The sequence below is a fragment of the Peromyscus maniculatus genome, chromosome 8 (genome assembly GCF_049852395.1).
Source record: "Peromyscus maniculatus bairdii isolate BWxNUB_F1_BW_parent chromosome 8, HU_Pman_BW_mat_3.1, whole genome shotgun sequence".
NCBI classification, from domain to species: Eukaryota; Metazoa; Chordata; class Mammalia; order Rodentia; family Cricetidae; genus Peromyscus; species Peromyscus maniculatus.
The window spans coordinates 63,947,214-64,223,129 of record NC_134859.1 but is presented as its reverse complement, the minus strand read 5'-3'; the positions used below and the strand labels follow the sequence as shown (position 1 = coordinate 64,223,129).

Sequence of the window (275,916 nt, the reverse complement as noted above, 5' to 3'; positions counted from 1 at the left end):
AGAAGCAGATATTCACAGCTTTAGGCAGACACCACAGCCCAGGCGTCCAGACTGTACAGGACAATGGGTCAGGGAGGGCAGACACATGACCAGGTGGGACATGGAGGACCTGTGAGCTCAGAGCAGATCAGACTACTTCTCACATGAGTGAGTTAAGACACGTGGTATCAACTCATATTCAACCAATGTTTATTAACAGCCTAATATATTTTTAAAGAGCCCGATATACAGAACACTTTTACACACTTATCACACTTAATCCAACCCCCTTCTGAGAGTGACGTCATCAGTGCTTTCCAGATGAAAACCTGAGGCTCAGAGAGAAGAGCAGCTTATCTGAAGCTCTCCAGTCCGTAAGTGCAGCAGGGGTCTGACTCAGGCCTGTTGGATTCCAAGTCAGAAACGTTTCCTCCTGTACCACACTGCCTCTCTGGAAGGGCAGAGGGGAACCTAAGCCACCAGGCAGAAACAGGTCCTAAGCGGCTGCCTCCTAGACCAGGCTAGGCTGTACCCAATGGGTGACACCAGTCAGGAAGGAGAGGAAGGAGGGAGAAGATCTTAGAAGTGGAGAGGAGGGGGCTATAATTCAACCCAAGGATTTCCCCTCAATCCACCTCTCAGTACAGAAGTATGCTGTGCTGACAGGCTGGGAGAACAAGGTACCCCTGCCCAGGAGTAGACAGGCAAAGGCCTTTAAGTTCAAGCCAGATGAGGAGATCCAGAAAATGTGTCCTCCTAGGCTGCTAGGTGTGGTGGAGGACCATATTAGTGGGATGGGAAGGGAAAGGAAGGTGAGCCCACCGTGGAGTGGCATCCTCTGGATGGTAGAGAGCCAACAAAGAATGAAGACAAACCACAGGACCTCGCTCGCTTTGGCCTCTCAGCCCAACACCCCGGCTTGGCCAGACAGGAAGGCTTCCTCTGACATGCCACCCGGCTCAGTCTATCTTCTCAGGCTTTTTCCAGGACTTGTGAGTTTCCAGAAAGATCTTGACCAGAGACAGGAGGATGGGCACAGCCATAGGCAGGAAAAGTGGGATATAGATAGCAAACTTCTGGTCATCGGGGAAATACAAGAGGTGGAGGAGCGAGGGATCAAAAAAGGCACGCTCCGAAGATGTCACGGCTTCCTGGCTGGCCGCGAAGGCGGCTGACAGGTGGCCAAGGGCTAGCTCCTCCGCTGCCTTCTGGACCGCAGCCACAGCCCTATATACCTAGGAAGGTGAAGGGATGGCAGTCACCAGTATGTCCTAGGCACGGGGCAGGGGAAGAGTGCTGGCCTTTCAGCACCCTCTGTCTCCCAGGGGAAGTTTCCTGGAGTCCACCCAAGCTATGTGGAAGTTAGTCAAAACGGGCTGTTGTTTATTTCCTGAGGGTCAGCTTGACACTTCCAATTGTTCCCACCTAGACTCCAACTGGGGAGCTGGCATGGCTTCCAGAGGAAGCTTGAGGTATTTATTTATGGATGGCATGCTCACAGGCACCCTGGCCCATCCCTTCCTGGCCCATTTACCTCGGATGCCACATCATCCTTGATGACAATGTTGCTGATCTTGCCCAGAAGCTGAGCCAGGGAGGTGAGGGTGGTGGTGGCTGTGGCCAGGTTCTCCACCGACCGAGCCCAGAGCAATCGGTCCAGCTCCCAGGTCATGAGCCCTTCACTCTTTGGTCCTGAAAGCAGGCATTTTGGAGGCACCTGGGGCTGAGCGATCCCAAAGAGAAGCCTGTGGAAATGGTACCGGGAGACCAGAGTTGCTGTGCACAGGGGTGGCCGATGCTAAAATTCCCATCGTCTCTGTCCTAGCCAGGCACCGGTTTTACGGAGGACCACAGAGGTGGAGGAATGAGAAGCGGCAGCAGACAACCCAGATTTCCAAACCCCGCCTCAACCAAGTATCTCCATTTCCACACTGAAGTTCCAAGATCTTGTCTGGAAACTGTGTTATGGTTTAAACGATTCTTTAGCCCCAGCTTAGTTTGGTTCCCTCTCTGTACCCTTTCTCTGAGCAAATGGACTCCGTGGGACAGGGATGGCAGGCCCACCTTTGACAAGATGTGTGTGCCTTGAGGTGCTGCTAATTACCAGAATACAGTCCTAATTACCCAGAAGCCACTTCAGCATTTTCAATGTAGAGCGTCGGATGACTGCCCTCAATTCATGGGTTAGCAAAACATAAGTAGCTATTTTCTTAAAAAAAAAAAAAAAAAGAAAGAAAGAAAGAAAGAAAGAAAAACAAAACATGGGGCTGGAGAGATGGCTCAGTGGTTAAGAGCACTGGCTGCTCTTCCAGAGGAGCAGCTGGGTTTGATTTCCAGTACCACCTGATGGCTTACAACCATTTGTAAGTCCAGTTCCAGGAGATCCAGTGCCCTCTTCTGGCCTCTGTGGGCATGAGGCATACATGCAGGCAAAACATCCATACACATAAAGTAAAAATTAAATAAAAAATTTAAAGATTATGAGACCTTGTCTCAAAAGAAAACAAAAACAAAACACTTACTTTGTACTTTCTTTTTTTCCCCTCGAGACAGGATTTCTCTGTGTAACAGTCCTGGCTGTCCTGGAACTCAGTCTGTAGACCAGGCTGGCCTCGAACTCACAGAGATCCGCCTGCCTCTGCCTCCCGGGTGCTGGGATTAAAGGCGTGCACCACCACCATGCCCCAGCAACAGTTGCTTTCTTACGCACCCCTAATCACAGCTGGAAAGCTGGCTTCTATTTTTCTGAGGGCAAGGTTTGCCAGCTGCTTGTCCTCCTTAGGAGAAGGACCATCTGGAAACTTTCCCTGGTCTCGCTGGGGCTCTAGGCACAGCCACAGCCCTCCACAGCCCTCCACCAGGTGAGAGCGCATTCTGCTCTGCCACCCGCCTATATCCACAGGGTCGGTGGGCACAGCCCTGAAGGGATCACGCAGGGCGGGCCTCACCTCAGCTGAGCCAGGAACACCTGCATCACCTGCACCATGTCCACCTCAACTCTCACTGGCAGATCGGAGGCATTATAGATTTGGGGATCGACGTTGTATATCTGAAAATGGGGGATGAAATTACCTTAATACCACACAGGACCGTGCACATTTCTGCTTAGTAGTCAGAGGCCATTAAAAGAAAAGGAAGATATGGCTTCTGGTATCCACAGGCTATACCTCTCAGGGGCACAGCAACCCTCTCCCCTACTTTAAAAAAACAAAAAATTGAGTATCCATGTACTTAAGTACTAAAGAAGCGTCAAGTACATTATTCTAATCGACCCCTCAAAGGTCCTGTGAGATTCAAAACAGTTATCTTGGACCAGAGGACAGAGGAGAGGAGGGTCTCACCACTGCAAGACTCCCCACGGAAGCCAAGAGCTAAGATGGACACAGACTAGCCTCCAGCGCAAACCGGTGAGTACAAAAAGCACTGACCAAAGAAACAGCCGGGCTGGCAGAGGAGGGGCTCAGGCACGGCCCTGTCACCTCGCTGGCACACCTCGCTGGCACACGCTCCTCCCCCCAGGGGCCCACCCACTGCCCCAGAGACAGGCTGATGGGAGTTCTCTGGAAAGAAAATGTGGACTCTGGGGTCTGAACAGGGTGATTCTTACCATAATGCCACCCCAGCGGGGACTGTGGAAGGCATTGGTGGCCACCGGAGCCCCGTCCTTGTCCTGAATGTACAGAGGGGAGTGGGCGAGCTCAGGCACGTAGAGTAGGAAGTTGAGCACAGGGTACAGGGAGGCAGCGCTGGATCCTGGGGTACAGACAGAGGCGTTAGGACACCCAGACGCGTGACTCCTGGATCGGAGTCCCAGGGTCCGCCTCTCCCTGCCTGGTAGGACTAGGTTCCCCCAAATGACACTCACTAGGGCACTCTCGACTCCTCCCAACTCTTCTACCTGTACCACGTGGATGGGACAGAGTCCTTGACCCCCAAATGTCCCTGGTTTTCTGCCCTCTGAGAGCCCACCCTCCACTGTCTACGATAGCTCACTTGGACTCTGCAAAGAAGAACCTCAACCCTACCTGGTTCTAGGCTGGTCTCCTGGCAGCTCTCTGCTGTCCCTCAAAGACCTTCACAGCAGGCTAAAGCTCAGATTCCTCAGCACAGTCTTAATGGTCGGGCGCCAGCCTTCCCGGCCTCATCTGTGGTCTCCACTTCCATTTCAGCTTCCTAAACTACCCCAAGCTCCCTTAGTCTCTCTGCTCTTACTTCCCTTTGTTCCCTCTGCCCTAACAGCCTTTCTGCCTCCGTCTTCACACTGCCACAGAGCGTCCTTTGCTAATGTTGTAGAATGCACGAAGTAACGAAGGAAAGAGGAATTTGCAGAGGACACGTGCCAGCCCTCTTGAAATCCTTGTCCATACTTAACAATGCACTTAACTCTGGTCTGCCTGTATTAGTTCTCACCGCACTCCCTAGGGCTCCTTCCCTCCAGACAAAGGATTACAATCCTAGCTTCAAGGTTCCCCTAATTCAACGAACACAACTGTGCATTCAAATTCTGCTTTGGGCTGGTGAGATGGCCCGGTGGGTAAAGGTGCTTGCCACCATATCTGGTGACCTGAATCTAATCCCCGGGACCTACATAATGGAAAGAAGATGAGCTCTCACAAGCGTACTCTGACCTCCACATGCATATCACAACAGACCCCTCAACAGCCACAAAATACAGAAAGAAATGTTACAAGAAAAATCAAGGCACTGGAGAGGTGTCTCAGTGGTTAAGAGTACTGGCTGTTCTTCCAGAGGACCTGATTTAGTTCCCAGCACCCACCTGGCAGCTCACAACTGTCCGTAACACCAGTTCCAAGGGGTCTGACACCCTCATACAGACATGCATGCAGGCAAAACACCAATGCACATGAAATAAAAATAAATAAATCATTTTAAAAAAAGAAAAGAAACCCCAAATTCTGCTTTCAAAGGCTGGAGATGCAGCTCAATTGTAGAGCACGTGCCTGGTAAACACAAGACCCCTGAGTTCAATCCCCAGAACTGAGAGAAGAAAAATTAGTATTGTTCTTTTTAAAAGCTGGGTATGGTGGCACATGCCTATAATCTCAGCACTTGGGGAGGTGGAAGCAGGAGGGTTAGGAGTTCACGGCTCTCTTGGCTACACAGTGAGCATGAAGCCAGCCTAGGATAAGACCCTGTCTCAACAAAACAAAACCAAGACTTCTACCTTTCTGAGGTACATGAACTCTGCCTCAAACAATGAAAGGGAAAGATGAGAGGATGTGAGAGAGAGACAGAGACAGAGACAGAGACAGACAAAGACACAGAGAGAGACAGACAGAGAGACTGAGACAGACAGACAGTTAGACAGAGACTAAATCTTCCCAATCCAAAAAAGACCAATTCGACCCAGAAGCCATCCAAACACACAGCCCACCTCCAACCCCAGGCCATGCCTACAGTGTTCTCCGTGGCCTGGCAGAAAGCCAGGCAACTCACCCAGCCGGGACTCCACCGGGTTGATGACGTGGGGGAGGCTGTGCATGGCTAAGTAGTAGCTAGATGAGGCTGGGTCAAAGCGGGGGTTCACTCCCAGCATGGCATAATAAAGGATCTGTGGTGAAAAGACAGAACAGGCCATTTCTCTTCTCTGTTCATGAATGTAGAGTCTACTTTCTCTAAGAAAAGGGTTGAAGTAACTTGTAAAAATACATTCAGGACAAGGCAGAATACACAAGACCAAGTCAGGGCTCAGAGAAAATAGGTGTATGGAAGAAAATAACAAAACCAAGATAAAGTGAACATACTAAACACATACTTAGAAAACCACATATTTTACTAGGTTTCCAAACAGCCAAAAAGGAAAATGAAGAAAAAGCATTAAAAAAAAAAAAAAGAAAGAAAGAAAAAAGAAAAAGCATTGGTTCACAAGACCAATCAAGCATGCTATTCCGAGATAACCACTCCTACTAGCAGGACTTGATAAACAGTCCCCCTACATTTCCCCTACAAGGACAGGATGTGATACAGAAAGCAGGCAGCATTCTTTATGGCTTTATTGTTACAGTGTGCACATATTTCAGAAAGCTTTTTTAAATAAATTCCTGAAGAGCGGCTGACGGCTTTCCTATCTGGGTGCAACTGCTGAAGAAGTTCCAGAGTCCTAAGGAAGCTGCTTTGTTAAGCCGCTCTGACAGGACTGCTTGAACCAGACACCAAGGAAGAAAGGACACCCGCACCTGCCCTCAAGGGATCAATGGGCCGATGGAGATCAAACAGGCGCGCGCGCACACACACACACACACACACACACACACACACACACACACACACACAGTGATGCCCACAAGCTACACACCTGCACCTGCTCACATGACACTGCCCTGCACATAGCAAACCAGCATGCCATAAGAGATGGAAGAGCAGATGCCCATGTAAACACTAAATGTACACAGACTTTGAAAGAAATTCCTGAACTCACTCCGGGTCTTACCTGAGAGTCCACAGAGAAATTGCCAGCAGCGCGGAGGGCACTCAGGAAAGGCTGCACATAGCGCTGGACAGCCCCCTCGATGTCCCAGTGGACATCATGGGACTTGGGGTCTGGGTTGAGTAAGCTGAAAGTGATCTCGTAGCCTACAGAAAGAGGAGTCGTGGAATTCAGAGGACACCAAGGAAAAGGAGGCAGCCTCTAGCCCACCTCATCTGGATGGGAAAGGGTGCCAGGAAGAACCAGAGAGGACAGAGGTGAGGTAAGGAACACTACCGAGTGCTTTAAGGAAAAAAATGGGCTGGGTAGTAGTAGCGCACACCTTTAGTCCCAGCATTCGAGAGGCAGAGACAGGAGGATCTCTGTGAGTTCAAAGCCAGCCTGGTCTACAGAGAGTTTCAAGACAGCCAGGACTACACAGAGAGACCCTGTCTCGGAAGAAGAAAAAAAAAAAGAAAAAAAGAAATGGAGAAGCCAAACATGGTGGCTCCTGCCTTTAATCACAGCACTACAAAGGAAGAAGCAGAGGCAGGAGGATTTCCCTAAGTGTGAGGACAGCCTGGTCTACAGAGTGAGTTCCAGGACAGCTAGAGCTGTTTCCAAAAAAAAAAGAAAGAAAAAGAAAAAGGGGCTGGAGAGATGGCTCAGAGGTTAAGAGCACTGGCTGCTCTTCCAGAGGTCCTGAGTTCAATTCCCAGCAACCACATAGCAGCTGATACCCATCTGTAATGAGATCTGATGCCCTCTTCTGGCCTGCAGGCATACATGCAGACAGAAACACTGTATACACAATAAATAAATAAATCTTAAGAAAGAAAAGAAAAAACTGGAGCAAGGGCTCAGAGCTTTAAAGTACCATTGCTCTTGCAGAGGACCCAGGTTCAATTCCTAGCACCCACAGGGTGGCTCACAACCATCTTACCTCCAGTTCCAGAGGATCTGACACCCTCTCTGACCTCCAAGCGTCCACACCATAACATATATACATGCAGACAAAACACTCATTGACATAAAATAAATAAATCTAAAAAATCTTTTTGAAAATGGGGCCCAGAAAAGACAGACATAAGCAGCTTGCACAGGTTTCCCGCTGTTCCATCCACCTGACTGTTTCTTCTCCCTGTCTGTAACGAAGCCCAGAGCCCTACCCAAGCTGGACTTGAGAGGCCTCCTCTTATCAGAGCTCCACTTGTCCTCGGGGAGGTGGTCGGCCAGAGCAGCGGCGAGCACATCCTCTGTCAAAGACATGGCCTGGGCGACTTGGATTATGCGGCGGCCAATGATGTTGAAGGCTTCCCGGTGCATTATCCCCCGTACAACCGCTGTCCTCTCGGGTCCAATGTAGCTCATCATGTCCTGTGCAGGGTACAGAGGGATGGAAGACCACGGCCCAGTGAGGAGAAAGCAGAAAGGCACTTCCTCCTGCCACACAACCCCCGCCCCCTTTGTGAGTAAGTCAGCTTGGTCCACAGAATGAGTTCCAGGATAGCCTGGGCTACATCACAGAGACTCTGTTTCCAAAAAAGAAAGAAATTTGAACTGGAGGTATCAGGAAGCCCTGGGTTCAAGCCTTGGGACTCTACACTCTACAGTGGTGCATGCCTATAATTAATTCTAGCACTTGGGAAGTAGGTAGAGGACAGGAAATTCAAGGCCATCCTTGGCTACAAACTGAGGTCAGCCCTCCGGCCCTGCTACATGAGATTTTATCAATAAAAAAAAAAAAAAAAAAAAAAAAAAAAAAAATTAATCACTAGCACTTTAACCACACACCAGTCTCGGGCTTAAAAAGACCCAAACTGATATAAGTGAATATATCGCACTAGCATGTTTATTGTAAACTGTGGAACTTCCTACAGCATGTGAGAGTTACAGGCAGCAGCAGCCCTACAAGAAGGTGGCCTGGGAGAGGATGAGCGACAGAAAAGGCCGGTCTTCAGCAGCTCTTCTCAGCCTACCTGGGGAAGAAGGGAGGAGTGTTCGGAGATGATGTACACAGTCAGGGAGCCCTCTGCTTGCTTCTCCGGCTCAGCTAACATGGCTTCTGCCTCTGGGGATAACAGTCGTGACCCGTCAGAGGTGACATTATTACAGCTTCCCCTGGACCCCAGGGTGTTTGAGCCACCCAGTCCAGCTTTCAGCCCACAGAGGGACCGGGCTGAACCCCAAAGGCATCTCATTCCCAGCTTTCTCAGAGAAGCCTGGGAAGTGAAGACACAGCATGGACATCACACTTAGATGTCCTAGTCAGGGTCACTACTGCTGTGATGGAACTCCATGACCAAAGCAACCGGAGGAGGAGAGGGTTTGGTTCAGCTTATTCTTCCAGGGCAGGAACCTGGAGACAGGAGCCGATGCAGAGGCCTTGGAGGAGGGCTGCTTACTGGCTTGCTCATCACGGCTGGCTCAGCCTGCTTTCTTATAGACCCAGGATCACTGGCCCAGGGCTAGCACCACCCACAATGGGCTGGGCCCTCCCCATCAATCACTAAGTAAGAAAGTGCCCTACAGCTGGATTTTATGGAGGCGTTTTCTCAACTGAGATTCCCTACTTTAAGGTAACTCTATCTTGTGTCGTGTTGACATAAGGCTAGGCAGCGCAGGAGAGCAGAAGGAAAAAGAGAACAACTCATCAAAGCTGTCATACCATACACACTGCCCAGCGACAGTGCCTCCTCCTCGTGGTCCAGAGCTCTCCGGTAGGCCTTCTGGAATCGGCACTTGATTTTCATTTTGTCTGGAATGAAGAACACGTGAAGGACATTAGACCTCAGCTACCTGCCCAGCTGGGCACCTCCAGCATTAACGACATCAGGATGGCTCTTCAGAGAAAGAAAATGTACATGTACCAAGCAGCGACAATCACTCCAATCATTTCTGCAAAGATGACAGCAGACACATGACGTTCACGTCACCCTTTTGCCCCAGCTCTTGCCTCTGACTGTGAGCTCACTGGTCCTCTTGCCAGAAATCTCCACACTGGGGGAGTTGATTCAATGTACATTGTATTGATTGGAGAGAGGAGAGAAACCATACGGTAACCAGTCGATAAGCCTGATGAAAACCAAAGCCCTGGTACAACGCAGGAAGTTAGTGCTAAAGCAAGGAGGCCTGCCGTCTCCTCCGTCGCTCAGGGCTACTCCTCAGCACTGTCCTTTGTGACGGTCCTGACCAGTGTAATAAGAAAGGAAAATGAATCCTAAAAAATTCAGAAGAGGACTGCAGAGATGATTCAGTGGATAAAGAGTGTGCTGCACAAGCATAGAGAATGTGCTGTACAAGCCGGGCGGTGGTGGCGCACACCTTTAATCCCAGCATTCGGGAGGCAGAGGCAGGCGGATCTCTGCGAGTTCCAGGCCAGCCTGGTCCACACAGAGAGTTCCAATACAGCCAGGGGTACAAACACAGTGAAACCTTGTCTTCAAACAAACAAAAAGATTGTGTTGCACAAGCATAAGTGTGTTGCACAAGCATAAGAGTGTGTTACACAAGCATGAAGAGTATGCTGCACAAGCAAAAGAAGAGTGTGCTGCACAAGCATAAGAAGTGTGTTGCACAAGCATAAGAGTGTGATGCACAAGCATGAGATCTGAGCTCACACCCCCAGTTTCTACATAAAAGCCGGGTGTGGAGCACATGCCTGCAACTTTAGTACTGGTGAGCGGGGACGGGCAGGTCCTGGGGACTCCTGGCCAGCCAACCAGGCTGAAATGGGGCTGCACAGAGAGATACTATCTCAAGAAACACAAAAACAAAGTCAACTAGAAGACAGAAGTAAAATGATAAAGGACCTTGGTAAAAGCATCTGGTCTGGCAATGTGGAGAGGTCTGCTGAGCAACGCTTGGAGATTTAGGGATTCTAAGATAACTCAAGGTTCAGTGAGTAATGCTTCTTCAAAAAACGAAGGTGGGAAACAACAGAGGAAGACACCGGACACTGGCCTTAGGTTTCCCTGTATGTATGTACATCCATGCTCACATGCTCACATACACACAAGCATGCACATGCCAAACACACACGCACGCACGCACGCACGCACGCACGCACGCACATACGTACGTACACACACATTAAAAGAAACAAAATAGCTATTTTTGAAGTGCTATAATTATTTTTCACACACACAAAAATGGCCAGTGGCTAGAGAGATGGCTCAGCTTCTAGAGAACCAGGGTTCAGCTGTCAGCACCCACACTGTGTGTACTCCAGTTGCAGGGAACGATTCCCTCTTCTGTTCTCTGAATACACATGGTACACAGACTACTGTCAGGTAAATACTCATACATACAAATAAAATAAAAATAAGTAAAATCTAAAAAATGTTTAAGTTTTTTTTTTTGGTTTTTTTATTTGTGTGTGTGTGTGTGTGTGTGTGTGTTTAGAGAACCATCTGAAAGCCACTAGAGCTAGGAACAGCTCAGCAGAATGACCACACACAAAATGATCCACGAACCAGCAGCTGTACAAGTAATGGCATCTGAGTTACTCAATATGACAGAGGAACTAAAGCCACCAACAGCAGACATATTTGTAATCCCTGAATTCAAGAGGCTGAGGCTGGAGAATGGCCACAAGTCTGAGGCCAGCTAGAGATAGACAAGGACACCCTGTCTCAATAAACAGGAATGAACTAGAAGGAAAAAAATAAAATTATAAATAACTTTTGTAAAGGCATTAAATATAGGACAATGGATAGGACTATGTGAGTGAAGCATGGAGATTTAATGAACACTAAGGTAATTTAGATGTCTTTAATGTCTCATTTCATTTCATTTTATGTTGAGACAAGGTTTCACTATGAGCCCTGGCCTAGCCTGAAACTTGCAATGTAGACCAGGTTGGCCTGGAACTCAGAGATCCACCTAGCTCTGCCTCCAGAGATCTGGCATGCACCTGTAATCTCAGTATTTGGGAGGGTCAGGAGTTCAAGGCCAGCCTGTCTTTGGGGAAGATGTCTCTGCAGGTAGAAGCACCTATTGCAGGGACTGACAATCCCAGTTCAAGCCCAGAGTCCCACTCGGTGACAGAAGAGAACTGATAACAGCAGGCTGTCTTCTGACCTCCACCATGTGGATTCAGGGTATCAAACTCACATCACCAGACTTGGTGACCAGTGCCTTTTCCCACTGAGCCATCTTGTCAGCTCCTGTAAAGACTTCTGCCTAACAGACTGAACCTGCAGCCGCGTGTGGTGGTGCATGCCTCTCAGTACTTCAAGGTCTCTGTTCAGCCTGTATCTCCAGCCATGCCTGATATTTTACTTGGAATTTCAGCAAGGCAAAACTGTTCAGATTACTCAACTCAGTCATTCATACCTCCATGAGAAAGACAGGAAGAGTGTCACTAACCATCAGACCTGGATTTAATCCCAGTTCACGTTTACTAGCTGTGTGATTTGGAGCAAGACAAATCCTATAAATCCTGGTTTCTTCATTTATAAAATGAGAATCATTCTGCTGGGATTAAATGAGGCAAATTGTGCAGCTGCCTGGCTTCTGGCAGACAGCGTGACTGATACCAGTTATCTTCCTATCCCTTCACAGTATTCCTTCTGTCTGGAAGGCTCTCCACTCTGCCCATTTAATCTGACCCCTATATGTCCAGTTCCTAAAAATCTAACTTCAAGCCAGGCAGTGGTGGCGCACGCCTTTGATCCCAGCACTCGGGAGGCAGAGGCAGGCGATCTCTGTGAGTTCGAGGCCAGCCTGGTCTACTGGGTGAGTTCTAGAACAGCCAGTGCTGCACAGAGAAACCTGTCTCTCAAGGAAAAAAAAAAAAAAAGGCTATCCATCAAAGCCCTCTCCACCTTTCCTTCCTCTCCGGCAGGTTAGGAGAGAATCCAGGGTAAGGAGGGAATCCAGGGTAAGGAGGGAATCCAGGGTAAGGAGGGAATCCAGGCTCTCCTGTGCCCCTACCACTAATCCAAACCTCCAGCCTTGGAGCATTTTGCCTGTTTCTTTCTCCCTGGTGTGACGATACACGTCTTGAAAACATTACCAATTTATTATTCATCCTCAAGTTCTTGGTACCTAACAAAGTGCCTAACAACAAAATGCATGAGGTTAGAATGACACGGGTCTGGATAGGAGCCGGTGTAACCAGACTCAGGGTTCTTCCAGGTACATCCTGCTTTCTCTATACACTGACGGGTATCAACTGCTACTGATACGGTAGCAGAACTTACCTTATGAATTAAATTACCATGACGACACTGAACTTAAGGCTATCTCTCCCTTCCTAAATAAACACACTGTTGTTCATTCCAAAAAAGACCTTTTAGGGGGCCGAAGGCAGGGAGATGGCTCAGTGAGTAAAGGTATTTGCTGCCAAGCCTGATGACCTGAATTAGATTCCCCAGGACCCATGAGGTAGAAGGAGAAATGACTTCCACATATTGTCCTCTGACCTACACACACACACACACACACACACACACACACACACACTGCAATAAAACATTCTAAAGTAAGTTATAACACGCCCACGCTCCTCCTATGGAATCCAGCTCTGAGATTTGGGTCTGGCTCAGCCCTGACACCCTCTCTCAAGGGAACTCACATTTCAGAGGGATCTCTCTCTCATGCACAACGGTGAAGGGTAGCTTCTCCTGGTCGTCCAGGGGCACAGAGTCCCGAGTAAACACAACTGTGACTGGCACCATGAGCCGGAGCTGCGCGGAGGAGGGCATTGGGGGGCCTTGAGCGACGTCTGCACCTTGCGGTGGGCGGCCCCCCACCACCCTCGTCTTCCTCACTCAAGTCTCACCTGCAGGGCATTCAGCCCACTGATCTCGGAGTAAGGCAACGGGGCTCGGTAGGTCTCCGTGGTCTTCCACCAGAGCGGCAGTCCCAGCAGGATGGCCACCGCGGCGAAGAACAGCGCGGAGCGCTTGCCCCGGACCACCTCTGAGGGCACAAGGGGCGGACTGAGGCTCGGGAACCAGGGTGCGTGCCCGCCACACGGCGATCGCAGACAAGTGCGAGCTGCCGGGACTCTCCGTGCGAGCCGCTCCCGCGTGGCGTGCCCCCGAACCCAGCCTGGAGGGACCTGTCTGGCTTCTCGCGCCCCACCCAGACATTCCGCCCGCGAGACCTCCCCGCCGCGCCCTCCACCCGAAACCCACCGCACCTAGGTCCGTAGCCGCGGCCCCCGCGGCCGCCATACTCGCTTCCGGCTGCCCAGGTCGCCGAGGGGCGGGGCCTCGTGAGTTTCCTCCAATAGGAAACCTCAGCATGAAGGGGCGGGACCACGGTGCCCGACCGCTGCCAATTGCGAGCGACACTGCAGACGCACACGAGTGCGCAGGCAGAGCCCGTGAGCGGGTATCCGCCGGGCAGGACGCTTGATCTGAACCTCGCTTTCCCGGGAACGCGCCCGGCACTGCGTAGCTCCACAGCGCCAGCTCAGAGAGAAGGCAAGACTTGCTCGCTAAGTAGCCCAGGCTGGCCCTCCGACTCTGGGCAAGCCCCCTGCCTCAGCCTCTCCAGTGCAGGGGATTACGAGCATGCACCGCACCCCCGCACCACCACCCCCCCCCCCCAGCGGAAGGAGAATATTTATTTCAGTGAAGCCAAGCTTATCAAGAGCTTGACTCCCGAAAAGCTTTCTAATGTCATCCCTAGCATAGGGCCTCTCTTCAGGACACCAGCTCTTCAAAGCTTAAAGACGGAACTGACAAAACCGTAACTTTTTAGCATGATTGGCTACTCTGGGATTAATTTTAACTGATTTAGTTAGTTTTGAGACAGATTTCCCTACATGACCCAAAAGGACAAAGTGATCCTGTCCCCAGTGTCTCAGCATCCCAAGTAGCTGAGACTATAGGCACAGGTCACCACATCCAGCTTCTAGAATTTAAAAATCGGTTCCAATTTGGAAAAGTCAGGATGCTTCATTGAAATGTCTTTAACGTAGATTCTATATTCTAATGACTCCAGTTCACATCCTGGCTTCATTTATTACCTGAACAGCAGCTCTCTGAGCCGGCTTCTGCCTATGAGAAAGACTATTCACTGCTTTACAGAGCTGTCTTAATACAGATCATAGCGGTAGAGGAACATCGCCTGGCAGAATCACAGAAACTGCCGAGTTAGCTGTTCTTTTGTTATAAGGTCAGGCCACACAGAGCAGAGCAGCAATGATTTCTCCAGTTCACAGGACACAGCCAGTCTAGTGTCACCCTACCTCACACTCTAGCCCAGAGATCAGCATTCAGCACAAAGCCCTACCAGTTCCAACGTTGCCCAGATTCTCAAATGAATCCCTTCTCTACATGGAAGTGGGCGATCACCCTTGGCAAGCTCTGGCAGCCCAGGGTCTTGGAAGGTTTTCTTATTGGAAAGCGCCCAAGTGCACATTTCTCCCTAAATGTGTCGGGCCCCAGCAGGAATCAGCAATGCTGAAATGAGAGAGAACTGGCCCACTCTCATCCCTGCTCATCTGGCTGACTCCCTGCTTTGAGTCCTGCCCAAAATCTGTTTCAGGGGGTATCTGCTTCTGTTGCTCGTCGTGCTGGAACTGCAGTCCGGTGCCTTTGATGTGGCAGTCCCTGGAAGACTTGTCGCCCCCATTACACCCTCTTACAGCTCCACTCCAGCTTTAGAGATCAGCAGGTAGGAGCCTGAACCGGGGATGGTGAACCACGTGAGCCGAGTAAAACTCAGATCTCACCGCTCCACCACCATAGTCAGAGGGCACTGAGATAGGATTGGCCGATCACACACAGGGAGACAGGACTTCGATGTGTGCAACAGACAGAGAGGTGTGTTTTGCTCCCATTTATTTGCTGTGTACTCGGGGTATGAGTCAGGGCTGGTGCACTTCCCCCTGATCCCAAGAGAGAGCCTAAGGGCAAGCTACACCATCATGGGAAAACTGTAAGGACTGAGGGAGCCAGGGGAAAGACCCACACGTTCTGTTCTGACTTCTAGAAAAGTCCCCCTGCCCCCAGACTTGGGGGGCCTCCCTGCCCTCCCATTCCATGGTTTCGGGTGCATCAATGCGAGACAGAAAGAGAGGAGAGGAAAAGATGAGTTGGTGCTGGATGAAGACTTCTCTGCTCTGCGTGGCTGTTGGGCCCTGGCTGTGACTACAGGGTGCGCGTGACTAGGCCAAGGGCTGTGGGCTGGGCAGGCGCGCCTCAGTAGGCGTGGTTGGCGACGTAGAGGGACTGGGCTGCCGCTCCACCATCTCCACTGCCTTCGTATCTGCCCTGGGCCGCCAGCCCGTTCATCTGCAAAAGAGAACGGGGGACAGGTGAGCAGGCTGAGCCAGACCACAGGTGTGGAACCCTGCCCAGTTTGGGACCTCCGGGTGCTACACTGCTCCCCAGTCGTCACCTCTAGCTCCCTACCTCTGCCCGTTTGATAAACTCCTCAGTAGCAGCCCCCGCATTGTCCCTTTGTCCTCTCCAGGCATTGAGTGCCGATGCCTGCAGGGCACGTCCATAGGAGAAGGTGAGGGCCCAGGGCCGGGGAAGCGGGCAGCGATTGATGGCATTGAGGTTGAGGGACGCCTCCTCTTCGCTCTGACCCCCGGACAGGAAAGTCACTCCTGTAGAGGGAGAAGACACACTGACTGATCATCCTACACTTTTTCCAGGGTAAAGGATCCCTGTGCCACAGAAAAACCTGAAGTCGGACCTGGAGTAATAGCAATTCTGTACCTGGGACAGCTGGGGGCACAGTCCGACGCAGGGCAGTGACGGTAGCCATGGCGATCTCTTCTGGGCTATACTTGATGGGACAGGCATGGCCAGGGGTCACCATGTTGGGCTTGAGCAGAGTCCCTTCCAGGTATACATGATGATCACTGAGGGCCTTGTACACAGCAGCCAGGACCTGGGAATCAGAGGAGGTTTATGTAGGGCTGGGACCACTGTTCAGTCTGCTATGCTCTCCCCATCCAGGGGTGGGTGGTTACAGCATGTACAGGCTCATTCTCTGAAGCCTGTTTTGGAGTCAGCAAAGAGCCCTAAGTGAGAGTGTGCCTGGATCTAAGATGCAGGAACGGGGTCCAGGCACCCCTGATGGCTGTCCCTGACATGTCTGAGCTCAGCTGAGCATTACCTTCTCTGTAACATACTGGCAACGTTTGAGGTCATGGTCTCCGTCAGGCAGGATCTCAGGCTCCACAATAGGCACGATGCCATTCTGCAAGCAAGAGCAGGGTTAGTTGGGAGAAGCAGAAGATGGGACGGGAGAAAGCCATGAAAGCATACCTCCGCCAGGCATGGGGCATTCGTCCACCCACCCAAACCCCAGCCCACACCTGCTGGCAGATGCTGGCATAGCGGGCCAGCACGTTGGCATTCTCCAGAATGGCCAGTGCTGAGGGTGTGCGATCACTGATCTTCAGGACACAGCGCCATTTGGCAAAATCGGCACCATCCTTCTTATACTGAGCACAGCGTTCCAAGAGTCCATCCAGCCCTGGAAGCACAGTGCCAGCTTCATCACCCTGCCCCCATCTTGCCAGTGTCAACCATGTCAAACCTCTGTGGACTTCACACCTGCCCACCACATACCTTGAGTAGTGGTTTCCCCATCGGTCCCAGCTAGAGGCACTACACCCTTGTCAACCTGCAAAGAAAACGGAAGTCGAGGGCTGGCCTTGCCACCCCTCCTACATACACCAGTTCCCAGGCAGGGCCAGGGGCTATATACCTTGATGCCTACAAGAATGCCCTTATCCTGGATGGTCCGGACAAAGGGGACCCCATTATCATCTTTCTGATAGAGTGTCTCATGGAAGAAGATGACGCCGCCGATACACTTTTTCACACGGTCATCAGCGCTGAATAGGACCTGGCGGTACAGCCGGCGATTCTCCTCAGTATTCTCTACCCCAATTTGGCTCAGCCTTTTGGCCATGCTGCCTAGAAGCAAGCAAAGGGAAGACAGCCTTGTTCTTTGGCTGGCAACCTTTCCTCAACCCTGCCCACAGGCTCTCACTTACCTACGGACTCATCTGCAGCCAGAATGCCTTTGCCCGGGGCCACGATCCGGAGGGCAATATCAGACAGCTCCTTCTTCTGCTCAGCAGAAAGAGCTGGGTATGAGTGGGGCATGGCGACAGCTGTCTGGAATGGAGACGAGAGAGAAACGCTAGACTCCAACGACTAACTCCTCGGCTTCCTCTCCTGACCAAACAGACTAAGTGCCCTTCCCAGCACAGGGCTGGAAGCTGAACAGCAGTCCCTTGGCCTGAGTCCTGGGCATCAGAGTGGCACCAATCTCTTTGACAGCTAACAGGGTTAGAGCCCTAGTTCCCACATCTCCTTTTGTCCCTGATGGGCACCCTTCCCAGCTCCAGGAGAGATGCAGGATGGGGGACGGGGAGGTGGTAGCCCTGAAGCTATAGGTCTTCCTGGAAACCACTGCCCGGTTGAGAATGCCAACTCTTCCTTCACTGACTCTGGCCCTTGAGGGAGACAAAAGACCTGCCTTTTTCTGCTTCCCTTTCCTTTTCTTCAAAAGGGCCCCCCCTGGGGGGACGACCACTTTTCTCCAAGATTTGTGACTGAGACATTTAATCCACATCATCCTTCCCCACATCTAGAGGAAGGCAGGGGACAGGTCATGGAGTCGCAGCGGTACAGATAACAGCCCCAGTCTTCCATTACCTCTTCTCTTCCATACTGAAAACCTGACTGCCTATGCCTGTGTTGGAGACTGGCCCCAGAGGGCCGCAAGTATGGGAGGAACGAGGGCCAACAGGCTAACTAGGTTTACATGAGAGGACAGGAAAGGGACACCAGCAGGTCATCTCCAGTACCCAGAAGCATTCCCCAGTGTGCCAGGAGGCACGGGAAATAGGGAGGCTTGATTCCCCACAACTCAAACTCCTAGTGGGGGATCCAGAGGCAAAGAATTAAGGTTGAGTGAGTGGAGTGTGGAAAAGAGGAAGAGAGGCAAGAGAAGCAGGAAGGAGCCCTGGAAGGTGGGACCCGTGATGGTGATGCTGGCTAACCAGTCCTGATGCTCTTCCTGGGCCTGTAGCCTAGACCTGGGGACCACCTAGAAGGAGCAGAAATGAACTGAGATTAAAATGCCCTGGGTGGGAGAGGCTAGCCCAGTGAAAAAGTCCTGGAGGCTGAGTAAGACTTGGAACTCGAAAAGCTGAGTTGCTAGGAGGAAGCGGGGAAGCAAGGTTTTCCTGAGCCATGGGGGTTTCAAGCACACAGAAAGCAGAGGATGCGAGGCTAGGGTTGAAAAGGTACACCAGGGACCCAGGGAGCAGAGCAAGGACAGCAGGGGAAGAGCCAAGGAACGGAAACAGGGATGCTGAGCATCTCCGCTTTGCCTGGTGCCCTTACCTGGACCAGTCAGCAGCAAGAGCCACAGGTACAGACAGCTCACTTCGGGTCTGGTTAGCAACAGACAGGAGGAGCTCAGGCCAAGCTGGAGTAAATAAGGCGGCGGATGCCGCAGAGCTACGTGACTCCCTGGGGGCGGGGCAGACACCTCCCCGTGCTAGTCCCGCCCTCTCCCCAGGACTGGTCTGGGGTAAGGCCACGCCCTCAGAGGCGGAGCAGTGAGGTGGAGTGACTCCTCGCCAGGGTCCCCAAGGTTGTAAAGACCATGCTCCTCCCACATCATGGAGCCTGCCACCAGAACCCTAGAGAAAGGAGATGGCCTGTGTTTGTCTCTGCCACGGATCCATCTTTTGCTGTGAAAGGCATTATGCTGAATGTTGGGGATTAATCCCGGTATAGAGAAGAGACATCTAAACAATCCGCAGGTGGGAGGTGGGACAGAGGCCCACCTAACGGGGTGCCCCAGTTCAAGGCCTGGACTAATGAAATTGAGTTCCTGTTCTCTGCCCCACATTTACCAGTGCCTACCCCCTGGGGATTGGAGAAAGTAAATGAATGGAGTCTTTTCTGTTCCCCCCAGGCAGTGATCCAGGGAACAGGCAGTCCACTGCCATTATTTGTGGAAGCAAGAGAATCAAGCAAAGAAAAACAGACAGCCCTGGCTCTGGCTGCAACGGGAGGTGGTGTGGGGTGTGAAGGTGCCCAGGCTGGAGGGCCGAGCTGACTGACTGCATCTCTCCATCCCTACCCCAAACATAAGATCCAGTGGACTCGAGGACTACATTAAATATGCTTTATTTAAATACCATAAAACACAGTTGTTTCTATGCCAATTGGTTCTAGTACCAGGGTAAGGGACCCTGCAGGAGAAAGGAATGAAGCAGAATCCAGCTTTCAGTTTCTTTGCCGTATTGCCCACACTGGTCTCAAACTCCTGGGAGTGAGCGATCTTCCTGCCTCGGCCTCGGGAGCAGCTGGAACTACAGGTGCACAGCACTAGGCCACCATCTTCCTTCTGTTAGCTCAGAAACTCCAGCAATCCTTGTAGCTCCTTGCAATTCTTCACTACCTCTGGGACAGACAGCAGAGTCTGGGGACAGGCAGAGGAAGCAGCTCTGAATCACAAGACTGAAGCCAAAGCTCCTGGCCCGGGAGGCTGGAGCGGAGAAAGCCACTGGAAGGAGTCAGGCCTAGCTCCCAGCCAGGCTGAGAACCAGAGCTGTGCTCCTCAGGACTCCTGCAGCCAGGTCCTGGGACCTCCCTCACTGTACCTCGTAGATCTGCTGAATGGTGTCATCGAGCTTCTTTAGCTCCGTGTCAGAGCGCCGAAGGTTCTCCTCGAGAATGTTCCTCTAAAATGCAAACAGGCTTCATAAACCCTACTTAAAGACCACAGCTAGAGAGGGCACAGGCAGTCCAGCAGGGCGCTTGCTGGCGATGGGAGAAAACGGTTCCTTACATGGCTCTGGTACTTGACCACCAGTTTCGCTTTCTCATTTTTCAACTCCAGGCACATGACCCTCAGCTTGTCCACCTAGAAATATGTCCACATTAATAGGGGCACAGCCTGGGGTCCCCATTGGGTGCCCAGATCCTTTAACTCTGAGTCACCTCCTGTGAGAGAGACACTTTTTCCTGGATCCACTCAGTAGCCATCAGCTGACAGCTGGGATCTAGCTGGCCTTCCAGGGCTTCCTGGAGCACTTTGGTCTCTGTCTCCGCATGCCGCAGTAAACGTGTGAGCTGGGTCACCTCCTCCCTGAGACTCTGGGAACAAGAGCAGAGGTAATCCAACAGCACTCTGGGGTCCTTCCTTCCCCTACCCCATCAGGTGGGAGAAGCAGAGGCCCCAGCACAACATCACGAGGACCAAACATACTATGAGTTCGCCATTCCTGTCTATCTGCCCGAGAAGCTTCTCATTCTGCTTCTGTATCACTTCCTGGAGCTCCTTTTCGTTCTGTGAAGAAAAAACAGGAGAGAAAACACTGAGGAAAGCTAACTTATTTTTCGGCTCTTTCCAGAAGGCAGGACAGAATGAGCTGTGCTCAGCCCTGGGGACTAGCTCGTATCAGTCCACTTCTTCTTCAGGGCCAAGTCAAGCATGGCACATCTTGGTCTCAGAGCTCTGCTTCAGTTAGAGGCTTCTCTCCTGGGTCTGCTTGAACGTGACAGGTCAGCCCAGAGCTAAGTCTCAGATATCAAATGTCTGACCCCAAAAGGGCAGAACTAGGGCAGCAGTTGGAAACCCCCCACTACCTAGATTCCTAGAGAGTGGCTCCCAGGGGGCCGGTGGAGCCGCCCCAGTTCCTCGTCGCCCCACTTTCAGGTCCCTCCTTCACCTTGTAGCACAAGCACAGGGCCTGGTTCAGCTTCTCCACGTCTGCTTCCTTTGCCTTCTGGGCTTCCTGGTGCTCTTCTTCTTGGTCCTGTAGTCTAGTCTGCAGGTCACAGCTGTGGGAGGGAAGAAGTCGGCATCTTTCCTGTCCTCTGCCCGTGGCCTGAGGGGCTGTCTCATCACCCCGATCATTAACACCACTCACATTTGCCTCTGCAGGGCCTCAACGGCTTCTTCTTTAGACTCCTGGAGCAGAGAACACAGCCTCTGAAGCTCCAGCAGCACGGTACTCACTTCTGCCCGGCTCTTCTCCAGGTCCGGGGTCTCTGAAAGAGAAAGTCCTAGATAGAGGTACAGCCCTTCTGCCTAGGACGGGGTATACAAGCACTGTCTCCACAACTTTATGCTCCCCACCCACAAGGGTTCACTATCCAGAACATTAGAGATCCCAAAAGGCAGAAATAAAACAAGCCCGAGCAGAATTGAGGTTTTTAGAGCAAAGCACTTCTCTCGGCTTTGTCTTTGCTCATCACCACCAGATCCTCGAGAGATAAGGCATGGTCCCTGGAGCCCGTCCTAACCTGCAGGCCGAAGGGAAGTGGTTGATGCTACTCGGGTGAAAGCACTCTCGCCACTTCCAAGCAACGGTATGGGAACCGGTTCTGGTTCTAAAACAAAAATAAACCAGGTACGTTCAGGTACCTAGAAATTCAAGGCCATCCTGAGCTACATGAGACTGTCTCTAAAAACAACAACATAAAAAACCCAAGCATAGAGAGGGTCTCTCTGGTGACCCACCCGGGGGACTGCTGCAGGGGAAGCAGGTAAGACAGACATGTCCAGTGGTGTGCACCAGTGCCAGGTGACATGAGGAGCGGTCACATTCCCCTCCCTTAAATCCCAGGGCCTTTAACCTTCATCTGCCACCACTGTCAGGGTGTTTTCCGACACGGTGCTATCAGCGGGCAGAGGGTGTTCCTGGGCTGGAGCGCAGCCTGTGCTGGGCAGAACGATCTCTGGTTCAGCCTAAGGACAAAGGAGAGAAAACACATCCGTCAGCTGTCCGGCTGTACTCAGAGCGATTCCTGAGCTCCGAGATGCTCCTACCCTTCCAGAATGAGCTTCCACTCTACCTTCCGGTCCCACCTCCAGCTTCCCACTAATGCCTTTCCCCGAACACGCTCACGTGCTTAAGTTTCTCCCACTAAAACCACAGTCATTTAAAATGAAAAACAAAACCTTAAGTCTTTTAGCTACTACTGTCTTCTCTCTTAAATTTAATGGGGGGAAGGGGGAGAAGGAAGGCCTGCCTATAATTCTTACCTGAGATTCTCACTGCCGGTGACTCAGCAGTCAAAATTCTTTTTTTTTTTTTTTTTTAATTATTTTTGTTATTATTTATTTAGGTATATGTGTATCTGTCTGCATGAGTGAGGACAGAGGGGTACTTGGAATTGAACTCAGGTCCTCTGCAAGAACAATATGTGTTCTTTACCATCTCTCCAGCCTGACATCCTTTACTTTCAAAAACAGGTACTTCCCAGCTCTTACTTACTGGGCCTGTTTGATAATGATGATCAGGCACTTTGGAAACTTTTTCTTCTGGATCATGACCTTGGATTATGACCTTCCTTCATGGACAGGCTTTAGAGATGCTTCTTTTCTCAACTCACAGGTCTTTCCTTAACTCTTGGACTTCACAAGCCTGCCTGCCTGGGGTTCAGTCCCTTTTGACTCTATTCCAGCCCGAGTGCTTGGCTTCAAGAACTCTACAAACACTTGCACTCCACCATCATTTCCACATGAATGACTCTTCAATCCCTTTCACTCAACTGGACTTTTTCCCAGTCTCCAGGCCCAAAGAAAACCACTTATGAACCTCCCAGAATGTTCTACATTAAAAACTAGTGTGTATAAAGCTTAAGTTCACCATTTTCTCTGTTTCACTCTCAAAAATCTGTGCCTAGTTCAGTATTTGCTGTTCTAGCTCCTAACAGGCAGCAGACTGTAGCTTGCCAACCAGTCTTGCAATGTTTCAGGACACAGGCCACATGCACTCCCTTCAGTTCTGTCAGTGGCTACTCTTGAGCGGCAAGGTGAAGCCAGATGGTCCACAGAGCTGAAACACTTGTGACTGGTCCCCACATGAGAAAAGTATGCCGGCCCAGTCCTAGACAGTGTCACTTTCTAGTCATTTTATCATCATCAGTCACTCTTCTGCTTCTACGTCAGTCACCAAGTTCAGTTACTTATTCTAAATCCTGTAGTTTTCTTCTTCCTTCTTTTGATGTGTGCATGTGCGGTGTGCATACATGTGTATATGAATGTCTGTCTCTTCACATGTGTGTGTGCGCACACCTAAAGTTGATGTCAGGAATCTTTTTGTTTTGGGTTTTGTTTGTTTTTCTTTATATAATATATATAATTATATATATATATATATATATATATATAATTATATATATATATATATATAATTATATATATATAAATACTGTTTTATTTTTTTCAAGACAGGGTTTCTCTGTGTAATAGCTCTGGCTGTCCTGGAACTCTTTCTAGACCAGGCTTGAACTCACAGAGATCCGCCTGCCTCTGACTCCTGAGTGCTGAGATTAAAGGCATGTGCCAGCACTGCCCAGCTCATCAATTGATTTTTATGTATGTATTTACTTATTTGTTGTGTTTTTGAGGCAGGGTCTCTCCATGTAGCCCTGGATTAAAGGCATGTGCCACTACCACCTGGCTGTGTATAACTTTCTATATATAATTTTCATGTTTCCTCTGGCTGGTGGGCTTTCTTGAATGCCTACCCTTCCCTATAAACTTCTAAACATGGACTGCCAAGGTCAGATACTTGCTTTGAGAAGGTATCCTAAACTCTCAAAAGATAAAATGACCCTCCTTTCAAGTTTCCACAATAGCGCACACAGATCCTAGTCATAAGTCACAATGACAACCTTATATCCATCTTCCCTGAAGTTCACTACAGAACTTTTAGCATTTTATGTGTTCAGCTCCTACCCAGTTGGAGAAGAGGATCTTGGTTGTATCTCTAACTGTTGAATAAACTAATTAATTCTAAATACTGAATAATATCAACCACTTATTGTTTCGCACATACAGTGGAGAAGCCAAAAAGGCAAGGCTAAAAAACTCACTCTCTCTCTCTCTCTCTCTCTCTGTTTTTTCAAGACAGGATTTCTCTGTATAGTACTAGCTGTCCTGGAACTCACTCTGTAGACCAGGCTTGCCTTGAACTCAGAGATTCACCTGCCTCTGCCTCCCAGAGAACTGGGATTAAAGGCATGCACTACCACTGCCCGGCTAAATTTCTTTAATAACCAAAGAAAATTAATACAAGTGCCTAAGGAGAGCAAGTATGTCAGAAACACAGGAAGAAACCACAGAGGATTTTCACAGAAAAAAGAAAGGATTTCCTGCCGGGCGTTGGTGGCGCACGCCTTTAATCCCAGCACTCGGGAGGCAGAGCCAGGCGGATCTCTGTGAGTTCGAGGCCAGCCTGGGCTACCAAGTGAGCTCCAGGAAAGGCGCAAAGCTACACAGAGAAACCCTGTCTCGGAAAAAAAAAAAAAGAAAGAAAGGATTTCCAATGGAAAACAGAAGAGAATGGATATGGATATGGAACCGTCTGGAGGCAAGATGTGAATGGAAATGAGATGTGTGTGCTGTACAAGCAGCCTAACTGGAGTGAGAGACTTCTAACTGGAAGGCAGAAGAAGGTATGCGTGACAGGCTAAAGAGGTCCTGAAGGTAACTTAAAACCACTGATGGTCACAGAATGATGAAAGAGTGGGGTTTTGAAGAAGTCTGATAGCCAGGCAGTGGTGGCACTTTTAATCCCAGCACTTGGGAGGCAGAGGCAGATGGATCTCTGTGAGCTCAAAGCCAACCTGGTCCACAGAGTGAGTTTCTGGACAGTCAGGGCTGCACAGAGAAACCCTGTCTCTAAAAAAACTAACAAACAAAATGAACGCTTTCTGTTCCCCTAGAGGACCCTAGTTCAGTTCCCAGCACCCACACGGGCATTTCACAATAGCCGGTAACTCCAGTTCCAGGGGATCCAACGCCCTCTTCTGGCCTCCACAGGCACCTGCACACATGTAGCACACACTCACCTAGACACACACACACATAATCATAAATAAAATATAACAATCTTTTTTTAAAAAGCCTATTCTATATAAGAAAGATGCAACTGGTGAACTGGAGAATAGGAATAAGGCTCAGTGGTAGAGAGCTGTCCTGATATGTGTGAGGCCCCAAGTTCAATACTGAGAACGGAAAATGACAAAGAACAGAGCCAAAGATACAATGGGATGGGAAGGAAACCCCCGTCCTACCCTGTTCTCCTTCAGTTTTGCCTGTAAGAAGAGGGCGAGGCTCTGCAGCTGCTCCGTCAGCAGCCTCAGCTCTTGAGAATGCTGGTATGTCTTCTCCAGGCTCTCTTTCTCATGCTTTGCTACAGTGCTGGCCAGCTCCGCCCTGAAATTCAGAACCCCAAAGGTTAGCAAAGACCAGACACTGACTCTGCACACTTCTCCCAGATCCCCTTTTTCTAGGAGAGAGAGAAACTCAACACCCCCATGGTTCTCTTAGGGAGACCTCAGCTTCTGGAAGGGTTGCTGGGGAAAGGCGGCACTGTAGGAACACAAAGGGCAGCAGGTTCTTACTTGAGGTTCTCCACGGTGTCCTTTTGGTTCTCGCACTGAAGGCTGCGCTCCCGCAGCACTTCCAGGGTGGCTTTCAGCTGGCACTCGATCTGGCCCAGCTCCAGGTGAGCAACCTGACTCTCTTGGTCTGCAAACTGGAAAGGTGGGAGAAGGAGGGAAGGAGAGGGAGGGATGGAAGGAAGGAGGGAGAGGGAGGGTTGGAAGGGAGGGAGGAAGGAAGGAAGGAAGGAAGGAAGGAAGGAAGGAAGGAAGAAAGGAAGGAAGAAAGGAAGGAAGGAGAGGGAGGGATGGAAAGAAGAAGGGAGAGGAAGTGACTTTAGAGCTTGGGACAGAGGCTTTCTCCAGTCCAGCCTCCAACTCCCCTCAAGCCTAGCAAGCGAGAGTCGCAGTCCAGAGGTTTCCCCACCCCTTGCTCCCAGCTGAACTGCTCACCTCCAGGGTCTCCTCCCCTCCAGGGTCTCCTCACCTCCAGGGTCTCCTTCAGATCCTGGACCTCCTTGGCCAGCACAGCCTTCTGACGCTGCAGCTCTGCTTGCGTGTGCCTCAGCTCCGCCTCTTCCCTCTGCCATCTGCAACAGACCACCTCTGAGAGCCCATTCGTGCTGGGTCCCTTGCCCTAATAACCTTCCAGAACTCACTGAGCAGCCTGCTCCCGGTTGCTCTGGGTAAGTTGACACAGCAGCTCATCCTTCGTGGCCAGGTCCTGGACACAATGGGCGTGCTGACTCTGCAGCTCTTTTAGCTGTCTGTCTGTGCTGGTCAGAATCTGCAGCTTAGCCTCGAGCTCTAGAACAAAAGTACCCTAATGACACCATGGTAGTCCTAAGTCAGGGCCCTACCACCACCGCCACCACACACACACACACACACACACACACACACACAGTTCTGTCCCTAATCAAGTGCTCCAGAACACCTCCTTACTCTTCTGCCACATGACAAGCAGGTCAACTGTTTATGCACCTGCACACATGCGCGTGTTCACACTCGCACACGCACCTGTGGTAAGGTGACTGTTTTCCAGCTCCAATTGTTCTATCCGGCCTTTACAGTCCTCTAAATGGGCAGAGACTTGTTCAAGTTTCTTTGAAACCTAGAAAAGACAGTTTCCTTCCACCAGTTCCTCCTGAGTCAAGAACTCCAGGACTCACTGCAGCTTTTCCTTACGGATAAGAGTGCAAACTTCCAGAACAGCAACGCTGCAAAAATGAAGCTGATCCCCAGGAACAAGCAGAGACAAGACAAATGACTGAAGTGGACGTGCTGGGCTCAAAGGGGACACCTCAGAGCCAAGCAGTGACAGCAGGCCTAAGCAGCCCCCACTCCAGGTTACCTGCTTCTTTTCCTTGACCGCAGCATCGCGTTCCTGAAGGGCCTGGCGGCTCTTGGTTGTGAGTTTCTCTGTGAGTTCTCGAGACCGACTCAGCAAAGCTGCCCATGTCCCATACTACAAAATAACGGGATCAGTGGCGCACACTCAAGGACAGGAAACTGCCTCCAAGGGAGTGGCTGTGATGGCCCCACATACTCACATCCAGTTGGATTGCTGTCCAGTCCTGCTGCAAGGCAGACGTCAGACTCACTGTCTGCTGAGCCAGCGCCTCTTGCTCTGTGTGAAGTTCTATCTGGAAGGGAATCATCACGGGGGCAGCTAAGTGGGAGTATGAGACCATCTTGTCAGTGTCGGGAGCCCCAAGAACAAAAATGCCCTTAGATTACCAGTTGAGTCAGGAGTGGTGGCACATACCTTAAATCCCAGTGCTCAGGAGGCAGAGATAGGCAGACCTCTGTGAGTTCAATGCCAGCCTGGGCTACATAACAAAGTATCTCAACTATACAGTGAGAGCCTGTCTCAAAAAAGGAAAAGACAATTACCAGTTGGGTCTGGGCCTTCTGCAGAAGGCCTCTGAACTCCTGCATAGATGTCAACTCCTGTTCCAGTTGGCTGATGCGCTGGCTGGCATGTGCTCGGAAAGCCTCCAGCACTGCCTCTGCCTGTGTAGGGAAAAGGTTGCAAGGACTTGGTGTGTAAAAAGAAAACAGCACAGAAGGCCAGAACCAGAGAGACCTCAGTAGCTCTTATTTTTATTTTTACTTGTTTGGTTTTTCGAGACAGGGTTGCTCTGTAGACCAGGCTGTCCTCGAACTCACAGAGATGCCCCTGTCTCTGCCTCCCAAGTGCTGGGATTAAAGATGTGCGCCACCACTGCCCACCCCCCCAGTAGCTCTTAATTCCCCAGGCCAGGCAGTTCTACGATTCCAGTCATTGCTACAGAACCTTGGAGTGGAGTCCTGCATCCAGGAACACCTTACCGCAGCTTTGCCTTTAAGGGCCATTTCCTCTTTGTGCCTTGCCTCCTCCCTTTCTGTTTGGAGGCTCTGGAGCTTTGCCCTCAGTTTCTTCAGCACACGAGAACAGGAGGAAACCACGGTTTCTGCATGCTGAGACTACAAAAGAAGAATGAGATGCTATGTCTTGGGCCTTCTTCCGGGCTTACGGTCACCTTGGCGATGCTCACCTCCTGACTCACTGTCATTCTGTCTTCGTCCATGTGTGCCAGGGACAGGTGGAGCAGGGAGATCAGCTCTCTAGAGACCAGCACCCATGACTGCTGTAGAAGACAAGACGGCAAGGCTAGACCAAATGCAGTCATTAAGCAAGATGAAGGGACACTGCTGGGAAAAGCCAGGCCCCCACACCCCAATTCAAAGATCTGGACAAAGGTTTGGGATGGCCCTTCACTGCTACGGCTATGTGTCGCCATCTACTAACCACCCAGGACCCTCCATTTTTATCCTGACAAGGCCCCCAGTGGTATCGGCTCACCCGACGCTCACCGACACTCACCATGACATGCCTGGCTTGCAGCAGAGCCTGTCTGCTCTCTTTGCTGTCCTGAAGATGCTTAGGTGTCTTAGTGACCTAGCCAAAGAAAGAATTGCTCTTTTTAGATGGATAACATACACCAGCAGCCTCTAATGCTCCCTCGTGCCAGTGACTTTCATATAAGATGCAAAAATGAGGCTCACAATCAGATGAAGCCAAGTGAGAAAGAAAAACCTCGAGGGGGCTGGAGATAACGGTAACGTGCTTGCCTTGCACACACAGGGGCCTGAGTCGGACTACTTGGAGCCCAGGTAAAAAGCCGGGTGTGGGGCAAGAGAGATGGCTCAGTGTTGAGAGCACTTGTTGCTCTTCCAGAAGACACGGGTTCAGTCCCTAGGATCTGGTGTAGCACCCAGCACTGAAATCAGGTGGCTCACAACTGCCTGTAACTCTCGATCCAGATGATCAGGTGCTCTCTGGTCTCTGCAGACACTTGTAGACACATGGCGTACTGTACATACACTCAAGCACCCACACACACACATAAAGGACAAATCAATCTTTTTTTTTTTTAAAGCCAGATGCAAGCCAGGCAGTGGCATGCATGCCTTTAGTCCCAGCACTCGGGAGGCAGAGCCAGGTGGATCTCTGTGAGTTCAGGGCCAGCCTGTTCTACAAAGTGAGTTCCAGGACATTCAGGCCTACATAGAGAAACCCTGTCTCAAAAAACAAACAAACAAACAAATCCATAATGAAACCAGTGTATATTAGCTAAAATATAAAATAAAGCAGAAGACAGAAAGATGGCTGCAATTAAGAAGACAGGTTTAGTTTCTAACACCCACTTAGCATCTTATAGCCATCCCTCACTCCAGTTCCAGGGCATCTGGCATCCTCTTCTGGCCCCCATGGGTACCAGATGCACATGTTGGCACATATACATACATGCAGGCAAAACATTCACACAAAATAAAGATTTCTTTTCTTTAATTAAAAATAGCAGCCAGAGGAATGCCTCAGCAGTTACGAGTCCTGGCTGCTCTTCTAGAGGATCCAAGTTTCATTTCCAGCACCTACATTGCAACTCATAACTGTCTGTAAGTGCAGTTCTAGAGGATCTGAGGCCCTCTTCTGGCCTCCTCACGCACCAGGCACACAAGTGGTACACACATTTATATACAAAGGCAAGACCCACACATTAAAAAAAAAAATCATTACACCATTATAAGCTCATGCACGCCACCATGCCAGCTTTTTAACCTGTCTTCTAGGGATCGAACTCAGGTCTTCAAGCATGCTCACCATGCACTTATCAACCGATCTCTAACTTCTTCTACCACCCCAAACTGCCCTTCCTCCCTGCAGTGCTAGAAAATGAACCTGGGGCCTCATCCATGCTAGGCAAGTGCTCTATGGCAGAGCGATATCCCAGTCCTATCTAAATTATTTCTGTTTTCTTAATTGTTATTTACATGTATATGTGTGTGCCTGTGTGTACACTTAAGTGCAGGTACCCACAGAGGCCAGAGACATCAGATTTCCCTGGAGCTAGAATTACAGGTGGCTGTGAGCCTGATGTGAATGCTGGGAACAGAACTCCGTCCACTCCTCTGGAAGAGCAGTAAATGCCCTCAACCACCGAGCCATCTCCACCCCGTTTCCTTACTTCAGTTGTCTACTTTCTTACGGCAGATAAAAATCTTAGCAAGAAGCTAGACCTGGTAGCAAACAGACTGTAATCCTACCCTAGGGAGGCTGAGGGATGGCCCTGAGTTCGCCGCCACTTGGGTTACAAAGCAATACTGTGCTCAGTGGGCGTCTTCATTAGCACCCAAAGGGAGACAGTAAAGGGCCCTGCAGAAGCAGCAGTGCTGAGTCCCCTAGCACTGGCATCTGGCTCTCAGCAGGCTGTCACGTCACCCTCAGGTCTCTTGGAGTTTACAGCCCCCTTCCCCAGCAAAGCAATCTATCTATGGTACTGTGCAGAAAGGCAGAGAGGAACGCCCACATCCTGGCCAGGGCCACACACACTGCTCAGAGCTGGGCAGTCAGGCAGGTGATGCGATTAAAGCGAAGAGGCAGCCAAGCAGCAAGAACATGCGTGGGGACGGCAAGTGGCTGAGGGGATGTCACTTCCTTTCTCTGCTTCTGCTTCAGTGGCCTCCCAAAGGCCCTGGCAGCTTCACAGGAAAAGGAGAGAAGGCAGATCTGGGGACGTGAAATGAGGCCAAGGACAAGAAAAAAGATACAAAAAATTTCAAGAAAGCAATTGGCCAGCTAGAGAAACAAGGAGCCCATGGTTTCCAGATGTAGGGGGAAAGGTCAAGTTGCTTTGACAGTACTTGCAATTGAAGAGAAGGTTTGGGGACACCATCTCTTCCAAACATCTATCACTATAGCTACTGCAGCCACATACTGGGACTTTCCATTCTTTTCCCATCACTATTCTCTTTCTTCCTAAGTCTGTGATGTCACAGCTAGAGTCCTCTAGAACAGTGCTCTTTATCGCTATTTTACAGCAACAACAAAAACCAAAATAAAACAGAAGATAGGGTCTCACATAGCTCAGACTGGCCCTTAGCTCACAGGTAGCTGAGGCAGACCTTGAACTCCTGATCCTCCCAATCTTCCCCAGTGCTGGGGTTACAGGTGCACTCAATCAGGTCCTGCCAGAACAGAGGTCTTTAAAAAATTACTTTCCTCAGATGACAGCAACCACCTGTAACCCCTGTTCCAGGGGATCTGACACCTCTAGCCTCCGAGGGCACCTGCACGTGAAAAATAAGCCTTAAGGGGAAGCAAAGCACATCTCAAGTCATTTCCTCTCACACCTCCTATGTAGGTTTTGTTGTTGTTTCTCAATCCCTTTATTTATGTGTGTGAGTGACCGCACACATGCAGGTCAGGGACAACCCATGCAGTAGTCGGTTCTGTCTACCACGTGGGTCCTGGGGATCAAACTCAGGGCATCAGGCTTTGTTGTAAAGCACCTTTACCCACCGAGCCATCTCAACAGCCCTTTTCTGGCTTTTTTTTTTTTTTTAAGATTTATTTTTATTATTTTTAATTATGTGTACATGTGTGGGTAGGTGCCTCAAGAGGCCAGGGCTATTGGATCTCCCTGGAAGCAGGCTGACAGGCAGTTGTGAAGCACCCAGTGTGAGTGCGGGGAGCTGAACTGAGGTCTTTTGCAAGAGCAGTATTTAATCTTAACCTCTAAGACATCTCTCCAGACCCCTTCTCTCAACCTTTTTCGGTGTGTGTCTGTGTTTTCAAGACTCAGTTTCTCTGTGTAACAGCCTTAACTGTCCTGAACTCTCTCTGTAGACCAGGCTGGCCTCGAACTCGGAAATCTGCTTGTCTCTGCCTCCTGAGTGCTGGGATTAACGGTGTGTGCCACCATGCCCAGCCATCTCTCAGTTTTTGAGTGTTTCACCCTGAAGTCAGCCTGGCCTGGAATTCATTAAACAGATCAGGCTGATCTCAAAGTTGTGTCAAACCTGGCTCTACCTACTGAGTGCTTGGACTGGTCATGACCATGGCAGGCTAATATTACAGCTGTCTTTTAAATTTTCTTTTCTTTTCTTTTTTTATGAGACAGGCTCTCTGTGTAGTCCTACATATTCTCATACCCTCACTATGTAGACAGGTTGGCCTCAAACTCACAGAAATCCACCTGCCTTTGCCTCCCAAGTGCTATGATTAAAGGTGTGTGCCACCATGCCTGGCTTTTTATTTATTTATTTTTAAATGAGTGTCCAAAGCAATGGGTTTCATTATGGCATTTAAAAAAAACAAAAAAAAACTTTTTCCCCTGAGAGTTATTTTATGTGTACGAGCATTTTGTCTGCATGTATGAATGTGACAAGCATGCCTGGTGCCCCCAGAGGCTAGAAAAGGGAACTGGAGTTGAGGACAGTTTGAGCCACCATGTGGGTGCTGGAATCCAAACAAAGGTCCTCTGCCAGCTAGTAAGTGCGGTCAGACGCTGAGCCACCTCTGCAGCCCAGCGATGTCTGGCACACTCTCTTCTCTCCAATTGTCCTCTTCCCTCCATCCCCTGCCTCCCCTCCCCGAAATGTCCCCTCCTTTCATGTCACATGTAAACCATTACATTAGGTTTTTTTCTCTCCTCTTTTTCCTTTTCCCTTTTCATGGTCCCCTCTCTAGTTTTATCTCTCTCTCTCTCTCTCTCTCTCTCTCTCTCTCTCTCTCTCTCTCTCTCACACACACACACACACACACACACACACACACACACAGATTAAAATCTAGGGTCTGCACAGGAGAGAAAACATGCATTATTTGTCTGTCTGATCTGGATTAGCTCCCTTGAGATAATCATCCCCAGTCTCATGCATTCTCTTGCAACAGTATTCTGATTTTGAATAAAACCCTAAACACAACCGGGAAAAATTTATCGGGAGTCTCCTATAAACCAACAGATGAAGCTTCTCTCCTGTATGAGATTACTGTGATTCCCACAACACAACATGACTCAGCGAGATTCATGACTTTTTCCCATTCTAACAACACTAGAATCCTTCTGCTAAATAATGGGAATAACTAGGGCAGGTCACCCAAGACTAAGAACTCCTTCGGGGACATATTCCAAAAATCTTGGTGAACTTTCATCAGAAATTTTAATAAGGGGCTGGCAAGTTGACCACGAAACCCTGTCAACTTGATTCCTATCCCCAGAACACAAACAAATAATGAATGAAAAGAACAAACTCTTTCCAAAACATGGCCTCTGGATCTGGCCTCCAAGTACTGTGTCCTGTCTCCTCTTCCTCTTCCTCTCTTCTTCTCTTTCTCTCTCTCTCTCTCTCTCTCTCTCTCTCTCTCTCTCTCTCTCTCTCTCTCTCACACACACACACACACACACACACACACACACACACACACACACACACAAGCTTAATTAGCTGGCCATGATGACATAAGCTTGACCATATCCCATCATCTAGGAGACTGGACACCATGAGTTCGAGGCCAGTCTGGGTTACAGTTTGACCTTGCCTCAAAAACACCGAAAGAAAAATGTTGGGCTTGGTGGTACATGCTTTTAATCCCAGTATTCAGGAAGCAGAGGAAGGCAGATCTCTGTGAGTTCTAGGCCAGCCAGGGTTACATGGTAGATTCTGTCTAAAAAACCATATCTAAAAGAAAAAAAGACAAAGTTTATTGATCCAGCTGGGCACAGTGGTTCATACCTATAATCCTAATTAGTACTCTGAGAAGCTGAGGCTGGAGGATAGAGGATCACTAAAAATTCAAAGCTGGCCTGGATTACAAAGTGAGTTCCGTCTAACTTGGGCTAAGAGTGACCTGTCTGAAAAGAAAAAAAAAAGTTTCATGACCCACTGATATGACACATTCTTTAATCACTGCAGTCATTTGCTTTCACGGTACACAGGCAAAGATTTTCTTTGCCCTTGACTAGCTTGTAAAAATTGGAACGGGAAGTATAAGTATGTTCTTCCTTAGTTGAGAGGGTAAGGGAACTGATAATGGAGAAATAGGAAAGAAAACAATTAGTAAATAATATATCTGGAAGATAATGACTTAGAAAATGATTCTTGGGCTAAAGATGCTGCTCTGGACTTGCCCAGGACACAGAGGCCCTGGGTTCAATTCTGAGCACAACAGAAATAAGTGACTGCTTACTTGTCCCGCCTTGGTAAGTCTGGACGTACCCCAGTACAGTCAGAACCCAACGCTTTAAGGTAGGACCAGATCTTTTTTTTTTTCTCAAGACAGGATTTCTCTATGTAGCCCTAGCTGACCTGGAACTCGCTCTGTGGAGCATGCTGGCCTCAAATTTGGAGATCCAACCAGTGTTGGAATTAAAGGCATATGCCACCACCATCTGACAATCTTCAGGTTTTTTTTTTTTTTTTAAGATTTATTTATTTATTATGTATACAGTATTCTGCCTGCATGTCAGACGAGGGCACTAGATCTCATTACAGATGGTTGTGAGCCACTACATGGTTGCTGGGAATTGAATTCAGGACCTCTCGAAGAATAGTCACTGCTCTTAAACTCTGAGCCATCTCTCCAGCCCCATTTTTTTTTTTTTTTTTAAGTTTTTTTCAAGACAGGTTTTCTCTGTGTAGCCTTGACTGTCCTAGAACTCTGTAAACCAGGCTGGCCTCAAACTCACAGAGATCCACCTGCCTCTGCCTCCCAAATGCTGGGATTAAAGACGTGCGCCACTACCCCCAGCCTTCAGCTTTAAAAAAAAAAAAAGAAAAAGAAAAAGACAGGCTAGCCCCAAACTCTATAACTCTATAGCTCAGGCTGGCCTTGAATTTTCGATCATTTTGCCTCAGCCCTCCAAGACCTGATATTACATGCACATAGCACTACACCTGGCTTAAGTTCTCAGTGTTTACACCTATTCTAAGACTGAGCCTGCGGTTAAGGCTTCCTCTTTTCCCTCTGGCAGCTTCTTTCTCAGCTTGATTCTAAGACAGAGAGAGGGTCACTGGGATCCTCCGAGCTCTGTGAAGATGCTTCTTACCCCACAAGCGGAGCAGTCAGTCTGGGTGCTACGGTCTTGAGATTCCCGGGGCGGGACAGAGAGCTGCCTCTTCCAGGCTTGTAGCTGGTGGGAAAGAGCTTCCAGCACAACGAGAGAGTTCAACAGGTTCTCTTCCAAGTCGTGTCGGGACAAGGCAGTCAGATCCAGGGGCCCGCAGCTACCACAGGAAAGAAGAAAAGACGACAGGAAGAGAGAGATGCCAGTGGCAGGCTAGAGTATTGGAGCTCCAGAGGCACAAGCTTGGAAGGGACACTTACCCCAAGGGGAGGCGCTCTGTCTCTGAAGTACTGTGCTTGGTACCTACTTCTGGTGGCACTGGAGGAGTAAAAGAAGTTCCCACAGAACAAGTGGAGAGGGGTGTGTTGCCAACGGCAGCATCCTGAAGCACAGAAGGGAAGGACAACCTCTGGCGGAGATTCTGGAGCATGACTGACGTAGTCACACCTTTTTCTAGCCAGGCCAATGGGGACATCCAAGCCTCTGATTCCAAGCCAGGAATCCTTCTGGCATCTTCTACAGCTGAGTCTGGAGCCTCCTGGGGTCCCAGTTCTACTGGACTTGATGTCAGACATACGGATGGGACGTCTTCTGCATTTGCAGCAAGTGCTTGATGTCCCAATTCCACCCCCTCGGGGGAGGTGGGAAAGCTCTTTTCCTTTTCCTGTATAACTCTGCACTCTACAGTTTCCTCCCCTGCATCCACATGATCGACAGGGAAATCGTCGGTCAAGGCAGCTGAAGGAGAAAGCCAGGCCACAGAGAAATTCAAGGCATTTCCAGAAGGTACGAAGTCCTCAGGTGCAGCTTCAGTGTTAATGCCTCTTAGGTTTTCTTCAGAGCAGTGGAACTGTTCAGGACAGGGTTTGGGTGGGTCTTCTAAGCCATGAGATGGAGGGTCCTGAAATGTAGGTTGCTCAGGCCTCACTGCAACAACTTCTGAAAAGCTGTCTTCCAAGCCATGAGATGGAGGGTCCTGAAATGCAGGTTGCTCAGGCCTCACTGCAACAACTTCTGAAAAGCTGTCTTCCAAGCCATGAGATGGAGGGTCCTGAAATGCAGGTTGCTCAGGCCTCACTGCAACAACTTCTGAAAAGCTGTCTTCCAAGCCATGAGATGGAGGGTCCTGGAATGTAGGTTGCTCCGGCCTCACAGCAACAACTTCTGAAAAGCTGCCTTCCACACAAGGTGCCACCTCCTTTGCCACCAGATCTTCCAGCCCCAAAGACTCAGTTAGAGAACTGCTGTTTTTCTCTGCTATGGGCTCTAAGGGAGCCTCAGGCATCAGGTCTTGCTGCTGCCCTGGCGGAAAGGGTAAAAGAACCATGGTTTTAAGCATACTTTCATCCGTTGGCTCTACCACAACGTCATCCGGTGTTGCTGCTGCTTTCTCAGATGCACTGAGAGGAGAGTAGCCTTCAGGAGCTAGATCAGATTCATACTGACAAGCTTCCATGTACTCTGAAGGGTGGCTGAACTGTTCTGAAAGGAAGTTGTTCTCAGTCTTGATAAAATCCACAGGAGATGAGTTCTCAGTATTGAAAAAGTCCACCGGAGATGAGTTGTTGCTCCTTTCCTGCCAAAAGAAACAAAAATAATAGACCAAGGCAGTCAGTTCAGTCCTCGACGTGTAACTGTGGGTACACCATAATATCCAAACTCAGAAAAAGCAAAGAGGGAGCTGGAGAGATGGCTCGGAGGTTAAGAGCGCTGGCTGCCCTTCCAGAGGTCCTGAGTTCAATTCCCAACAACCACATGGTGGCTCACAATCATCTGTAATGAGAACTGGTGCCCTCTTCTGGCCTGCAGGGATACATGCAGGCAGAATACTATATATAATAAACAAAACCAAAAAAAAAAAAGAAAAAGAAAAAGCAAAGAGTCCTCACTATCTCTTCTGAGGCAAGAAGCTAGCCAATCCTGGCTGGTTACTACACAGACCCACCAGCAGGGAAAGAAAACTAGGAAGCCACTTTGGACCCTAATGCATCCCACACGAAAATGGGGATCCAGCCATTGTTCCTGTCAATGGGAGACTTTAGCTCAACTACGACCTTTCCATGTCTTTTTCTAATTCTAAGCTACATCTAAATAAAAGCTACGGCAGGAGGGACTGCATAGGGGATCTGTTCCAGCGCTGTCAGAGTCTAGAGTCACTACAGACAGAAGAGAGAAAGCTAATGACAGAGGGTTGGAGGTATTTACTTCAGCAGCAGAGTGTTTGCTTAGCAAGCACAAGGACATAGGTTCAATACCAAATACCACGAAATCAAAGAACAAAATCATGATCCAAAGGGGGGTAAAAAAAAAAAAAGGGCAAACTTCCATATTTCAAAAGAATGGTAAGCTTGCTTCATCGTTCTCATTAACAGCAAGACAAAAGGATAGCAATTCTTCAGGACAATTTCTCCAGGCAAGTAAGTTCTCCAAAATGTCTTTAAAGAACCCTAGGGGGCTGGGCGGTGGTGATACACGCCTTTAATCCCAGCACTTGGGAGGCAGAGGCAGGTGGATCTCAGGAAGTTCGAGGCTAGCCTGGTCTATGAAGTGAGTTCCAGGACAGCCAGGACTATAACATATAGAAACTGTCTCAGAAAATCAAAATAAGTAAATAAATAAGAATAAGAATAATAGAAAAGGCTTTTGGCTAAAGTACATCTCGGTAAAGGCAATTCTGCAAGGTAATACTTTCAAGTATTGGATCCAGGAAAATTCTGACTGATTCTCACTCATATCAAACAGACCTCTCCATAAATGAGCCAGTGTAACTGGCTATTTATTATAATAGTAACTGTAACTATTTCTCGGGAATCTGGTAAAGGTCAAACGGGAAAAGAGGTAATAAAAACAGCTAAATAGAGGTGCAGGTTCTCGGTGGATTCGTTTTAACCACCCCGGGGCACCTCTCTGTTGGCCTGAATAGCTGTAAATGGATGTCAAGGAAGTAGAAGGTTTCATTATCGTTATTAATTACGTTCCAGCCCTGGCCCTCTGTTCCTCTGAGCACCCGGCCTGGGCAAACAGCCCAGTTGAGAAGCTGCCTAGGCGAATCTCACCTTCAGCTCCAGCTTGCGCAGGTATGGGGTCAACGTGGAGAACATGGGCGGCCCTTTCCCCGAATCCGTGAGGGCCCCGGGCTGCAGTCTAAGCTCTCGGAGAGGAGTTCTCATAGCTGTTTTTTCCTGAGAGAGAAAGCGAGAGTTGAGGAAACCCGGCTCAGCCAAGCGCGCCCCTTCTCCCTCCGGGAAGTGTCTTCCCGCAACCGCCAGGCCGCGGAGCCAACAAAAGCCTCCCGCTGCCCTGCTGGGACCCGGACTTCACCGGCCTCGGCACCGCCGACGCCTCGCCCTGGCAGTGCCCTGTCCGCGGGAGTTCTCTCCTCTCCGGTTGGGGCGACGGCGACAAGCCGAGATTCAGTGTTTTAACCCTCCACATCCTCAGTTTGGTCACTTTTCTGATCAAGTCCACTTGGCCACATTCACCCGCCGACTCTATTTGAACCCGATACGCGCTTTCGGATTGGCTGCGGGGCCGCAGTACGTCTGGTGGGCGGGACCTGCGTTCGCCACGCCCCCACTGGCCTCTGCGCGCTCCGCCCAACGCCTCTACTTGGGCTCCAGGCAGCGCGGGTGTGCATCCTCCGCATCCTCGGGTCAGGGACACGGTGGGCAGGTGGGAAGTCAAGGAACCCTGTTTCAGTGGCTCCTTTCCCTCAGTTACCGAGTGAGCCGCACTTGACTCGGGGTTGGGCTGTCGTGGTGTAGGTGCCAGATTCTTAACGGCCTGAGAGAATCCCTAAGTGCCTTCAGGTAAATGCCTCTTAAGAATTTGTGGGCCTTTCTTGTGTCTTAACCTTAGAGCCTGCAACAAGACTACTAGAATAACAGCTGACATGTACTGTACTGTACGTTTATGATGACCCTGGCACTGTTTCAAGTGCTTGCTGTATTATTAACTCACTCATTTTATACATAAGGAATTGAATCGAAGAGAATATAATCTGCACAGTATCCCATGAAGACAGGCTTCTGTCAACTGAATTTCTTCTATAGGGGAAATCTATCCACTGTGTGTGTATGTGTGTCTGTCCTTAAAACAGGGTGCAGCCTTGACTGGTGAGGAGCTCATTTTGTAGATCAGGTTGGCCTTGAACACAGAGATGTGCCTGCCTCTGCTTCCTGAGTGCTGGGATTAAAAGTAGGTGCCATCACATGCGACCGAATTTTTTTTCTTTCTTTCTCTTTCTTTCTCTCTCTTTCTTTCTCCCCCTCTCCCTCTCTCCCTCCCTCCCTCTTCCTTCCTTCCTTCCTTCCTTCCTTCCTCCCTCCCTCCCTTCTCTCTCTCTCTCTCTCTCTCTCTTTCTTTCATTACCAGCTGAAGGTTTTGGTTATTTGAGACAGGGCCTCAATACATAGCGTAAACTGGCCTCAAAGGGGTGATCCTCCTGCTTCTGCCTCCAAAGCAAATTTTTTGTTTCTCTTGTGTCAGGGTCTTGTATGTGCTTAGGCTGACCCTGAACTCCCCGTCATCCTGTCTCAACCTTCCAATTGGTGGAGCCACAAAGCCTGGAAGGTGAGTATTCAGGTTAATCATTGATGGTGCCATGTTGAAGCGGTTTTGCCAGCCTCCTATCTAGTCCCCAGTCCGCTCTCAGCCTCTTGAGTGCTGAGATTCCAGGCAAGTCTGGAAGTCTTATTAATGAACGGAGAGAAGGAAACAAACCAAAGAGGAGCTTTTGGTTTGGTTTGGTTTTGGTTTGGTTTCTCTGTGTAACAGCCTTGGCTGTCCTGAAACCAGACTGGCCTTGAACTCACAGAGATCCACCTGCCTCTGCCTCCTAAGTGCTAGGACCAAAGGCATGCGCCACCACTGCCCAGCTCCAAAGAGGAGCTGTAATGTTAGAAACTGCAGATGTCTCAGGAAATACTCTCCATAGGAACTGTATTTCTCAGTACATTCCTACTGGCTACATGCTTTGAATTCTTCACATGGGAATGTGATACAGGTGTAAAATGCACACAACATATCAGACCTCACATGGGAAAAAATAATATTAATTACACATTGAAATAGTTTTAAGATATTCTAAATTAAATAAAATATATTAAAATTTCATGTTTTAAAGCCTTTTGAACAGGGTGACAATTTTAAAATTATTTAAGTAGAATGTAGTTGCAAGGTTTCTCCGGTCCCGCCCGGCCCACAGCTGCTCAGACTGAAGTAAATACACAGAGGTTTATATTATTTACAAACTGTATGGCCTATGGGTCAGGCTTCTTGCTAGCTAGCTCTTATAACTTAACCCATTTCTATTCATCTATAAGTTGCCACGTGGCTGTGGCTTACTGATACTTTCACATCTTGCTTCTCCTGAAGTGGTGCTGGTGTCTCCCTGTCCTCTCCTTTCTTCTCTCCATATATCTGCTTAGATTTCCCGTCTGCCTCTCAGCTGCCTTGCCGTGGGCCAATGCAGCTTAATTTATCAACCAATCAGAGCAACACATATTCACAGCCTGCAGAGAGACGTCCCACAGCAAGAGAAGAATGGAGAGATGACTCAGTCAGTAAAGAGCTTGTCGTGAAAGCAGGAGGACCCGAGTTTGGATCTCCAGAACGCACGCCTTTAATCCCAGCACTCGGGAGGCAGAGGCAGGTGGATCTCTGTGAGTTCGAGGCCAGCCTGGGCTACCAAGTGAGTTCCAGGACATCCAAGGCTACACAGAGAAACCCTGTCTCAAAAAAAACACAAAAAAACAGAAACAGCAGTTTATGTCTGTAATCCTGACGTGAGGGTTGGGGCAGAGGAGGACTCCCTGGAGTTTCCTGGCCAACCAGTCTAACCGATCAGTGAGTTCTGGGTTTGGTGACAGAAAATGTCTCCAAAAATAAGGTAGAGAGTACCTGGAGGAAATACCTGATGTTGACCTCTGGCTCCACACGCCTGCACATATGTGAACAAGTGTTTAGGCACACAGACAAACATGTCCGTAGGTACAAATTATTTAAGTAATTTGTATTGTATTTCTTTTATTTTTTTTTTTTTTTTGAGACAGAGTCTCTCTGTGCTTGGGGCTTTCTTGGAACTCAATATGCAGATCAGACTGGACCCAAACTCTGCCTCCTGAGTATTGGGATTAAAGGCATACGTGTCACCAAGCATAGCCTTCTTTTTGTTGTTTTAAGCTAAGGCTCTGGTGATGTAAATTGGATTCTTCTTCCACTCTTCTCCTGCCCCTTAGTCAGTGCATTATACTCCTATTGAAGTCTGTGACTCTAGAAACAGAACAGTACCAGTCTGAAGGCATTAAAATAACTGAATAAAAATAGGGGGGGGGGGTGGAAATATAGGTGGGTGGTGCTGAGTATGGAGCTCAGTGCCTAGAACATGCTGTCTTACTCAGGGTTTCTATTGTGTGAAGGGACACCATGACCATGGCAACTCTTATAAAGGAAAACATTTGACTGGGGCTGGCTTACAGCTCAGAGATTTAGTCCATCGTTGTCATGGTGGGAAGCATGGTGGCACACAGGCAGACATGGTGCTGGAGAGGCAGCTGAGAATTCTACATCTGGATCAGCAGGCAGCAAGAAGAGAAAGAGACACTGGGCCTGGCTTGAGCATCTGAAACCTCCAAGCCCACCCCTAGTGACACACTTCCTCCAACAAGGCCACACCCCCTAATAGTATCACTCTCTCTGAGCCTACAGGGGCCATTTTCATTCAGACCATAACACAAGCTATGTTTGTGCTCTACCAAGGATCTGCTCTTCCATTCTCAATAGAATGATTTCCCTGCTTTTGAAGCAGGATCTTTCTTTAACCTAGGCTGGCCTCACTTTTTCAGCAATCCTTCTGCGTCAGACTCTGGAGTCCTGAGAATGCTCTTGAGCCTGGAATTGACCAAGGTACAGCAAAGGGTCTTTCTCGCTCTCTCTTTCTCTTAACAGGGTGTTTCTGTGTAGCCCTGGCTGTCCTGGAACTTGCTTTGTAGATCAAGCTGTCCCTGAACTCAGAGCTCCACCTGCCTCTGGCCCAGCACTCCCACTCCAAATGTCTTTGTCCCAACTACATGCCTGGTTTCCCTGGAGGTTAGAAGAGGGTGCTGGAGCTGGAGTTAGAAGAGGTTGTCAGCTGCCTGATGTGGGTGCTGGGAACCAAACTCACATCCTTTGGAAGAGTAGCAAGCACTGAGCCATAGAGATACATTTTTTATTTAGTCAAGATTATTTTCTCTTATACCATTTGGATTCCCATATTTTTTTAGTTTGAGACAGGCCCTTATGTAAACAAATTGGCCTTAAACTCACTATGAGCCCAGGCTGGCCTTGACCTCCCACCCCTGAATGCTGGAATTACAGGTATGTGCCACAACACCTGGCCTTTTTAGGTTTCTCCTCCTCTTCCTCTTTCTTTTCTTTTGGTTTTGAAAGTGGGTCTCTATTATTCTGGCTGTCCTGGATCTCACTCTGTAGACCAGGCTGGCCTCCTACTCACAGAGATGCACCTGCTTCTGTCCCCTGAGCACTGTGATTAAAGGCGTGCGCCACCATGCCATACTTGAGAGTTTTGTACTGGAATGCACTAGGCAGCATAGAATGGCCTCATCATCCCCAGTTATCCTTCTGCCTTTATTTCCCAAGTGCTGGAATCACATATGTGAGACATCACACCTAGTTCTCATTGTCTAAGAGATAATTCAGACAATACATGTTTATCTCTAAGCTATCTAATATGGCTTACAAAAGGGACCCAGTGACATGTTCACCATTTCCTCAGGACTAATCCATTATGCTACTGTGACCAGATGAATTGAGAGTAACACTGTGCTAGGTACACAATATCATGTAATCTACTACCCTTGTCCTTATTTTGTTTTTACATTTTGTGTGTGTGGTAGGGTTTCACAGTCAGTTCAAGTTGAAGCTGATCTCAAACTATGTAGCCAAGGATGACCTTGAATTTCAGACACCCCCCACCACTACCTCCACCTCCCAAATGTTGGGATTACAGGATTTTTACAGCACACTTGGATCAAACCCAGGGTTTCATAAATGCTAGACAAGGACTTTATCAACTGAACTATATACCCAGGCACCTGTATATGTATAGATATTATATATATATATATATATATATATATATATATATATATATATCACTAATAATTTATTTTTCATTTATTGTGTGTGTGTGTATGTGTCACTAATAACTTATTTTTAATTTAGTGTGTGTGTGTGTGTGTGTGTGTGTGTGTGTGTGTGTGTATACATGTACATACATGCATGTGTGGAAGTAAGAGGACAACGTGCAGGGCCTGATTCTCTCCTTCACCATGTGTCAGGTTCAAAGGAAACTCCACTCCCCCAAATTCTGGCAGTTAGACAAAAGCCAGCATTCCTCAGGAACCTGTGAAGCCAGTTCCCCTCTACCGAAAGGAGCCTTTTTCCTTATCTCTGGTAGAAGGGACAAATGGTATCTGATGCCTTATTAGCATACCGAGCACATGCTGGCCTCCAGGCGCCCTCAGTGTCACATATTTCAGAGTCTCTGCTGGCATCCTGACCCTTCTCAGCTTGTATCACCTCCACCCTGAACTTTTCCAGTTCATGGACTTCCAGCTACTCATTTGCTTTATAACCTGCTATTTCAGCTATGCTCACTCTTTATTCTCTCTCTCTCTCTCTCTCTCTCTCTCTCTCTCTCTCTCTCTCTCTCTCTCTCTCTCTCTCTCTCTCGTCTTCCTCCATCCTCCCTCCCTCCCTCTCTGCTTCTCTCCTGGCCAGGTCCAGTCTGCTGGCCATATTCATTTCTACTACTTTCTTTTTCTGCTCTGGACTCTTCCAGATGCCTCTGGTGTATCTCTCATATCTGCAATAAAAAAATCTTCCCTTTTTTCCGGGCGGTGGTGGTGCACACCTTGAATCCCAGTGCTCAGGAGGCAGAGGCAGGTGGACCTTTGAGTTTGAGGCCAGCCTGGTCTACAAAGCAAGTTCCAGGGCAGCCAGAGCTACACAGAGAAGCCCAGACAAAACAAAACCTTCCTTGGAGTGGTCCTGTCACCAGTTTATACAGGTTCCAGGGACCAAACTCAGATCATCAGGTGGGGCCACCAAGAGCCTTTACTTATGCTAATTTAGTCTGTCTGGCCTTTGTTGAGTTTTTCTGAAACAGCCTTGCCCACCGTAGCTCAGGCTAGCCTTAAACCATGATCCTTCTGCCTGCTGCCCTGCCTGGGTGCCAGGATTCAGGTGTGAATCATCATGCCCAGTGAGTTTGTTTGTTTGATTTTTCAAGACAGAGTTCCTCTGTGTAGCTCTGGCTGTCCTGGTACTCACTATGTGTACCAGGCTGGTGTCAAACTCAGAGATCCACCCACTTCTGTCTCCTAAATGCTGGGATTAAAGGTATTAAGGGTGTGCACCACCACCTCCTGGCTTCATTACGCCCAGTTTACCTCTGCCTTTGGAAAAAAAAACAAAACAAAACATCACAAAGGGCGGAGGATGTTACTCAGTTGGTAGAATGTTTGCCTAGCATGCATGAAGCCCTGGGTTTTATCAGCATCAAATAAACTGGGCTTAGCCTGGCGGTGGTGGTATTTTTTAATAATTTTTTTATTTTTATTTTATGTGCATTAGTGTTTTGCCTGTATGTGTGACTGTGTGAGGGTGTCAGATCTTGGAGTTGCAGACAGTTGTGAGCTGCCATGTGGGTGCTGGGAACTGAACCCCAGTCCTCTGGAAGAGTAGCCAGTATCTTTAACCTCTGAGCTATCTCTTCAGCCCCCACAAATAAATACTTTTTTTTTTTTTTTTGGTTTTTCGAAACAGGGTTTCTCTGTGTAGCTTTGCGCCTTTCCTGGAACTCACTTGGTAGCCCAGGCTGGCCTCACCGAGATCTGCCTGGCTCTGCCTCCCGAGTGCTGGGATTAAAGGCGTGCGCCACCACCGCCAGCCAATTTACATGTCTTACTGAAGGAGAGCATCACATGCCTCAGTGGCTCCAGTCTTCTTATGCATCCTGTGCAATACACAAGAGCCCCAGGTGTCTTGTGACCAAAGTCACGGACTGGCTGCAAATCCTCTTCAGCAAAACAATTCTACAGACCATGGGAAACAATCACTGTTTTCCACAAGGAGTCTTCAAGGTCAAAGTACTTCTGAAAAACAGTTGTTCATTCTAATATCTACCCCAGACACAGTGATTCTGCTAAATTCCTATAACACCCCAGTAACACCCTTAGCACTTTATTTATTTATTTTATATGTATGAGTGTCTTATCTGAATATGTGGATGTGCATTTGTGTGTCTGGTGCCAACAGAGGTCAGAAGAAAGCATCAGATCCCCTGGAACTGGAGTTATGTATGGTTGTGAACCACCATATGAGTGCTGGGACCAAACCCAGGTCCTCTGCGAGAGCAAGTGCTCCTAACCACTGAGCCATCTTTCCAGCCCCATAGCATACAATCAGAGCACCAATCAAATACATAGAGATTCAGATGGATTGCCAAAGCACAAACCAGAAAAAAAAAAAATTCTACCGAGGCAAATAAAATAGAAATCCTGGCCTAATCCAGAGAGAATACTAAGAGTATATATGATACTCTTCAGATTTTTTTTGGCCTGAAGAGAGATCAGACAAATCAGACAAACTGAAAAATAATAGTCTAGATTAAAGCACATTTTTACCTAAACATAATAACACAGGGGCTGGAAAGTACACATACATACATGCAGGAAAATACTCATACACATAAAAATCTAAAGCCTAAATTTAAAAAATCAGAACAAGCCAGGCAGTGGTGGCACATACCTTTAATCCCAGTACTCAGGAGGCCAAGGCAGGTGGATCTCTGAGAGTTTGAGGCCAGCCTGGTCTACAGAGTGATTTCCAGGACAGCCAAGGCTACAAAGAGAAACCTTGTCTCCAAAAAAAAAAAAAAAAAAAACCACAAACAAACAAAAAAACAGAACAAAAATGGAACTTTATAAGTTGAAGAAAATGAAGTCAAAGGCCAGAAATGTTCATAAAAGGTTTAGATGATTTTCCTTATAACAGGAAAATGTTCTTGAGATACATATGTAACTTTAAATCCTAAAATTAATGCCGTAGCTCTCAATGCTTTCATTTGTTCATCAAAACCCAATCTTAGCATAGGTCTAGTAGTGCAGGTCTATAATCTCAGCCATTTGGAAGATTAGGGCAGGAAGATCACAAGTTCAAGGCGCTAGTTTTGGCAACTTGAAGAGACCTTGTCTAGGAGAGGAGGAAACCTGAATGAATGAACACTGGGGATGTAACTTCATAGATACTCGCCTAGCATACATAAATCCCTAGGTTTGATCCCTAGGACCACAAAACAGCAACAAATCCCCGAATCTTAAAACTAAAAGTGTTGGGAGCCAAGCCGACCCAAGGCTTCCTTGAGGCCTGATGTGTGGAAGAGGGACGTAGTTCAAAACCAGGAAAATGCGCCGGGCGGTGGTGGCGCACGCCTTTAATCCCAGCACTCGGGAGGCAGAGGCAGGCGGATCTCTGTGAGTTCGAGGCCAGCCTGGTCTCCAAAGCGAGTTCCAGGAAAGGCGCAAAGCTACACAGAGAAACCCTGTCTCGAAAAACCAAAAAAAAAAAAAAAAAAAAAAAAAAAAAAAAAAAAAAAAAAAAAAAAAAAAAACCAGGAAAATGCTTAGCAGAGGCAATAGTGGGGTCAGGGCCTCGGAGGAGCTGTTGCTTTGTGTCCTGAGAGTCAACTCTTCCCCCTAAACGGCTACTGTTATCAGTCCCACGGCTGCTGCGATGCACTGGTGTTCCCTTTGTGCAACATTGCCTGATTAGCTTCCTGCTGACTTGGTTTTACTGTGAGATCCTTTTCTGCTGACTCTGTCCGTATATAAGATGCTGTCCTTAATAAGTGTGGCTTAAGACACAGATTGTGTAAGACCTGATCCCAAACTTTGCTTCTTTATTTTCTGAATCCCTGGTCCTCTGCTGGTCCAGGTCAAAAGTGGGGGGAAAAAACAACTCTGAATCTTAGGCTGTCTGATCAGTTTAATAATCCTTGTGTCTTTTTAGGAGGCTCTCATGTTATTCTAGAGAAGACAGAATCCATCCATAGTGAAATCTTTTTTCTTCCTCACATTCAGCAATTATTAGATTCACTTTCTCATTTTTAAAAATCATATTTATTGCCAGGCAGTGGTGGCGCACCCCTTTAATCCTAGAATTTGGGAGGCAGAGAGAGGCAGGTGGATCTTTTTTTTTTTTTTCTTTGGTGTTTCAAGACAGGGTTTCTCTGTGTAGGTTTGGAGCCTGTCCTGGAACTTGCTCTGTAGACCAGACTGACCTCGAACTCACAGAGATGCAGGCAGATCTCTTTAAGTTTGAGGCCAACCTGGTCTACAGAGTGAGTTCCAGGACAGCCAGGGCAGTTACATGGAGAAAACCTGTCTTGAAAAACCAATTAAAATAAATAAACAATATTTATTGAAGAATAGCTTCAAGATTCTAGATTACATTTTCTTAATTACATTTATTTAGTTAGTTGTTTGGGGGGGGTGGCATACATGTTGTGGGAGTCAGTCTCTCCTTCTCCTGTGTGAGTCTTGGGGATCAAACTCATATCCTCAGGCTTCAGGGCAGGCCCCTTACCGGCTGGGCCATTTTGCATTTGTTTTTTATTTGAGACAGGGTTTCAGTATGTAGCCCTGGCTGTCCCGGAACTCACTATGTAGACCAGGCAAAAGTCACAGTGATCCACCTGACTTGCTGGAATTAATGGCATGTGCTATCATGCCTGGCATTTATAAAATTATTTTAAATTATTTGCATGTGTCTGTGTGGGTATGCATGTGTATGTGGGTATTCACATCTGAGGAAGCCAGAAGTGTGGGATCCCCTGGAGCTGGATTTATAGGCACTTGTGAGGGGTTAAAAACAACTGAGTCCTCTGCAAGAGCAATGAGCCTTCTCTCCAACTCCTAGGGGCGGGGGGGCGGGGGGGGGCTGTTTTTTGAGACAGAGTTTCTCTGTGTAACTGCCCTGGCTGTCCTGGAACTCACTCTGTAGACTAGGATAACCTCAAACTCAGAAGTCCACTTGCCTCTGCCTTCCAAGTGCTCGGATTAAAGGCGCAGGGCCACTACCACCTGGCAGGTCATATTTTTTAACTGCTTATTTATTCAGGTGTTGAAATACCAGCTTTTGCAATCTTTAAAAAACATTCCTATTGCTCTGACTAGCTTGTTAAACATATAAATAGCACTTCGGGATCCCACAAAGTGTCATTATCGCCCAAGACAGGAAGTATGGTAGAAAACATGGATAAGATAAAGTTTTAAGAAGCCTTTGTTTGGCAGCTTAGGTGAAAAGTACTGCAGAAATGAAATAAAGGTCACCGCCTTGGCCTGCAAGGGAGGGGTGGGTCGTGTGACGGGAAAGCATCAGGGGCAGTTTTGGCCATCAGTTCCAGAATGTCAACCATTTAAACTCTGGTCCAATACCTACACCCGGATAGTAAGGACGACGAAGAAAAAGCTGGATCATCACGGTGGTCATGCTGAGCTGGCAGTAGAAATCCTCAGGTTTCCAGCTGGGCCCCCATCTGCAGTAGAGAATCAGCAGAGACGGAGTGGGCCAAGGACTCCAGATCACAGTCAAAGTCCTCGAAGGGCATGGACTCCAGCGGACTGCTGCTATCTCGTGTCTCCACGACAAGGCTCACTGGCTGCTTCCTTAGGAGCTCAGGGTCAAAGGCCACACCCCGAAAGAAAGGGTGGACCTGGAAGTGATGCAGATGACGGAGACGGTGCAGAGGGCTCTGGCACAGGAGCTGAAGGAAAACAGAATGAGACTGGGATAAGACAGAGGCTAACCAGAGGACGGAAGGCAGTAAACAGTTGGTGCAGCTGTGGAAGGCAGGAGAATCCTAAAGCACAGAAGGTTTGTGAAAGAAGAACATGGTGATTAGCGAGAGTGGGAGGACTGGTGAGGATAAAGGAGGGGGACCTGGATTTGCAGGTGATAAGGTAGCCCTGGCCCAGGCTCTTCAAAAGGACCCGTCTATTCTGGGGGACGAAAAGATTTAGGGTGGCAGGAATCCACCTGTGTGAGTGAGATCTGCAGTACCAGTTACAGGGGAAATGGGTAGTTGGAGCATCTCCATCCTCATCAGACCGCATCAGAGAGGGGAAGGGGAGAGGGGGAGGGGGAGAAGGGGGGCAGAGAGAGAGAGAAGGGAGGGAGGGAGGGAGGTGAACTGCTGGGAAATACCACTTGGATGAAAATGGTGACTAGCTTGGGAGTCAAAAAGGAAAGCAGTAGTCCCCTTACCTCATGGAGCAGGAGTGCGAGCTCCTGAGTCATAGAGGCTGGCATCTCAGATTCACAGTGGGTCACACTTGCCAACATGCTCACATGATCTCTTTCTGCAGCCACTGGGAACTGAGTTAAAGAGGTAGGGGTGGGGAGGAGGCTGTCTAAGGTCTTCCCCCACAAAGCAAAGCTCTCTTCCCTGCTCAGCAGTGCCAATACCATTCTCTCACCTTACCAGTTGCCAGAGAGAAAAGCAACACTCCCAGGGACCACCAGTCAGCAGTGTGGTTGTAAGGCCCCCCACGCAGGACCTCTGGGGCTGTGGTAAGAAAGGCACTCGTCCGTCACCACTTCTCTGCGTCACCCTCCCCACCGGCTCCCGCCTCTCCCTCACCCATGTATTGAAGAGTGCCACAGATAGTGTAGGCTCGAGATCCCGGGGACAGACGGCGAGACAGACCGAAGTCCGTCAGTCTCAGGTGGCCTGTGGGATAAGGAGACAGTGTTTCCACCTGTGTCTTTTTCTGCAGAGGCACCACTCATCCTGAGGCTGGAAAAGAAGACATACCTCGCTCATCCAGAAGGATGTTCTCCATCTGAAATCATGGGCGAGAGGACATTATCTTACTATTTCCATTGACTCTGATTTGGTTTTTCCATCGTTTTTTATTTGCTTTTTTTTTTTTTTAATGTGCATTGGTGTTTTTCATGTATGTCTGTGTGAGGGTGCCAGATCCTCTAGAATTGGGAGTTACAGACAGCTATGAGCTGCCATGTGGGTGCAGGGAATTGAAACCGGATCCTCTGGAAGAGCAGCCAGTGCTCTTGACCGCTGAGCCATCTCCCTAGCCCCACCTCCATTGTTATTTTTTTGACACAGGGTCTCATTATGTAGCCTGGGCTAGCTGGGAATTTGGTGTATATATACCAGGCTAGCCTCCCTCAACACTTGTAGCACTCCTGCCGCCCTCCCCCCCCCCAGTAGTGCTGGAGTATATAATAGGCAGGAATGACCACCCCTGGCTCTCTCTCATGTAAAGCTGTTAGCTGGAGAAGGCAGTCTGTCTACTCAGCATTCCAGCCTCTACTTGGAGGACCCATACCTAAACCCTTCGCATCCATAGGAACCCAGATAAACTGTCTCTGCTTCTCACTGCCTTCTCAGACCTGTTGGAACTTCTTATTGAGGTTCTTCCTCAGACTAAGAAAAAAGACAACTCTACCTTTACATCTCGATGGATGATACCCATGTCATGGAGATAGCCTGTGGAGAACAGTGAGCATGGGTGTGTGTAAGGTCTCTTGTCTATTCCAGTTTCTGTAGCTTCTACCCCATCTCTACCCGACTTTCAGAATGCAGGATCAATTCTATTTTCTCTTCCCCACCAACTTAGTTCTCCCCTTCCCGTTTCCTCTACCGCTCTTTCACTTACACAGCACAAGGACCAGTTCAGCTGCAAAGAGACGGATAGAAGTCTCTGGAAAACCTCCAACAGCAGACCACAGGGAGTAGAGATCCATGCTGCAGTAGCTGCACACTGCAAAGCACCAGAAGTCTAGGCAGTATCTGTGGCCTATAAGGCCTGCGCTCTCTATAGACCTCCTGCCCAAACTAACCCCCCAGCCTTTCCCCTCGACTTTTGGGATACAGAAATGCTGTGAGGAGTGGAACCAAGCCAAGGCAGAATAGCACCAGGTTGGGAGAATGGTCTGGGGGCCTTTGTGGATGGGGACAAAGCCCAGTCCACTCACTAATGAAGAGGTGTCGCCTCCCCTGCCAGCTGTCTCCCAGGCTGTGTACAAAAGGATGGTTGATCTGTCGCTAGAGACAAAGACAAGAGCAAGTTAGTAAAGAACAGGCTTATTGGTGATAAAGACAGCCAAGGAATCAGGTGCTGCCTTGTGTAGAAATCAACTGTTGCCTCCCCTGACTCAGAGCTCATTTGGGACCACCTCCCTGGGAACCCTGGAGCCAGCACACTGCCATGGCACGTGCCAAGGTATGTTGGAGAGTTCCCTGGCAGGACCTGGACTGTGTCTACAGCTAATAATACTTTCCTCAGGATTTCTTCTGGGGCTACATTGCACCACGGTGGAAACATATGGGGAAGGTAGAGCCAAGCAAAGCAGGTAGGTTGGACAAAGGGAGGGGCTTTCTCCACCAGCAATTTCACTCTTCCAGCCATGCTTTCAGAATTGTGCGCACCTGGATGCTGACCTCCTCTTTGCACTGCCTCAGGGTATCCCGCTGTAGGACTTTGACTTTGGGTACCACCTACAAACGGAGAGGCAGAACTCATGGAAAACAATGCTGCTCCTGACCTCTGAAATGAAGGTTGTAAACAGTAACTACTGCAAGAGTGGAATACCTAGACTCCTACCTTCACTGCAAATACAGCTTTTTGGGCACAATCTAGCACTTTCAGGACGGTTCCAAAAGAGCCTTTAGCCACAAGGCCTAAAATCTAAAATGGAAGAGGGTACCTGAGACTGGTTGTTTCTAGATTCCTCCCAAAGACTTCCCAGGGACTCCAATGACCTACCTTTAGCTCCTGCTGCCCCCTAACAGGCCTCATGGGAAACTCTGGTAGAAAGAGGTTGATGAACTGAGGCACTGGCCACTCAGACAACGGCTTCTCTACCAGCACTGGGGCTGGCTGGAGGGGCTCCTGGTGCAGGCACTGATGCCTCTGTAGCTCCCATAGTTCTTCCAGACCTGACCTGATGGTCCCCATACCACACCAGAGGCTCTTCCAGCCTCGGGCCCAAGGACCCTGGATGTTGCCACCCTGCTGAGAAGGGAGCGTTCTAAGCCTGCTCACAAGGCACTGCAGGTTCTACCCATTTTACCAGGTACTCCTTCCCCTCAAGTCTTAACCTCTAAAGCAGTGGTTCTCATCCTAATGCTGCAACCCTTTATTCCAGTTCCTCATGTTGTGGTGACCCCCCAACCATAAAATTATCTTTTGTTGCTATATAATACCTGTACTTTTGCTACTGTTGTAGATTGTAATGTAAATATCTGATGTGACCCCAGTGAAAGGGCCAGTCCACCCCAGAGGGGTCATGGACCCACAAGTTGAAAACCACTGCTCTAGAAGGAAGGAAAATTCCTAGGCCTTGTGATGTGACCTAGATTTCCTCAATATAACTCAAAATATAGATGACAGTAACATGTATGTTCTCTCCATGACAAACCAGGAATACAACCTGTGCCTGAGTGGGGCTGCCCACAGTATAGCCTCTATGCCCACACCCCATTGGCTGTCACTGACAGGCTCCTAACTAGGCACTCTCTGGCTTCAGGCCCTTACCTCCATCACTTCCCATGCCCAGGCAGCCAGAGCCCCGTCCCGTACCTTTTGAGGAGCAGACCCCCGGGTGTGTTGCCCCTGCCGACAGCTGACTGCTCCCATCCCCAGCCTCTGCCTGCTCTCCTCCCAGTCAATCTGCTGTCCCGGTTACATAAGCAATTCCTATCTCTGTGCTGCGTTACCCAGGAGCCCCGCCTCTCCCAGTGTACACAGACCCATCAGCTTCAGGTCAGCATCACACCCGGGCTGGGAAGGAGCTACCATGACTCCAGGGGAGGAGAAAGGCCAGTCATTACCGTGGCAGTCGAGGGATGGGTGGGTTAGTGAGGAGGGAAGGACACAGACAACTTGAACATTTTTACTCAATACAAGTGAAAAAAAGAATAAAAGCCAGCATCAAATTTAAAATATTTTTTCTTTAAATCATCTTGTTTTTTCCTCCATTCTCCAGGGCACACCCGAGGGGGAAAGGAAAGGAAGGTACCCATGGCCAGCCCTGGCTCCTAATGCCATCCTCCCAAGTGAGCACACAGATTGGGAAGCTGGGCCACCCCCCAACACTAACACCTTTCATACATCAAGGCAGTGGAGTGAGGCACAGAGGATCAGACCCCTCCCCTCAGCTTACTGGCACAAAGGGAGAGCAATTACACTTAGAAATATATATATATATGTATTATATATATATGTCTATTTATAAAAATTTATCATACTTGATCAAAACTATCCCCACCCTTTCTGTTGCCCCCAAGAGCAGGACACTAGGCTTGGACACACTCCACAGGCCTTCTGGTTCTCTGGCCTTTCTGGCCCTGGGCCCAGTAAGCATGAGGGAATTTAGCACTTTTGTCCACCATGCCCTGCAGGGACAGGCCAGCTGCGGAACAGTGTCTTCGTTCCCTATAAGCCCCAAAGCCCACAAATCCTGTGGGATGAAGGGAAGCTCTGCCCGCCCTCAAGTCCCTGGATCATGATTCGGAGTCAGATTCTACACTGCAGTTCCTTGGCTCTCCAGGTCACTTGCGCCTGCCGAAGATGGACTTCTTGCCAGGGTTCTTGTCACCCATACTTAAACCGATAAGGAGCCGCGCTTTCTCCTCTTCCTGCTGTTGCATGTTCAAGTCCGACTTTGTTTCTAGCTTCCCCCGGACCTCAGACCCTGTTGCAGGTTTCAACCTTAGCTTTTCTTTGATTACCTGGCAAGTGGAGAGGAGTAAAGGAAAGGCAAAAAGATTAGTGGAGCGGGCCGAACAATTCAAACTGAACCAGTTCAACAATTTATTAAACTTACATGCAAAGCACAATGGGGCAGGTCAAAGTATGTAAATAATAAAGCGTATAAATAATGGTCTCTGCTTTCAGAAGCTTACAATCTAATCAGAATCCATCATAAACCTGAGGTTGTAGCAGCCCCTAGTTCCCTCAAATTAATGATTGTTAACATGAAATAAAAGTTATTTGATCATACTGTTGCAACGTCAAGGACCAAACAAGGACAAAACCAGTCATTTTATTATCTGCCTCTTCGTGGCTATCTTTTAATGTAGTGTAGAACAAAAAGCTCCCATCTGCTTCCAGTCCCTGCTAGCGAAACAGCCACAAGCCCTGGCGAGATACCTGGGCAACCAAAGCTTTCCGGCTGTCCCTTTTGACAGCCATGGCAAAGTCCAGCCATGTCCACGTGTTGTTGTGGTACTCCAGACAGGGTAGCACCAAGTTAAGGTCACCCCAGTCCACACTGTTCTTCTCGCCCTGCAAGAGGAAGAGGAGGAGGGAAAAATTACATCAGCTGCCATTTTGAATCTAAGCCAGTACTCGGAGTATAATTCCTATGCTAGCAACCTACAGATACAGACTGGATTTCCCGCCCTCATTCTGGTAGTGGTGCTGACCCCTGCAGGAAGCAGAAGGAACAGCAGGTTTGTCACCCACAACCCATTCTCACAGGAAGCCTGGCTGTCACCCTCTATAATCTTGGTTCCCTTCTGTCTACTGTCCTAGAAACTGCTGGGATGGGACACACCTTGTAACTGACACACAGTGGAACTTGTGGGATTTTTATGTATATGAAGGAGTTGTTCATGGCAGCTCGCTCTTTCATCTTGTCAATGTCATCAACTGGGTGCTAGGAAAGACAAGAAAGGAATATAAGCCTCTAAAACCAGAAGAAACCAAATATCCTAACTATTACTCCATCCTCTCAATCCTGGAATGGACTCAAAGAAAAGCGGTTTCTACACCTGGCCATGTCCAACAGAAATGATTAATAACAGTTCTGGCTGCCCCAGAACTCGCTCTGTAGACCAAGCTGGCCTCGAACTCACAGAGACCCACCTGCCTCTGCCTCCTGAGTGCTGGGATTAAAGGTGTGTGCCACCACTGCCTGGCTAAAAAAAACTTTTATACATACTAAAATGTTTTTATTTTAGTTTTTGAGGGTTTCTTTTGCTTTTTTTTGAGGCGGGATCTCATTAGGTCCAGGCTGCCCTTGAACTCATGATCTTCCAACTCCTGTCCCCAATTGTTAAGATTACAGAGTGTACTACTGTAACATTCATTTTCTCTGATTTTTCAATCTTTAGGGACTTGTGCCATACCTCAGGTAATTTGCGAAATGATCTTCTGACCCCAGAACTCCGGGTCAAACCCTGTGCTACACCCTTCCCAGGGCCTAGTGGAACCGAGTCATCTGTTGCTATCAGCTGCCGAGGCTTCACTACTGGTATTCCTAAGAAAAAGCAAACATCAACAGTCATCCTTTTCCTCGAGTGGCTTTGGGCTGCTACTCTATTCTGGCATTCCAGAATAACAATTCTTACCAGTTGTCACCAGTTTGGACTTATCCTCTTCATCACCCACTTCATCATCTTCCACATTTCGACCCGGAAAGAAAAAGCCCATCATTCTATGGAAGAACTGGTGGGAGAGCTGGATGGTGAGAGGCACCACATTCACCTGCAGGGAAAGAGGGGAAGAAGCAGTTAGGCTCAGGTACTATCCTTGTCTTTTATTACTAACAGTTTTTAGTTTTAAACTGCCCTTTGGCCCTTGGTTCCCAAAGTACTGTTTGTTTACAAACCTCAAAGTGTTCCTTAACAGAGATACCCCCAACAGGCGGCCGGACTTTGCTAAAAAGGCGGAGGGCCAGCTGTCTCCCCGATTGGCAGGAACTCTGGGGCCGCAGAACCACCTACAGCACAGAGTGAACAACTCCATTAAATGTCCTCTCCAAAAGTCAACTTAAAAATCAATCCACAAACCTTCTACAGAAGGACTGAAGCCAATGATCTTGCTAAGTGGGCAAGCTATACCATTTCAGATCACATTGTTTCCTATGAGTTGATATGAAAAGACCATCACAAATGCCCTTTGCTCTAAAGCATATATAAATGGGCTAGGAATGGCAAAATAAGACTATAAGACTTGCCATGTAGATGTGGGGATGTCGATTAATAGAGTTCTTGACTAGAATGAACAAGGCCCTGCCTAAATCCCATCACCATAAAAAAAAAAAAAAAAGGGTAAGACTTGCCTTATAGATAGCATTGGGGAGAAGGTTGTTCATAGTGAACCAGCCCAACTCCAGGAGATGTTCTGCAGTGTCATCAGACTTATTCACCTGTAAGACAGATTTTGTCCTGTTCATTTTAAGCCTTCCTTAGGAACTTGGTAGAGAATTACTATATATGCTAATCTAACCCTCTGATTTCATTTTTCTCTTTCTTCTTTAAGTCAGGATCTCATAAAGCCCAGGATAGCCTCAAATTGTACCTGTGGCTGGCTTTGAGCTCCTAAGCCTCATTACCTACACATCTAGACTGATGTGATTATATGTGTGGTGATATACTGTGTACCCTAACAAACTTGCCTGACTGAGGATCAGAGAACAGAGCCAGCCACTAGATTAGACATACAGGTCAGGCAGTGGTGGCACACACCTTTAATCCCAGCACACGAGATGTCATGCCTTTGCTTGGGAAGCACACATGCTTTTAGTCCCAGGAAGTAATATGTCAGGGCAGAGAAAGGTATATAAGGAGTGAGGAGCCAGGCAATGGTGGCGCACGCCTTTAATCCCAGCACTCGGGAGGCAGAGGCAGGCAGATCTCTGTGAGTTCAAGGCCAGCCTGGTCTACAGAGTGAATTCCAGGAAAGGCACAAAGCTACACAGGGAAACCCTGTCTCGAAAAACCAAAAAAATTGGGGTTGGGGATTTAGCTCAGTGGTAGAGTGCTTGGTCCTCAGCTCTGGGGGAAAAAAAAAAAGGAGGAAAGAGGAACTCACTCTCTTTAGGCTAAGGATTTCACAGAGGTAAGAACTAGTGGCTGGCTGCTCTGAAACTCTGATCTTTCAGCTTTCACCCTGATATCTGGGTGAAAATCCAGAGCCAGATAAGATCTGTAAGATTTGAACAACATGTATGTATGCACCATCACACCCTATCAATTTCTTTCAATCTCATATACAATCTACAAACCCTCTAATCTAGTGTTTGTCATGAGTAATACTAGCTAAACCACTAAATGTTAATACTTCCTAGTTATTGTAACAATTAAATTTCTCATTTATTTTCAAATGTCCCTTGTAATATTTTTTTTTCCTTGTAGGGTAGTTGCAGAAATGCTAACTGTCAGTATTAGAATGTTACTATTACAACTTGACTTGGAAAATTACTTTACTCTGGGCCTTAAAATAGGAATAATTATCTTTCCTTTCTTTTTTTTATTTGGGTTTTTTCAGACAGGTTTCTCTGTGTAGCTTTGGCTGTCCTGGAACTTGATCTGTAGACCAGGCTGGCCAGGAGATCCGCCTGTCTCTGCCTTATGAGTGCTGGGATTAAAGGTGTGTACCACCACCACCTGGGCTGATTAGCTATATACCTATATTATTTACTATAGGCCAATGTATCTCTAATTATGACCATCATTAATAATCATACAATTAGCCCTTTTTTCTCTCCATAAATTGAATTCCTGGGATAGGTTAAGGCCTCGAACTGGGCTGATGCTGTATGTGCACCCCAATACCTTGCTGTAGAGGAACCTCTGTAGCTCCAGCTCAGCGATTCCCAGCTGTCCGTCTTCCTCCGTCAGGCGCCAACGTGCCTGAGCAAAATAAAACTCAGTGCGACGGACCACACTCACATCTTCCTGTTGCTTTCGTAGCTCCATTTTGTTGGCCCGCTGCAGTTGGAAATCCTTAAAACATCTATGCATGAACAGGCAAGGCAAGCGAGTAAGGGAAAGACCACAGGCAGGAGTGCCCCGTAATGCTGCAGGCTCGAAGCCCAGAGACCAACCTCGGGATTAGCTAATGCCTCATTTTTTTCCCCATTGTTCTTTTTTGTTGTTGTTTTGAGACAAGGTTTCTCTGCCTAGCCCTGGCTGTCCTGGAACTTGTTCCGTAGACCAGGCTGGCCTTGAACTCAGAGCTCTGCCTGCCTCTGCCTCAAAAGTGATGGAAGTATAGGTGTGCGCTACCACTGCCTAGCTTTCAATTTTGTTCTTTATTAATCAGTTTTACTGTATTTTCAGTTCAGATACACATTGCTAAGGCCACAAAAGTGGTATTTCTCAACTACCTAATTTTGCAGCAGGGCGGTTCCCAGGAAGCACTCCAGTGAGAACCCAAAGGAGAGGCTTTCCTGTTTGCACTCACCTCTCTGGCCAACCTCAGCAAGGCTTATAGGAAGATGTGCCTATATCTACTGCTATAACAGTCTTTGAGAATGCACACTAAACTTAAAGACTGTCATAACATGGGCAAGAAAGACAGCCCATCTCTCGACTGAGTGGAGAAGACCGCCGGGTACCTGATGAGGATGTTGAGCTCTTCACTTTCCAGCTGAAGGTTGGCCTTTTCCTGGTTCAGCTGTAACTGAAGTTTTTGGTTCAGGTCAAGCAAGTTCTCATTCTTGCTGTCATCCTGTAAAGACTAGGGAACCAGGAGAGAGGAAATTGAGATCCTCCCTGGCTACCCCAGGTGGTCTCTGTCCTCAGACTACCTGGGGTGAATACCTTCATGATAGAATACATCTGTTTCTCTAAGTGCCGGATCTGGGCCACATGCTGCCGCACAGCCTCCTGCAGATGCAATATGCTACTGCGCTGCTCCTCAGGGTTGCTAGAGATCTCCAGCTGGAACCTGACACGCTGCTTCTTTTCACTATGCTCCTAAAAGAAAGGAAAAGGGAAAGGTGAACTTCTATGCTTTGTGTGGCGCTATGAATAAACCCACAGCTTCACACGTGCTTTACTATCGGTACCTCCTAGCCTCAGGAATTAACCTTTGTTAAATGGGTTAAGTCTTATAGGAAAGTGAATGGGGATCTCTTCTGGAAAGCTGACCTTTACCGGTCATGCTCAGTAGCAAGAGTAAGGGGTGGGTCAATACAAAAGAACTGCAATGTGGAGTTGCAGATGGAGGCAAAAGTGTAGAGATGTCTGGTTGACCGAGAACTGGCTAGAACAAGCGCTACAGTCTTAGAGACACTTAAACTATGATTTCTTTCTTTCTTCTTCTTTTTCTTCTTCTTCTTTTTTTAAAGACATGGTTTCTCTGTGTAGCTCTGGCTATCTTGGAACTCATTCTCCAGACCAGGCTGGTCTCAAACTTGCAGAGATCCGCCTGCCTCTGCCTGCCTGAGTGCTGGGATAAAAAGCATGTGCCACCACTGCCCAGTCTAATTATATGATTTCTAATAGCTATGCCTGATTAAGAGGATGTACCAATCAGACTAATAAGAGGCATTAGTTTCTTCCTTATCCACTGAGCCATCTCACCAGCCCAGCATTACTTTACTTACTGTGACCCAAGTAAAGGGCAAGGTCAAAGTTCAGGTGAGGCTAACCTGAATTCTGGTAGAGTTAATGCTTACCTTACGCTTGGGTTCTACATGGAGCAGCAGGTTGTTGACGATGTCCAGAATCATAGCATACTGAGCTGGGTTGGTAGAAATTTCCAATTCGTGGTGGATGAGAGTGAAAGTATCCACAGCCCCTAGGTAATTGTCAGCAGTTAAATAGGAGGTTCAAGTTTCTCCCTCAATACTCACTCTTCTAACCCATATTTTTTGTTTTGGTTTTTGAGACAGAGTTTCACTATGTAGCCCTGGCTGGCCTGGAACTCGTGGAAATCCAACTGCCTCTTCCTCCTAGATGCCGAGAGTAAAGTGGGCACCATCACCCCCCAGCCTAGCAAACACTGGAACCGCTTCTGTTAGTTAGCTCAACAGAAAGGGAGTAAGAAGTACTCAGGAATAGGAATATGCTTATTTCAGAATTGTAAGTAATAGCCACTGTCTCAGTTTCCTCTAAGAGTACAGGCTGTTCTCATGACTGAACTTACAAAATGCAGAGCCAAGTGAAATCTTAATAGCAACAGTGCACAGGAATCCCTTTAATAATTCTACTGTCTTAAAACCACTAAGGAAATAACTACTTTCACAAGTCCCCAGTCCTCTCTGAAAGTCTTTAAAGCCTAGATACCTTCCTGCTTCTTTAAGAGATCCTCCTTTTCCTGGTTCTCATGAACCTCAGGTGGCTTAATTTGAGTTGCTAGCTCAGGGTCGATGTCATGACTGTAACTAATATAGTACATTCGGCAATTACAGCGTGAAATGATCCGCTGGACCTGCTGGGCTTGCTGAGCTTCAGCTGGCTGGTTCCAATCTGGGAAGAAGTGAAAAAGAGATTCTCTATGAAAGGTATGGTGAGAGCTTCCCATCTGTATGATTCGAAGGAATTCTAGAAATGTTGCTTTCAGTCTAGAATAGCAAAAAAATACTACTACTTCAACATACACTGATGTTAAAAATAGATAAATTGGAGCTAGAGAGGTGGCTCAAAGGTTGGGAGCACTGGCTGGCTGCTCTTCCAGAGGACCAGCATTTAATTCTCAGCACACACACACGTGGCAGCTCACAACTGTCTGTAACTCTAGTTTTAAGAGATCAGACACCCTTACTCAGATATATATGCAAACAAAACACCAATGCACATAAAATAAAAACAAGTTATTAAAAAAATAAAAAAAAAAACAAACACCATAAATTGGGGCCAGGCATGGTAGCACACACCTTTAATCCCAACACTTGGGAGGCAGAGGCAGGAACTCTGAGTTCCAAGCCAGCTTAGTTTACACAGTAAGTTCCAGGACAGCCAGGACCACACAATGAGACCCTGTTTCAGACAGACAGAGATGGATGGATGGATGGATGAATGGATGAATGGATGGATGGATGGATGGATGGATGATAGATAGGGCTGGGTGTGCAACTCTAAGGTACAGCAAATGCCTGGCATGTAAGAGACCTTGAGTTTGATCCCCAGTATTACCAAAAATTAAATAAAAACAGTATGGTGGCTCATGCCTATAATCCTGAAAACAGCATTCAGCAGCCTAAGGCCAGGAGTTTGAGGGCAGCCTGGCCTATACAAACTGAAACACTGCTTCAAAAACTGAAAGGAAAAAAATAGACTGTAGGTTAGATAAGTAAATGAGGCCCCTTTGGGAATGCACATTTACTCCAAATCACAGCCTGAGAGAGGGAGAGAGCTGACCTGTGGTGGTGGTAACCATGCCTCCCACTGCCTGCCCACTTTCCATCAGCTCCTGAACAGAGTCCAGACTACGTTCCCGGTGCTCCTCAATATTCTTCACCTGAAAACAGATTGAGGGACCTTTAGCTTCTGGGAAAAAGGTGGCTTGTTTCAAGTAGAGTCATATGCTGCAAAAGATTGCTTCAGTCAATGACAGATTGCATGCCCAATGGTAGTCCCATACCTATAATTTCAGTAAGAGGCTGTGAGGCAGGAGTGAGTGCCACCAGATTTGAGGCCAGCCTGGACTACAAAGTGAGTTCCATAACAGCCTAGTATACAGTTACAAAAGTAAGACAAAAGGTTGTTGTGGAATATTACCTTAACTTTGTAAAGATATGTTAGTTACATTTGTTTATGATGCTGAATATTATTATTATTATTATTATTATTTTTTTTTTTTTGGTTTTTCCATGTAGCTTTGCACCTTTCCTGGAACTCACTTGGTAGCCCAGGCTGGCTTCGAACTCACAGAGATCCACCTGGCTCTGCCTCCCGAGTACTAGGATTAAAGGAGTGCGCCGCCACCACCCGGCGCAGAATATTACTTTAACTATGAAAAGGTATGTTCCATTTATGTTGCATTTGTTTAACTAGGTAAAGATGTGTTACATTTGTTTATGCTGCATTTCATTATTTAGGTAAAGATGTGTTACCATTTCACCTTGTCTACCTAAGGTACCTGACTGGTCTAATAAAAAGCTGAACAGCCAATAGGTAGGCAGTAGAGGGATAGGTGAGGCTGGTGGGCAGAGAGAATAAGTAGGAGGAGAGGAGAGAAGAGAGAGAATGAGAGAGAGGGAGACACCTGGGGCCAGCTAGGCAGCTGCCAGGCAAGCAGCCAGCCAGATACTGAGTAGGACATACATAATGAAAGGTAAAAGGCCCTGAGGCCATCGAGATGGTAAAATGCTTGCTGCTGACAAGCTGAGTTCTATCCCTGGAACTCACAGAGAAGGCGAAAAAGGAAGAGATGGCCCAGCAGTTAAGAGCATTTATTGTTCTGCCAGAAGAGCAGGGTTTGATTTCCAGCACCAACACCAGGTGACTCAAACTACCTGTAATTCCAGTTCTAGGGGATCTGACACCTTCTTCCACTGTCTGAAGGCATGTATGTGGTATATACACAGACATTTAGGCATTCATATACACATAAAAAAATGGGAGAACTGATTCCCCAAAATTATCTTCTGACCTCTACACGCACGCACGCACGCACGCACGCACGCACGCACGCACGCACGCACGCACGCACGCACGCCCCTCTCACACATACCGTAAGTTCAAGTTCCCAGCACCCGTGTAAAAAGCTGAGGATGGCCATTATACATGCCTGTAATCCCAGTTCTATGGAGGCTGGAGACAGGAAGATTGCCAAGGCTTGCAGGTTCCCAGCCTAGCTCCAGGTTCAATGAAAGACCCCGTCTCAAGGGAATGAGACACAGCATGATAGAGCAAAACCCCTGATGCCCTCTGGTCTCTGCACACACATAGGCACACATCCTTGTACACACATACATCACATGCTCACTCATACATACACCTATTTAAAAAAAAATTCATTGTGACACTGTTGCCGTGGAGGTCAAGGCAAATAACAGTATAAGTGGCATAAAAGATCAAAGCAGAAAGATTTTCAGGACTGGAGAGATGGCTCAGTGGTTAGGAGCACTCATTGGCTGCTCTTCCAGAAGATGAAGGTTCCATTCCCAGCATCAACAGGGCAGCTAACAACTGTAACACCAGTCCCAGGAGATCCAACACCTTCTTCTGGCTTCTATAGGCACCAAGCACACAACTAATACACAGACATACATGCAAGCAAAACACCCACACACATTAAAAAAAAATTACTGCTTCAAGGGCTAGAGATGGTCAGCAGTTAGGAGCATTTGCTCCCACAGAGGACCCAGGTTCAATCCCCAGCACCCACACGGCAGCCCACAATCACCTGTAATTCTAGCTCCAGACCTGAAACCCTCCCTCTTCTGGTCTTTACAGGCCCCCATACATATGCTGCAGACCCACAAACACATAAATAAAAAAGAAAATCTTTGCCGGGCGGTGGTGGCGCACGCCTTTAATCCCAGCACTCGGGAGGCAGAGCCAGGCGGATCTCTGTGAGTTCAAGGCCAGCCTGGGCTACCAAGTGAGTCCCAGGAAAGGCGCAAAGCTACACAGAGAAACCCTGTCTCAAAAAAAACCAAAAAAAAAAAAAAGAAAAAGAAAAAAAAAAAAAAAAGAAAATCTTTAAAATATATAGAGACCCAGGCTTCAGAAGGCAGATCTACTGAATCACAAAGTCACAGAGAAAAGACATATTCTAACTCCAAGGATCTCTAATGCTAATGCAACTTGGGGGAGAAAAAAAGCCTTCAGTTCTAAAAGTGGTAGGTCCAGAAAATTCTGCTCACCTTTACATGGATAATTACCACTCCCACATCCTTATTTCTTTTGGTGGTTGTGGGACTCAAACCCAGGGCCTTGTGCATGTTAGCCAAGTGTTCTACCTCTGAGCTAGAACTCCAGCTAACGTACCTTCTGTGACCACTGCAAGATTACTGGTAACAGTTTGCTAACCTCTCATGTTACCAACACCTGGCCTTACTTACTTAGCTTGACATCTGATCTAAATGTTCATTTATGGCTTGACTGAACCAGAAGGTCCTTTGTAGAAGTACTGGCCAGGGACAAGAAGGATCAGCAAATGGATCTTTTTATTATCAACATTCTTGTTTTCACTTTGGTTCTTATCAGATATAGCTGAATCCTAAAACTCAGTGTGAAGTACAGTGTAGACACTTACTGCCTGTCAAATATGTTAATGATAATGTACAATACTGGCCAGATTTACCTCATGACCACTAACCCTACAATAAGTCTGAAGGCATATCCTAGAAATTATAATTTAAATTCTCTAACTTAGCTGGGCGGTGGTGGCGCACGCCTTTAATCCCAGCACTCTGGAGGCAGAGGCAGGTGGATCTCCTGGTTCAAGGCTAGCCTGGTCTACATAGTGATTTCCAGGATAGCCAGGGCTATGCAGGGCTGTCTCAAAAAAAAATCTCTATCTTGCAGTGCTCCTTCCCCAGCCTTAGCCAAGTGCTCAGTCTTACCAGCTAACAAAAACAGTGTCTTGTCAATGCACTGACTTAAAGAAACAAAAAAGAAAAAGATTATTTGCCATCTGAACACATCCAATGTTTTCAAAGCACCTTCTCATTTGACTCAACAGAGTGCTCAGACTGCTACAGTGGTAAACTGTCATCAGAAGTCAAACATTCAACCCCACTGCTTTGCTGCAATAGCCAATCATCTTTATGAGAGGCCATAACAAGGCGTGGCCAGCCAAGCTCCTGCACTACAGAAGTGAAGTCAAAGGGGTCTCCAGTTCTAAGCCGTCTGGGCTACACATAGCTTGAGACCATCAGGACTACACAGCAAGACTTGTCTCAAAGAAACAAAACAAAGCCCTCAAGCTCACTGTCTTGGCTGCCTGCTCGTGTGACATTTATTAAGAGAGACTAACAACTTAGAAGCCCCCACAGCTAAACACTAGGCAGAGCCAGGGGGCACAAGGACACAGCCCAGAGTCACCTGAGCAGGGCTCACAGAGACCGAAGTGACAAACACAGACTCTGTAGGGTCCGAGCCGGGTCCTCTGCATACATGCTATGGTTGTGTAGCCTGGTGTTCTTGTGGGACTCCTAACAGCGGGAATGGGGCTGTCTCTGACTGTTTTGCGTAATGGGTCCTACTAGGTTACCTCATCCAGCTGTGACATGAGGGTTTTGTGTCCAATCTTATCGTATTAGGCCATGTGCTGTGGACAAACTTTGTACACTGTAAATATGTATTACTCTCACTGGTTAATAAAAAAGCTGACTGGCCAATAGCTGGACAGGTAGAGAAGTTAGGCAGCAGAGTCAAACTGAGGACAATGGGAGGAAGAAGGGTGGAGTCTCAGGAGTCTCAAGAGCTGCATAAAGAAGCAAGATGAATGTGCCATGCTGAAAGAAGGAATACAGGTTAATTTAAATATAAAAGTTAGCTGGTAAGAAGCCTGAGCTATTGGACAAGCATTTATAATTAAATTAGTAAGTCTCTGTGTTTACTGGGGAGCCAGTGGTCCCTGACAAAAACTTCACCTACAGACATGTTAGGTGGAGATCCCTGGGAGGCCTGTCTTTCTCCCCTCCCGCAAGGGAATTGATCTGGGGGAGAGGGGAGGTGGGGACAGGGATTGGGAGGAGAGTAAAGAAGGGAAACTGTAGTTGGAATGTAATGCGACGTATGAGAGAAGAATAAAAGTTAAAAAAAGAAAGAATAAAAGAAGTTTCTGTCCATTTACTCTGGTGCTGGTAAATATGACAGTACTGTAGGAGAGAAAAGCACTACGTTCCCACAGCGCCAGCAGCTTCCTTTTCTCTACTACTGTGAAGAGTCTTCAGTGGTTCTAGCAAAAGGGGCTTATCTAGAGAACTAGAGATACGATGGGCCTTCCCACCCATCTGACTCACCTCTAGCCAGAGCTGCCGGCCATCCTGTTCAGTAGGGCTGCTTTCAGTGGTGGCAAAATACTGCATGCCATCTAAAAGGCAAGTCCAGGAAGTCTTTTGTTTCAGTGTGTCACCATACCAAGCTGGGTGGTGTTGGCACTGCAGCAGCTGGGCTTTGGCAGCAGACACAATGACACAGCCTTCTGTCTCTGCTCCACGAAGAACCATCTGTCAAGGAAAAGCAGCTTCAGACAGGAAGGGAGATCTCTGGCTCAGAGCGAAGGTCACTGGGAATACTTGGAAGTGATTACTTAGGATACCTAAGAAAGGGACAAATCTGGTGGTGTGCCTTCAATCCCAACACGGGAGGCAAAGCCAGGCAGATCTCTGTGAGTTCAAGGCCACCCTGGTCTACACAGTGAGTTCTGGGACAGCCAGAGCTGTTATACAGAGAATCCCTGTCTCAAAAAACAAAAACAAGCCGGGCAACGGTGGCGCACGCCTTCAATCCAACACTCGGGAGGCAGAGCCAGGCAGATCTCCGTGAGTTCAAGGCCAGCCTGGTCTACAAAGCGAGATCCAGGACAGGCACCAAAACTACACAGAGAAACCCTGTCTCAAAAAACCAAAACAAAAGGGTCAAATCTGAGCTCTATTCCCCCGTTCTTCAGTTCAGATGCAGAGAAGCACTGAGTTCGTGATAAATGCTCATAACCGCAGCACTCAAGAAACCAAAGCAAGACGGCCAAGTTTGAGGCCAGCCTGAGCTACACCGTGGGACTCTATTTTGTTTTATTTATTTATTTACTTGTTTGTTTGTTTGTGTGCTTGCTTACTTACTTATTTTGAGACAGGGTCTCATTATATAGTCCTCAAATTCAGAGTTCCACCTGGCTCTGCCTCCCAAGTGCTGGAATTAAAGGTGTGCGATACCACATCCAGCCCTTAGAACTCTATCTTTTAAAAAAATGTGAAAACTGAAGGAAAGTAAACAATGTGACTGGGATCGAGCCTGATCTTGGTGTCCTATAAGCAAAAGTACCTGGCAGTTAACCAGCTCAATAAGGCAGTTTCGGTTGTATATGTCATCCGTCTGACAGGCAGCGATGCCACACAATTGGTCACTCATACCGGACTCCTCCTCTGTGAATACTACAAACCTATCTGTCTCTTCAATCAGCTTCTGCAACATGTAAGCACCTGGCAAAGAAATAAAAGTGAGGAAAGGTCACCATCTCAAAGGGAAAGAGAACAGGGCCACATCAGTCTTTCATTAATTCCTATCTAGGTAAGGGCTGTGGTACATCTTCAACCTGGAACACCGGTCCAGTTCACTTTACCTCACACCCATGTTTCTTAGTTCCCCATCAATGTTAATAAAAGTAAAAGATTTCCAACAGAAATAGAAACACCAGTTTAAATGGCACTATTTTTTCTTCTCAGTCCCCGACCATGACAGTGGTAGAACCCAGGTCCTCTGTAAAAACATCACGTGCTCTAACCTGCTGAGCCTCTCTCCAGCCCCCCTTTTCTCCTTTTCACACACTTGTCTGTGAGTGTTCCTCCCCACTCCCTCGTCAGCAGCGGGGCTCCACATTCTAGCTTTGCTTCCTCTCTCCTGAGACCATGGCACACCCCTCCTTTCTCTTAGTACGTTTGTCTAACAGAGTAGTATGGTTAGGAGCGGTCAGTATTAGACTAGTCGGCCTGTGCTCAAGATCCTACCTCTCTAGCAACTATTCAACTGTAACTTTGGGCAGCTTGCTTTATACTCTGTGACTCAGTTTCCTTATCTGTAAAATAACAGCAACTATCTCATAAGCTCTTGTGACAACTTAATGAAATACATAAAAAATGTTTTTGCAGAGTGTCTACCACACAATAAGCAACTACTATCACCTCTTTGGCATTAAGTTTTAGTGGCATTTAGAAATGTCCAAAACTCTTATCTCTAGCTTAAGCCTTACATTCATTTCCAGATGTTGTCAGACTTACCTAGATACCCTACCACTGCCACAGGTTCAGCATGTCCAGATCTCTTCAGTCTATGGCTCCTCTACTTCTGATACTACTGCTACCAATGTGCCAACAGATCAACAGACACAAAACTTTAGGCATCACTACCCCCCTCACTTACATTCTCCGCCCCCCCCCCCCCTTTAGTTTTTCGAGACAGGGTTTCTCTGTGTACCAGTTCAAGCTGGCCTGCAACTCTCTCTGTAGACCAGGCTGCCCTGGAATTCACACAGATCTGCCTGCTTCTGCCTTCCAGGTGCTGGAATTAAAGGCGTGCACCACCACCTCCCGGCTACACCACCTGCCCTTTAAAAAAACGAAATCTGTAAGCCTGTGCATCAGATATATATGCAGTACCCAAAGAAGCCAGAAGAAGGTATTAGATTCCTGGAACTGGAGCTGCAGACTGTTATGAGCCACCATGTGGGTGCTGGGAATCGAACTTGAATCCTCTAAAAGAGCAGCCAGTGCTCTTCATCGCTAAGCTATTTCTTTAGCCCCTACTTGTTTTTTTGTTTGTTTGTTTGAGTTTCCCTATTATGAGGCCCTGGCTGTCCTGGAATATATGTAGACTATACATTGCTATGTAGATCAGGATGGCCCTCAAACTGAGACTGTCTGTCTCTGCCTCTACAGTGCTGTCCATCAGGCTTATTTTTTCCTCATTTTAACTTCTTCCAGCAGCCACGTCTCCTGTGTGCACAGTAGCATTCTGTCTATCTCACCCATTCCAGCTGTTCCACCTCCTTCCAGTCCTTGCTTCCTGTTGATATATTGTGATAGTTTCTCATCTGCCTGTCCACACACAGTCCTCCTACACACCACGGCTAGAGTTACCTTCTAACCGTCAAAATCTAATCATCACAGTCTGCTTCACCAACCCTAATGGAGAAGGACCTGTGTGGAAGGGCCAGAAGGTCACAATGATTTGTTTTCTTTCTAACCCATTTTCTCATTCCTTCCCTTTTGTTTCTGTGTCATAAAAACTGTTCTCTCCTCGGAACACAGCACCCTTTCCCAATACCCTTCCTATTCAGGTTATTCCCTTCGCACTGACTACCCCCTTACCCCATTTCCACACCTTCCAATCATGCCATACCCTAAGTCAGCTCCAACGGCACTTCCTCAATGAATCCTTTTCTGATTACAGGCTTTCACTTTGACTTCCCTATTCTTTGAATTCTTCTCGTGGCATTTCCTGCTTTTCACCTTGTTCTCACACTCACCATAAGTTTGTATTCCCTTGCACTTATCATTCCCTAAAATGCCCACCTGTTTCTTGCCTAAGTATTATCTTTTAGGATTTTCTCCAGGTGCTAGAAAGATGGCTCAGCAGATCAAAGAACCTGGCAGTGCTTCAGTTTTATGCCTACTATGTACGTAAATCTTTGTTGCCTGAACAAAGTAATTTATCAAAAATGATACAAGGCTGTGGATATGGTGTTAGTATTTGCCGAGAACGCACAAGGACTTGAATTCAATGTCCCAACACTAAATACTAGAAAAATAGCCAGGAGGTGGAGGCTCACACCTTTAATCCTAGCACTCAGAGGCTGAGGCAGGTGGTTCCCTGTGAATTTGAGACCAGCCTGGTCTAAAAAGTCAGTTCCAGGACAGACAGAGCTCTTAGAGACAACCTTGTCTCAAAAAATAAATGAATAAATAAAAAATAAAATAAATAGAGAAAGAAAGAAAGAAAGAAAGAAAGAAAGAAAGAAAGAAAGAAAGAAAGAAAGAAAGAAAGAAAGGAAACTCTGTGTTGTTTTGTGTAGAAAAGGTCTTACTGTGTAGCCTCGGCTGGCCTGGAACTTGCTATGTAGACCAGGCTGGCCTCTGCCGTGAGTGCTGAGATTAAAGGTATGCACAACCAAACCACGCCAGCAAGAAACAATTCTTGAATCTTTGGCCTCTTTCCCTGACTAATTCTCTTTTGACCCCAGTACTTGCTGATCTCCTGGCCACAGGATCAGAATCTTGAAGCTTCCTCATTATTAGCGATATAAACCTAAGATGAGTAAACTAAACCCAGAGTCTCATCGGCCCCAGCCTACCTCCTGAGGACCCCTTCTCAGGCCGTCCACCGAAGCTAGGAGTGCTGACATGAGGTGGCACTGGGGCGTTAGGTGGGATGCCACGCTTTGGCTTTTTGGCTGACATCTGGGGATCAATCTTCAAACCTTTCAGGGCCTCCGTAGAGAGATTGCGTTTGAGGACAGCTGCCTTTTTGTAACCATCGTATAAGCCAAAGGCAATGTCCCTGTTGGTGGTTGTCCAGGAGATCCGTAAATCTACCAAGTACAGCTGATGTGTATGAAAGGCAGGGTCACCATCTCGAGTAGAGAGCTCCTTAGAAACAGGAAAAGGATACAGAATCACACAGGCATCACCACAGACATCCCACCACTACTTCTGAACAAAAAATGCAGACAAACGTGTTAAACAAGGAAGTGGCTCTGGAGGAGAGGTGTGAAGACCCTGGAGAAAGAACTAGTAAGTGGTCTTAGTTTGTACATCACTTTACATCCTAACTGTGCCGAGTGCGTTTTTAATGAATCTGGTCATTTCAAAAGCCGTCCATACATAACTGGGAGATGGAGAAAGGCGGCACTGAATGAAGTGTTAAAAAGTTTTACTTTATTTCCTGAAGACCAAGAGACTTGTTACAAAAGAAAAGGGGTCTTCCTTTTTATTTCCTGAAGACCAAGAAACTTGTTGGACAAGAAAAGGAATCTTCCTCTTGGGGGAGTGGCGGCGCTGGGGTTTGAACTCAGGGCTTTGCACACACTAATCTATACTCGACACTGAGCTGCATACCCAGCTGAGGAGTTTTCAAGAGGGATTTCTACCTGTGGCAGCACCACCTGCAACCCCAGCACTTAAGTGGGAAAAGGACAGAATATTCGAGTCAAGCCTGGGCTACAGAGCAAGACTATCTCTCCCCCGCAAAAAAAAAGCCACAGGAGCAAAGGGCCAGTGGTATGGCTCAGCATTTAAAGGCTTTTGCTGCCAAGCTTGAAGACCTAAGTCTGATCCCTGTGTACACACAATAAATGTAATAAAAATTTTCAAAAGAAGCTGGTGAGGGTCGGGCAGTGGTGGCACAGGCCTTTAATCCCAGCACTCGGGAGACAGAGACAGGAGGCCTCTGTTCGAGGCCAGCCTGGTCTGTGGAGTGAGATCCAGGACAGCCAAGGCTACATAGAGAAGAAACCCTGTCTTGAAAAACCAAACAAAAGAAAACAAGCTGGTGATATGACTCGGTGGATGAAGGTGCTGGCCATCAAGCCTAATGACTTGAGTTGGATCTTCTGGACCAATATGGTGGAAAGAGAGAACGGACTCGAACTAGCTTTCCTCTGACCTGTATGCACATACACCCACCCACCCACCCACCCAAGAAATGAAATTTTAAAAAAGAGACACTGATACAACTACACCAAGTGAATATACTATAAAGGAATGACACACATGCTATGAATACCTTACCAGAACCTTACCAGAAATTAACTCTCACCCCTCATGTGACAGGACCTGGAGTCAGGAGATAATTAGGTGTGGATGAGGACATGAGGGTAGGGCTCACATGACAGCAAGACCCAGGACTGGCACTCTATTACTGGACTTCTCAAGTCTCCAAAACTACTAGAAATTTCTGTCATTTAAGCCACCAGCAGTCTGTTTGGCCCATTTGACCTGAGACACCTACTAACGTAACTGACGTAAAAGAGACTGTCAACAGTACCTCTTCAGTGGTGCGGTTGCTGTGCCGCTGGTAAGTGAGGGAAGACAGGCTCAACAGGTGGGTCTTTGTTATCATGGGGTCAAGGCAGTGGTCAGCATTCTCTTCAGTAGGTGAAGCCATCAGGTGGACAGTCACCTGACTTAAGTCACTCACCATCTGGGTCACACTCCACTCAGAAATAAGGCGCCGCATCACTGTGCCAGCTGCGAAAAGAAACACAGTCCATGCAGAATGGTATGAAAGGATTTGAGTCACTAGGGAAGAGGAGAATGGAACTAAGAAAACACACACACACACACACACACACACACACACACACACACACTCACACACACACACACACACACACACACACACACACACACACACACACACACACTCACACTCACACACGGAACAGACTAGGAGGACTGGAAACTTTGGCCTGACCTTGAGGTATAAGCCGCTGAGTTCCCCGAGTGAAGACATGGCCCTGACTGCACTCAATCTGGATGCCTCGCTGCTGGGCAAACGAGGCCCAGTAATGGACCTGGTAACAAGAACACAACACTGAAGGACGGATACCACAGAGATGAGTGAGAGATTCAATGTGTTAGAAAATAAGGGAACCGAGAAAGGGGCACACAGTTCAATGTTGGGTGCCAGAGTCTAACCTGCAGCCAGGGAAAGAGCGCCGTATAGGAAAGCTGTTTGTAGTGCTGGCCAAGTTTCTTCTTGCTGGGCTTCAAGTTATTAAAGAGCTTTCCTCTACAGATAGGCCTTGTGACGCTAGTCCACGTTGCCCAGAAATTCTGCATCCAGCGCAGGGTACTACTGTACAGCAGAATCCGGGGCTGGGCTATTGCTGCAAAGGAAGGCGCAGGCATATCCAAGCTGTGGCTGAAACCGAGGCGAGGAAAGGGCTTTCCTAGCTTCAGTCTTAGAGATTAAAAAGTACAAACAGCTCCTCATAGTCAGCACCCCAGCACCTCTTCTTTCAAGGATCTAAGCCCTCCGCTTTCACCTACTGCTATGGTCTAATGTTTGTGTCCACTCCCTTCCCCTGACTCCACCAGCCAGATTTTTAGGTTAAAATTCTAAACACCAAGGTGATGGAATTGATGTGGGAAGATGATTGATATCAAGGACACAGACCTCGTGAATGACATTGATGACAAAAGGTAGTCTGGGTCAGCTGCCAGCTGGGTCAAGAGACCCCAAGGAGTTTATTGGCTCTTTCTACCACTTGAGGACATAGCAAGAAGGCGGCCCTGCCACGTGAGGAATGGACCTTCACCACACTGAACCTGACAGCACTTCCATCTTTAGCTTCCTAGACGATACAACTCTGAGATTATTCATTACTCTTGAGCAATGTAATTATGGTACTATTGTTATTAGCAATTCAAAAAGACATAATCCTCCTACAAAGGTCCTAAACTAAATTCTGCTCTGTCCTTCTATCCTATCCTTCTTTCAATCTAAAGCAGTCAGTATCCCAAGCCCATCCTCCCATTGTCCCAGGCCCAAGTCTCACTCCCACTATGGCGAGTCAAATCCATCTTGATGGAGAGATTGAGGTTCTCGGAGTGGAAGGCCCGGTAGGAGTCATGGAGCTGGCCCAAGGGTACCTCAGGCAGGAACTCTGGGGCCCTCAGAGTGACACTGTGATGATCATGAGGGTTCCCATGGCACAGCCACTGCAGGTCCAGTGTCATGCAGAGGTCAGGCAGGTGAAGGAAGCAGCAGTCGTCATACCTGCCTCACAACGGAGCCCCAGCCCTCAGTCACTGGGCTCTTCCCTTGGCTCTTCCCCTCTCCCTCCGCCCTGACTCCCCCATCTAGTTAAGGCCCCACCCTTCACTCCACTCACTTAGAGGCTGTTCTTACGTTGACATCCAGGTCCCCTTTGAACACAAACTGACCAGGTTTCCAATGGAAAGAAAGATGGCTCCATTCCCAGTGCATGTTTTCAGTTGTATTATACGGGTCCTACAATGACACGCCCCATCCCCAAGAACAAGGTGAGCTATGGCTAAGAGAACAGCCCCCCAAACCAGTACTTTTCTCTCTGTGCCCCACATGCTCTACAGGCCCCAACTATACTATCCCAGTAAGGAAATGACTCCACGGAGCCCCTCACCTCAGTGGCCAGCTGATGCAGGTTTGCTTGTTCAATATCCATATGCCAGTCCCCATGGAACAGAAGACGGCTCTTATCCCACCAGGGCAAAGGCGGACTGGGGTCAGCTGAGGGCTTAGTCAAGAGGTCCACACATTGACCAATCAGCGTCCAGGCTGGATCCCAGCATGGGCCCCACACCACTGTGTACTGGAAGATTTCCGCTAGGGTAGAGGGGGATGCAGGCTTCAGCTTACTAGAAAATACCTCTGTTCCTCCTTTGCTCCAAAAGGGCCTCAGCTCATCTTCCATCCAAGGCCCCACAAATACCCCTCAGCCAAACCACCTGCCTCCTTTACTCACAGTGGAAGTCATGGTAGAACTTGAGTGGGGGCATGTTCCTCTCTACTGCCACGTTACCCCAGGGAAGCCCCAGATGCAGGATCTGACGTCGACGGGAGCAAGGCTGGCCACTCTGCTCGGTGCCCGCAAGCCGACCCATCAGCCGCCAGTCACGGATCTCAAACAGGTACCGTGGATAGTCTCGGATCCGAACTGTTATTCGACAGTAGAGACACACTGGTTGTTCACGTTCACGCATGTTTTTTTCTCCCTTGTTGTTCTTTTTACCCATCTATAATCAACTGAGGGAACAAGGGCTGGCACCTAAGTAGCAAAGCTAAGACAGGTCGTACAGACCATGAAGCAGAGGCAAGAGGCAGAAGAGCATGAAATTCAAGAGCCACAATAACCTTAGCAACAGCAGTGCTCATGGCCCTAGTGTGTCAGCTGAGCAGACTTAGGGTGAAAATCAGGATCAAAGAGAGGAAAGCAGAGTCCAGCCACCCCAAACCAACTAGTTTCCAATACAACCCAGCTCCTCTGTAACCACTCAGCGGGCTCCCTGGCACTCACAGGACAGACACCAGGCTCCACAAACAGGAGATGCACTTACCCAGGAAAGTTTTGACACTGCACTTGAGCATACGACACCAATGAATGACAAGATCCATTCCTTCAGCAGGAAAAGGGCTGCCAGGGTCAAGCTCTCGAACCTGTTCTATCACATGTTCAGGCCCATGGAAGGATGCATCTGCCAGAGCCACCAGCTCTAGCCCTGCCAGGCTCCAAGTGAGCAGAGCACGGCGCATGGGTGTGTTGCCATAGAGACGACGAGAGCGCTGGATGTAGATTTCAATGTTTTTGCGTTCCAAAGAGGCATAGAGCTCCTCAATTTTTCGAGCTGGCAATAACTCCCCATGCTGCTTCCGCAGGGCGGCCACTTTGGCGTCCAGCAACTGCAGTCTTTTGGCACTCTCCTTACTTTCATCCTTCATCAGTTCGTAGTTATCGTGAAGTTTCACTTCAAACACATCATCCAGGAAAACCCAAGAAAAGTGCTGAACCTTTAAGAGCAGGTCAGGCGGGAGTGGGGCGGGGCCTGGAGAGGCCCAAGCCTGAGTCCCTCGATGCAGCCCCTTCAGCCATTTCTGAACTCCCACAGCCTCATCCAAAGTCCGAGAGAAGTCATAGTGGTAAGGGAACTCCACTGAGACTGATCCAAGAGAAAGGAGCCACACCCGATTCCGGAGGGTCTGCAGTACAGGGAAGGGGTTCCTGTGGAGAATCATCTCCTCTAGCTCAGGTAGGAGCTGCACCTCCACCTCTTTGAAGTTGAAGATGCTATTGCCATCAAAGCCAGCAGCCAACTCCGGGCAGTAAGCCTGCAGTGACCCTCCATGCCGGTTCAGCGACACACTCTCGGCAACCAGGGTAATAAACTTGTCCTCAGCCACAAAAGCCGTCAGTTTGGCTGTGCTCACCTCCAGTGTCAGGGTTAGCAGCCGCCTAGGTGGGGATGGCTCAGGGAGCTGGTCTTCTGGCTCACAAGTGGACTGTGGGGTCTCTAGTTCACGGGATTGAACAATCTCAGGAAACATAGTAGCTCGTAACAAGTCTCGGCATTGCAGAGTGGCCAAGACATGCTGGTACAGGTACATATGATCTGGGGGGCTCCAGAGTAAAGTCAGCCCCGCACCACACTGAACCTTTAGGGTATAAGAAAACAATCTGTCAATCACTATGGCAATCACCTCAGAACAAGAGGTAACAGGGATTATTACACATGCCTACCTGGTTCAAGAATTATGTCCACCCACAAGTCTTTCCCAAGAAATCACATTAATTACTGCCATGCTTGGTTCCCGGTAGTACTAAGATGCTGTTAATCGTCATTTATCTCACACATGTACATTTTTGAGTTTTCCTCTACTAGATTCTAAAATGTTTTGGAAGTAGGGGGTCACGTGTTTTCTTTGGTTACTTATCATACATACTACATCTAATATACACAGAAGGTACTCAATGATCACTTGGCTTTATGTTTCCATTCATATATTACCATTCAATCAGCACTGTACAGAAATAAGCACAACTTGAAATGTTTCGACTAAATGACTTGATTCCTAAAACACAGTGTAAAAGTACTGGCCACACAGTTTAACACAGCAACTGACTTATTATGAATATAAGTCCTTGTCATCCTGAAAGACAAGGTCAGTTCTGATAGCTCAAGGGATGGAGAAACTGAAATAACCAAGACACAGTTTCCAAAGGAAAGTGAGCTCAATGCCTCCCTCCTCCCAGGAAGACCCCACGCCCACCTGATGCTCTACAGAGAAAGCACTGGAAAGCCTCCATCTTCAGACCCCTTCTAGCCTGCCTTCTAAGGAGCCCAGTGTTCCCATAAAGTGTGTTTTGTGTGTGTGTGTGTTAGCACACATCTGGATATTAAAGGGTAACTTTCAGGAGTTGGTCCTCTCCTCTCACTCTACAGGTCCTGGGGATCGTCAGGCCTGACAGCAAACGTGCTTACCCAAGGAGCCACCTCCCAAGCCCTTATCTTTTCTTTTCTTCAGATTTATGTTTATGAATGCTTTGCCTGCATGTGTGTATGCACATCACATGCCTGCTGAAGTGAGAAGAGAGCATCAGATGCTCAGGACCGGAGCTACTGGTAATCAGGAACCACTATGTGGGTGCTGGGAACTGGACCTACAAGCCCTCTGTAAGAAGAGTAAGTGCTCTTAATCACAGAGCCATCTCTCCAGCCCCACTCATTTTTTGTGACAAGGTCTCTCACTGAACCTGAAACTGGCTGTTCAGGTCAAACGTGTTGTACTGTGTGGCTGGTACTTTTACACATGAGGACTGTGAGCTTTCATGATCTACCTATCTCCATCCTTCAATGCTAGAACTACAGGCCTGGCTTTTATATGGGTACTAAGAATTTGAATTCAGGGTCTCTAGCATGCACAGCAAGCACTCTTATCTGCTGAACCAATTCCTGATTTTTCAAAAGCCCACTATTTATATATATATATATGTATGTATGTATGTATATATATGTGTGTGTGTGTGTGTGTGTGTGTGTGTGTATCTTAAAATAATTATAATTAAAATGATATTTCTGGTATCTCCTTTAAAATGACCCTAGAGCTTGGGGTAGGGGAGTCTAAAATGGGTACGGCTGCAACAAGATAGTCACAAATGGGTAATTACCGAAGCTGGAAATATTAAAGTTCAAATATTCTCTCTATATTTTGCATGTATTTTTAGTAACATAGTAAAACATTAAAAATGTAAAAAGAAAGGAAGATGGACACCAGCTGTCACTTTTTTCCAAGGTTCACAACATTAGTCGAAAAGACCAAAAGGCTTGAAGTGGTAGGGAAATCGAGTCTGGCCCCACAGCCGCAAAGCTTTACCTCTAGAGAGCGGATGCTGCTGTGGTAGGTGAGGGAGAGCATGGAGAGGCCAAGCACTGGCGTGGGGATGTCAGGTGCCTTGCAACAGGGCTGCATCTTCTCTGTGACTGATTTTACTAGTGCAAGCACAAGCCCCTGAATCCCCACAGTGGAGGTCTCAGCACTGCCCAAGACAGTCAGTGTGTCCAGTCGTACCTCCGAAGCACCTGATACGGAGAAACCAAAACAACCTGCATTCCAGGTTCGGAAATGACAGCCTGTCCATTCCCCTTCCTCCCCTCTTTACTGTCTTCAGTCGTCCCCCCCCCCCCCCCCAAACGACTCCTAGTATTTTAGGGAAACTATATATCTGGCAAAGTCAGAGAAGTTTCCCAGTGTCTATCACCCACTCCTCAGAACTGCACACAAGAAAATAAAAGCTTGTGTAGGAGCCAGATACACCTGTAACACCGGCTTTTGTTAGGTTGAACTGGAGGATTCTAGGCTGGAGGACACCCTGGACTACTTAATAAGATCATGTCTCAAGAAAAAAACAAACAAACAAACCAATCAATCCCACACCGGTCTCATTCTCTTGAGCACATCAAAGTGACATTTTCCCCTGTGTCTTTTTCAATGCCCGCTTCAATGACTAAGCTGCAGCCCGGAGCCCATTAGTCAAGCCTTTCTAAGTCTCCTGCTCTAACATGGAAACTTTCCAGATGCACAGCTTCCTTAAACGAGAAGCAGCTGACTAAACCAGCGTAATCTGCTGAGTTTACACACTACCCACCTCAGCAGGCTTCCTGGTCCACTTACCAACCAGTGCAGAGAGAGTGAACAGGTTCATGTCCTCCACCTTCAAGTCCACCTTCCACAGTAAGGTCACAGACTCCCCAAGTGAAGGTTTCCTAGAGACAGCTGACTTTTCAGATGGTGGAGTCACTAAGGAGAGGATTCGAGACAGACACTGGGCACAGATGTCTGATATTTCTACCTGAAGTCCTCGAATGGTACAGTCAAGAAAAAGAGTGTTGGACTGGGTGCTGGACAAGCCCAGGGGCTGGTTATAGCTACCCTGGAAAAGAAAGGAAACCTACTGAAACCATGTAGACGCAGTGTTAATACCTTGGCACATCACCCACACCAAGAGCACGCCAGAGATAGGGAGCTCCGTGGGCCCCCACTCAGCACACAGCACCCACATACCTGGAGTGTGAAGGAGTCCAGGACAAGTGCTTCACCCCAAACATGCATGTTAGGTGGATGTGGTGCCCGCTGGATGTGGGACTCACTGCCCACTCGCCAGCAGAGGTGATCCACAGTCAGGACAGCCCGCTGATGGATACTTTGTGGTCGAAGGTGCTGGTAATCTAAGACAGGAGGTAAAAAGCTCATCTACGGAGCCACCATGGCCATGAAACAGGCACAGCTGTAACCAAAGAGCAAATCCTTGTCCCCATCCCTGAACCTTACCCAGGCAGATGGAATTGAACCCCAAAGCAAAAGGTGGTGTGTCTCCAAGCTGAATGGAAACGCTGACATTGGAGATGGAGGTGCTGAAGATAATGGGAGCCAGGATCTGAGGGAAGGTTCTACACAGGGGTAAGAATTGACATCACTGTAATGGCAGCTTCTGATCAAGGAACAATTCAAAGTTTTGTTGTGAATCTTAGGACTGGCAACAACTAGAGAGTAAAAGGCTAATTTTGTCAGACGGCTGCTCCTCCCAGCAGTCATCTGAAGGAACCCCAGAAAAATATGAAGTTAAACAAGATGGAATTTCCACATTCGTAGCCTAATACAGGCAGTGTCAGCAATATCACGTGATTCACCCTAATAACAAGAAGATCACTTACAAATCACTTTCTGTGCAGAACCAGCAAACACTACACAAACAAAAATGGTTCTGTGTATCTGACACCACACCTTTTAACCCAAGGCAGATGAGACATGTTTACCACCCCAGTCAACTTCAAGAAATGTTGGTCTTCTATAAATAAGGCATCGTGCTGGGCACTCGGAATGAAAACATGAAAATGACATCCTCTTACCAACAAAGGGTATAATCCAACAGGGAAATATATATATATATAAAACAGGTTTGCTTCTGAAACTAAGATTTAGGGAACTCAGACATCAAATATCTATTTAATACAAGATATGACACTTTGGATAAAAAGAATCCACCTGATAAGAAGGTGACTTAAAACTCAACTTTTTTGCCAGGCAATGGTGGCGCACACCTTTAATCCCAGCATGAGGGAGGCAGAGGCAGCTGGATCTCTGTTGAATAAGGCCAGCCTGGTCTACAGAGTGAGTTCCAGGACAACCAGAGCTACACAGTGAAGTCCTGTCTTGAAAGCACTCCCTCCCCCAAGCACCTCACCTTCTTTTCCTTTGTTTAAGATCAGGTGAACTAGCTCCTTGGGTCTCCAATGCTAGCATGAGCAGCCAGTGAGAGAATTCCTGGTGTCGGTAATGAATGATACAAGTGTTCAAAACGAGAGAAGCTGAGAGATCAATGGTGGTTACCTGGAAATGAGAAGACCCCAAGGTTTTACTACCATAAACTCATAATGCAACAATGTGGAGAGAGCAGAGAAAAATTCTTGGTAGTATGGGCAGCACACCTGGACATTAGCCTTGAGGGAGTTGAGGCAGACAATCCGTTGGCGACTCTGGGAGAGCAACAGCCCATCTGCAAGAAGCCAGAGAAGCGATGAAGGGAAGACAAAGGGAAGACACAAGACATAACTAGGAGATGGGCAGGTACAAGCAAGAAGATGAGTAAATCGTCATCAACTGCTGTGAGTTAGGGGTTATTGTCTCTCATTAAGGTCCCTCCTTCCCTACCCGCTACAATGATATTAAATTAGGGAACCATGTAGGGTATTAACACAGAACGCTGGTCCTCCCTTAGTAACAGTAACCCCTTCCACGAACCTTCTAGTAGGAGTTCAGTGCTCATCTGGGCCATATCATAGTTGGCTGTGAAGCTTCGAAGGGGCAGCTGATCCTCATCACGGTGGTATAGGAAATGCAGCAGCTTCAGTGTCCAAGTCAGGTGCCTGGACCAGAGACAGAATCTACATCAGAGAGACCTGGAATGCCATTCCCCCTTCCTCTCCACAGATGAGCTCAGCGAGGAGGCCTAGCGGACAAGGCACATTATCGCTCCCCCCCAGTCCCAGGTGAGACCTCACCTCTTTTGACTGTTCATAGACAACACCACACTTGTGTTCTCCATCTTCACTTTGACTTGGTCTGGCAGCTGCTGGAGGAGGTATAGGCCAGGCAGAGTTGGTTCAGCAGAGTTCTCTGTCAAATCTGGAAATAGGAATGAATAATATACATGAGAACCATCAGTCCTTCTTACATTCTCAAATCCTCCCAGCCCTGCCCTCTTTGGTCAAATTCTCACACATAAAGGAAGACAAAAAGATAGGCTAAGCAAATGCCCAAGAGGACACATGGCCAGTAACATTGCAGATCTGGGTACCTGGTGTACTTCCTTCCCCAACAGTATGATGAATAGTTAGGTGTGATGAAAACATATGGACTTGACTGTCAAATAATGTGCATCCATTTTCACTAACTATAAAATGTCAGCCAAGTTATTTAGCAAACTGTTCTAGGGTTGTTTCTTTATTTGTAAAATACAGAAAATGTAGTGAAAACGTACATAAAACACAAAATATAGGTCTAACTCATGGTAAATAACCACTGAATGTTAATTTTTTTACTCAGAACAAGGAAATGCCCATTTCCTCTAATTACCTAGGAGTCAAAGGTTACAGTGTCTAACTGTAACTCAAATGGTGAAAACACTGGTTTTTCTACTTCCAAAATAACCTGAGAATAAGGCAGACAGGAAGCCCAAAGACTAAACTTTACCTGAACAAGAAACAGACTTGGAGAGACGGCCTGGGGCCTGACACAGTAGTTGACTATGGAAGAGACCTTCGTGGAGCTCAGCATGGAGTGTCCACACATCTACAGTGATAGCCCTCAGATGCCAACTGCTGATGCCCACCTGTAGACACAGGTCCAGGGCCAGTGAGAGCTCTACAAGGCATGTATCCTCCTGTGTAGGGAATTGTGAAGTTTTAGGTCAAATTGTAATGGTCTGAAGCCAGTGTGGTGATACATACCTACAACCCTAGTACTCAAAGAGTAAGAGGCCCACCATGAGTTCAGAGCCAGCCTGGGCTACATACCAGGCCAGCCATGGCTATACATGACAAAACAGTCTCCCCCAAAACAAAGAGAGCTACAATGGTTAGGGACTCTAGAACACAAGAACCCTAACTCCTTCCCATCTTATGCTTAGGAAGAAATGGCGTATCGGAAGAACCATGACACTCACCAGCTGACCACTCTTCAAGATTTTGCTATTGATCTTTGATAGGTTCACCTGACAGATTAGACTGGGAAGGAAAAAAGATTAAAAGCATTTAGTCCGGGGGTGGTGGCACACCTCTTTCATCCCAGCACTCAGGAAGGAAAGGCAGGGAGCTTTCTGTAAGTTCAAGGACAGCCTAGTCTACATACAGAGTTCTAAGACACCCAGGGCTGTATAGTGAGACTGTCTCAAAACAAAAATAAAAAACTTTTGATCCCTTTCCCCACAAGAGATTAATTATCTCTCATTTATCTGTTCTCTAGAAAGGACAAGGCAAGCAGAAATATCCAATCTTGGCCTCTCAAGACTACCCAGAACAAGAACCTGCCACCTAGGTAAGGAGGCTCTGACATTTCCCTAAAGCAGCTCCAGACAAGGACACTACCAGACCCTCTCCCACCAACCACTTACCTTTTCCCATCACTGTCCAGAAGGAATCTGCTTCTGCTGACCTGGATGTGCCACAAGGACTCGGAGGTAGCCACCTTGAGGACCATGATGTTTATGGCCTCTACATGAATGGAGAACAGCTGGGGGGAGGAATAAGGTCAGGCAACAATTACTGGAAAGGCATCACTCTTCCTTTCCAGTCGAGAAAGGAAGGAAGTACTTAGCATTTTATTCCCCCCAAATAGTTTACAAAAAAAAAAAAAAAAAAAAAGCCACCCCCAGCTCAAAGGCAGCCAGCCATCCCTGGACCACAGCTGAGAACGACAGAAGGGGCCCGAGAGATGGCTCATCAAGTACTGGCTTCGTTCCTGAGAACTCGGGTTCAATTCCCACACCCCAAAGCTCACAACTGCCTGTAACGCCACCTGCACAAGATTCAATGCTCTGCCAGCCTCTTCGGTCACTCTGACACACGCATGAGCACACACACACAAATAGAAGTATTTAATTTCTAAAAAGAATCTCAGAAGGAGGTCTCACTTGGCAGAAGATCTTCAACAAGGACGGGCTAAGGGACAGCTCCTTCTGCTCCACCTCTGTGTTCTGAGAGAATGGGGCAGACAGGCTAGAAACCTTCTGTAGGTCCGTTCTGATGCGTACTTCTCCAAAGCACAAGGCCACATAGTGTCTGCCAGGAAGAGAAGCCTCATTACATCGGGTCCATCCCCTTCAGCGCCGGCTCCTTTCCTCCCGCACAGCACTCTCCAGGCTCTTTATAGCTCAAATAACAGAGGAGACCTCCGCTGTTCTCAGCAGATCTCACCAAGCTGCACTTGGACTGATGGGAGACTGCGGCAAGAACTCCCCTCCCACCTTGACTGAAACATCTCAGCAGAATAATTTCATTGTTAAAGCTCAACCTCACAACGTTCCCCAAGGGCAGAAGCAAGGACATCCAATACTCACGGCAGATCATAGCTAAGGAGTTTGCTGGAAATCCACAAGTTGTCAATTTCCTAAAACAATATGCAAGAAAGCTGTGTACACTGGCTGCTGGGAAGGCAGCTTTATAAACCTGAAAAGGTCCTGAGTCACAGGAGGAGGAAGTTCTACCAGGCCTCCCACTAAATTGACCCAGCTCTTTCACTGGTTTCTCTGACCAGCACTGGGTATCTTGCTCCTCATGATGTTAGTCAAATTTGCTTAGTAGCTCTCTTTTATGGATATGTTGCCACCCTATTTCCTCTCTTAAATTAGAACAGTAAGTCTGCTGTTTCCTGTTATCTTTCGCCTGTTTCTTGTATCCTTTTTTTTTGATTTTTCGAGACAGGGTTTCTCTATGTAACAACCCTAGCTGTTCTAGAACTCTCTCTGTAGACCAGGCTGGCCTTGAAAGCACAGAGATCCGCCTGCCCCTGCCTCTGCCTCCTGAGTACAGGGATTAAGGGGGTGCACCACCCCTGCTTGGCCTTATATCTTTCTTCCATACCCTGAATACTCTGTGCCTTTTTATTGTGCTTGGTGCTAGATACTAAACAAGACCCAGAATATGCCAGGCTCTATCCCTGAACCACACCACTCCAACTCCTTTAGTTTTGAGACAAGCCTTCGCTAAGTTTCCCAGACAGGCCTTGAACTTATAATCCTCTTGCCTCAGCCCCTTCAGTAGCAAGAATTGCAGGTATATCCCACCAGGTCTAGCCCTATAAACACTTTAAACAACTTGCATCCATTCTCCAAGTGGCTCCTAAGATCCTCTTGACAATGGTGGAGTTAACTAGGAAAACTACCCATGAAGAAAACTAAAGCTTGAAATTTAACTAGATCAGCCACTTATTTTGTTGCCCCCCCAACAAAACACACACAGACACACAGACACACACACACAGACACACACACAGACACACACACACACACACACACACACACACACACACACACTGATTCCCGGAACTCACCACCGTCTGCTGGTGCTGCTGAAACTTAAGACTGACATTTTGGATCCAAAAGAATCGGAAGGATCCAATCTTGAGCTCTGCCTGCAACTTCCGCTGACACCACCTGGTGGCCAATCGGACCACAAGCCACCTGCATAAAAATCAAGTTTAATTTTGAGACCCCCTCCCCTGTTTGGTTCTGGAAAGGCCTTGCAATGGGTGGTAACCTGAAGTCGGGTATTTCTTGGGAACTTTCCGATTTTCCTAAAGCATTTTTCTGTCACATACTTGTAGCCACAATAATTAGGACTACGGGTCCCTAAATTCAAACGAAACCAGACAAACTAAACTCACCAATTAAGACAGGACTTAAAAAAAAAAAAAAGAAAAGAAAAAGAAAAAAGAAAGCAATCCTCAAATCTTTAGAAACCCAAAGTAAAAAGAGGTCCTCAAAAGCAGTCCAAGTGAAGGCAGCCGCGTTAAATACGTCATCACACACTCCCTAGAGGGTCGCGGTCCGCGTCCCCACCCTGCAGACGTCTGCAAAAAGGCAGAGGTCGGTCACACTTGGGACAACTCAAATACCGCTCTTCCCCAGACAGACAGTCCTCCTGACCTCTCTCCAGGGCGGGGCTGCAGGTGCCCTTCGCAATCTGGGGAGAGGACATTCGGGGCGAACGGAGGAGAGGAGACCACCGAGGGGGACCCCTTCCTCACACACACCTACTCGGTTCCTGGCCTCTGCACTGCTCCGGGCCCCGCCCGAGGCCTCGGCGCCCCCCACCCCGCCCCCACCCCGCCGTCCCTCACCCCAGGCCCGGCTGAGCGCCCCCTCCCGTTCCCACCCCCCTCCCCCTGCTGCACCCGATCAGCCCGCGCCTCCTCCAAACCCTCTTCCTCGTCGTCCCGTTCCCCCCCCCGCCCCCCGCGCCGTCGTGGCTGGAAGCCCCTCACCGGCCTAGGAAGAGTGCGCTAAGCGCAACCAGCAGCAAGACCAACAGCGCGGAGAGAAATAGAGGCATTTAGGTCCGGGTCCGGCCCGGCCTGGCCCCGACCCCCGCCATGCCGGGCCCCGACGCCGGAACCGCACAGCGCCGCGGCGGGCCTCGGCCGCGCACGCACACGCAGGCCGCGGGAGCGTTGCTGCGCGCGCGCACCCCCACCCCGGCGGATCGCCGACCATCCGGATGGCTCCCTCCGCGCCCCGCCTCCCCTGCACGCAAGCGCGGAGGGGGCCGACCCGCGGCTTCCGCGGAGTGGGGGCGTGGCCCGAGACGGTGGGCGGGGCGGACCGCGAACGCGCCGGCTTGAGCGCGCCGCGCCCAGGGCGCAGCCTCCCAGGCCCCACCGAGCAGCTCCAGGCTGGCGCAGGGGGCAGAGGTCGGTGTCTGGTACCTGGCTCTGGGAGGTGGCTCATTTCCGCCTCGTGGAGTTCCGCTTCCAAAACACATTCCCTAAGGCAGTGAAGAGCCCGCCTGGCTTCTTAGAGTCGGTCAGGGAAGCTGGCTAAAAGTTACACGTTCCTAGGTCAGATCTGATCCTGTTTGCAAAAAGATTGAAGAGAAAACCCAAGAGGTAATTGAAAGACCTCAGACATCACCTCATCCCACAGGGAAAACAATGGAGTCTATGTCGTTCACTGTCTGAATACTGTTCTGGCCACTTAGTATCTTTTAACACGCGGCGCGCAAAGAGCCATTCTGCACAATTTAGTTTTAGGTTTGTGCGAGGTATAGCATCACCAAGAGCTGGACCTGGGCCAGGGTGGAATATAGCAGAAGTAGTGAATATTGTTCTGTGCTTCACAAATTATCTGAGAAGCAATTTTAATTACATGAAATAGAGAATTCAAGGTCAAATCCGGTCAGAGTGGATTTTGCTTTCTTCGTTGTAAAACTCAGGAAGTGGATAAGGCCTGCTAAGATTATTCTCATGAGTCAGTGTCTGAATAATGGCTTACTAATACAGTACAAGATAAAGACATCCTGGTGGTTCCAAGGTATTATGGAGTATTTGTGTTCTTGGCTCTCAGGTCCTAATCTCCATACGATTCTTCCAGATTTTACTTGGAATTTCTCTTTTGGTACCTTCAGATAATGACTTCAGGACCTGTGAGACAGCTCAACTTGCTGGCAGGCCTGAGGACTTACTTGAGTTCCATCCTCAAAACCCACATGATGGAAAGAAGGCACTAACTCCCACAAGATGTCTTCTGACCTTGCATTCAAGTGTGGTCTCTCTTGCTCAGGGATGGTCCAAGAACTCCACCTAGGTCACTGAGAGGTGCATCACAACACATCTCCCTACTCAAATTCATCTTTTGGGGGTCTCTACCAACACCAGGGCCAACAGAGTAACAATCCAAATGAGGCAAGAAGCAAGCCTGGTTCAACGAGACTCAGTAGCTGGTATTGGTACACACTTCTAGAATCGGGAGTCTGACGCTGGGCAGAATATTTTAGGCATATTTCAGCACAGCATAATTTTGAAAAACAGCTTTCTGTGATAATTAACTCAATCCCATGTGTGCAATAAAACTTAAGACATGTTCACATTGACACTCTTTACAAAGTAATACCTTTTCCAAAAAGATGTGTTCTATTGGCTGAAAACAATGTTCAATGTAAGGGGGTAAGAAGAATGATGGATTAACATAGAAGTCTGTGGGAGTCAGGAGTGGCCTGGCCCTACAGACAGCACAGAGGTCACCTAGGCTGTTGTCAAGTACATGTGACATCTTCCATAAGGATGGGTTCTATTGACTGAGAATACTCAAGATAAAGGTCTAGGGAGGAAGAGTCTGGGATAAACACAATAGTCTGGGGGATTCAGGAATGTCCAGGATCTACAGAGAGCATAGATCGCCAGGCTATTAACTATATCCATTCCCAGATTTCTGAGAGGAAAACAGGTGTATGTCTCCTCTCTTAAGGAAACAACTCTGGGTGGTTTGTTTGTTTGTTTGTTTGTTCTGGTTTGGTTTTTTTGAGACAGGGTTTCTCTGTGTAGTTTTGGTGCCTGTCCTGGATCTCACTCTGTAGACCAGGCTGGCCTTGAACTCACAGAGATCTTCCTGGCTCTGCCTCCCAAGTGCTGGGATTAAAGACATATGCCACCATCACCCGGCAACTCTGGGTGTTTAAACATTCCTGTTTCCCTAGTGCTTATTTGTGAATACAAGGACCTTGTGCCCTCTATACCTCTTATTCAGTCTGTTCACTCCGCTAAAGTAGCTATCGATTCCTTTCTTCCCCCACAAGTCTCTACTCCTAGCCAACTTGCAGCTTGAAATGTTGTCATGTTGTCTTTTTTTTTTTTTTTAAGCTTTTTGAGATAAGGTCTCAATATGTAGCCCTGGTTGGCCAAGAACTTGATATGTAAACCAGGCTGACTTCAAACTTGTAGTGATCCTCCTACCACTGCCTCCTGAGTGCTGGGATTACAAGCATGTACCACTATGACCCCTTCATTTTGAGACAAGGTCTCCCAGTGCAGCTCAAACTGGCCTGGAACTCATAATCCTCCAGTCTCAGCCACCTAAGTACTACTAGGGTTACCTTTGAAATAGCTGATTAATTTCTCCTAGCAAAAAGTCATTCCAAGCATTTAAGAGATTAATAAAAGAAACCCTCTCTAATAATAGTTGGAAGCCGGGCGGTGGTGGCGCACGCCTTTAATCCCAGCACTCGGGAGGCAGAGCCAGGAGGATCTCTGTGAGTTCGAGGCCAGCCTGGGCTACCAAGTGAGTCCCAGGAAAGGCGCAAAGCTACACAGAGAAACCCTGTCTCGAAAAACCAAAAAAAAAAAAAAAAAAAAAAAAAATAGTTGGAGCACCAGCCTTGAACAAGGATTCTTTACAGCATGTATGGGTTTGAGCTATAACATTGCATTTTTACATATGCTTTCATCTGCAAATCTCTTTTAGTTCCCAGACACTTTGAGCAATTAAACATGTTTTACAGAGACAGAAATTGCAGAGTTTGGTTGTTTTGGACAAATGGTGAGATTTACAATTTAAAGATACTGTTACAGTTATCTCCAGACAGACAGACAGCTTTTGTCCTGGCAGACTTATGCCCTTCCTGAGACGAGGCACAGGGATTAATAAGCGACTGTCAGCCAGGGTCATCTTTTCTGAACTGCCTAGCAGAGGCAAGCTCTTGTTGATAATGGCCATGAAGCCCGACTGGGCAGCTGCAAGGAGCTGGAGTTGTTTCCTTTCACCTGCCCAGCAAAGCAGTGCCTCTTCCGCTGAATTTTATTTCTGTGTAACTAATATGTTTCTAAGCAAACTAATTGGCAAACCCTTAATAACATTCATCTTTTTTTTTCTTTTGTTCTAGTTTTGCTTCTTTTGAGACAGGGTTTTTCTGTGTAACAGCCTTGGCTGCCCTGGAACTCACTCTGTAGGCCAGGCTGGCCTCAAACTCAGAGACCCGCCTGCCTCTGCCTCCCAAGTGCTGGATTAAAGGCGCACACCCAGCAAATTCAACATTTTTATTTTCTCCTTCACTACCACACTCTATCACTTTATTAGTTCTCTCTTTTTTTTTCTGAAGAGCTACAAGGAATCAGCGCAACAAAAGTAGAACTGAGCCAGAGAGGGCAGCACAGAGACCTCATCTTAATTCTTGGCTTTAATTTACTAAGAACACAAGATTTTGTAAAAGGATTGAAGTTTCTTATTCTTAACGTCATGGCCCATGCCTAACATAGGACTGATTATCTGCAAATATTCCACATTAACAATGTAAGGCAAATAGGAAACAATAAGTTTCTAAAGCAAAAAAAAGTTTGTATTAAGTTGCACAAAGTGGCATGAGCCTTTAATTCCAGCACTCAGGAGGCAGAAATGGGTGGATTTCTGTGGTTTTGAGGATAGCATGGTCTACATAGGAGTTCCAGGTCAGTCATAGTGAGCAGCATAGTGAGACCCTGTCTGCTGCCCCCCCAAAAAAGCAGGAGTAGAGAAATGGCTCAGCAATTAAGAGCACTGGTCAATCTTCCAGAAGATCGAGTTTAATTTCCAGCATCCAGCTCCCAACCATCTGTAACTGCAGTCCTGGAGGATCTGATGCCTTCTTTGGGCATGTGGTATAGACATGTACTCTTATACATAAAATCTTAAAAAAAAAAAAAAAAAAAGAAGAAGAGAAAAAGAAAGAAAGGAAGGAAGAAAGGAAGAAAGGAAGGAAGGAAGGAAGGAAGGAAGGAAAGAAGGAAGAAAGAAAGAAAAAGAGAAGAAAGAAATCCCACCAGCTGGCAGTTACTTCTGTTTACCACTGACAAGTTAATATAAGAGCATGCTGTATGGTCATGGTGCACACCTTTGATCCCAGCACTCTGGAGGCAGGTGAATCTCTGTGAGTTTGAGGCCAGCCTGGTCTACAAAGCCACTTCTAGAACATCCAGGACTATTACACAGAGAAGCCCTATCTTGAAAACAAAAAACAAAAACAAAAACCATCCAAACAAAAAACCTTTAAAAAAAAAAAAAAAAAGATTCCTGTTTGAGGACAGAAATAAAAAAAAAAAACTGGCTTCAAAGAGGTAACACAACTGTAGAGTAGCAAAAAAGATCAAGGCAGACACAGTTCCTATCACAAAATTACTTACTACTTTTAAGAATGCAGGCAGTTACTCAATTTTTCTGTTCTACATTGTTAAAAGTTTATCTATCCTGATATAAGTCTGTGGAGATGAAATGAAGGGCTTTTACATGGTGGCGAGTATTATAAACACACAGAGACTCATTCTTAACTCACAAATGCACAACCTTAGCTTGGCTTATTTCTAGCCAGCTTTTCTAACTTAAACTATCCTGTTTTTCCTTCACTGTGTTTTGCCCCTGAGCTTTTTACCTTTCTTTATTCTACATCTTTCTTTCCTTCATACTCCATGGCTGGCTGTGTGGCTGTGTGGCCAGGTGGCTGGCCTCTGGTGTCCTCTTCTTATCACTCCTTACTCTTCTCTCTTCTCTCTTGGAGCCTAGATTCCTATTATTCTTTGCCTGGCAGCCCCGCCTATCCCTCTCCTGCCTAGCTATTGGCCAGTCAGCTCTTTACTAGACCAATCAGGTGTTTTAGACAGGCACAGTAACACGGCTTTCCAGAATCAAACAAATGCAACATAAAAGAATGCAATACATCTTTAAGGCATCATTAAACAAATATTTCACAGCATAAATGAATGTAACACATCTTAAACTAATATTCCACAATACATAACAGATCCAGAGGAAAATGTCATTAACTATATACTATGCTGAACTCTTAAGGTCTTAATAAAGATGTGCTGGGGAAGAAGTGAAGGTACAGAGAGAAAGACTTACATGCAAATAAACCTTGTAAAATGGTCCACAGTGAAGATTCCCAGCATACTGAAAATCTTAGGATATAGCCATAAGTTTCTCCAGTCCTGCCTGGTCCTGTAGTCAGGATGAATCTCTCCCACCTGCCTGCCCTGCAGTCAGGACGAATCTCTCCCACCGGAGTCTTACAACTGCTTGGTCCCAAGTAAACACACAGAGGCTTCTATTACTTACAAACTGTATGGCCTATGGGTCAGGCTTCTTGTTAGCTACCTCTTATAACTTAACTCAACTAATTTCTATTAATCTATGTTGTTACATAGCCGTGGCATTACTGGTCTGCTGGCATCTTGTTGCTCCTTGGGTGGCAGGCCGGCATCTCCTTGACTCTACCCTTCTTCCTCGAGTCTTCAATTTCAATGTACTGCCTAACCTTATCCTGCCTTGCCATAGGCCAATGCAACTTTATTTATCAAACAATCACAGCAACACATATTCACAGCATACAGAAAGACATCCCACAGCATCAGGACCTGAGGATTTAGCAGGCAGATCCTGAAATAGCCCCCCTAATAAATGACCAAACAAAAATTCCCTTTATTTTTTTATTTATCATTTTGGAAAAAAAAAATAGGGGAAAATCAGACAAGTTAATAATCCACGATGCCTAAGGAGTAAAATTTCCCAGCTAAGAGGGAAGTTCCTCAGCTTTCTCTTAACAGTACGAATGCAAAGTATCACAAACAAGTCCTCTCTTAAGAACTGACCAAATCTGGGAGAGCGACCAGTTCAAGTGTGAAGGGCTGTGGGTCCCAATGCAGCCACTGCTTCCCACTGTGCCTCTGCATCCCAGTGGGGGCCTAGCCACTGCTCAGAGGCCCTGGACCAGGGAACCCAGGGTAAAGCAGCAACAGATGTCTACAAACACTGTGTGGTGACAGTGGCCAGAAGACTGAGTCACAGTTCTGCATGATGAACTTCTGCCTTCAACAACTCACTGGGCTTCATGAAGATGCCTTCCATGGCCTTCCAGTAGTTGTTCTGACTTGGCTGGGCCATACCATGTACCTCTTTTTGTCCACTTATAGGTCGACCATACTGTTCTCCTGTGACAGACAGGAGAACTTCGGTGGAAGAATGTTTGAATCTCACTTCACCATCCCTCACCCAGTAAGGTCCATTACAGAGCACTGTCCAGTCATCCAGATAGTCACCTTCACCTTCCTCGCCAAAGGCACTCACTTCCTGAAAGACAGAAAGTGGCAACATTAACAACCTGACAGGTCTGAAGAGTGGAGAAATGGGGCTCGGAATGGTAGAGCACACCCTGAGCCTACCATTCAGGAAGTGGAGAGAGAAGGACCAGGGGTTCAAGATCATCCAGCTACAGAGGCAGTTTGAGGCTGGCCAAGGTTACAATGGACCCTGTCTCCAAATAAATTACATAAAGAGTCAACAAGAAGGAAAATAAAATTATCCAAAAGAAACAAACTGGAACTTTCTGTTGTTGTTGAACAAATTTGGGGTTTTATTTATTTATTTGTTTGTTTTGTTTTTCAAGACAGGGTTTCTCTGTGTAACAGTCCTAAGTGTCCTGGAACTCACTCTGTAGACCAGGCTGGCTTCAAACTCAAGATCCACCTGCCTCTGCCTCCCAAGTGCTGGGATTAAAGGCGTGCACCACCATACCTAGTTTGTTAACAAATTTTTAAAATGAAATAAACTATGGAGGAATAAAAAGACAGGAAGGGCACAAGAGAAAACTTGTCCTCTTAGATTATGACCCAAATCCTACTTTTAAAATTAATATTAGATCTGCCATGTGTTTTATTCCTAAATTTTTTCCTGTTTACCTTTTCAATGTTACTTATGTGTGGGTGCAGACATGCCATGGCATGCATGTGGAGGTCAGATGATAACTTATGGAGTTGGTTCTCCTTTCACAAGGTAGGTGGGTGGGTACAAGACCAAACTCAGGTCATCAAGTGCTTTTACCAACTAAGCCATCTTGCTGGTAGTCCTTAATTTTCTGTTGTTAAAGACATGGACTTGTTCAGTTGTCCAAGATGGCTGTGGGCCCGTGTGGGCTCAAGTGATCTTCCTTTTAAACAATTGAGACTCTGGGTGCATCTGGTCTTCTAAACAAACTTGTATTATTTATTTTAACTTCATTCTAAATATTACTCTGTGGGGAAGGGACAGCACAAACATCCACTTCTTGTTCTGTCAGGTGAGAGGACATAGAAGTAGTAACAATCCAGCAGCACAAGCTTGGGAAGAGCCTGGAGCTTGGTACTAAGACCATTCTCCAGTAAACGGAAGCAGGTTCATCGAGGAAATAGAGGATTTCAGAAGTGGGCCAAGAAATATACTAGATGAGTCTTGAGCATCTTGTAGTGCCAGAAAATAAGCAAGCGCTTTAAAATAGGATTCTATCAAAGAGATAGATGTATAAGTCAACTGAAAGAATTGCCAAAGGCAAAGTTGAAACAACTTAAACAATAAAATGAAGAGAGTTAATATTGGGTTATAATTCAAAGTACAAATTATATATCTGTGAACTCATACTGGTATGAATGAATAAGTGAATCGAGAAAAGACACCCCTCCACACACACCCAAATAATTTCTGTAGCTATTCCAGTACAATATAAAGGGATATAATCCCCTAACTACCAAAGTGTGGACTAGAGACAGTGACTTCACAGAGGACCAAATGAAAGCATGACCGTAGGTGCTGGGAATTGAACTCAGGACCTCTGAAAGAGCAGCCAGTGCTCTTAACTGCTGAGGCATCTCTCCAGCCCTGCAAAACTCTTCATAGTAAATTTGGAAACACTAGTTTTATTGTAGTATTTGTCAAAACTTGATGGTATATTAATGTATCCTATTCTGACTTTCCTATTTCTTATTTTGGTATAGATGTGAAGTTTCCACTCTGACCAGAAACAATTTTCTTCACACTTTTGAGACAGAATCATTTCTCCAAGTATGCAGAAAAGAGAACATCTACACCTAGAAAGAAAGGGTTAATATGCTCATTTTAGCAGCACATACACTAAAGTTGGAATGACACAGAGATCAGCATGGCCCCTGCTCAAGGAGGACACACAAATTCATGAGATGAACCATATTTAGGAAGGAAGGAAGAAAGGCGGGAAGGAAGGAAGGGAGTGAGTTAAGAACCAAGAGATCAAACAAGTCAACTGAGCAAGGCAGAGCAGATGTGATGGCTATTCTTGGTTGTCAACTTGGCCATAACTGGAATGAACTATAATCCAGAAATGGAGGGCATACTTGTGATCCAGATCTTTTTTAGTTTGTTTGTTTGTTTGTTTGTTTTGGTTTTTCGAGACAGGGTTTCTCTGTGTAGCTTTGCACCTTTCCTGGAACTCACTTGGTAGCCCAGGCTGGCCTCGAACTCACAGAGATCCGCCTGGCTCTGCCTCCCGAGTGCTGGGATTAAAGGCGTGAGCCATCATAGTCTGGCATGTGATCCAGATCTTGAGTCAAGATGATGACATGCCTTTGACCCGGATCTTGAGGTCAGAAGACACAAGCCTTTAATCCAGACGTTGAGGCTAGAAGGTACAGTTTAATCTGGCCACACCTATGCTGGAAGGGTATATAAGGACAATGGAAGAAGGAAGGGTTTGTTCTTCATCTGCTTGCCCTTGCCTGTCAGCACATCCATTCCTTCTTTGGGATCCTAGCAGACCAGCTGAGATACCCAGCTTCATGGGACTGAGCAGCTACTAGATTCTTGGACTTTACATTCATAATTAGCTATTGTTGGACTGCAGCCTGTAAGTCACTCCAATAAATTCCCATGTTGTGTGTATGTGTACACACACACACACACACACACACACACACACACACACAGAGAGAGAGAGAGAGAGAGAGAGAGAGAGAGAGAGAGAGAGAGAGAGAGAGAGAGAGAGAGAAAGACTCCTTCCATAAGTTCTGTGACTCTCTATCAGGACTGATCCACTGCATGTCCCCTCACCTGATTTCCAGAAAGAGGTGAAGTAAAATGGTGGCTGTGGAGGTTTCGACCAGTGTTGATGTGTGTCAGCCGGATGGGCTGGCCACATTTGATGGGGGTTCCCCTTTCACACACTGTGGAGGTCTTCCCCCGTACCCTCCAATAACTGTTGCTGTCATCCACAGAGGTTACCCCTGTCACTGACTGCTGCCCACTACCTGCAGGTAAAAAAAAAAAAAGAAAAAGAAAAAGAAAAAGAAAGAAAGGTAAGGCAGAGAGGGAGGCAGTTTGGAGATGCCTGATACCTGGTTCTCAAGAGTCATTTTCAACGTGATGGAGCAATCAAGGACCCTCCACTACTAGTAAAGCTTCTCCCAAGTTTGCTTTGTTATTAAGAAAACCTACATCACACCTTCATTTATATCCTCCCTAGATATTAAGGGTCTTGAAATTTCACCCTTAAAACACTGGCTATCGTGGAACAGCAGTCATGACTGCAAGTAGAACAGCATGCTGCACATGTTGACTACAGAATGAGACATGTCCTGTGAGATGGTCATTTGTTCAACCTTCATTGCACCTTTAAGGTCTTGGACAAGCATATGAATTTGATCCCCTGAGACTGTGATGAGTTCAGCAAAATCAAGAGACAGGATGCTAAACAGCCAGAGTATGAAGAAAAACAGGTTTTAGGTCTGGTGCTGTTGTGTGCGGGAGAACTTGGTATCCATGATTATGAAAAATGCTACTCTCTAAAGATATTGGCACTGCTTGGATGCCACACGCTCCTCCTATCAGAGGTCCTGGGGTTGGGAGAACAGTTAGCAGAGGAATACCAGCTAGAGTGCCCGGTCCCCAGAAGGACCTGTCCCAGTCGGTGATGACACCACAGAGAAGAGGGACAGCAGCAGCAGCTGCTGTGACTGTCAGGATGGCTTGAGCTCCCACCAAGGTCCTACCAAGATGGGGACCACCACCCACAGGCCCACCAGCTGGCCTTCCCCTGATTGAGGGGCACCTACGATAGGCATGTCCTCTTTATGAATGAGACCCTCTTCCTCAGGAAGGTGTCCACCGAGACCCTAGGATATTATTGGCAAATACCAGACTTTCTTTGCCCCAAGTGTATCTCGTGAAACTGAGTAGCCTGTGAGCTTTCTGTCCCCTTTGTGCACTAATTATAGCTCACAATAAATACACAGCCCTACAAAATTGACAAAAAAAAAAAAGGCACAGGAGTTTCAACTTAACCCTTCACTTTCCAGGGCCAAAGATGTGCCCTGTGTCCCAAAAGTTGTATGGTGGGGAAGAAACACTATGTTGGTAATATTTTACTTTCACAACGTTAAAATTTAAAACATGTTAAATGTTCCCATATACTGTAGATGAGATACACTTAAAAATGTGTGAAAAGGCCAGTGAGATACTCAGTGGGTAAAGGCACCTGCTGCCTAAGCCTGACAGCCTAAGGTCATCCCCAGAACCCACATAATAAAAAGAGAACTGATTCCTGCAGGTTGTTCTCTGGCTACCAGATGCATTCAACGCTACACATCCATTCTTCCCCATACAAAATAAACATGAAAAGAATTGGTTTTAACATGTTACATGAGAAAATCCCATGGAAGTGGGTTAGCAAGATGGTTCATCAGGTAAAGACACATGCTACCAAGCCTGATTACCCAAGTTCTATCTTCAAAACCCACATTAAAAAAGCTGGGCATTGTGGCCTGCACTTGTAATCTCAGCATTGGAAGGGTGGAGGCAGCCAGCCTTGAGCTCACTGACCTGCCAGCCTAGACAAATTGGTAAGCCCTAGCTCCCAATGAGAGATCATGCCCCCAAAAAACAATGTGTGGGCCAGGGAGATGGCTGAGTTGGAAAAAGCACTAGCCACGCAAACCTGACAACCAAACATCAATTTCCAGAACCCAGGGAAAAAGTGTAAAAGGGTGCAAGGGATAGTTATGAGACAATATTGCTCTTATAGAAGGCCAGTTCAGTTCCCAGCACCTATATAGTGCAGACTCATAACCACCTGTTAACTCCAGTTCTAGGGGACCCAACACTTTTAGCCTCTATAGGCACCTGTATTCATGAGCACTTGAACAAGCACATAATTATTCTTTTTTTTTAAGATAGGGTCTCTCTATGTAGTCCCCACTGTATTGGAGCTCCTTATGTAGACCAGGCTGGCTTTGAACTCAGAGATCTGCCTGCTTCTACCTTTTGAGTGCTGGGAGTAAAGGTGTGCATCACCACACCCAGCACACACACAAATAGAAAATAATAAAAATCTCGCCCGGGCAGTGGTGGCGCACGCCTTTAATCCCAGCACTCGGAGGCAGAGCCAGACAGATCTCTGTGAGTTCGAGGCCAGCCTGGGCTACCAAGTGAGTTCCAGGAAAGGCGCAAAGCTACACAGAGAAACCCTGTCTCGAAAAATCAAAAAGAAAAGAAAATAATAAAAGTCTTATTTAAAAAATATATATAAAAGGGGCCAATGACTTGGCTCAGTGGTTAAAGGTACTTGATGTCATACCTGGTGGCTTGAGTGTAATCCTGAGGATCCACAGTAGAAGGAGAGAACCAGCTCCCCACAACCCCCACTCTGAATTCCCCAAATCGTCCTCTGGCAGTTCTATGCCAGTCAGGACTGCATAGACCTTGTCTCAAATGCTGAAACTAAAATACTCTTAGATCATATAAATTTGTACGGTCATACCTTAGCTAGTACAATTCTACACGTTAAAAATACTGAGTGAAATATGTAGCTGTAGTTGTTTTTTGTTTCTTTATTTTTATTTATTTACTTATTTTATTTTTTGTTTTTTTTCAAGACAGGGTTTCCCTGTGTAGCTTTGCGCCTTTCCTGGAACTCACTCTGTAGACCAGGCTGTCCTCCGCCTGCCTCTGCCTCCCGAGTACTGGGATTAAAGGGGTGCGCCACCACCGCCCGGCTATTTTTTGTTTCTTGAGATACATTTTGTATCTCAAGTAGTAATATCACTTAGCAGGCTAATCCAAGTTCTTTGCTTGAATAATTTGGAGTTTTTTGTTTTTGTTGCTTTTTTTTGGTTTTTTTTTGAGACAAGGTTTCTCTGTGTAGCCCCAGCTGTCCTGGAACTCACTCTGTACACAAGGCTGGCCTCAAACTCACAGAGATCTGCCTGTCTCCCACATGCTAGGATTAAAGGCATGCACCACCACCTGGCCCCTAATTTGGATTTTTGTTTGTTTATTTGTTTGAGACAGGGTCTCACTATGCAACCCTGGCTGGCCTGAAAATCAGTAGGTAAACCAGGCTGTCCTAGAGATCCACCTCTCTCTGCCTCTTGAATGGTAGGACTAAAAGTCGCCTACCCTACTTGACTGAATATTCATTCTTACATAACTGATGCATTTTATTCTGAGACAGGTACTGTAACCGTCCCAACTTTACATTGAATTGTTAGGAAGTTTGAGCAATGTACCCAGTGTACCAAAGTCACTCTGTAGACCAGGCTGGTCTCAAACTCACTGAGATCCGCCTGGCTCTGCCTCCCAAGTGCTGGGATTAAAGGCCTGTGTCACCACCGCCCGGCTCTCTTTCATTTTCTAAAACTTTATTTTTATTTGTGAGACAGACTCTGACCACAGAATGTAGCCTTGGCAGGCCTAAAACTCCCTACATGGACTAGGCTGGCCTAGAACTTGTAGAGATCCACTGCTTCTGTAGGCCAGTCTGGTCTACAGAGTGAGTTAGTAGCAGCAGGACAGCCAGGGCTAGATAGACTCTGTCTCAAAAAAAACAAGGAAGCTTTTAAAAGAATATTGTATCTAACACTGTATCACAGATTCCTCTCCTAAGGTTCTGAGTGAACATGGTTTCAAAATCTGGCTACCCATAAGAACCACTGGTAAAGATTTGAAGTCTACTGGGCCTCTTTCTAACTCCATTTTAATTTAGTAGCTTCAAAACAGGAAACAGATTAAATTAAAATGTAATACGCCTGACATACAGGTAGGTGTTTCCTGAATAGGTGTTTAGGAATATAAAGATGTCCCGATGATGACTATACATTCCCTGGTCTAAACTGGTCAGACAGGTTCTTAGAGTTGGGAACCAGACTAACTAAGCAAACAGCATCCTCAGTCACTCAAATTATCTTCAATACATGTCATGTGGAATCTCATTACTTTTATTCCCCCTCAGTATGAGGACAGAACCTAGGACCTTTCAAATGCTTGGCAAATACTCTGACACTAAGCTAATTAGCCAGTCTCTGAACTAAAAAAGATTTATGTATACCTGTATATACGCCTGCATGCCAGAAGAGGGCACCAGATCTCATTACAGATGGTTGTGAGCAACCATGTGGTTGCTGGGAATTAAACTCAGGCCCTCTGAAGAGCAGTCAGTGGTCTTAACCTCTGAGCCATCTCTCCAGCCCCTGCCTTTGAATTTCTTGTGTGATGTTTTGAGATAGCTCTCACTGTGTAGTCCAGGCTGATCTTTAAGTCACAACCCTCCCACTTCAGCCTTTCGAGTGCTAGGATTACTGATAGCGGCCACCACACCTGCCATTTGTCTTGTTTGATCACTACTGTATCTCCTGTCCTGTCTAGAACAATACCAGACACCAAAAAAAAAAAAAAAAAAAAAAAAAAAAAAAAAAAGAGCTCTTTAAAGCTATGCTGAACAAATGAGCCCCAAAATAGTTAGCATTCATTGCATATGATAAAAAGCAGACTTTCAAGCCGGGCGGTGGTGGTGCACGCCTTTAATCCCAGCACTCGGGAGGCAGAGCCAGGCGGATCTCTGTGAGTTTGAGGCCAGCCTGGTCTCCAAAGCGAGTTCCAGGAAAGGTGCCAAAGCTACCCAGAGAAACCCTGTCTTGAAAAACCAAAAAAAAAAAAAAAAAAAAAGCAGACTTTCCTTTGCAATGCCTGTCAACGCTTAAGTTATTTAAGGAAGTTATTGCTAAATGGTAAGAGCTAAGAAACAGGTATAAGAAAAAGGGTTGTAATCAAAGAGTGAGCTCTTGAAGTCTAAAACCTCAGAGATTCAGCATATGTTGTCATGCTCTACATGTCTCTCTCTCCAGCACAAAACAGTGGCAGCCCATGGAATCTGAAAGATTTTTAAACCTGGACCGAGTTGGATTAAACCCTGTCTCCATCATTCACTAGCTGTAAGGCTTTGAGCAATCGCTGAGTCTATTTCTTCACCTATGAAAATAACTTTACTATCTATCTCAACACAATGTTAAAAATTGAAAAGTATCTATGTAACACGTTTAGCACACACTCATCAAACAGAAACTAACATCACGATTTAATTAATTTCCTTAGCAACTCGATCGTCCTCTTCACGAGTCTCCCTAGGGCACCTTTAACTTCCCAGGACCACGCCCTCAGCATTGGAGGCCCCGCCCCTTCGGGGCTCACCGGCCCAGGCAGCCCACCCAAGCCGGGTTGGTCGCCCTCAGTACCTGACCCATAGCGCACGTCGTGAGAGTGCAGCCGGACGTTATGGCGCGTATTGAGTAGCTTCACCACGGAGCCGCACGTAACGACAGCCATGTCGGACGCTCCCACGGCGCTCCACAAGCCACCCAACAACAGAAGCGACAAGACAGCCATCCTAGACTGGAGTGCCCCTAATCATCCAAGAAAATTGGGCCCTTCCCCGGAACCGGAAGCTAAGGGCGGAACGACGAAGAGGAGGAAGTGAAGACACCTTAGCCTGACTCTTTATGGTTCCTTTGGCTAGAGCGGCTTCAGGAACACGCTGGCCCGGGTGGCCTTCGGGACCCTGCTTTGTCCTGGTTGCTCCGTGGCGGCCTCGCTCCTTATTACCTTCAGTCAGCGTTCGCACACTCGAGGAGAAAGCGCTAGACACCGGAGGGGAAAAGAGAACAAGAAGTGACCCGCCCACTCCCAATGACAGAGAGCCGGAGGTGACGTAGCACGTTTACGCAGCAGCGGCGACGGTGGTAGCGGCGGCGGCGGCGGCGGCAGCGGCAGCGGCGGCGGCTGCGGGGGCCCTTGCGGTGGGTCCGGACTATCCTTTCCCAGTCTCGGCTCGGCGACTCCATTTTCTTCCGTGGGAGCTTAGCGCAGCGGAGAAACAGCGACCTTCAAGCAGGTAAAGCTCAGCCTGGAGTGTGTTTCTGGCGTGCGCAGGTGGCGAGCCGGACTCCCGGGGCCTGGTCCCGTAGGGGGAAGAGGCACTGGGGTGCCCACTGCGGGAAGAACCCCGGGAGGCCCTGGCCTTTCCGGATCTACCGGGCAAAGGGACGGAAGAGCGCCGGGGTTGCTCAGACTCTTCGGGCCTTTCCCCACGCAGTATCACCCGGAACCCTGTGAACTGGGGTTGCCTGTTGAATCAACAGGCTTTCTGGGATCCCATCTTCCCCGTAGCTTCTGGAATCTGGGCCACGCGAAAAATTGGGACTAGAAGAGACCTAAATGTTTCTTACTTGGTGTCAGGTGATCGGATTAATTATTCCGGGCGTTTGGATCCTGCCGGACTTTTTCGATGATTCAGCCATGAGGCTGGTGTAGTGTGCTGAGTGTTAGCTCTTCTCATATTGTTGAATAATTGAACTTGTTTCCCTCCTGGTGGCCGAGTCCCTCACCCCTTTCTAAAGATGCGAGTTTGTATAGAAGTACCTGAACCCCTTCATCCTGCGTAATTCATTTCCCCAAACACTTGCGACCTACCGTAAATATCAGAATGGGTTGTTAAATCAGAAATTTGTATGCTTGTTTGACATCAGGTACTCAATTTGTCTAAGTAAAGCAGTTTCCCTGTGTTACGGAAAGAATTGATGCCTATCTTCCTTTAGGAGGCAGGACTCCTATAACATCTAGACGGGAAGTCACTGTACTATCAAAAGTAGTAGGATAATTTTTTTTTTTCATTTTCCCACACACACCCCATTCCTGTTGATCCCCTTCACAATCCCCTGTTACTTTCATTTATTTTTCTGTGTATGTGTGTAGTTCAACTAGTAGATTTAAGGTTACTTACAGGATTATCCAGAGAAGCCTGGACTACTACCCTAAAGAATTTGCTCCTCCCCCAGCAACCATGAATTGCTATAGATCCTTTGGACTGGTGGGATCTCGTGAGCCCCTCCCCCCTAGCAACCGTTAACTGCCTATAAATTTTCAGGGAGGGGAGGGGCCTAGACCCCTCCCCAGCAAGGGACTATTATACATTGTGTGGAAGGTGTTGAATTAGATTAATTTGTTTTTGTTGTTGTTTTGGTTTTTCTTTCTTTTTCTTTCTTTCTTTCTTTTTTTTTTTTTTTTTGGTTTCTTGAGACAGGGTTTCTCTGTGTAGCTTTGCGCCTTTCCTGGAACTCACTCTGTAGCCCAGGCTGTCCTCGAACTCACAGAGATCCGCCTGCCTCTGCCTCCCAAGTGCTGGGATTAAAGGTGTGCACCACCACCGCCCGGCATGTTGTTTGTTTTTTAAAGCTTGGTTCCACTGTTGAACACTGAAGTTGACAGTTTGTAAGTCTTCAGTGTTTTGGCTACCAAACAATTATAATAGCAACAATTGAGAAGCTTAGCCAGGAGGATCATGGAATTTGAGTTTTGGCTACATTCATAGACCCTGTCTCAAAGAAAAACAGCTTTCCCCTCAGCCATGAATTTAGAGACCCTTTTCATGCCTAGTATCCCACCACTATAAGCTTATTTTATTTGATTGGCTTGTGTGGCTATTAGATTAGATTGGCAAAGTATTAATACTCTCCAAAAGAGCTTAATCTTTACCAAGGGATTAATCACATCAGAAAGTGGTACAGTGCTCAAATTCAGTCACATTTTATATTACCACCCCCTGGGGGGGCTTCTTTATAGGAAAATAAACTATAGTCTGGTGGACTATGGTTCGCATCCTTGGAAGCAAATAAATTTGCTCTGGCTATGTGTGGGGCAGGGTTTGTTTTTTTGAGACAAGGTTTCTCTGTAATCTTGGCTGTCCTGGAACTCTCTTTGTAGACCAGGCTGGCCTCGAACTCACAGAGGAACTCTGCTTCCCAAGTGCTGGGATAAAAGGCTTGATGAGATACACACCATCTGGCAATATTCTTGTTCCTAACATATGTCATTACCTTCTGGTTTAAGTATGATCACTGGCTTCCTCACCATTATTTTCCAATGTCATTCACCAACTCCTATGCTTTTAAAAAAACTCTTCGACTAGAGAGATGGCTCAGAGGTTAAGAGCACCAACTGTTCTTCCAGAGGTCCTGAGTTCAATTCCCAGCACCCACATGGTGGCTGACAACCATCTGTAATGAGATCTGGCACCCTCTTCCGTATACATAATAAATAAATAAATAAATAAATTAATTAATTAAAAAAACCCTCTTTCCATCAGCTTGCAGATTATGCTCCCATGTCTCTCAAAGGCCCCTCCAGCTATCAGCTTTTTTGACATGTAGCCCAGACGGACTTAGTGCTAGGAGTACAAGCATGTGCTACTGGGCACAGCGTCATCGTTTTCTAACTTATTTATTTTGAGGGGTAGGAGTTTCTCTGTTACTCTGGCTGTCCTGGAACTCACTCTGTAGACCAGGCTGGCTTCGAACTCACAGATATCCGCCTGGCTGCGTGCCCCCCACCCCACCCCCTACCCCCCAGTGCTGGGATCAAGGGCATGCACTACCACAGTCCAGCTAACTTTTTAAAAATTCTCATTTCATAGTTTTCTGCCTATACCAGTTCAACTTTATGTTTCATTGAAGCTTTAGTCAATATCAGTCTGGCTTCTCTTCTAATGGCTACAATGTTGCCAAATTCAATGGATACTTTTCACTTCTGTAATCTCTGGAAGAGTCAATACAGTTTACTCTTTGAAGCTTTGTCGCCATTGCTGTTGCTAATACTTTGCTCTTGGACTTTCTCTGTTGAGCTAGCTGCTCCTCTTTAGTTTTTAAAACCTTCATTGCATTCCTATATCATCATTTTGTGTACATGGTTGTGTGGCAGGTGCCTTTGCTGGCTGAGTCATCTCACTGGCCTTTTTCAGAAGGGTCTATTTTTATCAATTTTTTTCCCCCAGCTTGGGTTGCCTTAGCCCTCCTTAGGTGTACTGGTGGTTCCTCACTCCCCAGAGGTTAAAGGTAAAAATAGAATTGGTGATCAAACTGATGCTGAACCCAATCAACATTGCACAGTACTGTCCAGAACTCCTGGATCCAAGCAGTTCTCTTCCCGTGTATCTCAAGTAGCTGGGTCTATAGGTATTACCACTGCACCTGATGTGGTTTTGCAGGGCTTTGTCTTTCTTTTTTGTGTTTGTTTGTTTTGTATGTTTTTTGTTTTGTTTTTGGTTTTTTGTTTGTTTTTTGCTTTTGAGTCAGGGTCTTGCTGTATAGTCTAAATGGCCTCGAACTCTTTTGATCCTCTTATTTCAGCTTCCTGGATGCTTCAGTCTTCTTTACTAGACACTTTTCTTCTCTCCCTAGTTGCTTTTCTCTCAGGGTTTAATCTTGAGTCCTCTACAAGTTCAGACCCCCTTGTCTGTGCTCTGTATTGTAGACCACCATCATCTTTTGCCTGGCCTATGTAGTAGTTCCCCAGTTTCCTGTTTCCACTCAAATTCCCCTACAGTCTTTGAAGCCTTTAACTTACCCTATAAAGAGCCTGTGTGTCTTCACACGAAGCCCTCTTCCTCTCCCTGGCCAGCCTTCTCTGTTGCTGCCACAGTCCATGCTACACAGAAGGTTCCTCTCCAGCGGCTTCTCCAACTCCCTCCTGAAGCAATCAGTTCCTACACTTTGTAGGGAAAAAAATGTTTGTTTATTTATTTTTTGGAAAGAGTCTCACTACTGCCACAATCTCCCAGCTGCCTATATTTTTAAATAAGATCTTAAATTTAAAATAAGATCTTAAAGATCTTATTTAATTTATTAGAGAGAGAGAGAAAATGAATGAAAATGTGTGTGTTAATTGTTGTGTGGTTTTTTTTTTTGTGTGGGTGTGAGCATGTCTGCTGTGTGTGGAAGTCTGAGAGCGTTGGGAAGTCATTTCTTTTCTTCCACCTTGCATGGGTTTTGGGATCTAGTTCAGGTCATGGGCTTACATGGTAAGCAATTTTGCCTGCCGAACCGTCTCACCAGGCCCAGCCTATATTTTCAACATCTTAATTTTTTTTTTAAAGATTTATTTATTGTGTATACAGTGTTCTATCTGCATGTGTGCCTGCAGGCCAGAAGAAGGCACCAGATCTCATTAGGTGGTTGTGAGCCACCATGTGGTTGCTGGGAATTGAACTCAGGACCTCTGGAAGAACAGCCAGTGTTCTTAACCTCTGAGCCATCTCTCCAGCCCCAGTTTCTTCTTTTTTTTTTATCTTATTGTTTATTATTTATTTAACTTTATTTTATGTGCATTGGTGTGAGGGTGTCAGATGCCCTGGAACTGGAGTTACAGACAGTTGTGAGCTGCCATATGGGTGCTGGGAATTGAACCTGGGTCCTCTGGAAGAGCAGAGAGTGCTCTTAACCTCTGAGCCATTTCTCCAGCCCATAATGATATCACTTTTTGTTTTTTTTGAGACAGAGTTTCTCTGTGTAGTTTTGATGCCTGTCCTGGAGCTCGCTCTGTAGACTAGATTGGCCTCGAACTCGCAGAGATCCGCCTGGCTCTGCCTCCCAAGTGCTGGGATTAAAGGCGTGCGCCAGCGCCCAGTCCAGACTGTGTTCTTACTTCCTCACTCAGAATCCCCTCAGCTTCCCCTTTCTGAAGTAGTCCATGACTTCTGTCACCATATTGTTCTCATCACTAATTACAGGATATTGTTTCATTTTACTTCTCTGGTTTCAGAGAATTAACCAAAAGCCTTATGCATGATATGCAAATGTTCTGTCCACCACTGAGATATACCCCACCCTCATGCACATTTTGCCATAATGTAATTTATGAAAATTATGAATCCTACCAGGGAGGAAGCATATTTTATTCGGTTTTACCTACTGAGATCCAGAACAGAGCTTGACTCTAAAACAAACGAACAGAATCTAAATGTTAGTTGAAGCTTCGGAGCGAAAGGAGTTAGCTGAAGGTCTCTTCACCCTGGTCTCCTCTTACTTGCCTCCTACAAGTTCTTGTTAGAAAGGAGGTGCTGCCGATGGCCTCCCTTGTGGCCATCTGATCCCAGCTCTACTCCTCTTCCGGAGAACGTCATGGTAACCACCACCCTCCCCCTTGAGCCACACCTTACCCTGCACTGTTTCTGCATGCCCTCCACCTCTATCCTCTTCCAGGCCTATTCCAGACGCAGATTTAACTACAGTCTTGAATGTGGGGAAATTTGAGGAATGTGAGTACTAAATGCAAAAATCAAAACTACAGTCAAGGCTGGGCGTCAGTGGCACAGGCCTTTAATCTCAGCACTCCAGGACAGTCAGGGCTACAACAGAGAAACCCTGTCTCCAAAAAAACAAAGCAAAAAACCCCCTACAATCAGCTCATCGAATTAAGCCATCTATTAATAATATCCACAAGTGATATGCTCTTTGTCCTGGAGTCAGTGCTGCTTGGCATCCTCAGCCTGCAGCGCTGATGCAGCACTCTTCAGATCTGTGGAAAGTCATGATTGCTTCTGGCACATCTCTTTTAACTGGAAGTCTTGTCTGAGCTAGATTAGGAACATTCCACATCGATAGCAGAGTGTGCTTTATCACTAACCTAGGCTGGGAGCAGGGAGGGAAGGGATACAGCTGTCTTCCCAAGCTGATTGTACCCGGAACACCTGCTGTCTCCCTGGACCAAAGAAGAAGCTGTTCTCTCAGGTAGGCTATTTCTCTCTGTAAATAGACCAGGGACATCTAATCTGTAAGAGCTAGCATTTAACTTGAAGATGTTGATCCCTTAAAAGACTGAATTCTTAATGACCTAATTAAAGCTGGTGTATCCAAATCTATTTTTAATGTCTCAGTTCAAGGCTTAGGGGGAGCAATGTTAAAATTAAAATTAGCAGGCGTGATTGCTCATTCTTTTAATCACAACACTCAGGAAGCTGAGGTTAGGGAGATTGTTGTGAGTCCTAAAGAGTTAAGTTTCAGGTCACACAGCCTACAGTAAGACCCTGCCTCAAAACACCAAGTATTGAAGTGGGGTTCTAACTCTGTCTTGCCTCTGTCCAGGTTGTTTATCTTTTTCTTGAGATGTGGTCTTATTGTATAGCCCTGGCCTGGAACTCTGTATATAAACCAGGCTGTCCTCCAACTCACAGAGATTTCCCCTGCCTCTACCTTCTAAGTACTGGGCTTAGCATGAGACACCATATCCAACCTAGAGCTCCAAATTTAATTGGCATAATTTTTTAAGACACTCATTTGGTGTTACTCAAGCTAAAAAAAACTTAAGGATACAGATCTTGGGGAAGTGGGGGAGGGGCATCCACCTAATGCAAAGACTTCCCATGTCACATCTGCAGAATTCTTACAGTAGTTGTCAAGGGGCTGGAGAGATTAGCTCAGTGGTTAAGAGGACTTGTTGCTCTTGTAACCCTGGTTCAATTCCCAACACCCAAATGGTGGCTCACAGGCATACCTAACTTCAGTTCCAGGGCTTCTGATGCCCTCTTCTGGCCTCCACAGGCCTGTATGCACATGGTACATGTATACATAGAAGCTAAAGACCCACACACTAAAAATAAAATAAATCTCTGTTTTTGACAATGTAATGTCTTCCTACAGAATACAGCTGGATTCTCATAAGTTTTTCTGCAGTCTGTTGTGCTATCACATGTCATATGACCTCTGGAAAATACTACAACACAGGAGAGGTGATCCCTGGACCACACTCTGAGAATTACTGATACAACATGACCAATATGATGTTGAAATCAGACAGGCCTTAACTGTTGATGACTTTGAACAAGACCCCTACCTCTGAGTGTATTTTTTCCCTTTTTGATTTTTATTTCCCTCTGTTTTAAATGGATAAAGAAATATTTTAATGTTTTATAACTTACAGAACAAGTAGAGATTAATAGGATATTTACTGACTATCTGGCATTTGATAGGTGAACAGTAAACCTACCAAGGGGTGGGGCCAGCGAGATGGTTCTGTGGGGATAAGCACTTGCTGCACAAGCCTGGCAACCTGAACTAATGTAACCTGAAAACCCATGTAAAGATGGAAGAGTCTACTACACACACACACCACACACATCGCACACCACACACAAAAATAAGCGTATATGTATATGTATTTTTAAGTACCCAGGGGAGATCTATATGGGTTTTGCCTATATATTGGTGTTTGATTGATAGTTTTTTATTTCTCTTCTGGTGATTGCTTTATTCATTTCTTAAAACTGTAGTTCATTTTAAAGTAGTAAATGCATTACCTTTTTTTTAAATAATGAATCTTTTTTTTTAAAGGTTTATTTATTATGTATACAGTTTTGGTCTACATGTACACCTGCATGCCAGAAGAAGGCACAGATCTTATTATAGATGGTCTTGAGCTACCATGTGGGTGCTGGGAATTGAACTCGGGGCCTCTGGAAGAACAGCCAGTGCCCTTAACCTCTGAGCCATCTCTCCAGCCCATCCATTACCTTTTAACATAACTAATATTTTTATTTAAAAAATTAAAATAGGAATCTTAGTAATTAGAATGGTTTATTTGTTTTCACATCTCTCTCTCTACTTGACAACAGATAGTCCTGCTTTTCTTCAGGCCTCCAGCTTTCAGTTTTCACATGGTTCACATGGCAGGCACCTACGAGTTTATAAAAAAGAAGTGAAGTAAAACCTCAGCCTGTGATTTCTTTCCCATCTGAACCCCAAATCTCCACTTGCGTTTTCTTGTTGTTGTTGTTTTTTGAGACAGGGTCTCATGTAGCCTAGGCTAGCCTCAAACTCACTATGTATTGGAGGATGACCTTGAACTTCTGCTTTTCCTCTGCTTCTGAAGCTCCTGAGATACAGGCTTAAGCCAGCATGCTCAGTTTATTTGGTGCTGGGATAGAAGGGAGGGTGCCTGCATGCTAATACTCTCCAATTGCAATACCTCCCCTTCCAGCTGCTCTAATTTGTTGTCGCTTTTGACGCAGTTCATCTTAATTGGGTATGGTATTGGTTGATACCAGTTCAGGTGACTTTCAGGAGAACTGTAGCCACCACATTTATGTAACAGACACTAAGCAACTGTAATTTGCAGAGCACCTAGAGGGATATAGCTTTTCTGCTATAGAACCACAGAAGACCTTACAATGCCTCTTGTATAGTCATTTGTTGTCATAGTTTTTATTAGTGCTTCAACTGGGTACAGTCTCTGTCTTCCAGAAACTTCTAATCTAGAGTGTGGGGAAGGGGTACGTAAATAGTACAGGTAAGTTGAGGGGTGTTGCTGAGTTTATGAGCAGCCAGCTTCAAGGTTCTGAGCTAGAATTTTGGGATTAGTACTTGAGTTGTTTGGTGCATGGATTTTAGGGCCTTTTGTTTGTGTTTTTGTTTTCCAAGAGGATCTCAGGTAGCTCAGGCCGTCTTTCAATTCACTATGTCGCCCAAGAATAACCTTAAACTTACTTTTGTTCATGTGTATGGAGTGTGTAAGCATACTATGCAGATGCACAGATAAACTCAAGTACCTTCTTCTGGGGTTGTCCTCTTATCTTTTGAGTGGTCTCTGTAGCCTGACGATTACCAAGTAGGCTAGGGTAGTGAGTCCTACAGACCCACCTGTTGCGCCCCCCATCCCCTCATCCCCCCCCCCCCCCCCCCGCTAGAAATTACCAGTCGGTGCCATCTTGCCCAGCTTCCTAGGGATCAACTCAAGTCCTCAGGCTCACATGGCAAACACTTTACCAAGTAAACTAGCTCCCAAGCCCATGTGACCTTTTACTTCTGATCCTCCTCCTGCCACCTCCTGAAAGCTAGAATTAGAAGCTTCTGCTGTTCACAACTGGTTTTGAGGTGCTAGAATTGAACCCAGGACTTCATGTGTACCAGGCAAGCAATCTACCTGCTGAGCCACATCCTCTGCCTGCCTCTGTGTGTAATATTTTAATGTCCTACTCAAGGCTCGGGTATGTTGTTTTGAGTTCTCCTGCCAGCCTTTAGCTATGTTGGAAAGCAGGGACGTAGAAGGTGAAGTTATTGGTTGGTATAGAATTATTATAGAATACTAAGTAAAATGAGACCCAGAACTCAAACTGAAACCCAGCTGACAGGGCTGGAGAGAGAGCTCTTTGGATGAAAGCATTTGTTGCTCTATTAGATAGAGTACCTAGGTTCCCAGCACTTGCCTAGGGGTTAACAACTGAGTAACTCCAGGTCCAGAGGATCTGATGCCCTCCTTTGGCTTCCTTGGGCATTACATGTGTGTGGTACACACATGCACCCAGGAAAAACACTAATAACACATAAAAAAATTAAGAATTATTTATGTTTCATGTGCTTTGGTGTTTTGCTTGCATATATGTCTGTGTGAGGGTGTCGGATCCCCTGGAACTGCAGTTGTGAGCTACAATGTCGGTGCTGGGGGCTGGGAATTAAACCTGAGTCATCTGGGAGAGAAGCCAGTGCTCTTAACTGATGAGCCATCTCTTCAGCCCCAAAACAGAATATTTTTTAAAAAGAAACCCAGTTAGCATTTATTTGAAACTACACTCTTTCTTGTTATGATGGTACACGCCTGTAGTTTCAGTACTTAGGAGGTAAATAGAGGAGAATCTATAGTTCAGTTTCCTTGGTTACATAGCAAATTTTAGGCCACTCTGGCCATATTGAGTCAGTCTCCCTAAAACAAAGAAGAAACAGTAGACTTTTGTTTTTTGAGATATGGCTTCTCTGTGTAGCCCTGGCTGTCCTGAAACTTGCTTTGAGGACCAGGCTGGCCTGAACTCAGAGATCCATCTCTGCTTCTTGAGTGCTGGGATTAAAGGTGTTCACTACCACCTCCCTATGGTGATACGATTGGTTACATGTACACCACCCAGTGATTCTTCTTTAGGTGTTACTGTGGGGTAGGGAGAGAGGACAGAGGACAACTCTTGTGGAGTCCGTTTCTCCATCTTCACGTGGGTTCCAGGGATAAACTAAGGTCACCAGGTTTTCAACAGCAAAGCGCTTTTTTACCCACTGAGCCATCTCACCAACTTCCATCGTCATCTTTATAATTATTATTGTGTATGGTTTGTGTGTGCATTTGAGGTCAGAGAACTTTGAGGAATCAGTCTCTCCTTCAAGCATGGTTCCAAAGTTCAAACTCAGTTCAGCAGGCTTGGGGTACTTGTGTTGCCCGGTGATCTAAGTGTTAGGTAATGAGGTCAGAATTTGATCTTGCTCTTAAGTTCACCAGGCTTTCCATTTTTTCTGTAGGCCATGGAAGAATTTGAGAGACCCCCCCCCCCAAAGGAGATGCCCTGGTTAGCTTTAACTGTCAACTTGACACAGCTTAGAGTCATCTGAGAGGAGTGACCCTCAGCTGGGGAATTGCCTAGATCAGATTGGACTGTGGGTACCCAGTCTGCGGGGTTGTCCTGATTGTTAATGTAGGAGCCCACGATGGGCAGCACCATCACTAGTCAGTGGTCCTGGACCACATAAGAAAGCTAGCTGAGTGTAAGCAAGCCAAGTAAGAAGCAGCATTCTTCATGGTTCCTACTGTGTCTTGTCTGTGAAGTGAGTACCTTGGTCAGAGGTGATGCTGTATGGAATACCCTGTAAGCCTGCCTTCAAGTTCCTGCCTTTACTTCCCTCAGTGATGGACTGTGACCTGGAATTGTAAGATGAATAAACTCTTTCCTCCTCTAGACTGCTTCTGGTCATTGTTTTATCACAGCAACAGAAATGAAACTAGGAGGTTAATGATAAATATGGATTCACCATGGTTCTGATGTTTCTGAAGAGGCTCTTTTTCAGCTTAATTCTTCAAACCAGCATCATACAACTAGGTATAAGTTCACATAGTGGTTGTTTAATCTATTGAAAAGGATTTTTCTTTTTTTTTTTTTTAAAGTAATTTTATTGTTTTTATTTTATATGTATGGATGTTTTGCTTGCATGTATGTCTGTGTACCATGGTGCCCAAGGAGTTTGATAGAGGATATTGGATCCCCTAGAACTGGAGTCACAGATGGTTGTGAGCAACTATGTAGATGTTGGGAATGGAACCTGAGTCCTCTGGAAGAGCAGCCAGTGCTCTTAACCACTGATCCATCCCTCTAGTCTCCCCCCACCTCCTTTTTTGGGGACAGGGTCTTACTGTGTGTCCCTGGCTTACCTGGAATTCACTATTTAGACTAGACTGGCCTTAGTTTCCCAGAGATCCACCTCTTGCTTCTGCATCCTAGGATTAAAATCCTGTGCTACCGTACGTGGCAGGGATTTTTCTTTTAACTCTGCTAGAGTATGTATGAAAGCACCTTGTGTGAAGTCTGGGCAGTTACTGTTTCTCACACTTGCTGAGAACAAGTCATGTCATCTCACTCCCGTCATAGTCTCCCCTGTGTGATGATCCCTGTGCTGGTTGCTTTCTGAGCTGCCCAGTTCTGCCTGGATACTGTGAAGTAAGTAAAACACCTGGGTTAAGAGAAATAATAAAACCAGATGTGCTGGTTAGTTCCTGTAATCCCAGCACTGGAGGGGCAGACACAGGAGGATTGCTGTGAATTCAAGGCCAACCTGGGCTACAGGGTGAAACCCTTTCTCAGTAAATCAGTGAGAAAGAGAAAAGATTCTGATGTAAGTCTTGTTTGATTGACATTACTTAAAATACACACAAGAGGAACAACCCTAGGACGAATGGGAGATTTGGAGCCTTCTGATTGTTTTCTGGTTTGGGGATCAAACTCGGGCCTCTTGCATGCTAGGTGAGCCCTTACCAATGAGCTACACTCCCAAGCTGAGCCTCCTGATTCTTACTAAGGAAAAATGATAGAGTGGACAAAGCCATGGTAGATAGCTACAAGGATTCTGTGGAGAGGTTTAAGAGCCCTGTTTAAAATCATGTATCTTTTATTTGTTTGTTTGTTATGAGAAAGGGTCTTACTATGTACCTCTGACTGTCCTGGACCTCACTGTATAGACCAGGCTGGCCTCAAACTCACAGCTCTGCCTGCCTCTGCCTCCTGAGTGCTGAGATTTAAGGTGTGCAACACCACACCGGGCTCATGTGTGTTATTTTTGTTCACTACCCCACACCCACTTCCTTTCCTTCTGTAGTCTTCAAGGAGGCTGTGAGAAGCATCAGCAATGTCTGATTTTGTGGAGAGTGAGGCCGAAGAATCAGAGGAAGAATACAATGATGACGGCGAGGTGGTACCTAGAGTCACCAAGAAGTTTGTGGAAGAGGAGGATGATGGTGAGGAGGCCCCAGCCTCAAGCTTCTCCCCACTATTCCTAAGCTTTGGATAGTTGGATTCTTGCTGATGAAAGGCTCAGGCTGAGCACAGAAGTCCTCACACATGAGGTACCAGCTTGAGAACGTTCAGTCATTCTTAGAAATGCACAGTGCACCACTCTGCTGTATCCCAGGCACAGTACTTAGAAAACTAGCCAGACAGAATAAGGTGCAGATATTCTTACGTTAGTTCAAGTTTACATTAGTGTGTGGGACAGACAGTAAACTGATAAATAAATCTGTAAAGCTTCCCACTTTAGCCCTATGAATGTTCATGTACCCCATTTTCTAACCTTTAGGGTCATCAAGAAAGTAGAATTCTGAAGTAACTTTGAAGGGGGAAGGGGAGGTATAACTGTTAGCAAAGAATAAAAGACAGACTGTAGCTGCCGAGTTTGTACTTTGAGGAAAGTAGGTTACTGGTAACTGTAAAGCTTCTACTAATGATTTGAGGAGGCAAGGTAATTGGGAAGATCTTCCTAAAGACATGGTAAATGTGGGAAAGAAGTCTTCCTTTGTAGGTGCTGCTGCTCCAAGTCCTGCCTTGTGCCAATTCATGGGGCAGAAAATTATCATGCCACCTAGTCACTGGGTTCAGGGCAGATGGATAATTGAAGTTAAGGGTAGTCTGCCCCACCCCCCTCCATCCCCAGTCTCCATGCCTCAGACACATGTGTTTTCAGATGAGGAGGAGGAAGAGGAGAATCTAGATGATCAAGATGAGCAAGGCAACCTGAAAGGCTTTATCAATGATGACGATGATGAAGAGGGGGAAGAAGATGAGGGCAGCGACTCTGGTGATTCAGAAGATGATGTTAGCAACAAGAGGAAACGCCGTGAGTAGCAGCGTGTCCCCGTGTCAGCTGGGGCTGGGGTGGAAGTCGCAGTGGAAAGAGCTCCCTCTCATCGTGCGCACACTTTGTTCTCTTTAGCATCCTTTGATGACCGCCTGGAAGATGATGACTTTGACCTCATTGAGGAGAATTTGGGTGTGAAAGTCAAACGAGGAGTAAGTTATTTCTGGATCTTTCTTTCCGAATAGTGTGGGGTCATCAGAGAAGAGAAGGGTGCCCAGCAGCATAATGCTGTGGGGCCCAGATCTGAAGTCTGTTAGAAAAAGATTTGTCAGTTTGCAAGATGGGCCTCGAGCCTGGATAAACATCTTTCCCATCTCACTTGATAAAAGTAATTGTGGTTGGAATATAGGAATGAGCCTGGGTAACAGGCATCCTTATATTAGACACCCATATACCCCATCCTAATAAAGCATATTTTTCTCAACATTAGCAAAAATACCGACGTGTCAAAAAAATGTCTGATGATGAAGATGATGATGAAGAGGAATATGGCAAAGAGGAACATGAAAAGGAGGCTATTGCAGGGGAAATCTTCCAGGATGAAGAAGGGGAGGAAGGACAGGAGGCTGTAGAAGCCCCCATGGCTCCTCCAGAGGAAGAGGAGGATGATGATGAAGAGTCAGGTACATGACAGATGCTGGACAGGAAAGCCAACATTGGGTGGATGTTGAGATTTCCTGTTCCTTAATAAGGAAGTCCTTCTAGTACCTCCCTAACTCTCCCTGGCAGGAACCGGAAATACCCACTGACTGAGCACTGACTTGTTCTTCTTCCTCCTAGATATTGATGATTTCATTGTGGATGATGATGGACAGCCTCTAAAAAAACCCAAATGGCGAAAAAAGCTTCCTGGATATACGGATGCGTAAGTGCTCCTGTTACCATGTGGTGATAAAGACATCGAATGGGCATGTGATCAGGAAGTCCAGAGGCTTCTGCCAAAAACAAAACAAAACAAAAAAAGATAATAGAGTTCTACATGGGCTTGAGACCAGGATCCCTCTTCTACCCAGTGTATTCATCTATAGATGACCTTTTAACCTGCATCAAAGCATAATAATTTGAAAGGTTTTGTTCTAAGGGAATGTTACAGCATCTTGGCAGAAAATGGTTCACCAAGCAGAATAAGGACCCATCTACCTATGATTTTGGCTCCTATCTCTGGCAGGTGCCAAAGATAAGCTTTTTATCCTCTGATAATAGTTTGCCTTGAAACTTCCAGGCACCTATTTATTCCACGTTGACTGTGATTTTCCAACTGGATTTTCTCTTTGCTCCTTTAGTCCTCTGAGGCATGCAAAGAATCTGGGCGGGGGCTGCATTTCTCTTCCCTTTCGATCCTGAGCCCACTGCCTCTTATTCTCACACATAGAGCCCTGCAAGAAGCTCAGGAGATCTTCGGTGTGGACTTTGACTATGACGAATTTGAGAAATACAATGAATATGATGAAGAACTGGAGGAAGACTATGAGTATGAGGATGACGAGGCTGAAGGTGAAATCCGAGTGCGCCCCAAGAAAACTACCAAGAAGCGTGTGAGCCGCAGGAGCATCTTTGAGATGTATGAGCCAAGTGAACTGGAGAGCAGTCACCTGACAGACCAGGACAATGAAATCCGAGCCACTGACTTGCCTGAGAGGTTCCAGGTAGGAAACCACAATGAGTAGTTTCCATCATGGACTTTGAAAGCCATCTGACTCAGGTCCAGGGAGTCTGTTTATCTATTTATTCTGGTGGTACTGAAAATTAAACATAGGACCCCTATATGGTAGGTAAGAGTGCTGCTGTTGAATCATGTCCTTGGTCCTGTCTTTACTCTTTTTATTTTGAAACAGTCTCACTAACTTAGATTGGCCTTCAACTGACTCTATAGCCCAAGCAAGTCTTAAACCTCAGCCTCCTGAGTAGCAAGGATTACAAGACTGACAGCGAAATGGCATTCTTGCTTTTTGTTTTGTTATTTTTATTGTTTTGTTTGTTTTTGAGACAGGTTCTCGTGTAGCCCAGAGTGGCCTCAAACTCAGTATGTAGCCAAGGATGACCTTAAATTTCTGATCTTCTTGCCTCCATCTTTTGGGAGCAGGGGCTGGGGAGGGGTGTGTGTCCTGAGACAGGGTTTCTCTGTGTAGCCCTGGCTGTCCTGGAACTTGCTCTATAAACCAGGCTGGCCTTGAACTCTGCCTGCCTCTGCCTCCTGAGTGCTGAAAGGTTTGTGCCACCACCCAGGTCTCTGTCTTCTCTTGAGTGCTGGGATCACAGGCATACACCATCATACCAGGTTTTGTGATGCTTAGGTTTCGTGCATGCTAGGCAGTCACTCTACCAACTAAGCTACTTCCTAGCCCTGAAATTTGGGGGGGGGGGTGTTTGTTTGTTTGTTTGTTTGTTTGTTTGAGACAGGGTTTCTCTCTGTAGTCCTGGCTGTCCTGGAACTCACTCTATAGACCAGGCTGGCCTCAAACTCACAGAGATCCGCCTACCTCTGCCTCCTGAGTGCTGGGATTGAAGGCGTTTACCACCACCTGGCATGAGATGGTACCCTTAACAGATCTGGAAAATGCTTATTTCATCTTAGGTGACACTAGAAATACGTACTGAAGATCACACGCTTCTGTCCAGAAGTGGTGTGTTTTTTCCTAAGCAGGATACAGAATAAAGATGTCTCACCCTCTTGTCTACTACAGCTCCGCTCCATCCCTGTCAAGGCAGCTGAAGATGATGAACTAGAAGAGGAAGCTGACTGGATCTACAGAAACGCCTTTGCCACACCAACCATTTCCCTACAGGTACTCAAGAGCTTTCACTTGAGAGCCTAGAAAGCTGGCTGCATGCTTAGAAGCACTGCTGCCCTTGCAGATAACCCACAGGGTGGCTCACAACTGCCTGTACCTGTAGTTCTATGGTTCCTACTCCCTCTTCTGACCTCTGTGGGCACCGGGCACTCACATGGTACATGATATATATATATATATATATATATATATGTAATGTTAAAAGTTCTGACATGAACCAGAGGTCAGTTGATGAAAATGAGAAGCTGTTCCTTCCCTGTGTGATGCTTCTGTATGCCTGGGAAAGAGTATATGTATATGTGTATATGAGAAAAATTTCAAGCCAGGTGGTGGTGGTGGCACACACCTTTCATCCCAACACCTGGGAGGCAGAGGCAGCCAGATCTCTGTGAGTTCAAGGCCAGCCTGGTCTACAAAGCTCGAATCCTAGGACAGCCAGGGCTGCACAGTGAAACCCTGTCTTTAAAAAATGAAAAAGATGGGAAAGAAAAGAGAAGAAAAATGTTCGGTGTCCTCAGAAAAGGCTATCATGTTAGAAGCTCTTGTGGGGTAAGACAGAGGGTCACTGACTTGCTGCTTTTGTTTTGTCTTTGCTTCTCCTATAGGAAAGCTGTGATTACCTAGACCGGGGGCAGCCGACTAGTAGCTTCAGTCGCAAAGGGCCCAGCACAATTCAGAAGATCAAAGAGGCCCTGGGCTTCATGCGGAATCAGCATTTTGAGGTAGCCCAGTGGTTAAATTCATTAGACTTTAGAGAATGAGGCAAGAGGTAGCTATGATCAAGTAAACCCCCTTCGTCATCCTTAGGAATCACTTAACTCAAGAATGTTATGACTAACAAGAGGCACTAGTAACCAAGGGGACAAGACATCCTGTCTGCAATGTTACCTACTCCATTGTGGAGAACACTTCACTGGATAGCCAGTTAGAGGGGCCATTCTTTACTTGTGAATTTTGTGGAGCTGTGAGACTAGGAAATGATTATCCTCTAGCAGAGGAGATGCTTGCAGATCTTTCTTCTGTTTGATAGCAGTATCCTTGCTACCATAGGTGCCTTTTATTGCCTTCTACCGAAAGGAGTATGTTGAACCTGAATTGCACATCAATGACCTGTGGAGAGTGTGGCAGTGGGATGAAAAGGTAACATGGACAAGAGGCCCACAAGGAGCTGAGAACCGGGTGGAGAAAAACCAGTATCGGGGTGCTATAACTCTGACCTCCAGAACTGCCAGCTTCCCCTAAAGGGAACAACAATGGACTTGGGTCTCCAGAGCTTAGCACTGGTTCTCACTCCTGCCTTCCTCTGCCCTAGTGGACTCAGCTGAGAATCCGAAAAGAGAACCTAACACGGCTGTTTGAGAAGATGCAGGCTTACCAGTATGAACAGATCTCTGCTGATCCTGACAAACCTCTTGCCGATGGCATCCGGGCTTTGGATACTACTGATATGGAGAGGTAGGACATGCAGGGCTCATTCTGTTCCAGGGAGCCTCCAGACTGAAGGCAGGTCCTCAGGAGCACTGTTACTTTGCAGAATTTGTAGAATGGGGTCCCAGCCCTTAGAACCCAAATTGTCAACACATCAAAAATGAACTTACTTATTTCTTCCTTTCTGAGACAGGGTCTCTTTGTAGCTCAGTCTGTCCTAGAACCCACTGTGTATACCAGGCTGGCCTTGAACTCATGGAGATCCACCTGCCTCTGCCTCCCAAGTACTGGGACTGAAAGTTTATGTCACCACACCCAACTCAAAGTGAGCTTTCTAGCTGAGTGTTGGTCTACTTCTGTAAGCCAGTACTTGGAAGGTAGAGCTGGGATTCTGAGTTCAAAGTTAGCTTGAGCTACAAAAATAAACTCCATGGGGAGCAAGGAAGGGAATGAATGATCTGACAGTTTCACTTTGATTTTCTTATTGGTATATAAAAAACAAACTAATTTATTTACCAAAAATTAAATTGTTAAAAGAATCAGGAATTCAAATTGGGTATGGTGGCACACACCTGTAATCCCAGTACTTGAGAGGCTGAGTAAGGAAGGTGGTGTTCAGAGTTGGTTAACATAATGTCAGGTGTCAGGCAAGTACTTGACAAACCCCGAGCCATCTCCCAGCCCTTGTGTTAGGTGTTCAGATGTGGTAATGTGTGGATTTATTCCATGTTGATAACGCTACGCAAGAAACAGTCTACAATTGGAAAGTAATTTGGGAGCCTGAATAATGTGGTAGTGGAGGGCAGCAGATGGTTTTGGTGGATAGTATTTACAAGCTGAGAAGTAGTTTCAAAGACTTTGAACTTCACGAAAGACATGTTGCCTGGTCTGCCTCTTATACTGCTATTTTCTTTTGAGACACTATGCAGCCCAAACTGACCTCAGACTCGTAATCTAGTCTCAGTCTCCCTAGTGCTGAGATTACAGGTGTGTAGTGCCACACCTGGCCTTTATACTTTCATTTCTGGCCAGGCGGTGGTGGGCACACCTTTAATCCCAGCACTCGGGAGGCAGAGGCAGGCAGATCTTTGTGAGTTCGAGGCCAGCCTGGTCTACAGAGCGAGATCCAGGAAAAGGTGCAAAGCTACACAGGGAAACCCTGTTTCGAAAAAAAAAAAAAAAAAAAAAAAATTTAAATATACTTTCATTTCTAGTAATTACCACTAACCATTTTAGTTTGATATATTTCGTGTATGTGTATTGTATATGTATATGTTGTTACAGAATCTCATATAGTACAGTCTGGCCTTAAAGTCCTAATATTCCCACCTCGCAAATTCTCGGACACCACACCCAGCTTACTTGATGGTTTTTGAAGCAGGATGTTGCTGAACGTCCCAGGCTTGTGGCAGGCCTTTTGCTTTAGTCTCTAAACATTGCAACCATGCACTGCCACCCCCAACAACATACATTCTTTTAAGATACCCTGGCTGTGCTAAAACTAGTTTGAGACCGCTGTGTGACTTTGTTTGCTCATCTTACGTGATCTTGTTTCCTGGAATTAGAAATATTATAGCAAAGCTTGCCTCTGCTAAGAGGATCTTGTATCTTTCCCCTTCAGGCTCAAAGATGTGCAGTCAATGGATGAACTGAAAGACGTCTACAACCATTTCTTACTTTACTATGGTCGTGACATCCCTAAGATGCAGAATGCTGCCAAGGCCAGCCGTAAGAAGCTGAAACGTATAAAGGAGGATGGAGATGAGGAAGGTGGGTGCTGAGGAAGAAAGTGCCAGTCTCCATGGCTGGACTGGCTGCCCTTGGGCTTTTGACATCTCGGGTCAGGAATTGATTAGAAATCAAGAGTTGATGGCCCTCAAATTTTGTTCCCAGGTGAAGGTGAGGAGCCTGAAGATGAGGAGCAGAGGGGACCGGAGCTCAAGCAAGCCTCCCGCCGAGACATGTACACCATCTGCCAGAGTGCAGGGCTGGGTAAAACCACCTGTTCTTGTCCCTCGGCATTTTAGCTTTGAATAAGGAAACGTTTCCAGTAGTGCCTAGTGGACTGGATGAACTGGAGAGTCTCCATAAACACTGGGGGCACTACTGGTACCCCTAGCCATCTTTCTGTTCCCTTCCTCTGTGATTGTCCAATGTCTCTAGTTAACAGTCTCCCGGGTGATTAAAGTCAGGTTTTAGTTGTTGTCCTGCCTGTTTATTGCCTCATTGCCTCTTTAAACTCTGATGCCCAAAACAGCTGCTGTAGCCTCTGACGACTGAAAGGTCTGATGGTGGGCTGCTGTCTCACCTTTCACTCGTCTGTTTGCTTTAGATGGCCTGGCCAAAAAGTTTGGTCTCACACCTGAGCAGTTTGGGGAGAACCTCCGTGACAGCTACCAACGGCATGAGACGGAACAGTTCCCTGCTGAGCCCTTGGAGCTAGCCAAAGATTACGTTTGCAGGTGGGCATGCAGCAGATGGCCAGCAGGAGGGGTGACCCGGAAGCAGGGACCCCCTCATTCTGCAGCTCCACTGTTGTCCCCACAGCCAGTTCCCTACACCAGAAGCTGTGCTTGAAGGTGCCCGATACATGGTTGCACTACAGATTGCCCGGGAGCCCCTTGTCAGACAGGTGCTGAGGCAGACCTTCCAGGAGAGAGCCAAGCTAAACATAACCCCAACCAAGAAAGGTAGAAAGGTAAGTTGGGGAAAGGGCAGTTCTAAGTGTGGCCGAACTCTAGACTGCGTCTACCTCCAACCAAAAAGCCGTCTTTTCTCCCAGGGCCAACCTCTGCCCAGCCGCTAATGATTCTCTCTCAATGTCTTCAGGATGTGGATGAGGCCCACTACGCTTATTCTTTTAAGTACTTAAAGAACAAGCCTGTGAAAGAGCTAAGAGATGATCAGTTCCTCAAGATAGGCCTGGCTGAAGATGAAGGGCTGCTCACCATTGACATCAGCATAGATATGAAGGGGGTGGAAGGGTGAGCTACCTCTACCTGACTCCTGAATATGACTGGGGGTGGAAGGGTGAGCTACCTCTACCTGACTCCTGAATATGACTGGGGGTGGAAGGGTGAGCTACCTCTACCTGACTCCTGAATATGACTGGGGGTGGAAGGGTGAGCTACCTCTACCTGACTCCTGAATGTGACTGGCTAAAGGAGGAGGCTGCAGGAGGGACGGCGGCCTTCAGGAACATAAACCACCATTTCTGAGTTAAGTGAGCCTAGTCGTGGGTTCACTCACAGAGTGTTCTCCACCCACACCAGAGCTTTGTGCCTTTCTTCAGGTATGGCAATGACCAAACATATTTCGAGGAGATCAAGCAGTTTTATTACCGGGATGAGTTCAGCCACCAAGTACAAGAATGGAACCGGCAGCGCACTATGGCCATTGAACGAGCTTTACAGCAGTTCCTGTACGTGCAGATGGCCAAAGAACTCAAGAACAAGCTGCTGGCCGAGGCCAGGGAGAGTGTTGTAAAGGTGAGGCCCACAAGCTGCTGCCTCGCTCCCCCTGGGGCTGCTACCAGATGTTTAACCCAAGGCTTTGCACAATCAGGCAAATACATTACTACTGAGCCCTAAACTCCTTTTCTTTTCTTTCTTTCTTTTTCTTTATTATACTTATTTATTAATTAAAAGTGTGGGTATGTGCGTGACCTGTGTGATCAGAGAGTATCTTTTTTTTTTTTTAATGCCAAATGCTGTTTATTGAAGGAGGGAAGAGGTCTTAAATACAGGCTTACAGCACAATGGGAGAACCCTGGAGAGCAGAAGTTCACTACTGATGTTTTACAATCTTGCATTTAAGCTGTTAACGCCCAGTATGCAGGATACACAGACAAGGAACTTCCCTTAAGCATTCAGAAGGTGGAACCCCGCAGGGAATTAGCATAGGGAGGACATCAAGGTCAAGGTCAGCAAGCAAGGCAACAGTTACCCAAAACAGGGGCCAGGACCCTACAGGTCCCCCTTTTGCTAAAAAATGAGCTTCTGACTTAGGTTGCGTGGGACGTCAGCAGGTCACCTTACCTGTCATGGAGACGCCTGCCCAGGCCACACAGGTGCTCTGTCTTAGGTTGGTGAGCGGCCCCTTAGGTATTTATTACCTATCTCTGAATACTCATTATCATACAGGCTCAATCGTGTGTGAGCTGCAGAGTTAACTGCTGCCAAAGATCTCAAAGTGGCACTGGGCTTGCAATCTGTGCGACATAGAAAAGACCAACAGAGGTCCTAACCCACCCATAGCCAGTAGGCTAAAGGCAACTGAGCCATTCCCTTCCTTCAAGCCTTATGCAAATTAGAGCCCTTGTAAGATGGTGTCCCAAAAGCAAATAGAACTTGAGTTTATACATTTAGAATTTTCAAAGCCAATTGAAATGTATATAACTACTGAATTAAATTTATCATGCCCAATAGAATGGAAGATTAACTAACTGTGGTAGCTACTTTTTCTGCCAGGGTCTCCACTGTGCTAGATGTAGTAAGCAATTATGAAATGGTAAAGAGGGTATCTTTTAGTAGTTGATTCTCGCCTTCCACTATGTGGGTCCCATGGATTAAATTCAGGTTGTAAGGACTGGCAATAGGCGCCTTTACTGTGGAGCCATCTCTCTGGCCCTATTGATGGGGGTTTTGTTTTGTTTTGAAGACAAAGTCTGTACATAGCCCAAGCTGACCCTGTGATCCTCCCGATGCTTATGTTACCACACCCTAGCTTTCATTCTCTTTAGTAGAGCTGAGAATGAGAAAACCCCATAGTTGTCTTACGGCTAAAGAAAGAACGGGGCCATACAGAACATGGGCGAGAAGCAGTGCGAACAGGCAGAGGGCTCGTGCCCCAGTGCTCTCCAGGCCTCCTCCCTCTCTTCACCCATCTAAAGATTTCTTGCTTATGTTGCTGCCATTTGCAAAATACAAGCAAGCTTTTGTGTTGTAGGTCTGCCACGTGGCTAGAAACATGTGCCCCATGAATACATGCCCTTGCATACTTGAAGTCCCTGGTGACCATAGTTTCTGCTGTGTCTCTACTTTAGGCCTGTAGCCGAAAGCTCTACAACTGGTTAAGGGTGGCGCCCTACCGACCAGATCAGCAGGTGGAAGAAGATGACGACTTTATGGATGAGAACCAGGGGAAGGGCATTCGAGTCCTGGGCATTGCCTTCTCCTCTGCCAGGTAGTACCTGCCTGCCTTGCACCATCTCTCACCTGCCTTTCCCATTGTCTCCTTCCTGCCTGTGGTTCCTATCGCTAACTCTTGCATTGTTCTTTCTGTGGCTGCCTGGCAGAGATCACCCTGTGTTCTGTGCCTTAGTCAATGGTGAAGGAGAAGTGACTGATTTCCTCCGCCTGCCCCATTTTACCAAGCGGCGAACTGCATGGCGAGAAGAAGAGCGTGAAAAGAAGGTAGGCCTCTAGAACAGGTCACACAAGTGTGTGCTCAGAGTGCACTCTAGTTCAGTGAGTCCAAGCAAAACAACAAAACCTCACGTGGGAAGTCAAGTTTATCACATCTTGAGTATTAGCCAGAAGGGTAATAACTTTAGGAAATGATAACTGATGTAGACCAGGCTGGCCTCAGACCCAGGGATCTACCTTCCTCTGCCTCCCCAGTGCTGGGATTAAAGGCATGCACCACCACCCTTGGCAAGTTTTTAAAAAAAAAAAAAAAAACATTAATTAAAATAACACTGGTATTCTAATCCCCATCTTAATATTTTAAAAATCTCCTCACCTTTGGGAGTTAGTCTCACTTCTGAAGGCAGTAGATGGCACTCTTTACTGGGTGTGGTTTGCTTCTGGTGGCCAGCCAGTGCTTAGGCCTTGTGTACTTCTGGATCTGCCATGGCCTTTTCTGTTCTTAGCAGCATCTGGGTCAGACTGTTCCATGAGCTGAGAGCCAATGGGCATTAATCCAGCCTTTTCCCTGCTTCCGCCCTTCAGTACCTCCTCTAAAGAAAGATGAATTTGAATATTTCTGAATTTCTTTATCATAATGGTATTTCAAAATTTGGTAAGAGCCCCATTCTGAAAAATAACAACAAAGTCTACCAAACAGCTATGTTTTTTACATCTTAAAATGAGGATCAAAATATCAGTATAGTATTGTCAGGCTATGATTTATACAAATAAAAAAGGTTTTTGTTTTTGTTTTTTGAGACATGGTTTCTGTGTATAACAAGCCTGGCTGTCCCGGAACTCTTTTTGAGACCAGGCTGACCTTGAACTCACAGACATCTGCCTGCCTCTGCCTTTCCAAGTGCTGGGATTAAAGATACACTACCATACCCAGCAATAATAATCTTAAAAAGAAAATCTCAACTTGTTTGAAATCTTTACATGCTTGGAGCTATTCAGCTACAATTTTCTTTTAATTCAGGCTCAAGATATTGAAACCCTAAAGAAGTTTCTTGTGAATAAGAAGCCTCATGTGGTTACCGTTGCGGGAGAGAACAGGTAGGAGTGTGAGGCTCTGGGTAGGTCTGGCATAAAGCTGCAACCCAAAGTCACCCGTCTCTTATTGCTTAATCTGGTATGTGCCCAGAGCAGAGGCTTTGTGTCTGGGTGTAGTGTTGACACCCAGGTATCTCTCTGGAGATGTGGCTCCTCTTTGCTTTGAAGCTCTTTCCCCCCGCCCCACCTCAGTCAAGAGTATCCATTCCTGAGGAAATAGGTCCTTTGACCAATACTCTTCATCCTTCCAGGGATGCCCAGATGTTGATTGAGGATGTGAAGCGCATAGTGCATGAGCTGGACCAAGGCCAACAGCTTTCTTCTATTGGGGTGGAGCTGGTGGACAACGAGTTGGCCATTCTGTATATGAACAGCAAGAAATCAGAGGTAATGCTAATTTCCCACCCCTGAGGCTTGCTCTGCCAACTGCTGTGAACCCCAGTGAGACTGAATAGGAAGTGCAGGTTGTCAGGGTTAGGACTACACCTCTTAGCTTACCCATGCAGAGACTTTCTGGGCTACCAGATATAGTTCAGATTGGCAGCTCCAGAGATTAAAGTGGTCCTAGGAAAAGAAAACAAAGGCCCCCAACGGAGATAAAAAGGTGGCTCAAGCCAGAATAGTTTAGATTTCTTTTTACCTTGTCACTGTGGACACCCTAAGGTTCTGTGTCCTTCCTTTGGTTCTAGGCAGAGTTCCGGGATTATCCACCAGTTCTGAGACAAGCCGTCTCTCTAGCCCGGCGCATCCAAGACCCTCTGATAGAATTTGCCCAGGTGTGCAGCTCAGATGAAGACATCCTGTGTCTCAAGTTTCATCCCTTGCAGGTGAGTAGGATCGGCAAGTAGGCCAGGTGGGTAGAAGGGCCCAGTGACCTCACTTGCTGCTCTGTTGGCAGGAGCATGTCGTGAAAGAGGAGCTGCTGAACGCCTTGTACTGCGAATTCATCAACCGGGTCAATGAGGTCGGGGTTGATGTCAACCGTGCCATTGCCCATCCTTACAGCCAGGCCTTGATCCAGTATGTCTGTGGCCTGGGACCTCGAAAAGGCACCCACCTGCTGAAGGTAGGCTTGGATTGATTAGAAAACAATCATTTCATTGAGTGTGAAGAACTTTGCCAGTATAATTGACAGATCAGAGAGGTAAAGCGGGTTGTTGAGAACTGCTTGGCCAATGAGCTTCAGAGTCAACTTCAGATGCAGAGGCCAAGCCCTGCTCTTCACTGCTATGCCATAGTGGCTATAAGCCATGATGGAAACAAGAAAAACCAGAAGAGCAGTTTCTTCTTCCAGTACAAACAAAGAGGGATTTCAGAGGGAGCTTCAAAAGCATTCATAATACTGTTTTTTCTAATGTGAATGGTGCTCACTGTAGTCTGTGTTGCAATATACCTTCAAGCCATACACAGTTACATGTCATTGTCTTTTGGTTTCTTTGTTTGGCTTTTTAAGACAGTTTCTTTTTCTATGATTCCCCTGCTGGCCTTGAACTCAGAGATCCACCTGCCTCTGCTTCCCAAGTGCTGGGATTAAAGGTGTGTACCACCACTGCCTGGCCTTATTTTTGTTTTGTTTTGTTTTATTTTGTTTTTGTTTTGAGACAGTTTCCTTTAGCCCTAGCTGGCTTCAGGCTTACTTTGTTGCTAAGGTTGACCTTGAACTCCTCACGATCCTTCTGCCTCAATCTCTGAAGTGCTGGCATTACATGTGTGTGCCACCATGCTCAACTATACGACCTAGTCTGATAGGTAAGGTGCAGCTCGTTAAAGGCATTATTAAGTGGTACCATGGTGGGGTCTCAGACACTCAGTCTGACAGAACCATAGAGAGTTTAACAGAAACCAGAAGGCAGTCTAGGGAGGCAGGCCCTCCTACCGCCCTGCTCACTCCCAGCCCTCTTCCCTAGATCTTGAAACAGAACAATACTCGACTCGAGAGCCGAACTCAGCTGGTCACCATGTGTCACATGGGTCCCAAAGTCTTCATGAATTGTGCTGGCTTCCTCAAGATCGACACTGCCTCTCTGGGGGACAGGTGATACCCTCTGCTTAGACAGGCCAGGAGCAATTCCTTGGGCATTGATTTGGGGTGTCAGGGAATTAGGCCTTTGAAAGGGCCCCAGGCCAATTGAAAATAGGAAATGTTTTAAAGAAAAGGTAAGAAGTCGCCCCTGACCTATGGAAAAGATGAGTTGTGAGGCTTTTTCATCTGAGAGGGAGACACAGAAGCCACAGCATGGTCTTTAAAGGAGAAAGTGTCAGGTTGTGCTCAGGGTTTGTCAGAGCCACATGAAGCTGGGAACAGTAAGCAAGGGGCCATGGGAAGAGAGCGTGGGTCTGAAGAGGTTCAGGACGGGGAGAGAGATTTGTTCTGTTTTAGCATGGTGGTACTGAGACTTCACTATTGACCTCTTCCTCTCCAGAAGTTATCAACTCAGTCTTTGGAGGATCTTTTCCACGGGCACATAGCTCCTCATTCAGTAATGGAAGTCAGTGGGGAAATAGGCTTCAAGTTCTAAAACTCCATTTTCCACTCAGCTTTGCTGTAACACTCCACGAATAACATAGGCCCATGTGAGTGCACGGGCGAGACCAGCCTGGGAAGGCTTTATGGGGGAAAACAGCTGCAGCAAATTCTCCGAGGTTTACCCCCTTCTTGTTTTATATTATGACTCATAAGTTCACTATATAAAATTCAACAGAAAGAACTATTATACAGAAAGTGGAAGTCCCCCATAATTCCACCCCCCAGAGAAAACTGCCATAACAGTTTTTATGTATACTACAATTTCTAAATTTTATTTTTGCTATGCATTTACTAACTACTCATTTACTTCAAAAATGAGATCACATGGTTCATAGTGTTTTGCAGTGCATTTTTCACGTATCAGTATATCATGGCCATCTCCCCATGTCAGCAAACATAAATTTACTTCATTCTTTTTAATGGCTGTATAGTATTCCATCATGGAGTACCCTGGTTTACCCAGCCAGTTCCACATTGGTGGACATTTGGGTTGTTAACTAATTGAAACTTCTGGTTTTATATCTTGCTCCATCTCTGCCTTTCCTCCAGCACTGACTCATACATTGAAGTCCTTGATGGCTCCCGAGTCCACCCTGAAACATATGAATGGGCCAGGAAGATGGCAGTGGACGCCTTGGAATACGATGAGTCTGCAGAGGACGCCAATCCTGCAGGAGCCCTTGAAGAAATCTTGGAAAACCCAGAGCGGCTGAAGGATCTTGACCTTGATGCCTTTGCAGAAGAGCTGGAGAGACAGGTAAGACTGTAAGCCCCGACAGGCAAGGACTCATCTCTGTGCAGCAGCTGTCCAGAGAAATCTAATACTATTGTGTGGGAGTCTTGACCCTCTCCTCCCTGCCTGTGCTGAGCTAGGTTTCTGAGGGAAGCTTTTAGCTGCTCATTAGTGAGCCAGGAAAGGGTCGGGTACTCTGACCTTAAAGTGAGAGGCAGGACAGAGGGAGAGGAGTGTGTGCTGTGCAGCCATTAATCCTCCTTTCCAGCAGCAGGGCTGTGTGCTGTCTCCTTTATACATGGGGTTTCCTGAAGCATGCGTGTTCTTTACAGAACAGCGTCCCAGGCCTGACTTGGAAATCTCCTTTATTGAGGTAGGAGCAGTAGCACACACCTATAATAAATAATCCCAGCTACTTAGGAGGTTAAAGCAGGAAGATCTCATGTTCAAGGGCAACTTGGACATCGTAGACACCATTGAGGGAGAAGGTGAGAGAAAGAAGTGAGAATTTTCTTCAGTAAATGTTGACACTAAAGAAAAGCACGGACAGGTGCAAACTGGCTGCCTCCTGTCCCTAAAATTCCCAGTAAGTCAGATTGAGGGCTGCAAGGCTTTTCCTAATGGACTTCTTCCCCAGGGCTATGGTGACAAGCACATCACACTGTATGATATCCGAGCAGAGCTCAGTTGTCGTTATAAGGACCTCAGGACAGCCTACCGCTCTCCTAACACAGAGGAGATCTTCAATATGTTAACCAAAGAGACGCCAGAGACCTTCTACATTGGTAAGTTATGAGGCTGTACTTGTACTCCGGAAATGGCATTTACTATGTGCACATAAACTGAAAATGATTGCAATAGTTAGTATAACACAGGTTTACAGGGTATAGTGGTGCACACCTTTAATTATCCCAGCACTGGGGAGGTAGAGGCAGGCAGATCTCTGAGTTCAGGGCCAGAATGATCTGCAGAGCAAGTTCCAGGATAGCTAGTGCTACACAGGGAAACCCTATCTCTAAAAACAAACAAAAGAAAGGTTTACACATCGGGTGAGGAAGACCAAGAGATCTTTTATCCTAGTTTGCTTTCCTGTTGCTGAGATAAAACACTGACCAAAAGCAGCTTTTGAGGAGGAAGGGCTTATTACATCTTACAAGTTAGAGTCCATCATTGAGGGAAGCCAGGACAGAAGCTTGAGGCAGGAACTTGAACAGACACCATGGAGGATTACTGCTTACTTTTACTGGCTTGCTCTTGGGCTCACGTTCAACTACCTGTCTTACTTACCTGGGGCTACTTGTCCAGGAGTGGCACTGTCCACAGTAGGGCTAGGCCCTCCTCTATCAGTTAGTGGCCAAGAAAATGTCCCCAAAGACATGTCCATGGACAGTCTAATAGAATAATTCCTCAGTTGAAGTTTCCTCTTCTCAGGTGTCTCTAGTTTGTGTGAAGTTGGGAAAGAATTCAAGGCCTAGACTGGAAGTCAGAATTGAAGTCAAGATCAAGTTAGACTTCTGTCCTTGCCTGTTGGCACAAACCCATAATCTCACCAACTGGGGGGGGGGGTATTGTAAATTTGGGAACAGCCAAGCTACAGAGTGAATTTACAGTAAGTTGGTGAGAATGGGTCTCAAATGAAAGGTAAAAGGAGGACTCGGGGTGTAGCTCCTTGTTGGAGCATTTCTGTAGTATTTGCAAGGCCCTGAGTTGAGTCCCCAACACTGACAAAATACAAATAAAGTTCTACTTCTAGCTTGCTCTGAGATCTTTCATTCATGGAGTTGGCTTACAGGAATCATTTCCCTGATAATCCCTGGCATTATCCTCCAGGATGAGGAAGAAATCAGTAGAGATGCCATAAGGCAGATGTTGTGTCAACAGGGTAGTGGGAAGGAATCAGCTCTCCCTTCTCTTACCCTGCCTTCTTTCCTCCAGGAAAGCTGATCATCTGCAATGTTACCGGCATTGCTCACAGACGCCCACAGGGTGAGAGCTATGACCAGGCCATCCGAAATGACGAGACGGGGCTGTGGCAGTGTCCCTTCTGCCAGCAGGACAACTTTCCTGAGCTCAGCGAGGTGCGTGCTGCAGCGCTCCTGTGGGAGTGAGCTCTTGAACTGAGAAGTCTGGTGCAGAGACACATGGGGGTGCTTTAGTTCATGCTCTCCCCAAAAGAGGACACAAAGGAAGGCTGAGAAGAAGCGAGTTACCGTGTGTCTCTCTCTCTCTCGCTCTGATGCAGTCCCTGTAACCTTGAACTCTTGCCCCACTTTCTGTCAGTCACTATAGCAAGTCAGGATTTGAGAATATGCATTTTCACCCACAGAGTAGGTAGGCAGTGCCTCATCCTTGTTTGAGGGTATGTGTAGGCTGTGTATGGTTTTTGTATTATCCCCACTCTAATTTTCCCTTTATTCTTCTAGGCATTGTGTACTTGCCTGCCCTTCTTTTCTTCTTCTTTTTCTTCTGGAGACTAGGTCTCATTATGTTATGTAACCTTGGCTTGCCTGGAGCTCACTGTGTAGATGAGACTGGCCTTGAACTCAGAGATCTGCCTGCCTCTGCCTCCTTAGCGCTGAAATTAAAGGTGTGCGCTACCACACCCAGCTGTCATGTTCTTTTCTAAAGTCGCCTAGCATTTTCTGGCTTCTCATTATTAGATCCACTGTAGCAAGTTCCAGTGTTCCACTCACTGTGGCAGAACAGAACAAAAGAGACCACAGTGGAGTTAGGAAGTCAGTCAGTTAAGCGTGAAAGGTTCATCTAATGGCCTTAGTGCCAAGCATTAAGTCAAGGAACTCTGGATGTTCACACTGTTCCTTGGTGGGTAGCTGATTGTATTTCCAGACTAGTGCCAAGCATCAGTGGTAGAATAAATTACAGCAATCTTAGATACCCTTTTCTGTTGGTGTGTGTGTTTTTTTAATTTCCTTATTTTATATATGTGTGTATACACCATAGTGTGTGTGTGGCAGTTAGAGGACATCCTGTGGGTTCTCTGCTACCACGTGCATCCCAGGGATCACACTAAGGTCATCAGGCTTGGTGGCAGGAGCATTTCCCCACTGAGTCACTTTGCTGGCTCCCTGACTATTATTTTTTCTTTTTTTTTTTTTTTTTTAAAGATGTATTCACTTATTTTAGATGTGACTATTTTGCCTGTATGGATATATGTGCACTATGAGGTGTACTTTGTGCCCTCAGAGGTTAGAAAAGGGCATTGTCCTTATCCCTGGAGTTACGACTGTTTGTGAGCCACTGTGTGGATGCTGGGAATTGACCCTAGGTTCTCTGCAAGAGCAGTAAGTGCTCTTAACCGCTGAGCCATCTCTCTAGTCTGCTCCCCTCGTCCCCGCCCCACATTACTCTTTTCTGAACACAGGAGCTCCAGAATCCTGACAATCAACCTGCTTTCTGTTCTTCAGGTCTGGAACCACTTCGACAGTGGTTCATGCCCTGGCCAGGCCATTGGTGTGAAAACGCGGCTAGACAATGGTGTCACCGGCTTTATCCCTACCAAGTTCCTCAGTGACAAGGTGGTGAAGAGGCCAGAGGAGCGAGTGAAGGTAGATGATGACTAGCCTAAGGAGTAGTGTACTCTCCAGCTGCCCCAGTTGGGCTTTCTAACTGGGGGCCTCCCTACCAGAAGTTAGGCTCTGTTCCCAGTGACTGCTGGTGGGGAGAGCAGAGAGGATTTAGAGTAACTGGAAGAAGCTGTGAGAGCATCTGAATGAGCAGTGGCTTTTGTCTGCTGCCTTTGTAAGCAGTTTTTGCTGGTTGCCAGCCCTCTGGGAGAGGGTTCCTTCCTGTGTGGGAAGCTGTGGTTTCAGCACATGGCAGGAAGTGAGACCCAGCATCGCAAATAAGAAAGCTCTGCCTGTTCTCCCGTTTAGACAGTGTTGCTCAGGAGATTTTCAAGGCTGGGTGTCGCAGCTCTGTCCATAGACTACCTCTGGGCTTCACAGCAGAACAGGGCCACACAGAAGGAGCCTCCAAATGAGAGCTTGGCAGTAAGTTGCCAAGCTCCCTCTGCCCTAGACATCGCCTGCAGCTGCCTGTCCTGGGCTCCAGCAGACACTCAGCGATATGTGTCCATCCGTGCTCTGTCCTCCACCCGTGTCGGGGAGGAGGAGGGACGCTATACACACACCGTTTTACACGGAAGTCAGAGAGTAGCTTTTCCAGAATTGATTCTCTCCTTCCACCTTGGGTTATTGGTTTGAATTGGCTGGTGAGGAGGTGGTTTTGTTTTGTTTTTGAGACAGCTTCTCACTTTGTAGGCCATTATAGACTCCGCCTACCTCTGCCTTCTGAGTGCTAGGATTAAAGGCATGTACCACGATACCCAGTTCTACCTCAGTTTTTATGGTTCCTCATCTGGCTTTTTATGAGGGTTCCAAGGATCAGACTCAAATCTCCATGCTTGCACAGTACCTTTACACACTGAGCCACGCCCCACCCCACCCCTCTCTATGTTGTCTCTAATCTTACAACTTCAAATACTCTTTTTCTTTTCAAAGGTAGGGTCTCATGTAACTCACCCTGGCCTCAAACTTGGTATGTAGCTGAGGAGGACCTTCAACTTCTAATCTCCCTGCCTCTACCTCCTAAAGGCTAAAATTCAAAGATAATATGCCATATCTGTTTTTATGTAGTGCTAGGAATTAAACCCTGTGAATACTGGGGAAGCAGTCTAGTAATTGAGCCATTTTTCCTAGAGAAATCTGAATGCCTTTAGGATCACCCAATCGGTGGCATGACTGGATCCAGATTTGCCAGATACAACTTGTACAAGAAAGTGTTTAATTGGAAGCTTACTTACAGTTTTAAATTGGTCCATGATCATTTTGGTGGAACGCAGTCAGGCATGACTCTGGAGCAGCAGGAGCTGAGAGCTTTTAGATCCTGATCCATAGGCAACAGGCAGAGAAAGACACTGGGCCTGGCCTGGGTTTTTGAACCCTCAAAGCCAATCCCAGTGAGATACTTCCTCCAACAAGGCCATGTTTCTTTCCTAACCCTTCCAAATAGTTCATTTGAAGACTAAGCATGCAAATATATGAGCCTGTGGGGGCCATTCTCAAACTCTACTCTGCCGTTTGGTAACTGGCTTTGAGCAAGTCCTACCTTTCTGTTTGGGCTTTGCAGTTTTTTGTTTTGTTTTGTTTTTTATCTGAAATAAAGCATTGGGCTAGATAGTCTTTGTCCCTTCCAGCTCACATGTTCTGTGGATCTAGGTGGGGATGACTGTTCACTGCCGTATCATGAAGATTGATATTGAAAAGTTCAGTGCAGACCTAACCTGCCGGACCTCAGACCTCATGGACAGGAACAATGAGTGGAAACTGCCCAAGGACACCTACTACGACTTTGATGCCGAAGCAGCCGACCACAAGCAGGAAGAGGACATGAAACGGAAGCAGCAGCGGACCAGTGAGTGCCCAGCCGTGGGCCTTGCTCCTGAATACAGCAGCCCACACTCGGGAACTTAGGCTGCCGTCTGTGTGCATCAGTTTCCAGGGCTGGGGGGGAGGGAGCAGTTCTATGGCACTGAGGCCCAGAGGCATGAAAGGCAAGCATGAGCAGGACTGGAACCCGGTCTCCTGACTTCCATTTTGCTGAACTTCATCTCCTCATACAGCCTAAAAACTGAGGTTGATAGCTCATTCACATCAGAGAAGCCAAGCCCAGAAAGTGTCCCAGAATCCCATAGCGAGCGGGTCAGAAGCTACCTATGGTTGTCCTGTTGCTATCAGCTCCTAACCCGTCACCTGGCCTGTCTGTCTCCTGCCCCCTTCAGCATACATCAAGCGAGTGATTGCACACCCATCCTTCCATAACATAAACTTCAAGCAAGCAGAAAAGATGATGGAGACCATGGACCAAGGAGATGTTATCATCCGACCCAGCAGCAAGGGTGAAAACCACCTAACAGTGACCTGGAAAGTCAGTGATGGCATCTACCAGCATGTAGATGTGCGGGAGGAGGGCAAGGAGAACGCCTTCAGCCTGGGAGCCACTCTGTGGATCAACAGTGAGGTGAGAGCTGGCCTGAACAAGTTCTTTCTGTTGCTTTCACCTGACAGTAACTGGCACATCATACATACTTTTGTTAGGCAGAGCATCAAAGCAGATGATTTTAGAATAAGTTACTAGCTCCTCACCCCCACCCCGTGTTTCAAATTTTAAAATAGCCCAGAGAGAACTATTGAGGAAGAGGAAAAAATACGTGTGTGTGTGTGTGTGCGCGCGCGCGCGCGCATACATACACATGAGGTCTCTTACCTATGTTCAGCAAGGAGAAATCCAAAGTTCTCCATTGTTCCTGAATACCAGGGAAACATTGACTTTATTCTGGTAAGCCAGTGTCTAGAATTTAATCAAACCAGCTGATAAATTGAGGGGATTTTGCAGTAGAGTGAGGTAGAAGTCAGTCTCTGCTGTCCAATCTCTTCAGGATGGGTTTATAAAGGGCAGGGAGTCTTAGCTCTGGATATGTCATGTGAGGTCTTAGTGTTCTTCCTATAGGAATTTGAAGACTTGGATGAGATTGTTGCTCGATATGTCCAGCCCATGGCTTCCTTTGCTCGAGACCTTCTGAACCACAAGTATTACCAGGACTGTAGTGGTGGGGACCGAAAGGTGAGTCTGAGACCCTCTGAGGGATGACATCTTCCAGGCTCCTAAGGGTGGACGCTTCCCCTTGAATGTGGGACTCAGTGGTGAAGGAAGTCTTTGTGTATTCACTAGTCTTTGTGTGCCAAGCATGCTACCATCCCAACCTGTCCCCTCATTCTACCCCCAGAAGTTAGAGGAGCTGCTCATCAAAACTAAGAAGGAGAAGCCCACCTTCATCCCTTACTTCATCTGTGCCTGCAAGGAACTGCCCGGCAAGTTCCTCCTGGGGTACCAGCCCCGGGGCAAACCCAGGTGAGCACTGGTGCTAAGAAGCTGCAGCCTGCCATTGGGGTCATAGATAAGCTAGAAGAGTCAGACCACTCTGGTTCTTTCTGCCTTCCTCTGTCCTCTTACCTATTCAGAAGAGAAGTGGTGGTAGAGATGGGGAGAGGTTCATGATGCACATATATGTCCAGGCTGTGGCCCAGCACAGAATCATATGCGTCATGAGAATTTTTTGTGGTTTTTGGTTTTGTTACTGCTGCTTTTTTTCCTTCCTTCCTTCCTTCCTTCCTTCCTTCCTTCCTTCCTTCCTTCCTTCCTTCCTTCCTTCCTTCCTTCCTTCCTTCCTTCCTTTGTAAGCTGATTGTGATGTTCTCAAGCATGAACTTTATAAAAGGCAGTGTTGTGTCGGTGTGAAAAGGTTGGACATGCCTGATAGAGACAAACAGCAGAGTCACCTAAGAAAGACACCCTCATCCACACTAGAACAGGAGTTCCCTTCACCGCCACTCCTGAGGCACTGCAGTGATTGGGAAGGCTCCCTTCTTCTTCTTTGCAGAATGTTCAGCACATGGTGGCTCACTGATGCCACAGTGTGTATCTCTTGTGTCCTACTGGGTGTGGATGTGGTAGATGTGTCTCCTGCTCTGTTCTCTTCCGTGTGCGACTGGCAGGCTGCTTTTCCTGAGGCATTCCTTTCCCTGCACCTCCCTAGCTCACCCTGTCCAGTTTCCTTAGGTTGATCGACTTAGGTCTGTTGGCCCGAGGATGTCTGTGCTCCAGCCTTGTGCTGGCCATGTGGGGTACATAGCTTGGACCATTTAGTGGGGCTCTGGGACTTTGTGGCACCTGGAACATCATGTTCTTTTTGAGATGCCTTTCCTACCACATCAGTGCCTTCTCTGGAAGGCACTCTAAGAGAGGCAGCCAAAGCCCTATGAGACTGTAAATGTCTCACAAAGACCACGTGAGGGGCTGGAGAGATGGCTCAGAGGTTAAGAGCACTGACTGCTCTTCCAGAGGTCCTCAGTTCAATTCCCAGCAACCACATGGTGGCTCACAACCATCTGTAATGAGATCTGGTGCCCTCTTCTGTATACATAATAAATAAATCTTAAAAAAAAAAAAAAACACGTGAGAAATTTGGGAACCTGGAACAATAGATAGAAAACAGTTTTTGGTTGAGATCCTGCAGTGATCTGCAGCTGGTTTGATTCCAGAGTGTTAGCACCTAGCCTTGATCTGCCTTTTGTGACTGCTACCTTTTGTGTCTGGTCCTTCTGTTTGAAGTATATAAATCTTATCTGAGGGTTTCCTAAAGATTCAAAGCCTATGCAAACCTGGTTATAAGAGGACTCAGCGGGCTGGAGAGATGGCTCAGAGGTTAAGAGCACTGACTGACTGCTCTTCCAGAGGTCCTGAGTTCAATTCCCAGCAACCACATGGTGGCTTATAACCATCTGTAGTGAGATCTGGCGCCCTCTTCTGGCAGCAGGTATACATGCAGGCAGAACACTGGTATACACAATAAAATTAATCTTTAAAAAAAAAAAGAGGACTCAGCAAACAGATGTCTGTAACTTTGGAATTCGCATTGGAATTGTCTCTTTGGTGAGCTTAGATGAGAGGTTTCCGTATATGGAAATTGACTTGCTAAAAGTGTGAATTGTATAACAATAAAAAAAAACCCTTTACTAAGCTATTGTCAGTCAATTTGCCAGAGGTTAACTTCCCTGCAGGTGCAGAAGTCTAGAATTCATCCTGGAGTGCCTCTGTTTCTTCTTTCCACGGACCTCATGAACCTAACACTGTGCACAACAGAGGTCTTGGCCATGCTTAGTTAGCATTGTCTCGGTTGCTGGCTCTTGAGTGAGCACAGCACTGTGTTTAGGTCTGATGACTGCCTTGGATACTTGAGACCGCCCTTTAGGCCTAGGGGCAGTTATGCCTGGTACAGTCACATAGGTGGTAAGTGCAGAACTCAAATTTAGAACTAGAACCAGGCATAAAGGTAAGGCCCATCCTCCTAGCCACTCTGCTGCCGTCAGAAGTAGTGAATGAGGGCAGACTTCTGGCAGACTTCTAGAGTGCTGAAGAATTCTCCCTGCTTCTCTGGAGCTGCCCAGCGAGGCCTCTTCCCACCTCATGTCCTGTAAGCTTGGTCTCCTCTCAGCTGTAGCATGCGGTCTTCAGGAAAGACATCCCATCTCCAGGGCAGCCTCAGCTCACAAGGCCACTGCCCCTGACCCTTGATGGTGCTGTCATGTGCAGCCTCCCCGTTGTCCCCCTCCTCCAGCATCCAGTACGGCTGTGTACATGGTTGACACTTACTTGGTCACTTTCTCACAGGTGGCCACAGGTGAAACATCGTGACCGAAAGCAAGGGGATGGGTTTATTATATCAGAGTTCATGGAAGGAAGGCAAGACAGGAACTCAAACAGGGCAGGATCCTGGAGGCAGGAGCTGATGCAGAGGCCATGGAGGAGAGCTGTTTACTGGCTCACTCAGGCTGCTTTCTTACAGAGCCCAAGACCAGCCCAGGGGAGGCCCCAGTGGATTGGGCCTTCCCACATCAATCACTGATTAAGAAAAAGCCCTACATGCCTATAGCCTGGTCTTATTTTTTTTTTTAAGATTTATTTATTTATTTTGTATACAGTGTTCTGCCTGCATGCCAGATCTCATTACAGATTGTTGTGAGCCACCATGTGGGTGCTGGGAATTGAACTTAGGACCTCTGGAAGAGCAGCCAGTGCTCTTAACCGTTGAGCCATCTCTCCGGCACCACTACAGCCCAGTCTTATGGAGGCATTTTCTCAACTGAGGCTCCCTCCTCTCCAGTGACTTTAGCTTGTGTCGAGTTGACATAAAACTAGTTAAACAAGCAATATCTAATGCTTGTTTCCTTACAAAATCTCAGGATAGAATATGTCACGGTGACTCCTGAAGGATTCCGGTACCGGGGCCAGATCTTCCCAACTGTGAATGGGCTCTTCAGGTGGTTTAAGGATCACTATCAGGACCCTGTGCCAGGTGAGTTCTGCTGTACCCGTCCTTGGCTGTGCTGAGAGGGACACGGTCCTGGCTCAGGAAGGTGAGGTCAGTTATGGGTCAGCTGCTTGGCCCCGGCTCCCGCTCTGAGCACGGGGAGGCTCCACCCACTGGCTCTGCAGCTCCTCTTCCACCCTCTCCTCTCTGACTTCGTTGTGTTTGTTGTGTTTTTTGAGACAGGGTTTCTCTGTGTAGCCCTGGCTGTCCTGGAACTCTCTCTGTAGACCAGGCTGGCCTTGAACGCACAGAGATCCACCAGCCTCTGCCTTCTGAGTGCTGAGATTAAACCTCTTCTGACTCTTGAACTGGGAAGCCAGAGTAGCTTTCTTGAGGAACAGAACTGACTGCATCTGTTTCTTACAGGCATCACTCCCAGCAGCAGCAGCAGGACTCGGACCCCTGCTTCTATCAATGCTACCCCAGCCAACATCAATCTTGCAGGTGGGGTGCTTGGGGCTGCGACTTGTAGGGCAGTAGGGAATTGAAGGGATTTACACCCTAACTTGACCAACCATGTGTTTGCAGATCTGACACGGGCTGTGAATGCCTTGCCCCAGAACATGACTTCGCAGATGTTCAGTGCCATTGCTGCTGTGACAGGGCAGGGACAGAACCCCAATGCCACGCCAGCCCAGTGGGCGTCCAGCCAGTACGGCTACGGTGGCAGTGGAGGCGGCAGCAGCGCCTACCATGTATGTGTTTTCGGGGAATTCTTCCTAACAGGGAGGGGGGAGGGCATCATCTTTACCTACCATGTATGTGTTTTCAGAGGATTCTTCCTGACAGGGGGCGAGGGGAGGGAGCAATCGTCTTTACCTACAGATTCAGATGCTGTAGACACCTTTGGCCATGCCCACCACCCGGAGCTTCCTGTGCTCAGGCCTAGGAACCGTCTCTTAACAGATGTTCCTTATCTCCAGCACATTTGACAGTGAAGGGAGTAAGAAGGGAAGGGCCTGTCCTTTGCACAGAGCCTTGTGGGATATCTGGAACCCTCACGTAATCTGAGGTGTTAAAGATTGGTGGACAATTTTGTATGCTGATGCTACCCTTGCTTTTCTTTACTCTCCCAAATAAATACCACTTCTGGTGGGTCAGCTGGGAAGCACTGTTCACAGCCAGTCTCATGGCCTGTCAGAGATTCACAATGAAGTCAAGCAAGCCCACACCCTACCCTTATTTCTGTCCACCCCTCTTTAGGTATTCCCAACGCCAGCCCAGCAGCCGGTGGCCACACCACTAATGACCCCCAGCTACTCCTACACGACCCCAAGCCAGCCCATTACCACCCCACAATACCACCAGCTCCAGGCCAGCACCACCCCACAGTCTACCCAGGCCCAGCCCCAGCCTTCCTCCAGCTCCCGACAACGGCAGCAACAGCCAAAGTAAGTCCATGGAGAGGGGCGCACACAGGCGGGTTACTAGTGTGTGTGTGGGGGGGGGGGGGGGGGCGGGTGCCATGTGACCTGAAGACTTAGCAGAAGCAGACATTCTGTGTCTTCTTAAATGCCAAGACCTAGGAGATGTGCCCATGGACAATGGGTTCTGGGGAAGAATGGGAAAGCAGGAGAGAGGCTGCTTCCTGTACGAGTCAGGTTCCTTCTGTAATCTCTGCTGTGACTGGGGGGAAGGCCCTTCTCACAGATCACAGAAGAACCTAGTCTCTTAAGGCCCTTCCTTTCTGCTCCAGGTCCAACAGCCATGCAGCCATCGACTGGGGCAAGATGGCCGAGCAGTGGCTACAGGAGAAGGAGGCAGAACGTCGGAAACAGAAACAGCGGCTGACCCCTCGACCCTCTCCCAGCCCCATGATCGAAAGCACCCCTATGTCCATTGCTGGCGATGCGACCCCACTCCTGGATGAGATGGATCGGTAGGGGGCCTGTTCCTCGGACTCTGGTTACCTCTGAGGCTCCAAGAGGCCTGGCCACCCACAGCCTCACTCCCTGCCCCTCTTTTTTTGTCCATAAAGTGGCATGAAATGACATTCTCTTTAATGGTCAGCCTGGATGGGTGGCAGGCTGGATGGCCTTGTGAGCTGGTGTGCACCAAGGAGCAGTTCTCCCACTCCAGACCTGTGCCAACCACCTGTCCTGGGACCAGGCTGAGAGGGAGGAGAATGGAAGTGGAGCAGTCTGTAATCTCCCTGGAAGCCATTTTTGAGTTTCTGCCCTCACCTGACACAGGCTAGAATGGGGCGTCAGGCTCGACTTGTACATGTCCCCAGCCTTCATGGGGAGACAATGCTATTTATTCAGTTTGAGGCAGGCGGGAGAGGAGGGTCCTGATGTCAGTGCTTTGGTGACTGTCAAAGCAGGACTGTGGGGGACATAAGGAGCAGTGTTGACCTGCCAGCCCTGCCTACCTATCCTCATCTACCCACGGCCACCTGCTTCTCACCTGTCATTTGAATAAACAGTGTTTCTACAGAGCACTTGCCGAGGCCTCTCTCCAGCTCCCTGCTCTGAAGGGTTGCTTCAAAGCAGTATGAAACTCCAAAAATTTCCCCTCATAATCCGTCAGAGGCCAGGATTCAGATTGCCTGTGGTCACCTTCCTGCTCTGAGCCCCATGACCCTGTGTGGACTTCTTACATCTTTTGTTAGCTGTGTTGAGGTAGAGTCTCGAGCACAGGCTGGCCTTGGAGTTACAGTAATCCTGCTTCTGCCTCCTGAATGCTAGAATTGCAGGAGTGACACACGTGTGCTTAAGGGTTTTCTGGTTTGTTTTTCTTGGTTTTTGGTTTTTCGAGACAGGATTCTCTGTGTAGCCCTGACTGTCCTAGAACTCACTCTGTAGACCAGGCTGACTTCGAACTCAGAGATCCACCTGCCTCTGCCTCCTGAGTGCTGGGATTAAAGGTGTGTGCCACAACCCCTGGTTAATTTTAATTATGCATGTGCATGTGTGGGTGTATTCACAGAAGACCAGAAGAGGGCTTTGGCTCCCTTGAAGCTCGAGTGATAGGTGGCTCTAACCACCATGCATGGGTATTGGGAACTCAGGTCCTGCTTCTGTCTTAGCTTGGCTGTCCCAAGAGGTGACAACACACATAGGGCAATAGGAAATGCTGGGCCGGGGCCACCAAACCCTTGTGGTGTTCTCATCTTCTCACACAGTGGAGAAAAGTAAATCTGTGAGCCCCTGGGCACCCCTTCATTTCCCAGCTGTGCCTTGGTCCCTGACAGCCGCTGAGAAGTCAGTTCTCTGCCCAGAATGGGCCCCTCACCTGCTCACCCTCAGACACGCAGGCCATGGGAGAGGGCTGTTTCCCACCCCCCGGCTCAGGATCAGCTAGCCCCCTGGCTCTGCTTCCTTCCGCCGCCTTCTTTAGACTGTGTGTCTGGTTTCCCCGTTCTTCACACAGGCTTCATCTCCTGGTGATTCAGTGTGGGAGAGTAAAGCCTCCCCCTTTGTCTCTGCTTGGGTCGCCACTGCCGCCTGCATTTGAGCTCATACCCGCTTTTCTTCGCCTTTTGTTGTGTTGGTGGGAAAGGGCTGGCCTGCTGCGGGAACGCTTTACTTTCTCCAGCATAACAGGTCTATGTGCTGCAAGGCTGGAGAAGGGCTGGGACTACACCAGCTGGGAAGATCATGTCCTCCATGGTGCCACAGCCCATCCCTTGGGCCACTCGAGGAGGGAAAGGCAGGCCGAGTGAGTGGCAGGTTCAGTTTATTGAAGGTGGTGCTGCACAGTGATGCCCACTACAGAATGGGTTTCCACACACAGCGCTGGTCTCCCACACCCCATTCCCTCTCCAGATGATTCTGCCACCTGGTCCTAGGAGGGTTCTCTCTCCCTCCTACCTAACTTCCCATAGACATAGACTTCCTCCTTGAAAGCAGGATTGCCCCTTGAGTATCCCCTGACCCCTGGCCCCTTGGCTCTAGTAGGCCCAGAGCCAGCCACCTCCCACAAGAAGAGGCCCTGTTGGAGGGAGAGAGAATAGCAGTAGGGGTCAGTTACAGGCTTGATTTATTCACTCTGGTTGCCCTGGCCTCAGCTGAGATTGGGGTTGGACACTGGGGGAGATTTTCTCTTGCTCGTTTTCCTGGTTTGTAAGGTCTTTGTCCCATTCTTTTTGGCCTGGGAGGTGCTCTTCTCTCTCTTCTTGGGTGATGACTCCACAATATCTTCGCTGGAGGGCTCCTTTTTACCCCGTTCATAACTGTCCTCACTCTCCAGCTCTTCCCGACTTTCTGGGCTGGACTCTGATGTCCTGACTAGTTCTCTTGGGCTTAGTGATCGGCTCAAGTCTGGAGGGGAAGACTCTGATTTTGCCGGGCTTTTCTTCTTAATTATTTTGCCCTTGACTTTTTTCTTCAACTTTGCCTTTTCATCCACTATCTCATCCTCGTTGTCTTTCTCCTTCTCCTTTTTCTTCTTTATCTTCTTGATGGCCTTGCCCTCCTGACTCTTTTCTGTGGGGCTCTCAGAACGCCAGATGGTGATGGGCGCTGCTGAGTCGGGAGTCCTGGAGACCAACCCGATGTCTGGGTCAGTAGGTATGGCGGTGGGGCACAACTGAGTTGGGATGGAAGGTGGGGTCTCTTCCTCCTCCTCTTCATCCTCTTCATCCTCCTTCTCGTGTAGGTTATCTGTCCTACACACATGATGAATGGGATGGTGGATTACTGCCACAGAGAGAGGCCTGTAGCCTTTGCACCTGGGGGGAAGGGACAGGGAGAAATTCATGGAGCTGAAGCAGGGCACTCTGGAGTCCTGTCCCCATAGCCAGCTGGCACTCACCAGCTGTACCAGATCCGCTCCACACACTCTTCCTCTGGGATGAATTCAAAGCAAGGGGTATGGATGATGTTGAAGCAGGTTGAGCCCCGATCTCTGGAGCAGGTCGGGCCTACATCTCGGGATCTGCTACTATTTGTCTTCCCTGAGCAGTCTTTCAGCCTGCACACACCAGACTCTCAGCTCGGCTCCCATACCTCCATGACTCCCCAGGGGCCCAGAGGGACAGCCAGCTGCTTCTGGGCCTGGCCCAGGCTGCCAAGAGAGCTCCCCATTCATTGTTCTCGGAGCAGAGCAGGGTTTAAAAGCTGGGGCTAGGCTGGCAGCACCAGGCCAAAGTTGAAGAGGGAAACCTGAAGGGAATGGGTCCCCCATGAAGGGGGCCCTCACCTAGATTCACAGTCGCAGTGGCTGACAGCGTGCATGTGCCGGTTGTGGTGGCCACAGTCCAAGAAGGGGTGGATGATATGTCCAGCACACTGCTGGTGTTTCCAGCAGCACCTGTCAGTCTCCTGGAGTTCACCTGAGGGGAGAGGGGTCTAGGTCATTTGCAGGCAGCCGGGCACACCTCACTCTTAATGCTTCACCAAATTTCTCTGCCACCTGGTTCCCCCCAACAACTGTTACGATCAGAGGTGATGACCCTTGCTGTTCTGGGTCACCTTTATCTCTCCTGTGGATCCGACTGCTGGTCGTCACCAGCCACCACACTCCACAGTGCCAGGTAGGGAATGGCCATGTCTTTGTGTCTGGCAGACAAGCCCACAGTGGCAGCCTTGGTTCTGACACCTGCCCCTGCACAGGCCCAGGTGGCCTCTGGTGCCCTCCACCCAAATGGCACAGGGTGGTGGTTAGGCCTCTACAGCATTCTCCCTGCATGTTCTGGCTCTTCCATCTGCCTTCTTTCTCCTCCCAGCCCCCTCCCCTCCCCTCCCCCTCCACCTTTCTCTCTCCGTTCCGTCCCTGCTCTTGACTCATCAAAGTCAGTCTGGGCTGGAAGGTGCTTAGCAGCTGAAGGTAAAAAGAACTGACTGCTGCAGGCTGTCCTCTGACCTCCACAGATTGCCAAGGTGCCACACCCACACAAGTAAGTCTTTTTAAAAATTGCTTTAAGCAGGGCGGTGGTGGCTCAGGCCTTTAATCCTAGCATTCAGGAGTCAGAGGCAGGTGGATCTCTCTGAGTTCAAGGCCATCCTGGTCTACAGAGTGAGTTCCAAGCCAGCCAGGGCTACACAGCGAAGCCCTGCCTCCCAGGAAGGGGGTGGTGCTTTAAACATCACCTTCTCCTCCCAGAACCACAGAATGCTGGACAACCTGCCATGGCCTATGGCAGTCTGTGGATTAGGCAACGTGATACTGCATCCCTTTTCACAGGCACAGGGCGAGGATGCCTCCAGGGCTAGGGAAGGTTCCCACTTCTTACTGAGCTACATGAGTTTTTCATGGGGCTCCCAGTGCTTCATCTCTGACCTTGCTTAGGGATCCAGGCGACCCCTGATTTCCCTCTGCTCCTATCTAAAAGTAAACATGCCTCTCAACAGCCCTGCCTCCTGCCCCACGGAGACCCTCCAGCAGAAAGTCATTGACCCAGGCAGAGGGTACGGAAGCCCAGGTGTCTGTGTCCGTTAAAGTGCATGAGAGAGAGGACAGTAAGTGGTCTGAAGCTTACTCCTGGAGGCCTTCCCTTTCCCCCACAAGACTGAGGCTCCCAAGTTTCCACAGGACCCCTCACCCACTTTCTCTTGTGCCTTTTCTCCCCAGGGAAGTAAAGAGTGTGCACAGGACCTTGTTAAATTAAGGCAAAGGGCAGCAGGGAGGCATATGCTCGGAGCCTGGAGCCCAAGGCTTGGCTCTTTCACTTAATAGGGTAACTAACCTAAGACAAATTACTTCTCTGAGCCTCCCTTATCCACAGAATGGGACAGGGATAGCTATTATGCAAGGTTAGGAGGACTCAGTTCATGTTTGTGTACCATAAATTATTCTTCAAAGTTAAGGAGTGATCAGGACTCAAGGAAGGGGCCTTCTCTGGCACTGTAGAAGACAAGGTAAGAACAGGACAGCTGGGTCCTCCACAGTGTGACATGGTCCTGGGGACCACGCTCAGGTCGTCAGGTTATCAGCAAGCACCTTTACCCATGAGCCATTTCACTGGACCCTGGGGCATCTGGGTAATCCCATCAAGATCCCTGCCCTCCGCCAAGTGTTAGCTCTCACAAGTAAGGGGTAATGTAGCCTGTGGGGGCCATAGGTCCCCTGGACTCACCTTCAGAGGAGAGGGAAGACACATCACTGCTGGACTCCACACTGGCCAGATGTCCTCTCCTCCAGCTGGGCAACCTGCTTATATCTGAGAGAGCACAAAATGGCAGCAGTGACAGCAGCCGCCTCCCCCAGCATTCAGTCACTAACCTTCCTAAGATGGGTGCTGCGCCCAGACACAGACTGGGCATGCAGGGATTTAAAAACCAAGCTGCTGTTCTCCAGAGGCTGAGAGGGGCAAGGAGACAGAGGTGAAGAGGTCCATGGCATCAGTGTGGTGAAAATGGGGGAGGGGGGTGGGCACCTGCCAAGATAGGAGGGTGAAGAGCTTCAGTGGGACTAACTGGAGGGACTGGGCAGGGAGGGCAGTGCCACAACTTGCCCCAGGTGTGTGGAGCCTGGTCAGAGGATGGCCCGGGCAGACCACAGGTTTGTAGGGTTCCATAGGATGGACCCCATGGCCTCATGCATGCTAAGCAAGTGTTCTGCCGCTGAACCATAGGGTTAGCTTGTTAGGAATTAGAGAAGCACCCTCCTTAGAAAGTGAAGCATGGAACCAGCTGTCGAGACACTGTCATCCCAGCACCTAGGAGGGAGAGTCAAATGTTCAGGGTTATCCTCGGCTACATACTGACTTGAAGGCCAGTCTGGGCTACATGAGACCTTTAAAAAGAATGAAAGAGAAGCCAGGAATAGTAGCCCAGCACTTAGGAGGCAGAGGCAGGTGGATCTCTGTGAGTTTAAGGCCAGCCTGGTCTACAGAGCCAGTTCAAAGCCAATTGGTTATGCAAAGATCACTTTCTGAAAATTCTTAAACCACTACTGTTCCCCTCTGTCCTCTGCAGATAAGGTCACAGTCGCTGCCTGTGGCTCCCTCTATCTGCTACTTCAGCCTGGGGAAGAAGGTGCCCCAGGGTCCTAGTGCCCCAAGCCTGTCTAATGTATGGAATGTTACCTCCCTCTTTACTGTTTTTCTCCATGACAGGCTACAAACATTTTCTTCTTTTTTCTTTTGTTTTTGTTTTTTGTTTTTTTTTTTAAGACAGGGTTTCTCTGTTTAGTCCTTGCTGTCCTGGAACTTACATTTTAGACAAGGCTAGGCTTGAACTCAGAGATCTGCCTGCCTCTGCCTCCTGAGTGCTGGGATTAAAGGTGTGTGCCACCAGTGCCCAGCACACTATGAACATTTTCAAATAGGACACTCCTCCAACACTTTTTTTTTTTTGCCACTTCTTTTTGTTTTGTTTTGTTTTTTGAGACAGGGTTTCTCTGTGTAGCTTTCCTGGATCTCGCTCTGTAGACCAGGCTGGCCTCGAACTCACAGAGATCCGCCTGCCTCCAACACTTTTTCTACTACATGCATATTCCCCCTTTCTTTTCCAAGTCAAGTTTATTCATTCACCGACATTCACGAAACAACTCTACTAGGCAGTGATGACGAGGCCATATAGCCCCACCTTCAGTGGGTTCAGACCCCCTTCCTTCTCAGTGGTCTGCTAGCAGTTTCTCAATAGCCAGCCCCAGCCCCGGCCTTTTTCTCTTAACTAATAACCAATCACTCCCTTGCAAACTGTTTCTTGGACTTCCATGAAAGCCCTCATCTTTAACTGTTGGGAGACAGGGTTTCTCTGTGAAGCCTTGGCTGTCATGGAACTCACTCTGTAGACCAGGTTGGCCTCCAACTCATAGAGATCCACCTGCCTCTGCATCCCTAGTGTTGAGATTAAAGTCGTGCACCACAATACCCAGCTTGATATTTTTTTTATTTTTTTTGTGTTGTATATTCTAGATATTAATCTTCTATCAGATGCATTACTAGCATAGATTTTTCTCCCATTCTTAGGCTGTCTATTTACTTGATGAACTGGTTTTGTTTTGTTTTGTTTGCCACATAGAATTTTTTTTTTTACTTCCATGAGATCCCATTTGTCAATGGTTGATCTTATTTACTGATGGACTTTTGTCACATTTAGAAAGTCCTTCCCTAATGCCTTTTCTTCAGGTAGATTCAGAATTCCAGGTCTCACATTAAGGTCTTTGATTCATTTGGAATTGGTATCGTGCAGGGTAAGAAAGCAAGACTAGCTTCATTCTTTTACATGTGGCTATCCAGTGTTTCCAGTGCCTTTTCTTGGAGAGGCTGTCTTTTCTCTGGTGTGTATTTTTGTCTACAGTTAGGTGGCCGTAGCTGCATGGGTTTACATTTTTTTTTTTTTTTTGAGACAGGGTTTCTTTGTATAGCCCTGGCTGTCCTGGAACTCAGAGAGATCCGCCTGCCTCTGCTTCCCGAGTGCTGGGATTAGAGCTGAGGATTGAACCCAGGGCCTTGCGCTTGCTAGGCAAGCGCTCTACCACTGAACTAAATCCCCAACCCAACAAACTTTTTTTTTAGGGGGTGGTTTTCGAGACAGGGTTTCTCTGTAGCTTTGCACCTTTCCTGGAACTCACTTGGGAGCCCAGGCTGGCCTCGAACTCACAGAGATCCACCTGCCTCTGCCTCCCGAGTGCTGGGATTAAAGGCATGCGCCACCACCACCCAACACAACTTATTTTATTATATTCTATTCCATTGATCTATGTGTATATTTTGAGCAAGTACTATGTTGTTTTTGTTGCTATGGCTTTGTAGTATCACTTGAACTCAAGACATGGTGATACCTCCAGCACCTTACTCAGGATTGCTTCAGCTGTTAGCGGGTTTTGACTTTATTTTTCTGTTTCTGTGAAGAATGGCATTGAAATTTTAAGTTGGATTACATTGAATCTGCAGACTGTTTATGGTAAAATTTGCCATTTTCATAGTATTAATTCTTCCAACCCATACAAATGGGAGGTCTTTCATCTTCAGTGTCTTTAGTTTCTTTACTCGGTGTTGTGAAAGTTTCAGCCGTTGAGTGGCTTCCTGGATCAGGCTTATCCCCAGAGTTTCTTGTTGCTACTTCAGGTAATTGTGAGTGAGGTTATTTCCTTATTTTCCCGGCATTTATCCTGAGCCTATGTGTGTGGGCATGCACGCCACAGTGTGCATGTGGAGGGCAGAGGACAGCCTGCAGGGGTCAGCTCTCTCCTTCCTCCATGGGGGCCTGAGGACCAAACTCCCGCCATCAGGCTTGGTGCCTTTACCTGCTGAGCATCTCACTACTTGATATTCGTTTCTGTAATCTAATTTTGTAACCAGCCACTTTGTTGAAAGGATCAATTATACTACATTTTTCTGGTGGGATCCTTCTTGTCTCTTATGTATAGGGTCTTCTCTCCAAATAATGATACATTTTTATGTCCCTTTTATTTCCTTCTGTTGTCATATTGCTCTAGCTAAGACTTCAAGCACTATTATGAAGAGTAGAGATAGCCGGGTAGTGGTAGTGCACACACCTTTGATCCCAGCACTCGGGAGGCAGAGGCAGGCGGATCTTTGGGAGTTCCAGGCCAGCCTGGTCTACAGAGCGATATCCAGGAAAGGCTACACAAAGAAACCCTGTCTCAAAAAACCAAAAAAAAAAAAAAAAAAAAAAAAAAAAGAAGAAGAAAGAAAGAAAAAGAAAGAAGAAATAAAAAAAAAGACTACCTCTCACCTTGGCTGCTCTCCTGACGTTTTCTGACGTTTTACAGTGCTGGGGCTGGAACCCACCCAAGCGAAACCAACTCCCACCTGAGCCACTGCCTGCTCAGCTGCAGACTGATTTTCTGAGTATGCACAGCCAATAGTAGTCTCTTGAACATTCCCAACGTATCTTAAAAAATTATATCCCAAACCAGGTGGTGGCACACGCCTTTAATCCCAGCACTTATGAGGCAGAGGCAGGTGGGTCTCTGTGAGTTCAAGGACAGCCAGGACTACACTGAGAAACCTATCTCAAAAAAGCAAAACAAAAGAAAAAAGAAAAGAAATTGTGTCCCATACACACACACACCTACCAGCTTCCCACCACCTGTGCATTTCCTGTATCTTACCCTTTTCAGAAAGTAACGGACATTTCAGCTAGAAGTCAAGGGCGAATCCTCTCACTTCCACGCCATCTCAGCCATCACTGTCCACCCTTGTACCTTCCTGTGCCTTCCTTTGGAGCCCTGTCATCTCTTGTTTGTCTGTTTGTTGTTTTTGAGGCCGAGTCTCACTGTGCAGCCCTGGCTGGCCTGCCTCACTTACCTCTGCCTCCTAAGTGCTGTGGTTAAAGGTTTGAGCCACAAAGCCAAGCGCAACCTCCAACATCTTTGCCTGGTCTCCCCACCTCTGGTCCTCACTCCCTTTCCTCAGTCCTCCCCATACAGCCAAGTTGAGTTTTGTAGACTATCAACTGGCCTACCACACTTCTTCCCCTCTTCCCTGCCTGCCATATGCTGGAATTGTAGGCATGTGCCACCAGGCCTGGCTTACATCCTGCCTTCACCATGCAGTGCCGGGTTTTTATCATGCCCTTGGGATCCAGGACCTAGTTCTTTCCTTGCCGACAGTTCTTCCCACCCCTCACTTTACCATTCTCTCTCCCCTGCTGCTCTCCCAAGTGCTGCCTGCTCAACTCACTGGGAAAATGTTGCTCATGATGGCACACATTTGTAATCCAAGAACTTGGTAGGCTGAGGCAGGAGGGCTACCCTGGGCTACACAGCAAGACATTGTCTCAGATAAACACCAATCTATCCAAGTGGAATTAACTGTGTGCTTTATGTGCCCACTGACCTGCTGCCATAGTTCTAGGAACTGTGACATTCCTGTATTTACTTAAGAATAATAACCATATTCATCTGCCTCCATATACAGAGAGCCATGGAGATAGCTCGGTCATTGTTGGCTGACTGAGTGTATATGTTCAGTCTCCTGCTAGAATGCATAAATTCACTATTTGAGCCTCAAAGAGTCTGTTCCTGGTTCAAACCTGGGTACTGTGTTTTATCTTTTTATATATTTTTTTTCGAGACCATTTCACATAGTCACATCCTGGCCTAGAATTCCCCAGTTAGTGCAGGCTGGCCTTGAATTTATAGTAGTTCTGCCTTCTTGTCCCAAGTCCTGGAATTACCGACATGAGCCACCTTGCTCACTTTATTTATTTACTTATTTATTTTGACTGGAGCTGTGTTTTAGAAGAAGTAGGGGAAGTCTCTGGTAATCAGATTCAGGGTTTCATACATGCTGAGCAAGCATTCTTACCTATAAGCTGTGACCCCAGCCCCCAGCTCTCCTGGGGGAGATTCCCAGGATGTACATGCTCACAGTGCTAAATCCTAGAGTGGGCTCTTAAAGTGTGACTTCAAATCTAAATTGAATAGCTAGGGACCCAGACCCAGAGAGGCTAAGTAGCCTGCCCAGGATGAAAGGTAATCGACAGTAGAGGCAGGAGGAAAGCACTGGTCTTCTTGGCTCCCTAGCCAGTGCGCTTTCAGTCCTGTGTTCTTTGTTGGCTCCAGAGACACATAAGCCAAAGGTCACCCTATGCCGTAAACTCCAAAGCCGAGTCTTAATACTAGATTCCGCTCCCTATCCAGTCGTCATCCCCTACAACGCTCGCTTTTAATCCCCAACCTTGCTAATTCCTCACTGCTGATTTTTCTCACTCCAAATCCACAGCTTCCCCTCTTCAGTGTGAATCCTAGTCACTCTAGTAAGGGCCTGTGCCTAGGTCAGGATCAAACTACGCTGGTTTTCCTGCCTCTATGAACAGGCCTTGTAGATGCTGACACCCACCATCAGCTGTATGGGAGGGAAGTAGGGAGGATGGAAAGGGAGCGGGATTGAGAAAGGCAGCCTGCCCCTCTGTCTGCAGAGGATGGAGGGCAGCTGTGACCGAGGCAGCCCTCCAGAGCTCCTGCAGCAGAATGAGGACGAATAATAGCCTGAAAGGGAGAGAAACGCTGTGGTCTCTTCCTTGGGACAGGTAGCAAGGGTCAAACTCAAACTCACTGGTGATGCTCATTTGTAGAGGATCCTCCTTGTCCTGCGAAGCCCCTCCCCTCCTGTGAGGCCCAGAGGATGGGCACAGAGCAGCCAAAAGGAGACAGTGTGAAGAGAGGAGAAAGGAGGAAACTAAGTAAGAGAAGGGTGCAAGGGGCACTGAGTCTTCTCCTGGGAAGTGTCTCCCAGGCTCAGGCCCCATCTTAGAAGTGATTGTGATGTCACTTGTGGAATCCTCAGACTCCTTCCCACACTCAAGGTCAATGGAACCGATCGCCCATCCCCGGCACCAGGGTGAGCAATGGGCCGGGGAGAGGGGGATGGTGTTTGCCGGAGCCTCGCGCCTCTGGGGCAGCGGGCTAGGCCAGCGGCTGACTGCAGCCTAATGCTCTGTAGTTGCGCCTTGGCACGGGAGCGATTGCTCCTGGCCAAGGCAGGCGATCTTACAGAGCCCCGCCCAGCCGCGCCCCCAGCCTTCTGCCCCGCCCCTTTACCGGTGCTCTCGCTCTTGTCCCAAATGTCAGTTTTGCAGCCAGGCTTTTCCTCAGTCCATCTTTTAATCGTTAGTGTCGTCCTGACCCACATCGTTGTCAGCCCAGTTCTTCCACAGGACTCTACCTCGTAGAGTTCAACGTTGAACCTCAGCGTGGTGGAGCCCTCGGCCCAGCTGTAAACTCCAGTCCAGCCCCTAGCTCCGCCTCATGCTTACCCAACCCCCAGCCCGCCTCCCCCCTCCCCGTCTTCCAGCCCGGGTCTAAGCGTCAGGCGTGTTCTTCATCCGGGATTTCCAGCTCCTTCCAGGTCCCTTTCGTCACGCCCTTAACGCCAGTACCTGCTTTTGCCTTTACATTACAGACCCTGCACTCAGTCGCATGCCTAGCTCTCCCTGGTCCCTACTTCTAGAAAAACCCGACAGAAATCCCCGCCCCGAGCAGGTACTGGCCCCGCCCCTTTCAGTCTCCAGAGGCTTTGCACTTGGGGACCCGCCCTGCCTTCCAGGGCGAGGCCCGGGCATCCACAAGGTCCGCCCCTGACAGTTCAGAGAGTAGTCTTCTTGAAGGTGGATTGCGGGTGTCCTGGCTTTGGTTCCCCGTGATGACATGATGGCTCTCCTCCACTGTGTATGGTACCTCCCCACACTCCACTAGACCATCCACTCCAGCTCCCCTTCCTCCAGTCCCATAGGCCTCTTGGTTCTGGGCCCCATACAGCTAATTCTCCTGTTTAGTCAGTAAGGTGGCCTACGTTCATAGCAACCTCATCCCAGTACGCACCCTTTACATCCTCAAACACAGCATGTACGCTAGTATATCACACACAAGGATGCCAAGACGACACACAGTACACAGACCTAATTTAACAATGTGTGCACCCGCCCCCACACGTGCAGATCACAGAACTCTACACGCAGGCCTCTGGGAGCACTCCAGTACTGAGGTTGCTTCTCACATGCACACTGAATTAACCAGCTCTGTACAAGGCGGAACCAGAGCTGTGGGAGCAGAGATGGAAAAAAGATACAAGTGGATGAGAGATGCTTCGTAGATATTCCACACAGCTTATCTCTCAGTTTCCCTCCAAGCAGCTTCCAAAACCAAGATATGTGTGCCTCAAAAAGCAGAGGACAGGGCTGGAGAGATGGCTCAGCGGTTAAGAGCACTGATTGCTTTGCCAGAAGACCCAGGTTCAATTCCCAGCACCCACATGGCAGCTCACAACTGTCTGTAGCTCCAGTTTCAGGGGACCTGACAACCATGGCAAAACACCAATGCACATCAAATAAATTTTAAAAAATATTCTTGGGGTTGGGGATTTGGCTCAGTGGTAGAGCGATTTGCAAGCGCAAGGCCCTGGGTTCAGTCCTCAGCTCCGGAAAAAAGAAAAAAAAATTATTATTATTATTATTTTTTTTTTTTTTTTTGGTGCATTGGTGTTTTGCCTGTATGTTAGTTTGTGTGAGAGTGTTGGATCCCGGTTATAGACAGCTCACTTTTAGCTCTAGCTCACCTTTAATTCAAACACTCAAAAGCAGCTTTGAGTTTGAGGCCAGCCTGGTTTTCATAGTGAGTTCTAGGACAGCCGGGATTATGCTAAGAGACGCTAACTCAAAAGAGGAAAAAATAAAAAAAAATAAAAAGCAGGGACAAGGCCAGGTGTGATGGCATTGTGCCTTTAATCGGGAGGTAGAGGCAGGTGGATCTCTGAGGTCCAGGTCATGGGGCTAACCACGAAACCCTATCAAAAATAAACATAAACCCGAGGCTCCTCCTTCCCCACGCGTATTTAAGCCGTCAGGACTGCTTGAGAGAGACTCGCAGATAAGCTGAACTGCCTGGAAGAAAGACCCTCCAACCTCTTCAGCCGTCTGAAGGCTGTGCACCAAGCTCCAGGTTCCATAAGCTGGCACTCACTGGGGTAGCTTTTGGTGATGCAGCTGAATCTGAGACATCTCGAATATTATTGTAGGACCAGCCTTAATAATATTCTCCCTAGGGGCCCAGAAGAGAAACTACAAATGGTGAGAATTATTTTCGGGAAAAGAATCTAAGTACACTGAGCTCTTTGTCCATCTACTTTATTCCTCTGGGATAAAATCCTATCTACACAGCTCCAGTTCTGTTCTCGTGCCTGGCTCCTCTCTTGCCTGATTTCTCTCCATATTTATCTACTGTTCCTTCTAAGTTCTATATTAATTCTCTCATCTTAGTTCTGCCTCATCTAGGTTCTTCTCATCTTTCTTACCCATCTAGTACTTCCCCATCTGGCTCTTCCTCACCTTCCATCTCGTCCTCAAGTTCTCCATCTAGTTCTCCAGTTCTCTTCTCCGTCTAATTGTTCTCTGAAGATAAAACTGCCTTTTTATCCCTTTGACCTTATCTCTCCAGCTATCTCTGCTCCTGCCGTTTCTGGTGACTGTGCTCCATCACTAGGCAACTTGGCTAGGCAACTTCCATCACAGCTCGATGTACCTGTAAGTTGGAACCCTTTAGTTCTGAGTTAATTGTTAAGGGTGGATCTAAACCTAGAGATAAGACTTTGGAAAGGAGAAGGCTAAGTTTAGCACACCCGCCAGGCCTTCTCAAACAGGTAGTCTGGATTCTTAAGTCTGTTCTAGAGAGCACAGAGAGATCTCTGATAAGATCCTTTCACTGTCCCTCTGGGTATGGTCCTGGCCAGATGCTGCTAATACAATAGTTACAGAAAGGCCTGAAATTAGGGGTCCTGGCTGCGATACTGCTCAGAAGGTCATCTAAATATTCCTTTAGTAAAGGGGAGATTGTGCCCAATAAATGATGAAAAAGCAGCCGGGCGGTGGTGGCGCACGCCTTTAATCCCAGCACTCGGGAGGCAGAGCCAGGCAGATCTCTGTGAGTTCGAAGCCAGCCTGGGCTACCAAGTGAGCTCCAGGAAAGGCGCAAAGCTACACAGAGAAACCCTGTCTCGGAAAACCAAAAAAAAAAAAAAAAAAAAAAAAAATGATGAAAAAGCTATAATAGCACACAAGAAACTCTTAGCAGGAAACAGCTGATAATCAAAAGCCAAATATCACCAAGGCTCCTTGAGTCTCAGCTTGACCTCTGGAAGGCCCTTGGCTTCTCCCAGGTATTAGCTTTGTCATAATCAGCTGAAATCCCACTTCATATACTTTTACAGCTTGCAGCATAGACACTCACTGACACTCCTGTAAGTAACCTGAATAAAACTCATGGGTTCCCCAACTTGGACTTAGAAGATACATATGCTTACTGTCATCAGTTCCCACCTGGGACAAATAGAGGTTTGATCATGTCTCTCCCTAGGGACACTGTCACACAGTACTCAGGTACATAGTCATTTCTAGGTCAGGCTGGCCTACAAGAGACCCTTGCCTCAAAGAGAGGAGGAGACAGAGAGGAAGGAAAGAAGACAAATGATAAAGAATAAAAAGGGAAATTATTCAGATTTTAGCTCAATGTGGATCCAAAGGATACAATAAGTCCTCTAAAACCTGGTCTCTGAGGTGTCAGCCAAGTGTGAGCCCTGCCTGTCTCAGCAGGCAGGAATGGACAGAATCTCCACGGGGTTCCAGTCCCTAAAGCACTCCATGTCCCCACTCGTTCCACATTATCCCCTGAAAAGGACTCCATCGCAGAACATGCTAATAACAGATTTTAATGCATAAGGCACAATATAAGGCTGGAATTATTAAGCATCATCATACATAATGGGCCCAGCGGGCTGAGCAAAAGCAGCAGGAACACTGGCCCCCCACCAGGCACCCTGGAGAGCCCCAGAGGGGTCAAGGGTCATCCAGTCTTTGGCATGGTGCCTGGGGGCAGGAAGTGACTAGCATGGTCCCAGTAACCCTCTGGGGGCACTGCCTTCAAGGGGCAGTTCTTTGGTCTGGAAAACGTCAGTGCAAACGTCCAGAGGTTGAATTCTGAAGCAGTCGGTGTGGCACAGTGCCCCAGGAATGGGCAGTTTCTGGGCAGTCCTCACTCTTCAGGGACAGCACGTGGCCTTTTTCTTGCTGGCAGTTAGGTAGAGGTTTTTGTCATCACTGTTGATGCCTGGAAAAGGGTGGGAAATGTATGAATGAAGCAGGATTGGAGGTCCCTCCCCTTGCTCTCTGCCACCTCCAACCCGGGAAGTACTTACGGACAACATCCCCAATGCGCCGAGCCCCTGACTTCTCCAGCTCAGCAAGGACATTGGCCTCAAAGGTCAATGCTGCCACACGGAAGAAGAATTCCCGGACATTCTCACCTGACATGGGGAGCAGAAATGGTTGCTCAGGGGAAACAGTATGCCTAGAACACTGGACCCAGCTCCAGATGTGGGAGTGAGAGGTGAGCAGGCACACCGCAGAAGGCTGGGGTCCCCAACTCACCAGTGAGGGAGGACACTGCCCAATACTCAGCCTTCATCTCTTGGGCCACCTTGAGGGCATCCTTCTCCATTAGGGAATACTGAGCAGGAGTCTGTGAGAAAATCGGCGTCAGATTGGTCGCGGGTCCCCTCACCAAGTTGGGAAGTTCCCCCACTGGTACACTCACACTCAGGTCCTTCTTGGAACCCACAAGGAACAGGAGCACGTTGGAAGGGTCATTCTCCTTGAGTGCGTCAGCGAGCCACTGCCTGCCACAGATGGTGGACAAGCAGTAAGAAATGAGTGAGCCCGACAGACCCCATCCACCATCTTCCCAGTAATCTCCAGTTACTAGCTCTGGGTTTTCTCTTTGCCCCCCCACCTGGATGACTCAGAGGATTGATCCCAGTTCCCCATGTATTTGCTGGCAGGTGCTCTAGCACGCAGCTACAGACACACCCTCTTTTTCTGACCACCTTCTCGACACCCTCCCTGGACTCTCCCACCGGGTTCCGGGCACCCTCACATACTTGGTATGCTCCAGGGATGCCACGTCATTCAGGTTGAAGACGATGATGATGGCTGTAAGAGGGACAGAAACAGCTCCAAGGCTGGCAGAGAGACAGTCGCCTGAGGCTCGTTTTCCCTACCCCCCCCCAGCTCTACTTGGAAGCTCCATGTGCTCGCTCCCAGACTGCCCGCATTCCAGGGCCCAAGGCGTACATACCTTGGGCTCCTCGGTAGTAGGTGGAAGCGATGCATTTGAACCTCTCCTGCCCAGCAGTGTCCCAACTGGAAGACAGAGGAGTAGGACCTAGCTAACAGGGTGGGCGCAGCAGGGTGACCAGGCGAGCTGGCAGGGGTGGACGGGACACTCACAGTTGGAGACTGAAGGGGACACCCAACACTTCAAACCGCTCCATCTCAAAATCCACCCCGATGGTGGCCTTGTAATTTTTGTCAAAGGTGTCTTTGCAGAACCTGGGGAGGCACCAAGGAGCCTGTAGCACAGACGGCCTTGTTAAGACTGACCCTGCTGTGTCCTTGCCCAGCCAAGCTCCAGCACCCGGTTACCTATTAATGAGACAGGTCTTCCCCACGGACAGGTCTCCCACAACGATGACCTTGGATATCTTAAATCTGCTGGACAGAGGAAGTGAACGTCAGCTTTTCACCCTAGGGGGTTCTAATACTCTTACTGGGTCTTAGTGGCACCTACGCAGAAAGGTACATGACCATCGACAGCAGGCCTCCCTGGGGGCCTGGAAGGTCCTGCACAGACGTGCTGGGGGGAGCAGTGTTCAACATTAGGGACTTTCACCTTCTCTTTCCCTGGGGTGTGTGCGTTGGGGGGGGGGGGCTGGGAGGGGTCGTGATGGCCCAGGGTTTTACACACATTAGACAAATGCTCTCCCTCTTTCTCTGAGCTGCACACACCCAGCCTAGAGACTATGGATGATGTATGACCTCCCCATGGTGAATGCCTTCCCCATAGGCTCGAAACAACCTCGTTGGGAGGAAAGGGGAGAACGTCAGAGCTGAGGCATGCATAACCACGTAGCCTCAAAGGGGTCGGTCATTCGAATGCTTTCAAAGTTTCTTGAGTATTTTCTTTTTTAGTTAGGGGTGTCCCTAACTCACCCCACGGTGCCTGTCCGGTGCTCCTGGCAGGCGCAAGTGACGCGGGGGTGGAAGTCTTTGCGCACGTGCAAAGCGGCCTCCTTCCTCAGGCACTGAGAGGGACATTGTGAGAATGATGCTTTTGTCCCGCCATCAAGCAGCCGGAGGTTGGGGGTAGGGTGGGAAATGGACCACCCAGGAACAGCGGGCTTTGCTGGGCGACAGGGCTGGGCCCAATCCAACTGCTCGGGTGCCACCTCTCCCCGCCCACGCTCCGCTACAGCCAGAGGCCCGACGTGGCCCTGGTGCCTACCTGGGGCAGCTCCGCCAGGACGCGGTCCCTCCGCACGGGCGCCAGGATGTTCATCTTGTCTGCGGCCTTGGGGGGCTCCCCGGGAAGGCGCGGAGGCCTGATCCGCCCCGGCGGCCCGGGCCCGTGGGGACCCGACGATCACCCGCGGCCGCGGGGTACCGACAATCACCCGGGGCCACGGGGAGCCTGCAGGAGCCCTCGGCCTCGGAGACGCTACGACCACCGCGGGCCAAGGGGACGAGACGATCACCCCGGGTCTGGGAGAGCCTACAATTACGCGAGCCCGGGGCGTTCCGAAGACCACTCGGGGGCGGGGAGACCCCCCTGCCGCTAGCTGTGGGCGGGGAGTCGCGTCCCGGGGAGCCCGGGCCCTCGTGGACCCTACAATGACACGGGGTCTGACAGCTCCTACGATAACGCGGGGCCGCGGAGACCCGACGACAACTCGGGGCTGGGATGGCCCTACCATAACAGAGCGGCCTGGGGGCTCGGGGCCGCCCCGCCACACCGGGTCAGTGCGCGCAGGGGCGGCGCTGCCGACGCCCGCCAACGGAGAGAGGAGGGGGCGAGGGCCCTGGACCCGGGGCGAGCGAGGCCTGCCGTCCCACTCCGTTCCCACTCCGCGAACGCTGTAACGCGATCCCCGGAAATTCCTGGAGAAGGGCCGCCCCCTGCCCCGCACCCCGCCGCTCCGGGGCTAGCAGCCGCCCCAGTCGCGGCCCTCGCCACCCCCCTCCTCTCTCCTTCCGCGCGCTGCCCGGGCTCTAGCTCGCGGGCCAGATTCCTTACCCCACACCACGACTGCCTCCACCCAGGAGCCTTTCCAGACTGGTATCCCCTAAACCTCTTTCCCCTTCATCTCCCTGTCGGGGCTGCATCTTCCTTGGGACCCCTTACCCAACGGAACTGGTGATGGGGAACCGGTGCCTGTAGCTCAGCATCTGGCAAGCCCCAGAGCCGCCGAGGGGAAAAGGGGGAGAGAAGGGGCCCAAGGAGAGGCGGCGCTTCCCTCCACGACTCCAGGCCTGGAACATGACTCATACAGTCTGCCCCTGCTTGCCCTTCTGCACCCAAGAGGTGGGACGAAGCGCCTAAAGGGGGTGCCAAGATCAGAACGAGGTGTCCACCAAGGACCTGACATCTCAGATCTGCTGTTTTCCCCGTCGAGCCTCCTACCGAAGAGGATGAAGAAATGTTAGGTAGACTGGAATTCCTCATCACAATTCTGGGACTCTAGGAGTCCCTTCTAATACCGGTGTTCACTCCCCCCCCCCCATTAGAACAGTCAAAACCAAAACAACTTTTACTTTTTGCGCGCCGCGCAGACACATTCCCACACACACACACACACACACACACACACACACACACACACACACACGAAGGAGGAGGAGGAGGAGGAAGAAGAAGAAAAGAAACTGTTGAAGAAGAAGAAGAAGAAGAGAAGAAGAAGAAACTGTTATACGTCTGGAGCTAAATTTGAAGATTCGAAGATGAATGGAACACAGTCCAAAACAGGGACGACTACTTCAGAGTTGAAGACAAATTATTCACAGGAAAAACTAGGTTATCCTAGAGCAGTGGTTCTCAACCTGTGGGTCGCTGTCCCTCTGGGTCATCTAAGACGACCAGAAAATACAAATATTTACATTACACTCATAACTAGCAAGATTACAGTTATGATGTAGCATCGAAAATTATTTTATGGGCCAGGCGGTGGTGGCACACGCCTTTAATCCCAGCACTCTGGAGGCAGAGGCAGGCGGATCTCTGTGAGTTCAAGGCCAGCCTGGGCTACAAAGTGAGTCCAGGAAAGGCGAAAAGCTACACAGAGAAACCTTGTCTCGAAAAACAAAACAAACGAAAAATTTAAAAAAAAATTTTAAAGAAAATAATTGCAGGCGTCTCCATGACACGTAAGGTGACCTGCTGACGTCCCACGCAACCTAAGTCAGAAGCTCATTTTTTAGTAAAAGGGGGACCTGTAGAGCCCTTGCCCCCGTTGCCTTGCTTGCTGACCTTGACCTTGATATCCTTCCTATACTAATTCCCTGCTGGGTTCCACCTTCCTGAATGCTTAAGAGAAGTTCCTTATCTGTGTATCCTGCATAATGGGCGTTAACAGCCTAGATGCAAGATTGTAAAACATTGGTAGGAAACTTCTGCCCTCCGGGGTTCTCCCATTGTGCTGTAAGCCTGTATTTAAGACCTCCTCCCTCCTTCAATAAACGGCATTCGGCGTTAAAAAAAAAATTAAAAGAAAATAATTTTATGGTTGGAAGTCACCACATGAAAAACTGTAAAAAAAAAAAAAAAGGTCGCAGCATTAGGAAGGCTGAGAACCACTGTCCTAGAGAAATCATATGCTGTTTCAGCTGTGTCTAGAACTACTTTAGGAGTATTACTAAAGTCCAGTAAGCTGGCTCACACCTGTGATTCCAGCACTCATGAGACTGGGCTACAGAGTGAGATTTTTGTCAAAAAATAAAAAAACTGGATGTGGTGACCTCCGCACTTGGAGACAGAGGCAGGCAGATCTTTGTGAGTTTGAAGCCAGACGGATTTACTTAGCGAACTCCAGGCAATCCAGAGCTGGATAGTGAGATCCTGTCTCAAAAAATGGAAGGCCAGGTGGGTGGGGTGGCACACGCCTTTAACCCCAGCACTGGGAAGAGGAGGCAGGTGGATCTCTGAGTTCAAGGCCATCCTGATCTACAAAAAAGGTACCTCTGGGGGAGCTGGAGAGATGGCTCAGGGGTTAAGAATGCTGACTCTTCTTCCAGAGGACCTGAGTTCAATCCCCAGCACCCACAACATGGCAGCTCACAACTGTCTGAAACTCCAGTTTCAGGGGATCCCGACACCCATGGCAAAAGCACAAATGCACATAAAACCAAAATAAAATATATTAAAAAAAAAAAAAAGGTAGGTCTGGAGAGACAGTTAAAGGATTAAGGACAGTGACTGCTCTTGTGGAAGGCAGGGCTTCTGTTCCCAGTACTTACATGGCAGCTCACAACCCATCAATAACTCCAGTTCCAGGGGAGTGTATACTCTCTGCTGGTCTCCTCTGGCACCAGGCACAGATGTTCACAGACATACACACAGGCAAAACATTCATATGCATAAAATAAAATTGCTTTAAATATTAAGTACTATAGAATGATTCAGCAATTAATAGTGCAAGCTGATTGTTTTTTTTTTTGTTGTTGTTGTTGTTTTGAGACAGGGTTTCTCTCTGTAGCTCAGGCTGGCCTTGAACTCAGACATCCTCCTGTCCCTGCCTCCAAGTGCTGGGATCGATAGTTTCCACCACCACTGCCCAGATATACATGCTGTTCTTATAGAGGACCTGAGTTCAGTTCCCAGCACCCACATATAGTAGTTCACAACCACCAATAACTCCATGTCCAGGATATCTGAAACCTTCTGCTTTTCTGGGCACCTACACACAGGCACACAAATGCAGACAGACACACGTAAGTAAATAAAACCTTAGGGCCAGGTGGTGGTGGCACATGCCCTTAATCTCAGCTCTCAGGAGGCAGAGGCAGGCAGATCTCTGTGAGTCCAAGGTAAGTTCCAGGACAGTCAAAGCTACACAGAAAAACCCTGAATCAAGAACCATCCCCTCCCCTCAAAAAACTATTTGTTTTTGAGTTTTCTAAACAGGGTTTCTCTGTGCAGTCCTGGCTGTTATAGAACTCACAGAGACCCACCTATCTCTGCCTCCCAAGTGCTGGATTAATGGCATGCACCACCACTGCCTGACATAAATAAAATCTTTAAAAATTACACTAAAAATATTTGGAAAATTGTGTGTGTGTGTGTGTGTGTGTGTGTGTGTGTGTGTGTGTGTGTTGTGTCTGTTTTGTAGCTCTTCTGGAACTCTCTTCCATCTCATGCTCCGTTTTTTCTCTGCCACCCAACCAGTGTGGTAATAACTAAATCACATCTGTCTGGACCCTCAATTTTCCACAGATGCCATATGGAGAAGTTAGAGAAAGTCCTGTTCTAACATCACACAGCTTTGCTTCTCCTCTACCTGTGTCCCATTGCATTCTATGTGTACTTTGTTTATTTGTAGTGATAGTCTCGCTTCATGTAGCACTGGCTGGTCTGGAACTTACTATGTAGAACAGGCTAGCCTTGACTTTGTGTCCACCTTTTGTCTCAAGAGTGCTGGCATTATGGATGTGCCTAGAAGGGCTTCAATCTATTTGTCTGTCTGTCTATCTATTTTTTTGAGATACAGTTTCACTACATATGCCTGGCTAGATTGTAAATTGCTATGTAGACCAGGCTGATCCTGAATTTACAGAGATCTGCCTGTCTCTACCTCCTGGTGCTAGATTAAAGGTGTTTGCCACCACACCAAGCTACAAATTATATTTAGTTGTTGTTTTCTTTCCTTTTTTTGAGACAGGGTCTTTCTATGTAGCGTTGGCTGTCCTGGATCTTGCTATGTAGACTAGGCCAGGCTTGAACTGCTGGAACTAAAGGCATGTAGAGTCCACAATCAGCTTTAAAATTCTTTTTAATACTGTCTATGTGTGGGTATGTGTCCACAGAAGTGTAGCTACTAGGAATCCAACTCAGGTCGTCTGAAAGAGAAGTACATGATCTTTTTTATTTTTTTATTTTTTATTTTTTTTGAGACAGGGTTTCTCTGTGTAGCTTTCGAGCCTTTCCTGGAACTCACTCTGTAGCCCAGGCTGGCCTGGGCCTCCTGAGTGCTGGGATTAAAGGCGGGCACCACCACCGCCTGGCGAAGTACATGATCTTAAGCTTCTTTCCAATTTCCCAAATTGTATTTTTCCCAGTTGGTAGTGTTACTGGCTTCTAACACGGCAAATTTCTTCCCTAAGGCTGGAAATTGCTCAATGAAGTGGCAAGGACCAGACTCAACCAGCAGGTGCTATATCCACCCACAGACTTAAGCCTAGAGAAATAAACTTGGATCTTTCAAAAACTACTAATCCCAAGAAAAACCTTGCGTCCGGGTGAAAAAAAAAACTACAACTCCCATGAAGCCTTGAGGCCTTTCGAAGGGACGAGTGACGCATGCTTGATCTCACGCTGGGAAATTAAATGGGACTGCAGTTCCCAGGAAGCGGTACATTACGGATCACCCAATCAGCGCTATGCATAAACTATCGCGAGGCTTTGATGAGACTTCATCCTATAAGCTCATGGGAACGAGAATAAGCAATCCTTTTCGCCAAGATGGCGCCGAAAGCGAAGAAGGAAGGTGTGTTGCTGCATGGGGCTGTGGCGGGTTGGCCCGGGAGATCGGCACGGCGGACTCACGGGGAAGATGTCCGCTGGGCTAAGCCATGTTGGACTTGTTCTGGAGCTACTGTCGCGATTAGCCGCCCCGCTGCGGTGTGTGAGCACCGCGTGCGCCCAGCCGCATGGGCTGCTTCCAGTGGAGGGAGTCGGAGAGGCGACCCAGCCGGCATCCCTTGCCACTGATCACCGAGCGGTTGGCTTTGGGGAGCTACTTAACATCCACAGGGTGGCGCTCCGTGTCTCCAGACCTATAAAGGATGCCCCCTTCCCCCCCCCCCCCGTTATTCCGGGGTTCATTATCTTCGCTTGCCAGTATCGTGCATATGATGGAAAAAACTTAAAGTCTCCTGAGACCTGTGATGTCTTCAAAGGAACCACTGATGCGCGTGTTGACAGGGCCGCCGGAAGGGATCGATTTATGAACGCTACACTCTAACATTTCCTTCTCTCGCAGCTCCTGCCCCTCCCAAAGCCGAAGCCAAAGCGAAGGCCTTGAAAGCCAAGAAGGCGGTGCTGAAAGGCGTCCACAGCCACAAAAAGAAGAAGATCCGCACGTCACCCACGTTCCGGCGGCCCAAGACCCTGCGGCTCAGGAGGCAGCCTAAATATCCTCGAAAGAGCGCGCCCAGGAGAAACAAGTCAGTACCGACCCCAAACCTACTGGTATGCCCTAGGGCACTAGGGTTGGTAGTTTACTACCCACTCGGTAGCTTACCTTATCAATGTGCTGTTCTGGTGGAAGCGTGAGATCTTTGTATGTTAATTATTAACGTGATCAATATTTGAAAGTCTACTTCAAGGAGATGCTGCTTAGGGTTCCAAGTGTCATGGCATTTCTTGAGAATGAGGGGAGTGGGTTGGTTAATTTATCTGCAATGGGCAGTGATGACCTAATTAATCTTGTGTAGAGATAAACTTTCAATTAACTATCACATTTTAGCACTGTTCAAAGGAAGTTTGGAGAAAAAGATAAAACGTGTTTACTGAAGAACACATAGGGTTGTGTATGTGGGGGAAGTTCTTCAGAGTCACCTCATTTTCCTGTTTGGACCTAGAATTTTGTCCGATATGAGTCCTGACCTATCTTCAAAACCAAAGTTGGCCAGGTGTGGTGGCACACGCCTTTAATCCCAGCACTCAGGAGGCAGAGACAGGTGGATCTCTTGAGTTCGAGGCTAGCCTGGTCTACAGCGCGAAATCTAGGACAGGCACCAAAACTACCCTGTCTCCGAAAAGAAAAAAAAACCCTTAAAGTAGTTGGATGAGAAAAGCTTGACTCCTCAGAATTTCAAGGAAAAGTCTCCTGACTTTTCAGGTTATCCTGAGGCTTAGACTAGCTGTTGACTTTTGGGCTGGGGATGTAGTTCATTAGGTAAAGCTGTTGAATTCCTGGATTCAGTCTCCGGCACTACATAGGTCCTGTGTGATGGTCAACCAGTAATGCTTGGAGGTTGAGGCCAGAGTATCTGAAGTTAAAGGCATGTGATCTATGGGACCCTGTCTCAGACCATGAGGGGTGTGTGTGAACTTGGTGGCTCTTGGGTTTGAATATAGCTTGTCTACATTGTAAGGCCCCATCTCAAAAATTAGTCTGTAGAGCATAGCCAACCTTTTAACACAAGTTTCTCTTGTCTTTTTTTTTGGGGGGGGGGTGCGGAATCTGTCCTAGTAAAGAGCTAACATGGAACACCAGTGGGTGAATGTGCATGAATTAAGCATGATTTTCTAGTTTCTTCAAAGGGTGAGGACCCGTAAAGTATAGAGAACAGGCAAGTTTTGGCTCTAATGCGGAGTCTACCCTTAGGAGGGTTCAGGTGCATGTGATGACATTGTTTAGCGACCAAAGTCTGATAGAAATGATTGCTATTATTGTCTGATGCACCTACTCTCCTAGATTTGGGTCCCAAAGTGTAGCTCCTCTTGAACCCCGGGCCCAGGGCAGGTTACTCCATTTTGTTCTTCCCATCCATGCTAGGCTTGACCACTATGCCATCATCAAATTCCCCCTGACCACTGAGTCAGCCATGAAGAAGATAGAAGACAACAACACACTTGTGTTCATTGTGGATGTCAAGGCCAACAAGCACCAGATCAAGCAGGCTGTGAAGAAACTCTATGACATTGATGTGGCCAAAGTTAACACTCTCATAAGGTGAGTGGTCCCCGGCAGAAAGCCTGTGTGGGTTCACTAAACTGTCCTGCCTTTCATGGTGACTCTTAGAACCCTCTGCGCAAATGATGGAAAACTCAATGTTTGGAAAAGAATGACACCAGCAAAGGAACCACTGATGCAGCAGAGGGGTGGCGGCGGGATGTGGGAGGGCTGGGGTCTGTGAGAGCATCCAACTGAGGCTTCCTTCTCCACTCAGGCCTGATGGAGAGAAGAAGGCATATGTTCGGTTGGCTCCTGACTATGATGCTCTGGATGTTGCCAACAAAGTAAGCATCTTATCCACAGTCCATTCTCCTGTGTAGATGCTGTATCTACACTCAATCCTGCCTTTTCTCCTAGCAAGCCTCACCCTCCCCATCTTGCCATCCCAGGTCACCTAACCTAAACATTACAGCTCCACAAACATACCTTTTTTTTGTTTGTTTGTTTTTCAGATTGGGATCATCTAAACTGAGTCCAGCTGGCTAATTCTAAATATACTTTTTCACCATAAATAATGCTGCTTGTCTTTTTTTCAATTTCTAATTGGGCTGGTGACATTGTCATACTGTGTATGCACTAAGGTAATGGTGCTTATATATAGTGGGTCCTGGGGAAGCCCCCAGCTCTGAGCAAAAAAAAAATTGTTCTCAATCTATTTACTCCATTGGAACATACCATGATGCCACTGTTAAGGCTCCCAGGCTCAAGTACCAGAAGTATTTATTACTCCAGACAAGTGTTAGTTGTCCTGGGACATGCCTCCATCAGAGGTTCAGAGCACAAGCTTTACAAGAGTTCCTTCTTTTATCCCTGGAAGAGGCTGTTGTGAAACCAATACCAGAGTTTGGAAGAGCAGAGGGGTTATTTTAGAGTCGTCAGCATCCATTTCGGGGTGGTGTGGGTTGGCTGGCTTTTGGACAGTGTCTTGTCCTCACCCATTCTGCTTTGCCCAACCGGTTGGTCTGCTTCCCTCAACCCTTGCCCAAGAAGGACTTCAGAGAAGAGCTTTCATTAGTGTTTTCAATAGTGTGGGTGTAGGCGTGAGGTGAGAAGGCTGGCCCAGAATACACCCAGGCTTGAGGCAGAGTCCTAGTTTATGTTACAAGGCTGTTGGCTGGCCGTGCTTGCTGTCCCTGCTACGTGTCCTGGGTTATCCTTTCTCACTCAGTCAAGAATTTGTCTTTGTGTTGGCGGCTGGGAGCACGTTGAGGGCAGAAATCGGAGCGGAGAAGGCGGGAAAAGTAAATGAGAATCATCAAGTCCAGCATGAGCAGAATGACCAACAGAAACGTTCCCAGGTTCCTCTGACCAGCATACTGCAGGAAGAACTTGGTGAGGTAGACCTGAGGGGCCAGGCGGAAGAAAAAGTACATGACCAAGTTGACATACTTGTTGACCCGGTAGAGGAGATGGTCCTGGGCGTTGTTTATCTTCATCATCATCCTTAGGGTGAGGAAGATGTTGCTGACTTCCACCAGGAGCGTCAAGACGCCACCACCAACAAAGCTTTTCCAAAAGATACCAGAGAAGAAGGCACCCATAGCCTAGGGGGCAAGTAACAAGGGCTGTTTTAGGAACACTGAAAAAGGTGCCATACCGTTCCAGGGCACAGGAAACCATCCAACAGCTGACTTGTTTTCATCCACTGGGATTAGACTTTGCCCAGTGGGGTCTAGCTCTGTAGGACATTCCTAGTCGGTTTACTTAGATAGTAGGTGACCCAGGCTCTCTGACCCTGGGAGAGCAGCAACATTGAGACTCCTAGGCAACCTAGAAGTCTGACACTCCTGGGGTTAATAAGATGGCCTCCCTCCCTGGCTCAAAGGGTAGTGACCACATCTGCATCACACCACTGGCTTCTCACCATGACATGATGAACAAGGTATTCCCAAGAAGCTCGAGTCTGTTTACTAACCACAATGTCCACCGTGTCGTGGATGAAGTATCCTAGTAGGGAAAGAAGAACAGACTGAATACGCTTAGCTGCCTTCCAGCCTCTTACTCCCAGCCTCTTTGGGCATAACCTACCTGCAGAGAAGCAAACAAGCAAATAGCCAGAAAGTGACCACGACGTCTCCATCTCCACCAGCATTTCAGGGGTTTGCCATAGGCTGAAATGGAGGAAAGGGATGTTCTCGCGGTTGCAGCCTCCCGGAGGACCCTCGCCTCCCCCAACACTTGCCAGTCCCAGGGCACTCTGGGCGCCCACTATTGGCTGATTGGAGAGTGAGGAGGGGCTTGGCCGAAGCCCAGGTACCTCGGGTTTCCCACAGCCGTTCTTGGTTGGGTAGTTTTCCAAACAGGGAATCAGGTGAGCTCCTTGGCGTCTGTTCACCCGTGAGTGATGGGAATAGCAACAGGGAGAATAGTCCGAGCACCCCGCGAAAGATCCCACGGCCATCTCACTGCCCCGGGTTGTTCACTCACCACAGTAGTGCCCAGATCCCTGATACAATGGAGTGGGTGAAGGAGACGAGGAGGTTGTGCCAACGCCAGGTACGCAGGGGGTCGGTGCGCACGTGAGCAGGCAGGGGCAGGCGACAGAGCGCGCGCCGGAGTGCCCGGAAGGTCAGCGTGGCGCCCAGGAGCAGCGGCCAGGCGGGGTGCAACAGTAGGTGCATGCTGGTCCTCCCTGCCGTCTGTCTGTCCGCCCTTTAGGCCGACTCCTCCGGCAGTTCTGGGAACACTACTCCGTCTCTGGCCAGCGCGCCACGATCGCCTCTACCGCGGGCCGCCAGACCCACAGTTTCGCGGAGCCCTCAAGGCCCCTTCGCTCCTCCCCGCGCTCCCGGCGAGGCCTCTGCCCGCCCCTGCCGCCCGCGCCCCCGCCCCGCCCCGCCGCCTGCCCCCGCCCCTCGGGCGCCTCTGCCGCGAGAAGGGCGCGAGCCCCGTGTCCCCCGGGGCCCCGCCCGGATCCCGCCGACTCGGAGCACGTAGGGGTTGTCCCCGCCATCGCCGCCGAGGCACCCCTCTCCGGCGCCTCCCGACAGCCGAAGGAGTGCTCGGCTCCCCTCGTGCGTCCAACCTCACTTTCCCCGCGGCCACCGGCTCGCACAGCCTGGGCGGGTACCGCGAGAACGCTCCTCTCTCAACTCTTTTTTTTTTTTCCAGGGCAGAGCTGGGCGGGACCATCACACACCAGCTTCGGCTAAATCCTGGTCCTGGGGGATAGCGAGCGCCGCCTCGGACCACGGACCCGCCCAGACTCGATTCCTCTCCAGGACCTAGACCGACGTGTTGACCTGCCTCTCCCGCACCCCCGTACGAATGGTGCTTGGGAACTGTTGAGTCACCCATCATCACACCTCTCCTCCCCACCACTCTTGGGCTTCTGGAGCCTAGCGGCTGTCACAGTCCTCCCTCAGACAGTCCCAACCCTCTTCTGGCTCCTTGGAGGCTGGGGCGGGGAAGGCTGCGGATTTGCCCAGACAGCTGGGGTGACCCTCTCTCCAGGGCAGCGGCCTGAAGCAGTTGCGGCTTCTGGCCACTAGGTGTCAGCCTGTCCTCACTGTGGTGCGGGGTCCGAGCCCGCCTCACAGTGAGTAAGGCAGTTTTGCGTAGCGGGATTTGCAGACCCCGAGGAAAAGCCTAGAGCTGGTGCGGCAAGTGAAGCGGTGTGCTTTAGGGAGGTGGAAATAGAGGACGCGAACAGAAAGTGGGGACTAAAACAGTATTTTAGAAGGAAAAAGACAAAACCCCAGCTCGGACACCCAGGGGTCAAAGCATTTTGGGTGTTTGCTGTCTTCCCTGATGGTTCCCGGTTTACACATTAACCCCCGTGGAGCTCCACGATCACCCAAGCTCCGGTCGGTTACTAAGTGACAGCATGATGTCTTGGGTGAGCAGTTCACCCCCTTTTCTGCTCCCAAGTTCCAGTTTGCTCACTGGAAAGCCTGTCCACCAGCCGACTCTGGCCTGAGCCAGTGCCCGCCGGCTCCCTCCGGTCTTTCCACGTAGGCTAGTTTGGGGCGGGGCGGGGACAAAAGATAAACATCCCTTCCCACATCTTGCTCGCCCATTCAGAAACAGGGTAACCCTTAGCTAGGGGCCACCTCCTGAATCCTGGGCTTCTATAACTCCCTTAGAGCAGCGGCGTCATGAATAAGGATTAAGTTTACCCTGGTCGAACCCCTAGCCGTGATACTGACTAGCCAACTATTTCTGAGCAGAAGCGTAAAACCCTCTCGAGTTTCCCCCCATCCTGACACTTTCGGGCAGAGGTTTACTTCCCCATTCGAGATGAGCACCGGTGGCTGGGTCCCCTTACGGCAGAGTTTTGTGCGGGGTTCTGAAAAGTCAAGACCGCCGTGCTCGGTAGTTGCCACAACCCAGGGACCACGCCACGTACTCTCCAGGTGAATCAGTTTGCCCATCTCGGGTTTTCCGGGTCTCTCCCTTGGCAAACACCAAACCACCCCCGCTTCCCACCCCACACAGCAGGCTCTCGGTGGTTCATCCTTTACGTGCCAGAAAGGAATCCCTTTATCTTTCTGAAGTAGTGCCTGCCACGCCTAGGCAGCGGGGACTCGATCCTCGCTCCCCACTGCCGTTCGACCTTTGAGGGACAATCTTGTTTGCGCGGGTCAACTTAAAGTGAGCGCCGCATCGCTCCAGTCTAACGACCTGACCTATGCCAAATCACGCGTGTGCAAAGTGGCTGTACGGTGCCGAGCACTGAGGGGCTCGCCCAGGAACCGGGAATGTCTCTTCTCCTACCCACGGCAGGGCCCTTGGGGAAACGCGATTTACAGTCAAAGAAAAGGCGCGGGTCTTAACAGACGCCCCGTCCCGTCGGCTCCGCCCTGCAAGAGTCTCGCAGCTGGAAGGCGGAGCTCCCGGATGGGCGGGTCCGCGCACGCGCCGCACGGGAATTCCAGAAGCGTATTTGAGACATGAGATGGAGAAGTACGAGCGGATTCGAGTGGTGGGAAGAGGTGCCTTCGGGTGAGCCAGGGCTTTGGGGAGGAAACGCTAAGGGAGAAGGAAAATCAACCCCAATTCTGACCAAGAAGTCCTGGTCCTGCTGGCCCCGCCCCGAAGCGAGAGCGCCACTCCGGGATGCCCCGCCCAGGCATCCTGTGCTTAGGTCTGGGCGGGAGGCCCCGCCCCCGGCGGAATCACACCCACCAGACCGGCCAGTGCTCTTGGAAAATAATTGTTCCTACAGATTGCTTGTTCTTTGCTGCAACTGGTAAGGAGCGTTAGCTGCACAGGTCAGACTGCCTGGAGTGTTTATACAGTTATGACCAAAACAGGCATGGTACTTCCCCTTTACGAACTTAGCCCATTGGAAACTGATACAAATAAACATGATATTGTTAAATCAGTTAGTGAAGTTTGAACAGTTATACTCAGTCATTATGAGGCCGCATACCAGATGGGATGGTATATGCCTGTAATTCCAGTACTTGGTAGCAGACGTAGGAGCATTGTGAATTCGAGGCCAACCTGGTCTATATAGAGATTGTCTCCAAAAGAAAACGTCAAAGACAGCAAGCCAGGTTGTGCAAGCAAGCAGGCCTGGACTACATAACTAGTTGAAGACCAACCTGGGCAACTTAGTGCTACCCGTCTCAAATTTTAGAAAAAGAAGAAAAAAGGGGGACGGACGGAAGATGTGTATCAGTGGTCGAGCTCTTGCCTAGCATGCTTGGATTTAATTTGTAAGTTCCAAAAGGCAACTTAAGGAGTGGACCAGGAAAGGAGGAATTTTCTAGGAGGTGAGATGCAAAGTCAAGATTTGAAGAAACGAGGCAGAGTCCTTCCAGCCGCTGAAGCAGCTTTGCAAAGGTCCTCAGCAGGAAGATGTGTGTAGCCTTCAAGAAACGGAGAAAAAGACTAGTGTGGTTGGAATGTAGGGGGCAAGGTAAAGAACGTGATTGTCATAGAGGGCGGGACCAGCTTGCGATCCTGTAAACTGGAGTAGCAGGTCAAGTTGATTTATAGTATAAAAGCAAGAGGGCTTTCGTTCTTGCTTGTGCTAGGGATTGAACTCACGGTATCAGAGAGCTACACCCCAAACCAGGGAAGAGTTTTAAAACTGAAACGAGCCGGGCGGTGGTGGCGCACGCCTTTAATCCCAGCACTCGGGAGGCAGAGGCAGGCGGATCTCTGTGAGTTCGAGGCCAGCCTGGGCTACCAAGTGAGATCCAGGAAAGGCGCAAAGCTACACAAGAGAAACCCTGTGTCGGAAAACCAAAAAAAAAAAAAAAACTGAAACGGGATGTGATGGCCCGTGTCTGTAATCACAGCACCACAGGAGGTAGAAGCCTGAGGTGAAGAATCTCAAGGTCTTCAGCTAAATGTATGTGCTTCGTAGCAAGGTCAAGGTCAGCCTGGGCTGTATGAGATTGTGTCTCTAAAAAAAGGGCAAGGGAGTGACCTAATATGATCCAGTAGATTTTACTAGGACATTCTCAGGATGAGGCTGTAGCTCAGTGTTAGATGGCCCTGGATTTGGTCTCCAGATCTAGGAAACTAAAGTGCCCTATGTCTGCTATGCAGAGTTTAGATCTAAAAGTGATGGGAGTGGAAGGGACTGTTTTAGAAGCCAGGGGATACTTTTTGTTCTGTTTTGTTTTTCAAGACAGGGTTTCTCCGTGTAGCCCTGGCTATCCTGGAACTCACTCTGTAGACCAGGCTGGCCTCAAACTCAGAGATCTGCCTGTCTCTGCCTCCTGAGTGCTAGGATCAAAGGTGGGTACCACCACCACCCAGCTTTTTTCTCCCCCAGGGGGGCATTTTTTAAGTAAGAAATTATTGTCATTGCCAGAAGCAATTCAGTTGTCAATAGCTCTGAAGTATGAATTCTTTCTACAGACCTCTACTTAGAAAACCATTTCAGAACTTTGGTATCTCAGGCAGTGGTGGCACACACCTTTGATCCCAGCACTGGGGAGGCAGAGGCAAGTGGATCTCTGTGAGTTGGAGGCCAGCCTCTGCAGAGCTAGTTCCAGGACAGCCAGAACTACCCAGAGAAACCCTGTCTGGAGACAAAAAAAAAAAAAAAAAAAAAAATGAAAAAAAGAAATCCAGAATCTCATGCTTTGAAAGCTGAGGCTAGATAATTCAAGGCCAAACTGGAGTACACAGTGAGTTTTCAAGGTCATCCTGTGCTACATAGTAACACTCTTAAGATAGCTCAGTGGTTTAGAGCACTTGTTCTTACAGATGACCCATTTCTTTTTTTTTTTTTTTTTTTGGTTTTTCGAGACAGGGTTTCTCTGCGTAGCTTTGCGCCTTTCCTGGAGCTCACTTGGTAGCCCAGGCTGGCCTCGAACTCACGGAGATCCGCCTGGCTCTGCCTCCCGAGTGCTGGGATTAAAGGCGTGCGCCACCACCGCCCGGCCAGATGACCCATTTCTAGTCCAAGTACCTACATGGTGGCTCACAACTATCTGAAACCCTACTTCCGGGATCCAGCACCCTCTTCTGGCCTCTGTGAGCACATGCATGCATGCAGGCAAGACATTTATGCACATAAAATATTTTTAAAAGCCTAAAACAAAAACAAAGCATTTTCTTTTGTAGATGAGACCACAAGTTGCTTATGAATGCATTGAACAGATTTATATCTATATCTAGATTTATATCTATATCTATCTATCTATATATATACACGTATCTATATATATACATATATGTATATGAGGAAGTCATGCTGGTAAGACTGAAAACAGGTTTAAAAAGGGAAATTCCCAGCTTTACATAGGTTACAAGGAGGTTTAAACAGTTGTTGGTTTTTTGTTTGTTTTTGGTTTTTTGTGTGTGTTTTTTTTCCGAGACAAGGTTTCTCTGTGTAGCTTTGTGCCTTTCCTGGAACTCACTCTGTAGTCCAGACTGGCCTCAAACTCACAGAGATCACCTGGCTCTGCCTCCCAAGTGCTGGGATTAAAGGTGTGTGCCACCACTGCCCGGCCAGTTTGTTTTTGGTTTTCAGACAGGGTTTCTCTGTGTAGCTTTGGCTGTCCTGGAACTCACAGTGTAGACCAGGATGGTTTTGAAATACCCTCCTGCCTCTGCCTCCCGGAGTACTGGCATTAAAGGCATGCCCCACCATGCCCAGCTGGTGTTCTTTCTTGTGAGTGCAGAGGTCAGAAGGCAGCTTGTGGGAATCATGCTCTCATTCATATCGCATGGGTGGGGTCAGGATAATCAGGCTTGTCAGTTATCGCCTTTTTATTCAGTGAGTCAGCTCACTGGCCTTGTTTTGAGACAGGGTCTCATGGACCTCAGGCTGACTCTAGCTGACTATGTGGCTAAAGATGGTCTTGAAATCCTGAAATCCCTTACCTCTTGTCTCTCTCTCCCAGGATGCTAGGATTACTAAATGCACCACCACCATGGCTATTTATGTGTTTATTTTTAGAGGTTTGTATTTGTTTTTCTTTTTTGAGACAGGGTTTCTCAGTGTAGCCTTGGCTGTCTTGGAACTCAATCTGTAGACCAGGCTGGCCTCCAACTCAGAAATCTGCCTGCTACTGCCTCCGGAGTGCTGGGATTAAAGTCATGCATCACCACCTCCCAGCCCAAGATTTTTTTTTTTAAGATTTATTTATTTATTATGTATACAGTGTTCTGTCTGCACGTATCCCTGAAGGCCAGAAGAGGGCACCAGATCTCATTACAGATTGTTGTGAGCCACCATGTGGTTGCTGGGAATTGAACTCAGGACCTTTGGAAGAGCAAACAGTGCTCTTAACCTCTGAGCCATTTCTCCAGCCCCCCCAAGATTTTTTTTTTAAAGATTTGATGATTTTGGGCTGGAGAGATGGCTCAGAGGTTAAGAGCACTGTTTGCTCTTCCAAAGGTCCTGAGTTCAATTCCCAGCAACCACATGGTGGCTCACAACAATCTGTAATGAGATCTGTTGCCCTCTTCTGGCCTGCAGGGGTACGTGCAGACAGAACACTGTATACATAATAAATAAATCTTTAAAAAAAGATTTGATGATTTTATATCATATATATCATATGTATGAGTCTTTTGCGTGCATATATGCATATTTGCCCATGGTCATGCAGTACCTGTGGAGGCCAGAAGATGGTGTTGGACTCCTGGAACTGGAGTTAGGTAGTTGTGAGCTGTCATGTGGGTTCTGGGAACCAAAACCTGGGCCTTCTGGAAAAGCAGCCAGTGCTCTAACTGCTGAGCCATCTCTCCAGCCCAAGATTAATTAATTAGTTATTATTGTGTTGTTTGTTTGTTTGTTTGTTTGAAGACAGAGTTTCTCGGGGTTGGGGATTTAGCTCAGTGGTAGAGCGTTTGCCTAGCAAGCGCAAGGCCCTGGGTTCGATCCTCAGCTCCAAAAAAAAAAAAGAGTTTCTCTGTGTAACAGCCCTGGTTGTCCTGGAACTCACTTTGAAGACCAGGCTGTCCTCGAACTCATAGAGATCTGCCTGCCTTTGCCTCTGAGTGCTGGGATTAAAGGCGTGAACTATCACGCCTAGCTCCAAGACTTATTTATTTATTTAAGTTAATTTATATTTATTTCACTGGTGTTTTGCCTGTATGTATGTCTGTTCTGTGTCTGTGTGAGGGTGTTGGATCCTGGAGTTACAGATGGTTGTGAGCTGCCATGTGGTTGCTGGGAATTGAACCCGGGTCCTCTGGAAGAGCAGCCAGTGCTCTTAACTGTGAGCCATCTCTCCAGCCCCCAGGATTTATTTTTAGCATTTTAATTGTGTGTGTGAGTGAATGCCACCCGTGGAGGCCAGAAGCGGTCATCGGATCCTTGGAAGCTGAAGTTGCACGTGGTTTGGCGCCCACTGAAGTGGGTGCTGAGCCATCTCTCCAGACCTTCTTGTTGTTGTTGTTGTTCTTACCAGACCGGCCTTGAACCCCAGGTCCTCTTTAGCCTCCCCCCCCCCTCGTCCAGCTTGATCATCTAAAGAGCGTGTGGTCTCCAGGCTGCCCTAAGCTGTGGCCTGCTCTGTGTCCCCAGGATAGTGCACCTGTGCCTCCGTAAGGCTGACCAGAAGCTGGTCATCATCAAGCAGATCCCAGTGGAGCAGATGACCAAGGAGGAACGGCAGGCGGCCCAGAACGAGTGCCAGGTGCTCAAGCTGCTCAACCACCCCAACGTCATCGAGTACTACGAGAACTTCCTCGAGGACAAGGCCCTTATGATTGCCATGGAATATGCACCAGGTAGGCCAGAGGCCTTGCCTGAGCCTAGAGGGGCCTTTCCCTTCCAGGAGAGCTGGGCGCCATGAGGTGGCTTCCTTCTGGAACGGACGTGGCTGAGGGGGAGAGGCCCCACTTGTGTGACCCTGACAGGTTCCTTGCCCTCTCTGGTCCCAATGTCCTGTTCCGTTGAAGCAGTGGGTTGTCCCCAGTGTGGGGAAAGCTCAGGCCTTGATTCGCTCTCTGGGCCACAGGTGGCACCCTGGCTGAGTTCATCCAGAAGCGCTGCAATTCCCTGCTAGAGGAGGAGACCATCCTTCACTTCTTCGTGCAGATCCTGCTCGCGCTGCATCACGTGCACACGCACCTCATCCTGCATCGGGACCTCAAGACCCAGAACATCCTTCTCGACAAACACCGCATGGTCGTCAAGATCGGTGACTTTGGCATCTCCAAGATCCTCAGCAGCAAGAGCAAGGCCTACACGGTGCCCGGATGTGCAGGGGGCACCGAGGGTCTTGATAGCTGGGCTTACCCTACATTCCTGCCTCTTCCTCCCCTATGTGGTCCTGCGAGAGGAGCCCCTGGGCCTGCTTTGAGACGCTATCCCCAAATGAGTCTCTGGCTGGCCGGAGTCTCTGGTCCTCTCTTTCCAGGGCTGTAATGCAGACTTCCCTCCTGCAGGTGGTGGGTACTCCATGCTACATCTCCCCCGAGCTGTGTGAGGGCAAGCCCTACAACCAGAAGAGTGATATCTGGGCTCTGGGCTGTGTCTTATATGAGCTGGCCAGCCTCAAGAGAGCCTTCGAGGCTGCGGTGAGTACAGAGAACCCCAAGGGTTGTCTAGAATTCCAGCCCTTTGCCTTAGCTCTGACCACTTCTGTGTTCCTTCTCTTGTGGCTGGCTGAGTCACGTCAGTCACTCACTTGCTGGCGGCTTACCCCAGGGCAGGGCCGTGTGTCTCCCTTGCTCAGCTCAGAGGAGGGTCGGGCTTGAGTCCTGTGTTAGCCTGAGAATTCCTGAGGGGATGGATGTGACCTCCGGCTCTTCCATCAGATTAGAGACATTCCCCGAGAGCAAGCCTGGAGTTTCTCAAAGCACCTGGGATTTCTGCGGACATAGTTGAAACTTCCTATCAGACTAGGAAGTTCTGAAAGCAGTGTTAGGCTCTCCTTCCATTCTGCCTTCTCTGATGAGACTGGGTGTCATGAGGGTAGACCTGTTTTTATTCCCCCAGTGGGAGAACTGCCCTCCCTGACAGCCCAGCCCAGCACTCTGGCCATCCCTACATGTCGTGCCTTCACAGAACCTGCCAGCTCTGGTACTGAAGATCATGAGCGGCACCTTTGCCCCCATCTCCGACCGGTACAGCCCGGAGCTGCGCCAGCTCGTCCTGAGTCTGCTCAGCCTGGAGCCCGCACAGCGGCCACCCCTCAGTCACATCATGGCGCAACCCCTCTGCATCCGGGCCCTCCTCAACCTCCACACCGATGTGGGCAGCGTCCGCATGCGGAGGCCTGTGCAGGGAGATGGGTTCTGGGCCACAGGGGCGGGCGGGCGGGCGGGCACCCAGTGGGAACACAGGAGATCTAGCGCTAACCATGGTGTGTAGTCACATAGGACTGCCAGGGACAGGACTCGTCCTGAGGCCCCTCTGTATCCTGCAGGGCAGAGAAGTCCCTGACCCCAGGACCACCCATGCCCCCCGGCAGCACAGGGAGCCGGGCCACCAGTGCCCGATGCAGGGGTGAGTGAGTCGGGACCAGCTGCTGCAGATCCGCAGACTCCTTACCCTTCCCACTAGTTTAACTGGCCTCAACCTCTGTCCCTGCAGGTGTCCCCCGGGGACCTGTGAGACCGGCCATCCCACTGCCACTGTCTTCCGTGTATGCCTGGGGTGGTGGCCTTAATGTCCCCCTGAGGCTCCCAATGCTCAACACTGAGGTGGTCCAGGTGTCTGCAGGGCGCACGCAGAAGGCTGGCGTCACACGCTCCGGGCGCCTCATTCTGTGGGAGGTCAGGTTGGCGGTGGGCTTGTTCCGGTGAGGGTGGGAGACCAGAAATGGAGTTGGGGTCCTCAGGCGCCACCCACTCCCCTGCAGGCCCCGCCCCTAGGCACTGGAGGAGGCACGCTCCTCCCAGGGGCAGTCGAGCAGCCTCAGCCTCAGTTCGTCTCCCGGTTCCTGGAGGGCCAGTCGGGTGTCACCATCAAGCATGTGGCCTGCGGGGACCTGTTCACGGCTTGCCTGACTGGTGAGCTTGTCAGGGGAGTATTCTGGAGACAGGAGAAAGCCAGACAGTGCAATTTCTCTCATCCCAAATTGGTCCATTAACGCTTCTCTCGCCTAAAGGGTCACTGCCTCTATCTAGTAGCGGTTGAGGTGGGCAGACTCCAGCGCCTTTTCCTGGCACAGTAGGCTGGCAGTGAGCGTGTTGTAGTGTGCCCATTGACAGATGGGGAAACTAAGGCTCTCACTTATGTCCAGAATTATACATTGGAAGGAGACCACCTATGCCTTTCCCCCGATCCTGCCCTTCCAGCCCCTTTTTAATATATTCCCTCCTCCTCCTTTCAATTCCTCCCCCCACGCCCCCAACCTCCCCACCCTCCCACCACCACCCTGCCACATACACAACACACACACACACACACACACACACTCTGGAGACTGAACCGAGGACCTTGTACATGGCGGGCAAGCATTCTACTATTGAGTTGCGGTCCCAGGTTTTTGTTTTTTTAAGATAAGGTCTTGCCTTGCAGTCCTGGAACACTTAGAGATTCGTCTACTTCTCCCTCCTGAGTGCTGGGCTTAAAGGCATGCACTACCACACCAGGAGGCCGTTTGTACTTTACTTTATTTTATTTTATTTTATTTTTTAAGGCAGTGTTTCACTAAGTTTGACCGGCCGGACTTACAGTTCTCCCTTATCCCAAGTAACAGACTTGCCACCAGACCAGGCATGTGGTTTTTTGAGACAGGGTGTTTCTGTGTAGCCCTGGCTGGCCTCGAACTCACAGAGATCCTCCCGCCTCTACCTCCTGAGTGCTGGGATTAAAGGCGTGCGCCACTGTGCCCCGCTTAGCCCCCAGTATTACCTCCCTCCTCCATCCTGTAAGTGAACCAAACTGCCCGAATGCAGACCCACTCCCCTGGTGTTTCTCTGCCCTCCTCCCAGACCGAGGCATCATCATGACCTTTGGCAGCGGCAGCAACGGGTGTTTAGGCCACGGCAACCTCACCGACATCAGCCAGGTGGGTGTTCCATGTACCCTGGAGAGGAGAGGTGAGGGTGGCAGGGAGCCCTCTTCTGAGGGCTGACAGCAGGTCAGGGGCAGGGGAGTTCCCAGGAGCCACAAGTGCCGCCAGCTCCCAGGCTGCACCTGTTCTGGGTCGGCTGGGGGAAGTACAGAAAGCTTCCCCAGCAGCTTCCCACCTGTTGCTGTGCCTGCGTGCTGTGCATGTGTGGGGTGGTGTTAAAGAGACAGTTACCTTCCGAGAACTTGCAGCCTCTAACTTCCTGCTTGCAGGGGAGAGGACAAGTCCCATACACCTCAGTCACCCTACTTTATCCCTCTCTCTAGCCCACCATTGTGGAAGCCCTGCTGGGCTATGAGATGATCCAGGTGGCCTGTGGGGCCTCTCATGTGCTGGCCCTGTCCGCAGATGGGGAACTGTTTGCCTGGGGCCGAGGAGATGGTGGTAAGGCCACTTCCCAGCTCCGGCCTTTAGGGTCCGTCTCCCAGCTTCTCCATCATGGTTTGTTCCTCATCATGCCCATCTTCCTCTCCATGGCCCGTTCTTTCCTTCCTGTTTTTCCTCGAGTCTGTTCATTCACTGGACACACCATTATTTCATACCTACCATGTGTTTACCCTTTGTTAGGTGTTGGGTTGGTAAGATGGGATGTTGCCAGATGTGGTGGTGCAGGCCTTTAATCCCAGCACTCAAGGCTAGCCTGGGCTACATAGCAAGTTCCAGATTAGCCAGGGCTACATAGTGAAACTCTCTCTCTGTCTCACTCGCTCTCGCTCTCTTGCTCTCTCCCCCCACCTCCCCAGAGACAGGGTTTCTCTGTGTAGCTCTGGCTGTCCTGGAACTCACTCTGTACACCATGCTGGCCTTGAACTCACAAAGATCTGCCTGCCTCTGCTTCCTGAGTGCTGGAATCAAAGGCATGCGCCACTACTGCCTGGCTGAAACCCTGTCTCAAAAACAAACAAAACAAAACAAAAATGTGGATTCCTTCAGGCTTATGACGTAAGGGAGATTTTGTTCTTCTAACTGTACTTACCTTTTTTTTGCAATGTTGGGACTCAAACTTCACACATAGTGGTAAGTACATGCTCTGTCAGTGACCTACACCCAAAGTACTGAAAGTGGGGATGTCATAGACGGGTTCCTGTCCTGGAGGTCTCAAGTGTAAAGTGTGTGTGTGTGTGTGTGTGTGTGTGTGTGTGTGTGTGTGTGTGGTGTGTGTGTATGGGGGGGGGTGGATGCTAGAGAATACCAGAGCTATAGCAGAGATTAACACTGGATTTAAAGGGGGCTCCTACCAGGGGAGGCAGGTGGCATCGCATAGGGCCTTTCCTTTTTCTGAGACAGGGTCTCTCCTGCAACTTGCTGCCTCAGCCTTTTGAGCGTTAGGATTCTTAAAATTTTGTTTGTTTTCAAATAACATATTTTTTTAATATGCATTGGTGTTTTGCCTGCATGTATGTCTGTTTGAGGGTGTCGGATCCCCTGGAACTGGAGTTGCAGACAGTTGTGAGCTGCCATGTGGGTGCTGGGAACTGAACCTGGGTCCTCTGGAAGCGTAGACAGTGCTCGTAATCGCTGAGCCATCTCTCCGGCCTGTTTGTTTTTTTGAGACAGAGCTTTGCTATGTAGCTTCAGCTAGCCTGGAATTCACTGTAGCTCAGGTTTGCCTCGTATTCATGGCAGCCCTTCCGGGTCAGCATCCTGAGTGCTGTGGTTGATTAGAGGTGTGCTCCGTCACATCCAGCTGCTGGTGGAATCACAAGCAAGGCTTTAGAGGATGTCAACCAGCTGTAGGGCCTAAGAAAAGCATTTCAGGGTGAGAACAGCCTTCATTCACCCTCTTTGCATCCTGGCATCACCATCCCTAAAGTTCAGAGTAACCCCTTATTGTTGTTGTTGTTTTCTTGTAGGGAGGCTGGGACTTGGCACCAGGGAGTCCCATAGCTGCCCCCAGCAGGTGCCTGTGCCCCTAGGGCAGGAAGCTCAGAGAGTTGTTTGTGGTATTGACTCTTCCATGATCCTCACCTTGCCTGGCAGGGTCCTGGCCTGTGGAAGTAACAGGTAAGTAGATGCATCAGAGTAATAATCCTGCCTTTCCACCCTCCTCAGCTACAAAGCATTTCAGTCCTTATTGCCTCCCTCCTTCCAAGGATCGGGACTAAAGAGGGATGAAACTTCTGTGTGATTCAACTCGGTAGGATCTGTCTCCTTGTGGGACAGATCCTAGCAATCCCTGCAGAGGCTAGTGGGAGAGAGGCAGCCTGTACCAACTTCTGGCTTCTGGCTCCATCCTTAGGTTCAACAAGCTAGGCTTGGACCACATATCCCTGGAGGAGGAGCCTGTTCCCCACCAGCAAGTGGAGGAGGCCCTGAGCTTCACACCCCTGGGCTCTGCACCTCTGGACCAGGAGCCGCTGCTGTGTGTGGACCTGGGCACTGCTCATTCAGCCGCTGTGACTGGTGAGTAGGACCCAGGCATGGGAGGCCTAAGGGGGATTCACCTGGCCTCCTCCAGACTGCTCTTCAAGTGCCCTTTGTTTTCTTCCCATCCCTGCAGCCTCCGGTGACTGCTATACGTTTGGCAGCAATCAGCATGGGCAGTTGGGCACCAGTTCTCGCCGGGTCAGCAGGGCACCCTGTCGGGTCCAAGGCCTAGAGGGCATCAAGATGGTGACAGTGGCCTGTGGGGATGCCTTCACTGTAGCCATCGGGGCAGGTGAGGGTGGGCAGGACGAGGGTGGACAAGGCAAGCATGTAGTGGGTTATGCTCAGTACCTTCCCTTTGGAGTCATTCTTACTGTCCAGGGCTTGGCTGCTTGCTTAGGCTGTGCCCTACTCTTCTGGATTCTTGGCAGAGGGGGACGTTTATTCTTGGGGCAAAGGAGCCCGAGGTCGACTGGGAAGGAGGGATGAGGATGCTGGACTCCCTAGGCCAGTGCAGCTGGATGAGACTCATCCTTACGTGGTGACTTCAGTGTCCTGCTGCCATGGGAACACTCTCTTGGCTGTTCGATGTGAGTTTCCTTTTCCTGTCTCACCCACGCCACAGGGGGTTAACCCAGCTCTCTTCTACTCCCTGCTCCATCCTCAGCTGGTACAACTCACATTACCCAGAGCAGTCTTCTGCCCCCAGAAAAGTGAAAGCAGAACCAGCGGGGGATAGGAAGGGGATGTGTAAAACACCAAGCTTCCAGCCTGGGTGAGCAAGAGCTGCCTCTCTCTGCTGCTCTCCAGGCCTCACTTGAATTCTTTCTTCTAATACTTCCGGGATCCAGCTGATATTAAATGTCCATTTCTGGCCTGGCAGGAGGGTTTTGGCTCCAGGGCTCAATGAGATCAAAGGTTTGGGTGATGCTTGCTGTAGGCCTTGCCTCCAGAAAGGCTGCAGATGCTTCTCTTTGATACTCTGCAGCAGTCACAGATGAACCAGTTCCCCCCTGAGGCAACAGGATTATCCACGAGACCACCTCTGAGTGTTCTGAAAACTGCAGGTGCCTGAGGAAGACTGTTTCCAGCTCCTGGATTGTGTCATCAGTGAGGTGGAAAGGCCACTGGCCGCCACTCTGTTCCCCCAAGTCCCCGCCCCCAAACTCCTTATCTTACTCAGTGACTCCAGGCTCCAGTCTGGCAGGAATGAACAGCCGGCTGGTTTTCAAAGACTGCTAAAAACGCACACACACACACCCCACCCCAAGCCCGGGTAGAAATACATCCCTGGCGGTGTCCTCATGGAGACTGATGCCGTGCTTTGGAGTAGGGCAAGCCGGGGCTTGTTTGGACTGGCCATTAGGCCTGCTTGATCTCCGCATTGTTGCAGGAATCCTATCACTACACTGCATAGCTTGAGGCCGATAGGTCGGAGGGAGTCCCCTTCTCAGTCTTAACTGAGGCAGGGGTTTGCTCAACCTCTGAGTGGGCGCCCCCACCTCCCAGGGCGGGGAGTACTGGAGCAACTGAGTGGTTGCCAAGGGAATCCTGCTGAAAGTTGCCGGTCACCGCAGGCCATTTCCCAGACCTAAGACTTGGGGAAAACGTAGCAGGCCAGACCCGACCAGTTTCTCAAAGGTTTGAAAATAGCGCCAATAAAAATATCAAATGCCTGCTTGGCATATGGTCTCTTCTGGGGTGGAGGTGGCCTCTAGACACCCCAAGACTGGGCTGGGCCCGACTGTGGTGTAGGGCAGCGGCCAGGAGGAATGTGGGCGCAGTCAGAGGCCGGAGGCGGGGGCCAAGGTTCCGCTGGCCCAGCGCCCAGCCCAGTTTCCTTGCTCCAGCCGGGTTTTCTCGGATCCTGTTGCCAGGCTTCGCTGCCTAGCACCTGGAAGCTAGAGCCACGGGTCCCTGGGCGGCGCGTGGCGCAGGAGACCTTAAAGCGGCCCCTACAGAGTCAAGTCTTTGTGGTGCGGCCCGACAAGGCACCGTCCCAGCGCAAGGGGCCCCCCACTTCTGGAAGAATCTCAGCCACGCTCTCGGTTCCAACGGGAAAGAGAAAGCCTCCGCTTCCGGGGGTGGGCGAGGCTGACTTAACTTTCGGAGCCTGGGCCGAGTCCCGGGAGCGACCGCATGCGGAGGGCTGGCGGAGGGGGCGGGGCGCGAGGGCGGGCTCTAGGACCGCGGGGCCGCGGCTCCGCCCCCTCTTCCGGCGGGCGGGGTTGCGGACCCGGGCCGCTCGCGGCCGCCAGTCGGCGCCGCCCGCAGCCGGGGAAACGCGGCCGGAGCGAGGCGCGGGCTGTGGGGCCGCCGCGTGCCCGGCCCCGCTCGCCCGTGCCCGCCGCCAGCCCGCCATGCCCGGCTTCGACTACAAGTTCCTGGAGAAGCCCAAGCGGCGGCTGCTGTGCCCACTGTGCGGGAAGCCCATGCGCGAGCCCGTGCAGGTGTCCACTTGCGGCCACCGCTTCTGCGACACCTGCCTGCAGGAGTTCCTCAGGTGCGACCCGGGGGCGGTGGGCCTCGGCCGGCGGGCCGGGGCGGGGTACGGGGTTGGGGTGAGGGCACTGCATGGGGAAAGGCTCGGGCCGGAGACACGTCGGGTCTTTGTCTGCGCGGCCGCCCGGTGACCTCAGGAGCGCCCACCATGATGTCAAGGGGCGGCGGTGACGTCAGGGCTCCGGGGAGGACCCCGCGTACCCAGGCGTCAGGTCGCCAGGGTGCTACCTGCCCAGCTGCAGGTGGGGAAGCCGTCCCTCCCCGAGCCGTGGCGGAGGGAAAGACGCCCTTCCCGAGCCGTGGCCGGCCCTTCCCCCGCCACCCCCAACCTGAGCCCGAGCGGCCGCAGCCTTGAACTTTGAATCCTTCGGGGAAGGGAAGGACAAAGCCTCTCCCGCGCGGCACTGCCAGCCCTGCCTCTGGAGTTTTCCCCTCCGTCCATCCTCCTCTTGTTCTCTCCGACGCTGAGAAAGCGGCCGCTATTGTTCCCCCATTTCACAGAGATGGAGAGGAAGGCTACGATTTGCCCAGGGTCGCACGGGTTACGATCTTAGCGGGGCATCCAGCCCGGGCTGCGTGTGATCACGCAGGAGAGGCTGGACTGGGGACCCTCCCTGGGGGTCTTGAGGGTGACGGATGGTCGGGTACACTGGCGAAAGGGGAATTGTCCCCGGGTGGGTACTTAGTGTCCCCCTGCCCTCTCAGGACCCAGGTCGTGCCTTGCCGCCTCGGGCATCCGTCACATTTCTGGGCGCCCTGAGGGCTGCGGTGTGGGAGGGGAGATCGGGGAGCCCCGACGCCTGTGGAGGTCGTGCCCTAGAGCCCACGGAAGGTCAGGTCGGCCGCGGTCCGAGGGGTACTGTCAGGAGATCGGTGTGAGATCTCTGCCTCAGTGTCCCATCCCACGGCCCTCCGGAGAGCCTGGCTGGCGGAAATCTCAGCAGGCCCTTTGTTTTTTTTGTTCCTAGCAGCCGCGGGCTCCGGCTCTCACATATGCTCCTGCTCAAGCTGCTGTGCGGCCCCCTCCTCCCTTCTCGCCTCCCTCCTCCCTCTGGCCCTCCTCCCTGCAATGTACACACTTAACTCCTCTACAGACACACGGGCCCATTGTCTCCTCCGCTCCCCTCCCGGCCCTCTGGTTTCCAGATGAGGCCAGCTGAGCCAGCCCCCTCCTCCGGCTGACCCACCCTTACTGCCTCGGGGAAAGAGCCAGAAGGGGGCTGTCAGGCCCCGTTCCCTCCTCCTTCACCTCCTTCTCAGGCCCCTCCAGGCTGCTCCTGCCCCTCCTCCTCCTCCCGGAAATCCCCTCTTCCTCTCCCACTGCCCCCTCCCCCCATCCTGTCTTCTCCCCTGGGCTTGGGCCTCCACTGCTCAGCCAGGAGCTGCCTCTGCCTCCTCCCCTCCCCCATCGATCCAGTGTTCCGTGGCCTCTGGAGGTGGTTGAGCAGGCTCCCCCCCCCCTCCACTATCACCCCTAGCCTACAAGTTAGCTTGTCCATAGCCTTGGCCAAACCTTTGTCCTGGCCGGGCCCCAAGCTGCAGGGTAAGCCTCTGCCTGAAGCCTAGGGACTTGCCTTAGTCCCCTCGTCTCCAAAACCACTGGGTCAGCACATTCCTGAAGCAGCCAAGTGGACCCCCTCCCCCGTGGTCCAGGCCTCTTTCCCCCACTCCTGCCGAGGCTATTACTCAGGCTGAGCCAGAAAGGCTACTTGCCCAGTGGGTGCAGGCATACCTGCTTGGTGCCTGAGCATGTATTGTTCTTTGCATCCAGGACATGGCCACTAGTAGCCGGGCCAAGAGGAGGTCTTAGGAAGTGGACTGGGCACCTGGGGTATGGACTGCCCAGGCTCTGGAAAGTGCTTTCACACAGGGCTGCCATGTAGCCTCTGCTTCCGCCTTGAGGCCTGCCTGCCTCCCGCCTACCTGACTCAGATCTGCCAGGAATGCCATGCCTAGGGGCCTCTGTCCTGCCGGGTGAGCCCTTGTCTTGCCTGGGCCATGACAGTGGTGTGTGACAGGTCTTGCTGGGGTCAGCCAGGGCATACTGGCAGGAAGAAGCATGCTGCCAGGCTCTGCGGGTAGGAATATCTGGGTGGAGACTGGGAAGGAGGGGGACAGGAGAGCTGGCAGGGGCTGGGGTCCCAAGTTTCAGAAGCCTTGTCCGTGGTGGAGCCCCTCTGAGCTGCGGACTTGCCACAGATGTCCCCGGTGCTGCCTCCCGAGGAGCCCCTTCTAACCCTTCCCAGAGGCGGGTGATGAGGGCCGGGTGCGAGTGACCACGGGGAGCTCCAAAGGCGTTGCTTTTCCTTCCCACCTCTTTAGGAGACACACCCTCGGAGAGGAGGGATAGCATAAAGTGGCCTCAAGATGACCTTTGCCCTGGTTCTTGGCCTGGCACAGTCCTGGAGGCTGGGTAGTCCTGGCACTTCATCCAAGCCCATCTTGTATACCCTCCCATCAGCTTTCAGAATAGCCAATGAAAACCATTTTGGGAGAAGGGGGTGGCAGGCTGCCTGTTTCTTTCAAGTCCAGCTGCTGTCCTGGGGGGAGGGGATGCCAGCTGCCACCTGTTGGGTAAGTGCTGCCCAAGACAGCTGTCTGTCTGCACTGGACCTGGAATACCCTTTGCAGGCTGTCTAGCACCCTTGAAAAGTGGGTTCCTAATGACCTCTGCTTTCCCTTTTTCTCAGCTATGGCTGGCTAGGAAGGGGCCTGGGCAAGGGAGGGTGGCTACCCTGGTTGAGGGAGTGAGGCCCAGGGTTTGAGCCTTGACCCTGCCTTCTCCCCTTCAGTGAAGGAGTTTTCAAATGCCCTGAGGACCAGCTTCCTCTGGACTATGCCAAGGTGAGTACACACTGCTAGGTTGGAAGCCTGGGTACATAGATAGACTGTTGCCCTTGGTGGAGGCTGGAGCTGTTGGCAGCCCGCAGGCACAGGGCCAGTGTCAACCCCAAGCCTCAGGATCTCGAGCCCCCACAAAGGTAGCCTGTTCTCTCCCACCAAGCCAGTTTGCAAACGAAGGCTGTGTTTGCCCTGGGGGGTAGGCACAATGCCCAGCCTGTAGGGGTGCACAGAGCTGCTCTGTGCCCATAAGAAATGCTCCCTCCTCTTCCTGTGGCAAGTTAGACCTGTGGCCGGGGGCCAGGACCCCTCCACTAAGAGGAAGGAAGCGGGGGGGGGGGGGGGGGGATGGTAGCCCGTGAGTGAGCAGGCTGATGTGATGGAGTGTCCCCTTGAAGGGAGCATGTTCCTGTGCAGGCATTTTGGGGACCCTAGGTTCCAAGTCATCCTAGGGCATCCTGTATCCTTCATCCTAGGGCACAGAGACAAATAATCTGAGAGCTCGGGTTATTACTGGCCTATAGACACAGCCAGCTCAGTTGAGAGTCGGGGTGAATGTGACTTCAACAGGCTCTGATCCTTGCTGATCCCCCCCATTCTCTGCCCACAGATCTACCCCGACCCAGAGCTGGAGGTCCAGGTGTTAGGCTTGCCTATCCGCTGCATCCACAGTGAGGAGGGTTGCCGCTGGACTGGGCTGCTCCGCCATCTACAGGTGAGGCCCTGGGGTGGGGAGCCGGGCTGACTAGCCCTCACTCGGCGGCAGGTGCTGACGGAGTCTCTCCCACCAGGGCCACTTGAACACCTGCAGCTTCAATGTGGTCCCCTGCCCCAATCGTTGCCCGGCCAAGCTGAGCCGGCGCGATCTGCCTGCCCACCTGCAGCACGACTGTCCCAAGCGCCGCCTCAAGTGTGAATTCTGTGGCTGTGACTTCAGCGGGGAGGCCTACGAGGTAGGTGGGTCCGGGCTGAAGGGGGGGAGGGGAGGGCGAGGTACCTGGAAGCTCCGGCATCCCTTAACTCGGGCCCTGTGCTGTCTTTAGGGTCACGAGGGCATGTGCCCCCAAGAGAGCGTCTACTGTGAGAACAAGTGTGGTGCCCGCATGATGCGGCGACTGCTGGCCCAGCACGCCACCTCCGAGTGCCCCAAGCGCACCCAGCCTTGTGCCTACTGCACCAAGGAGTTTGTTTTTGACACCATCCAGGTGAGGCCCTTCCTGACCTGTCCACTGTGGGACTGGGTAACGAGGACTCGGGGTACTGACCACGGCGTCTCTCTCTCTCTCTCTGGTCCCAGAGCCATCAGTACCAGTGCCCACGGCTGCCTGTCGCCTGCCCCAACCAGTGTGGCGTGGGCACCGTGGCTCGGGAGGACCTGCCCGGCCACTTGAAGGACAGCTGCAGCACTGCCTTGGTGCTCTGCCCTTTCAAAGAGTCTGGCTGCAAGCACAGGGTGAGATGCCCCTTTCTCGGCCCCAAATAGCCCTTGACATCCTAGCAGAGGATCAGTTTGCTGGCACAGCTGAGGCCCTCGTGGGTCCCCCCGGCCAACTGCTTCCTCCCCACACCTTCTGCCATGGTCCTGTGTGTGGAACTGGGTGCCTGCTACCCGTCTGCTTCTTCTCTCCCCTGGACCTTCCTCTTTTGGTAACTTTTTCCTTCCCCCACGGCCTTGGGTTTTGCCAACAGTGCCCTAAGCTGGCGATGGCACGTCACGTGGAGGAGAGTGTCAAGCCACACCTGGCTATGATGTGTGCCCTGGTGAGCCGGCAGCGGCAGGAGCTGCAGGAGCTGCGGAGGGAGCTGGAGGAGCTCTCCATAGGCAGCGATGGAGTGCTCATCTGGAAGATCGGCAGCTACGGGCGGCGCCTCCAAGAGGCCAAGGCCAAGCCTAACCTGGAGTGCTTCAGCCCGGCCTTCTACACACACAAGTATGGCTACAAGCTGCAGGTGTCCGCGTTCCTCAACGGCAACGGCAGCGGCGAGGGCACCCACCTCTCCATCTACATTCGCGTGTTGCCAGGTGCCTTTGACAATCTCCTCGAGTGGCCCTTTGCCCGTCGGGTCACCTTCTCCCTGCTGGATCAGAGCGACCCGGGTCTGGCCAAGCCACAGCATGTCACGGAGACCTTCCACCCTGATCCAAACTGGAAGAACTTCCAAAAGCCCGGCACTTGGCGAGGCTCCCTGGATGAGAGCTCTCTGGGCTTTGGCTACCCCAAATTCATCTCCCACCAGGACATTCGAAAGCGAAATTACGTGCGGGATGATGCGGTCTTCATCCGTGCCTCCGTCGAACTGCCTCGGAAGATCCTCAGCTGATGGTAGAGCCTTCTGCGCTTAACCGGCCGGAAGGGAGGTGGGACAGTACCTCAGCTGCTGGCTGAGACTGGAGAGGGGGCCGGACCCCCTTTCATCTTCTCTTGCCTAGGTTGTCAGCCCTCACCCTCTCCCCACACCACCACCACCACCCCACCCCTCAGGTGCCTCCAATTGGTGCTTCAGCCCTGGCCCCTGGGGGGAGCAGGTCTCGGGGTTATCAAGGGCTGGAAACAAGTGATCCCAGGGCCTGTCTCCCCTCCTGGGCAGGGCAGACATGCCTTGGTGCCAGCCACATTCTACCTGGACTGAGGTGCCTGCTCAGGTGCTATGTCCCAAGAGCCATAGTGGGGGTGGGGGTATTGGAAACGGGAGGGTAGCTCTAAGAATCTGCCTTGAGATTAATCTCTCTCTCCATTTACCCAGTGTTGCCCTCTCTGGTTATTTATTTCTTTAGTGCCAGGAGGGCCCAGCAGGGGAACTCTGATTTTTAATAAATCCTGAATTGTATTTATTAACTTGATTCCAGCCTGTCTCCTCCCAGTTGGTTAGTAGGGTTCTGGGAGGCTGGGCCCAACAGAAGGAAAAGGATGAGCTGCTGCTCAGCTCGCAGCCGGACCGCTCTCTGGTGGACAATATGGGAACTGCAGCAAGCTTTGTGTGCCCTCTGGTGGTTCGATGGATAAGTGCAGGGACCGCTTTTCATAAGGCTGGCGTTTCTAGTTCCTACCTCACCAAAGACAAGTTCTCTGCCTAGGCAGGTGTTTATCAATAATTACCATGTGTGTATACATGTACGGGACAAAGGTCCATGTCCGGTGTCCTCCTCAGTTACTCTCGACCATTTTGAGTCAGGATCAAAATTCCTGGAGCTCACTGATTCCACAAGACTAGTCGGCCTAGTCAGCCAATGCGCTCCGAAGATCTTGCCTTGACTGACCCTGCACTAGGGTGTTATAGGTGTGAGTTGTTGTGTAGTTTTTGTTTTTTGTTGTACACAGGTGAGGGAATCCAAACTCAAGTCCTTGTGCTTGTATAAGTACTTCCACCAAGACAGCCATTGGGGGGGGGGGGTTCGGTTATTCGAGACAGGGTTTCTCTGTGTAGTTTTGGTGCCTGTCCTAGGTCTTGTTCTGTAGACCAGGCTGGCCTTGAACTCACAGAAATCCGCCTGGCTCTGCCTCCCAGGCACTGGGATTAAAGGTGTGAGGCATCACCGCCCACCTTTCTCCTGTGTGGTCCCAGGTGTCTGGAAGTCACTGTAGATCAGGCTGGCCTGGAACTCAAGAGACCCTCTGCCTTCTGAATGCTGGGATTAAGAGCACGCATCACCCCTGGCCGGCTTCCTGGGGCCTTTCTTGTGCTTCTACCATTAGAGTAAATGGCCTCCATGAAGAGTTCACGAGGTCGCGTGTGCCTGGCATAGTAAGGACTTAATGTCAGTCTGTACTCAGGTGTGCAAAGCACTTGGATTTTCTCACCGTGGTCTCGTTTGCCTTCTGCACAGTTCTGAATGGTTGTCTCTGACTACACACACTTCACCGGTCAACTAAACGGAAGCAAACTGACTCCTTCAGCTAGTTTGGGGCAGGGCCTGGAATTGTGTGTTTTGTTTTGTTTTCCCCTGGTGCATGCCACAAACTGCTCAGCTACATGTCCCCCCTTGAATTCATGACTAGGATTCTGTAGACATACAGCTCAATTTGGGCAATAAATTTGGGCTTGCTTTTGGCAAGTTACTTGGCTCTGTGGGGCTAATACCCTTAATGGTAAGATGACTTTTGCTCAGCTGCTGGTCTTGGAATGTGGTCATGACAGGAGCCAACTCACATTAAGTGCCTTACTAGCACCGAGACGGGTAGGGAAATGTAAGGGGCTGTTCCACAGAGGGAAGCGAAGAGAGAAGACAGAGCTGGCTGCTCTGCTAGCCTCCGATTTTCACTCTATTTACTCATCTAGGGGCCATGGGACCTTAGCTGAGAAAGCCAAAATGGTCCCTGATCATACAACCAGCTTGCTAGACAGTCACCTGGAGACTAGAGAAAACCTTGGCCTTTAGCAGAGACGTGGGTCAAACTACCGTTTAGCATTCCAGAAGCTGGATAGCTTGGTTTGAAGCGGGCCTTCCTCTGCTGACAGGCAACTGCGTGACTGAAAGCTGGAACACTGTAATTGACGCACGGCCTGGCGGGCCTGTCCTTTGTCCCAACTGTGGTCCTAGCCTTGCGGAATTCGGGCGAGGGTCTACAGCAGAGCATGAAGTGGTGGACTCCCTGGGCGCCAGCCTACCGCGTTAGCTCTTTGGCAGTGGGCACACTGGCAGGCTTTGCAGAGTAGCTGCCCAGACACACAGGAGGGAGGCAGAGCGCGTTAACAGGAAGGGCATGCCACCTGAAGGGCACTCTGGAGTCCAGTGTTTCCCCACCTGCTGACCAGCTTTCCTATCTCCTCCCCCTACAACCAAACTGGGCAGAACCCCAACAGTAAAAACCAAGCAGGTAACTGAAACCTCCCCACCCCCATTCCCATCAAAGGACTCTAACACGCCACTTGGGAGCAGTGTAAATCACGAGGGTGAGGCGGCTTCCTTGTTTTGGAGTCCAGAACTCTCACCTCCGTCACAAGAAATAAAGTGGAGGAAGGTGTGTGGTGTGCTGGAGGCTTTATGGCCAACAGATGCCCGAAAAACTTCTTAGGACTGAAGGCCCTTGGACTGAAAGGATGGCAGTGCTCTCCGGCTGGACCCCACCTGGGGCCCGACTGAGCCGCCTGTGTGCACAGCCTACAGCCTGTAGCCTGGGATTGAGTCTGGGGTGAGCTGGGGAGGGTTTCTGAGGGTCGAATAGGACGCTATTCCTCCTTGACTCAGGGAAACATTAGACTGTCCTCAAGACAAACCACCTCAGGCATTCACCACATTACATGAATAGGACAAGGTCAAGAGGAGGTTTTTTGTTTTACTGGTTTATAATTAAAAACAACAAAAAAAACCCACCATGCCCACAGGTGAGGTCAGGTGGAGAACGAGGGCGAGTGAGTGGAATGGGGGCTCCAGGCATCCCTTGGGGGTGGCATGGGAGTGTGAAGTTGAGGCCCTGGCTTGGACCCTTATTGCTGGTTGGGTGGGGTGGGGGGCAACCGGGTTGAACTAGGAAACATCTTACACCAAAGCTGAAGGCAGTCATTTGTAGGGTAAGGGAATCACAATACGTCTTCCATGCAGACTAGAGGTGGGAGTGAGGTGTGAAAGCCCCCAAGTTAGTGTCTGGTCCAGTTTCCCACAGTGGCAGCCCACTCTCGGGAGGATTTGGGAAGGGCGTTACAACAAGAATATCAGATCGGAGGTCAGGTAAGAGGTCAGAGGAGTTAGTGGAGCTCATTAAATACGACTCAGAAAATCGGCTAATGGAGGGGCTTTGGGTGAGGAGATGGCCAACACCTTGAAGGAGGCTGCACCAGAGGCTGAAGGGCTTGGATACAGGGCAGTAATACCAGTGTTCTCAGACGGCAGGAAAACAATAAGTTAGGACTTCATGTTGCTATCATTTGGCATAACACACTCAGGCATTTTTTTTTCCTTTTTTTTTTTTTCTTCCTTTTAAATATAAGGCAACTTGCCAACACATAATTTAAAAACTGGTCTTCAGTCACATCGCTTCAGTTCACTACAGAATCTCTGGCTAAGAAACAGTGAGAATAAACCCAAAACCTTCAGTTATCAGCTCACATTCCCCAAAGACAAGAGGAAAGGCAAGGGCTTATTATTATTATTCTTAAAGCCCCGCTGTGTGACAGAAGACAGGTGCAAAAGCTTACAACAAAACAATCTAGAGTTACAGAGATGTGTTGAGTTTCTAGACAACTAATTGTCACTTGGGAATGAGACACACTGGTCCTGGAAGGTGGGAGATGCTCTAAGAACGGGCAAGGGGCCAGAGGGGCTGTTTCCAATGTTCGCCCCTCCGCAGCAGTCAGAACCATGCTCATTTGGTAGAGGAAGAATTCAAAGAGCTTAAGGCTTTGTGTTTTCCTTTTGTTCTTCATTAAACTGAAGGGCTGCAAAATGTGAGGGTGAATGTACCTGTGGGGCCACTCACAAACGCTCCTCAAACCCACACATTCATACAGAAACATGACACTTAAAACTTACAGTGTGGACCAATAACTCCTAGCCAGTGTAGAGAACCAAATGCAGTTTAACTTTTTTTTTTTTTTAAACTTTTTTGGTGTTTTTAATTCCAAACTCTAATGTGATCATCCTTTACCTATAACTAATTCTTCAAGTAAGGTAGTTTTTGCTTTCTTTTTTTTTCTTTTTTTCTTAAGGGGGAGGGGAGGCAGGGATGAGGACAGTCGTTGTTTGGAGAGAGGCAACAGTGACAGGAGGTCTTGGGAATGCCAGACGGCCACTGCATTTCTCTGGAAGGGGGGTCAAGAACCAAGATGCAACACAAAGGTTTCCTCTCGGAGTCTCAGGACTTTGTCAAGGAGAAGCGCAGCGGCTTGGGAGCAACGTCAATGCAGAACCAAGCCTCGAGGAATGGGAGCAGCTGAGAAAGATGGAAACTCTGTTTATTCTGATTTGACATCTTTGGGGGAATAAAGAATTAGCTTCCAGAGCACTTAGAAAGTCTGGCTTCTTAGTCCCAGACATAGAAGTCGAACTTAAGGCTCTAGGCCTCTCCTCTCGGCCATACTCAGCCTCAGCAAGACGGCAAAGGAACAAATGGTCAAGGTGGAGACTGACTGATAGGCAGGCGGCTGAGAGGACAGGTTTGTGTCTAACAGAAAGCCAAGAGTTGTTTGAGGGGAGGATAAAGGAATTTCTTCTGCCCCCAAATAGACCCTGCCAAGTTCCCTTCCTTAGGTATTTAAGGATGATCACACTGGAGCAGTGAAACTTTGAAACTATCCAGTTACTTAAAAGTAAGACTAAACCTAGAAGGGCAATGTATGACGTGTTGCCTGAGGAGGACATCACGGCTCCCTATCTATACCCTGGGTGCTGAATATGAAGACTTCGACTATCTGTGGGATCAGGGGCTCGGGTGCCAGGGGCTCGGTGGGCCTTGCTCAACATGGCCAGGCTCTGTTCTCGGAAGCAGGCCTGCTGGAAATCCCCACTCAGGTAATCCACCGTTTGCATCAGGCTGTTCTGGCTCGCCACTGGCCCACCCCCAGTTCCCGCTCGGTAGTGGGCCCCGGGAGCTGCCGCACAGTCGAGGGGTGCACCCGTGGGCTGCCCACCATGGAACGGCATGGCGAGGTCCTGAGACCCCGAGCTGTCGCTGTTGGGAGTTGGTAGGATGTTGTTCCACAGGGGCTGGAAGTAGTGACCATTGGGATAGGCCAGCGGGGCTGGTAGGCCATTGACAGGTGGGGATGGGGTCGGCTTCTCCAGGGAAGGCTTCAGATGGAAGGACTGTGCCAGGCAGAGTTCCTGTGGGTAGGCAGGGGCCTTGCCCACAAAACCAGGCCCCGCCAACTCACGTCCTGCTGTATGTTTGCCCGTCAGGCCAGGGGCTGGTGTCCCACCAGCTTCACTGCACATCTGTTGTAGGTGGGCCAGCTGGTGCTGGTTCCAGGTAACTGGCTTGAGGTCGCTAGGGTAGCCAGTGGGGGCTCGAGAGATGCCTGTGGGCAGGTTGACAGGGCCTGCGGCAGGCAGTGCGGCTGAGGCCGCATGGGTGTGCTCCATGGGATTGACCACACATGAAGGCATTGGTGTGGGGACGCTGTGGGTCGACACCCGGGTGCTTGCATTGATGAGCAGACTGCGACTAATGGGGCTGGGATTGGCGATCTGGCCCTCACACACTGAGGTAGTGCTGATGCCTGCCCTCGTCTGGCAAAACTGGTTGATCTGATGCACGATGCTGCTCAGGTCCGGGGGCTGGCTGTGTTGCAGGGTGGCCGCCATCGAAAGGGGGATAGTTGAGGTAGACACGGTCACATTCGGGGGCGCATCTGAGTCTGGCATCTTCCGGCCTCCATGCAGCAATGGATTAGGGGGGTGCTGGAGACCCTGGTGAGTCAGGGCCTGCGGGTGGACCAAGCCCTGGGTTTGGGCCATCGGCTGCGGGTGGCCCAGGCCCTGAGGCTGCTGGAGGCTCTGAGGGTGAGACAGTGCCTGTGGTGGTGGTGGTATACCCTGAGGGTGCTGCAGTGTCTGGGGAGGGGCGTGGGCCAGGGTCTGTGCATGCTGCAGGGCCTGCTGGCGGGCCAGAGCCTGGGCCTGGGGGTGGGCTAAAGTGCTGGGTGCCACAGTAGCATAGGGTGCCACTGGGGGGTTCATGATGGCCTCAGGGAGTAACCGGGCCCGGGTGCCGTCAAAGTCCTTGAGGATGCTTTTGGCTGGCACTTTGACAATGGCAAGCAGACCTGCCTTGGTGGCGGCCTGAGTCGGGTAGGGGCTGTAGCGCTGGGCTGATGTGTCGAGGCCGTTCACAGTACGACGAACGTGTTTCCGCTGGGGAACCTTCACACTGTTGGGGAAGATTTTTATAGTCAGTGGGTTGTTTGCGACCTTCTTAGCATACGCGTCCAATTCGGCTGGGGTAGGATAGTGAGCAGCTCTCATTTTCTGTGGAGTGTCCCCTAGAGAGAGAGAGAGAGAGAGAGAGAGGGAGAGAGAGAGAGGGAAGGAGAGCAGAGAGGAGGGAGCTCATCAGTGCCAAGCCAACCAGCCTTTCTAGAATCCCGTCGAAGCAGTGGGAGGAGGAGGAGGTTGTCATCTGTAGCCTTCACTCTAGATCCAGCCACAGTTCCCACAATCACAAGCACAGCTGAAACTCACTAGGTAAATACAGTAGGCCAGGCCAGGCGCTAAGGGACAGGCTCTCTCAATGACCCTCACTACTACTACGGGAGGCAGGTGTGCTGGGAGCCTCTTTTATAGGTCTTTAAAGGAAAAAGCAACTTCCTAAGACTCCAGCTTGGCAATCCAGAGCCCAGCCGGTTCTCACAGCCATCACCAAGAGTTCTTCAGTACGTGGGGCTCCAAGTTCCTACCCGCTGTGATGGCACACACAGGGTTAAAAGCTTTAAGCAGAACTGCCTGTCAGCGCCCTCCTCAGGCAGCCATGACACTGGTAAAGGGGGACATACTTAGTCCCCCCCGCTTTGGTCTTGTGGCCATCGAAGCAGCTGGGGCGCCATGCCCAGGGGTGGACAGGCCCGTCTGGCACAGAGAACAAGACACTTTTTCAGGAAAAGAGGAGGAAGCTGCCAAGGTCTCCCACTCACAAGTTCACTGTTGTTTACAGTTTACTTGGTGTCTGACTGGTTGAAGATCCAAAGGTTTTATTTATTGCTGTGTGGCAGGAGGAGGCTTATAAATGATAGAGCAGCAGGGAGGGCTGAGGAGAAAAGATTCAGACCATCTCCACGTCCTCAGTGCCAAAAACAGTCTGTATGGGATCCAGTCTGTCACTCTCCGACAAGAAAGAGGTGAAACTTGCCTTCCTTTGGAGACTGCAGGAATACCCACACAGTGTGCCTCATCAATGTTTAACAGTCTCCTTGTTCTCATCTCCGGGGGCCTCCCATCAAGGGACTCCAGCGGATGCTGGGTTTTCAATCCAAAAAGAAAAATTTCCCACAAGAGCTCTTAAAAGTATGCCAGGCTCCCTCCTACAAGGATCTCTGCTGTTTTCTTCTCAGAAAAGGGGTCTACTCTGAGCATACACAGAAAGTACATAATTAATACTTGCTGAATGAGTAACTGTACACACTGCCCAAAGCAGAAGGGAGATGGCTTGGCATAGAGCCTGGGCTCAGCTGGCCGACTCCCTCCCTGCTTCCTCTCTTGGCAGAAAGTAGCCAGGAAAGACCAAGGGCTAATCTATTGAGTGCCCAGCTGGTAGCTTTGGTTGGCCTTGGCCCAAAGGAGACTCCATTCAAAGTCATGTCACTGGGCATCAACTGGAGCAGAAGCAGATTTAGGGGAGCATATTAGAAGAACTGGGTAGAACTGCTGTTTCCTGAAGCAGGGAAAGAAAAAGTTCAAGACGAGGAGAAATGAGCATGTGGTCCCATGTTCACAACAGCAGCCCAGAGCTTGAGATATAGCTAGTCTCAACTACGTCTTCATTTTATCAGCCTCTAATACTGCCCATTGAACCTCAACACCAACAGCCCCACGAACTCATTTAGGAAAAAAAAGCTCGGAAACCCCTTGAACAAACACCACTTCAAAAGCCGCCCGAACCATACATTTGGCTATTGCTGATGTTAGCAGCAGCAGCAGCAGGGACACAGGGTCAGCTCTACAGCATCCCTGGCAGTGGCCTGAAGAATTCCCTTTCTCCTTAAGGATCTTTACTCAGGCAAACTCAGGATTCCTGGGCTTCACCAGAGAGAATTTCAGGACAAGCGAATATGAAACAGAGTTAGCAGGTTTATTAAAAGATGACAATATAGATTTTAAGCGTAAGGGTTGGGGAGGGGGAAGGCATTCAGGAAAGATAAGAAGTAGCTGAGCATAAGAATGGGCTTTTCAAAGGCAAGTCACCCAAATCTATATTTATGATGGTAAATCACATCATTTAGAGTGTAATTTACTACAAGATTTAAAGGCTGAAGAACTCTGCCAGGTGTGGTGGCGCACACCGTTAATCCAAGCACTCAGGAGGCAGAGGCAGATGGATCTCTGAGTCCGATCCAGTCTGGTCCAGAGTGAATGAGTTCCAGTACAGCCAAGGATACAGAGACACCCCACTCCACCCCACCCCACCCAAAAAAAAAAAAAAAAAGAAGAAGAAGAAGAAGAAAAAAAAAAAAGAAAAAGAAGAAAAAAAATCTCAGGTTTAGGCTAGCTGGGTTGTGGTGGTTCATACCTGTAATTACCAGTTGGGAGGCAGAAGTATGACCTTGAGTTCCAGGCTAGCCTGGGCTGCAGGGTGAGATCTCGAGTTAAAAACAAACCAACCAACCAACCAATCCTGGCAGGCCTGAGTACTCATCAGGCTGCTACGGACAGGAGGGCTTTGCTGCCAACTCCTAGCACAGCGCCTTACCTAGAAGACACAGCATGTCTGGTGAGTGCTTAGGGCAGTATTACCCAAACAAACACACAACTAGGACTCCGCGGAGCAACAGGCGTCCAAAGTGCTGGGTTTTATTTCGTTTAGATGGAAAATGTAGATCTACTTCTTAGTTCTTCTCTATCTAACCTCATCTCCATGCCGAGTGGCCATCTCTACTTGAAATCCAAGTAAAGACTTGGTGTGGGAAGTGGCTTGTTGAGGAAGTTCTCTGTTTAAAGTGAGCATAAGTTCTCAGAGCTTTTCCTAGCCCGACAAGAAGACAGTATGTTTCTATTGATGCTGACGGTGGAAAGACAGTTGAATTAGAAGAAAAATGAACACAGAGAGGGAGGCTGCAGCCTGAGAGCTTCTGCTGAGGAAGATCTGAGGGATTAGCACACTGAGCAGAGTGTCCTCTTACTCCAGAATAAACCACCACTCCCCCCCCCCCATACTAGAATGAAGCATTAAGCTTGGCCCTTACCAAAAAAAAAAAGCTCAACACCTTTTCTTCTTCTTTTCCCTCTCTTTCCCTCTTTTTCTGGTCTCATGCTGACCCTGACCCTTCTGCCTCTACTTCCTATACCACCATGACCAGACTTATTTTTGAAGTTTTGAACCAAGGTTCCACAAGGTCAACCAGGTTGTTCCTGAAACTTCTGATTCTCTTGCCGTGGCCTCCCAAGTACTTAGATTTCAGAGGCTTGCTAACACGTCCAGCTTCCTATTTGGTCTTTGGAGACAGGATCTCACTATGTAATTCTGCATGGACTTGAATTCATGACCTTCCTGTTTTAGCACCCTAAGGATTGGGATTTAAGTGCCATCATACTTGGCTTTTTGTGAATTTATTTATTTATTTATTTATTTTTAAAGATTTATTTTCTTTATTATGTATACAGTATTCTGTCTGCATGTGTCCTTGGAAGCCAGAAGAGGGCACCAGATCTCATTACAGGTGGTTGTGAGCCACCATGTGATTGCTGGGAACTGAACTCAGGACCTTTGGAAGAGCAGTTGGTGCTCTTAACCACTGAGCCATCTCTCCAGCCCAATGAATTTATTTTTTTTAAACACTTTATTTTTATTTTACGTGCACTGGTGTTTCTCCTGCATGTCTGTGTGAGGATGCCAGATTCCCTGGAACCGGAGTTACACACAGTTGTGAGATGAGGTGTGGGGGCAGGGATTGAACCTGGGACCTCTGGAAGAACAGTCAGTGCTCTTAACCGCTAAGCCACCTCTCCAGCCCACGACTGTATTTTCATGGTGCCCCTCCCATATATACAGGCTCACTGGCACCTTACTTCCATAACAAACCCCTCTAACCACAGACAACAGATCTTCAGTCTGTCTAAAAAGAGAACTCTTACTTAAACAGCTGGTATGGTTATAATATGGATACAGGGCAGCTGGAGAACTGCGAGTCTGTGGCTACAAGAACAGTTTAATCTAAAGTCGAACTATGGCTCCACCATTTAACAACCGAAGACTCAGTGTGATTCCTCGCTTGTCAATAGAAATGAAACCTGCTTTAATGTTATAAAATTACTAATATTAAGAGACTCAAACAGGAGAAATGTGGTGTGAACATGAATCACAGCTGTTTACAGTTATTCAAGAAAAGCAGGTTTGGCAGAGCCTGCCCAGTCAGAACAAAGAACCTGATCTAGGAAGCAGCAATGCAGGACCCCTGACTTCAAGCTGCGCTGAATGTGACAGAAAGCATGGTGGTCTAGTCTAAGGGACTCTGTGTGTGTGTGTGTGTGTGTGTGTGTGTGTGTGTGTGTGTGTGTGTATGTTGGGGTGTGGTGTTCGTAAATCCAGTTTCCTCCGGAGATCTCCTTGGTTATCCTTTTGTTTTGAGGTGTGGCAGAAACTTGGAATCCACAGGTAGAAGGCTTGGGAGTGTGATGGGAGTGAGTTCTGACCCAGCAACTGGATAGTCACGTGACACACGCAAGCTCCATGTATAAAAGAAAGCAAGGAGCAGGATTCGATGACTCACATTGTACTCTGCCCTCTAGCAGCTGAGGTAGGATGGTTACAGTGAATTCCAGGTCAGCCTGGGTTAGAGGAATGCCCTGTCTCTGAAAGCTAAAGGAAAAAAAAAAAAAAAAAAAGAGCAGGAAAAGTCTCCCCTGAAGAATTAGTGAATAGGGACAGTGAGGCCCAGAAGGCAAAGCTCTTACTGTGTGTACAAGGCTGACAACCTAATTTAGATTCCAGGAACTCAGTGTGGAAGGAAAGTATTAACTCCCAAAAGTTATCCTTGAACTTCACAAGTGTACCACAGAAACATGCATGTACCTGTGCACATACCCGCTTCATAAAAAACACAAGTAGTAAAATAAAAATTTAAAAATATGTGTGTAGGGGCTGGGTAAAAGACTTAGTGGTTGAAAGCACTGGGTGCTCTTCCACAGGATTGGGTCTGATTCTTAGCACCCGTATAGCTGCTCACAACACACATGCACGTTACGCACACAATCTCTTTACTGGGAGGCTACGGAAGAAGGATCACTGGCCAGGAGTTTGAGACCATCCTGGGCAACATAGTGAAGCCCAAACTCAACAAAACAAACAAATATATATATAGTCTAAAGAGAAAAATCTTACATTATATATATATATATATATATAAAATAGTACCTAACACACAGTAGGCAATTACTGAGTTTATCCAGTCTTTGAGTCAATTCACAATTGCCATACTTTTCCACTAGGGGGCATGCCGATATCTAAAGAAATAAAGTAATTTCAGTATTTGTTCCAGGCTCTCCCAAGGCTCTGCATGCAGGAGGTAAAAACTTGTCAACTAAAAAATGGTATGTTAGGGGCTGGAAAGATGTCTCAGTACTTAAGGGCACCAGCTGCTCTTCCAGAGGATCCATGTTGGATTCCCAGCACCAACATGGCAGCTTACAACCATTGTTACTCTAGTTCCAGGGGAACTGACGCCCCCTTCTGGCCTGTGGGCGACAGGAATGCAAGTGGTACATAGACCTACGGGACAAATACCCATACCCATCAAATTTTTAAAAAGCTCATATGCTAGCCAGGTATGGTAATAGACACCTGTAATCCCAACACTTAGGGAGGTAGAAGAGAATCAGGAGCTCAAGGTCATCTTTGGCTACAATGTTCAAGGACAGCTTGGGATACTTAAGACTGACTCAAAAATGGGCATGGTGGCGCACGCTTTTAATCCCAGCACTTAGGAGGCAGAGGCAGGTGAATCTTTTAAGTTCGAGACCAACCTGGTCTACAAAGCAAGATCTAGGACAGCCAGGGCTACAAATAAAAACCCTGTCTCAAAAAACAAATGAATCAAACAAACAAGACACCTGTCTCAAAACAAATGAAAACCTCCATTAAACACAGAAAAAAAAACGATCCAACAACAACAACAAAGACAACATGAAGACCTCTGACCACTTCAGCCACTGCACAGTGACTATTTTGATGAGCTACTACTACATCCCTGGTGCTGAGCTAGGAAAGGGAGCTTGGGGTTAAGGAAGAAAAAAATTCCAAAACCCACAATTTCTGGGAAAAGATGGGTCAGGAGCAAAACCAAATTTACAAGCAGAGTTCCTAAACAGCTGAGGACTCAAAGCAAGGGACACCATGGCACATACAATCTAGAAATGTCCAAGAGGACACCCACCTAACTCAAGCATCTCCTCCAGCAGCCACAGCCCCACTCAAAGCTAAGATGTCCTGGGTTTGTTTGGGTTTTGAACTAGCAAATTCTCCAGCCCCAGCTCGTCAGGCACTGGGATTGCAGGTGGCACCCCCGTGCTTGGCAACTCTTTCCTCGGTATCACTGAGCCCCGTCATCTACGGGACTCTCCAAGTGTATTTCCTCTTACTGTGTTCTCAGAAGCCGGGACGAGGACACAACTGAGTGTGTGCGTTGGGATGATCATAGCACACAGATCATCATAGCACACAGCGCCCAGTCATCAGGATGACAAAGGCCAGGGCTGGAGGTACAGCTGTGTGGTTGAGTACTTCCTGAGCATGCCAGGGACGGCCCTGCCTACAGAGTCAGAGCCAGGGAAAGGAGGGTGTCCCGTCTTCTCTGTCCTTTCATCAGACAGATTCAGAACTAGTGAGGGTCAGTGCTCTGCTCCTCCGAGGAAGTGAAGTCAAGCAGCTGTCTGTTGTTGCTGATGTTTTTGTTTGTGAAGACAGGGTTTCTGTGTAGCCCTGGCTGTTCTGGAACTCCCTGACTGCCTCTGCCTCCTGGTTGCTGAGAATTAAAGGCCTGTGCCAACATCCTATTCTATTCAGTGCTGGAATCAAATCCAGGGCTTTGTGCAAGCTAGGTAAGCATTCCACCAAACTGGGTTACACCATCAGCTCCAATTTAATTTTACTTTTTTGTTCACTTTTCTGAGACAGGATAGTCCTCACCAGCTGGCCTTGAACTCAGATATTCACCTGCTTCTGCCTCCTAAATGCTGGGATTAAACTTGTGTGCCATCAGGCTCAGCTCTATTTTTATTTTTTTTATACAGGGTCCAAGAGCTAGGATGGCCTTGAACTTGTGATCTTCCTGCCTCAGCCTTCCACGTAGCTGGCTTTATACCATTAAGACTAGACTATTTTTAACTGCTGATGCTCTTACAGCAAACTATAATTGATGTGCCAAGTGCAGCTGCAGTGTGCTTTTGGAGGCAATATGACTGAAATGAAGCTACACGAGTCAGTTTCCAGGCTGTCTATGGCTGCTTTTGATCTACAGCAGAAGAGCTCAGTAGATGAGACAGAGGCTACGGCCCACAAAGCTCCAAATACTGGCTTCCTGGCACTTATGAAGGAAGTTTGCTAATGGATGCCATGAAGAACTCAGGTAAAGTGCACAGCACTGCAGAAAGCCCCATTGCCTCACCAGCTGCCCCCTTTTGATTTAAAAAGGTTTATTCCAAACTTAGGGCTGTTTTTATACTTAGCACTATCCATGTAATAGTGGGTCAGAAATAAGGAATATTTCCCTTGTATATCATGTAGTGCAGAGACAGAGATAGAGATCTGAGAAAAGTGAATCATAACACTCCAATTTAATGGAATTAAGACAGGAATCTAACAGTCCTTAGAGGTTCAATCAGGTGGGAAGTACACCGGTAGACAAACACACCCAGAGAAACTGAGGAAATCAGCTCCTGACTCCTGGGGGAAAAGCGTCTTCATTTCTGTGAGCTAAAGCCATGCTGGCTCAGAGGGCAGAGAGCAGAACCAAGAGAACTGTCTGTCTCCCTGGCAGACCACACTCAGAGAGCAAGGAATCACCAACAGCGTACCCAGTCACTTCAGAGATACAAAAGTGAGCTGGACAATCAGTTTTCTTTGTCTTTCTTTGCTAATGTGCATTAGTCTTTTGCCTACATGTATGTCTGTGTGAAGGTGTCAGATCCCCAAGAACTGGAGTTACAGACAGCTGTGAGCTGCCATGTGGGTGCTGAGAATTGAACCTGGGTCCTCTGGAAGAACAGTCAGTGTTCTCAACCACTGAACCATCTCTCCGACCCTGGCACTGAGTTTTCATTCAGCACCTCACAGGGTTCAGAGGGAACATTTCGTTGAAGGGTCCTATGATCCACATCCCCTGACGTTCCTTGTGGTTTTGCTGTGCAGCAGAAAGCTACAACTAACAAGTGAAGTTCACACACACTGGGAACTGTGGGACATGAGAGGACTTCCCTGACCACCAAGGTATCTCACACTGCTGACAGACAAGTCCTTTGTGGCTGCTGTCCTGAAATGTCAGCTCAGGAATACCTGGGAAGTACCAAATTCATGGTCAGTACCCCTCAGACACGATGCCCGGACAAAACACAGGGCATCCAGATTACTTACATTTCTGAAGTCCAGTGTTCATCTGCGTGTGAGAGAGAAGCTGAAAGGACAGGTCACCTGGCCCTGGGAGACAGGCTAGCATGGCAGACCAGCATCAACCCAACACGAGGCAGTGGCTCACACTGTAACGACAACAAAGAATAAGGTCACGGGACGCGGAGCGACTCCTTTAAGGAAGGTACAAGGGACATCCGATATGGGCAGCAGAGTGCCACGTGGGGACAGAGAAGCAACTGAATTAACAGCGGGCTGGTTAAAAACTTACCCAAATCTCTGTTTGCAGCAGCAATTCACTGCAGTCAGTACATGTGCGGGCGGAAGGACTGACTGAAACTGGGAAAGAGCGACCCACACAAACGCACGTTTGTAAAGCTTCTACACTGAGAGCACTGGCCTTGCAGGGTGACCTTAGCCTCCTGCAGTCCTAACTGGGGTGGGGGCAGTAAGGCACTTCTAGAAGTACTGCGTCAGATTTGCAAAGACATCACACACCTGATTTTTTGTTTTTCGAGACAGGCTTTCTCTGTGTAGCCCTGGCTGTCCTCGAACTCACAGAGATCCACCTGCCTCTGCCTCCCGAGTGCTGGGATTAAAGGCATGCGCCACCACTGCCTGGCTTGAGATGGGCTTTTAATGAAGCCAAAGTTGCCTTGGAATTCCTTGTCCTCCTGACTCAAACTCCAAGGGCTGTGATTACAGGTGTTTTCTCACTGACTGACCCCCTTGTTGTGGAGTCGGAATGCTGCAGATCTAGGACCACAATAATGGTGGTATATCTTCAGTCCTGCTACCCACAAAGCTTTGTTAACTTGTTCGTCTGCTTTCCCCAACGATGTTGTCCATCAATGCACTGACTTATGACCATCTTTTGTTATGTGACTATAAAATGTACGAGACCATTTCTACTGGAACGTGACATTCAGGGCAATCTGAACCCCTGTTCATGTTCATCCATACTGAACTCAGAACAAATTATTCCTTATTCCCTTCAGAGCTGTTATTTTCAGCCAGGTGGTGGTGGCACACACATTTAATCCCAGTACTAGCAGGCGGATATCTGTGAGTTCCAGGCCAGCCTGGTCCACAGAGCCAGTTCCAGGACCTCCAGGGCTAAAGAGAGAGACTCAGTCTAAAAAAAAAAAAAAAAATTCCAAAAAGCTGCATTTTTTAAAACAATGTTCATACTTCTGACTTTGTTGAAATTGTAGACTGCTACAAATTATGTGCATGCTGGTGTTAAACACATGGAGTTTGAGAAGTTTGGAAGTCCCCTTCTAGTGTGTGTGTGTGTGTGTGTGTGTGTGTGTGTGTGTGTGTGTGTGTGTGTGTGTGTGTGTGTAGGGTTGCAGGTGGAGGATAGGCTGGCCCAGGCCAGTCTGGAATTTAAGGGTCTCCTGTTAAGGGTTCCCAGCAGGGTAACAGGCAATGACCACCCTTGCCCTGGAAATCCACTCCCCAGGGACACTCTCAGAACCTGTCACAACAGGTCCTCAGTCAGCCTATCTTTACTATCACCCGCTGTTCAACTCCAAACGCCATCACTGGGATCTCTGACAAGAACAACACTTTGTCCTGGACCACTGATTAACTTTTACCTAGCATTACTAACTGGATTATTTATCATTCAGGTACCAAGAAAGTTCATTTCTTCTCTTTCTGGACATCATAATCAGCTTTGTTTTAGTTTGTTTATATGTGTGTGCCTGCGTCTAAGTTCATGTGCACCACATACACACAGGAGCCTGAGGAGGACAGACAAGGGTGTCAGATCCCCTGGAACTGGAGTTACGGGCCGTTGTGAGCTCGCAAATGGATGCTAGGAACTGAATTTGGGTCTTCTGCAAGAGCAATGAATGTTCTTAAGCATGGAGCCATCTCTCCAGCTCAACATTTTAATCTTTTAATCTGAGGTGGGCTTCCTAAGAACATAGGTCTTAATTACCTTCCAAATTACAGAGTGAGGGACAAAATTAAACACACAAAAAATGCCCAGTAAATATTACTGGCTGATATCTCTGAATGACAGCAATACTTTGTTTAACCTCAGGCCTTAGGACATTTTGGGGGTGATGCTGGTAGTGCTGGGGATCACTCTCATAGTTTAATGGCATGCTAAGCATGAATTTTTAAAAAGAGCTGGAGAGTTGGCTCCGCTGCTGAGAACACTGGCTGCTCTTCCAGAGGACCTAGGCTTGGGTCCCATTCCTCACATGGCAGCTCACATGTATGTAACGCCAACTCCAGGGGATCTGATGCCCTTTTCTGGCCTCCACAGCACTGCAAGGGTGTGATCCACAGACATACATGAAGGCAAAAAGACCCATATACATAAAATAAAAATAAATCGATCTAAAAAAACTAACTGAGCTAAGTCTCTAGCCCTGGAACTTATTTGAAACCCAAACTCTGTGTGTATGTGTGTGTATGTTTGCGTGCGTGCCTGTGTGCATGCATGCATGCGTGCGTGCGCGTACACCTTCACTGTGATGAGTTAGAGACTATTAAAATGTCCATATCCGCCAGGCGGTGGTGGCACACACCTTTAATCCCAGCACTCGGAGGCAAAGGCAGGCGGATCTCTGTGAGTTTGAGGCCAGCCTGGGCTACCAAGTGAGTCCCAGGAAAGGCGCAAAGCTACACGGAGAAACCTGTCTCGAAAAACCAAAATAAATAAATAAATAAAATAAAATAAAATAAAATGTCCATATCCAAAAGGGAAAGCCTGGATACTAATTTTATCTATTTTAAAAGGTTTTCATCATTATTGGTGTGTGTGTGTGTGTGATGTGAGGGTACACAAATGCCACAAAGTGCACTGTGGAGATGAGAGAACAACTCTGGGGTGCGGTTCTCTCCTTCCACTTCTAACTACTGAACTCTGGCTGTATCAGTTCGTATGCATCATCTCTGTCATCACCGGTGTGCATGGGATACGACAGAAGGCACTGGGCCACAGTGTTCTGCTGGGTGTCTGCTATACTGAAAAGCATCGTTTGCTTCTCTGTTTTAATCTCCACGGATAAAATGAGTGTCCCTAAAAACCTGACGAAGCTACAGTTGTAAGCGGCTTACCCGGACTTTGCTTATGTCCATTCTCTTTCCATCACATAGCAGGCTGGAATTCTGCAAGCCCTGTCGGGAATGGTCACTGCAACCACATAAGGAGAGGAGTGACCTTTGAATCTAATCACATTCATAATCAAGAGCAGAGCTGTCAGACTGGGTGGGATTTTGCTCATAAATATTTGAGTTTGTGCCCAGAGCAAGACAATGAGAACAAAAGACCAGAAGAATGCTACTGAACGTTTCATGAACAACTGGGGCCAATCTTACCAATCCCTTTGAAAACTGAAGAGGGAACGTTTCCAACTCACTGCATGAGCTAGCACTGTCCTGACACCAGAGCACCACAGACACTGGAGAAAAACCTCAGGTAGGGACAGGGAGATGGAAGGCTCAGCAGGTGAAGGCACACTTCCTGCCATGCCTGATCACCGGAGTTCAATCTCCTGATCCCACACGATGGAAGGAGAGAACTGACGCTCTGTGCATGTAAGCACCCACACCCATACCCACAAATGAATGGTTAAAAAAGAGCAAAACAAAACAAAACGAACAAACAAACAAAACCCTTCAGATAAATATCCCTGGTGAACACATACAGAAAAGTTCCCCACAAAATCATCTGCCACAACCAAGTGGGATTTATATCAAGGGTGGGAAGATGATTCAACACACATAAATCCAGAGAGAAGATGAACCACATTAATCAAATGAAAGACAAATCATTATCTAACAACACCCACCATCCACCTATGATAACCCCTCCCCACAGATGGCAGCACACACAGTAAGCCCTGCACTAAACAGGCTGACACAGGAGAAGCATGACTTCCAGACCAGCCTCAACTACAGAATGTGACCTGCCTCAAAAAGAAAAAAACCCTGTAATATTAAAGAAATCTTGGCTTTTTAGGTTCATTTATATGAGTCACCTATGGTCAGCACAGTGCTAACAGAGCAGCTCCAATAAGCATTTACCCTTATGCTCATGTGTTATTTAGCTGACTGTGGTTTGGTTGATCAATATTAATACTGGCTAACCCTGTTGCAGATTCTGGTCACCTGCGGGTTAGGTCATTATAAATGTGTTCTGTCAGGAGACTTGTGGAGATGACTATTTGGGGAAGAATCTTTTCATTCTGAGAACAGAACAGAGGGCCAAGCCGCAAGTGAGGAACATTGCACCTTTCTGATGTCTTCAAAGTTATCAATATCCCATTAGTCAACCAAGACACACAGAACTCCAAGTCAAAGTGTCACAATCACCCCCTCCTACCATTAAATAAGAAAAACTGCGATCATAACTGTATTCCTATGAGTAAATAATCACTCAATGTTTTGTTTATGGGATTTAAAAGGCTGCTACCTCATATTTCTCTATATATCTATAAAATGCCAGGTTCTGAAAATAAAGAGATGTATACAATTTTGTGAATTCTATAAGGCAGTATCTATAGGCAATTCTGGTATTGTCTGGCCCTGAAAACTACTTAAGATTGCAGATGGAGAGGCAGAGACAGGTGGATCTTTGAGTTAGAGGCCAGCCTAGTCTACATAGTGAGTTCCAGGACAGCAAGGGCTACAAAGAGAGACCCTCTCTTAAAAAACAAAAACAAACAAACAAACAAAAAAAAGAAATAAAAAAGCCAGGCGGTGGCGCATGCCTTTAATCCCAGCACTTGGGAGGCAGAGCCAGGCGAATCTTTGTAAATTCGAGTCCAGCTTGGTCTACAAAGTGAGATCCAGGATAGGCTCCAAAGCTACACAGAGAAACTCTGTCTTGAAAAACCAAAAAAAAAAAAAAAAAGTTTATTTATGTCTGAATTAATAATCTGTTGGCAATTCCAGCACTCGGGAGGCAGAGGCAGGCGGATCTCTGTGAGTTCGAGGCCAGCCTGGTCTCCAAAGTGAGTTCCAGGAAAGGCGCAAAGCTACACAGAGAAACCCTGTCTCGAAAAAGCAAAAAAAAAAAAAAAAAATCTGTTGGCTTAGCCAGGCGGCGGCGGCGGCGGCGGCGGCGGCGGCGGCGGCGGCGGCGGCGGCGGCGGCGCACGCCTTTAATCCCAGCACTCGGGAGGCAGAGGCAGGCAGATCTCTGTGAGTTCGAGGATAGCCTGGTCTACAGAACGGAGTTCCAGGATAGGCTCCAAACGCTACACAGAGGAAACCCTGTCTCGAAACAAGCTAATAAACAAAATCTGTTGGCTCTCTCCCAGAGAAAGTGAAAAGTAGGCATTAGGAGAAACTTCTTCCTTAAAGTAAGACATAAGCTGGATTCTTATCATCTTCCACAATTTCCTCCAGAAGGTGTCAAATTATTCAGATGAAATAGAACTCAAGGTTATGTAGCACTTGATTTTCAAGGCTCCTAGTTCCACATGATGCCACGAAAAGCTGCCAGATGACAGAGCAATCATCTCCAGGGGAAACTGAGGCTGGACAGCTTGCCTAGCTCTTCAGCTTTGCAATGCTGGAGATCTCAGCTACAGGGCCTGGTGTCTGCCAGGAGGGCACTCTCACTTACGTCACTAGACTGCTGAAACTCCAGGTGGTCTGTAGAAATCATAAAGATAGGAAGACTTTGAAGTGTTAGAATACTTAGTCTGTTTTGTTTTGGAGACAGAGTCTTACTATATAGCATCCGCTGGCCAAGAGGCCTTAAACTCACAGAGATTGGCCTGCTTCTGCCACCATGCACACTAAAGGCACGTGCCTCCTAGAGTCTTTAAATAGGCCCCGACTGAAGGCAAAGCAAGTCTGATGGCAGGCAGACAGGTTCTTTTGTTTTTTGGTTAAGACAGGTTTCTCTGTGTAGCCCTGGCTGTCTTGGAACTCCCTCTGTAGACCAGGCTGTCCTCAAACTCAGAGATCCATCTGCCTCTGCCTCCCAAGTGCTGGGAATATGAGCATATGCCACCACTGGTGAGCCAGAAAGGTTGTTTTTAAGATTTGTTTTTAAGTGTGTGTGTGTGTGTGTGTGTGTAGGTGTTCCTGAAGGCAGAAGCATCAGATCTCTCTGACCTGGAACCAGAGGTAGTTATAAACTACCTGACATGTGTGCTAGTAAGTGATCCCTGGAAGAACAAGAGATGCTCTATCCATTGCCATCTCTTCCGTCCCCATAGACAGCTTTCATGGAAGCCCGGTGTGGCGCATGCCTATAATTCCAGCACTACAAAGTCAAGGCAGGAGAAGTATTGCCAGTTCAAGGCTAGCTTATATATCAAGACGCCATCTTTCAGAAGGAAAAAAGTTCCTCAGTACAGCTGCCGTCTATGTAATTTTACAGACTGTAGTCATAACATGAATTTAAAAGTGCTTTTACAACCTTAGCAATGGCAGACTCTGGCAAAGCAGTGTTGGGAAGCCAGCTATAGAAGCTGCACATTTACAACCTTCCCTTCTCCTCACAATGGCACAAAGTACAAAAGGCCAGAGTCCCTTGCCAAAGAGTCACTTCGCCAGGAAGGATGGCTTCTAATCCAGTCTAGAATGCAACTTTCAAGGGTGAAGGGTGACAGAAAGTTAAGGTCGCTCAGAAAGCTTGTTCTGTTCTAAGTACACAAATCACAAGGTGTTACTTGGAAACAAGTCCAGATGCCACTTCCAGCCATATTTCTGAGCCCACTGCATCATCACAATTGATGACGTTCGAGTGCACGGGCATCTTCCTTATCTGTGCTTTAAGTCTTCCATCAAAGCGGTGCAGTGGCGCACACATTTAATTCCAGCACTTGGGAGGCAGAGGCAGGGGGTTTCTGAGCTGGAGGCCAGCCTCGTCTAGAGTGAGTTCAGCACACAGCCAGGGCTATACAGAGAAACTCTGTCTGGAAAAACAAACAAAAAAAGAAGAAAGAAGAAAGAAAAAAGAAAAGTGCTTCATCAAAGCATACCACTGGGTATAAACATTTCCAGAGGCATTTGTAAACTTTTATTTCTGCTTTTTAGTAAGTAACACTGATTCTCACTGTACATATAAAGGTTGTTCATCAAAACTGTAGAGAATTACTTAAATGAAACTGAATAGATGCTGAAGATTTATGAATAGGCTCAAAAAGAAAGGCCCTATGGGAACACGGAGTGCGTGCCAGAGGGTAAGAACATGACTCCTACCAAAGACACTGGCAGAAAAATGCAAGCAACTACTAAATATATAAAGAAATGGTACAACCATTTAGTAATTAAAAAACAACAACCATAAACTTTGGGTAATAACACATTTCTGTAGACCCAGGGCTTGGGAAGCAGAAGCAGGAGGATTAAGAGTTCAAGGCCAGCTCCAGCTCCATGTTCAGTTAGAGGTCAACCTGTACTACGTGAAACCCCGTCAAATAGACAGGAGAGTGTGAAGGAGGCAGAGGGAAGGAGGATTTGATGACTGGTTTCTGTCAACTTGACAGAAACCTAGACATACCTGGGAAGAGGGAATCTTAACAGAGAAAATTATCTTTATCAGATAGGTAAGTCTATGGGGCATTTTCTTGATTAATGATGAATGTATAAGGGTTCTGCCCATTGTAGGCAGTGCCACTCCTGGGCAGGTAGTCCTGATTGTACAAGAAGGCAGGCTGCCGGGCTGTGGTGGCGCACACCTTTAATGCCAGCACTTGTGAGGCAGGGGCAGGTGGATCTCTGTGAGTTCGAGGCCAGCCTGGGCTACCAAGTGAATTCCAGGAAATGCGCAAAGCTACACAGAGAAACCCTGTCTCGAAGAAAGAAAGAAAAAAAAGAAAAAGAAAGAAAGAAAGCAGGCTGAGCAAGCCATGGCAAGCAAGCCAGTAAGGAGCACTCCTCCGTGGCCTCTACATCAGTCTCCAGCCCTGACTTTCCTCATTGATGGAGTGTAAGCTGAGAATTGTAAAATGAAATAAGCCCTTTCCTCACCAAGCTGGTTTTGGTCAGGGTGTTTTATCACAGCAATAGAAACCCTAACTAAGGCAGAGGGAAAGAGTAAACGTGAATCAGGTTTGGTGACGCATGCCTGGAATTCTAACATTCAGGAGACTGTGGTAGGAAGATTAATTTAAAGCCAGCCTGGGCTATGGAGTGAGATTCTATCCCTTCCTCCTCCCAAAATAAAGAAAGGAAAGAAGTAAATTAAGTAGAATAGGATCTTTTTTTTTTTTTTTTAATTCAAAAACTGACAAATAACTGGACATGGGGAAACACTCCTTTTAACCTAGCATCTAGGAGGCAGAGGCAGGTAGATCTCTGTGAGTTTGAGGCCAGCCTGGTTTACACAGAAACTCTGTCTTGGGTGGGTGGAGGGTGTGTGTGTGTGTGTTTGGCATTGGTGGTACACACCTTCAATCCCAGTACTCAGGAGGCAGAGGCAGGTGGATCTCTGGGTTTGAGGCCAGCCTGGGCTACAGAGTGAGTTCCAGGACAGGGCTACACAGAGAAACCCTGTCTGGAAAAGTCGGGAAGGGTAGGGGAAGGAAGAATACAAAGTAGCAATGTTTAAGTATAAAAAAGGTGGAGTTAGAAATCACAGCAAAGACTTAGAAAGTGGTCTGTTAGTAAGGATTCTCATTTTTGTCTGTGACAGGGTCTCAAGTAGCCCTGGAAAGCCTTGAAATTAATGTGTAGCTGAAAATATTACCTTGAGATTCTGATCTTCCTGCCTCCACCATTAAGGATGAGGACTGCAGACATACATCACCATACCTGGCTTGCTTTCTTTCTATGCCTCTTTTTCCACCAAGTAATGGCTATTTTCAACTCTGCTAAAAGAACATCCTTGGGATAGGTAAGATGGCTGGGAGGGTAAAGGTAAGCTACGAAATGGGCCAGCCTGAGCTCGATGCCTGGAGCCCATTTGATAGGAGAGCCGAGTTGTCCCTTGACTTTCACACAGGGCCCATGTGTCTACACTCTCACGGACCAGAGTGCTCACGCACACATACATGCTGAATGGATGAATAGAAATTTCTGAAAAGGGAACATTATAAAATGAGGAGTTGAGGACGCAGCTCACTTGGTCAGGTGCTTGCCTAGCATGCTTGAGGCCCAGCACGGAAAACTCAGTGCGGCGTTTCACAACTCTAACAGCAGCACTTGAGAAGGGAAGACAGAGGATCGGGAAGTACAAGGTCATTCTCCCATTCCAAGTGGGAGGCCAGCCTGGGTTACGTGAGACTCTGTCAATAAATATGCCTAGAGAGCTGAGGAAGCATATCCTTAGCATCCTACTGATTTCAAAAATAATCCAAAAGTTTTCCTTTGTACTTAGGACAGAACTTAAAATACAACCAGAGACCAGCCTGTTCCTGCAAATTACTATAATCTTACAATTAGCACATACTGCTGAGAATGACGTTTAGTTCTATCTTGGTCTAGTCTCCTCTGATAAGCATAAGTGAACTCAAGGGTATGATCTCAGAATATAAAAAACATTAAGGCTGTTCCTAATAGATTCTTTTAAAATATGATCCTACATAGCTCTTCAAAAGGAGGACAGTATGTTTTCATTGTGAGACAGATTTCTATAACATTCTGACCTCTTGCATAAAAGAGGTCTGGACAAAGAAATAACTGTAGTGCAGGGAGGGAATGAACTGTGTCATGGTGGTCATTAAAATCCATCAAGTTCATACTTCAGCCTTGGGATAACTGCAGCCCAAACTGACTCCAAGTAATTATCACTGCTATCTGCAATAAAAGTTAATTGGACATAATTGAACTAACGCCCTAATCGGAGGGAAGCTGCCATTGGCAAAAAGCCCAAGATGAATTTAAAACAGCTAATCCCATTAAAGCTAAAGTTTGCTAAGAACTGTTCAAGTCTCTCTGAACAACCTAGGTAAAGCACTGTGGTCTTATCTCCATGCGCTAAAGCTCTGCACTGTTCGCACTCTGTGCCACCACCATGCTCTAATAAAAAAGGATGCGAGGGGGCTGGAGAGATGGCTCGGTCAAGAGTGCCTACTGCCCTTGCAGAGAACCCCCCCACACACACACAGCAGCTCACAACTGCTTGTGACTCTCCAGTTCCAGGGGAGCTAATGTCCTCTTGTCTCCCCCACTTATGCATACACACATTCACATAAATAAAAAGATAAATGTAAAAAAGAGAACCCGACATAAACTCTTTCCTGTTTTTTTTTTATTACATTTTATTTATTTGTGAGTATACACATGGGCCACGGTATGCATGCAGCAGGTCAGAGGGCAACTTGGGTTTATATAGGTACCAGGGATTAAACTAAGGACACCAGGCACAGTGGCAGGCACCTTTACCCACTAAACCATCTCAATAACCCCTTCATTTCATTTTTAGACAGGCGCATAGCATCATCTGTTTCACTGGCAAAATTAAATCTCTTAGGAATAGGTTTTAGATATGCCAGACTTCTGTGGCCTGACTCACTCCCCTTTACTCTGCTAAAACACTGCTCCTTTCTCTGGAATGTCATGGCAGACTTGCATTTACGCCTTTCCCTTTCTCCTTCCTTCCTTCCTTCCTTCCTTCCTTCCTTCCTTCCTTCCTTCCTTCCTTCCTCCCTCCCTCCCTCCCTCCCTCCCTCCCTCCCTCCCTTCCTCCCTTCCTTCCTTTATTTTTGCCAGAGTTGGAAAGAGCTTTATTAGAAAGAAACCAGGCCTGGAGAGACAGAAAGATGGCGGGAGTAGAGCAGAGAGGAAACAGAAAAGAGAGAGTGCAGAGAGAGCTCCTCTTGTTTTAATAAATTTATTTTTTGTCTATGGATGTTTTGCTTGCATTTCTATCTGTGCACCAAATAGTGCCTGGTGCCTTGGAAGGTCAGAAAGAGCACTGAATCCCCTGGAACTGGAGTTAGAGGGTCGTGAGCCATGTGGGTTCTGGGAACTGAACTCAGGTCCTCTGGACAAGCAGGCAGTGCTTAGAACTGCCGACCCACCCACCTCTCCAGTCCCTTACAATCAACAGATTTTGTTTGTCTTTTGGTGGTGGTGCTGGGATTTGAACCCAGTTTCCTCAGTGTTAGTCAAGCACACTGCTACTGTACTCCCTTTTTTTCCCTTTTAAATAGTCTTACTGCGAGGTGGTGATGCACGCCTTTAATCCTAGCATTTGGGAGGCAGAGGCAGGCCAATCTCTGAGTTCGAGGCCAGCCTGAACTGGCTACAAAATGAGTTCCAGGAAAGGCTCCAAAGCTATACAGAGAGACCCTGTCTCAAAAAACAGTCTTATTATATAGCCCTGCTGACACTGAATGGACTATGGAGTCTAGGCTGGCCTTGATCTTGTAGTGATTCTATTGCTTCTTCGTTACAGCCTGTGAGTTTACAGGTAGGAGACATCACAACTGGTGGACCCCACTCAGGTACAGAAGTTTAAAAACAATAAACAAATAAAAATCTGAGTGGTGGTGGTGAACACCTTTAATCCAAGCACTTAGGAGGCAGAGGCAGTCAGACCTCTTCGTTCAAGGCCAGCCTGGGCTACAGAGTAAGTTCCAGAGATATACAGAGAAACGCTGTCTTGAAAAACAAAGAAAAAACCAAACACAAAATAAGTCTTTTTTTTTTTTTTTGGGGGGGGGGGATGGGATTTCTCTAGTAGCCCTGGCTGTCATGAAACTCACTCTGTAGACCAGGCTGGCCTCAAACTCACAGAAATCCGTCTGCCTGTGCCTTCTGAATGCTGAGATTAAAGGTTATACATCACCACAACTGGCCCTTAGTGCTACTTTTAAAAAAATTATTATTATTAATTTTATATTTATTGCTGACAAAACACATTTTGGTTATATACAGAAAAATCTGTTGTGTGCATATACATCCACATCAGAGTCAGAGAACAGCCTAAGGAATCAGTTCTCTCCTTCTACCATGTAGGTCCCAGAGACTGAACTAAGGTTATCAGATTTGGCAGCAAGTGCGTTTTCCTCACTGAGCCCTCTCCTCCTGACCATGTTTTGTTCTTGTTGTTGTTTACTGAGACAGGATCTTGTTACATGGTCCAGTCTGGCCTCAAAGTCAAGGTAACTCTCCTAGGTTTGTCCTTTGAGTACTCAGATGACAGGCATGTCCCAACATGCCCAGCATTACTTGTTCCCTTAGAAAACTCCAGGCCACCCTGGTCTACAGAGCAAGTTCCAGAACAGCCAGGACTATGTAGAGAGACCCTATCCAGGTGGTGGTGGCATTCGGGAGGCAGAGGCTAGCCTGGTCTACAGAGCAAGTTCCAGGAAAAGAAAAAAAAAGTAATAAAATACTATATATCTTAGCTAGGGTTTCTATTGCTATGAAGAGACACCATGACCAGAGCAACTCTTATAAAGGAAAACATTTAACTGGGCTGGCTTATAGTTCAGAGGTTCAGTCCATTATCATCATGGTGGGCGCATGGCAGCATGCAGGCAGATGTGCTGGAGAAGGAGCCGAGAGTCTGAGCTGAGAAACAGCTTATCCACAGGCAACAGGAAGTGAACTGTGTCACTGGACATAGCTTGAGCACAGGAATCCTCAAAGCCCACCTGTACAGTGACACACTTCCTCCAACAAGGCCATACTTAATCCAACAAAGCCACACCTAATAGTGCCACATGTCACCGGGGCCATTTTCTTTCAGACCACCACAGTATAAGATACCTCACCTGTGAGTTATTGTGCAAGGAGGCCTGAGACCCAGGCAATAGTTGTTCTTTGTAGTACATCGGGACTAGAGAGCAGGTCCATATTGCCAACGAACATTTCAGTTACGGGACAGAAAACCCCAGATGGAACTGACTGGAAACTTCCTTCCTGCTGGCTAGTGCTTCCACAGTGCTGTAAGGTGCTATGCATGCCCCCAAGGGAGAAAAGCCATCAATGGTGACCATACATTCTACAACATCAACCAGCCAAGATTGATATATATATGTCAATTGGATATATATGTCCACTATACAATGGAGGCATCAAAGTTAGGGGGTCAATGCTTTTGGACTGGACTTGGGACCTGTTCCACAGAACGGAGTAAGTCTGGTATTGTAAACCTAATAAGAAGCCCATGCCTGAGGAGGTCACAGGCCCTAGGGGGTAACCTATTAACAATGATTTGCTACACAGACAAGTCAAACTGACCTCTAAATGTTTTGTGTTTATACACAGTCCTTCAACATTCACCAGGAAAGGTTCTTCTGCAGAGGGCAGCAGTTAACGAGGGACTCATAACTAGTCAAAATGCTGAGAATAAGTGCATTGAGTGCTCAGCCCCAACCAGTACATCTGCACCAAGCCCCTCACCCCCCAAGGACTAAAGACAACCACAGAAGAGGGGTCCTAAAGGATATGAGAACCAGAGGATGGGGGAGTGGTGCAGAGAAACACCGTGTTCTGGATGCGATGAGGTGTGTCCTCACCATTCAGTGGCCTCATGAATCCTCTGCTGCAACTATGGTGATGTGCCCAAGATCAAGCCGGCAAGATCAGTAAGCATTCCAACAGGCAACACTAATTGGACTCAGTGGGCTTTAAAAAAGAAGACATGAAGTGGGGAGGGGCCTGTTGGGGATATATGGGAGGGTAAGACGGAGGAGCAAAGAAGGGAGCTGGGGTGGATATGATCAAGATGCATTGTCCACATGTAAAAAATTGCCAAAGAATACATAAAATACATTTATTAACAAAAAGAATTTCACCTTGTCATCATTATAACAATGGGATGATTTATTATTATTATTATTATTTTTTTTTTTGCTTTCTTGGGACAGGTTGCCCCTGTGTAGCGTTGGCTGTCCTGAACTCACAGAGACCTGCCTGCCTCTGCCCCTCAAGTGTTGAAATTAAAGGCATGTACCACTACAGCTGGCCAATTTTTTAAGCTTTTATCTTTTTTTTTTTTTTTAAATAATTTACTTACTTTTATTTCATGCACATTTGTGTTTTGCCTGCGTGTATGTCTGTGTGAAGGCGTTGGATGCCCTGAAACTGGAGTCACAGGCAGTTATGAGTAGCCATGTGGGTGCTGGGAATTGAACCCGGGTCTTCTGGAAAAGCAGCCACTGCTCTTAACTGCTGAGCCATCTCTCCAGCCCTTAATCTTTGTTTAAAAATAAAATAAAGCAAAAATACTCCCGAGTTAAAATTAGATAACAGATTCCTAAAATACACTTAAAATTTGGTTGTTCTTTTCTAGTCATCCATTAACTATGTAATCAACAGTTCAGAAGCGTGACAGTGCTGGGAAAGGTCTATACGACTCCTGTGCTATAAAAGTCTTGTAAAGATGAATGCAAGAGCAGCTTCCGAAAAGGGATCTTGAACAAATGTTTTTTGAGATGCTAGGACACTGCCCACAGGACAGACAGCATGAACCTGAGACCAACGGGGGCAGATCTTATGCCATGGGAAATGGAGAGCAAACCGGCAGATAGTTAACCAACAATGTCTTTAGAGAATACTGTTCACAGAGGAGAGGGAGCTGTAGGAATTTAAATGAAGCCAAAACATGGCAACTCTTGCCTGTTAAACTAGCACTAGGGAAACTGAAGCAGGTGGATCCTAAGTTTGAGACTAGCCTAGGCTTCAGGGCAAGAATCTGTCTCAAACCCATAAGATGGAGTTGATTGTGCCAGCCCATCTAAAAGACATTAAAAGCCAAGGTTATGAGGAAAAAATGACCTTATACACAACTACCTGGTGTTAACTAAATGTGTTCCAGCCTGAGTTGACCGTATTTGTTTCAGACATAGACATAGTCCACCTCAAAACTGAGGTGGTAAACGAAAAGCAGAAATGTTAACCAGTCTGGTAGAAATGAGTATGTTCTAAACAGACACTTAGCTATCAGAAAGCAGAAAATGTTAACCAGTCTGGTAGAAATGAGTATGTTCTAAACAGACACTTAGCTATCAGACCATTAAAGCAGTGGACCTGAGGAAGTTGGAATTCCCCAGGAATCTCAAGAAAAGCCTGGGCCAGTCAGCACAGAAACTCTCTTCTCCAGGGGCAATTACAAATTTAGACAATGATGGGCCAATGATGTGCTGTAACCATACCTTGATCAAGATTGGACCTACAATCTTACTTCAGGACCCAAGGGGTCACCGGATCTCTTTTCCCCTTTTCCCAATATGGTGGCTATACTGAATAAATCTCCCTTTTCTACTTTTTAAATTTAAATATATATACACATAATTTATAATATATATCAGCTATAGAACATTCAAACACGATTCCCCATAAAGGAGAAGGGATTACCTGATGTGAAATAAAAAAAGTGCAATCACATCTGAGATATTAAAAACAGTATTGTAAGTGAGAGATCTACAATTGTAGTATATAGAGAGAAGGTAAATAGCCTGAAACAAACACATTTAGTAAAGACACCATTCACTCACACACACTAAGTACCTATTATGTATCAGGTGCGGTGGCAATATTGTATATTGAGAATAAAAAAAAAGAATAAAATTCCTGGTGAAAATGTGAATAAAGTTGTTAAAAAGGAAAAACAAAAGACAAAAAAAAACATGCCGGGCGGCAGTGGTGCACGCCTTTAATCCTAGCACTTGGGAGGCAGAGCCAGGTGGATCTCTGTGAGTTGGAGGCCAGCCTGGTCTACAGAGTGAGATCCAGGACAGGCACCAAAACAACACAGAGAAACCCTGTCTCGAAAAACCAAAAGAAAAAAAACAAAAACAAAAAACCAAAGATGTCAGGTGTAGTTGTAACAGTAGTGGCACACACTTTTAATCCCAGCACTTGGAAGGCAGAGGCTGGAAGCCAGCTTGATCTACATAGCAAGACACAGGACAACCAGGGCTACATAGAAAGACTCTAACACACACCACCACCTCCCAGAATTAGGCATGGTTGTATCAGACTATAATCCCAACATGTGGAAAGCAAAGAGGTTCTTGTATTCACAGATAAGCACTAGGGGAACTAGGAATGTTAAAACACACAGACACACAGAGTTCTCTTCAAAGGAAGACATGTATAACTTGTTTACCACCCAGAAGACTGGGGTCAGATGTGGTTAATAGCCTAGTGACCTTTGCACTATCTATGTGCCCGAGACCACACTGGACCCTCCCCTAGATCCTTACTGTGAGCTTGCCAAACTATAGAACTTTATCTTTATGGAAGATGTTATGTGTACTTTACAGAGTTTCAATGTAGTCATGTCTTAAGCTTATTTTTGTTTGTTTTGTGTTTCTGGGTAGCCCTGGCTGTCCTGGAACTGGCTCTATGGACCAGGCTGGCCTCAGACTCACAGAGATCCGCCTGCCTCGGCCTCTCCAGTGCTGCATTAAGTGTGTGCACCATTACACCCAGCTATGTCATAAGCTTTATTGTGCACAAGGAACTGAGTTATTTATCACCAGGAAATTTTTCACCAAATTGTACTGTGCTTAAATATATCTAAAATAAGCTAATCAGGGTCAGACTTCCAAAGTTTGAACCAACAGCAGCTACTGAGTTGTGTTAAACCAAACTGCCTTTGTCTCTTGCTGGCCATGGTCAGAGACCCCACAGGATCCCATACTGACCTACATAAGGCCCTGCCTCAATACTTCCCCCTTAAAAAAAAAAAAAAGTTGGTGTAAAGTAGACCTACCTTAACTAAAATGACTAAATTAGACTGTACTCATAAAGTACCTAGCACAGTGACTGGGTCTCCCAAAAACAGGGGGGGGGGGTGTGTAAGGGGGCAGCAGCGGCCAGGTGCTTTCAATCCTAGCATTTGGAAGACAGAAGCTGGTGATCTCTATGATTTCAAAGCTAGCCTGGTCTACACTAGTTCCAGGCTAGCTAGGGTTACAGAGTGAGACCGTCTCAAAAAGATGGCTCACAATTATATGCAACTCTGGTTTGAGGGGATCCAACAGCCTTTCCTGGCCTCTGTGGGTACAGGCATGCACACAATGCGTGTATAGGCATACATGCAGGCAAAACATCCATACACATAAAATAAGAAAATGATGGCTCTGGAAACACTTTGGGTATTTTTGTAAATGCTTTGCTTGTTGGCTTTTCTGTACAAATAATGAATAACCAAGAGCTAATGTGTCACTGACAGAGAGGAAGCTTTCACTGTAATCCTGCCCGTGCTGGTAAGGATAGCCTCTACTGGTACACACAGGCTGCAGTGTAACAAACCCGGTCTACTATGGAATTTGTTTTAATTAGTCCAATGATCCCTTCCTGAAATTCATGGCTTTTCTTCTCTTTATTTCTTCTAACACTTCACAGTGATTCATTCTTTCTTCTTTTGATTGGTAATAGTGTCCTGATCTTTGGATTCCCTTGGCAAACCAGAGAAACAAGAACAGCATCTCATGGGGAATATAGGAAATTTTTATTTGTTGACTTATTTTTTGCAGTGCTAAGGATGAACCCTAGAGCTCTGGGGATGCTATGCACATGCTTTTCTGTTGAGTTATATCCCTATCTTTTTTTTTTTTTTTGGTTTTTTTTTGACAGTTTATAAACATTTGGAATTTTTATATCCCTGTCTTCAAATAATTTCAAATAGCTGGGCGTTGGTTGCGCACGCCTTTAATCCCAGCACTCAGAGACAGAGCCAGGTGAATCTCTGTGAGTCGGAGGCCAGCCTGGTCTGCAGAGCGAAATCCAGGACAGGCACCAATACTACATAGAGAAACTCTGTCTTTAAAAAAAAAAAAAAAAAAAAAACCCAACCAAATAAATAAATAATAATTTCAAATAAAGATTTTCTACATTATAGGAGAAAACTGTTAAATACAGTTAGAAATCTAGAAAAAGAAATCCAAGTGATATAATGTTTGTAATTCTAGCAACTGAGGCAGGAAGGTCTAGTTCAAGGCCAGAGCCAGGTCTACTGGCTCGGCCGCAATCTCGTTACTTAGCAGACTAAGGCAGGAGGACTGCAAGCTCCAGGCCTCCCTGAAACTGAGAGAAGGGAGAGAAGGGAAGATTCTAATCATGGTTCTGGGTCTGACCTCACTGCCAAATTTTGTCTGGATATTTGCAAAGCCTTAGTTATTGCTACCTCGGAAAAATACTGAGAATATAACTATTGATTTGTTAGATGAAAACAAATCTTGAAGCTAAAAGTTTATTTATTTATTTAGGTTTTTCAAGACAGGGTTTCTTTGTGTAGCCTTGGCTGTCCTGGACTCATTCTGTAGCCCAGGCTGGCCTCAAACTCACAGATTTGCCTACCTCTGCCTCCAGAGTGCTGGGATTAAAAGTGTGCACCACCACTGCCCGACTTGAAGTAAAAATATTTATCTTAATACTAGAAATGATTCTTGAGCTAAAGGAACTCTTGGCTTAACCTATTCTGAGTTGTTACTACAATTATATTAAAAACAGATTTAATTTTGAAGTATATGTACTCAAGTTACCAAAGAACTCCTTTAAGGCAGACCCAGACCCTTTCATTTGCCTTATACATTTACAAACAATGAAATTTCTCATTGAGCAGAGGTCTAAAATTTCGCTAAACAAAAGACTGCTCATTGTTCACGGAAAACCAAGTTTGGGGAAGGAAGCAAAGGCCTGCATTCTAAAGGGTAGACAAAACACATTATTTACTTGGTAAGTCTATAATGCAAGGGTAACTTTGGGGGATGGAGAAATGCCTCAGTCGTTAAGAGCACTGGCTGCTCTTTCAGAGGACCTGGGGTTTGATTCATAGCCCCAAAATGGCAGCTAACAACCCTCTGTAACTCCAGTTCCACGCCATCCAAACCCTCTTCTGGCCTCTGAGGACACTGGCCATATCATAGTACACAGACATACACAGGCAAAACACCCATACACATAACAACTTTTTTAAATTGAAAAGTAACTTTGTTTTGAATGGTTCTAGCAATAATACCATAATGTATTCAGTAACATAGTCCAGGTAATTAATTCAGTGGCCTCTTCCTCTTTCACTGACAGAATGAACAGCTTTGAAGATAATCTCTCTCACTCCATCAAGACTCAGTAGGCAGATTCATTATTTATACTCTCAATTGTTTACTCTGTCCTATTTTCCAATCCATCCAGGCCCAAGGGCAGTGTTATCACTGGCCTGTTTCCAAATGAACATGTTAGCTCAGGGTCCCACCAGCTATAAAGCCAGGGAGATTCACACACAGTGTGATCCAATACCACGGGGCAACTCATCTGTCATCCAACCCCCAACACAAATCCCTTGCTAAGTGAAATCCATCTATCACTATGGTTGGCTGTTTGCTTGATTAATTTATCAATTACCTGTTTCTTTATGTCTCCCTACCTAGCGTACGCTAGTCTCAAACTTAGACTCCTACACCTCAGCCTTCTGATTGCTAAGATTACAGGCAGGCAGACTGGCTATTCTGAGGCACTGAATAACACATATACACATACTCAATAATCTCTTTTTTTTTTAATTAATTTTATTTTATGGGCATTGGTGTTTTTGACTGCATTCATGTCTGTGTGAGGGTATGACCTGGAATTGGAGTTACAGACAGCTGTGTGAGCTGCCAAGTGGGTGCTGGGAATTGAACTCAGGACCTCTGGAAGAGCAGCCAGTGCTCTTAACCTCTGAGCCATCCCTCCAGCCATTACCACCCACCTTTTCTTTTGTGAAGCAATAAGAATTATTTTTTTTAATTTTTTTTTTTTTAATCTGCATTGGTGTTTTGCCTCCATGTATGGTTGTGTGAGGGTGTCAGATCTTGGAGTCACAGACAGTTGTGAGCTGCCATGTGGGAGCTGGGAATTGAAGCCAGGTCCTCTGGAAGGGCAGCCAGTGCTCTTAACCAGCCCTCAACAAGAATCCTTAACAGGCACCATCACTAGAACTGCAGCCCTGATCCTCATCAAGAACAAACCTGTAATCAGGCGGTGGTGGCGCACACCTTTAATCCCAGCTCTCAGGAGGCAGAGGCGGACGGATCTCTGTGGGTTTGAGGCCAGCCTGGTCTCCAGGACAGCCAGGGCTACACAGAGAAACCCTGTCTCAAAACCAAAAACAAAGAAAGATTCTGGCTGTGACATATGGCTGACAAAGCTAAGAACTGGCTCCAGACACATCTCCATATGAATGCATTCTTTGTCTCTATCTAAGCCTCACACTAAAGCAGCATTCCCAGGTATTTTTACCTTTAATATTTTCTTACCTTGAATAAGTTTTTCCCAGTTCCAAACCTTATCACACCCAAGCAGATTATTATGGGAATTAAGCAAAGCCAAGGGTCCAAAGCTTCCTTCACTTTCTCAAGAGATTTTATATTCCAGACATGATTAGACTAAAGTCTCCCCTTAAAGAGAACATAACGCTATTTTTCTTACATTTTAAGCTGCAAGACACAGAGATAAACAGAATGGATATAAACACACTGCTAAAGAAAATTCAATGAGTTATTTTAACTTTAGCAGCACTGTCTTTTCAATCAATAAACTAGAAGTCAAAGCTTTGCACAATTGTTTCCTTGAAGATAAATCTTAATTTCCAAGCCATTTAAATAATACCTGGAGACAAATGCAGATATACCCATTAGTAGTTCTATACATAGCCTCTAGCCTCCTGGGAAAAATTCTTTGGGGAACCCCAACTACTGCACCATGCAAATTACTGACTGCACAACCAGACAAGAAAACAGGTAAGTTAAATCTGGAGGTGTAACTCAGTTAGCAGAGTGCTTTGCTCACATGCAAGAAGTCTTCTACACTGCAAAATCAATGTAGTAAGAAAAGACTGTAATCCTATTCCTGGGTAGTCTAAGGCAGAAGGATCAGAAGTTCAAGGCCAGAGGTGAGGAAATAGCTCACTGGGTAAATTCCTTGCTGCACAAGCATAAAGACATGAATTTGGGAACCAGGAATGATGCATCCTTTTGATCCCAGCACTTGGGAGGCAGAAGCAAGGGGACAGACCTCTGTGAGTTCCAGGCCAGCCTGGTATACATAGCGATCGAGTTCCAGGACAGACAGAATCTCATAGAGACCCTGTCTCAACAAAACAAACAAACCAAAAATAAAACCAAAGCCAAACAACAACAACAAAAAAGCCCTTGAATTTGGGTTCCCAACATCCACACAAAAGCCAGGTGTGGCAGGGAATGTCTGTAACTCAGTACTAGGTGACAGAAACAAGCAGATCCAGGAGGAGGGCAGGCAGGAGCTTGCTCTGCCTGAATCAGCAAGGTCCAGGTCCAATAAGAAATCCTGACACAAAAATAAGGTAAAGGGTTTGGAGGGGTGGCTCAATGGCTAACAGCACTGGCTGCTCTTCTTGGGTTCAACTCCAAGCATCCATACAGCAGCTTACAAGCAATTAAGCAGCTATTAACACCAGTTCCGGGGTATCTCACACCCTCTTCTGGTCTTCAGGGACACCAGGCACACACATGGTCCACAGACATATACATGCAGACAAAACATTGGTAATAAAAAAAATTTAAGACTTTAAAAAGGGAGGGGGGCGGTAAAGAAGCCATTTGAAAAAAACATCTTGATATCAAACTCTGGCCTCCACATGAGGTACCTGGACTGGTAAACCTGCACATGCATGTGCACACACACACATATACCTTAAGGCCAGGCTGAGCTACACAGTAAGGCTCTATCTCAAAACAAAACAAAAAACAGGGAGCAAAGTATAACAACTTATAAAAAGCCTTTTAAAGTGTTTACACCTGGGAAAAGACGAGAACACCTAGGGTATCCAATGGGAGAGAAACAAGCCAAAGTACCACAGTCTCCAAGTGGTGGTCTTGCTACTCCCCGCCTTGCTGGAGAGCACAGCAAACCTCACAGGTGTTATGGACCACATCTATAACCCAGCACTGCAAAGGCAAAGGCAGGGGACCTCTCGAGTGTGACGACAGCCTGGTCTACTGCATTGAATTCCAGGCCAACAAGATCTACATAATGAGACCTGGACTCAAACAAAACAAACAAACAAATAAATTGCATTTTATTCAATACACTAGCTGCCCATGATTTTTAACAGTCCATTTTCAGTAACAAGTTAGGTAAGACACATCTGGAGGGCCCCTTTCCCTTCCCAAATTAAGCATGATTTCAACTTTAGGGATAAAAGCATAATAAATGAAAAACCCAGAGCCAACACAAGATTATTGTGAATTTCCTTTCTGTAGATAATTCTATACTACTTGAAAGGTTATGTGTAAAAAATATGTATTTGTGTGTGTGTGTGTTTGGAGACAAAAAGTTCATTTCCTGATCTATGTTTCCATAACTGAGATTTCTAGTTTTCTTGTTTTGAGACAGGGTTTCCTGTAGCCCAGGTTGGCCTTGAAGTTCTAATCTTTCCTTTTCCTCCATCTCACTAGAGCCTCCTGGACACTAGGCAAGCACTCTACCAACCAAGCTACAGCCCAAGCCCCCTATTTTCCGTAATACTTGACTCTCATCCCAATTGCTCCTGACTGGCTAGAGATAAAATAAATCATCAAAAAAAATAAAATTACTCATCCAGCTAAAATTGTGACACAGCTGTAGAACATCAATCATATCTTCAAAACTGAATTCCAGATACAACAACCACTGGAAATTAAACCTGGACTGTTGAAATAAGTGAATCATTTTGGTTATTTTAACAAAATGTTGTCAAGAACCTGGTATCATTTCTTCTCACACAGCTCTTTGCTAATCAACATCAAGATGAAACTGGTCCCACACATCTCTGATTGAAAATGAACAATCAAGCCGGGCAGTGGTGGCGCACGCCCTTATTCCAGCACTCGGGAGGCGGAGGAAGGTGGATCTCTGAGTTTGAGGCCAGCCTGGTCTATGGAGCGAGTTCCAGGACAGCCAGGGCTACACAGAAAAAGAAAATGCACACTTAAAGCAGAGATACTAAAACAGGGATGGTGGCTGCTGTCCCCCCACAGAGGAAGCAGACACAGGTCAGACTGCTGTAAATTCCAGGACAAGCTGGCTACCAGGCCAACCAAGACTACACGAGGAGACCTCTTAGAAAAATTATAACAAAACAAAAAACAAAGATACCATGAACACTGCTATCCAATAAGCACACCCTTTGTTCCTAGCATTGTAATTTCTGGGCATTTTACCTTCAACTGATAACTTTCCTTCTATTTAAAATATGTAAATCAGTTCCTAATTTGAGCTGTCGAGACCCATTTATAGCAGAAAGGATCCAAGTCTAGTGCAGTGGTGCACACCTGTTAATTCCCAGCCGTTTAGGGGAGCTAAAGCAAGACGGTGGGAAGTCCACGCCAGCCTGAGCCTGAACTAGAGAGAGTTCCTCTTATAAACAAGCAAACAAACAAACAGATAAATAAATGAGTGAATGAGTAAGTTACAAAAGCAAAGGAACTCCAAAAATCATTGTCTAAATTGTAATGCTGCAGTCACCCAATTAATAGAGATTGGGGAGGAGAACCCTTAAAAAGGCAAACAAATTAAACTATCTGTATTTTTTTTTAAAGATGCAGCTTTGGTTTTCTGTGACAGAAACAAACCCCTTCACAAAACCATGAATATCACTAATCTACAAATATAAGACAGACAGCAAAGGAGAAGCTGAGAAAGCCTTCAAGTTCAGTAAGAAGGTAAGTTTCCCTGCTCTAGCTTTCTCCTATATGACTGAGCCAATACACAAAGCCTGTGACAGTGTTCTCAGGAAAGTGACTTTACCAGAGTTAATCGCTAACAATTATCAGGATTGCTTTAACTACCAAGGCCGGAGGGCTGCTCCCTCTTTCCACCAGAACCTCCTCCTCTAAGATTACTGCCGCTGATTAAGACCCGAAGAGGAGAATAAGGGCAGCCTTAATGAACGCAGATGCTGTATAGTTTAAAAAACCCAAGCCTAGGTTTTATCTTTTCCGCGCCGGTTTACTGCATCGACACCACAAGAAAAGGGCTCCTCTTTTTTCCATCTGTGCAATTTACTACGCGGCCGACATCTACACATCCGTAAAGAGGTAAGTGTCCTGAATCTCCTTAAGCAGCTGTAGGGATGAAATGAAGAGACAGAAAGAAGGATGAAAGGTAGAACTGGAAAAAGAAAAAAAAAAAAAAACAAGGTGATGAGACGCAGAGATCATACTTCCCATTCCATTTCCCCTTTCTTACAAGGTTAAGTCGGCTAAAGTCCGGGTGGCGTTAGGAAAAACACACACACCTTGCGCCCTGGGCAGGAGGTGAGGTTGGCTCTGCAGCGCTCAGTGGGGCTCCGGGCTCCGCCCCGCCGGCCTGGGGCAGTGCAGCCCTGCTTGCCCCAGTCCAGGGAGGACAGAAGAGAGGGGGCTTCTAGCGGCTCTGGCAGGGGGAGGGGGAGACGGCTACTCCGGGTGCCAGGCTCACCAAGAGCGCTGCACTCCTCGGTGCGCCGACACCCCCTCCCCCAGCCCGCTCTGTCTCGCTCCCCTCCGCCGCCGGAAGCCAGCCCCGCCCCCTCAACTCCATCCTTGCTCTTTGCAAGCTCCCTCCTGTCTACACAGCCAATCGTCAGCCAAGGAACCAGCAGAGCGACTTGCCACACAGCCAACTGGGGAGGCCCACTAGGAGGTCAGTCGCCGGGGATAGGCCAGCTACCCGCGGCCCCGGCCCCAGCACGGCTCCTCTTTGTTAGCGCTGCCCCCATCTCTCCTGGTGCCCACACGGAAACCCCCAGCAGCCCGGCCAGGTGATGCCGAGCCCGCCTCCTCTCCTTGCTCCTTGCTCCTCCACCCACTCTCGTCCTGCTACCACGAGTGACCAGCTCTCAGGTGTTTCCTGACAGAACGTTTCAGACTTCCAAACCAATTAACCACCGGAAGACACCCAACCACAAAAGGGATGCTCTCCCCAGGCCCTCTCTGATTTACACTTATCTCTTTACTCAGCCTAATCAACTTCATTCCGTCAAAACGGTGGAAAGATTTAGGTATTAAATCAAGTGCATCAATTTTACCTGTTGGAAATTCCTGCTGTCCCTGAGGGAAACTGAGGGGAAAGAGAGTACTGAGAAAGTATGTACCTGGAAGTTGGTGGAGTTGGGGAGGAGAGGAACACATCAAATCTTCTGCACAAATAAATAAAAGCAAATATACAAAGATCACGAAGTTGGCTTCAACCCGTATCAGATCCAAAACATCTACATCCAGTAATCCTGAGATGACCACTTCCTTATCAGATTTCAGTATAATCAAGATACAGAAGAACCAGGTTTCCTTAAAACCACATACCCACTATTGCTTAAAACAACAACACTGACTTTGTACAACAGGAAGTCTATATCCAAACTTTGATTGCTAATGCCAGTGTTAGGGGCACACTGTGGCTGGGATGAAATATGCTAAAAATAGTACGGTATAATTTCTTGGGTTGTAATAGTGAAGCAATATTATGGAGTTCATTTAACAAAAAACAGAGGGTGCGGTGTCCTAGGGATGTGCTTGATTGCTAGAATGCTTGCCTAGGATGCAGTAAGCCCAGGTTCAGTCCTCAGAACCCCATAAAAACCAGGCACAGTGTAGAGGTAGTAGGATCAGAAGTTGGAGGGCAGCCTGGGCTGTGAAAAACCTGCGGAGGGGGTGGGTGTCGAAGAGTGCATGGGCCAGTGGTAGAGCAGCAATATCAACTAATTTAAGGCTCTGGGTTCCATCACCAACACAAGAAGAGGTGAGAAGATAGGAAAGGGAGGGGGGGGGACCAGAGAGAGAAGTGCACAAAGACAAGCTATTATTATATAGGCTGGTCATTTGTCCAGCGTTCTTGTAATTGATTGCAAACTTAACTAACACATTCTCTAACCCCATTTACTTCTGCACTGATAAAATTTTAAACAAAGCAAGGGTGTGTGTAGCTCAGTGATAAAGCACTAAGCTTAGCACATTCACTGCAAATTAAATAATATAAATAAGAGAAAAAGAGCCAAGTATGGTGGGCTGCAGCTGTAATCTCAGCACTCAGGAGGCAAAGGCTGAAGGATCAATCACTCCAAATTCAAGGCCACCCCGTTCTAGATAGCCAAAGGACTTCATATAGAGAAGTTTTCTCAAAAAGAGAAAGGGCTGATGGCTTAGCTGGTTAAGAGAACTGGCTGCTCTTCCAAAGGACTCAGGTTCAATTCCCAGAACCCACATGGTGGATCACAACCATCTGTAACTCCAGTTCCAGGAGATCCAAAGCCCTCTTCTGGCCTCCAAGGGCTTCAGGCACACATGATACAGAAACATACATATATGCAGGCAAAACACCCATACACATAAAAAGTAAAATAATTTTTAAAAAAAGTTGGGGACAGTGGTACACGCCTTCAATCCCAGCACTCAAAAGGCAGAGGCAGATGGATCTCTGAGTTAGAGGTCAGCCTGGTCTACATAGCCAGTTCCAAGACAGCCAGGGCTACAAAACAGACTATGGCTCAAAAATAAAAAAAATAAATTAATTAAAAAATAGCAAGGTGGTAGAGCATTTGGCTAGTACAAAAACATGTATTTACATAAATATATAGCCTTATGAATACAGTGTTCAGTAGACTGGAATAAAAACAGTAACAAATGGTATAACCGACAAGGAACTACACGTGCATGTGTATATGTGTATATGGAAGATAGAGGGTGATAGGTGCCATTCCTCTACTACTCCTTTATTTTGTGTACATGCCTGAGTATATGTATGCATACCACCTAGATCCAAGTGCCCTTGGAGGCCAGAAGAGGGTGTCAGATCCCCTGGAACTGGAGTTGCAGGCAGTAAGTGTCTGCCTGCATGTATGTCTGTGCACCACGTGTGTGGCTGGTGGAGGAGGCCAGAAGAGGGTGTCAGATCTCCTGGAACTGGAGTTACAGACCATTGTCAGCTGCCATATGCTGAGATGCTGAGACTCAAACCTGGGTCCCCTGCAAGAGCAACAAGTGCTCTTAGCTGCCGAGCCATCTCTTCAGCCCTTCCTTTATTTTCTGAAACAGGATTTCTCACTGAACCTGAATCCAGCCACTCCGGCTAGCCAATGAACTTCAGACATCCACCTGCCTTTATCCCATTGTCCAAGCTCTGGTGTTGCAGACACTTTTTAGGTGGATCCTAGAAATTCTAGTTCAGGTCCTCAGGCCTGCTGGGTAGGCACTTACCAGCTAAGCCATGTCCTATCACAGACACATCTAGAAGGACTTGTAAAATCCATAAACTGTACTTTTCTTTGGGAAACATTTTGTTCACTCATTCACACACATAAAAAAATTACTGTGTTCCTTAATGCCAAAACGCTATTAAACTCCTGTGATAAAAACATAAATGAGGGCCACTTGAGTTTGAGCCCCAGGACACCCGTGGCAGAGGAGAGAACCCTCTACACATGCGGCAGCTGCACATGTGCATGCCCCCCCAATGAATGAATGAATGAATGAAAAAATTCCACTTTTGTTTTTGAGACAGGATCTCATTATGTTGACATGGCTGGCCCATAAATGGCTTTGGAGACCAGGCTGGCCTGGAACTCACAAAGATCTGCCTGCCTCTGTATCCTCAATATCCAGTAACGTTTCTTTTCTTTTCTTTTTTTAATTTATTTATTTTTATTTTACGTGCATTGGTGTTTTGCCTATATGTCTGAGGTCAGATCCCCTAGAACTGGAGTTACAGACAGTTGTGAGCTGCCATGTGGGTGCTGAGAATTGAACCCGGGTCCTCTAGAAGAGCAGTCAGTGCTCTTAACGGATGAGCCATCTCTCCAGCGCCCCCAGCAACATTTCCTAAGTAATAATAGTAAATTGGGTGTTGTGGTTCATGACTATAATCCCAGCACTGGGGAGGCAGAAGGAGAATTGCCAGGAGTTTCCCAAGTCATAAAACAAGAAAGAGTACTCTAACAATTAGCTTACTACAGACACTTTTGTTAACTGTTTTTGGTTTTTGTCTATGACCTTGAACTCACAGAAATCCTCCTGACTCTATCTCCCAAGCACTGTGGTGGCACATGCCTTTAATCCCAGCAGATGCAGGCTGATTCCTGAGTTTGAGGCCAACATGGTCTACAGACCCAGAACAGGCAGGTCTATTTATTTGCCTTATCTCAAAAATAATAAAATAATTTCAAAAAGAGAGAGAGAAGCCTAAACCTATGTCAAGAGAGATCTTGGAGCTGAACATGGTGCCTTAAGCCTCTAATTCCTCAACTGAGGCGACATCTGAGTTCTAGGAAAGCCTGGGATTACACTGTGAGTTCCAAGCCAGCATGGGCAACAAAGTGAAACTCTATCTCAAAACAGAACAAAACAAATAAAGAAAAGGACATCTTAGTTGGTAAATCATTTCTACAACTAAATATTCAAGACGCCATGGAAAAAAACCTTAACTGATAAACCAGAATAAATGCTTGAAGTCAGATAAGGTAATCAAAAGGAAAACTGTGTGGTACAAATTTCCCTAATCCTCAGAAGGTCCCTACATTTGTGGTTTAGGATGCTTGGGCTATGTGTCTGTTGGGATGGGAAGCTAGGGGGCTAAGTTGTTAGTTAATTGCTCACACTGATGGGGTAGCACATGGTAGAAAAAGAAAAAAAGCCAACATCTTGAAAAAGTTTCACACACATACACAAAATGAGACAGCAAACTTGCGAATGAAGCATGATTTGGCATCTTTAAATACAGAGCCAATTTTCTTTAGTGCCAAAGCCAATGGCTTCTCCTGTAGATAAAATGGCACAGTTCCTGAAAAAGCCCTGGACGCTGTTTCCCCACAATCCTATAATCTGTCAGAAGACAGAAAACAAAAAGAAGGCTGTGCCAGCCAGAAAAAGCAAATTATAACCAACACAGAGCCAAACTTTATTTCAGACAGAAGGAGCTGTTCTATGTGTCTCTGAAAGAGGAGAAACAAAAGAAGCTTACCACTGCTCCAATAACCAAGGGCAAGCAACTAATTTAACCAAACACCATGTTGAATTAGCATTTGCTGCAAGAGGCTGCCTTCTCACTTCCTATTCATAGCCTAAAAGGGTATTTGCAATGCTTATTAAGAAGAGTTGATGCCAACAACATACAAAGAATTTTTACATGCCCGAAGAGAATAATGTAGGAAAGAGAATAGAAGCAAAGGAGAAAGTATTCAAAGAGCATGAACTGTTAAGCCATGGAAGAAATACTTAAGGTCAAGGGCTGAGTAGAATCACAGGCCTATAATTCCAGCACTTGACAGACAGGAAGATCATAAGTATCTTGAACTACAAAGGGAGTTTGAGGCCAGCCTACACCAGAGACCCTTTTAAAAAACCAGAGTTTGGTTCCCAGCACCACCAATGTAGTTCAACAACAATCTGAAACTTCAGTGTCTGAGGATCCAACACCCTCTTCTGACCTCTGCAAGCAACAGACATACCTATGGTTGGTACACATAAACACATGCAGGCAAAATACTCATACATAAAAGAAAATAAATAAATCTAAAAAGGAACGCAAGCAAGTGTACTTAACTGATTGTTGTAGGGCTTCATGCATGCTAGACACACACTCTACACTGAGCCATATGCTCAACTCTATTTACCTTTTATATTAAGACATTCAGGCTGGCCTCATATTCTAACCTAGTCAGGCCTTGAGGTGAGAAGGCCTGAGCCTTCCAAGTAGCTTACAGGTTTGTTGCCACTAGGCTAGATCATGGTCTCTTTTTTCAGTCACTGAGCAAGCAGGCATGTGCGCACACACACAAATAGAGTACAGTAAAAACAAACTATCTTCCCATTACCTAAGCTTTTGTCCCTGATTTAGCAGGCAATGGAGACCAACTATGGTTGAATACATCAAGTAATCCTCACACTTGGGAATAACAAGGAAAAGGATCAGTGGCTCAAGGCCAACTTAAGCTACATGAGACCCCGTATTAAAAAAGAAGAGGGGAGGACAAGAAGCAGACATAATGGAACGAAAGAGAAATGCCAATTCAGAAGATTCAAAGATTCAATTCCAACCTATATAAAACCAGTATATTCACGTCACTTTAGTCTAAAATTAGCAATAAACAGGTCCCTATTCTGTAAGCAATGCACAGAATCCCAACTGAACTATAAGCAGGATAAAGTTCTAAGCCTGTTAGCGATCTCACCACCTAATGATTTCACTATTCCCTTAGCAGTTCGAGACTACATCCGAATTTCCCCCTAATGTTAATGTTGCTTTAGAGGCTAAGAAAAAGTCCAACGGATTCAAATTTCAAGCATGCCCCAGTACATTATAAGAAAATGATGGCACTGATTCTATATTTAGACTCAGGTGTGGAACACAGAGTGCTAATTTTGCCAGAAATGGTACCATGCCCTTCTTCAAATCCTAACTGAAACCATCACCTATCTCAGTGGTTCTCAGACTTCCTAATGCTGCGGCCCTATACAGTTCCTTGTGTTGTGATGACCCCCAACCATAAAATTATTTTAATTAGCTACTTCATAATGTAATGTAATGTTGCTACTGTTATGAATCATAAGGTAAGTATTTCTGGAGATAGAGGTTTAACAAAGGAGTTACAACCCACAGGTTGAAAACCACTCTCTTAACGGTACCACAAGTCAAAATGTGTGTGGTTTTTTTTTTCCCCAATGTTTTATAGTGTTTCCATTGATTGGCTGTGATGCTTTAAATATAGTTAATAAAACACCCCAAACAGATTAGTATACACTCTACATTATAAGTACCACAGGATAGCAATCATCCCTCTACTTGAACCAAAAACCAAGAGGATAAAAATCTATAAAAGGGGCTGGCAGAATGGCTCAGTGGCTAAAGGTTCTTGACCCACAAGCCTGATGACCTTGAGTTAAATCCTCAGAACCTAAGTAAAGATGGAGAGCACTGACCCTCCAGAGTTGTCCTCTGACTTCTACACATGCACTTGAGGGTGTTCACACATACAATCACACACACAATGATGAAGTTTGAAATTTTTTCCTAAACTGAAAAAAAATCCTATAATAGGAACCCTGTAAAATGATATTGTAATAAATCTCTAGGGAAATATGTCTTTAATAAGAAGTTGCTTCATTATAGTGTCATAATTGATACATTCTAGAAATTAGGATAGCAATATCTTTTTACAAATTCTGAGCTATTTTTTCCTCAAATAGTATTTAAAAAAAATATCACCTTTCTCAAAAGGAACTTAAGCCTCTAACAGACATCATGTTGCTAATTTTCACAACATCCCAATAAAGAACTATTATTTAACATTTATATCACACTTGAACTTGCAAAAGTGTTTTACAATTATTTTCATTAATAGTCATACCTCACAACCACCCACTGTGAGTGAGCTAAACTCGTCTTGTTATCCTTATTTGACAGCTGAGAAAACTGATGCATCCTAAGGCAAGGTCAAGCCTGTCTACCTTCCTAAGGCCAGGGACGTAATCCTTACGGTCAAATTCACTCACCCATTATTGTATTGCTCACGGCCCCAATGACAGCAGGTTTTTAGAAAGAAGAATGTCATTTAAAATACTAGCACAAAATACTGGGAAATTATAAAATACTTCAGCAAAAACCTAATAACCATTTAGAATACAAATAGGTGAGGATTTAGTAACAGTGACAAGAAGCTTTTAAAAAAACAAAAACAAAAACCACTGAGTTAGACATGGTTGTTCATGCTGGTAATCCCAGCCCACTAAAGAGAAGGATTGTAGTAAACAGAGCCTGTCTGAGCTACAGAGTAAGACCCTGTCTCAAAAGGGAGAAAAAAAATCTAGGCCTGATGTCACAGAACTGTAATCTTAGCATTAAGGAGGCTAAGGCAGGAGGATCACCCAGTTCTGGCCACTTCAGGGTACACAGCCAGAGTTATTTAAAAGCAAATTGGCTTGGTGACACTGGCCTGTAACTCTGACACTCAGGAAATAGAGGCAGCAGGACAGGAGAATCAGTAGTTCAAGGCCTCACTCAGCTATACAGTTTAAAGCCAACCTGCACTACACAAGACCATCTAAAAGAATTAAAAACAGGGGGCTGGAGAGATGGCTCAGCAGTTGTGAGCACTGGCTGTTCTTCCAGAGGATCCGAGTTCAATTCCCAGCACCAGTATGGCAGCTCACAGCTGTCTGTGACTCCAGTTCCAGGGGATCTGACACCTTCACACCAGTGCACATAAAATAAATTTAAATAAATTATTTTAAAAAAAGAATTAAAAACAAAACAACAAAACCATGGGATGTGGTATTGGCTGAGATGGCTCAGTGAATACAGTGTGAGGGCCAGAGACTAGAACCTCAAAATCCAGGGTAAAATCTGGGCAAGTACAGAGGACACCTACAGTGAATGCCAGCAGCACTCAGGAGGCAGACGCAAGGATCTCCATGTTCAAGAGACCTTTCCTCAAATCAAAGTGGAAAGAGACATATGTCTTTAATGCCAGCACCCAGGAGGCAAGGGCAGGAGGATCTCTGTAAATTTGATGCCAGCCTGGTCTACAGAGTGAGTTCCTGATCTACACCGTCAGCCAGTGCTACATTATGAGTCCCTGCTAGGGGTGCAGAGTGGGGATGGAGAACAAGGAAGAATCCAACATCAGCTTCAGGCCTAAACACACACAAACACCAATTCATGTGCACCCATACACATGGGTGTCCACACACAAGAGTGTGCATCCACTGTGGCAAACATAAACAGGTGTAAAGGGGGGAGGGAACTGCATGCCTGCCTACCAGGGCACAGGTTCTGGGTTTAATCCCCAGCACTGATGAATCAAAAGAGAGAAGAACCGGTTTCCAAACAAAATGTCATTGTTTTTATGAAGAAAAATGAAAAAAAAAAATGTTAACTGCATGTTTCCTTTTCCTCCTAAATCCACCGCACTCAGACTTCTATTTTCATCCCTCCAATGAACAGCTTCAGACAAAGTCACAGTAACCTCCAGGTTATCAAATCCCTCAAGTATTTCTGCTCTTCCCTGACCCTCTATAGCATCCAACACAGCAACTACTCCTGCCTGTAAAACATGTTTGCTCCCCCTCAGTCCATGTCTCAGGCTGGCCTGAATTCATGACCTTTCTGCCTCAGCTAAGTGCACATCCTGGATGTGTATGCACCACCACACCAGTTCTGAAGCTCTTCTTTACCTCACTTGTATGTAGACTTTTCTGAGCTTTTTCTTTTCTTTTTTCTTTTCTCTTTGTTTTTTCAAGGCAGGGTTTCTGTACAGCTCCGGTTGTCCTGGCACTCACTCTGTAGACCAGCCTGACCTTGAGCTCAGAGTTCCTGGTGCTGGAATAAAACGCATGTGCCACCACCACCTGACTATGTCCCTGGATTTCTACCTGCCTTCTGTTTTTTACCTCACATTTCTCTGCTCTAGCCACAAGCCCCGTAAGTGCCCTCCTGATTTAAATCTGTAACTTCAAATTCATCCATATGCTACGAACTTTCCAGTCTGAAATTCCAGCCTGTTTCTCCCTGGAAATGCCAGGTTTACATCCAACTATCTATATTTCAAGCATCTTAAATCTGGAATGACTAAAACCAAATCCTTAACACATATGTTCTGCCAGTTTTATCCTTGTCAATGAAGAGCAGCAGCACTTACTCACCTAGCTCCATCCAATAATTCAGAAGCTATCAAAGTCCTCTTTGCCCTACATCCTCAGCTATGATAATGCCCAATCAGGCCCTGGCAACTTCATTTCCAAAGACATACAAACTCTGTCTACATCTCTACTGTTTTTCTACCATCCAGTTCACTCCACCCAACTCACCATCAACTCAACTCTAATCTGAATTAATATAGGAGGCTTGTAACTTCTCCTTGCCACTGGTCTTGAGCCCCTCTACAATTTTCATACACCAACAATAATACTCTTTCTAATCACAAGTCAAGTCACATTATGCCGTGGAATAATCCTTCTGTACACTGTGAATGTATATTACTCTCATTGGTTAATAAAGAAGCTGACTGGTCTATAGCAAGGCAGGATAAAGTTAGGTGGGACAATCAAACTGAGAATACTGGGATGAAGAGGGGTGGAGTCAGAGGAGACACCAGCCAGCCAGCTGCCGAGGAAACAGGATGTGTAGAAAATGAGGTAACAAGCCATGAGCTATGTGGCAAAGCATAGATAAGAAATATGAGTTAATTTAAGTGTAAGAGTTAGCTAGTAACAAGCCTGAGCGTTTATAAATAATATTAAGCCTCTTTGTCGGTTATTTGGGAGAAGGGGTTGGGACAGAAAAACTCCACTTACAACATCACTCTCCTACCTCCAAAGAAAAAAACACACCCTATGTGTCATAGTTGTTTTTCTACTGCTGTGATAAGACACCATGGTCAAGGCAATTTACAGAAGAAAAGCTACACTGGGGCTTACAGTTTCAATAGGGGGAGTCCATGGCCACCATGGTGGGGAGGAGCATGGCAGCAGGCAGGCAGGCGTGGTGCTGATGCAATAACTGAGAATTTACATCTGATCCACAAGCAGGAGGCCGAGAGAGAGCTAAACTGAGAAATGGCTTGGGTTTCTGAAACCTCCAGTGACACACCTCCTCCAAAAAGGCTACATTCCTAATCCTTTCCAAACAGTTCCACCCACTGGGAACCAAGAGTTCAAATATGTGAGCCTGTGGGGCCACTCATTCACACCACACACTAGTTTCCAGAGCCGTCATCTAGCCCTGCCTGCTTCATCTTGTACCACTCTCCCCTATTTCCCACCGTATTCAAACCACATTGCCTTATTTCTGCTCCCTCAATCACACCACTCTTCCTTAGGAGCTTTACACTGTATTCTGCTGATCTTGAACACCTTTAAGAAGTTAACCATCAAATTCTCACAGCTGTTCTCCCCATCTAAGCTAGCTATCTGTTCATCCTCTACCACACCCTCTTTTTTTCCTCTATAGAAGGATCCAGATTCAATCCCCAATACACTCACAATCACAGTTCCAGGGATATGATGCCCTCTTCTGGCCTCCTCAGTTACCTGCATAAATGTGGTGGATATTTATATACTCACACATATACCTAAGGTAAGAAATAAATCTTGGGCCGGACTTAGTGGTGTGCTGTGGGATGGTCTGTATGTCAAATTACTCTGATTGGTCAATAAATAAAACACTGATTGGCCAGTGGCTAGGCAGGAAGTATAGGTGGGACTAACAGAGAGGAGAAAAGAAAGAACAGGAAGGCGGAAGGAGACACTGCCAGCTGCCACCATGACAAGCAGCATGTGAAGATGTCGGTAAGCCACAAGCCACGTGGCAAGGTATAGATTTATGGAAATGAATTAATTTAAGCTATAAGAACAATTAGCAAGAAGCCTGCCACAGCCATACAGTTTGTATGCAATTTAAGTCTCTGTGTTTACTTGGTTGGGTCTGAGCGGCTGTGGGACTGGCGGGTGACAGATTTGTCCTGACTGTGGGCCAGGCAGGGAAACTCCAGCTACAGTGGTGCAGGCCTTTGGTCCCAGCAGCTAGATGCAGAGACTGCAAACAGCCCTGGGGGTTAAGGCCAGCCAGGACTATACAGAGGGACCATCTCAAGGAGGAAGAATGGACAACATCAGCGTAAAGAAACAGATTTGTAATGAAACTACGGAATGAAAAGTGTCATCTGGGGGCTGGAGAGGTGGCTCAGCAACTAAGAGCACTGGCTGCTCTTCCAGGGGACCCGGGTTCAATTCCCAACACCTAATATGGTAGCTTTCACCCATCTGTAACTCCAGTCCCAGTGTGTCTGAGACCTTCTTCTGGGCTCTGGGGGCACCGCACTCAGGTGATGCACAGCCAGACACGTAGACAAAACTTTCATACATACAAAGTTTTGGGGGTTTGACAATAAAGTCATTGAGCAAAGCAACCGAAGTATAGTAGTAAGGACAATATGAAATCAGGCAACTAAGAAAAATATGCAGTAGAAAAGTAAAGAGACATTATTCAGGAAATACTGACAAACAGAAAATTCAAATTGCATCACAGAAGAAAATAGCAGACAGAAGAAGCTAGATACCAGTTTTGGGGAGAAAGGGCTGCTAAGCACTGTTGAACCTGATCCAACTACCTAAAAAAATCACAGTCAGTTCTTCCTGTCTTCAAATCTGAAAACCCACTGGAAGATAAAATACACATCTAAGAATACTAAGAATGTTTTAGCTATGCCTAGTGGCACGGGCCTGTAATACAAATACTAGTATGCTGAGGCAGGAGGATAAGAAGTTTAAGGCAAGCCTGGGCTCAAAATAAGCAAAGGGCTTAGAATGTGGCTCAGTTGATTATTTCCCTAGCGTTCATGAAGCCCTTGATTCCATCCAGACCCAAACAAATCACATGTGCTGGACAAGCCTGTACTCCTAGGGCTCAGGAGACAGAGGGAGAAGAACCAAGTTCAAGGTTGTCCTCAGCTACATAGTGAATTTAAAGCTAGCCTATGCTACCTAAGACCCTGTCTCAAAAACAAAACAAAAAACGTCTCTTGCCCTAATATTCCAAGCATCCAAGCTTCCATCTATAAAGCAATGCTTAAGAGGATAAAGACCTTGAATGAGAGTCACATATTAATCAGTAATTAACTTGATAAATGTCACTGGAAACTTTTCATGTTCTCAGCAAGAACCATGTTTTTAAGTAACACAGTGTCCTAGGACAGACAGGAAGGAGAATGAAATAAAGAAAGCTAACTGCATCATGTTTGGCACAAGCCTATGGTCTCAGCACTCTGAAGGTGACAGGAAAATCAGGAGTTCAAAGTCATCCTTAGCAATTAGATCAAGACCAGTCTGGGTTACACAAGACTCTGACTCAAAAACAAGTAGTTTTGAAACAGGGTCTTACTATGTATCGCTGGTCTTGAACTCATGATCCCGCTTCAGTTTCCAAGTTCAGGTATTACCCATGTTGACCACACTTGGCTCTAGTAAAGTATACTTTAAAAATATTCTTTTTAGAGATGGGTAGTGGTGGCACCTTTAATCCCAGCACTCAGGAGGCAGAGACAGGTGGATCTCTGTGAGTTTGAGGCCAGCCTGGTCTACATAGCAAGAGCCAAGACAGGCACCAAAACTACACAGAGAAACCTTGTCTCAAAAAAACAAAAAGTACTTGTTCTTGCAGAAGATTGGAATTTGGTTCCTAACACCCACTTTGGGTGGCTAACAACTGCTTGTAACTCTAGCTCCAGGGGATCCAATGTCCTATCCTGGCCTCTGAAGGCAATTACATTTACATGTACATATATACACATACAGAGATGCACATATACACATTAAGTTTAAAATTAATTTTTGTGTTTTTTTTTTTTTTTTTTTTCCCAGACAGGGTTTCACTGTGTTGTGCAGCTCCTGGCTGTCCTGGATCTCACTCTGTAGACCAGGCTGGCCTCAAATTCACAGAGATCTGCCTGCCTCTGCCTCCCAAGTGCTGGGATTAAAGGTGTGTGCAATCACAGCCTGGTAAGAAAGAGTTGGAGTGCTTTAAGATATTATTTTTTTTCTTTTTTCCTCCAAGATTTATTTTTATGTGCATTGATGTTTTGCTTACATGTATGTCTGTGTGAGGGTGCCATGTACCCTAGAAATGGAATTACAGACAGTAGTGAGCTGCCATGTGAGTGCTAGAAATTAAACCCAGGTCACCTAGAAGAGCAGCCAGTGCTCTTAACTGCAGAACCATCTCTCCAGCCTCACAAGTAGCCTTAAAGCATTACAATCAAGGGCCTAGGGCTGGAAAGAGCTTAGTGATTAAGGGCACTGGCTGCTCTTCCAGAGGACCTGGCTTCAATTCCCAGCACCCACATGGTAGGTAACAACTATCTATAACTCCTGTTCTAGGGGAGCTGGCTCCCTCATACAGATATACATGCAAGCAAAATATCAATGCACATAAAAATAAATAAAATCTTTAAAAATGAAAATCAAGGACTGAAAATATGCCTCATCAGTTGATAGTACTTGATGTTCTTGCATTCAGTTCCCAGTACTCACATGACTCTCTCTCCTGGTCTCCCAAAATCTAAATCATAAAATCTAAAAAGCTTAAAAAAAAATACATACACACTAAAACCGAGCCAGTCTTACACCTATAATCGGGAAGTAGAAACAGGAGAATTAAGAGTTCAAAGCCAGTTTTGGCTACATGGCAAGACTCTGTCTCAAAAACAAAAAAATGGGGTAGATGCTGGGCGGTGGTGGTGCACTCCTTTAATCCCAGCACTCAGGAGACAGAGGCAGGTGGACCTCTGTGAGTTTGAGGTTAGCCTGGTCTACAGAGTGAGTTCCAGGACAACCAAGGCTACACAGAGAAACCCTGTCTTGAAAAACCAATAAAGAAAAAACTAATGGGGTACAGAGAAAGGAGGAAAGACAGTGGGAAGGTTGGAAACCTTACAGCTCTTTTGAAAGGTTCTGATATTTCATTTGCACAGATGCTCTGATGTTTTCTGCAGTAGTGCAGAAGGAGAAATGTTCTGTATAAAAATAAGCATTATTGCTAGGGATGGTGTTGCACGCCTTTAAGGCCTCATTTCTGAGAAGCAGAGGCAGGTGGATGGATCTCTATGAGTTGGAGGCCAGCCTGGTCTATAGAGTAGAGTTCCAGGTCAGCCAAGGCTACACAGTGAGACCTTGGTTTTTTTTGTTGTTTGAAACAAAGAAACATAAAGATTAGCATTGCTGGTACAAAAATTAAAAAGACCAATTCTTCTTAACACATACTACATGTAGTGAAAGCATATTAATCTTTATGTAATTTATAAACAATGGCCCTCTGCTACCAGTGGTTTTCCAGACTCCTTACCCTGGACATTTCACATCCTTTCTTGGTGCCCTCAATAGGGTTCAGGGCTAACGTGCTTCCACTGTACTTTAAGGTCTTCTACCATCAATCACTCTTGTTTTGAGAGATCTCTGGTGTAGCCAAGCCTGGCCTGGAACTTCTGAACTGCCTGTCTTATCTCCTGAGTGCTGAGACCTTGAGCACAGACCTCAATACCCAGGTTTGTCTGTCTTTCCTTCTTTCTTTCCTCTCCCAAAGTTCTGGGGTTTGAACCCCTGCCTTCCTGCTAATTCTAGACAAGTGTTCCACCACTGAACTAAACCTCTATAGATAGCTATGGTCAGTTTTTTTCCCTTTTAGAGGTAGTCTCACTATGAACCTCAAAATGGCCTAAAACTTGCAATCTTTCTATGTAAGGTTAGGCAGCGGGTTTAGATCTGGTGTCCCCATCTAGCTTCGTATCCACCACAGTTTTGACATGACAGATACTAAACTCAGGGTCTTATGCTTGCTAAGAAAGCACTGTGCTCCTGAGTCACTTCAGTCCCTTATCAGCACTCTGGGTTTTTTGTTTTGTTTGTTTTTGTTTTTTTTCAAAACAGGGTTTCTCTGTGTAAAGGCCCTGGCTGTCCTGGAACTCAATTTGTAAACCAGGCTGGCCTTGAATTGTTTTGGTTTTTGAGACAAGTTATCACTATGTAGACCAGGCTGGCCTTAAATCCACAGAGATCCTTCTGCTTCTGCCTCCAGAGTACTAGGATCAAAGGTATGTACTACCACACCTGGCAAATGTTGTGTATGTGTGTGTGTACATATTTATATATGTGGATTTTTTTTAAGGGATAGAGAGATGGTTCAGCAGTTAAGAGTACTGGCTACTCTTTACAAAGGATCCAGGTTTGGTTCCGGTAGCTAACAATCATCTTTAACTACAGTTTCAGAAGATTCAACACCCTCTGGCCAGGCGGTGGTGGCACATGCCTTTAATCAACACCCTCTTCTGGCCTTCATTGGCACTGCATGTATATGGTACATAAAAATTAGTAATAGACATCTACAAATAAAAAAGCACCTGAGAGTCCATAATTTAAAAAATTTGGGAGCTGGAGAGATGGCTAAGTGGTTAAGAGCACCAACTGCTCTTCCAGAGGACTCGGGTTCAATTCCCAGCACCCACATGACAGCTAACTGTCTATAACTCCAAAATCTGACACCCTCACACAGACGTACATGCAGGCAAAATGCACATAAAATAAATAATTTTTTTTTTTTAAATCATACAAACCAGCCATGGTGGTGCACATCTTTAAGTCCCAGAACTCAGGAGTCAGAGGCAAGTGGATCTCTATAAGCTCCATGCTAGCCTGGGCCACAGAGAGAATTTCAGGCCACCCAGGTTGACATTGTGAGACCCTGTCTCAAAAAAAACAAACAAACACAGACACACACACACACACACACACACACACACACACACACACACACACACATCTGTGGAGCTGTAAAGATGGTTCTGCACTTAAGAGCACATTGGGCAGCCACAACTACCTTCCTCTGGCCCCTGTGGACATCTAAACAGGTTTCACACAAAGACATAATAATAAAAATTAAACCGGTGGTGGTGGTGGTGGTGGTGGTGGTGGTGGTGGTGGTGGTGGTGGTGGCATACACCTTTAATCCCAGCACTTGGAAGGCAGAGGCAGGCAGATCTCTGTGAGATCTGTGAGAACAGGCTGCAAAGCCACAGAGAGAAAACTTGTCTGGAAAAATAAAATAAAATAAAATAAATAAAAATAAAACAAAACAAACTCTGGATAAAACAGTGTACATCTGTAATCATGGCACTAGGGAGGCCAAGGCAGGAAGACTACAAAAAGATTTGATCACCTGGGCTTCACAGTCATACTGTCTCAATTGTTTTTTTGTTTTTTTGTTTTTTGGGACAGTGTTTCTCTGTGAAACAGTCCAGGCTGTCCTGAAAAAAAAAAAAAAAAAAAAAAAACTTTTTCAAGGCAAGCCTGAGTTACCTTGTTTCAATCAATCAATCAATCCATCATTTGGGGAGAAAAAAAAAAAGCTTAAAAGAAGCAGGATTGGGATGTAGCTCAGTTGATAGAAGTTATCAAAGGCCCTAGCAGCCTTTGATGACTCTGAACTTTAGGTTCTTCCTGCCTCTACCTTCAAAATACTGGGATTACAGTCATGCTTGAACTACCATGGTTGGTTGGTTGGCCTCGAACTCAGAGATCCACCTGGTTCTGCCTCCGGAGTGCTGGGATTAAATGCATGTGCCATACCAAGGCTTCCTGAATTAAGACAAGCACAAATCACCATTTTATAATGACCTATCAAAATCTGATTTTTTTTAAAGATTTATTATTTATTTATTTATTTAGTATGTATACCGTGTTCTGTCTGCATGTATGCCTGCAGGCCAGAAAAGGGCACCAGCTCTCATTACAGATGGTTGTGAGCCACCATGTGGTTGCTGGGAATTGAACTCAGGAGCTTTGGAAGAACAGCCAGTGCTCCTAACCGCTGAGCCATCTCTCCAGCCCGAAATCTGATTTTTTTATTCTCTTGTTTTAACTATATCTTTAAGGGTTGGAGATGTAGCTCAGTTGATAGGGTTGTTACCCAGCATGCTTCAGGCCTTTAGTTCAATTCTCAGCACCCAATAAAACTGGGTGTTAGTGCATACCTGTACTCTCAGCACTTGGTAAATGGAGGCAGGAGGATCAAGTCTCAGGTCATTCAAAACTATATATCAAGTCTCATGTACCCTGCTGGTACATGAGACTTATTTATTTACTTTAAAAATAAATAAATAAATAAAATACGAACAAGCAGGATGGTTCAGTGGGTGAAAATGCTTGCTGTATCAGCCTGATGACCTCAGTTCAATCCCTGGGATCCACATGGTGGAAAGAGACAACTGACTCCAGCAAATTGTTCTCTGACCTTTACACACACATGCCTTGGCACATGTGTGCTCACAAACATCTCCACATATGGGGCTGGAGGGTGGCACAGTGGTCAAAAGCACTTCCTGCTCTTCCAGAGCATGGGGACTCAACTCCCAGCGCGCACATTTCAGCTCAACACTGTCTGTAACTTCAGTTTGAAGGAATCTGATGCCCTCTTTTGGACGCTACAGGCACTAGGCATGTATGTAGTGTAGACATACATGCAGGCAAAACATGCATACACGTGAGTTTTTAGAAAAAGTTTAAAATACATACATATACCCACATGCACATGAAACAAATAAAATGTTTTAAAAAAAAAGGGGGGGGGAGGATTTAGTAATTTTCCTTTTAGGCTGTGATCCTTTCATCCTACATCAGCACTGACCAGAGCACAAACAAACCTTGACAGTTAGTGAAGAGAGAAATAGACGTGAACCACTTCCCTCAGAAAGCACTCTCCTCCCTAAGAGAATGGTGACTTCACACTTACCCCCTTCTGGTCAGCTGGAGAGCTCCTGCCCATCCCCTGGCATTCTGCGTCTCACATTTACTCACACTTGGGAATTTATTATACTAGAATCATCTTCCAGATGTTGCTACATGGTTTTAAGAGTTTAAAATTAAGCCAGGCAGCGGTAGCACATGCCTTTAATCCCAGCACTCGACAAAGCCAGGTGGATCTCTGTGAGTTCGAGGCCAGCCTGGTCTACAGAGTGACACCAAAACTACACAGAGAAACCCTGTCTCCAAAAGAAAATAAAAATAAATTTTAAAAAATAAAATTATTAGGCATGTCTCTTCTGAAAGCCTTCCAGGCTCCCTGCACTGCTGAATTATTCACTGTTCCTCTGCAAAGTCTCAGCTCTTTTCCTCCCCTTGCTTGTCCTGTCTTAGTGGTGAGGCTCAACAGTGCCTCTGGCTTCCATCTTCAAACTTTTCTTTTTCCTTAATCCTCAATCTTTCCTTACAGGGGAGTCTGAACACAGACCCCGACCACAGGTGAAGGTGCAGAGTTTCCCAAATTAGGGAACAGCGCAATGGACAAGCCTCAAACCCCTTCCTGATCTTGTTACCATCCCTGCCAGGTAAGTTTTTCATCTTCAGAATTTACTGTTAACTTGGAATGCCTTATCTTGTCCCACTCAGAGGCCCTGTCTTGCGTTCATTCTCCTAACAAATCATCTACTCTGCTTCAACAATCCTTTAACAATTGTTTTTTTACATTTCAACTTCTCTGAAAATAGGATATATCTTAAGATTGACGGCATGCTGATCTGATAAATAGGAGCCTTTCTCATTCTCAGTGGTAGGTAACTGTGGCTGGGACTATGAGTGCAGTTCTGTGGTACAGCACAGAATTTGGGATTATCAACATGTGAAAAGCCCTGAGATCAGTTTTCAGCACCACACACAGTGTTCTCTGAAGTGAGGTAGAACATACCTTTGTTCCCAGCATTCAGGAGGCAGAGTCAAGCTTAGTCTACACAGAGAGTTTCTGCCCAGTTGGGGTTACACAGTAGCCAGGAATGGGGGCCCACACCTTTAATCCCAGCACTGGGCAGGCAGGCAGAGGCAGGTGGATCTCTGAGTTCAGGGCCAGCCTGGTCTACAGAGTGAGTTCCAGGACAGCCAGGGTTACACAGAGAAACCCTGTCTCAAAAACAAAACAAAACAAAAAATGTTTTTGGACAATCCCTGGCACCAAAAAATTGATTACATGGGATTATATTCTATTACAAATACTTCAGCAGTTGTTTATGGGTATGGGTGTTTTGGCTGTAAGTACGTCTGTGCACCATGTGTGTGTCTGTGGATACCAGAAGAGGGCACAGGATCTGCTGGAACTGGAGTTACAGACAGTTGTGAGCCATCATGTGGGTGCTGGAAACCCAACCCGGGTCCTCTAGAAGAGCAGCCAGTGCTTGTAAGCCATCTCTCCAGCCTGTTTTGTTTGAGAGAGGATCTTAGTATCTAGCCCAAGTTGGCTTCAAATTCAAGATCCTCTTTCTTCAGCACTCCCAGTGATGAGATTACAAGTGAGCACTTCATGCTCAGTCTTTATTAGGATTACTTCATATATATATATATATATATATATATATATATATATATATATATATGAATTTTTATATATATGAATTTATATATCTATTTCTTTCTTTTAAAGATTTGTTTTTATTTGATGTGTATGTGTGTACCCGTGGGAATACATATGTATATGTGAGTGCCCAGGGAGGCCAGAAGAGTATCAGATCCCTTAGAGCTAGAGTCACAGACAGTGGTGAGTCACCTGATGTGGATACTGGAAACCGAATTGGGTCCTTTGGTGCTCTTAACACTTGAGCCATCTTGCCGAGGGGGTTGGTGCATGCCTTTAGTCCCAGCACTCACTGGGATTGTGGCATTATGTTTTGGTTGTCGTCTTCCCCCACAACTTGTCATGACTCAAGGGCTGCCCACTGTGGTTTGTTTTGTTTGGTGCATTCATCTTCTTCTAACAGGGGCAAATGTGGCCCGTACTGGCCTCGAACTCTCTGTGCAGTAGAGGATGACCTTGAACAACTTTTCCTGGTCCTCCTTCCTCCACCTCCCAAATCCTGAGATTATTCTTTGCCACTTTCTTTCTTTCTTTCTTTCTTTTTTTATTTTAAAGAAAGGGTTTCTCTCTCATTGGCACAGAACTCACCACGCAGCTGGCTGGCAAAGATCTGCCTTTCTAAAGTCACAACTAAGAGTGTGCACCATTTGTCTAACTCTGTGAAGCTGTGTTCCTGTGCCTGTCTAAAACACCTGACAGTCTACTAAAGCGCTGAATGGCCAATAGCTAGGCAAGAGAAAAGATAGGTGGGGCTGGTAGGTGGAGAGAATAAAGAGGAGGAGAAATCTGGGAGGAAAAGAAGAGCAAAAGAACAAGGAGAGGCAGGTGCTAGGGGCCAGCCACTCAGCCACCCAGGCAGCCACAGAGTAAGAGTGAAAGTAAGATATACAGAAGTAAGAAAAGGAAAAAGCAAAAGCCCAGAGGCAAAAGGTAGATGGGATAATTTATTTACTTTTTTTTTTTTAAGATTTATTTATTATGTATACAGGAGAAGGTGCCAGATCTCATTAGAGATGGTTGTGAGCCACCATGTGGTTGCTGGGAACTGAACTCAGGACCTCTGGAAGAGCAGCCTTAACCTCTGAGCCATCTCTCCAGCCCGGGATAATTTAAAGTTAAGAAAAGTTGGCAATAAACAAGCCAAGCTAAGGTCAAGCATTTCTAAGTATATAAAAAGAGTGTGCACCACCTGGGGCTGGCGAGATGGCTCAGTGGTTAAGGAGCACTGACTGCAGCCAGGTATGGTGGCGCACGGCTTTAATCCAGCCCTTAGGAGGCAGAGGCAGGCGGATGGATTTCTAGCCCAGCCTGGGCTACAAAGCAAGTTCCTAGACAGCCATGGCTGTTACACAGAGAGACCCTGTCTCAACAAACAAACAAAACAACAAAGCACTGGCTGCTCTTCCAGAGGACTGGGGTTCAAGTCCCAGCACCCACATGGCAGCTCCCAACTGTCTGTAACTCCAAGAGCTGACACCCTCACACAGACACACATGTAGGCAAAGCACCAGTGCACACAGAATAATAATAAAGAATGTGCACCAGCATTCCAGGCTTTTTAAACACAGGTTCTGGAGATCTCAAGAGTGAACTCGGGTCCTTAGGTGTGCGGAGCAAGCATGTTACTGACTGAGCCTCAGAATTGGGTTTGTTTTCTGTTTGTGAACTTGTTTTTATTTGAGACAGGTCTCATGTAGCCCAGCTCAAAGAGATCCTACACTGTCTCAACGTCCTAAATTCTGGCCAAGTCTTTGTTGATAAGGAATCTAAGGCAATAGCACATCATGTAAACTCATTTAAAGACACACATAGAGTTGCAGATCTGAACCCAGGTTTGTTGGTTATGATTCATATTGGTTATCATTTTCATTCAACAAATATTAATGAGCAATTACTCTATGCTAACTGTATAAACACTAGAAGCAAACCCTGGCATTAGGGAAGGTATTCTGCATCACTGGTCCGTTTTTTTTTTTTTGTTTTTTTTTTTTCCTTTCTCTCAACCTAGCACTATAACCCAGACTGACCTGAACCCTCTCACTATGTAGTCCAGGCTGTCCTCAAATTCCTGTTTATCCTCCTGCCTCCCTCTCAGGAATGCTGGGGTTTTAGATGTCAATTACTATCCCCACCTCATTCTTGAATTATTTATTGTCCAAACAGGACTACTTTACAATGCTTCCCATCCCAGCCACCTTTTTTTGAGATAGGGCTTCCAACTCCCTATGTAGCTGTGGATAATCTTTAACTTCTGATCCTCCCGCCTACATCTCCCATGTGCTGAAATTTCAGGCATACACATCCAAGCCCAGTATTATCAGTGCTGGAGATGGAACTCAGGCTCCAAGCATGCAAGCATTCTACCAGCTTAAGGACATTACCATCCTAACTGACAAATTTACTAAGTTAAACCCACTCTCTTCTTTACATTTTTGTTTTGTTATTGTCTTCCTCCAGTACTGGAGCTCCTCCAACCTGGGGCCTCATGTATGCAAACCACCTACATAATCCACCAGTGACCTAAAGCCCCAACCACTAGTTTCTCTTTTTAACATCTTCCCATATAGTTCCCCTTTAAAGTGATCAGCAGTATTTCAGAAAACAAAACAAAAAAGAAATAATTTATGTCTTACTTCCATTATTAGCTAGTTGTTGCAAAATATCACAGGAGACTGTTTCTTTTTATTCGTGTTTATTATTACATTTTGTGTGTGTATGTGGGGAGGGGTGCTTCAGCTGAAGGTCAGGGTGGAGGTCAGAAGACACCCTGCAGCAGTAGGTTCTCTCCAAACAAACTCCAAAGATCAAACTTGGGCATCTGGGTTTAGTGGCCAGAGCCTTGGCCCGATAAGCCATCTCACTTGTGAAATGGGTTACAAGATCAAAAGATCAAAAGGACTCTTAGGAAATAAAGATTGTGTTTTGAAGCAATTTTTTTTTTTTTTTTTTTTTTTTTGGGTTTTTCGAGACAGGGTTTCTCTGTGTAGCTTTGCGCCTTTCCTGGGACTCACTTGGTAGCCCAGGCTGGCCTCGAACTCACAGAGATCCTCCTGGCTCTGCCTCCCGAGTGCTGGGATTAAAGGCGTGCGCCACCACCGCCCGGCCTTTGAAGCAATTATTTTTATGATTATAAACACCATAATCTTGTTTTTAAATAGAATGCTTTTAAGTTTCCCCTAAGGCACATGACTTTTCTTTTTTTAAAGAAAAAGTGATTCACTATCAGAAGAAAAAAGAATGAAACCTTATTCCTGTCTGAGCTCCTGCAGGGTCGTGAACTGAGCAGCTCTCATATCCTCACAATTCATTTCTCACCTTAGTCAGACTGCTCAGAGAAGGGGCAGTCAAGGCACTGGCCACCCCTTATTTTCTCCCCAGCAAAGGAAATCCTCATCTGGTAACTATCACTTGCTACATAAAAACAACTAAAACAGTTAAAGAATTGAAGGAAAAAAGGACAGGAAGTTTTCATAGGCCCTCAACAAACCTATTACTCTAATATAAAATGGGTGGCATTTATTGTCTTGTTTGAACTAATGGAAATCTCTAATAAGGGGAAAATGCATTATCAACATTAAAAATAGATCAACAATTATTAAAAATAAGATCGCTAGGCAAGGTTGAATATTTTCTACCTCTATTTCATTTACAATGTATAAACACAGAATGAAGATGAGTTCTGGAAAGTCCGTAATAACAACAAATACTTTCATCTGTGGTGCTGGAGATAAACTCCAAAGACTTGTGCTAACTAAGCAAGTGCCCTACCCTGGAACTACAACCCAAGCCAGCTCCCACCCCACCCCACCACACCCTCCTTTCTTTTCTGACTTAATTTTGAAGTACTGGAGCTCAAAACCAAGGTTTTGGACGTGCTAAGTAAACATTCTTCACTGAGCTACATCCATAGCCGTGTGTGTGTGTGTGTGTGTGTGTGTGTGTGTGTGTGTGTGTGTGTGTGTATTTTAGGGGGGTGGGATGGCACAGATCTTACTATGCTAATGCTAGCCTGTTAGCCTTGAACTCATTCTGTAACCCAGGCAGGTCTTGAACTGCAGATATTCCCACCTCACTTTCACATTTCCTAGCAGCTAGCTGTAATTCTTGGCCTGAGCCAGCAGCTGTAGCTCAGGTATACCCTCTTTTGTTTTTTGGTTTGGGTTTTTTGTTTGTTTGGTTTTTGGGGGGTGGAGGCCAGGGGGAGAGTTGGTTCTTTTGACACAGGGTTTGAAGCCTTTCCTGGAACTCACTCTGTAGCCCAGGCTGGTTTCGAACTCAGAGATCCACCTGCCCCTGACTCCCTACTTCTGTCTCCCAAGTGCTGGGATTAAAGGCCTGTGCCACCACAGCCCTGCGTCACCCTCTTTTGTTTTTGAGACAGAGTCCCACTGTGTAGACCAAGCTGGCCTCAAACTCAGGAACTAGCCTGCCTCTCCTTCTGCCCCACCATACCCAGTCTCAAATCTTCCTTTAATAACTATCGCAGTGGGCTGGAGAGATGGCTCACAAGTTGGAAGCACCACTTCCAGAGGACTCAGGTTCAATTCCCAGCACCGACATGGCAGCTCACAACTGTCTGTAACTCTGGTTCTAGGGGATCCAATACTCTAACACAGACATACATACAGGCAAAACACCAATGCACATAAAATAAAAATAAATAAATTATTTTAAAAAACACCTAGATGTGGTGGTATATGCTTTTAATCTCAGCACTTGGGAGACAGAAGTAGGTTCATCTCTGTGAGTTTGAGGCCAGCCAGGGCTACAAAGTGATTTCCAGAATAGCCAGGCTGTTGCACAGAGAAACCCTGTCTATAAAAAAATAAAAAAGAAAGAAAAGAAAAAGAAAAAAAGCTATCCTCTAAGACAGAATAACCAGACAGAGAATTTATTGAGAGAGTCAAATAACTAGACAGAACAAAAAAGTTAAATGAATCATTGCTGTATAGTTAGTTCCAGGAGAGAAACATAAAAGTAACATGTTAGCAGACAGAGACATTAAAGACAGCTAGGGTTCATTTCCTCCGGGCCTCTAAACTAATGTATGGATTTTCATGATCTAGTACAGCCACTCCCAGCTTTATTCAGCTAAAAGTAATCACTCCCCATTTTCAAAAGGCCTCACCATTTCAGGCTCTCAATCCTCAGAGCCAGCAGAGCTAAAGTATCTGCCTCTCCGTCTACTTGAAAGGCATCTGCACTTATCTTTCGAAAGCTGTGCCTAGAAAGGCACTTTCTCTCCACGGAAGCATGCGGTTTAACTCTGTTCTTTGCTCTATCTGCCCTCGACAACAAAGACTCAGGAGTGCCCCTCCAGCCTCTCCAGCCCTTGCACAACTACCTGCTTGTCTCTTTCACTCACAGAAAAGATTCCACAGCCGGGAGAGTGACGACGACGACAAACAGAGCTGAAAAGCTGCTGCTGCACACCCATCTGAGCTCCAAAACAGAGAACCCCCTGGGGCAACCAGACTCTTGCAAAGGAAGCTTTTAAAATTTAAAAAAAAAAAAGTCAGGGTCTGGCAAGCAATTCTTCCATTATTGTTGCACCCTTTGCTTTCTTTGCAGTGTGCTGAATAAATTTGTTCTTTTCCGACAAAATGAAGGAGAGGGTGAACCCCTTAGAGCTGGAGTTATGGATGGTTGTGAGCCACTCTGTGAGTGCTAGGGATAAAAACCTAGCAACAAGTGTTGTAAACCACTGAGCCATTGCTCCAGCCTCCAAATAAACACTTAAAAAAAAAAAATAGCCGGGCGGTGGTGGCTCACGCCTTTAATCCCAGCACTTGGGAGGCAGAGCCAGGCGGATCTCTGTGAGTTCGAGGCCAGCCTGGACTACCAAGTGAGTTCCAGGAGAGGCGCAAAGCTACACAGAGAAACCCTGTCTCGAAAAACCAAAAAAAAATAAAAATAAAAATAAAAAATAAAAATAAAAATAAAAAAAGCCTGTTCTGGGCTTGACGATACAAAAACAAAAACAAAAAACAAAAAACCTGTAATCACGCTCGCTACTTGGGAGGCTATGACTGGGGGGCTGCAAACTCAAGGGCAGGCAGCCCAGGTAACTTAATGAGACTGTCTTAAGTTAAAATAAAGTACAAAAGGGGCTGGTGGGGGGGCACTTGCCTAGCACACTCAAAATCCAGGTTCAGGTTCCAGTATCAAAATAAGTAAGTACAGACTGGGGAGATGGCTCAGTAAACAATCGCTTGGCACACACGCATTAACTGAGGACCCCTCCAGAACCTCAGCCAGGTATGCCTGTGATCCCAGCTCCTGGGGACACAGCGGCAGGACTGTTTAATTCAAATCCAACTTGTCCTTAAATTCAAGACCAGCATGAGCAAGTCATCGAAACCCTGTCTCAAAAAAAAAAAAAGTAAAAGGAAGGCCGAGGATGTAGCTCAGTGCTTCAATCTGTCTGTATTTCCTTCCTCTTGAGTCAGGAGCTGCATACCGTTTGTAAAAATGCAGAGGAGTGTGGGACTTTTCCTATACAATTTGACAGTCAATTTGTCTCACCACAGAAGAAGGTGCTATTTCTACAGATGATCTGCTGTGCTTATGCAGAAAGCACTTTTTTTTTTTTGTCTACTGAGGTTTTACAAATATGCTTTGTTTTGACGGAGAAATCAGTCCCCCCCCCCATTAATAATCATAGGTCTAAAATGCAATAGTATTGTTGATGCACAGCACCCGTACGGTACTTACAATCTATAGGTTTCATAAGCACTCTCAACCACATACAAAAAGCCCTGCATTTAGTACTGCATCTTCCAGAGATTCAGAAAGGTTAAGTGGTTCTAGCCAAGGTTATCGATCGGGTTTATCTGTGATGGACTTGGTTCCAAACCTGACTCCAAGTCCTTGGTTCTTTAACCTAGATTCCTCCTGGATTTAAACAGAGCTTTCGATTCCTAAGCATTACCCAGGGCACACGGTAACTTCAGCGACTGGCCCTTCTCTGCCTGATTCAGAGTTGGCTTCCTCAGCTCCGGCACGGCTTTTATTCTCCACCACCCTTCCCCCCAGCAACCATTCTCTGAAAGAAGCGGAAAGGGAGAGGCGACCCAAAGCTCCTGGGGGAAGGGATGATGACAACCCAGGCAGCTCAAGGCACCGGCCCCGCCGTGAGCTCCTTCACTCCACGACACGCAGCCCCTTCCCTCCGCCGAGCTGTCCAGCGCTGGGACTCCCGACCTAGTCATCCATGCTCCAAATTCTCCCACCATCACTCAAACTATCCCTCCCCCACGACCCTCCGTCCCCGACCAGCAGAGACCAAGCCCCACATCTGCCCTCCTCAGTGTCGATTCCCCTTAGACCAGCACTCACTGTCGGTGACTGGGCCCGGCCCTCATGGCTGCTCCGTTGTCGCCCGTCGCCGCCACTGCTGCTCCACGCCCCAGCCTCTCAGTCACAGCCGCCGTCCGGACTGGCCCGGAGCCGCTCTTGCGCCTGCGCAGCCCGGAGCGCCCGGGGCCCTCTCCGGCAGCCTGCGCCTGCGCATCTTGCTCCGGGGGCGTCTTTCTCAGTGCCTGATGGCCGGCTTCTCTGGGTCTCTGGTGGGAACTGCAACCGACTGGCCTTGGGTACTTAAGGTCTTAGAGAATGAGGCTGCCTTACTTTAGGCCTCTAGAATATCTTGCCTGAAGTCTTGGACTGCGACTTATCTAGGAGGTGATACGTTTAAGGACTCCTCCAGAATTCTGCATTCTGTCTGCATTTCAAGACTGATGTTTTAGGCATCGAGGAAATTGCAGGTGAACAGTTCCCTACTGTTCATCTCCGACTGTGGAGTCTGACCTTTTTGCAAACTGAAAAAGAAGACCTTTAGCCTTGTGTGGTAGTAACACAAGCTTGTTAGCCCAACAGCCCTTGGAAGATTAATACAGCCGATTATGAGCAGCTGAACATAGGTCCTCTAGACCCCTACAAGGGCAGCAAGTACTCTTCGACGCTGAGCATCTCTCCAGGTCCTATGCAACTATCTTTAATGGGACTTTTCAGTATTTAATAAACTAACAGCCAGACGTGTTAGGGCACTCCATAGATCTTTGCAGAGGCAGGAGGATCGCTACCTAGCAAGTTCCAGACAACCAGAGCTACATTAAGAGACTGTCCCAAAAATAGAAACTAGGTGTTGCTTCTGTCTTCTTCTCAGAGAAGTACCTAGGAACCTGAGGATTTTCATCAGATGCTTACAGCAATATCAATATTATGATGATGATGACATATGATGGCTTTGGCTCTGTAAGACAGGATCTCACTATATAGCCCAAGGCTGGCCTTGAACTCCCTGTGCAGTCCATGGTGGCCTCAAATTTGTTATCATCCTGCTTCAGCGTCCTGAATGACAAGATTACAGTCATGTATTACCATGCCTGGCACATGCTTATATGCTTCTGACTTTTAAGCAGGTGGATCTCTGTGAGTTTGAGGACAGCTTGGTCTACAGAGTGAGTTCCAGGACATCCAGGACTATACAAAGAGACCATGTCTCATAATATATATATATCTCCTATGTTGCTACAAGTTGGTATGTCCTAACTGGTGTCTAATACAGTATACACAGTTTCAAACTTAATGAGTGAGCTGCCTTCTACCTGGTCTTGGATGGAGGGACTCTAATTTAATTAGGTTTGCATAAGCATGGGTTACTTGTTTACAGGAGTGTGGACTATTTGATAGTGGTTGCCCTACTGGACAAAATGTCTCTGTCTCATTTTTTCTTTTTCTTTTTGAGACAGTGTCTTTCTTTATAGCCTTAGCTGTCCTGAAACCAGCCTGTTTTCTTGCTTGCTTGCCCCGAAACAGGGTTTCTCTATGTAACAGCCCTGGCTGTCCTGGAACTCACTCTGTAGACCGGACTGGCCTTGACTCATAGAGATCTGCCTGTCTCTGCCTCCCAAATGCTAAGATTAAAGGCATATGCCATCAGGCAAGCAGCCTGCTTTCTTACAGCATCCAGGACCAACAGCCCAGGGGTGGCAACACCCACAATGGGCTGGGACTCCCACATCAATAGCTAATTAAGGAAATATCCTACAGACTTGGTTACAGCCTTGGTTTTTTTCCTTTTTGGTTTTCAAGACAGCGTTTCTCTGTGAAGCCTGGCTGTCCTGGAACTCACTCTGTAGACCAGGCTGGCTTCCAACTCAGAGATCTGCCTGCCTCTGCCTCCCAAGTGCTGGGACTAAAGGAGTGCACTGCCACCTCCAGGCTTACAGCCCATTTTTCTTTTTCTTTTTCATTTTTTTTTAAAAGATGTATTTATTTATTTATGTATACAGCATATGTGACTGCAGGCCACAAGAGGGCACCAGATCTCATTACAGATGGTTGTGAGCCACTGTGTGGTTGCTGGGAATTGAACTCAGGACCTCTGGAAGAGCAGTCAGTGCTCTTAACCTCTGAGCCATCTCTCAAGTCCCTATGGAAGCATTTTTTCAATTGAGGTTTTCTCCTCTTGGATGATGTTAACTTGTATCAAGTTGACATAAAACTCGCCAGCAGAGCAGTCATTCTTTTTAAGTGCAGAGCCATCTCTCCTGCTCCCTCTTGTTGCTGTTTTTTAAGACAAGATCTCGGGCTGGAGAGATGGCTCACTGGTTAAGGGCACTGGCTGCTCTTCCAAAGGTCCTGAGTTCAATTCCCAGCAACCACATGGTGGCTCACAACCATCTGTAATGAGATCTGGTGCCCTCTTCTGGCCAGCAGGCATACATGTAGACAGAACACTGTATACATAATAAATAAATAAATTAAAAAAAAAAAAAAAAAAGACAAGCCCCAGTCCGGCCTTGAACTCCTGGTCTTCCTACCTCTACCTTCCAACTCCTGAGATTACAGACAAACACCAGCACTACCAACACAAGGTCATCTTGATATATATATAGAGAGAGAGAAAAAAAAGACAATAGCTGACAGAATCAGGTAGTGGCCAGTAACCAGTACATCCTGTGAGCTAGCTCCTGGTTTGAAAGACTTGGCACTGTTTGCTCAAGGTGACATGTTTGCAATCTCTGCATTTAGGAAGTGGACAGAAGGGCTGCCTCAAACTGAGACCACCTTGAGAAAAATAGCAAGCACCAGGCCACCCAGGCTGCAGAGCAAAACCCTGTCTGGGGGGGGGGGAGGGGGCGCGGGCGGGCGGGGAGCTGTATCAATTGCAAAATTATTGCACAGTTGGCACCGAAAGAGAACTGCACAGCCAGGGATGGTGGAGAATCAGTATTGACACTACTTCCTGATGAATGGATGACTGACAAAAAGGCCGGAACTGACCTTGAAGTTTCTGGGAACGATGCCTTGCTTCTCACATCTGTGTGCTACATCATCATGGTCTCCATCTCCTGGATCCTTGCCACATGTGGCTTCCTGGGAAGGCCTACTGGAATCTAGATGATGGTAGTACCTCTTCCCATATTTAAACCATTCTGGATCCTGAATTAAAAGGTTGTTTGGGTTTGTTTTTTTGTTTTGTTTTGTTTTGTTTTGTTTTTCGAGACAGTGTTTCTCTATGTAGCTTTGCGCCTTTCCTGGAACTCACTTGGTAGCCCAGGCTGGCCTCGAACTCACAGAGATCCGCCTGCCTCTGCCTCCCAAGTGCTGGGATTAAAGGCGTGCGCCACCACCGCCCGGCCTGAATTAAAAGTTTTATATGCTAGGGTTGCATATAGACTTGGCTGGTTTCTTTATGTACGCCAGGACAATCTCCAGCTTTTAATCCTCTCACTTTCATTCCCTCGGTGCTGAGAATAAGGCATGCACAACCACACACTGTTGGGGCTGGTGTTTGAACACAAAGCTTCATGCATGCTAGGCAAACACTCTGCCAACTGAGCTCCAGCCTCATTCCCCCCCCCCCCTTTTTTTCAAGACGGCGTAGCCTCTGCTGGTCTAGACCTCACTATGTAGAACAGGCTGACCTTGAATTTGCAGTGATCTTCCTGCCTCTGCTTCCCAAGTGCTAGATTACATCACATTCAGATCTACTAGAATTGCTGTTGTTATTACTGGAGACAGGGTCTCACTATGTAGCCTTGGTTGGCCTGAACTCATTATGTAGACCAGGCTGTTTCTGCATTCCACCTGCTAGGATTAAAGGTGTGGGCCACCATGGCCAGCTTGAATTTCTTTCTTTAAAAAAGATTTTATTTGGGGACTGGAGAGAAAGCTCAGCAGTTAAGAGCACTTGCTGCTCTTCCAGGTCACCTAGGTTCTGTTCCCAGCACCAATATTTCACTTGATAGGTCTGTAACTCTAGTCTCTGGCTCAGCAACACCTTCTAGCCTCCAGCACTGCACTGCTCATGGGGTGCATATGCATGCATGCAGACCAAACACTAATACACATAAAATGTTTTTAATTCTTAATTCTTAATAAAATTCTGAAAGATTTGTTTATGTGTTTATATATGCCACTCAGCCCACCCCACCCCCGCACCTGCTTGTATGCCTGCAGGCCAAAAGAGGGCACCAGATCTCATAATAGATGGTTATGAGCCACCATATGGTTGTGGGGAATTGAACTCAGAACCTCTGAAAGAGCAGCCAGTGCTCTTAACCTCTGAGCCATCTCTACAGCCCAGGCCTTGAAATTTTAATTCTCTTACTCTGCCCCCTGAGTTTTGAGATTATAGACCTGTGCCAACACAGTCTACCAGACCGTATGGAGTTACTTCCAAGCATAGAGAACATAACCCAGACCTAAGTCAATCAGTATCCCTAACATACATCCAAGCCAACCAGTATGCAACATTCTCAAGGCTACAGGGGTTTTTAGGATGGACATAGAACTCAGTCAGAGATGAAAGGCTCAAGAAGTTTACCTGGGGGCTCCTACCTGAATTTCAAGCAGCCTGAAATCCCACATTCAGAATGCTGAGTCAGGAGGATCATTAGTTTAAGGCTTCCTGGGCTACACATTGAATTCAAGGCCAATCTGATTTACATAGCAAGACCCTATTTCAAGGAAAACAAACAAACAAACAAACCACTCAGGAAACCAAGGCAATAGGATCACAGGTTCAAGACCAGCCTGGGCTACAGAATGAGCGCCTGTTTCAAAATTACAACAACAAGAAAAGAGTAGGAAGTATTTATTATGAAACTAGACATAGGGCCACACAACTAGGGGGAGGGGGAAAGACGCTGGAGAATCACCACCAACTCAAGACCAGCTTGGTCTGTCGAGGGAGTTTTCAGGCCAGCTGGGTCTCAAAGCACATACAGCATACCTAATCTTCACTACACACTCGACAGGGCAGTAAATACTATATACAGACTCAGTCCTCATAGAACTTACAGTCCGGCAGAGGACATGAAATAGTAACATCCAGCATCTGGACTAACACTTAGGAGTGGTCCCTCCCACCTCTGCCTCCTGGGTGTTGGAATTACAAGTATGCACTAGTACTCAGGCTATGTGTCAATTCTCTTAATCATAATAATTCTATGAAGGTACTATCACTATCCTCATCTTATAGAGGAGTAAACTGAAGTTAAGAGAGACTTTTCCTGCTCAGGGTCATACAGCAACAACAACAACAACAAAAAATGAAGCCCCAGCTAGAGGCAGGAAAATCCAAAATTCAAGGTCATCTTTAGCTATATAGCAAGTTCAAGGCCATTATAAACTATTTTCTCAACCCTGACCCTATCTCTACATAAATACAATAAACAAGCTAAAAATAAAACCTTGGATTTTTGGCTTTATAATCAGTGTATAGGTCAACCAGGATGTAAGGGACATACATAGATAGCTATGAAAACCTTTTCTGTAGACCAGGCTGGCCACCACCTTGAGATCCACCTGCCCCTGCCTCCCATGTGCCAGCCCTGCCTGAAACCTTTTCCTTTTTTTTAAGATTTATTTATTTATTATATATACAGTGTAATGTCTACATTTATCCTTGTAGGCAAGAAGAGGGTACCAGATCTCATTACAGATGGTTGTGAGCCACCATGTGGTTGCTGGGAATTGAACTCAGGGCCTCTGGAAGAGCAGCCAGTGCTCTTAACCTCTGAGCCATCTCTCCAGCCCCCTGAAACCTTTTCTTAAAATAAAAGAATCAGTACCTTAAAATATAACTCTGTTGGTAAACCATCCGCCTAGCCTCCATGAAATCCCGAGTTCTGTTCCCAGCACCGAATAAACCAGACATAGTAGTGTAGGACTATATTCCCAGCACTTGAAGTAGAAGCAAGAGGCTCAGTAGTTCAAAGTCAGCTTTAGCAACACAGTGACTATAAGACCAGTTTGCAGTAATGTGTCTCATAAGCAATAGCTGGGGTTGGTGGAGTATGCCTTTAATCACAAGGGGTGGGAGGGGCAAGAGCTTAGAAAGTAGCTTAGTGATAGGGCATTTGGCTAGCATCCAGGAGGTCCTAGGTTCAATTCCATCCAGCACTGTAAATGAACAACAGCAAAAATCCTTGCTGCTCAAATCACAGACCTATAATCCCAGAACTCAGAGTGAAAACAGAAGAAGGAATTGAAGCCAGTCTCTATTTGGCTACACATGAAATTGGAAGCCAGCCTGGGCCACAGGATACCATCTCAAATACACAAGCCAGTGTAGTGGCTGAAAGGTCAGTGAGAAGGAAAAATAAACAAGGGAACGAGGAACTCAAAGACTGTACAGGCCAGCCAGGCGGTGATGGCAAATGCCTTTAATCCCAGCACTTGGGAGGAAGAGGCAGAGGCACACAGATCTCTGTGAGTTCTAGGCCAGCCTGGTCTACAGAGTGAGTTCAAGGACAGCCAGTGTTGTTACACAGAGAAACCTTGTCTTGGGGAAAAAAAAAAAAAAAAAAAGACAGTGCCCAGTGCCGGCCTTTATTGGGGGAAAACAAATAGGCAGATGGGGATTGTTGTAAGAGTCAGAGCAGGCTGGGCGTTGGTGGTGGTGGTGGCGGCGGCGGCGGCGGCGGCGCATGCATGCCTTTAATCCCAGCACTTGAGAGGCAGGGGCAGACGGATCTCTGTGAGTTCAAGGCCAGCCTGGGCTACAGAGTGAGTTCCAGGAAAGGTGCCAAAGCTACACAGAGAAACCCTGTCTTGAAACAACAACAACAAAAAAGTCAGAGCGGAAGCTGTAAGTCCCACTAGAAGCTGAAGTAGTTAGGAGGCAGAAAGGGAGGGGACAGGAAAGAAGTTTCCTTCTATGGCCTCAGATGGCCATTACTGGGTAACCAGTGAGTAAGGTGTTTTGTTTTGAGACAAGGGCTCACTGTGTAGCTTTGGCTGACCTAGAATCAGCCATGTAGACAGACCTTGAAACTCATAGAGACCCGCCTGCCTTGTATTAAAGGCACATAGCACAATGCCTGGCTCAGTGAGTAGGCAGTTATCAATGAATATCTTCCCTGCCTGGCTATTACTTGGTGTCTGTGGGCAGGGCAATCAAGAATCTGGCAGAAAGCTGGGCGGTGGTGGTGCACACCTTTACTCCCAGCATTTGGGAGGCAGAACCAGGCGGATCTCTGTGAGTTCGAGGCCAGCTTGGGCTACAGAGTGAGATACAGGAAAGGCTCCAAAGCTACAAAGAGAAACCCTGTCTCAAAAAAAAAAAAAAAAAAAAAAAAAAAAAAAAAAGAATCTGGCAGAATCTAGTGAAACAAGTTAATTTATTTCTAGAAACCAAATTACTGTCGTCACCAGAGTTGTCACAGTTCAACCAAAATGGAGTTGAGGGACAAAATAGTCGGTCTGTCCATGGCTAACAGTGGCATATGTCTATAATTCCAAAACTCAGGGGACTGAGACAGGAGGATCTCTGCAAATTTGAGTCCAGCCTGGGCTACATAGTGAGTTCCAGGTCAGCCTGGGCTACAATGCAAGACCTTATCTGAAAAAAGAAAGAAAAAAGCTGAGGAGAGAATAAGGGGGAAAAGGAAATGTTTAGGGATGTAACTCAGTGGGGAAATATTGGCATAATATTTGAGAAATCTTGCGTTCAGTCCCCAGCACTGAAAAAAATAGGATGGTTTAGAGTTTAAGTGCATGTATTTCTTTCAAAAGGAACTCAGTTCAGTTCCCAGCACCCACATCAGGCATCTCACAACTGCCTGTAACTCCAGCTGCAAGAGATTGGACACCTCCGGCCTCTGTGGATACCTACAGACATGTGGCACATACATACATGATTAAAACTAAAATAAATACAAGCTAGGCATGGTGGCACATGACTTCAATCCTAGCACTAGGGAGGCAGAGGCAGGCGGATCTCTGTTAGTTCCAGGACAACCAAGGCTACATAGGAAAAAAAAATAAACCAAAAAAATATAAATCTTAAAAAATAGGGCTGGAGAGATGGCTCAGAGGTTAAGAGCACTGACTGTTCTTCCAGAGGTCCTGAGTTCAATTCCCAGCAACCACATGGTGGCTCACAACCATCTGTAATGAGATCTGGTGCCCTCTTCTGGCCTGTAGTCATACATGCTATATACATAATAAATAAATAAATCTTAAAAAAAAAAAAAAACTATAATCACTTAGACACTGACTCATTTAACTTAAAACTCTGTCATTCCTCGGAGTCTTCTGTAGTCTTATCTGTTAGCGCAGAAGTACTTACTATGTGTTCTTTGGCTGACTTTGCATGCTGTCATTTATCTACTTTTGGAGGTGAGGGACAGAGTCTCACTGTGTAGCCCTGGCTGGCCTGGTAATTGATATGTGGCTCTGGCTGTCCTCAAGCTTGCAGAAATCTTTGCCTCAGTATCCGTATTTCTGGTACAGCAGGACTACCCCACCACCCCCCACCACCCCGGCTACTTACGATCTTTGACCTGAACTTTCCCCTTTCTCAAATAGCAGCTGTGATAGTATTTCCCCTACCTGTCCGTCCAAGAAGATTCACATTTTTTCTAATTGCTGGTTGTCCCCCATATTCAGTAGCATCTTGTTCTCGGGGCATCCATATGCCCAGAGAACACCCAGAATATAATGTTCCTAAAAGGCTGTTTCTTCCATGAACAGAAGAGAAAGCTGGAAGCTGGTTGCATTTGCAAGCCATCAGTTAATTTGGCTTTTCTGGTTCTGTCAATTCTACGTCAGGCAGAGTCTCTGGACACCATTCCTCTAACAACAGCCTGGCCAGTTGGTTCTCTCCACCTTCAGAAGCCTGTCCTGCTTTTTTCTCTGTATACTGAGTCATTGCCATCAGCAAATACAAGGGTTTTGTGTGAGTGTGTGTGGTGTTGAGGGCTGTTCAGAGTCTCATTAGGTAGCCCAGGATGGGTTGGAGCTCACTCAGCAGCCTAGGCTTGCCTCAAACTCATGGTGACCCTCCTGTCTCAGCCTCCTCAGTACTGAAATTGCAATTACAAGTATAAGCTGCTCAGCTCATTTTTTTTTTTAAAGATAGGGTCTTAGGCGGGCATTGGTGGCACATGCCTTTAATCCCTGCACTCGGGAGGCAGAGGCAGGTGGATCTCTGTGAGTTCGAGGCCAGCCTGGTCTACAAAGCAAGTTCCAAGAAAGGCACAAAGCTACACAGAGAGACCCTGTCTCGAAAAACCATTAAAAAAAAAAAAAAAGATAGGGTCTTGCTGGGCAGTGGTGGCACATGCTTTTAATCCCAGCACTTGGGAGGGAGAGGAGGCAGATCTCTATGAGTTTGAGGCCAGCTTGGTCTACAGGGAAAGTTCTAGGACAGCCAGGGCTGTTAAACAGAGAAACCCTGTCTTTAAAAAAACAAGCAAGGACAACAACAACTTAGATGATAGATAGATAGATAGATAGATAGATAGATAGATAGATAGATAGATCTTGAACTTTCTTTGTAGCTGAACACGATGCTGAAATTCTGATTCTCCTGAGTGCTGGGATTAGAGGTATGTTCCTATGTGGTGCTGGAATCTAACCCAGGGTTTTGTGCTTTATAGACAAATACTCTACCAAATGAGCCACATCCCCAGGCCGTAGGTTTGTGGGTTTTCAGGGAGGGGGCTGTTTTTCCCTCCTTTTTTTGCAGAGGGTTCCACTCACTATGTCGTCCAGGATTCCCTTGAACTCATAGAAATCGTGCTGTCTTAGATCCCCAAGTGCAGGAATTAGAAATGTGCACCAGCCACCACACCTAGCTCCGCTCCAGCTCCAACTGCATCTCCCTTCTTTCTCTTAAATACATTTCGAGATTCATTCAGGCTTTCACCAAAGCACAGTGCTGATGTACCGCAACTTCCTGTCAGACTACACACACAGATGAAGGGCTCAGGACCTCTATCTACATGGGAATCTCACAGTAGGAATTTGTTTGTTTGTTTGTTTTTTCCGAGACAGGGTCTCTCTGTGTAGCTTTGCGCCTTTCCTGGAACTCACTCTGTAGACCAGGCTAGCCTCGAACTCAAAGAGATCCACCTGCCTCTCTCTGCCTCTCGAGTGCTGGGATTAAAGGTGTGCACCACCACCGCCTGGCTACACAGTAGGAATTTTTGTCCATTTCATTAGCTGATGCATCCCCAGCACCCTGCAGTGCTTCTATGTAGTAGATGCTTCATAAATTCTCATCTTTCCAGTCCCTGAAAGATGTGTCTTACAGTTTCAAGAGTTTGACTGGGTTGGGGATTTAGCTCAGTGGTAGAGTGCAAGGCCCTGGGTTCGATCCTCAGCTCCAAAACAAAAGACTTTTGACTGACTAATCACTAGCACAGGTGTGAAAGGGTGGAGACCAGCAAGTCTGACTAAGAGGCTTGAAAGGACAAGGGTAGCTCCAGGGCGCAAAACCCACGGAGGGTCAAGTTCAGTTCCTCTGACTGCTGTGTCATCCTGGGAGCTCCTAGGAGGCTAAGCAGCGTCACCGTTTCTCTCCGCTCCTCCCTCCTTCCTTCGAGGCATGCTAGGCAAAGACTCCACCAACTGGGCTACATCCCTGATCCCTACCTGAAAACCTCTCCCCTCTCCTCCACTCCCCTCTCTGTGTTATGAAATGTGAGGACAACTTTCAGGAGCCAATCCTCTTCACCTTGACGGTAGGCTCTAGGGTTGGCATTCAAATCAAGCCTGTGCAGCAAGCATTTGCACCGACCAGCTGATCCCTCTCCCCCGCCATTTGTTTTTATTGTACTTTGCTTTATTTCTCTAGAGACAGGGTCTCACTGTGTAGCCCTGGCTGGCCTAGAACTGACTAGGTAGTGCTGACTTGCCCAGGATTTGATATTAGACCAAGCTGACTGCCAGCTCACACAGATCACCCTGCCTCTGCCTCCTAACTCCTGGGATTAACGATCTAACATGCCAGGTTCCCCCACTCCCCCTTGAACATCCCTATCCTCCTGCCTCCACCTCCCAAATACTGGGGTTACAGGAATGCTCCACCACATCCAGCAACCTGCTTTCAACCTGCTTTGCTTTTGTTTCTGGGTTTTGTTTTTTTTGTGTGTGTGTGTTTTTTTTTTTTTTTAAATTCTTGCAGTCCAGAAGAGGGCACCAGATCTCATTACAGATGGCTGTAAGCCACCATGTGGTTGCTGGGAATTGAACTCAGGACCTCCGGAAGAGGAGCCAGTGCTCTTAACCTCTAAGCCATCTCTCCAGCCTGCTTTTGTTTTTGTTATTGTTCATTTTCCTCCAGAAAGACTTAGCCTCAGACTAGATAGGAGCTGATATTTAAGGAGGTAAATACAGTCTACTGCTCAAAAGAAATGGGTTCCATAGCACCACTCCTTAACAGAGGGCTAGCGTACCACAAAGGTGCAGATATCGAAAAGCATCCTGTGCTGGCGAGTTTTATGTCAACTTGACACAAGCTGGAGTCATCTCGGAGGAGGAAAACTCAACTGAGAAGTTGAGTTTTCCATAAGACTGGACTGTAGGCAAGCCTGCACAGCATTTTCCTTAGTTAGTGACCGATGGGGGAGGATCCAGCCTATTATGAGTGGTGCCACATCTGGGCTGGTGTTCCTAGATGCTGTAAGAAAACAGGCTGAGAGCCGGGCGGTGGTGGCGCATGCCTTTAATCCCAGCACTCAGGAGGCAGAGCCAGGAGGATCTCTGTGAGTTCGAGGCCAGCCTGGGCTACCAAGTGAGTTCCAGGAAAGGCACAAAGCTACACAGAGAAACCCTGTCTCAAAAAAACAAAAAACAAAAGAAAGAAAGAAAGAAAAAGAAAGGAAACAGGCTGAGCCAGGTGATGGTGGAGCAAGCTTTTAATCCCAGCATTCGGGAGGCAGAGACCAATTTCTGAGTTCAAGGCCAACCTGGTCTACAGAATGAGTTCCAGGACAGCCAGGGATACACAGAGAAATCCTATCTCGAAAACGCCAAAAAAGAAAAAAGAAGGAACGAAAGCAGGCTGAGCAAGCCATGAGGAGTAAGTCAGTAAGCAGCACTCCTCCATGGGCTCTGCATCAGCTCCTGCCTCCAGGTTCCTGCCTGGTTTGAGTTTCTTCCTTGGCTTCCCTCAGTGAATTGTAATTCAAGATATGTAAGCCAAATAAACTCTTTTCCCCGAGTAGCTTTTTGGTTATGGAGTTTCACATAGTTACAGTTAATTCTAAGTCTGCCACACCCAGGTAAAACACAGCTAAAGAGGAAATAAAAAAGGATCCTGCAGGATTGAGGTTAGAAAGCACTAAAAATAAACAAACAAACAAACAAACAAACAAACAAACAAATAAATAAATAAATAAATAAATAAATCCTGGGCTGGAGAGTTGGCTCAGTAGCTAAGGGCACTTCTTGTTGTGAAAGACCCAGGTTCGATTCCCAGCGACCACATAGAGGCTTACCGCCTTCTCGAGCACCAAGCACACATATGGTGCACAGACGCAGATACATGAAATAATAAAAAAATAAAAAATAAAAAACTTTGCTGTGAAATGCGGCCTAGGGCCCTTTCCCCACGTCCACTCTTAGTATCTCGAGCGTGTCTGCTCCTGCGGCGCCAGAAGGGCGGTTTCGGCGGCTTGGCTTCCCGAAGAACGTAGTCAATCAGAAGTCAGGACTACAAAGCTCCTTCCCAACGCTCCGGCAGAAGGAGAAATGATGGTGTGAGAGTCCAAGGCGACCGTTATACTCACGCAGACGATAAATAGATCACATTTTTGCCTTTCCTTAGCCTCTGCACACAGTCTCGCCCTGCCCCTCCCTGGATCTCCCGGGTGCCTCAGTTCTGTTTGGGCGGATCTAGTTTTCTTCTTCCGGTCGGTGGGTCTGCGAGCCCGACGTCCCAATCGTGGCGCACTTCTGGTCGGTACCAGAGTGCTTTGCGGCAAGATGGCTGCGCCCAGGCGGTACTGCGCTGGCCTAGTTCGGTCTTGGTTGGGGGCCCGGCCGCTGGGCCCGCATGCCGGGAGGGAGTGGGCGACCCCGCCCGGCTCGCTTCTAGGTAACCAGGCGAGGTGCGTGTCCTGTGTCGTGGGCGCCGCTTTCTCTGGTCCCCTCCTGGCCTCGGCCCCTAGTCGTTACGGTCAGGGCTCCGCCTTGGACCGCATCCTTGGATTCCCTCAGCCTGACGACAGTTCCTTAGCTCCCAGGGTCCCCGCCGTGTCGGTGCACAGAGGTAAAGGGCTCCGTCGTGGTGGTTGCGGGTGTTCTGTTTTGTGACAGGTCTCCCCGGGTAGCCCAGTCTGGCTTGGAACTCGGATCTTGCTCCAGCCGCTAGAGTGTTGGGATTATAGGTGTTAACCATAACCAGCTTCTGGTGGTTTTAGCAGTGGTAGGTAGTCCTGTGGCCTGGTTTAAATCCCTCTGTCTCTGGGGATATCACTTTAGCCTCTCTCATTTAATGGAAAATAAATCTGAGTTCAAAGAGCGACGGCTATTAAAGAGTTTGAGAATGAGGGCCAGGGAAATAACTTGGCAAATAAAGGCTCTTGTTGCTTGACAAGCTGAGCAATCCTTGGGACCCGTATGGTGGAAAGAGAGAACCAACTCTAGAAAGTACTATGGCTTACATAAGCTTACGCCAACACAAATAAATAAATACAACAACAACAAGAGTTTAAGAATGTGAAGAAACCGCCGGGCGTTGGTGGCGCACGCCTTTAATCCCAGCACTCGGGAGGCAGAGGCAGGCGGATCTTTGTGAGTTCGAGGCCAGCCTGGGCTACCAAGTGAGTTCCAGGAAAGGCGCAAAGCTACACAGAGAAACCCTGTCTCGAAAAACCAAAAAAAAAAAAAAAAAAAAAAAAAAAAAAAAAGAATGTGAAGAAACCTATGTTGGTCACAATCGGTAATAGTCACGAAAGATCATTAGGCAAGACCAAGTTTTCTCCCTGTGTCCCCACATGGCAAGCAGAGTGTAGACCCAATAAATGAGTGTTGAGCCCCATCTACTTGTTAAGACACTATATTGAGTTAGGTGTAGTCATGGTGCATGCTTGTAGTCCCCACACTGGGGAGGTAGAGGCAGGAGGATCTCCAGTTCCAGAAATTTCTTCAGCTGACTGTGGCACCCTACTAATGCCACTATGAAGGTTCTGCAGAGTTTCTCAGTCTCTCCTTACGATACCGTATTGCAGTTAACTGTCTCCTACCAGACTCCAGTCAATGCTACTTGAGAAATAAAGTGCTATTTTTCTTGGAAGGAGACATTGAGACAGAATTTCACTCTAGCCCATGATAACCTGGAACTCACTATCCCCAGACTCCTGCATGCTGGGATTGCAAGTGTGAGCCACCACATCCATTTAATTGTATTTATTTTTTATTTTTTTAAGTTTTTTGAGACAGGGTTTCTCTGTGTAGCTTTGTGGCTTTCCTAGATCTCACTCTGTAGACCAGGCTGGCCTCTAACTCACAGAGATCCGCCTGCCTCTGCCTCCCGAGTGCTGGGATTAAAGGCGTGTGCCACCACTGCCCAACTTGTCTTGTTTTTTGAGAGACAGGATTTCTCTGTGTAACAGCTCTGGCTGTCCTGGATCTTGCTTTGTAGACCAGGTTGTCCCCGAACTCACAGAGATCAACTCTCAAGTGCTGGAATTACAGGTGCGCACCACCACTGCTCGGCTTTATTTCAAGACAGGGTTTCTCTGTGTAGCCCTGGTTGTCCTGGAACTCACTCTCTACAGAGTGACCTCAAACTCACAGAGATCTGCCTCCCAAGTGCTGGGATTGAGAGTGTGTGCCACCACCACTGCCCAGCCATATCCATTTTATAAAGTGCTGCTTCTCCATTGTAATTTAGTGAAGTTGTTTTGTTTTTTGAGACAGGGTCTAGTTATATAGCCCAGGCTGGCCTGGGGCTCAAAAGTAATCTACTCTTGTTTGAGCCTCTCAAGGGTTGTGATTACAAGTGTGTATGTATCACAATGCCCAACCTATGTTGAACAATTTTTTTTACACAGTTGTCATTGTGAAAAAGAAGTTATTTATAGATGTTAATGTGATTCCACATCACATATGAGAAAACCAGGGGGCTTAGAGAGGTTAGATAACCTGAGAAATCAAATAAAATTAAATGCCAAACTAATCTTAAAGTTAGGAATGGGTGGCTGCAGCCTGGTGTACTAATCTTTTATCTTGATTTCCTCCTTGAGTATCAGAGCTGAGTATCTAATAGAGTCTAGATTCCAATATATCATTCCTGTTCCATCCTGACATAGATGAGCAGAATCTGCTGTTGGTCCACACTCCTGACATGCCTGAGAATCCACGGGTCCTCCGAGTGGTCCTCCTGGGAGCCCCAAATGCAGGAAAGTCAACACTCTCCAATCAGCTGCTGGGTCGTAAAGTATGCCACACTTTTATCATCCCAACCCCTACACCTCCCTTTCTACACATTTCACGATTTTATGTGTATGGGTGTTTTGCCTTCATATATGTCTGTGTACTCCTTGTCTGTCCTCTGCCCACAGAGGCCAGAAAGGGGTGTTGGATCCTCTGAAACTGGAGTTACAGACAGTTGTGAGCTGCTGTGTGGGTGCTGGGAATTGAACTCAGGTCCTCTGGAAGAGCATTCAGTTCTGTTAACCACTGAACCATCTCTCCAGTCTCCCTACGACCTTCTTTATCTTTTCGTTTCATTTTTTTTCATTCACGTCTTGCTTTGCCTGGGTGGATGGCCTGGGAGGGATCTAGAATCTCACTGGGACTTCTTTCTTTCTTCCTGGAAGGTGTTTCCTGTCTCCAAGAAGGTGCACACCACTCGATGCCAAGCTCTAGGGGTCATCACAGAGAAGGAGGCCCAGGTGGTAGGTACCTGCAGAAGTTCTGCAGACAGGATAGAGTAAAGCTAAGCTGTTCTCTTACCTTAGCCTTTTAAAAAATGATGGTTCAGCCCAGTGCAGTGGTGGTGGTGACACAGACCTGTAATCACAGCACTCCCAAGGCAGAGGCAGAGTCAGGTGGATCTCTGAGTTCGAGGCCAGTCTGGTCTACAAAGTGAGTTCCAGGATAGCCAGGGCTACACAAAGAAATCCTGTCTCGAAAAACAAAAACAAAACAACAACAACAAAAAAAACCCTAAAGAAATGGAAAAAAAAAGAATGTATAGAGGATACCCCTCACCCCTCCCCACCCCCGCCGTTCTTTTCAAGACAAGGTTTCTCTGTGTAGCTCTGGCTGTCTTGGAGCTCACTCTGTAGACCAGACTAGCCTTGAACTCACAGAGATCCGCCTATCTGCCTGCTGAGTGCTAGGACTAAAGGCACGCGCCACCACTGCCCGGCTAGGACTTCCCTTAAGGCTCCATATAGTTCTCCCTCTCCCTCCCCTCTTTTGCCATCTATTCTGAAGTTATTTATATGTGTGTGGGTGCTCATGTGTTTGTATGGAAGTCAGAGGACAACTTAGGAAGCACTTTCCTTTTTCTATCCTGTAAGTCCTTGGCACCAAAACTGGGTTGTCAGCCTTGGCAGCCTGTGCCTTCACCCACTGAACCATCCCATCCTTTGTGTTTGTGACACTCCCATATAACCCAGGTTGCTCCTCTGTATAGCCAGAGATTACCTTGAATTTATGATCTTCCTGCCCACTCCCTCTTTCAAGTGCTGGGATATAAGAGATACCACCATGCCCAGCTCTGAATCTTTTTTTTCCCTTTCGGAGACAAGGTCTTACCATGTAGCCCTAATTGGCACTGAACTCAATTTGTAGGCTAATCTGCCCTTAAACTTGAAATGATCTTCTTGCCTCTGCCTCCTAAGTGCTGGGATTATAGGAGTGTGACACCTCACCTGACTAAATAAAGCATAATTCAACATTGAACTCTGGTTTTGTGATTTTTATTTTGTGCAGTGCTGGAAATCTAACCCAGGGCTTCCTGGGTCCTACCCAAGCATTCTGCAACGGGCCTCATCTCCCGCATTCATCCTTCATTATCCATGGTCACCTGCTTTCTTTGGGGTCCCATGTAACATTAAGACAATGCCAAAGGGTAAAAAATCTAAAGTCAGCAACAGCTTGCCCATGAAGGAAAGGCAGGATGCAAATATCAAAGATGGCCTTTCTCTAGTAGCGCATACCTTTAATCCCAGCACTTAGGAGGCAGAGGCAGGTGGATCTCTATGAGTTGAAGGCCAGCCTGTTCCACATAGTGAGTTCCAGGACAGCCGGGGCTACACAGTGAGACCCTGGCAAAATAAATAAATAAAAAACCTCTTGTCACTCTGCAGATTCAGTGTTAGAATACTTACTTAATATGAATAAAGCCCAGGGTTGAATACCAGAACCTAAAATTGGGGGCGGGGGCATTCTCTCCACTAATCCATTAAAAAATCTTTTCCTTTTGACCTGTGGGTGTCTCTTCTGATTCTAGATTCTGCTTGACACACCTGGCATCATCAGTCCTGTTAAACAGAAGAGGTATTAGCTGTGGGAGCAGATGTGTGTGTGTTTGGCGGGTGTGTGTGTGTGTGTGTGTGTGTGTGTGTGTGTGTGTGTGTGATAAGAAAGAGGAGGGGCTATTACTTCATAGGAGCTGGGGTTTTTCCCAATTACACCCCATTCCTCATAAGAGTTGATCAGTCATATGACCCTTCCTGACCAATACATTCGTCCTTCAGGCACCATTTGGAGCTGTCTTTGTTGGAAGACCCATGGAAGAGCATGGAATCTGCTGATCTTGGTTAGACTCAAACTAAAAAACTGAAGCCCTATGTACAGAGCCTTTCATTCTTGGGAGTTTGGGAGCTGGGGTCTGGCCAGAAGCCATAGCCTGGAACTTGTTGTGGAACCGGAAGGAGGTCATGGTCTGTTTTTCTGTCTGCCCTGCCGCTTCTAGCTGTGGTTCTTGTGGACGTGTCAGACAAGTGGACCAGGAGCCAGCTAAGCCCCCAGGTGCTGCAGTGTCTGACCCACTTCTCCCAGGTCCCCAGCATCCTCGTCTTAAACAAGGTAAGTGCTGCCCGCCTGAGGACGAGTCTTCCCTCCAAGGTCCCATCTCTCTCACCTTGTCCTTTGCTCCTCCCCCATCTCCAGGTAGATTGCCTGAAGCAGAAGTCAGTTCTCCTGGAGCTGACAGCAGCCCTCACTGAAGGTGTGGTCAATGGCAAGAAACTCAGTATCAAGCAGGCCTTGCACTCACGCCTCGGCGCCCAGAGTCCCAGCCCTGCAGCTAGCGACCCAGATACACACTCAGTGAGGGCCTCGCAGAGAACTGGCTGGCCCTACTTCCAGGAGATCTTCATGTTGTCAGCACTAAACCACAAAGATGTGAACACATTAAAGGTCAGTTAGCCTTGCCACAGCCCAACATTTCTGCCATGTTAAGATAGGCCTCACCCAGACCAGGCTGACTATAAGACTACGATCCTGTCTTTTAAAAGACAAGACAAAAATCTGGCTGTCGTCATTTTACTTGTAATCCTAACACTCGGGAGGCCAAGGCAGAAGGATCAGGAAATCAAGGTCATTTTCAACTACACAGTGAATTCAGGAGGAGCTCAGTTACAATGAGACCATGTCTCTGGAAACCAAAAACAGCCAGCTGTGGTGACACACCCCTGTTATCCCAGTACTCAGGAGGCAGAAGTGGAATGATATTCAGTTTGAGGCCAACTGGTCTCCATTGTGAATTGTAGGCCAGCCAGGCTACATAAGGAGACCAAAAATAAACAGGAATGTATCTCAGTCGATAGAATGGTTGCCTAATGTGTGAGAGGTGCTGGATTCAATCTCTAGTACCACATAAACTCAACATGGTGGTACACACCTCAAATTCTAGCATTTAGGAAGTAGAGACAGGAAGATTGGAAGTTCAAGACCAGCCTGAACAAATTAGGGTGTACAAGGCCAGCTTGATCTGCATGAGATCCTGTCTTTTATAAAGAAGGGGGGGGGCATTAAAGTCAGTATGGTAGCTCACTTGTGTAGTCCCAGGGCTTGTCAGGGTAAAGCAGGATCAGGAGTTCGCCGGCCTTTGCTGTTATATAGCAATTTTAAGGTCAGCTCGGGGCTACACGAGGCCCTGTCCTAATCAAAACGCCTGTTTTCTTCTAGAATTAGGCATAAATAAGGGAGGACCGATGGGGGCTAAGAACCCACTCTTCCTTTGTACCCACAGCAATACCTTCTGGCACAGACCAAGCCTGGACCCTGGGAGTTCCACAGCGGAGTCCTCACCAGCCAGACACCTGAAGAGATCTGTGCCAATAAAATCCGGGAGAAGCTCCTAGAGTACCTGCCTGAGGAGGTGCCCTACGGTGTGCAGCAGGTGTGGACAGTGGAAGGCCCCGGGGCCTGTGTACCAGGCACACTCCTGGATCGGTTGGGTACCACGAGACGGAGAGATGAGCCTGCCTGACTGGTCATGATGTCTCCTTATGCAGAAGACAGTGGTATGGGAGGAAGGACCGAGTGGGGAGCTGGTGATCCAACAGAACCTTCTGGTGCCCAAAGAATCTCACGTGGTAAGTGAGGGAGGCTCAGAGAGGGGCAGCAGCAGCGTTAACTGGGTCCCTTCTCCCATCTGTGAGGCCAGAGCAGAACCCTGTGCCTCTTGCCACCACTGCAGCGGATCCTGATTGGTCAGAAGGGCCTCTTGATCGCCCAGATTGCACAGGAGGTGGGCCGAGACCTCATGGACATCTTCCTCTGTGATGTTCACATCCGCCTCTCTGTGAAACTGCTCAAATGACCATCCTCTGTGCTACTCCCAGGACATTCCTGCTCAAACTGCTGGCAGAGGGACTAAGTAGAGCTACCTCTGTCAGAGGGGGTCTGAGGGCTGCTGAGGGCCGTGGACAGTGGCTGGCTGCGAGCCAGCTGGCCTTGTGTGTGCACGGTGCCTGCCCAGCCATGTTCTCCACTGGAGGAAAGAAGCTGCCGTAGCTCAGTTCTCAGGTAGTTCCTCGGCCTAGGGTCTCGGCTGTGTAGGTCTTAGAAGTCCATCCCCATGGTGGGAATAGGGCCATCCCGCCCCTGCTAGCATTGGACCCAAACTCTTGCCCTGAGTTTCCAGTTGCTGGTAGGAAGAAAAGTTTTCTCTCCATCCCCAAGTTCCTCAACTTTAAGTTACATATGGACCTATGTTTCTTTTTCTTTTTTTTTTTTTCCCTTTGAGACAAGGTTCTTGCCATACAACTCTGGCTGGCTATTACTATATAGACCAGGCTGGCCTCGAACTCACAGAGGTCCACCTGCCTCTGCCTCCTCAGTGCTGGGATTAAAGGCGTGTGCCATCACCACTTGGCTCAACCTGTGTTTCTTAAATGAGATAGTGCCGATCACCTGTTCACCCAAGTTCTTGATCCCTCCCACACCATCCTGCTACCCAACCATGGATGCTAATAAAGTTAAATGACAAGTGTTCTTATTCTTATCTTTATTTCTTTGGAATAGGGAAGAGAAAATGTACCCATTCCCCTGCCCCATTCTCTTGTCAGCCTGGGTCTCTTTCTTCCAGGAGTCTGCACCAGGGTCATGAGCTCTTCTTGGCACAGTTTCTGGGAGCAGCAAGAGAACCGTTACCATTACTAAACTCAGTAATGGTAACGGTTTCCTCGCCATCCCCAAGTGCCACGGCAGTCAGGAGGCTTGATAGGCTGAGCAGTGAGCCCCTCGGGCTTCAACATTCTGCTGCCCTCCCAGGCAGGCTCTAGAGCTGGGGGTACCCAGACTAGTACATCATCTATACTGTAGTGTCTCATCACAAACTTACAGTATATGATGATATCCCAGCCAAGGCCCTGGAGGAGAGAGCTGTGGAATGGAGAGCCAGGGCACTGGGGCGCTGGACACACACACACACACACACACACACACACACACACACACACACACACACACCGTATACAGCCTTGCTCCTCTCTCCCTCCCAGAGCACCGTCTCCTTGATTCTGTAGTCAGGGGTAACCCAGGTGGCTTAGAGGAAGAAGCTAAGGTCTACTCAGATCTCTCAGGGATGCAGAGCCGGAAACAAACAGTGAGGCAGAAGGTTCCCTCTGGGCAGACCTGTGAGCAGATGGGCAGCCATTCCAAGGAGTGCTTACCTGGGGCTGAAGCTACAGTCCGGGGAAGCCTCTGGGCAGGGAGAGCCCTGCCTGTGTCTTCCTTCTTGCTCAAGTGGCTTGGCTTTTAACCCTCTGGCTCCTCCCCTGGGTGGGGTGCTTTTCCCGGGTTCTAGAAGGCCCTACTTCTTAACCCTTCCCCTGCTGGCTTCATGAAACCAGTCCCTGGCTCCTTTCCCTTTTTGTTTAACGTGTTGGTTTCTTTGTTACCTGTTTTTTGTTTGTGCTGGGCCTGAAACTTAGGGCCTAATGCATGCTAGCTAAGAACCCTGTCCCTGGAACCACACCTCCACCCTGCCTCCATTCTTCTATTTACTTCTGCTTGTTTGTTTTTCCAGACAGGGTTTCTCTGTGTAACAGCTCTGGCTGTCTTGGAACTCACTTTGTAGATCAGGCTGGCCTCGAACTACTCACAGGGATCCACCTGCCTCTGCCTCCTGAATGCTGGGACTACAGGTGTGCACCACCACTGCCTGGCTGCCTCCATTCTTTAAAATGGGTGACTTTCACCCCCACCCCATGAAGCCAATTACCTACCCACTTCTAGGAGGTAGAAAAACCCTCACCCCATCCATCTGGGCTTAGTTGTTTGTTGGAGCCCTGCTGAAAGGCCTTGTTTTGTTCTGGGTGATGGTTGGGAATGGTCATTGAGTCTGTGTAG

The 275,916-nt window shown here is 47.6% G+C and overlaps 15 protein-coding genes, 2 long non-coding RNA genes and 5 other non-coding genes across 38 annotated transcripts; 12 read left to right on the top strand and 10 right to left on the bottom strand.

Moving 5' to 3' along the window:
• Positions 1-172: 172 nt before the first annotated feature.
• On the bottom strand, positions 173-13,646 carry Pigs (phosphatidylinositol glycan anchor biosynthesis class S). Its single transcript, XM_006977471.4, has 12 exons — positions 13,557-13,646; positions 13,194-13,333; positions 12,987-13,098; positions 9,075-9,164; positions 8,386-8,477; positions 7,576-7,783; positions 6,431-6,573; positions 5,437-5,551; positions 3,587-3,732; positions 2,928-3,028; positions 1,514-1,724; positions 173-1,214 (listed from the first exon to the last, which is right to left on the bottom strand). The coding sequence occupies exons 1-12, from the start codon at positions 13,588-13,590 to the stop codon at positions 939-941; spliced, it is 1,668 nt and encodes a 555-aa protein (XP_006977533.1). The 5' UTR covers positions 13,591-13,646; the 3' UTR covers positions 173-938.
• Positions 13,647-15,190: 1,544 nt separating this feature from the next.
• On the bottom strand, positions 15,191-18,881 carry Aldoc (aldolase, fructose-bisphosphate C). The gene is made up of 9 exons (XM_006977470.4): positions 18,745-18,881; positions 17,385-17,508; positions 17,093-17,304; positions 16,954-17,008; positions 16,698-16,858; positions 16,496-16,579; positions 16,093-16,267; positions 15,781-15,980; positions 15,191-15,660 (listed from the first exon to the last, which is right to left on the bottom strand). Exons 2-9 carry the CDS (start codon positions 17,494-17,496, stop codon positions 15,568-15,570), a joined length of 1,092 nt encoding a protein of 363 aa, XP_006977532.1. The 5' UTR covers positions 17,497-17,508; positions 18,745-18,881; the 3' UTR covers positions 15,191-15,567.
• A 642-nt stretch (positions 18,882-19,523) lies between these two features.
• Positions 19,524-38,902, bottom strand: Spag5 (sperm associated antigen 5). 2 transcript variants are annotated; one of them, XM_076542960.1, is made up of 24 exons: positions 38,472-38,902; positions 38,207-38,332; positions 35,411-36,726; positions 35,133-35,310; positions 28,625-28,699; positions 28,296-28,388; positions 28,090-28,224; positions 27,652-27,771; positions 27,309-27,401; positions 27,110-27,223; positions 26,776-26,869; positions 26,415-26,562; positions 26,243-26,345; positions 25,777-25,910; positions 25,447-25,588; positions 21,997-22,108; positions 21,664-21,750; positions 21,288-21,408; positions 21,087-21,198; positions 20,624-20,704; positions 20,356-20,511; positions 20,204-20,278; positions 20,016-20,096; positions 19,524-19,834 (listed from the first exon to the last, which is right to left on the bottom strand). In XM_076542960.1, the coding sequence occupies exons 1-24, from the start codon at positions 38,583-38,585 to the stop codon at positions 19,763-19,765; spliced, it is 3,882 nt and encodes a 1,293-aa protein (XP_076399075.1). In that variant the 5' UTR covers positions 38,586-38,902; the 3' UTR covers positions 19,524-19,762. The 2 variants fall into 2 exon arrangements, with proteins under 2 accessions (XP_076399075.1, XP_076399074.1); XM_076542959.1 differs by having other exon boundaries at positions 28,296-28,385; positions 38,472-38,751.
• Positions 38,903-48,729: 9,827 nt separating this feature from the next.
• Rskr (ribosomal protein S6 kinase related) lies at positions 48,730-52,910 on the bottom strand. 3 transcript variants are annotated; one of them, XM_006977533.4, is made up of 12 exons: positions 52,823-52,910; positions 52,007-52,252; positions 51,845-51,928; positions 51,670-51,738; positions 51,216-51,285; positions 50,897-51,001; positions 50,687-50,727; positions 50,032-50,059; positions 49,858-49,947; positions 49,694-49,782; positions 49,482-49,592; positions 48,730-48,981 (listed from the first exon to the last, which is right to left on the bottom strand). In XM_006977533.4, exons 1-12 carry the CDS (start codon positions 52,877-52,879, stop codon positions 48,730-48,732), a joined length of 1,242 nt encoding a protein of 413 aa, XP_006977595.1. In that variant the 5' UTR covers positions 52,880-52,910. The 3 variants fall into 3 exon arrangements, with proteins under 3 accessions (XP_006977595.1, XP_042138385.1, XP_076399073.1); XM_042282451.2 differs by having other exon boundaries at positions 52,778-52,879; XM_076542958.1 differs by lacking the exons at positions 51,845-51,928; positions 52,007-52,252.
• Positions 48,966-53,161, top strand: LOC143266922 (uncharacterized). The gene is made up of 2 exons (XR_013041760.1): positions 48,966-49,091; positions 49,994-53,161. It is a non-coding gene; the product is annotated as an uncharacterized LOC143266922 (long non-coding RNA).
• A 12-nt stretch (positions 53,162-53,173) lies between these two features.
• Bltp2 (bridge-like lipid transfer protein family member 2) lies at positions 53,174-85,339 on the bottom strand. Its single transcript, XM_006977468.3, has 39 exons — positions 85,168-85,339; positions 84,235-84,364; positions 83,243-83,292; positions 82,817-82,964; positions 82,298-82,416; positions 81,851-81,911; positions 81,379-81,568; positions 80,688-80,811; positions 80,428-80,552; positions 80,115-80,182; positions 79,871-80,016; positions 78,958-79,076; positions 78,691-78,854; positions 78,301-78,559; positions 77,503-77,708; positions 74,691-75,783; positions 74,099-74,290; positions 73,757-73,959; positions 73,487-73,605; positions 73,151-73,371; positions 72,288-72,478; positions 72,064-72,163; positions 71,635-71,837; positions 69,944-70,238; positions 66,919-67,076; positions 65,898-66,104; positions 61,339-61,438; positions 60,265-60,447; positions 59,655-59,776; positions 58,795-58,950; positions 58,590-58,711; positions 57,805-57,985; positions 56,310-56,396; positions 55,857-55,967; positions 55,597-55,732; positions 55,375-55,505; positions 54,801-54,902; positions 54,395-54,529; positions 53,174-53,973 (listed from the first exon to the last, which is right to left on the bottom strand). The coding sequence occupies exons 1-39, from the start codon at positions 85,233-85,235 to the stop codon at positions 53,794-53,796; spliced, it is 6,705 nt and encodes a 2,234-aa protein (XP_006977530.1). The 5' UTR covers positions 85,236-85,339; the 3' UTR covers positions 53,174-53,793.
• On the top strand, positions 61,797-65,712 carry LOC143266923 (uncharacterized). The gene is made up of 2 exons (XR_013041761.1): positions 61,797-61,940; positions 64,613-65,712. It is a non-coding gene; the product is annotated as an uncharacterized LOC143266923 (long non-coding RNA).
• A 5,775-nt stretch (positions 85,340-91,114) lies between the features above and the next one.
• On the bottom strand, positions 91,115-100,208 carry Sdf2 (stromal cell derived factor 2). Its single transcript, XM_006977466.4, has 3 exons — positions 99,985-100,208; positions 94,532-94,728; positions 91,115-91,768 (listed from the first exon to the last, which is right to left on the bottom strand). Exons 1-3 carry the CDS (start codon positions 100,133-100,135, stop codon positions 91,481-91,483), a joined length of 636 nt encoding a protein of 211 aa, XP_006977528.1. The 5' UTR covers positions 100,136-100,208; the 3' UTR covers positions 91,115-91,480.
• On the top strand, positions 93,557-93,660 carry LOC121831857 (U6 spliceosomal RNA). Its single transcript, XR_006075460.1, has one exon. It is a non-coding gene; the product is annotated as a U6 spliceosomal RNA (small nuclear RNA).
• Supt6h (SPT6 homolog, histone chaperone and transcription elongation factor) lies at positions 100,203-140,063 on the top strand. The gene is made up of 37 exons (XM_006977467.4): positions 100,203-100,640; positions 112,699-112,837; positions 113,560-113,712; positions 113,809-113,885; positions 114,164-114,356; positions 114,514-114,598; positions 115,106-115,379; positions 116,418-116,519; positions 117,131-117,247; positions 117,576-117,665; positions 117,838-117,980; positions 119,575-119,723; positions 119,847-119,945; positions 120,286-120,415; positions 120,501-120,651; positions 120,783-120,937; positions 121,246-121,441; positions 122,998-123,137; positions 123,250-123,367; positions 124,341-124,417; positions 124,666-124,801; positions 125,104-125,241; positions 125,313-125,480; positions 126,322-126,449; positions 127,491-127,698; positions 128,312-128,459; positions 129,610-129,752; positions 131,100-131,240; positions 132,912-133,107; positions 133,475-133,713; positions 134,203-134,316; positions 134,480-134,604; positions 137,496-137,608; positions 137,990-138,067; positions 138,152-138,318; positions 138,827-139,014; positions 139,320-140,063. The coding sequence occupies exons 2-37, from the start codon at positions 112,729-112,731 to the stop codon at positions 139,504-139,506; spliced, it is 5,175 nt and encodes a 1,724-aa protein (XP_006977529.1). The 5' UTR covers positions 100,203-100,640; positions 112,699-112,728; the 3' UTR covers positions 139,507-140,063.
• Positions 140,064-141,587: 1,524 nt separating this feature from the next.
• Positions 141,588-151,433, bottom strand: Proca1 (protein interacting with cyclin A1). Of its 4 annotated transcripts, none has more exons than XM_015996246.3 (5): positions 151,025-151,333; positions 144,642-144,725; positions 142,766-142,898; positions 142,379-142,537; positions 141,588-142,295 (listed from the first exon to the last, which is right to left on the bottom strand). In XM_015996246.3, exons 1-5 carry the CDS (start codon positions 151,113-151,115, stop codon positions 141,629-141,631), a joined length of 1,134 nt encoding a protein of 377 aa, XP_015851732.1. In that variant the 5' UTR covers positions 151,116-151,333; the 3' UTR covers positions 141,588-141,628. The 4 variants fall into 4 exon arrangements, with proteins under 4 accessions (XP_015851732.1, XP_042138382.1, XP_006977527.1 ...); XM_042282448.2 differs by lacking the exon at positions 151,025-151,333 and adding an exon at positions 150,540-150,737; XM_006977465.4 differs by lacking the exon at positions 142,379-142,537 and having other exon boundaries at positions 151,025-151,433.
• A 3,233-nt stretch (positions 151,434-154,666) lies between these two features.
• Rab34 (RAB34, member RAS oncogene family) lies at positions 154,667-157,934 on the bottom strand. 2 transcript variants are annotated; one of them, XM_015996247.3, is made up of 10 exons: positions 157,313-157,934; positions 157,021-157,112; positions 156,454-156,522; positions 156,259-156,360; positions 156,107-156,171; positions 155,910-155,961; positions 155,567-155,648; positions 155,401-155,491; positions 155,169-155,276; positions 154,667-155,080 (listed from the first exon to the last, which is right to left on the bottom strand). In XM_015996247.3, exons 1-10 carry the CDS (start codon positions 157,364-157,366, stop codon positions 155,013-155,015), a joined length of 783 nt encoding a protein of 260 aa, XP_015851733.1. In that variant the 5' UTR covers positions 157,367-157,934; the 3' UTR covers positions 154,667-155,012. The 2 variants fall into 2 exon arrangements, with proteins under 2 accessions (XP_015851733.1, XP_006977526.1); XM_006977464.4 differs by having other exon boundaries at positions 154,866-155,080; positions 156,454-156,519; positions 157,313-157,515.
• Positions 157,935-162,180: 4,246 nt separating this feature from the next.
• On the top strand, positions 162,181-165,274 carry Rpl23a (ribosomal protein L23a). The gene is made up of 5 exons (XM_006977462.4): positions 162,181-162,563; positions 163,059-163,242; positions 164,580-164,756; positions 164,974-165,043; positions 165,212-165,274. The coding sequence occupies exons 1-5, from the start codon at positions 162,539-162,541 to the stop codon at positions 165,224-165,226; spliced, it is 471 nt and encodes a 156-aa protein (XP_006977524.1). The 5' UTR covers positions 162,181-162,538; the 3' UTR covers positions 165,227-165,274.
• LOC121831885 (small nucleolar RNA SNORD42) lies at positions 162,922-162,990 on the top strand. Its single transcript, XR_006075482.1, has one exon. It is a non-coding gene; the product is annotated as a small nucleolar RNA SNORD42 (small nucleolar RNA).
• On the top strand, positions 164,418-164,487 carry LOC121831900 (small nucleolar RNA Z17). The gene has a single exon (XR_006075495.1). It is a non-coding gene; the product is annotated as a small nucleolar RNA Z17 (small nucleolar RNA).
• On the top strand, positions 164,834-164,898 carry LOC121831886 (small nucleolar RNA SNORD42). The gene has a single exon (XR_006075483.1). It is a non-coding gene; the product is annotated as a small nucleolar RNA SNORD42 (small nucleolar RNA).
• Positions 165,275-165,462: 188 nt separating the features above from the next.
• On the bottom strand, positions 165,463-167,547 carry Tlcd1 (TLC domain containing 1). Of its 2 annotated transcripts, none has more exons than XM_006977461.4 (4): positions 167,187-167,547; positions 166,788-166,870; positions 166,624-166,706; positions 165,463-166,303 (listed from the first exon to the last, which is right to left on the bottom strand). In XM_006977461.4, the coding sequence occupies exons 1-4, from the start codon at positions 167,378-167,380 to the stop codon at positions 165,920-165,922; spliced, it is 744 nt and encodes a 247-aa protein (XP_006977523.1). In that variant the 5' UTR covers positions 167,381-167,547; the 3' UTR covers positions 165,463-165,919. The 2 variants fall into 2 exon arrangements, with proteins under 2 accessions (XP_006977523.1, XP_015851736.1); XM_015996250.3 differs by lacking the exon at positions 167,187-167,547 and adding an exon at positions 167,017-167,153.
• A 1,917-nt stretch (positions 167,548-169,464) lies between these two features.
• On the top strand, positions 169,465-182,247 carry Nek8 (NIMA related kinase 8). Of its 5 annotated transcripts, XM_006977460.4 has the most exons (15): positions 169,528-169,703; positions 174,703-174,908; positions 175,139-175,371; positions 175,569-175,700; positions 176,191-176,399; positions 176,552-176,631; positions 176,719-176,900; positions 176,987-177,137; positions 178,065-178,141; positions 178,471-178,588; positions 180,058-180,208; positions 180,444-180,607; positions 180,705-180,863; positions 181,003-181,161; positions 181,560-182,247. In XM_006977460.4, the coding sequence occupies exons 1-15, from the start codon at positions 169,657-169,659 to the stop codon at positions 181,586-181,588; spliced, it is 2,097 nt and encodes a 698-aa protein (XP_006977522.1). In that variant the 5' UTR covers positions 169,528-169,656; the 3' UTR covers positions 181,589-182,247. The 5 variants fall into 5 exon arrangements, with proteins under 5 accessions (XP_076399069.1, XP_006977522.1, XP_076399066.1 ...); XM_076542954.1 differs by lacking the exon at positions 181,560-182,247 and having other exon boundaries at positions 169,465-169,703; positions 181,003-181,457; XM_076542951.1 differs by lacking the exons at positions 169,528-169,703; positions 181,560-182,247 and adding an exon at positions 170,308-170,422 and having other exon boundaries at positions 181,003-181,457.
• Positions 173,996-174,068, top strand: Trnaa-agc (transfer RNA alanine (anticodon AGC)). The gene has a single exon. It is a non-coding gene; the product is annotated as a tRNA-Ala (tRNA).
• A 571-nt stretch (positions 182,248-182,818) lies between the features above and the next one.
• On the top strand, positions 182,819-188,756 carry Traf4 (TNF receptor associated factor 4). Of its 2 annotated transcripts, none has more exons than XM_006977459.4 (7): positions 182,819-183,074; positions 185,866-185,917; positions 186,525-186,629; positions 186,706-186,867; positions 186,958-187,119; positions 187,212-187,367; positions 187,604-188,756. In XM_006977459.4, the coding sequence occupies exons 1-7, from the start codon at positions 182,932-182,934 to the stop codon at positions 188,234-188,236; spliced, it is 1,413 nt and encodes a 470-aa protein (XP_006977521.1). In that variant the 5' UTR covers positions 182,819-182,931; the 3' UTR covers positions 188,237-188,756. The 2 variants fall into 2 exon arrangements, with proteins under 2 accessions (XP_006977521.1, XP_076399070.1); XM_076542955.1 differs by lacking the exon at positions 182,819-183,074 and adding an exon at positions 184,015-185,047.
• A 3,661-nt stretch (positions 188,757-192,417) lies between these two features.
• Positions 192,418-254,343, bottom strand: Fam222b (family with sequence similarity 222 member B). Of its 4 annotated transcripts, none has more exons than XM_006977457.4 (3): positions 254,191-254,343; positions 203,125-203,246; positions 192,418-194,830 (listed from the first exon to the last, which is right to left on the bottom strand). In XM_006977457.4, exons 2-3 carry the CDS (start codon positions 203,204-203,206, stop codon positions 193,221-193,223), a joined length of 1,692 nt encoding a protein of 563 aa, XP_006977519.1. In that variant the 5' UTR covers positions 203,207-203,246; positions 254,191-254,343; the 3' UTR covers positions 192,418-193,220. The 4 variants fall into 4 exon arrangements, with proteins under 4 accessions (XP_006977519.1, XP_076399072.1, XP_015851728.1 ...); XM_076542957.1 differs by having other exon boundaries at positions 192,418-194,718; positions 254,191-254,324; XM_015996242.3 differs by lacking the exon at positions 254,191-254,343 and adding an exon at positions 227,240-227,379.
• Positions 254,344-267,053: 12,710 nt separating this feature from the next.
• Positions 267,054-274,557, top strand: Eral1 (Era like 12S mitochondrial rRNA chaperone 1). The gene is made up of 10 exons (XM_006977456.4): positions 267,054-267,367; positions 269,412-269,539; positions 269,922-269,999; positions 271,565-271,611; positions 271,812-271,873; positions 272,030-272,142; positions 272,227-272,475; positions 273,311-273,460; positions 273,576-273,656; positions 273,761-274,557. The coding sequence occupies exons 1-10, from the start codon at positions 267,082-267,084 to the stop codon at positions 273,881-273,883; spliced, it is 1,317 nt and encodes a 438-aa protein (XP_006977518.1). The 5' UTR covers positions 267,054-267,081; the 3' UTR covers positions 273,884-274,557.
• Positions 274,558-275,916: the final 1,359 nt, after the last annotated feature.

Bases quoted from the DNA above. Each gene is read 5' to 3' on its own strand.
- Pigs (XM_006977471.4), bottom strand. From the start codon at position 13,590: ATGGCGGCCGCGGGGGCCGCGGCTACGGACCTAG. The intron at 5,552-6,430 runs GTAAGACCCGGA...TTTTCACCACAG, and splicing joins ATTTCTCTGTGGACTCTCAG to ATCCTTTATTATGCCATGCT. The intron at 3,029-3,586 runs GTAAGAATCACC...CCCCATTTTCAG, and splicing joins CCCGCTGGGGTGGCATTATG to ATATACAACGTCGATCCCCA.
- Aldoc (XM_006977470.4), bottom strand. From the start codon at position 17,496: ATGCCCCACTCATACCCAGCTCTTTCTGCTGAGCAGAAGAAGGAGCTG. The intron at 17,009-17,092 runs GTATATAGCCCC...TTTTCTTTGCAG, and splicing joins GCATTCTTGTAGGCATCAAG to GTTGACAAGGGTGTAGTGCC. The intron at 15,981-16,092 runs GTACAGAATTGC...CTCCCTCTACAG, and splicing joins TGTGCCCCCAGCTGTCCCAG to GAGTGACTTTCCTGTCCGGG.
- Spag5 (XM_076542960.1), bottom strand. From the start codon at position 38,585: ATGTGGAGGGTTAAAACACTGAATCTCGGCTTGTCGCCGTCGCCCCAA. The intron at 36,727-38,206 runs GTGAGATTCGCC...TTCTTTTGGCAG, and splicing joins TGCGCAAGCTGGAGCTGAAG to GAAAGGAGCAACAACTCATC. The intron at 28,700-35,132 runs GTAAGAAGCATC...TTCTTTGGCTAG, and splicing joins CTGACTGCTCCGCTTGTGGG to GTCACTAAGACACCTAAGCA.
- Rskr (XM_042282451.2), bottom strand. From the start codon at position 52,879: ATGGGAGCAGTCAGCTGTCGGCAGGGGCAACACACCCGGGGGTCTGCT. The intron at 51,929-52,006 runs GTAGGTCATTGG...CTTCCATTTTAG, and splicing joins GGGGGCAGCAGGAGCTAAAG to ATTTTAGGCCTTGTGGCTAA. The intron at 51,286-51,669 runs GTGCGCACAATT...CTTTGTCTCTAG, and splicing joins AAGAGGAGGTCAGCATCCAG to CGACAGATCAACCATCCTTT.
- Bltp2 (XM_006977468.3), bottom strand. From the start codon at position 85,235: ATGCCTCTATTTCTCTCCGCGCTGTTGGTCTTGCTGCTGGTTGCGCTT. The intron at 80,553-80,687 runs GTGAGGTCTCAC...TCTCTGGTCCAG, and splicing joins TCTATGAACAGTCAAAAGAG to GCACCTGACTTGGACACTGA. The intron at 55,506-55,596 runs GTAAGAATTGTT...GCTTTTTCTTAG, and splicing joins GTCCAAACTGGTGACAACTG to GAATACCAGTAGTGAAGCCT.
- Sdf2 (XM_006977466.4), bottom strand. From the start codon at position 100,135: ATGGCTGTCTTGTCGCTTCTGTTGTTGGGTGGCTTGTGGAGCGCCGTG. The intron at 94,729-99,984 runs GTACTGAGGGCG...TTTTACCTGCAG, and splicing joins CGACGTGCGCTATGGGTCAG to GTAGTGGGCAGCAGTCAGTG. The intron at 91,769-94,531 runs GTGAGGGGACAT...TCTGTCTTTCAG, and splicing joins CACCTCTTTCTGGAAATCAG to GAAGTGAGTGCCTTTGGCGA.
- Supt6h (XM_006977467.4), top strand. From the start codon at position 112,729: ATGTCTGATTTTGTGGAGAGTGAGGCCGAAGAATCAGAGGAAGAATAC. The intron at 121,442-122,997 runs GTGAGGCCCACA...TCTCTACTTTAG, and splicing joins CCAGGGAGAGTGTTGTAAAG to GCCTGTAGCCGAAAGCTCTA. The intron at 138,068-138,151 runs GTGGGGTGCTTG...ATGTGTTTGCAG, and splicing joins AGCCAACATCAATCTTGCAG to ATCTGACACGGGCTGTGAAT.
- Proca1 (XM_042282448.2), bottom strand. From the start codon at position 150,732: ATGGGGCCTGAGCCTGGGAGACACTTCCCAGGAGAAGACTCAGTGCCC. The intron at 142,899-144,641 runs GTGAGTCCAGGG...CTCTCCCCTCAG, and splicing joins GTCTTCCCTCTCCTCTGAAG to GTGAACTCCAGGAGACTGAC. The intron at 142,538-142,765 runs GTGAGGGCCCCC...TGGTGTGTGCAG, and splicing joins CACTGCGACTGTGAATCTAG to GCTGAAAGACTGCTCAGGGA.
- Rab34 (XM_015996247.3), bottom strand. From the start codon at position 157,366: ATGAACATCCTGGCGCCCGTGCGGAGGGACCGCGTCCTGGCGGAGCTG. The intron at 157,113-157,312 runs GTAGGCACCAGG...TGTCCCTCTCAG, and splicing joins TCCTGGCGGAGCTGCCCCAG to TGCCTGAGGAAGGAGGCCGC. The intron at 156,361-156,453 runs GTAACCGGGTGC...GTGCCTCCCCAG, and splicing joins AAGACCTGTCTCATTAATAG to GTTCTGCAAAGACACCTTTG.
- Rpl23a (XM_006977462.4), top strand. From the start codon at position 162,539: ATGGCGCCGAAAGCGAAGAAGGAAG. The intron at 162,564-163,058 runs GTGTGTTGCTGC...CTTCTCTCGCAG, and splicing joins GCCGAAAGCGAAGAAGGAAG to CTCCTGCCCCTCCCAAAGCC. The intron at 164,757-164,973 runs GTGAGTGGTCCC...TTCTCCACTCAG, and splicing joins AAAGTTAACACTCTCATAAG to GCCTGATGGAGAGAAGAAGG.
- Tlcd1 (XM_006977461.4), bottom strand. From the start codon at position 167,380: ATGCACCTACTGTTGCACCCCGCCTGGCCGCTGCTCCTGGGCGCCACG. The intron at 166,707-166,787 runs GTAGGTTATGCC...TTTCCCTACTAG, and splicing joins GCTTGTTTGCTTCTCTGCAG to GATACTTCATCCACGACACG. The intron at 166,304-166,623 runs GTGAGAAGCCAG...CTTGCCCCCTAG, and splicing joins ACCTTGTTCATCATGTCATG to GCTATGGGTGCCTTCTTCTC.
- Nek8 (XM_076542954.1), top strand. From the start codon at position 169,657: ATGGAGAAGTACGAGCGGATTCGAGTGGTGGGAAGAGGTGCCTTCGG. The intron at 177,138-178,064 runs GTGAGCTTGTCA...CCCTCCTCCCAG, and splicing joins GTTCACGGCTTGCCTGACTG to ACCGAGGCATCATCATGACC. The intron at 180,864-181,002 runs GTGAGGGTGGGC...GATTCTTGGCAG, and splicing joins CACTGTAGCCATCGGGGCAG to AGGGGGACGTTTATTCTTGG.
- Traf4 (XM_006977459.4), top strand. From the start codon at position 182,932: ATGCCCGGCTTCGACTACAAGTTCCTGGAGAAGCCCAAGCGGCGGCTG. The intron at 183,075-185,865 runs GTGCGACCCGGG...TCTCCCCTTCAG, and splicing joins TGCCTGCAGGAGTTCCTCAG to TGAAGGAGTTTTCAAATGCC. The intron at 187,368-187,603 runs GTGAGATGCCCC...TTTTGCCAACAG, and splicing joins AGTCTGGCTGCAAGCACAGG to TGCCCTAAGCTGGCGATGGC.
- Fam222b (XM_006977457.4), bottom strand. From the start codon at position 203,206: ATGCTAGCCTGTCTCCCAGGGCCAGGTGACCTGTCCTTTCAGCTTCTC. The intron at 194,831-203,124 runs GTAAGTAATCTG...CTCTCTCTCTAG, and splicing joins GAACACTGGACTTCAGAAAT to GGGACACTCCACAGAAAATG.
- Eral1 (XM_006977456.4), top strand. From the start codon at position 267,082: ATGGCTGCGCCCAGGCGGTACTGCGCTGGCCTAGTTCGGTCTTGGTTG. The intron at 271,612-271,811 runs GTATTAGCTGTG...TTCGTCCTTCAG, and splicing joins AGTCCTGTTAAACAGAAGAG to GCACCATTTGGAGCTGTCTT. The intron at 272,143-272,226 runs GTAAGTGCTGCC...CCCCATCTCCAG, and splicing joins GCATCCTCGTCTTAAACAAG to GTAGATTGCCTGAAGCAGAA.